General features: G+C 43.1%; 4 protein-coding genes, 38 non-coding genes and 2 pseudogenes across 45 annotated transcripts; 25 read left to right on the forward strand and 19 right to left on the reverse strand.

The window, feature by feature from the left end:
* The first annotated feature begins 3,409 nt into the window (after positions 1-3,409).
* On the forward strand, positions 3,410-3,465 carry LOC148663294 (U7 small nuclear RNA). The gene has a single exon (XR_015939021.1). It is a non-coding gene; the product is annotated as a U7 small nuclear RNA (small nuclear RNA).
* Positions 3,466-3,729: 264 nt separating this feature from the next.
* Positions 3,730-4,077, reverse strand: LOC148663295 (histone H4-like). The gene has a single exon (XM_088633035.1). It carries the CDS (start codon positions 4,075-4,077, stop codon positions 3,772-3,774), a length of 306 nt encoding a protein of 101 aa, XP_088489161.1. The 3' UTR covers positions 3,730-3,771.
* Positions 4,078-8,583: 4,506 nt separating this feature from the next.
* Positions 8,584-8,665, forward strand: trnal-uag (transfer RNA leucine (anticodon UAG)). Its single transcript has one exon. It is a non-coding gene; the product is annotated as a tRNA-Leu (tRNA).
* Positions 8,666-24,726: 16,061 nt separating this feature from the next.
* On the forward strand, positions 24,727-24,798 carry trnap-cgg (transfer RNA proline (anticodon CGG)). The gene has a single exon. It is a non-coding gene; the product is annotated as a tRNA-Pro (tRNA).
* A 2,115-nt stretch (positions 24,799-26,913) lies between these two features.
* On the forward strand, positions 26,914-26,985 carry trnap-cgg (transfer RNA proline (anticodon CGG)). Its single transcript has one exon. It is a non-coding gene; the product is annotated as a tRNA-Pro (tRNA).
* Positions 26,986-29,101: 2,116 nt separating this feature from the next.
* trnap-cgg (transfer RNA proline (anticodon CGG)) lies at positions 29,102-29,173 on the forward strand. Its single transcript has one exon. It is a non-coding gene; the product is annotated as a tRNA-Pro (tRNA).
* A 6,005-nt stretch (positions 29,174-35,178) lies between these two features.
* LOC148663300 (5S ribosomal RNA) lies at positions 35,179-35,297 on the reverse strand. The gene has a single exon (XR_015938122.1). It is a non-coding gene; the product is annotated as a 5S ribosomal RNA (ribosomal RNA).
* A 5,407-nt stretch (positions 35,298-40,704) lies between these two features.
* On the reverse strand, positions 40,705-40,777 carry trnav-aac (transfer RNA valine (anticodon AAC)). The gene has a single exon. It is a non-coding gene; the product is annotated as a tRNA-Val (tRNA).
* A 109-nt stretch (positions 40,778-40,886) lies between these two features.
* trnaf-gaa (transfer RNA phenylalanine (anticodon GAA)) lies at positions 40,887-40,959 on the reverse strand. Its single transcript has one exon. It is a non-coding gene; the product is annotated as a tRNA-Phe (tRNA).
* Positions 40,960-42,671: 1,712 nt separating this feature from the next.
* trnav-cac (transfer RNA valine (anticodon CAC)) lies at positions 42,672-42,744 on the reverse strand. Its single transcript has one exon. It is a non-coding gene; the product is annotated as a tRNA-Val (tRNA).
* Positions 42,745-70,014: 27,270 nt separating this feature from the next.
* Positions 70,015-70,087, forward strand: trnak-uuu (transfer RNA lysine (anticodon UUU)). The gene has a single exon. It is a non-coding gene; the product is annotated as a tRNA-Lys (tRNA).
* Positions 70,088-72,515: 2,428 nt separating this feature from the next.
* On the forward strand, positions 72,516-72,587 carry trnat-cgu (transfer RNA threonine (anticodon CGU)). The gene has a single exon. It is a non-coding gene; the product is annotated as a tRNA-Thr (tRNA).
* Positions 72,588-85,765: 13,178 nt separating this feature from the next.
* Positions 85,766-85,847, forward strand: trnal-aag (transfer RNA leucine (anticodon AAG)). The gene has a single exon. It is a non-coding gene; the product is annotated as a tRNA-Leu (tRNA).
* Positions 85,848-88,613: 2,766 nt separating this feature from the next.
* On the forward strand, positions 88,614-88,695 carry trnal-aag (transfer RNA leucine (anticodon AAG)). Its single transcript has one exon. It is a non-coding gene; the product is annotated as a tRNA-Leu (tRNA).
* A 9,226-nt stretch (positions 88,696-97,921) lies between these two features.
* trnaf-gaa (transfer RNA phenylalanine (anticodon GAA)) lies at positions 97,922-97,994 on the forward strand. The gene has a single exon. It is a non-coding gene; the product is annotated as a tRNA-Phe (tRNA).
* Positions 97,995-98,103: 109 nt separating this feature from the next.
* Positions 98,104-98,176, forward strand: trnav-gac (transfer RNA valine (anticodon GAC)). Its single transcript has one exon. It is a non-coding gene; the product is annotated as a tRNA-Val (tRNA).
* A 574-nt stretch (positions 98,177-98,750) lies between these two features.
* On the reverse strand, positions 98,751-98,822 carry trnah-gug (transfer RNA histidin (anticodon GUG)). The gene has a single exon. It is a non-coding gene; the product is annotated as a tRNA-His (tRNA).
* A 694-nt stretch (positions 98,823-99,516) lies between these two features.
* On the forward strand, positions 99,517-99,589 carry trnav-cac (transfer RNA valine (anticodon CAC)). Its single transcript has one exon. It is a non-coding gene; the product is annotated as a tRNA-Val (tRNA).
* A 621-nt stretch (positions 99,590-100,210) lies between these two features.
* On the reverse strand, positions 100,211-100,282 carry trnad-guc (transfer RNA aspartic acid (anticodon GUC)). The gene has a single exon. It is a non-coding gene; the product is annotated as a tRNA-Asp (tRNA).
* Positions 100,283-101,306: 1,024 nt separating this feature from the next.
* On the forward strand, positions 101,307-101,379 carry trnaf-gaa (transfer RNA phenylalanine (anticodon GAA)). Its single transcript has one exon. It is a non-coding gene; the product is annotated as a tRNA-Phe (tRNA).
* Positions 101,380-102,901: 1,522 nt separating this feature from the next.
* Positions 102,902-102,974, forward strand: trnav-cac (transfer RNA valine (anticodon CAC)). Its single transcript has one exon. It is a non-coding gene; the product is annotated as a tRNA-Val (tRNA).
* A 621-nt stretch (positions 102,975-103,595) lies between these two features.
* On the reverse strand, positions 103,596-103,667 carry trnad-guc (transfer RNA aspartic acid (anticodon GUC)). The gene has a single exon. It is a non-coding gene; the product is annotated as a tRNA-Asp (tRNA).
* Positions 103,668-112,397: 8,730 nt separating this feature from the next.
* Positions 112,398-112,516, forward strand: LOC148663316 (5S ribosomal RNA; annotated as a pseudogene).
* A 19,715-nt stretch (positions 112,517-132,231) lies between these two features.
* Positions 132,232-132,314, forward strand: trnal-uaa (transfer RNA leucine (anticodon UAA)). Its single transcript has one exon. It is a non-coding gene; the product is annotated as a tRNA-Leu (tRNA).
* Positions 132,315-149,277: 16,963 nt separating this feature from the next.
* On the forward strand, positions 149,278-149,349 carry trnad-guc (transfer RNA aspartic acid (anticodon GUC)). Its single transcript has one exon. It is a non-coding gene; the product is annotated as a tRNA-Asp (tRNA).
* A 621-nt stretch (positions 149,350-149,970) lies between these two features.
* trnav-cac (transfer RNA valine (anticodon CAC)) lies at positions 149,971-150,043 on the reverse strand. Its single transcript has one exon. It is a non-coding gene; the product is annotated as a tRNA-Val (tRNA).
* A 1,340-nt stretch (positions 150,044-151,383) lies between these two features.
* On the reverse strand, positions 151,384-151,456 carry trnav-aac (transfer RNA valine (anticodon AAC)). The gene has a single exon. It is a non-coding gene; the product is annotated as a tRNA-Val (tRNA).
* Positions 151,457-151,565: 109 nt separating this feature from the next.
* Positions 151,566-151,638, reverse strand: trnaf-gaa (transfer RNA phenylalanine (anticodon GAA)). Its single transcript has one exon. It is a non-coding gene; the product is annotated as a tRNA-Phe (tRNA).
* A 1,021-nt stretch (positions 151,639-152,659) lies between these two features.
* trnad-guc (transfer RNA aspartic acid (anticodon GUC)) lies at positions 152,660-152,731 on the forward strand. The gene has a single exon. It is a non-coding gene; the product is annotated as a tRNA-Asp (tRNA).
* A 621-nt stretch (positions 152,732-153,352) lies between these two features.
* Positions 153,353-153,425, reverse strand: trnav-cac (transfer RNA valine (anticodon CAC)). Its single transcript has one exon. It is a non-coding gene; the product is annotated as a tRNA-Val (tRNA).
* A 1,340-nt stretch (positions 153,426-154,765) lies between these two features.
* On the reverse strand, positions 154,766-154,838 carry trnav-aac (transfer RNA valine (anticodon AAC)). Its single transcript has one exon. It is a non-coding gene; the product is annotated as a tRNA-Val (tRNA).
* Positions 154,839-154,947: 109 nt separating this feature from the next.
* Positions 154,948-155,020, reverse strand: trnaf-gaa (transfer RNA phenylalanine (anticodon GAA)). Its single transcript has one exon. It is a non-coding gene; the product is annotated as a tRNA-Phe (tRNA).
* A 1,241-nt stretch (positions 155,021-156,261) lies between these two features.
* Positions 156,262-156,334, reverse strand: trnav-cac (transfer RNA valine (anticodon CAC)). The gene has a single exon. It is a non-coding gene; the product is annotated as a tRNA-Val (tRNA).
* A 694-nt stretch (positions 156,335-157,028) lies between these two features.
* On the forward strand, positions 157,029-157,100 carry trnah-gug (transfer RNA histidin (anticodon GUG)). The gene has a single exon. It is a non-coding gene; the product is annotated as a tRNA-His (tRNA).
* A 574-nt stretch (positions 157,101-157,674) lies between these two features.
* Positions 157,675-157,747, reverse strand: trnav-aac (transfer RNA valine (anticodon AAC)). The gene has a single exon. It is a non-coding gene; the product is annotated as a tRNA-Val (tRNA).
* A 109-nt stretch (positions 157,748-157,856) lies between these two features.
* On the reverse strand, positions 157,857-157,929 carry trnaf-gaa (transfer RNA phenylalanine (anticodon GAA)). The gene has a single exon. It is a non-coding gene; the product is annotated as a tRNA-Phe (tRNA).
* An 11,513-nt stretch (positions 157,930-169,442) lies between these two features.
* On the forward strand, positions 169,443-169,561 carry LOC148663330 (5S ribosomal RNA; annotated as a pseudogene).
* Positions 169,562-178,833: 9,272 nt separating this feature from the next.
* trnal-uaa (transfer RNA leucine (anticodon UAA)) lies at positions 178,834-178,916 on the forward strand. Its single transcript has one exon. It is a non-coding gene; the product is annotated as a tRNA-Leu (tRNA).
* A 2,508-nt stretch (positions 178,917-181,424) lies between these two features.
* Positions 181,425-181,496, forward strand: trnaw-cca (transfer RNA tryptophan (anticodon CCA)). Its single transcript has one exon. It is a non-coding gene; the product is annotated as a tRNA-Trp (tRNA).
* Positions 181,497-183,095: 1,599 nt separating this feature from the next.
* Positions 183,096-183,169, forward strand: trnan-guu (transfer RNA asparagine (anticodon GUU)). The gene has a single exon. It is a non-coding gene; the product is annotated as a tRNA-Asn (tRNA).
* A 1,441-nt stretch (positions 183,170-184,610) lies between these two features.
* On the forward strand, positions 184,611-184,682 carry trnaw-cca (transfer RNA tryptophan (anticodon CCA)). Its single transcript has one exon. It is a non-coding gene; the product is annotated as a tRNA-Trp (tRNA).
* A 33,516-nt stretch (positions 184,683-218,198) lies between these two features.
* On the forward strand, positions 218,199-234,533 carry LOC148663335 (butyrophilin subfamily 1 member A1-like). 4 transcript variants are annotated; one of them, XM_088631377.1, is made up of 11 exons: positions 218,201-218,552; positions 219,157-219,197; positions 221,159-221,272; positions 224,481-224,828; positions 225,308-225,574; positions 226,743-226,850; positions 228,076-228,102; positions 228,387-228,413; positions 230,500-230,532; positions 230,834-230,860; positions 233,706-234,533. In XM_088631377.1, exons 3-11 carry the CDS (start codon positions 221,200-221,202, stop codon positions 234,245-234,247), a joined length of 1,452 nt encoding a protein of 483 aa, XP_088487503.1. In that variant the 5' UTR covers positions 218,201-218,552; positions 219,157-219,197; positions 221,159-221,199; the 3' UTR covers positions 234,248-234,533. The 4 variants fall into 4 exon arrangements, with proteins under 4 accessions (XP_088487505.1, XP_088487506.1, XP_088487504.1 ...); XM_088631379.1 differs by lacking the exon at positions 228,387-228,413 and having other exon boundaries at positions 218,199-218,552; XM_088631378.1 differs by lacking the exon at positions 219,157-219,197 and having other exon boundaries at positions 218,200-218,552.
* A 17,752-nt stretch (positions 234,534-252,285) lies between these two features.
* Positions 252,286-264,261, reverse strand: LOC148663336 (uncharacterized). Its single transcript, XM_088631375.1, has 2 exons — positions 263,617-264,261; positions 252,286-254,566 (listed from the first exon to the last, which is right to left on the reverse strand). The coding sequence occupies exons 1-2, from the start codon at positions 264,002-264,004 to the stop codon at positions 253,146-253,148; spliced, it is 1,809 nt and encodes a 602-aa protein (XP_088487501.1). The 5' UTR covers positions 264,005-264,261; the 3' UTR covers positions 252,286-253,145.
* A 7,650-nt stretch (positions 264,262-271,911) lies between these two features.
* On the reverse strand, positions 271,912-276,848 carry LOC148663337 (uncharacterized). The gene is made up of 9 exons (XM_088631376.1): positions 274,863-276,848; positions 274,505-274,639; positions 274,252-274,386; positions 273,938-274,003; positions 273,374-273,465; positions 273,126-273,252; positions 272,911-273,031; positions 272,320-272,378; positions 271,912-272,212 (listed from the first exon to the last, which is right to left on the reverse strand). The coding sequence occupies exons 1-9, from the start codon at positions 276,801-276,803 to the stop codon at positions 272,051-272,053; spliced, it is 2,838 nt and encodes a 945-aa protein (XP_088487502.1). The 5' UTR covers positions 276,804-276,848; the 3' UTR covers positions 271,912-272,050.
* Positions 276,849-287,860: the final 11,012 nt, after the last annotated feature.

The following is a 287,860-nucleotide window of genomic DNA, read 5'->3' on the forward strand; positions in this document are numbered from 1 at the left end:
GCCAACTGCGAAATCCTTTTTCATTACCTTCCTGAGAGGGATCCTGCAGTTGGTGGCCGGAGATCTCTACTGCCTGCAAGACAACAAGGCAGAGAGATACATGGAGGCCTACATAGCCACGGACGCCTCATATGAAAAGGCAACGAAAATGATCAGAGAAAAAGGTAAGCACCCCCATTTCTCTATTTCTCTGATTTCAGGCCGGAGCCTATGAGGAAGACAAACCAGAGGACCATCACAATCCTCACGTACAACCCCTACGTACCAATGGCACTGGTAACAGCGTACCTAGGGAGGTATGTAACTGTGGTGGCCAAAACCGACGGAGATCAGGGACAGTTGCGGCGTCTGGTACGGCAAACGCCAGTACCGAGTCCTCCTGAAAGAGGACCTAGAGGGCGTCGACGGTTTCCAGCACCCCCCGGCCCGCTTCAACATCGGAGCCGACAGGGGGTACCTTTACTACCCCAGGATGGCGGATTTCTGCAAGAAGTGCAGACAGTCCGGCCACAAGGAGAACACGTGTGACATCGTCAGATGTCACAACTGTAACAAAGAGGGGCACCTGGCAAAAACCTGCCGGGCAGCCAAAAAGTGCGATGGATGCGGCGCCGAGGGACACCTCCTTCACTAATGCAAGGTAAGCAAACCTTCGTTTGCGCAGGTGGTGGAAGCCGACCAGCAGAAACCGGTCTCAAGACAAAGGGAGAGAGGTGAGAACAAAGAACCCGCACCTCCCCCGCAGAGAACCGAAACTGCCGAGGCCACACCCCAGCCGCACCAGTGCCTCAAGATGGCCGCCAGGACGACGGACAAAATGCCTGACCGGAGGAAGGGCCCTGGATAACTCCCAGCAAGAAGGGAAAGAGGATCCACCTTCGGAAGGACAAAAGAAAAGAGTGGTGTAGCGGCGAGGCTTAAAAATAAGGCAGAATTAAGTGTTTCTGAGCTTCCCAAATGAGGCCCCATTTCTCTGTTCATCTCTGTGGTGCAGCCACAGAGAAACTATTCATGCAGGCTGATTTAAGATGTTTTCTTTTGATAAGGACAGCTCCCAGAGGGGGATGCACTTAGCTAAGCCTGGCTATCATGATCAATGGTCACCCATTGGCGCCTATCTGTCTAGGGAGTGCCAGTTGGACATCTGGACTGCATTCCTAAGTGTCAGGAGTAAGTGACTCATATCTCACCTTGATCAACCAATCAGGGACTGGTAGGGCCGAGTAACCCACGTGGGACTCTGGTGCCCATCGAACTTTCAGCCAATCAATGAGCTGAAGTTCCTCCAGGTAAAAACAGGCAACACAGAGAGCCTGAGAGATGCAGTAAGATTCAGAAGGGATTCAGGAGAATTCTGTGGAATATCCTAAAGGGAATTCAAAGGAGAATTCCAGGGCAGGACGGCCCAGGAGCAGAAGGCTCATAAGGGCAGGACATTCTCGCAGAGCGCCTCCTGACCATCCTGAGACTCAGCCCGGACAACCACGGAACGGCCAGTGTGTCCGAGTGCCAGAACCTTCCTTTGTTCTAAGAGTCTAGAGTGGAGGTTGCCAGAGAGTAACCAGCAGCAGGCCTCGTGAACAGGTCGGAACTGTGGACAGCTGAATCACTATTCAGAACTAGCTCTTTATCAGGAACGAACCGGTCCTCTTCCTGACTTGCTGGGACCCACAGTCATCTTTTCTCCTGTGCACAAACTTTGCTAGTTAAAGCCAACACTAACTAGCCGGTCAGTGAGCAACAGCAGCGCACCGTCGCAAGCCGCACAGCACAGCCTGGCACCGAGCCAGAGAGCGCAGATTGGACAGCAACAGCCTGCAACTGTTTCTTTGTGCCCGCAGGAGATCTGAATCCCCAGAGATTGGATGAGTATTCAACTTCACTGCATTACTGCTCGAGAATTCAATTGTAATCCCAACCAGTTGATATCAATTTAATTCCTAAGAGTTATGTTCTTGTTTTGAGTATCTAATGTAGAAGTTGTAACCAAGTTCACTTTACGAAACGGTCTTAATGAATGATATACTGAATGTATGTCCTCTTGATATGTGTAACACTTCGTAACTGACTGAATATATATCTTTTGTATTCTGATAACCCTCTCGATAAGATCTGTTAGGTTTACATGCATATTTTATGTATTAATAAATGTATCCTCGTGTATTAGTACCTGTGTGTGTGCGTTGTTTGAGTTATGTCGCATGGTTGGATTCTAAAGCCATCAAAAGAATCAACTTTGTGATTTACTGCTACAATTAATAATTGTCTCAGTAAATGCCCAAACCCTACAAAACTGGTGCCTTCAGAGAGGATGGCTGTGCACAAGAGACTGGCTACCAGAGAGGTCCTCTACAGACACTCGCTAACCAGGAATCCGCATTGCCCCCGGGACACGTGTTTTGTCGAGGAGACTCAGGAGCACGTGTTCTGGAGCTGCCTCTTTGCCAAGGTGGTGTGGGCAGAATGGACAACATTATGCAACTCCTGGGAAAGGATGCAGTGCTCAGTTACCAGTACATTCTGCTGGGGGCTGGCACCCACCAGACTGGACAAGGGGACACAGGACCTGTGGGGGCTGCTACTGTCCCTCACAAAACAAGGACTGTGGAAAGCGAGGAACACTCTCATCCGGCACAACATAAAGTGGGGGGCGAGGGAGCTGGAGGAGAGGATCCTGGCGGACCTCAGGAGGAGGACGAAGCACCACGTCGCCAAATGGGGTTTCCCCACGGCGAGGGAGCGCTGGAATGGACTTTGGGCCCTATACAGAGATTAAAGGACAATAGCAAGTGGTAGATTTGGAGGGACTCTCTTAATTGCGCAAATCCGCCCCCACTCGCAAAGATTGATAACGGACAATCAATCTCCGTTCCGCCGTTGTTTTTTATTACATGGAGTGTTAATATGTGTGAGATGTTCCTTTTGAGATGTTTTTTTTGCAGAATAAAGTATATTTTGTAGAACAAAAAACATCTTATGACAAGGTTTACAAGTTATCTGTTGAACTACATTCTCATAGGTGTGGTCACATTCCAGATCATTTGTTTACGTTTTTGTTTCTGGAGCAACTGTTAGATGAAATGTGCTAATATGTAACCTAACTCCAGTGTGAATAACTAGAAGAGGGGAGCAGCTCCATTCCATACCATGGGAGCTTTGAGATTGGCTGGGCCAGATCTCTCATTTGCATATCTGATTTGGAAATATAACACTAAACCCCTTCTTGCATGGATTTAACTTGCACCCAAGAGTCCCCTACTGTGTATTGCTACTTATTTTTTTATGATAAGTGGTGATTACCAGTTGACAGGTTTTATTTGTTGAATTATAAATGGTTTTGTATTATCATCCTGAATGGCCTGTACTCAAGGTTTGGTAGGGTATGTGTTTTCATTTCATTTACCAAATTGAATTTTTGCTCTTTTAGTATTTGTCTAGAAGGCTTTCTGAAGTCAGGAACCCCATTTATTTGGTGAAAAAGGATTCTGTATTAATATTAATATTTCTCATACAACATAAATAGGGTCTTTTATGAATAAAAAGATCTTGCACTTGGAAATCTTGATAAAGCTGTGTGCTTCCATACACTCAAGCAGTTTTGATTCCTAATATTTGACCTTAGGTGCGGGAACGGGTCTTTTTTGCCATTTGATTTCCAATTGATCAGCACAGTATAGAAAATAGACCCATAAAGCAACCTCAGCAGTGACAAATGTCACTGGGTCACTTGGGTTTATACGTCGGGGTCCGGTAGTGAAGCTCCGCTCCTGTTTAGCCTCCGAAGCCGTACAGGGTGCGGCCCTGGCGCTTCAGCGCGTACACCACGTCCATGGCAGTGACGGTCTTCCTCTTGGCGTGCTTGGCGTGCTCGGTGTAGGTGACGTTCTCCAGGAACACCTTCAGCACCCCGCGGGTCTCCTCGTAGTTCAGCCTGGAGATCCGCTTCACTCCCCCACGGCGAGCCAGGCGGCGGATTGCGGGCTTGGTGATTCCCTGGATGTTGTCGCGGAGAACCTTACGGTGACGCTTAGCACCTCCTTTCCCGAGTCCCTTTCCGCCTTTGCCTCTTCCAGACATCTTCTAGTTATCAGCTGTGAACACGACACACACTGCTCATCTTTGATGTATAATAGACATCTTTCTTTGATGTCTATTATACATCAAAGAAAGATTTTTATAGGTGTAGAAACTAGTAAATAAAGCCAATGATTTGTTTTAGAAATGTATTCTTAAAATATACAATTATTCACACCTGATCAATATGTAGTTCAAATTATACATTATATACAATATTGTATTCAAATGTCTAATCATCATAAAAAACACAACTAGTAAACTTCAGTTACAAATTCTAGTAACATGGCAATATATATAGTAATGACAAACACAAACTAATTACATGAACACGCTAATATTTAACTCAAAACCACATTTCGATTCAGATATAAATTTTTAAAATTTACAACTTCTTTATTTCCACGAAAATATTATTAATGTAGCACAAACGCTACTTTCTAATAAAGACAGAAAGAAACTGTTTGTTTTGTGTCTACTGGTGATCCTCCTCTCGATACTAATGAAATGTTTAATATGATCCCTCGAGAAAAAAAAGGAATCAATTTCCGCCTGGAATGATTGATGCCCCATCAAGCGGTTTGTAATATCCCTGGAAGTTTATACAGTAGAATCCTGGTTCGTGGCTTAAATTCAAGGTAAATGAGACTAAGGAAACGAGTTGGAAACTTGATGTCGAAGTGGGATTTAAATCACCCATTTCACATTTTACTTCATTGGGCAGTATGTGCCAGAGAGCAATGCTACAGCATCTCTTCGATAGCTCAGTTGGTAGAGCGGAGGACTGTAGTGGAGTCAACAGGGAATCCTTAGGTTGCTGGTTTGATTCCGGATCAAAGGAAGGTGCTTTTCATGTAATTTAATCAAAGAGTTAAAAAAGCGACTCTGTTTTATTCAGACATTGATCAAAAGCTCAATAATCGACTAAGCAAAGGCTCCTGTTCCGAATTCAGCCCACGTCTGATTGTCTTGTTTTGGCCAAGATCTGATCTTTGAATTAAGGGACTACACTGTCTGCTTTGTAATTCAAAAATACATACAAATGTCAAGTTTTTTGTAGATATAAAGGTGTTCTCTGTTTTCAAAGGATAGTTACTTAATTGGCATAATGATTTGGTATTGATTTTGTATCGTTGTATTATAAAGTTTGTGCTTTCTGTGTTTTTATCGTATTGTGAACTTATTTTTTAAACAAATGCTTACAAAGGCAAACACGGCACACATCTGTTTATACCAGCGGTGAATTGTACATTTTTATTAAGTACAAGCTACTGTGCACTTCTGGGAGTATAACAGGTTCGATATAAAGTGGCAAAAATATAAAAGGGGAAAATACCCCAGACTGCATGTAAAGCCCTCGTTGTGACTGTTTTAGATAAAATGGCGTACTATGCACGAAATGTTGCAGAAACACAATCTGATATTTTGATACAGCTAGGCCAGCGCTTCCAAAGCACGCAGGTGTAGAACAGGACTTAATGCATTTTTATACAAAAATTCGTATTCTATATTCTGGTCGCTTGCAAATTAGAATGGCATATGTTTAGCAATAATATTATTTATGGTACCTGAAAGTTTCAGGTTGTTGCACAAAGCTAAGGTATGCGTATACGTGATCTGACAACTGGAATCAATTTCCTGTCGTTAAACTCTGTTTATTTTTAAGTTGAGGCCCAGGATCCAAATCTTTAGTTCTGATTTTTTAAAGTGATATCTTTCCTTCCTGTCGTGGAAGTCACACGATGTGAACAATTGTTTTTTTTACGTTGCGATCCAAAGAGCCTCAGACGCACAGTCTAACAGTAACCAAACCAGAATGGATTCTGCTGGGAGCCGGGCTGAGCTCATTCTCACTCCCTTTGCTGAAAACAGAATTATTTCTTCCCCGAACATCGTCTACAGATCACTTGTGCGCTTTTAACCTTCTCGCAGCTACGGGCGAGACTGACGCTCATGATATGAAGGCACCCGCTGGAAGACATTCTCTAACTCTCACAATCGCGACAGACTTCGGTTTAAAAAAAAAAAAAAGTAGATATAGCCCTGAAAAAAGCATTAGCTTTATCAGTTTTTACATTAATCTATTTTGAATCAAAGTTTGATTTTTTTTATTGCATTTTACATTATAATAATAATAATCATCATCATCATTATTATTGCTTACACTTATATAGCGCTGTTCTGGATACTCCACTCAATGTGCTTTACAGGTAATGGGGACTCCCCTCCACCACCACCATTCTCCTGAATGATCACAGGACCTCGGTTTTACGTCTCAGCCGAAGGACGGCACCTGTTTACAGTTTAGTGTCCCCGTCATTGTACTGGGGTATTAGGACCCGCATGGACCGCAGGGTATGCGCTCAGCGACAGAAACCAGATGTGTGTCGGGCTCGGCTGTGAGCAGGACAATGACGTCACGGGGACAAAGTAGAGGAAATCAAAACGGTTCTATAAAAGACCTGTGTCAGCTGTTGGTTTGCAGTCTGGACTCTAAATCCTCCGATCCGATTTTAAATCTCTCTAATACCTGAGCGGCTTCTTCCGAGTATTTATTCGTATACTTATTAGTAGTATGAAGGATGTGACAAATTTATGATTTCTTGGAACAAAATGGTTTTAATTTGCATTCGAAATGAAGCGGAATTTTAGCGCGACACACAAACCCTTTGTCTTTTTTAGATAGTGATTTTTAAACAGATATAAATGTAGAAAACGTGTTTTATTTTAGCACTACAATAGCAGGGTCAGTGGCGTAATGAATAACGCGTCAGGACTTCCATCAGAAAATTATACTGTAGGTTGGACTGCCGTCTGGCTTGTTTCGTTTATACCACTTACATTCTTTTATATAAATGAACTCCACCTGAAAGCTATAGAACACACTTTAGGTAAGTTGTCTGCAGCCTCATGCGAATTTCAACAACTTACCCAAAACACTGTACTGTCTGGAGTTCAGCTCCAGCTCTGAACTCAATTGCAATGAAAAACCATGCGTAACAAAACTGGAGAACAGCTGAACTTGTGCTCAGTTCGGTGATGAGGGTTCAGAACTGTCCTTGTTGTAATTAGCACGAACTGCACAGGCTCTGAATCAGACCATGTCAATTAGTCTGATCAGTGTAGGACACGTTAATGTAGAATTATTAATAGGCTTATTAGTTAGTTAGTTAGTTAGTTCAGGTTTACCCACCTGAACTAATGTAGAATTATTACTTGGTCTGTCTCTTGTTTGTATATAAATGAATGTCTCTGACAACTTAATGTTAGTTTTATGATGTAGGTCAGGCGTTGACATATGCACGAGTATACGAAATGTCTCACTCCTGATTCAACTCATGTTCTATAGGAGATTGGCGATTCCTCCTGTTTCTCGTACAACCATATCAGAACAGAAGACTGTGTCACCCAGCTGTGATTCAAGATCGACTCGCATCTTTATCCCTTTTTTGTTCGTGATCATTATTTTCTTTAGTTATGATCAATATTGAACTTTTTCGAAATGAAATGACAATAATCAAACATGCTGGCAGATTTTTGAAAAGTATTCGGAATTGACAGGGTGCCCCTTTGGAACAGTCGTCAGAAAATGTGAGAAAATGAAAGTTATGTAAGCTCTCACACAAAGCATTGAAGATTGGAATCTGAGTGTAAAAAAGCTACCCGTCTCCCAATGATAGGCAGGGATACACACCATGACTCAAATAGACTCAGCGAACTTTAACACCTATGATATTACGAGTGCTTTGCACGTGTCGAATTTCAAGAAGGAACTACTACAACAGTTGTGGATATAATTCATTACCACCGGCAAAGTCCAATACCGGCAACTTCTGAAAAAATAATGTTCACTCATGGAATTTGGTCTTTGAACGGCTGGCGGGAAAATTCATTTATACTCCTGTTGCACCCTCAGCTGAAACATGTTAAAATAACAACGCAGATTTGTTGGAGAACCTGACAAGAATTATTGGGTTAGCACTGTATGTATTCTGGTATATTTACTTTAATTTTAATATAAATGAAAACATGCATGCTGTATAATCTATTGTAATTTTAAAATATGTTAGCTGAGGATGCGAGGGGGGCTATTATACCTTGTGAAACACGCAAGGAACTGTAAAAAAGGCTGGTATTTGAAAAAAATTGGCGATCACAAGAAAACCACAATTTATGTGGTATTATCATCAATATCCTTCAAAATCTATGTTCAAATGAAGGATTTAAAGAAACTATGAAAAAAGCAACAGTAATAGCAGAGGATTTTGATTTTTGCTCTTCAAGTCAGTAGATCGACGTAGAGTTGCGCCCCTACAAACAGCACAAAGGATGAAACCCACCTCTTTCGTTATTGCTATGTTTGTGCCGGTGAAAGTAGCATTTGTGCTATTGAAAGCATCTCGGAAGATAAAGTTGCAGTCACTTCCACATGTCATGATATCATCGGACGACAAGAGCTGAAGCCCCCCAGTCCAAGCCAGGAATGTGAGGAAGACAGACATGGAGGAAGGTAGTGTGGCCGAGTGGTCTAAGGCGCTGGATTTAGGCTCCAGTCTCTCTGGGGGCGTGGGTTCGAATCCCACTGCTGCCAAATGTTAGTGTTTTAAGACCTGCAATACGACCAGTAAAAGTGCTTTTTGTTAGGCTGCAGGAGGTGTTTAGAGATAGACTTTCTAAAAGACAGGCTAAACATCAAGGCAGAAAAAATATTTTGTTTTCTCAACAAAAATTCTCTTTGGCATGTTCAGCTTTATGTAGGGAACAACATCTGCCAAGATCACTTTTGAGGCAGTGCACATGATAGTGTACCGGCAAGTACAGTACATTCAATATTGGCTGTGGTGGTGAGCTGCTTTTGTCTGTGAAACTTTTAATTCTTCACGCCGAATCGTTGGCAGGGGTAATAGCTTATCTTTGAACAGAGCGCTCCATCAGAAATACTTTGTTCGTGCTCAAAAGAGATCAGAGGATTAACTTCATGAATTCACATAGCATACCTTACAGGAAAGATTTAAAAGGGGAATTGATTGTGCTACCTGATGTTGTTCCTGTGGTTTCTTTGGATACAAAGGTGAATGTTCTTTGATGTTCTGCTAGAGTATCCACTGGGTGGGTTTTATCGATTAGCTCAGATAGGTCATCAGTGCTCCGTCTCCGGAAAATAATCAGCACTGTTTTTTCCTGTGCTGTCTTTTAAAACATATAAGATCACGAGTTTACAGATTTCTCCAAATAACAACTATACATTTTAACCCAGCGGTTAGCATTCCTTCAATCCAATAGTTTTACTCTAGGTTAAAAGCAGCGCAATATACAGAGAGATGATATTCAAATATTTCAACGTTCTGTTGGATTACCTGTATGGAGATATCGCTCAGAATTCCTAATATGATTTTGAGTTCAGTTTTGCTTTACTACTTTCAGAGTCTTATATTGACCTTGAAGCAGAGAAGTGACATAATCACAAATAGTCTTATTAATATTTCAGTTAAATCTTTTTTTCTGTAGTAACATCAGTTGATATTAATATTAGTCCTGATTTATAATTTTTTGTCATGGTTGATCTTAAATAATTTTGTAATTTGTTTCAGTTTTGAAAAATCATGCAGAGAAGCTACCAAAACTGGTATAGTTCATATAATGATTAATGCAATAGCAGCATTTTGGGTTGAAAACAAAAAGTATATCTTGGTATGAATCCTAACACTTCATAGGCAGCGTTCTAGGACTTCTCGCTTCAGATAAAGTTGTCAATACATCATAGATTTCTACTCAATCAATATCAGCAGTGTTATCACTACCGAACGCTAAATATAGATCCTGGCAATACTTCGTGAGATCTTCGTAAGAAAATCCCAAATACTACGGAAGGAATCAAATTTATATGTTTCTTTGGATCGAGAAGATGATCATTATGAGACTCAAAACATGCCTGTCTTTTCTTTTTTCGAGGACAAATGGATTATTGAGGTGTAAAGATGGGTTCAAAACCAAAATCACCTGCTATCGCTGCTGTTTCTTCAAATCCTTCAACTGATCATCGATATCGAGGAATAATATATAGTTTCTTCAAATCCTTCAACTGATCATCGACATAGAGAAATAATATTATACAATTGTGGTTTTCTGTTAATTGCCAATTTGACTGTAATTACATCTTCGTTTACAGATGTCTTGCATGTATCACAAGGTATAATAGTCGTCGTGCGTCCTCAGTTAAAATGTACGACAAAAGTACAACATTTATGGTTACATCCATATTAAAATGAAGGTAAATATACCAAGATATTAAAATACAATTGTACAGTCCTAACTTAATAATGCCTGTGAAGTTTTCCAACAAATCCGAACTGTAATTTTGAAATATTATAGCTGAGAATGAAAAGAGAGTACAAAGATCAAATTCAATGAGTGAAAATGCACCAGTAGTTCTCTAAACTGAGTTTCTTCCCTGAAATGACTTGCTTGCGAAGCACCAAGCAGCCTTGAACGGATCGCGGAAATCAAATATACAGTACAGATGGATTCAGAGTGTGCTTTCCAACTTTTGTGCAACAATTACCTTTGATAGGGTGGAGTTGTCTTCGCAATCTGGGTTAAATAAAAAGGAGTGACGTCAGTGTTAAACAGCTTTCCTTCTTGGAGAACAACGGTTGTGTTCCATATTTCTAATTATTTTGGTTTCAAGATCGCAATTTAGTGTGAAACATAAAAGCTAGCTGGATAAGCTTTATTAATTTCCCTCATGGGATCAATAAAGTATCTACAGCAGTGGTTCTCAAACTTTTTGGACCAAGTACCACCCCTAATCCAACCAAAGCATCCAAGTACCACCTACAAGTCATCATCTCATAGGAACCCCACAAATAAATATTATAATAATGAACTTTATTTGATATAGCGCCTTTAAAGGTGGCTTCTCAAAGTATTTTACAGAAAAAAAACATTAACAACAACTAATAAAAAAGCACCATTTCAGTGAGAAGGGTGAGCCTATTTAGTTGAGCAAAGGAGATGTGAATTAATTTTTCGAGCCTTGATACAATTCACAACAGAGTCTAACAGATATTAAATCGCCAGGCATTTTCTTGACGGCAAAGGTCTCGCGGTGGATGTTGTAATGCGTACATTAATTTCTGGAGCAACCTCTCTAATTCGTGCAACTGCACCGTTATGTCGGCTTGTCATTGCTCTAGCACTGTCTGTACAAACTCAGACGCATTTTATCAAGTCGAGGCCATTCTCTTCGAAAAATTCATTCAGAAGCTGAAATATGTGCTCTCCTGTAGTTCCTGTTGGTAGCGGTTTACAGAACAGAAAGTCTTCATGGGACATACCCTCAAACTCGTATCTAACGTAAACGAGCAAATTGGCCAAATCGACTACAGACTCATCTAATTGCAGTGAAAAACATCTGCTCATCTTAACGCGCTCTATCAGTGTACTTTTGATATAATTCTTCATTTCAATAATTCTATGAAAGACTGTGTCTTTCAGGGGGAGGGGGGCAGCAGGTCGAGCTGTTTAGCAGCTTTTTCTCCACACATAATACGTGTCAGCTCTTTTGCCAACGGTAAATAAGGTTCTTCAAAAATAGTGTAGCTTACCTGCTTTAGCAATCCACAAGCTTGCATTTTTCCGCGTTTCTGTTTTTATTTCCGTATTTAAAGTTTTTATTTCATGCGCATGGGAGCGAAACACAGAGACGCTTGGTGTATTTTTCTCAAATTCGAACAGTTCTTAAATATTTTTCTGTTATCACTCTTTCGTGTGCTCACAAGATTGCCTGCGTTCGTAGCACGTATTTCTATGCATTCCTGTGTTTACAATGTTGGCATTGTTCCAAAATCACGCACATTCTCCTTTCTCCCTATTTGCTGGAGATACAATAGCTTTTTTTAAATACAATTGGTCACTTGCATCCGTAGCACGCATTCCTATAGAGTGGTATAGAATTACAGAGTATCTCTTGTGTCCACTGAAGTATTAGCATGCACTGTATCGTAGTACGTAGGCTGCGTATTCGACACGTATTAAAATACAAAATATGAAAACCCGTCCCGATTTTTCAGTGCACACTACACAGTTCCAGGGTCATTTGGCGTACCACCTGGTGGCACTCCACGTACCACTGCCAGTACGCGTACCACAGTTTGAGAACCACTGATCTACAGTATCTATAAATCTCTTACACGTCATTTACAATGGCTTTTCAACTAATAGCCCGTGCAGGGATCAAACCCTAGCTATTGGTACAGTACGAGTTGCGTAAGGCTCTGTAACGCGCAGATGAGAAACTAACCTCTACTTCTTCATTATATACACAGTGAGCTATATATGCGAGCTTACTGCCTCCTACGGGCTCTGTATTTGATTGCGGTACAAGACCGGCCGTGGAGATAAAGTGAGACGGGTGTGTACATTAAAAGGCTCATAGTGTCCCTGGGAGGGCTCAAACCACCACCCTTTTGGTTAACAACCGAACCACAAAGACTCATGTACAGCTTAACACTTCTCGGTCTCAGTGAAAGTGATACACTCCGTAAAATTTCCAGAGATTCATTTATTTTTAAAGGAAAATCACCAACAGCGGCCGAGATCTACTGGAGTTTTTTTATTCTATACTGCGATTTCTGAAGGGTACTCTGTGAAAATACGAGTTTTGACGAGAAGGGATGGACATATAAGGTCAAAAGGCTTGGGGAATTGAACTTTAAGGTGAAGACTGCGGGTTCAGTAGCAGCAGAACCTGATCAGTATCAGTTGACTCCGATATACTTTGAAAATGAACTTGGGGATTTAGAGTCAGACGTGCTACCGTTGCACCATGGGGTACTTAATTAAAAAAAAAATAGAAAAAAAATCAGTGTTCCTGGATCTGTAATTGAGAACAACACCTGCACAAGAGCTGCGCAGGAAGAATTAAATGTGGTCTGGGATGAAGAGACTCTCTTCGGAAGAGCGGCGCTCTTCACAGGAGATTTTTTTTTGTGAAGTTGATTTGTCTCCTTTGGGAAATTCAAAGGTGCTGATAGCCGTGGCGCAAAGGTAGCATATCTGACTCCCGATCAGAAGGCTGCATGTTCAAATCACATTGAGGTCTGCTTTTCGTTTTTCAGGTTCTGCTCGTCCTAAACACGGAATTCACACCATGTAGTTGAGTTCTATCTGTACACCACATAGATAATCTAAACAAAATAGAGCCCTACTGGACATACAGTTAGGATCTCACACAGCGAATACCCTTGAACACAAGAGAGAAGGCACAGTTCACATCTGCGAAACATCACATCCGTCTTAAGAGAGAGCTACATCAGAGAATGGAATCCCGGAAGTTTCAAATAACTTCTTTTAATACAGGTTCAAGCAAACCTGAAAGTTAGGGAGTTTCCGGACACTTTTGTTTTATTAAAAAGTGTCTGAAGCCTGAAAATGTAATTTGAAAAAAAAACCGCTATTGGACATTAGCAGGTACTTTTTGTAACGATTTGCTATTTCATGCTGGAAAACAAAGGAAACAGACCCAATGTTTGCTTTTAGGTGCGGTTCATTACATAATAGACATCTATTACTGAGGAGCTTGAATAAAATTTACACGAGCCAGGTAGAAGTCGAACCTACAATCTTATGATTCAAAATCAGATGCGTTATTTATTAAACTGCTGGTATTTCACATAACCGGGATTCCCCCATAGTGTGCTCAGCGTCGCTACTAGTAATATACCGCCCCGTCTAAAATTTCAAAGTGAGAAACATGTGTTTTCCGATTTTTTATGATTTTTAAAATATTATTTCTTTAAATCAGACAAAGGGTTTATGTTTCGCACTGGAATTCCGATTGATTGAGAATTCAAAGAAAGACTGTTTTCTTCCACAACACCGTATAATTATTACATCCACCAGACTCTCCAACTTCTCCAGACTTTGGTGGGTGAGCATTTACTCCGATAAATTAGGTCACGTATCATGTTAAATCACCTCTTCTCAACACAACATTTCCTGGTGCACGTTTTCTCTATGAAAAAAAAGACATTTTTCCCTTGCACGATTTCTCGTTTTTTTATCAAAGCGTACAGAAATAAAAAAGAAGAAGAAATAGTGTTGCAAAAGAACTCTGTCGCCCTTGGGAGATGTCAAACGCATTGGACATGAAAAATGCCGGATAAAAGCCAGTTCTCTTCGTTTCTCAGTGTCGGGGCTGCTACTGTATGTAAAAGAGGCAATTTGCTCTGAGAGCAGGTACAGCGCTTTCTGAACGCAGATGTCTCAGAGCGGTGTGTCCAAGCGGCTGTAAAAGGTGAAGGTTGTCCTGTCACCGTAGCCTAGTTGGTTAAAGTGCATCTTTATTAAAGAAAAGAACTGCGGTTTGAATCCCAGCCGTGTATTTCTTCCTATCTTGTAGTACAGAACGTATCATTTCGGGCAATCACAAAGGGCTTGATTTCGTTAAAAGCATGTGTTCATTTCCTTTCTGGAAAACTTGTTTTTGATGAAATTCACACAGCTTGTGAAACATGAAATTCAGTTCTTGGTTATCAGTGCAGAAGAAATATTACCGGCTGGCAAAATAAACGGTAAGAGATTTTTTTTTTTGATTCGAGAAGAGACTCCACCAGTCAGTCTCTGTGGCGCAATCAGTTAGCGTGTTTAGCTATTAACCGAAAGGTTGGTGGTTCAAGTCCACCCAGGGATGGGTTTCTTCTGTGATGTAAACATTGTTTTCACATAGGTCGATTGGATTTCTCAGCTAAACCATAGCCATTTTAATATTTGTAGGAAATGTGACTGTTCAACACTTGTCAAAAATGTCCAATAATGCCCAACATCGCAACTCCCCAGAAAACCATATTCACCCAAGAAAAATGATCGTTGAATCGTCATTTATACTCCCGTCACATCCTCTGCTGAAATATTTTAAAAATACAATGCAGATTTGTTTGAGAACTTGACAAGCATTGTTTTGTTAGCACTGTGCAGTTGGATTTTGATATTTGGACATATTTACCTTAATTTTAAACTGTAAATACTGTACAATCTATTTTAATTGTGTTGTAATATTAAAATATGTTAGCTGAGGATGCAAAGGGGTGAAAGGGAAAGGTCAAAGGGTATAGTAACAACAAGGTTAGGATTGGTGGAGGTGGTAGGGGTGTTGATGGTTTTTCTCTGTAGAGGATGATTGAGTTTTTTATCCTTCTCTGAAGTGAGAAACTGGAAGAGTGCAGTTGAGAGATCTGATGAGGTTAGTTATAAAAGGAAGTTGATGTGGAGCTGTTAGCCGTAAGAATTCCTTAATGTCTTTGATGTTGTCATCAAAAATAAACTGCAGTAAGCAAAGATAAAAAGAAAATTATCTGTGCATACTGCCCTGTCTTTCTAACACCTGAAGAAGGCTCCATGGCCAACACGTCGTGTTTCCTTTCTTCTCTTTTCAGCATGGAATAACCCTTTACTTGTTCCTTTGCAGCCTACGCATGCTGACGCAGCTACTCACCTGATATTTAACATTCCTATAATCACAACTATGAATGTCCACTGTGGGTATTTTTTCCATGATTATTTATTCTATCATTGAAGCATATTTTATGTCATACCGAAGTGTCATAATCACCGAATTTTTTTTTCATTTAGAAAGTCAGAAAATGATAAATCACTATGAATTGCATTAAGCCTGTTCTGATCTAGAGTTTCTACATACTTTAACATGCCATGTTCACAATGTCACAACTCAGAAATGCAACAGTGAAGTGTTGTAATTACCAATGTACATAGTGTTGGAACATTGAGATGTTTTGGTAATGAGGAAGGAGGGACATGCCATGTTCACAGGGTCATATTTGAAAAATTTCCTAAAGTTCAGGATTTTGATAGTCTGTTCCATTGTCTCTCACACCTCAGTGTCAGAATTTTTAGATGTTTTTATAACCAGGGGGTAGGTTTATAGCAAGAAGCAGGAAGTGCCATCACCCGTTGCTCATCCTCGGTTAACCATATATTCTCATATGCCATGTTCTAAATGTCCCATTTATATTAAAAAGTTCTTGTAAAATGCAAGATTTTAAGACTTTTTATGATCAGAAGGCAAGGTCGTGGTAAATATGCAGAAAGTGCCTGTGAACTTATGTTTTGCCTTTGTCTTATTTACTTATTGTATTTGTGTTATTGTGAGTTTTGAAAATTGGTTTACAATTTTCTGAAATGTGTTTCACACAAAAATGTTATTTGGATAGTCACTACTTACATATTCCCATTTACTGAGGATAAATACAGTAATCCATCCTGATTAGTACTTTTAAAAATTACTGTAAAGAGCCATCTACAGGCGAAAGGCGGCATAACAACACAGCAGCAGCATTAAAGGCAGAAGAAGAAGCTGGCGAATAAGAAGCCAGCTTCAGCCTCGTTAATGCAATACCATTGGGTGAGGTGGAAAAATATTTCTTGCTCTGAATCCTAACATTTTTATAGGAGGTGTTCTAGTACTTCTTGCCTCAGATAAAATTGCCAATACACTTAATTTCTACTCCATCAATATCAGCAGCGTTATCGGTACTGAGTCCTAAATGTACGTCCTGTCATCATATAAAATGTCAAAAGATTCGACTGCATTCAACTGATCAAATTTCTCTTCGATGACAGTTATAATTTTATCCAAAATACATCCGAAACAAATTTGCACTGTTTTTTTTTAATCCAGAAGAGCATCATCATGACTCAAAACATACCTGTTTTTTCTTCTTTCCAGGAGGAAGGATTGTTCAGATTCAAACATTGGTCCAAAATCAATGTACTCTCCTATCGCTGTTGCTTCTTTAAATCATTCATTTGAACGTCGATATTGAGGGATGATATCGTACAAATTGTGGTTTTCTTTTAAAGCAAATTATATTAAAATATGAGCCTCTGTTATAGTTGTCTTGGAAGTTTCGGAAGGTATAATAGACCCCCTTGTGCCCTCAGCTAAAATATGATAAAATACAACAAAATGTATTTACATAGAACAGCATTTATGGTTACATGTATATTACAATTAAGATAAATATACAAAAGTATTAAAATACAAATGTACAGTCCTAGCATAATCATGCTGTCCAACTGTCTTTTTTGCTTGTCAAGTTCTCCAACAAATCTGTGTCGTAATTTTAAATATTCTAACTAAGGATGCATCGAGAGCATAAATGAATTCTTCTGCTAGCCGTTCGAAGGTCAAAGTCCTTGGCTGAATATGATGTCCTTGAATGTTGGTCATTATTGGCCATTCCCAGTGATATTGACTTACATACTTAATTGTTTAACAAAAACATTCACATTTCTTGCAAATATCAAGTGGGTTAAGGTTTTGCTAAGAAATCCGAATAAGTAGAGATGAGGTTTACATTGCAATAATGAGAAGTGCATTTCTGGGTGGGCTCAAACCACTTACCTTTTAATTAACAGAGACTCACGTGTGTCCTTTTCTCCATTTGCAAGCTTAAAAAAAAGAAAATAATGCTTTTTTCTTACCAGCCTGCGATATACAAGGCAAGATTTGTATTTCATCTTTAACAAGCTGTATGAATTTCATGAAAAGCAAGTTGTTCCAGAAAGAAAATGAAAACTTGCGTTAAACAAAATCAAGCTGTACGTAATCATCCATAGTGATACATTTTGTAAGACAAGACAGGAAGAAAAGCACTGCTGGGATTTAAGCATCTCCTGTTTAAGAGGAAAGCATGTTAACCAAATCAGCCAAAGTGCCCTCAGTGTATCAACACCATGTCTGAGTCAGTGATTGCAGCTGACTGTCACTGGAGGACAGTTCATCGTGAACAAGTCAGCCTGCATAATGAGGGGGAAGAGACTGACTTCTGTGATGCAGTATCGACAGATACTAACCTTCTGTCCAACTGTTCTCTGCTGCATTCTGGAGTAGCAGGTAAATATTGGTTTCCATGCGTGTGTAGGGGTTTTGTGTATTTACTGGGACAATTATTTATTGTAGCAGTAAGTCACAAAATGATTCTTTGATGGCTATTAGAAAACCGACTTTGCGGGTTAACTCATTAACGCTCACACACAGATACTAATACACTTATTAATACATAAAATGTGCATATAAACATAACATATCTTAAGAGTGTGGGTTAGCAGAATACAAAAGGTATATATTAAATCATGAAGAGTTCCAAACCAAGAGGGACATACATTCAGTATACCATTCATTTAGACTGTTTCGTAAATGAACTGGGATTACAACTTCTACACTAGATACTCAAAAGCAAGTACATCACTCAAAGGTATTAGATTGATATCAATTGTGGTTGAGGTAACAATTGAATTCTCGAGCTGTAATGCAGAATGTTGAATACTCATCCGATCTGTGTGGATTCAGATCTCCCGCAGACACAAAGAAGCAGTGGCAGGCTGTTGTTGTGTGCAATCGGCACTCTCTGGCTCGGTGCCAGGCAGTGGCCGGTGCGGCTGGTGAGAAGGAGAGGAGGGAGAGATTCCTGCTGCGATGCGCTGCTGATGCTCTTTGAAGACCGGCTAGTTAGTGTTGGCTGAAACTAGCAGAGCTTGTGCACATGGAAAGTGACTACGGGTCCAAGCCAATCACACTCTTTAGATGGGAAGAAGACTAGTTCGTTCCCGATGTAGCGCTAGTCCTGAATCCTGAGATTCAGCTGTCGACAGTTCCAACCGTAGTTCACTCGTTGATCAGGCGAGCTTTGAAGGTGGAGTACCCGTGGTTCACGGGGCTTGCTGCTGGGCTAACCTCGGGCGGATCCTTTGGTTATGCGTGGGCAACCTCCGTTCTCGACTCTTAAAACAAAGTTAAGTCCTGGCACTCGGACACACTGGCCGTCACGTGATTGTCCGAGCTGAGTCTGAGAACGTCCTGGAGGGGCACCTTCTGGGCATCGTGCTGCCTGTTTTATCTGGAGGAACTACGGTAGTTCAGTGGCTTAAAGTTCCGCGGGCATTCGAGACCCACGTGGGGTTACCCTGCCCTACCAGTTCCTGATTGGCTGATTGAGGTGGAGGATGAGTAACAGTGACCTCTGACCTTAGGGTTGTAAAACTTGGGATGAACCTCTCCCATGGAATCTCCCAGACAGTAAGGCGCCAGAGATGACCACTTATTAGGGTGGCTGGTGAATCTCAGCCTTGGGAGCTGTTCCTTATCAGGAAACTCTATCAGCTAGAAAAACACCTTAAATGTGAACCAGATGGAATGGCCTCTCTGTATCCAGCTGCACTGAGATGAGGGAGAGAGGGACTGGCAAGGGAGCAGCAAACTTAATTCCTGTATTTTAAATATGCCTTGCCGCTACAGAAGTGTCCTTAGAAGAAAAACATCTTCTATGATAGTGGTACAGTCCATCACACCCCTCCTATAGCCTTTCAAAGAGAAAAAAAACTGACAACAAAGTATGTCTATGTGTGGTAATCAACCAGGTCTTACAAACATTCTTAAACCCTTCCACCTCCTTTCATCGCAAATGATTTGTACATGTTAGAAGGTTAATTTTGGCTTCTGATATTATGGTGGATTAAGAGTCCTGAAATCTTTGTAGAAGTACAAAGATGAAAGAAAGGGCAGTGTAATCATGGCCAAGAGAAGGCAAATGTTGGACTATCTGCTTGGATTGAATGGAGCAAAACGTAGGCAACTCCTTGAGCAGAACCTGCTTCATCCTTCAGACTGGGGTTTCTGAAGATCTGTACATTTGAACTTTCAAAGTGACTAAAGTAAAGGAGTTTTCCCTTTTTACCACATAATTCCCACAGATCAACACTAACAGAGAGCCTAATTCCAGACAGGATTCAATCACTGTCTCTCAGGCATCCCAGCAGTGGATTTCATGACTTCAGAAAGCCATCTTCACCAGTGGAGAACTCAATGCTCTGAGGTTTACTGGCAGAGTCTCACACTGGGTAATGTTAGATGTTGATAAATAATGTCCTATGGAATTCTACTATTGATAAATTCTACTATGGAACTGCGATGTGTCTTGAAAAAAATCTTCTATGATAGTGGTACAGTCCAGCACAGCCTTTAAAAGAGAAAAAAAAACAAGGTAAGTCTGTGGTGTAATCAACTAGGTCTTGCAAACATACTTAACCTCTTCCAGCTACCAACATTACAAATGCTGTTTACACATTAGATGGTTATTTTTGGCTTCTGATATTATGGTGGATAAAGAGCCCTGGAATCTTTGTAGAAGGACAAAAGAAGGAAAGAAAGGGCAGTGTAACCATGGCCAAGAGAAGGGAAATGTTGGGGAGAGCCTTTTTCACTTTTTATCATTGTTTTTCCAGCCCAACAAAGATCAACATATATGAGCAGGCGTCCTGTGCCAAATCCAATCTGCCTTCCTTCCAATCATACAGGAATGTGAGTGAATTAAATATTGACATATGAAAATACACAAAAATATGCAATCACACTGTAGTGTGCTTTCTGAAGGCACCAGTTCTGTAGGGTTTGGGCATTTACTGGGACAATTATTAATTGTAGCAGTAAATCACAAAATTGATTCTTTTGATGGCTTTAGAATCCAACCATGCGACATAACTCAAACAACGCACACACACAGGTACTAATACACGAGGATACATTTATTAATACATAGAATATGCATATAAACCTAACAGATCTTATCGAGAGGGTTATCAGAATACAAAAGGTATATATTCAATCAGTTACAAAGTGTTACACATATCAAAAGGACATACGTTCAATATATCATTCATTTAGACCGTTTCGTAAATGAACTTGGTTATAACTTCTACATTAGATACTCAAAACAAGTACATAACTCTTAGGAATTAAATTGATATCAACTGGTTGGGATAACAATTGAATTCTCGAGCAGTAATGCAGTGAAGTTGAATACTCATCCAATCTCTGGGGATTCAGATATCCTGCGGACTCAAAGAAACAGTTGCAGGCTGTTGCTGTCCAATCCGCGCTCTCTGGCTCGGTGCCAGGCTGTGCTGTGCGGCTTGCGACGGTGCGCTGCTGATGCTCACTGACCGGCTAGTTAGTGTTGGCTTTAACTAGCAAAGTTTGCGCACAGGAGAAAAGATGACTGTGGGTCCCAGCAAGTCAGGAAGAAGACCAGTTCGTTCCTGATGAAGCGCTAGTTCTGAATAGTGATTCAGCTGTCCACAGTTCCAACCTGTTCACGAGGCCTGCTACTGGTGCTAACCTTGGGTGGATCCTCTGGTTACTCTCTGGCAACCTCCGCTCTAGACTCTTAGAACAAAGGAAAGTTCTGGCACTCGGACACACTGGCCGTTCCGTGGTTGTCTGGGCTGAGTCTCAGGATGGTCAGGAGGCGCTCTGTGAGAATGTCCTGCCCTTGGGAGCCTTCTGCTCCTGGGCCGTCCTGCCCTGGAATTCTCCTTTGAATTCCCTTTAGAAAAGTCCACAGAATTCTCCTGAATCTTACTACAGGCTCTCTGTGTTTCTTGTTTTTACCTGGAGGAACTTCAGCTCGTTGATTGGCTGAAAGTTCCATGGGCATCAGAGTCCCACGTGGGTTACTTGGCCCTACCAGTCCCTGATTGGTTGATCAAGGTGAGATATGAGTCATTTACTCCTGACACCTAGGAATGCAGTCCAGATGTCCATCTGGCACTCCCTAGACAGATAGGCGCCAATGGATGACCATTGATCATGATAGCCAGGCTTAGCTAAGTGCATCCCCCTTTGGGAGCTGTCCCTTATCAAAGGAAACCTTAAATCAGCCTGCATGAATAGTTTCTCTGTGGCTGCACCACAGAGATGAACAGAGATGGGGCCTCATTTGGGAAGGCTCAGAACACTTAATTCTTTCTTATTAATAAGCCTCGCTGCTACAACACATATGCAGTTTGAGCAAACATAAGACAATAACCAAGTACCACAAACTACCAGGCATCTAGTATCATTAGCAGTTCAGGTGGGGAGCTGCATCACCATGTGTAGGCTGCAAAGGAACAAGTAATAGGTCTATTCCATGCTTAAAAGAAAAGAAAGAAAACACAACATTTCAGCCGTGGAGCCCTCACACCTGAAGAAGGCTCCACAGCTGAAACGTTGTGTTTTCTTTCTTCTCTTTTCATCTAGTGTCATTAGCCTTTTAACAGTTCCTGTCAAAATAAAATAGAAATGGATAACATTCTAGAGAGAGTTTGAAATACCAAGGTACAATTTAAAACATATCTCTTCCACTACAACCACAATATTTTGGAGAGATCGTTGAACCTCACTGTTCTGACATGTCCGTTAGCCTCCGTCCTGCTTCAGCAATGAATGTGGCGGGGCACATTCTGAGGGAGATGAGGTCAATCATGTGGCAGGAAAACCACGCTATGCTTTTTTTTGAGATCCTGAAAAGGACAGAAGGGCCATGTATATGTGTGCAGCTGGATATGTAATTACAGGTGGCGTAGCAGATTCTGCTGAAGCCCCACTGCGTGGTGTGGACGGTAGCTGTGTATATTGCAGCAGAATTGTGCATGTGAGATCAAGGGGGCATGTCATGTGTTTCAGCACTTCACTCCCTTCAGTAGCACATGATTCCCTGAGTTCGTTGGATGACCTGTGGACCGATCTTTCACGATGAAGAATTCCTTAAGAAGAATAGATCTCGGCCCACCATCCCAATGCCTCCGTCTCAAAACAGCAACCTCCCACTGCCCTTAGTCTGCAATGCAGTCCTTTCAAATGCGATGACAACGCCTAGACCTTCGTTGCCTTTTGTACGAGCTGAACTTTTGTGCTCATCAATTCAACGCTCTTTCCATCAACTCATCTTGTCTTTTGACGCTTCGTGTTTTGCGCTCCTTTGACTATTGGCATATCGGGTGACTGCAAACACTGAAGTTCTTGCTTACGGAGTGTGGAAAATTGTTTTCAAGTGATCGCTGTTCTGTCATGGTGACGCCGAGTGAATCTTTCTCTGCGCCTCGCATATTTGTGGAGCTGTCTGCTCTTCTTTCTGTTGAAGTAATCAAGTTACGGGGCTTCCTGCAGCCTATGATGTTCTCACTGAGAGCTTTCAAGATTTGAAGGAAAACTACGAGCTTGATTGCTCAAGTCGAACGAATGTGATTGTTAAGCAATCAATGATCAAAAGCACGTCTTCTAACAATTCCTGAGAGTATTATCAGCACTGTTTTCACTCGGATATACTCACTTGCTAAGCTGACAAATTGGACGAGAAAATGCCGGAGACGCACTCAGTGCAGACTGAGGTTGGGAAGGAGGTGTGGCCCTTCAACGCTTGACAATTGAAGGACATTCTCTCCGCAACGGAGGAGCACCTGTCAGAAGTCACAGAGGCTAAATGAGAGCACCAGGCTCCTGGAGCTCTAAACTCAGACCTGGAGGATGCGGGCATCAATTCCGCTACCTCTGGCATGCTAAGCGAGCGCTCTACCATTTGAGCTCATCCTCCTCGCTTCATGCTTTTCCGCATCATGTCTTACCGCCTCTGCCCCTCTTACCGGGCACCGCCCACTGCCCTTGGTCTGCAAGGCAGTCCTTTCAAGTGCGATGACGACGCTGGGACCTTCGTTGCCTATTGTACGAGCTGAACTTCTGTGCTCATCAATTCAACGCTCTTTCCATCAACTCATCTTGTCTTTTGACGCTTCATGTCTTGCGCTCCTTTGACTATCGCCATATCGGGTGACTGCAAACACTGAAGTTCTTGCTTACGGAGTGTGGAACATTGTTTTCAAGTGATCGCTGTTCTGTCATGTTGACGCCGAGTGAATCTTTCTTTGGCAACATGGGCAGGCTGACAGCAGTGCGAGCGAAAGAAATGGCAAATTTCTTGACTTATTTCTGAATGTGAATGTTCTTTAGAAAAGGGATGTGGCGTTGCTTATCGCCCGTGTAAAAGTCACGCATTCCAGACGTGGTTATGAGCGAACAGTTGCCGCAAGTGTTTGAAAAGAGCAAGAGAGGAAGCAGCCCTGCCCCGTGTGAGGATCAAACTCAGGCCCTTCAGATGACGAGACTGACGCACTACCAATTACGCCAACAAACCCAGCTGCAGGACACACACCGGAAAGTTTGCCTCACATGGATTTCAGTCGCCCGTTCCCTAATCTTTAGACGCCCTCTGCTGAATGTTGCATTTGCCTTTTGATCTCACCGATACATTTTGGGTCTGTTTCTGTTGTGAGTCCGTCTTTCAGATCTCACCTAGCACAAGTCTCTCTGGCTGAAGTGGCCTCTCTGCTTCAGCATCGTGCCCTCACTCAGCCATTAAAATTGTCACTCGGACTTCTGACAAGCTGACATGAAATGTCAAGAGAGAGTGGCGGAGACGCTTAAGCCAGAGAGAAGATGAAAAGGGGGCGTGGCTGCGAAACGCTTGACAGCTGCACGATGCTCTCCATGCAAGGCGTGACCACAGGCTAAAGGACACCTTTTGGCACATCAAGCTCTAAGCATACAAACCAACCTCCCTCGCTGGGGCTTATGCCTCGGCGTCACCTAGTGCCGCTTGTTCCCCTCTTACCGGGCACAGTTCACTGCCCTTTGTCTACAAGGCAGTCGTGTAATTGCGGCTTTCTTGACTTATTGATGAAGGTCTGACTGGACGAGCGAATGACGCCTCTCCCCCATCCTCAAGCTCGCTGACAGATTGAAATGGAAAGTGCTGCTGTGGCTCGTTGGTCTAGTGGTATGATTCTCGCTTCGGGTGCGAGAGGTCCCGGGTTCAACTCCCGGACGAGCCCTTGTGTGCTCTTTTCCTCCTCTTCCACAAGACTGGGAACTGATATCCACATCACTTCGCAGCGTCTGCTTATGGCAAACGATGGAATGTGACTAATGACTGAACGAGCCTGGTGAATTCTCATCACGTGGCACAATGAGAGCGTGCAGTCAGCTGTCCGAGGCGGCAACCTCATTGCTCGTTCAAAAGAACACGTACTGAAAACTCATCACCACTATGTCGTAGATGAGCACCGCGATCGCTTGTTGTCATGCGTCCTTACTTGGGAAATGCAGAAGCAAAAACTGCCCTCTCTCAGCCACCGAAACGTGTGCGGCTCGCCTTGCGCTCTCTGCGCCTCGCATATTTGTGGAGCTGTCTGCTCTTCTTTCTGTTGAAGTAATCAAGTTACGGGGCGTCCTGCAGCCTATGATGTTCTCACTGAGAGCTTTCAAGATTTGAAGGAAAACTACGAGCTTGATTGCTCAAGTCGAACGAATGTGATTGTTAAGCAATCGATGATCAAAAGCACGTCTTCTAACAATTCCTGAGAGTATTATCAGCACTGTTTTCACTCGGATATACTTTTCACTTGCTAAGCTGACAAATAGGACGAGAAAATGCCGGAGACGCACTCAGTGCAGACTGAGGTTGGGAAGGAGGTGTGGCCCTTCAACGCTTGACAATTGAAGGACATTCTCTCCGCAACGGAGGAGCACCTGTCAGAAGTCACAGAGGCTAAATGAGAGCACCAGGCTCCTGGAGCTCTAAACTCAGACCTGGAGGATGCGGGCATCAATCCCGCTACCTCTCGCATGCTAAGCGAGCGCTCTACCATTTAAGCTCATCCCCCTCAATTCATGCTTCTTGGCATCATGTCTTACCGCCTCTGCCCCTCTTACCGGGCACCGCCCACTGCCCTTGGTCTGCAAGGCAGTCCTTTCAAGTGCGATGACGACGCTGGGACCTTCGTTGCCTATTGTACGAGCTGAACTTTTGTGCTCATCAATTCAACGCTCTTTCCATCAACTCATCTTGTCTTTTGACGCTTCGTGTTTTGCGCTCCTTTGACTATCGCCATATCGGGTGACTGCAAATACTGAAGTTCTTGCTTATGGAGTGTGGAACATTGTTTTCAAGTGATCGCTGTTCTGTCATGTTGACGCCGAGTGAATCTTTCTTTGGCAACATGGGCAGGCTGACAGAAGTGCGAGCGAAAGTAATGGCAAATTTCTTGACTTATTTCTGAATGTGAATGTTCTTTAGAAAAGGGATGCGGCGTTGCTTCTCGCCCGTGTAAAGGTCACGCATTCCAGACGTGGTTATGAGCGAACAGTTGCCGCAAGTGTTTGAAAAGAGCAAGAGAGGAAGCAGCCCTGCCCCGTGTGAGGATCAAACTCAGGCCCTTCAGATGACGAGACTGACGCACTACCAATTACGCCAACAAACCCAGCTGCAGTACACACACCGGAAAGTTTGCCTCACATGGATTTCAGTCGCCCGTTCCCTAATCTTTAGACGCCCTCTGCTGAATGTTGCATTTGCCTTTTGATCTCACCCATACATTTTTGGTCTGTTTCTGTTGTGAGTCCGTCTTTCAGATCTCACCTAGCACAAGTCTCTCTGGCTGAAGTGGCCTCTCTGCTTCAGCATCGTGCCCTCACTCAGCCATTAAAATTGTCACTCGGACTTCTGACAAGCTGACATGAAATGTCAAGAGAGAGTGGCGGAGACGCTTAAGCCAGAGAGAAGATGAAAAGGGGGCGTGGCTGCGAAACGCTTGACAGCTGCACGATGCTCTCCCTGCAAGGCGTGACCACAGGCTAAAGGACACCTTTTGGCACATCAAGCTCTAAGCACACACCTGGAGGATGCGGGAATTGATCCTGCTACCTCCCACATAAAAAGCAAACGCTGTACCATACAAACCAACCCCCCTCGCTGGGGCTTATGCCTCGGCGTCACCTAGTGCCGCTTGTTCCCCTCTTACCGGGCACAGTTCACTGCCCTTCGTCTACAAGGCAGTCCTGTAATTGCGGCTTTCTTGACTTATTGATGAAGGTCTGACTGGACGAGCGAATGACGCCTCTCCCCCATCCTCAAGCTCGCGACAGATTGAAATGGAAAGTGCTGCTGTGGCTCGTTGGTCTAGTGGTATGATTCTCGCTTCGGGTGCGAGAGGTCCCGGGTTCAACTCCCGGACGAGCCCTTGTGTGCTCTTTTCCTCCTCTTCCACAAGACTGGGAACTGATATCCACATCACTTCGCAGCGTCTGCTTATGGCAAACGATGGAATGTGACTAATGACTGAACGAGCCTGGTGAATTCTCATCACGTGGCACAATGAGAGCGTGCAGTCAGCTGTCCGAGGCGGCAACCTCATTGCTCGTTCAAAAGAACACGTACTGAAAACTCATCACCACTATGTCGTAGATGAGCACCGCGATCGCTTGTTGTCATGCGTCCTTACTTGGGAAATGCAGAAGCAAAAACTGCCCTCTCTCAGCCACCGAAACGTGTGCGGCTCGCCTTGCGCTCTCTGCGCCTCGCATATTTGTGGAGCTGTCTGCTCTTCTTTCTGTTGAAGTAATCAAGTTACGGGGCGTCCTGCAGCCTATGATGTTCTCACTGAGAGCTTTCAAGATTTGAAGGAAAACTACGAGCTTGATTGCTCAAGTCGAACGAATGTGATTGTTAAGCAATCGATGATCAAAAGCACGTCTTCTAACAATTCCTGAGAGTATTATCAGCACTGTTTTCACTCGGATATACTTTTCACTTGCTAAGCTGACAAATAGGACGAGAAAATGCCGGAGACGCACTCAGTGCAGACTGAGGTTGGGAAGGAGGTGTGGCCCTTCAACGCTTGACAATTGAAGGACATTCTCTCCGCAACGGAGGAGCACCTGTCAGAAGTCACAGAGGCTAAATGAGAGCACCAGGCTCCTGGAGCTCTAAACTCAGACCTGGAGGATGCAGGCATCAATCCCGCTACCTCTGGCATGCTAAGCGAGCGCTCTACCATTTGAGCTCATCCTCCTCGCTTCATGCTTCTCGGCATCATGTCTTACCGCCTCTGCCCCTCTTACCGGGCACCGCCCACTGCCCTTGGTCTGCAAGGCAGTCCTTTCAAGTGCGATGACGACGCTGGGACCTTCGTTGCCTATTGTACGAGCTGAACTTTTGTGCTCATCAATTCAACGCTCTTTCCATCAACTCATCTTGTCTTTTGACGCTTCGTGTTTTGCGCTCCTTTGACTATCGGCATATCGGGTGACTGCAAACACTGAAGTTCTTGCTTACGGAGTGTGGAACATTGTTTTCAAGTGATCGCTGTTCTGTCATGTTGACGCCGAGTGAATCTTTCTTTGGTCAACATGGGCAGGCTGACAGCATTGCGAGCGAAAGTAATGGCAAATTTCTTGACTTATTTCTGAATGTAAATGTTCTTTAGAAAAGGGATGCGGCGTTGCTTCTCGCCCGTGTAAAGGTCACGCATTCCAGACGTGGTTATGAGCGAACAGTTGCCGCAAGTGTTTGAAAAGAGCAAGAGAGGAAGCAGCCCTGCCCCGTGTGAGGATCAAACTCAGGCCCTTCAGATGACGAGACTGACGCACTACCAATTACGCCAACAAACCCAGCTGCAGGACACACACCGGAAAGTTTGCCTCACATGGATTTCAGTCGCCCGTTCCCTAATCTTTAGACGCCCTCTGCTGAATGTTGTATTTGCCTTTTGATCTCACCCATACATTTTTGGTCTGTTTCTGTTGTGAGTCCGTCTTTCAGATCTCACCTAGCACAAGTCTCTCTGGCTGAAGTGGCCTCTCTGCTTCAGCATCGTGCCCTCACTCAGCCATTAAAATTGTCACTCGGACTTCTGACAAGCTGACATGAAATGTCAAGAGAGAGTGGCGGAGACGCTTAAGCCAGAGAGAAGATGAAAAGGGGGCGTGGCTGCGAAACGCTTGACAGCTGCACGATGCTCTCCCTGCAAGGCGTGACCACAGGCTAAAGGACACCTTTTGGCACATCAAGCTCTAAGCACACACCTGGAGGATGCGGGAATTGATCCTGCTACCTCCCACATAAAAAGCAAACGCTGTACCATACAAACCAACCCCCCTCGCTGGGGCTTATGCCTCGGCGTCACCTAGTGCCGCTTGTTCCCCTCTTACCGGGCACAGTTCACTGCCCTTCGTCTACAAGGCAGTCGTGTAATTGCGGCTTTCTTGACTTATTGATGAAGGTCTGACTGGACGAGCGAATGACGCCTCTCCCCCATCCTCAAGCTCGCGACAGATTGAAATGGAAAGTGTTGCTGTGGCTCGTTGGTCTAGTGGTATGATTCTCGCTTCGGGTGCGAGAGGTCCCGGGTTCAACTCCCGGACGAGCCCTTGTGTGCTCTTTTCCTCCTCTTCCACAAGACTGGGAACTGATATCCACATCACTTCGCAGCGTCTGCTTATGGCAAACGATGAAATGTGACTAATGACTGAACGAGCCTGGTGAATTCTCATCACGTGGCACAATGAGAGCGTGCAGTCAGCTGTCCGAGGCGGCAACTTCATTGCTCGTTCAAAAGAACACGTACTGAAAACTCATCACCACTATGTCGTAGATGAGCACCGCGATCGCTTGTTGTCATGCGTCCTTACTTGGGAAATGCAGAAGCAAAACCTGCCCTCTCTCAGCCACCGAAACGTGTGCGGCTCGCCTTGCGCTCTCTGCGCCTCGCATATTTGTGGAGCTGTCTGCTCTTCTTTCTGTTGAAGTAATCAAGTTACGGGGCGTCCTGCAGCCTATGATGTTCTCACTGAGAGCTTTCAAGATTTGAAGGAAAACTACGAGCTTGATTGCTCAAGTCGAACGAATGTGATTGTTAAGCAATCGATGATCAAAAGCACGTCTTCTAACAATTCCTGAGAGTATTATCAGCACTGTTTTCACTCGGATATACTTTTCACTTGCTAAGCTGACAAATTGGACGAGAAAATGCCGGAGACGCACTCAGTGCAGACTGAGGTTGGGAAGGAGGTGTGGCCCTTCAACGCTTGACAATTGAAGGACATTCTCTCCGCAACGGAGGAGCACCTGTCAGAAGTCACAGAGGCTAAATGAGAGCACCAGGCTCCTGGAGCTCTAAACTCAGACCTGGAGGATGCGGGCATCAATTCCGCTACCTCTGGCATGCTAAGCGAGCGCTCTACCATTTGAGCTCATCCTCCTCGCTTCATGCTTTTCGGCATCACGTCTTACCGCCTCTGCCCCTCTTACCGGGCACTGCCCACTGCCCTTGGTCTGCAAGGCAGTCCTTTCAAGTGCGATGATGACGCTGGGACCTTCGTTGCCTATTGTACGAGCTGAACTTTTGTGCTCTTTCCATCAACTCATCTTGTCATCTTACAGTCTGGGTAATTGGAGACTGCACTGTTCTGCTTCCTAAGGTAATATACGGGTTTTTCGCATGAAGCCGTATTGAACAGTATTTCTCGCATTGTGAACATGTGCACACAGCGGTCCCCCGGGTTCCAGTTAGTGCATAATTATGCATCAATGAAAAACTAAATTAGCTCACTGAAAGTTTGATGTAGAGAATGTGGAAATTTCCAGAAGTTGTGGTCTTTTAAATGCATTTGGTTTGAAGACGTTCTGTGCTTCCATTGTGAAGATATGGACAAAACAATATTTGAGCGTGGTAAAAAAAAGTCATAAAAATGACAAAGTGAAGGCTGAGAAAGCATTCACAATGCATTTTATACACAAAGCAAGTGTTTTTGTAACTCTAAGAGATTTCCCGAAAGCACTACAGGCGTGCCAAAATCGTTTTCGAACTTCAAGCTAACTTTACCCCCGTCTTAGAGAAAGGACTGCCTTTCACTTCTCTGTGTTTTCTTTCACAGCACTGTGCACCTTTTTATTGCTCTCGCTTTCAGAGCCTCTGCACAGCACACGACTCGACATCAGGAGGCACATTGAAGTGAAAGCAGAAAGCGCTGCGACATGCACTGTGCAGATCCCGCCACACTAAGAGGTGAGTGGGTCTGTTCGATCACAGCGCATAGGCGAATCCCCAAACAGTGTGCGTGGCAACAAAAAAAGCTGCTCTGTTTTGAACTGGGGACATTGCATGTGTGAGGCTAACGTGATAACCACTACACTATGGAAACGGTGGGAAATTGTGCCCAGTGGCCCACTGCTGAGCTTCACCAATGCTAGTCAGGGACCAATGCTATTCGATGTGAATTAAATGCTATTCATCTGTCCAATTCTATTCAGGGGTGGAAAAGGGTGGAGCCGTGTGTGTCTTTTGTTCAAAGACACCCCCATCTCAGAGCCGGAAGTACAAGCCTTCCTCCCGCAGGTCCACAAAGATGTTATTGTTTAAGAAGATCCTGCGAAAGTCGGCCATCTGCCTTTCAGCCCTGCAGTAGTCCAGGCTGAAAGAGAAGCAGCCCTTCACCCTGGCAATGTACAGCCTGACAAGGTCTGGCTTCAGGCCATTGTACATCATGAGGTTCCTCCTCTCCCAGACAGCTGTCCTCGTTAGGCTGAGGAGGAGGTTCACTAAAATGGCATTAACCCCCCCCCCCCTCAGACCCGCGGTACCCAAAGAGGAACAGCTCTTTCTAGGGCACCCCGTCAAGAACAGCTCCTCGAACAGAGCGAAACAGACAATCCAGCAGAACCATCAAGTACGCCCTGGCTCGAGCTGGGGGAAGATCTTACCCCAGAACACCTCTGAGACCGGCACTCTGAAGCGTTTCGCCATCATCAGCCTGTAGAACATGCTGGTGGTGCACCCCAGGAGGTCCACCCCACGGTCCCCCCACTTCACCCTCAGCTCCGGCCAGCCCGGGCCTGCTGCCCCGTCTTGTAGATGGAGCTTCTCCAGCCAACTGTCCGGGAGACCGAGTTTGAGCTGCTCGTAATCCTGACGGATCTTACTGACAGGCAGCTCGTCGTCGACCTCTCGCACAGCGTCGACAATAGCCTGGGTGGGCAGAAATCCGTCCTTTACTTCATAAAGAAGATCCTTGACCTTGGATATGCCAGCCCCGTAGAGCTGCCTGTTCCATCGAGACACCAGCAGGGGGTTGAGGAACAGAGGCTGTTCCAGAAGCTGGGCCCGGGTCTCCGGCGTGTAGGAGACATGCTGGGACATGAACTACCCCCTCGCCAGCAGGACCTCCCTGTAAAAGGAGGGCAGATGTTTTATCAACCCCGGAGTGAGCCTCACCAGGAGGGTCTCCTGCCCCAAGCCCCCGCAAGTCTCGAGGTAGCTTGCCATACCAATCTTCCAAATGCTGACATTATCCAGGTCAAGGAACTTCTTCACTACTTTCAGCCTAAAGCTTTTCAGCTTCAGGCCTACATCACACAGCTTCAGCCCACCCCTGGAGATTTCCCCAATAAGGATGTCATGAGTGACCCGCGGAGGCTTCCCCTCCCACACGAATCCAACCACCAGTTGCCTAATCTCATTCTCTACCCGTTCAGGAAGAGGCATCACAGACAATGGGTACCACAAGAGGGACAGGCACAGTGTGTTAACGAGCAGGACCCTTCCCTTTAGGGTCAGGGACCTGTGTCTCCACCGATTTAATTGGCCCTCATCTTAATGAGCTTCTCCTTCCACAGGAGAAGCCCAGTGGCCTGCTCATCAGCGTTAATGTAGACGCCAAGGACCTTCAGGTGACCCGTCTCAACCCTGAAAGGGTAGCCGAAGAGCGGGGCAAGGTCTGCCCTCCCCACCGGCATGACCTCAGACTTCTCCAAGTTTACCTTGGCGCCCGAGGCAGCGCAGTAGGCCTGCACCACCTCTAAAATGGCCGAGATCTCCGCCAACGTCAGTCTGGTGTCGTCAGCATATTGGTAGATCAACGAGGTGGCGGTGCCCCCAGGCAAGGTCACTGGAAAGAAGCTTGTGAGGGAACCATTCACCTAGACACAGCTCACGATCCCCTTGTCCCCTTGACCCTCACACCTGAAGAGTGCTGGCTGTGATGAATTAAACCAGTTTTACAGGTTTCAATCACAGACCATGTGACATGGGACTCAGTAAACTAACAGCGCCATCGGATTTGATAATACCTAACCAAAATCCGCAATATGGAAACAGAACCTGTGTGATTGTTGATAGATGATGTACTCGTAACATTTTTTCAAGACGAACTACAACATTTAAAAAATGACTTGTATGTACTTGATATCTCTAATCAATCCACGGGTTCCAGCACAAAACGAAAGTAAAACGCATACCGTTTCGCGCTTCTTATTAGTTGCTCAAAAGTAATTTGACCGTATGAAATGCATAATATAAACCTAGAAACATAAACGTGAGCAGTACTTAAGCACTGTAGTATCGGTGTTAAGACATACCTCTCAAAAACTGTAAATCAAGTTAAAAATATCTCAAGACCGATTCTGGTCGTAATGAAACCATGCAAGGGAGTTTTTATGTCCGTTGCAGTTCTTTTGCAACATGAATATAATTATATCGTTATTAATTTCTTGAGATACGCGATTCCATATTATATTCCCTTTTAATCAAATTCTAAAAGTATGCTTGTTGACTCCGGTATCACGTTAGTTAAAGACTTCGAAGCTTACAATGTTTAGGGAGAAATGGAATACTGGTGTGTATTTTTTTCTTTTCATGATAGGTGTCGCATTTTAAATCATTTTCGTAGTTAGAAATTATGAAACGCCCTGTTAAAAGCAAGGAAGTTTTTATGCCCGTTGAAGTAAAACAAAATGCCTGACAAAGTATGGCTTGGACAGATTCCAAGTGCTTGTACAAATGTGCTAAAGAAATTATACTTTGAGTATACAGCTTGTCCAAGGTCATCCATTATTAATACTATTAGTAATATCTTCAGTAAAGGCTTTGATGCATATATATTTCTGATAAAGGTAGGTTGTGTACTTTTGTCCAACTGAGCAATCTTGCTTTCATAAAATATACCAACATTTTAATGACTGATGATTAACATGCTGTAATACACAGTTCAAAATTAAAGGCTCAAATGCTGTACATGAGAGGTTAAGCTCCCCCTGGCGGTTTTACAAGGCGACGCCGGATAGTTAGTCACGTGACACACGTGAACTGCGTGATACCGCGTGATACCGCGACACGCCCACCGGGGTATGCCGCGAAATACCTCACCCATTTTGAATGGCTGCATCTGTACATGCTCGGGAAAGCGAATCCGAACAAACCTCATGCCATCAGCAATGGTGGTCCCAGGGTAGTGGCGCATCCTGATGTCCGAAATCACTCTCACCCCCCAGCTACTCAGCTTCTCCTTGATAGTCTCGTTTGAGATATATGCCGGGAAATGGAGGAAGGACACCACTACCTCCTTCCGCTCCAGCCAGCGGCAGTAGCAGGGTGTGCCCTGCACATCCAGCCCCACAGCCACCGCGTCTGCATGTTCCTTTGAGTCCAGAGTCAGTTCAAACTCTTTTGGCGTCCGGGGGTGGCAGGCAAAAAGAGAGCCCTCCCCACAGACGCCGTGCACAGCTGCAATAATAGCACCCGCAGACGGTTTCTCCACGCCGCTCACATCCACCACAACAGTATGCGCCCTTGCAAAAAGCCGCCGGGGGGGTCGGTCCGAATTCCTCATCCTTCTCTTTCCTACACCACTCTCCTCCTCCACTACAATAACATTCTCTGCCTCCATGTTTTTTCCTTCCATTAAAACACAAACAGGACTCAGAAAGCAACAAAAAAGCAACAAAAAAAAAAACAAAAGTCTCTCCCCTCCCCAAACAGAGCTAGGCTGAAGGGGAGGGCTTCAAAAATCAACAAAAAACACCAAAAAAAACACAAAAATTCACAAAAAACAAAGTCTTACTAAAGACAAACAAATCCTCTTCTTCTTCTCCTTCTTATAGAGAGGACAGCTCCGTCACCTCTTTTACGACGCTGGTTTTTTTCCCTTGCGTTTTTCTCTTCTTCCCACGTTCTCTCTCTTCACTGCCTTCGTCCCCGCTCTATTTCACTTCAGCCTTTCACTCTTGCTTCCTTCCAATGAGGACGGAGCTGAAAGGGCGCTATAGAGGATCGCTGTGGAGAGCTGCTGCTGTGCTTTGACATCTGAGCTCTGTGGAAAACGATCTCAATACAATTCTGAAAAACGCGACTCCCCGAACGCCAGCCGAACAAGTCTCCACAGCCGAAGCGCTGTGTCTCTTTTCAGCTGGCGATAAACCTTTCCTCGATCCTTTGCGGACTTGTAAAACTGTTCATGATCAGAATAAAAAACGCTCACGCTAATACACAAGCACCCGTGTCTCGCCAAAGCTGACAAATAAACAGACGGACAAGCCGCACTGCACGTGTGAACAGGGGAATGAGCGAGCGAGCGGGGATAGGGCGCCTCCTGCGCTTAAAAGCTTACAGCACCTGGTATTCCCATGCGGTCTCCCATCCAAGTACTAACCAGGCCCATCCCTGTTTAGCTTCAGAGATCAGACGAGATCGGGCACATTCAGGGTGGTGTGGCCACAAGCGAAAGCTATGGTGCCTGACTCGCTACTTGAAGCTGTGTGTGGCTGGGGCTCCGTGCCCCCCGAGCGGGACTGAAGGATCGTTCGTGTGCAACTCTTTGGAAAGGAGCTGCTTTCCAAATCACATTGCGTACCTGGATGTTGGCGAATGTGCTCCCTTGTGTTGGCTTGTCCCGCACTGGAGGAGAACAAACAAACTGCTTGGAGGAGCACAAGGCAAGTCTTCACAAGACAAAAACCTCCAGTGCACAGCACTCAAAACATTTCTGGGCTGTCGCGTGTTTATTTCAGCACATAAAGCACACCAGTCCAACATGTCGGCCGGGCGCTCTGCACCTCCGCCCTCTTGTGGCCTTGCGGCGTCAGAGCAAGAGGCTCCTTCTCGCTGCCTTTCCGCTGTGTTGCAGAGCCCCGAGAGGGAACCTGGAGCGCACACTTTGTGGGGGGCAGGGGACCGCGTTCGCGCTCTCTTGCGCGAGTACTAAATCTCACGGCGCCAGCCAGCGGCCAGGGGACAAATACAATATCGCGGGACAGGGGGGCCTCGTCATTGATTGTTACATAAGAGACGGGGATTAGGAGGAGACCCCGACTGATTGGTAAAGGGGAACACTAACACCAGAGTGACACCCCCGGCGGCTCTTTTTGAGAGACGCCCTGGGATTTCTTAATGGCCAAGGAGGGTCGCCATCAGGATGCTGGGGCATAAGAAAGCCACACAAACCGCAGGGTGAGCGCTCCCTACTGGTCCCAGTCACACCTCTTGCAGGAGCAGCAGCAACCTGAGCTTTTCCGGGGGGAATCTCCCATCCGGGTGCCGGCTAGGCTCACACCTGCTGGGCTGCCGTGGGTGAGCCCAGTCGAGAGTCGCAGGGTGAGATCTAGTCACAGGGGAGAAACGATACAAGCGAAGGATTACTCGGCTCCCAGCACTTGAAAAGACCGACAAATGACTCGTTCCCGCCGGAGCTGAATGTACCTGCATGTGTCGTGTCGTCTTCTTCCCCCGCCACGCTGTGTTTGCTTTATTGTCTTTGAAGCCGGCCCCCAGGACGAGACGGGCTGTTCCTGTGCCCCAATTAACACTTTACAGGTGCCATTCCCCGACATTGTGGCCATTGTCGGTGGTCACACGCGATAAGATAAGGTGGAGGAGAGTGGGGCATGCCCAGCACCAGACATTCGAAGAGGGGGCTGTGCGAGGTGAGGTGTGACACGCCGGAGCCCTGACGCCGCTAATGCGGAGCACTTGTTGAACTGGCATTGAAAGGACGTGTGCACACGGAGCGAGCCTTCCCTGCGGCGGAGCGTGTTGTGTGCGCTGCAGTGGTGCCGAGAGAACAGCACAGAAGGCAGCAGGCTCTGGAAAGCGGGTAAGAGACGGAGCCTTGTGGGCAGGCGAGCAGGCCCATTTTTTGGAAATTGCTGAAAAGGCTCCAGTGTTTGTTCGGTGCGTGGCAGGCGCACGACGCGAGCCTGCGTAGCGATTTGTGGGTCTGGTGTTATGCAAATGAGGCCGAATTGCATCCCGGGACATGCAGCGAATGCGCATTGGCGACTGCAGATGTGTAGGAAACGGCGTGCTCGTTTTCTCGTTTTGCCCACCCTTTTGAGTGTTAGTGTGGCGTGTGAGTGTGCGAAAGAGTGGGCCCAGCAGGAGGCAGTGGCGTGCGGGGCGAGGAGCTGGGCTAGGCTGCGCACTTTGTGCTGTGGGTCCGGGCCGCTTGCAGGGCCTTATATAACTTATACTTACCTGGCAGTGGAGATACCTTGATCATCCTGTAGGTGGAGTAGTTGGATTGTTTGCTTGTTTTGTGGAAGCAGTGTTTGTTTTGCAGTTTACGAAATGGCAACTTTTGGATCCCGCAAGAATGCTGTGCGTTTTGAGGTTTTGGATGACCTCTTCATGGATCGCATGCAGTTCAGTAGAAAAGTGTTGCAGAAGGAACTTGGCTTTGAACCTCGGCACTTGGATTTCATCTTCGCTCTCCCAGGTCAGAAAGCATTTGAGGTTGTTTTTGCTACCTATTCTCTGTTTGAACGATGTGTGGATGTGTTTGAGGCAAAAAGAGGGAAAGTTCCTGCCCTTGAGAAGATCAACTTGCAGCCTCTGACACAGAGAGAGAGGAAAACAGTGCATGTTGTTATGTTCTCGAATCTGGCAAAGACGGAGGACATTCAAACCTGGCTTAACCAGTACTGCACCGTCCACCATGGAACTGAGGTTAGAGATGTTGACAGTATAAAAACAGGAGGCAAGGAAATTCGAGGTTCGTTTGCTACCGGACAATGTAAATGGAGGCTTAAGGCACCTGCCCTCTACAATCCGGCTGGGCACCTGCAATGGCTATGTTTTTTATGTGGGACAACCAAAGGTGTGTCAGCGCTGTGGTGCTGTGGGACACCTGGCATTGTCCTGCACTGTGAAATGCTGCAAGACCTGTGGCAAACAGGGACATTTATCCTCTGACTGTTCAATGCTGCCAAATTGCAATTTATGTGGCTCGGAAGGACACGTTTTTAAGAACTGCCCTCACGCCTACGCCAATAAACTCAAAATGAGAAAGGATGAGGCAGTGCTTGTTTCAGCCAAACCGGCCTGAAAATCCAAAGCAAATAACAAGTCAAACAAAGAACCCTTGTTGGACAAAGACTCTCAGCCTCCAGCCAGGATCAGTCCTGCTGTGGCTCCGGGGCCGGTGGAAGAGAAATCCACTACGCCCCCACAACTGCAGACTGCACCAGACAAGCACGAGGGTTTGAAAACCCCCGAGAACAGCGAGGACCCCTCCCCCACTCCTGCTCCTCAGAACGAGGGCCAGTGTGGGGCCCCCCGGTGAAGCGGGTCCAGCGAGGATACCCAGGATTCAGCAGAGCTGCTTTTCTCAGACTCTGCAAGTCCTACAGATGCCCTCCTCTCCTCCATCCAGTCCATCACGGAGGATCTGCAGCAGCTGGTGGGTGAGGGGGAAGAGGAGACCGGTGCATCGGCTGCACCCCTTTCCCCTCAGTGCTCCCAGGAGCTGGACTTGAGGAAAAGGAAAAATGACTCTGTTTTCTCCCCGAGCGAGGAGGAAGGAGAGCATGGTGATGGGGACAGCTGGAACCCCTGCACCCCTCCCTCTACCCCCTTCCCTGAAATGGACTCCGTGAACGCTATTACTGCTGCCACCCTGATGAAGGCTCATTCAGAGGATGGCTGGCAGGAAATTGGTAAGAAGAAAAAGAAAAAGAAGTAAATCAAGAGAGGTATAAAAGCTTTGAAGATAGGTGGGATAAAGGGCCTTCTGATTGGTCAGGGGACAATAACAACAGAACCTCTGGCGTGGCCATTCTTTTCAAAGGATGGGCTTTCAAATTGAAAAGTATTCAGAGGGTCATAGATGGCAGGTTGCTGTGTGTGGATGTGGAATGGGGGACCGTTAACCTGCGGCTAATCAATGTGTATTGTCCTACTGACGTTGGAGGAAGGGTGGAGCTACTCAAAGCACTCTCTCCCCTATTGTTATGTAGCACAGACGTGATAGTGGGAGGGGATTTTAATTGTATCTTAGAGCACACAGATAGGCAGTCTAGCTCTCCGATAAAATTGGATTCCAGCTCACTGGCCCTGCAAAACTTAGTTCAAGACTTTAAACTCTCAGACACATATAGATGTATATATCCCACAATAGCAGGATATACATGGTCAGGGAGGAATAGCAGCTCCAGAATTGACTATTGCTTTGTCTCAGAGAGAGTGAAAGTTGTTGGGGTCACTCTTCATCCTGTCTTCTTCTCAGATCATCAGGCTTTAGGGTGTAGAGTGGAACTCCATGGTGGGACTGTCTTTGGCCCAGGCCTCTGGAAACTCAACACAAAGCTGCTAGAGAATGAGGGGGTAGTATCCCGCTACAAGGAGAAACTATCACAGTGGCTGTCCTTGCAGTGTCTGTACGAGTCAGTAGGAGAGTGGTGGGAGGAGGTGAAGGTGAGGACAAAGGCCTTTTTCATGGATGAGGGAAGGAAGGCTGCTGCCAGACGGAGAAGAGTGCTAGCCAGGAAACAGAGGCAGCTGCAGCGTCTCTACACGAGACAGTGGCTTCGATGTGCTCGAGGATATCACCCTTTTAAAAAAGGATGTCCGGAGCATAGCGGAAGAAAGTAGTCGAGGAGTGCTGTTAAGAAGCAGAGTGCAGTTCTTGGAAGAAAATGAGAAGTGTACTTGCTTCTTTTTCAGGAAAGTGGTAGGCTCCAAGTCTGTCATGGAAAGTGTAGTTGATGAGGAGGGAAGAGAGAGAACAGAGCCGAGTGCTATCCTCTCCTGCATCGAGGCCTTCTTGTCACGGACGTCCAAGGGGACTAACCGTGGGGAGCAGGAGGGCGGAAAAAGACCCATATGCTTAGCGGCGATACGGGAAAAAGGCCCGGGCTCATTAGTGCAAAGAGTTCAGGAATGCCGTATAGAAACCTGTGCCCTCAGGGAGCGGACGTGGGGCGCCCTGGTGCTAGGCGGGTCTCAGGACATCCGAACGTCAGTGCTGAGCGAGGACAGAGTGCAAGACCCTGAAATTTTTAGCCAAGGGAAAGAGAGGGACAGGAAGGACAGCAGACCAGAAACTAGGGACAGGACAGAGAAGGACCGCCCTCTGGCTGCAGAGGGCGTGACACTTCTACTCAAGACTGTACAGCTCTACAGAGGTAAAGGATGAAGAAATTCATTTTTTTACCTCAAAGCTAGAAAACGTTTTGAGTGAAGAAGATAGGGAAGTACTTGAGGGGGATTTGACAGTAGAAGAGCTGAGAGGCTATGGAGAGCTTACAGAAGGGGAAAACGCCGGGTGCTGACAGGCTCCCTAAAGGGGTGTCTGCTTTTACTACTTGCACGAATGAAGGCAAAAAAAAAGCCAATCGATGTGAACGAACGGCGCTTTACAGAGGAGTACTGCCTGACTGGATCGTTGATGAACGACAGAGGCCACTCCGACCTCTTCTCGGTTTTCTTCAATGACTTACTAAGGATCTTCTTCACATTCGCCCATGCAGGGGAAGCCAGTTACACCAAAGCAAACGCAGGAAAGTGCATTTCAAGCAGAGACCAGGAGGGACTTGTTTACACCGACAGTGGGCGGAGAATGGAACAATGCGCCCAGCCCTGTTGCTGGAGCCGATTCTTGATGAGCTCTTGGGCTCACTAAGAGGCCCCCGCTGGATGCTAATCTTTCTGTTGTTCTTGCAGGTCCTGCGCTGCTTTTGAGCCGACAGAGCTCGTCCTGGTTTGCCGGCACAGCCCAATTGCAAATGATCGGCTACGCGTACAGAAGGAACGTGCGTTTGGTACAAGAGTGCACGAAGGCACCGGAAATACATTGGGAACAAATGACCGGTTGCTCAAGACCTCTGTGAAGTACAGGAGCGTGCAACACGAGGCTGTTTCCGCCCGGTCTCGAACCGGGGACCTCTCGCGTGTTAGGCGAACGTGATAGCCGCTACACTACGGAAACCTGCAGGGACTGCTGCTGGTGTCTCGCTTGCGTTTCGGGCTGAGAAAGGGACGCGTCACTTTAGGAAGGGGGTGCTGGAGAGAGGAACAAAGGGCGCGATGAAACAAAATGCCGAAACCCGGGATCGAACCAGGGACCTTTAGATCTTCAGTCTAACGCTCTCCCAACTGAGCTATTTCGGCGGTGCGCTAAGCCCACAGCCACCTGCTCCAGCCTTCCTGTGTTGTGGCATGAGCGCACCAAGAGTAGCGGGAGAGTGTTGCAGGAATGTCACTCAGAAGGAAAGCCACCCAGCTGCGCCCTCTGAGCTCTGTCCAGCGCATCTTCCTCGCATGGACTCCTGCCTGCGACGGGCAGGAAACAATTAGCAAGAACAGAACGACACCCCATGGGTGTCTCATGACCGCACCTTAGGTTGTGACACGTGCAGGTGTGAGGGGTTGCCGGGCTACTTTGGAGCAGAGCTTGGGCGGAGGTGGGGCGGGAAAGCAGACAAAGAGGTGACACCTCAAGGTCTGCACGATCACAGCTCTCCGCCGCCCCAGGCTTCCGCTCGATAAGCTACTGGACACACCCGCCCCTCCTCACACAGACCGTGGAAAAGCCCCCGAGTGGGAGGGCTCTCTCTTCCTCCCAGGAGCTCTTGGACACGACGCACAGACAGGGCGCGGGGAGCCGCTGCCTGCAAACACGGCTCCAGGAAGGACTCCACTCCGCAGGAGCCGCAGAGCAGAGGAGATGAGGGCAGCTTAGCTCCTGTGCAGAGACCTGAGCTGTTGTTGCTGTGGATGCTGTCTTTTCTGCACTCGGGGTAGGAGTGAATGTTGAGTTGCCCTTAGAAATGAAGCAGAGCACTTCAACGGCACGGGTGTGTGTGTGTGTGCGCCCTGGTGATTCTGGGAGACAGATCGAACCTGGGCTAAAAGAGAGGGGGCTTAGCCCTCTTCCATTTGCTAGTTCAAAGTTGTACAACCCATTTGTATCTGCTAGGCGGCGCAGTCGTCGTGCACAAAGAACGCTTTGAAAAGCGTCAAAGGCAAGTCATTCCGAGTTGGTCGTTTGTGTTTTCCGTTCAGACGCGAAATGCTGAAATGATCTCTCGGCTCCTCGGTTGTCATTTCTGCTCCGTAAAGGGATCACAGCACGCGTCGGCTTCCAGCATGCTGGATCGGGACACGATGCCGGGGGTTGGAGAGTGCGATGTCTTCCTCGTTAGTATAGTGGCAAGTATCCCCGCCTGTCACGTGGGAGACCGGGGTTCGATTCCCCGACGGGGAGTAGCTTTTCTTTCACCTCCTTAGAGAAATGACTGCCTTTCACTTCTCTGTTTTCTTTCACAGCGTCGTGCACCTTTTCATTGCTCTCGCTTTCAGAGCCTCCGCACGGCACACGACTCGACATCAGGAAGCACATTGAAGTGAAAGCAGGAAGCGCTGCGACATGCACTGTGCAGATCCCGCCACACTAAGAGGTGAGTGGGTCTGTTCGATGCACAAAGAACGCTTTGAGAAGCGTCAGAGGCAAGTCATTCCGAGTTGGTCATTTGTGTTTTCCGTTCAGACGCGAAATGCTGAAATGATCTCTCGGCTCCTCGGTTGTCATTTCTGCTCCGTAAAGGAATCACAGCACGCGTCGGCTTCCAGCACGGTGGGTCGGGACACGATGCCGGGGGTCGGAGAGAGCGATGTCTTCCTCGTTAGTATAGGACCTGTCACCTGTCCCCACCTGTCACGCGGGAGATTGGGGTACATCAGGACGCGCATTGAAGTGAAAGCAGGATGCGCTGTGACATGCACTGTGCAGATTCCCCCACACTAAGAGGTGAGTGGGTCTGTTCGATCACAGCGCTCGACGAATCCCCAATCCCCTTTTGTGCCTGGCGACAAAAGATGTCTGTTTCCACCCGGTTTCGAACCGGGGACCTTTCGCATGTGAGGCAAACGTGATAACCACTACACTATGGAAACGATGGTAAGACGTGCCCAGCGGCCCAGTGCTGAGCTTCGCCAATGCGATTCAGCTGCTTCCAGTGCCTTTATTGGAGTGCACTGATGGACGGTGCTCTCTCTCCAGAGACCAGCACGCCTGTCATGGACGGAGCAGGAAAGGCGGCGCCACATTCTACAGCCCTCTCCACGCAATCGACGAAATCGGGCTACTGAAGTGGAGAAAAACGCCTCTCCAGAAAGTGCAAATATCATCTTGGAGACTATAAATCCTATTGCCGAAGGTCAGCCCTGTCTACCAGAGTAACCCTCCCACAGCGATGATCAGCTCGTCTCACACGCGAGAAGTTTCGGTTGGAAACAAGCGCCCCCTCTTCTCGCACGTTTTGCACGTTCGAGTAGTTTTAATGCTGCTCTTTCGTACACGGTGCTGATCTTTTGGAAAGCAGGAGGCAAAACCGAGTCGAACCGCCTGGGTGAAAACCAGGAACCCTAACCGCCTTACTATATGGCAGCGAACAACCATGCTGTTCCCGGCATCATGCAAGGAAACTACATAAATATGAGAAAACACGCAAGAGAGTTGTCACTCAGAGTGTCGAAGGGTCGATGTATACTGGGGCTCAGTTGAAATGCAACGTCAGGACTTTTCCGAATTATGTCACACGAAGAGAGCACAGCCCTTTCCGCCCTGCCGCGTGTGTCTCGGTAACTCGCTGTGATCGTATAGTGGTCAGTACTTTGCGTTATGGCCGCAACAACCCCGGTTTGAATCCGGGTCACGGCAGAATAGGGGCGTCCGCTTTTACTACTTGCACGAATGAAGGCAAGAAAAAGCCAATCGATGTGAACGAACGGCGCTTTACAGAGGAGTACTGCCTGACTGGATCGTTGATGAACGACAGAGGCCACTTCGACCTCTTCTCGGTTTTCTTCAATGACTTACTAAGGATCTTCTTCACATTCGCCCATGCAGGGGAAGCCACTTACACCAAAGCAAACGCAGGAAAGTGCAATTCAAGCAGAGACCAGGAGGGACTTGTTTACACCGAGAGTGGTCGGAAAATGGAACAATGCGCCCAGCCCTGTTGCTGGAGCCGATTCTTGATGAGATCTTGGGCTCACTAAGAGGCCCCCGCTGGATGCTAATCTTTCTGTTGTACTTGCAGGTCCTGCGCTGCTTTTGAGCCGACAGAGCTCGTCCTGGTCTGTCGGCACAGCCGAATTGCAAATGATCGGCTCCGGTTACAGAAGAAACGTGCGTTTGGTACTGTTGTAACAGAAGGAATAAGGTTCTTGATCCCAAGATGAAGTAAAACAGATGAGTTTATTGCATGCAAGGAACAATAAAGCCGAAGTCTTGTTTCCCGCAAGAAACAACAAAACCGAAGTATTGTTCGATGTGCCGGTACAAACTTTTAGGTTATATAGTCCTTGCTTGCTGCTTCAGACGTCATTCAATGTTATGGTAAGGGGTGGGGTCATGGTATTTGGCCAGTTAAGAGGCCCTGGCCAAATGGTCAGTCTAAGATTATGCCCCCAGGGGGTTCCTTGTTCGCATCTGGAATCCTTATCAGTTAACCCCCTTTCCTGCCATAAACCCCTGTTGCTTAGAAGTCTAATTTTCAGGCAGAACTGACTTAAGTTAACCCTTTTTACATCTTATCTCTTACTTCATTCCCCCCTTATAAAATATGGCATACGTCAGGACTGCCTATTTTTACACATACAATGTCAGGGCAGATCTTTCCTTTTTAGATGTACAGGCATGCATTACCATGACATTGTGTGTTCCACAGTTACAACAATATGTTATTGATGTTTTTGTACAAGTGATAGTTACAATTATACATATAAAACAACCCTAATCCTACAAATATATAAAGTCCTACTCCAGGACCCAAACGCAGACCTCAGCCATGTGGAGATCTATCGTCAGGATCTTGGAACAGCAATACTGACCCAACTCCGATTATAATTTTTTGGCTTATAGATATGCCAACACCCGGAATGTATTGATACCATATCCCCAGAAATGCTCCTCAGGCCTAACAAGCACACTGTTGGTCTTAGGAAACATCAGACACAGAAACGGTAACAACATCCTTCTTTCTGTTCACTCAGTCTCTGGTGCCGTGGGTCGGTGAAAGTGCGATACGCGGATCCAGCGATCTCATCCTGTCACTCAGATGGCACAGTCAGTAGTTGGTGGCACTTGATATGGTCCCTCCCAGCAGGATTGCAACGTCTGGCAGGGTATCTCTTCTTCACCTACACCCACTCGCCAGGTATCCGGTCGTGTCTCACCTCTACTGGAGGTCCCCAAGCGTCCGGCACCTGTTCACGAGCCCTGTGCACTGCTTCAGTTAACAAACCTACAATACTTTAATAGAGAGTTAGTTAATTCATCAGTGCGTTAGCCAAACTTGGCCTCCAGGGAGTTTCTTTGGCTGCCCGTGATGATCTCAAATGGGCTCAGTCTCACAGTTCTGTTTGCTCCAGCCCGCAAACCGCACAGGACTGCAGGTAGAGCATCTACCCATGGTGTTCCTTCAGTTGATATTTCCTTAGTTGGTCTTTCAGACTGTGGGTGATGGGGGCAATGTGACTTCTAACTTACCCCTAGTGAGGCAATTACAGCCTGGCACACCTTCCCAGTGTAGTATGCCCCTAGATCAGTATCCAAGGGGAAGGGCAGTCCGTACCACGGGATCATCTTTGTCATACACTTGGGTATGTGCCAGTCCACATCCCATCATTATACAACCCCACATTTTTACACATTTGTTCTAACCACTATTAAACATCTATTAAAGCCCTCAACCTGAATTCTCCCCTTTCCCCAATAGAGGTTTCACAGGGGTCTCAGACTCCCGCTCTCCCAGTGCCGCTCGTCTGGCATCTGCATCTGCATGGTTGTTACCTTGAGTTACTGGAATTCTTTATTTATTGTGTTATTTACACCTTACTCAAGCTGCTTCTGTCGGCAGCTGTAAAACTACAAATCAGTTCAGAGACAAGCCCAGTATTCTTAACTGGAGTCCCTGCCGTTGTGAGAGAATCCTATTTCTCCATAGCCATCCAGAATTGTGGCCTACATGCAACAAATACATACATTATATACATATACAGTAACCCTTTGTCCACACTTACATATAAAGGAATGGTTGATCCATCTGAGGAAACCCCAGTCTCAGCACCTGTAAGAGAGCTTGTTTCAAGTTATTACAGGCGGCTTTTGCTGCTGGAACCAAGGCAATCTTGTCCTTGTACTGCACTCCCCCCTTAAGCAGATCTGTTAAAAGTTGTGCTCACCCCGTAAAAACATTGCACCCTGGCCCTGTTAAAATTCCACAATGCTCGACACAAAAGGGCCTTATTATAACTGCTTAATATTAGACACTCTAAAGCTGAAGCAACTCAGACTTGTGGGTTTCCTCGTCAGGGGAAGAACTCAGAATACCATCAACATACTGAGTGATCACAGTCAGTTGAAGCCACGTGATACCCTGTTCTGGATAGTCATTCTTTGTAATGCATAATATTCCAACCCAATAGATCTGGGATAAAACCACCCATTAAAATCTGGTACTCGGCAAGTAAAACCTGCTGCCCCAATACTCCTGTGGCTTCCTGCCGTCTCCCCATATACATTACTCTATAGCACACTGTTGAACAGAGGAGTGAAACAAGCATGACAGTAGTGCTCCAGTATCCCCTAACAGAGAAACCAACACTCCATTAACAATACATTTTTATCCACTGGACTGGGACAGACTTAGGGAGGCTACAAGGGATTTACAGGATCTAATCGTTAGGTAAACAGATCTTCTCACAAGACGTTATTCTCCCCAGTCTCGATTCTAAACCTACAGCGTTTCAGCATGTCTGGTTTTGAGACATTCGAAAAAATCCAAATTGTTTCCACTATTGCAACTAATTGTATAAAAATACAAAAACTGTTTATCTAACTACTTTTACGTCCACCTGTACTGTACTTATACGTTTCAGACGCTCTTATATTTTCCAATCTCCTTACAGATGCAGCCATTCAAAGTGCGCGGTACAGACACGTACCGGAGGTAATTGGCTACGGCGTCGTGCATCGTGACGCGTGATGACGCAAAATACCGCGGTGCGTGATTGGTTGACCGACAGGGGCACTCGTGGTCCGTTGGTCTGTCGTAGAAAGACTTACTGTAAACGTCTTTACTGTGCCCGTTGTAGATATTGAATTTTACCACTGAAGGGAAATCTTAGTAGCTGAGCATAAAAAGAATAGGAGTTTACTGTAACGCGTGTGAAGGCCATAAACGATATTAATTTTGGAACATAAACATACAGTATATAGCTGGTCTTGGTACTTTAAAGAAAAAAATACACACCAGTATTCCATTTCTCCCTAAACATTGTAAACTTCGAAGTCTTTGACTAACGTGATACCGGAGTCAACAAGCATACTTTTAGAATTTGATTAAAAGGGAATATAATATGGAATCGCGTATCTCAAGAATTTAATAACGGTATGATTATATCCATGTACTGCGACAGGGCTCTGTAGGGCTGTTTCGCCTACGTGTTCATGCGAGCTGTCTTGTAGCCCACTGGTCTAGGTGCGTGACTACCAACTGGCAGGTTGTGTGTTCAAATCCAGCTGGTGCTGGACTTTTCATTTTTATTTATTTATTTTTTAATCGCGTAACATAAACATATTACCGTATGCAAACTGTACTGTATACAGTATGAATATGTATATTTAATGTCTTAACTGTGCCCATTTAAGTATTGAATATTCATATCTAATTTACCACTGAAGAGAAATATTATTACATGGGGATTCAGTTGTCTGAAAAAACGCGTTTATTTCGGGCTGAAAAACACGTTTTGAAAAGTGTGCTGTTACTGCCCCATAACTTACATGGGGTTGACCAAACTTGCAGAAACATGTTTATTTCTGCTGAGAAACACGTTTTGACCCTTTCTGCACACTGGGGTTAAGAGCTGAGTGTGTGGGCTCTTCTGAGCATAAAAAGAATAGGAGCATACTGTAACGCGTGTGAAGGCCATAAACGATATTAATTTTGGAACATAAACAGACAGTATATGGCTGGTCTCCGTACTTTAAAGAAAAAAATACACACCAGTATTCCATTTCTTCCTAAACATTGTAAGCTTCGAAGTCTTTAACTAACGCGATACCGGAGTCAACAAGCATACTTTTAGAATTTGATTAAAAGGAAATATAATATGGAATTGCGTATCTCAAGAAATTAATAACGATATAATTATATTCATGTTGCAAAAGAACTGCAACGGACATAAAAACTCCCTTGCTTTTAACAGAGCGTTCCATAATTTCTAACTTCGAAAATGCCAGGTGAAAGGATTTGTAAACATATTTTGTTAAAGCAAGTCAGTTTTTTCCGCAACATATAAAATACATTTTTCCAAGAAAGTTTAGCCTTTGTCACTAATGAAACCACTAAATAAAGACATAAATATAGAAATCTTAAGATTTGTTTTATTTAATGTTGGTAGCAGGATGAACTGTCAGAGTGTATATTTTGTTGCAGAGTTGCTGCAAGATGTTAACAGTGAAAAAGGTATTTAGAAATGAGTTATTTCAAGATGAAAAAGAAAACATACACGAAACATGGTTTCATTATGACCAGAATCGGTCTTGAGATATTTTTAACTTGATTTACAGTATTTGAAAGGTATGTCTTAACACCGATACTACAGTGCTTAAGTACTGCTCACGTATATGTTTCTAGGTTTATATTATGCATTTCATACGGTCAAATTACTTTTTGAGCAACTAATAAGAAGCGCGAAACGGTATGTGTTTTAGTTTCGTTTTGTGCTGGGACCTGTGGATTGATTAGAGATATCAAGTACATACAAGTCATTTTTTAAATGTTGTAGTTCATCTTGAAAAAATGTTACGAGTACATCATCTATCAACAATTACACAGGTTCTGTTTCCATATTGCGGATTTTGGTTACGTAATATTATTTTCTAGATTTCACGTTGTGAATATATGATTTGGGCAAACAGAGCCGCAAAGAAGTACATTATTGGTTGTTGTTTTTTTTTTTTGCAGTTTTATCTAGAACAAGTGATGCTTAAACCTTTGTCTGATTCTTGTGAAACTATCCACACGACAGTTACAGTACCTAGGAGTTGACTTCAGTGATGTCACTGATGGGATGTTTCTAAAAATCCATCCTCTGTAAAACGTCTTCTCTAGTTGTCCTGCATATGTATTCGCTAATGAAGCTGTGTGTTCTGAGCCTGGATCTCTACATTTCTGTATGAACTAGCTTAGAGGGCTAAAGACAGCTTGTGTTTAAATTGAGTGTAAGGCAATTTATGCTTCTAAAGTCATGGTCAGCATTTATTTTTGTACTGTGCTGTAAACTTGTTCTGTTAAAGTCACATTATTTTATAGCGTTTTTATAGCGTTATCAAATCCAGTGGCGCTGTGTGTTAGTTTCCTGACTCCCATGTCACATGGTCTGTGATTGAAACCTGTAAAACCGGTTTAATTCGTCACAGCCAGCACTCTTCAGGTGTGAAGGTCTTCTGCTCAGAATGAAACGCTAAAATGTTTGTGTATTTTCTAATGGTAGTGGGGGCAGGGTGTGTGGGAACAGGTTTGGTTGAAATTGCATTGGAGATCTATGTTCTTCACACCTGAAACATTTTCTCTGAAAGCATTTTCTTTGCAGTTTAACCGATCTTGTTACAGCATTTTACAGTTTACTATTATTAACCATATTAATTTTAAGTGCTTAATGTAAAATCTTGTAAAATATATTTTCATTGTTCAAATATACATTAAGTCTGACTATCATATAATAAGTTAAATACAAAACTAAAGAAAAAATAGGGTTAAATATAATTCAAAATATTTTGCTAACAATGTTAACTGTTGATGAATAATAAAATGTATTAACTAAGGAGTAGGATGGCACAGTTGTTAGTATGTTTTTTGTTTTGTTTCTTTTTCATAAATACAACAGTAGTACCTGATGTCTCAGTGGCTTTCAAAATTAAATTATGCATGCAAACCTGTGAACTAGAAAGATAACTAAGATATCCATCCATTATATTCCATAATATCCATGAAATATATGGCGCTGAAATATGTGTGACGCAGTGGTGGCCTGACACGGTGAGGTGCCCTGGCAGCTGTATGATGCAGTGGTGGCCTGGCACGGTGAGGTGCGCTTGCAGCTGTGTGGCACGGTGAGGTGCGCTGGCAGCTGTGTGATGCAGTGGTGGTCGGGTATGTAGAGGTGTCGTGCGAGGCATGCTTTTTGCACGCATGAAGTAAATCCCACGATCGCTTTTGAACTTGGACAAAGTACTTCCAAAGGAGCGCTATGCGCAAAGATTTAACAAGCTCAACCCCCGCCGACGATTTGTTGTGAAGAAGCAGAACATTCAAGTTTCACAGACAGAAGCAGCACGCCAGCACAGCCAACATTAAAACGGAGGGCACACTACGATTTGCATTGACACAAAAGTGATCTGGGCAGACGTCGTTCCCTGCATAACGCAAAAAGTGGCAAAGCGCTTTTGGGTTGAGAGGACGCAAGAAGGTTTTTGTTTTGTGCCTTGATGTCAAGCTGAGAAAGTATCTTTAAACACTTTGCTTAGTTTCTCGAGAGACTGCCAAAAAGCAGTTTTCTCCCTTCCGTCTGAAGCCAGCTGAAAGGGGGTCTCGACAGAAGCACCTGGAAGCGGTGGGATTTGAACCCACGCCCCTGAAGAGACTGGAGCCTTAATCCAGTGCCTTAGACCGCTCAGCCACATGACCCGCTGCGTGCTGTCTCTTTGTCTCATTACTTGCCTGGAGGAAGCCGGGTGGGTTTTGCTCTTGTCGCCCGACTTAGTGGCGTTATGACCGTGGAACTGACTGCACCTGCTTTTTCTGAGATGCTTCCCCTCTCATGGCGAGATCTCGACTTCTTTAACACCTCTGGATAAAGATCTTCTGTGGAGCAGGTTTCAGACCTCTGCGTACAGCACCCTTGATGTCATTTTATTTTTACAGCAGCCGCATCTGGAAAGTTGTGTCTTTTACGTTTTATTTGAACAACAAAACTACATACAATACAAACAAGAGCACATATAACGTATCAAGAAAACCATCAAGGGCACATGCTATAATACAATTACACTTTATGAAAAACGATTACACAAAGGTATTCGGGTTTGCTTGAACCTTTAAAAAAAAGTGATCTGAAACTACCCAGCTTACAATCTCTGAGGTAGTTGTCACTAAACTCGGACGTGATGTGCCACACATGTGCCGTGTGCCTTTACTTTTGTAAAAAAACTGGTATCGGGAAAATTAAAGTCGAAAACCAAAACAGTAACATATTTAAGAGTAAATGCCTCCTAATAGCTAGCAAGCGCTCCTAGTTAGTAAAGTTGTTTGTGTCCCTGCCTGTCACGCGGGAAACCGGGGTTTGATTACCGACGGGGAGACAGCTAGTTTTTTTAATGTCCAGATTCCAGTCTTTAATGCTGTGTGTGAGAGTTTACGTAACTTTCCTTTTCTCACATTTTCTGACGACTATTCCGAAGGAGCGCCCTGTCAACTCCTAATACTTTTCAAAAATCTGCCTGCATGTTTGATTAGTTTTGTTTTACTTAGAAAAAATTCAATATCGATCATAACTAAAGAAAATTATGATCAGAAACAAAAACAAAATGTTGAAGATGCAACTCGATCTTGAATCAGAGCTGGGTGACATGGGCAAACTTGTCCTGCACTGATCAGACTAATTGAAATGGTCTGATTCAGAGCCTGTGCAGCTTGTGCTAATACAACAACACCAGTATTGAACCCTCAGCACCATACTGACTACTGAGCACAAGTTCAGCTGCTCTCCAGCTTTGTTACGCATGTTTTTTTATTGCAAATGGAGCTGATCTCCAGACAGTACAGTGTTAGTCAGCAGCCTCTACTAGTAATACATCGCCCCTGTCCAAAATCTCTAGGTAAAAAAAACACATTTTATACATTTGTCTGTTTAAAGATATAATCTCTTTAAAAAAGACAAAGGGTTTGTGTGTCAATTGTTTCGAATTAATTTCGAACGCAAAGAAAAGTAGTTTTCTTCCTAGAAATCACACATTTGTCGCATCCTCCATACTATACTTCTCTCTTGTAGTAGTAAAGCATTTTGATTTAAACTGAACAATATATTAAATGTTTAATCTATACACTTACGATTAACATAGGCAGCCTTGAACGGATTGCGGAAATCAAATATACAGATGGATTCAGAGTGTGCTTTCCAACTTTTGTGTAACATTTTCCTTTGATAGGGCGGAGTTGTTTTTAAAATCTGGATTAAATAAAAAGGAGTGACGTCAGTGTAAAACAGCTTTCCTTCATGGGGAACAACAGTTGTGTTCCATATTTCTAATTATTTTGGTTTCAAGATAGCAATTTAGTATGAAACATAAAAGCCAGCTGGATAAATCTGTTACACGTCATTTACAATGGTCTTTCAACTAATAGCCCGTGCAGGGATCAAACCCCAACTGTTGTTGCGAGTTGCATAAGGCTCTGCAACATGCAGATGAGAAACTAACCTCCGCTTCTTCATTATATACACAGTGAGCTATATTTGCGAGCCTACTGCCCCCTGCGGGCTCTGTATTTGATTGCGGTACAAGACCGGCCGTGGAGGTAAAGTGAGACGGGTGTGTACATTAAAAGGCTCATAGCGTCCCTGGGAAGGCTCAAACCACCACCCTTTTTGTTAACAACCGAGCCACAAAGACTCATGTACAGCTTAACACTCCTCGGTCTCAGTGAAAGTGATACACTCCGTAAAATTTCTGGAGAATCATTTGTCAGTTTCCCTACGGGATTAATAAAGTATTATCTATCTCTCTTAAAGGAAAATCGCCAACAGTGGCCGATATCTATTAGAGTTTTTTTTCATTCTATACTGCAATTTCTGAAGGGTACAGGCTTGGGGAATTGGACCTTATGGTGAAGGCTGCGAGCTCAGCAGCAGCAGAACCTGATCAGTATTGGTTGACTCTGATATACTTTGACAACTTAACTTCTGGATTTAGAGACATTTACCTTAGTGTCGGTATACTAAGATGTTTTGGTAACGAGGAAGGAGGGACAAAGCAAATTGGCAGAATGTGTGCTATTTTGTTGACTACAAGTCCTCACATGCCAGAGGGTCAATATTAAAAAAAACGTAACAGTATAATCTCTTGTACTTCACAATTTAATAGTGTCTGTTACATTGTGTCTCACACCTCAGTGTCAGAATTGTGAGACGAGTTTGTAATCAGGAGGGAGGGCAATAGCAATTCAGCAGAAATTGCATTCACCTTTTCCCAATGCATTCTCACATGCCATTTTCTCACATGCCATGCTCAGAGGGTCATATTTTTAAAATGGTATCATAAAATGTCCTGAAGTTCAGGATTTTGACAGTCTGTTATATTGTGTCTCACACCTTGATGTCAGAAATATGAGATGATTTTAAAATCAGGAGGGAGGGCCCTAGAAATATAGCAAACATTGCATTTACCATTTGACAATGTATTCTCTCGTGCCATGTTCAGAGGGTCGTATTTAAAAAAAACGGTACAGTACAATGTCCTGAAGTTCAGGATTTTGATAGTCTTTTCCATTGTCTCTCACACATCTGTGTCAGAATTTTTAGACATTTTTATAACCAGGAGGTAGGTTCGATCACCCTCTGCTCATCCTCAGTTAACCATATAGTCTCATATACCATGTTCTAAATGTCCCATTTAAAACGGCTATATTAAAATTTCTTGTAAAATGCAAGAGTTTGAGACTTTTTATGATCAGAAGGCAAGGTCGTGGAAAATATGCAGGAAGTGCCAGTGAATTTACGTTTTGCCTTTGTCTTATTTACTCGTGGTATAACATGCCAGTTTGTTTTATTGTGAGTTGTGTTTCTGAAATGTGTTTCATACAAAAATGCAATTTGGACAGTCTCTACTTACATATTCCCCTTTACTGAGGAAATGTACAATAATACATCCGGATAAGTATTTTTAAAAATGACTGTAGAGAGCCATCTACAGGCGAAAGACGACATAACATCACAGCAGTAGCATTTAAGATGGAACGAAAAACACAAAGCAGCAGCTGGCGAATAAGAAGCCAACTTCAGCCTCGTTAATGCAATAGCATTAGGTGAGGTGGAAAAATATTTCTTGCTCTGAATCTTAACATTTTTATAGGAGGTGTTCTAGGACCTCTTGCCTCAGAAAAAAAACTGCCAGTACATCACTTATTTCTACTCCATCAATAGCAGCAGTGTTATCAGTACTGAGCCCTAAATGTAGGTCCTATCATCATATAAAAAGTCGAAAGTATCGACTACATTCAACTGATAAAATGTATCTTCTATGAGAGTTATATCTTTATCCAAAATACATCGGAAACAAATTTGCACGTTTTTTGGGGGGGATCCTGAAGACTGAGACTCAAAACTTTTTTTTCCTTCTTTCCAGGAGGAAGGATTATTCAGATGCAAACATTGTCCCAAAATCGATGTACTCTTCAATGATATTCAAATCCTCAAATTCTTCATCTGAATGTCGATATTGAAATATGATATCGTACAAATTGTGGTTTTCTTTTTAAAGCAAATTTTATCCTTTAAATTAAATAAATTGTATTTATTATGAATGTGCCGGAATTTTTTCAGTACTTTAGAGGGTTCTGCCATTTTAGATGTTATGCTGTTCCTGTCTGATTTATCAAATGTGTCATTTAAATCTCCCGTCATTTCTATATCAGCCTGAAGGCCTTGAAGTAAAGATTGCAATTCATCCAAAAATGCAATTCATCCAAAAAAAGTTTCTCACTGGTGATACATACAAGGAAATGAATGTACATTTTCCCCCCAAATCAACAAATTTAAAATCAAATACCTCCCTCATCTGCAGGTGGAGAGAATAATGTCAGAATAAATACAGGTTTAAAAGTCAGGAGCATTGATAGTCCTATTTTAAAATGACACTAAAATGCTCACAATATATTAAAAAGCTCTGTAAAATAATAAAAAAAATAAAAAAGGTAAAAAGAAATAATACACAGTTATAAAGCTCAGGAATTATCAATGGGAACTTACAATGGGTTGATATGATTTAAAAAATAAAATATTTGAAAAAATCCACTTACAATATGCTAAAAATGGCAAGAATACTTAAAACAGGTTTTAAAATTTAAAAAAAAATAAAACAAGTTAAAAATAAATACTAAATGGGTTTGAAATTCAGGAATGTGATTGGTCAGATGCTTACAATGAGTGTTGCTGGTGTTTCGTGTGATTTACTGAAATGAAAAAATATTCAATTTAAAAACGGCAAGAGCTCGTATGAAAAAAAAGTTCTTAAGTATCTTTGTTGTAAGAGCTGCACCAGAACTAGTGTATTCATATACATCAGAAAAGTAGCTGAACGTGACTGGTTTATATTCAGTTATATGCATTGGGGACGAAAAGGAGACTTACATGGATTTTATTAGGTTTTAGGAATCAGAACATTTATTTTTACACATTTATGCCTACGAGCAGAAATAACTTCCTGCTTTCAGCGCTTTTATTGTTTCTGCTTGTAACCTCGAACAGAGAAACCTAGTACTGACTCACAGAAACGCCCCGGAGTTTCTGTGTTTCTGGGATTTAAGAGGGATGTACTGTATGAAGACAGTAAAGGGAGTTTTTTTTTCCCGCTATAGAGTATGAAGGCGGTTTGATGAGTCTGGAGGGAGGAGACGAGCATTCCGCACGGGGAGCGCAGAACAACGAGTTTCACCTGCAGCTCGCCGAGTCCTGTCCTATATAACCGCTGAGCCTGGGACAGACTGAGTCTCTAACCAGTGTTTGAGATGTAAAGGGTTAAACCCAGAAGTCGAGAGTGGAGTTTTTGTATAAGTGTAAGATTAAGGGAATAGGGTTTTGGTGGGTTTGGTGCACAGCAGAGGTTTCGGTTTAGGTTAAGTTTGCTTTTGACACATTTGTAACGGCCATGGCGACCTGTAGAGTCGGCATGCACCGTTACTTTTGCTCACTTTTGGTGTATAAGGGTGGTGAGGGTTCGGCTCACTCGGGTGATATTTCACGGTTGGACTTTTCAAGGAAGGTGTTACAGAAAGGATTAAGGCATTAGATGTCAAATGCTTAATCACTTTGCTGAAGGGAATTGGTTTTGACATTAGTTTCAATCGGCGAAGTTACTGGAACAATTTTGGATGAAAATAGAGGAGAAAAAAAGATGTGGGCCTGATTAAAATGTTTGAATGGCAGAAGCTGATGGATCTTTCTAATGTGGTGTGAGCCTGGTCAGTACCTGGATGGGAGACCTCCTGGGAAAAACCAAGGTTGCTGCTGGAAGAGGTGTTAGTGGGGCCAGCAGGGGGCACTCACCCTGTGGTCTTTGTGGGTCCTAATGCCCCAGTATAGTGACGGGGACACTATACTGTAAACAGGCGCCGTCCTTCGGATGAGATGTAAAACCGAGGTCCTGACTCTCTGTGGTCATTAAAAATCCCAGGGCGTTTCTCGAAAAGAGTAGGGGTGTAACCCCGGTGTCCTGGCCAAATTTCCAATTGGCCCTCACCAATCATGGCCTCCTAATAATCCCCCCCCTATGAATTGGCTACATTACTCTGCTTTCCTCCCCACCGAGAGCTGATGTGTGGTGAGCATTCTGGCGCACTATGGCTGCCGTTGCATCATCCAGGTGGATGCTGCACATTGGTGGTGGTGGAGGGGAGTCCCCATTACCTGTAAAGCGCTTTGAGAGGAGTGTCCAGAAAAGCGCTGTATAAGTGTAAGCAATTATTATTAATTAATAGGACTGTGATTGTTCGCATGTTTAATGAGATGGTGATGAAGGAAGATGTTTTGACATGGTTGTCTAAGTATTGTTTAGTGAAAGGTGAGCTTCAGAAAGTCTTGGATGATGATGGCATCTGGAACTGTGCATGGAGAGTACCTGTTTCATTGCATGAAGACAAAAAATGGTTATGGTGGATTTAAACACATTCCTTCTTTGATTGGATTAGGTGAAAATAGAGGCCTTGTGTTCTACCAAGGGCAGCCAAAACCGTGCAGGAGATGTGGGGAGCTGGGTCACTTTGTGGATGCCTGTACAAAGGTGGTGTGTGTTAAGTGCAAGGAAATTGGACATGCATATACTGAATGTACAAGCGTGAGGAAATGTAATCTCTGTGAGTGTGAAGGTCATGTGTTTAAAGACTGTCCAAATTCCTTTGCAAATAGAACAAAACTGGGAAGACCATTGCTCTTCCAATAGCCTGCCACCTGTGGAGACTGAAAGTGCTCAAATGAAATGTACAGAACAGAGGGTGCAGTCTAAAAGAGACATTGGATTTAGAAAATGATTGAACTCCGAGTAGAAGAGTGAGGGAAGATCATTTTCCGAGTCCTCGGGTAGGTTCTCCCATGGGTTTAGATGTCTCTAATATATGTGATCTTACTGACCAAGCTTTAGAACCAAAGACTCAAGGAGGGCAGGTGGTGAAATATCCTATGGATTGTGGGGGTGGTGGAGGAGGAGACAATTAAAGCAAAAGGGGGGGGAGGCCTGTTGGGTAGGTGTCACCTACTGAATGATTGTAGCCAGAGCTTTTAGTCTCCCCTGGTCCTACTTTAAGTATGGCTCTTAATATTGTGTCAATAAATGTGAGAAGCATTCGCTCCAAGTTAAGGGCAAGGAATATCCTATCATTTGTGAGGAAGGTAAATGGAAGAACTAGGGACATTGGGCCCATCAATCTGGAGTGGGTCCAAAGAAAATAAATCTGATGGTATAGCTGTTCTAATTAAAAATAAGATGGTAGAGGTACGTCAGCACCTTGTAGTGAAACCAGGGAGAGCACTGGTGGTGTATCTGGGTTTCATGAATGTCTAATTTAAACTCTTAAATATATATTGTCTGAGTTGCTCACATGACAGATATGTCCTAATTCAGGAACTGAGTATATTTATTGGGATGGGAACCAGTGGTTTTAGCTGGGGATTTTAATTCTCTTTTAGAAAGAGAAGGCAGAATGAGGGGCGAGAGGCGGGTCCAATTTGATAAATCATCAATATTATTGCAAACATTATGTAAAGATTTTAAACTGAAAGATGGCTTCAAACTTCATAGTCAGGGGAGGGCAGGTTTCACAAGGCACTAGTCTAATGGGACCCAAGCCTCACGCCTTTTGTTTGATACGTGATTTTACTTGCAAGACCACAGGCCTAACCCCTGTTTTTTTTTCTCTGACCATTGTCTGCTGTCATGTACAATTTCTATTCCAACAGCTGTTACTGTGGGGAAGGGTGTGTGGAAGCTCGATATTTTGCTTCTGGAAGGTGAGGAAGTGACGCACAGGTTCAGGGAAAGATATAAGGAATGGCAGTCTTTGTATGACCTGTTTGGCACAAGAGCACAGTGGCCAACCCGCTCTGACCCCCAGCTTCTCTCCCTGTCTGTGTGACTCATGGAGTTAGAAAGACTACAAGCTGTGCAAACTTCCAAATCTGTAACATCATTTCAAGGGTGTATGATAGATCATTCACAAGATCAAATGGCTGTTTATTATTGTAAGAACTGTAGTTCACTACTGTTCTTTTGACTCTTGAGCTTGCATTATACAGCCGTTGAGTGCATTTTGAACCTAAGAGATATCCAACTGATTAACCTGTCTGATGAATGTTAAATGGGTTGTGACTTTTGGCAAAGTTTTTTGCAACATTATTTGTTTCATGAATACCATTTATCTCTATAACAACTTTCCTGTACCCTGTAGAAGAACGCTTCTTTGCTTCCTACACTGGCTATGTCCCTGACCTCTACAAGTGATATATTGATGACTGCGTCAGTGCCGCCACATACTCCAACGATCAGCTTAAGTGCTTCCTGCACCATTTCACCAACTTCCACCTGTACCTCAAATATTAGTTAACATATCTTCCACTACTCTTCAGTTTCTGGACATCAACTTCTCCATCAACTACCCCAGACTCTCCACTTCTGTCTATTACAAACCCACAGATTCACACAGCTATCTCTTGTATAGCTCATTTCACCCCAAACATACTAAAAATCTCTCCCTTTTTCACAGTTCCTTCGGCTACAACAAATATGCAGCGACGACATCGAATTCCAGAACCAAACCCTCAAAATGAACTCCTTTTTCATCAACAGAGGATACCCCAGCAGTGTTATTGACAGGGCCCTTGCCCGAGCCAAAAACACCCTTTGGACCATCAACCCAATCAGGAACTCCCACCGTAACAACCGCATTCCTTTGGTGCTTCCCTAACACACTTCCTATCCCCAGGACTGTTAACGACAACTTTTCCATCCTACAGGATGATCCCTCTGTTGGGGCCCTCTTTTCTGACCGCCCCATCATCTCATATCACCAGTCACCTAATCTGCACAACCTTCTTGTTCACAGCTCCCTTGACCGCCCTCAGCAACCATCCACACCAGGTACTTTCCCTTGCAACAGAGCTCGCTGTATCGCCTGCAAGTACACATCCAACACCACACTCATTCAAGGCCCCTCAGGACAATTCTGGATCACCCAGATGGCATCTTGTACCTCCAGCAACCTTATTTACTGTATCTCTTGCGTAAATGCCCAGTTTCTCTCTATATTGGAGAAACAGGAAGGAGACTTGGAGACCGCTTCAGAGAACATGTCAGGGCTATGAAGATTAAAGATCTCTCCAAAAACCACTGTTTCTCATTTCACCTCTGATGGCCATGACCACTTTAATCTCTCCATCTGTGTTCTCAAAGATGGTTTTCTGAACTCATACATTAGAAAGAAAACCAAAACCAAACGTATCCTGCAGCTAGGATCACACCTTACCCCTTCTCTAAACGAAAGACTACTATTCTACTAAATTTTCTCCATTCATTGGAAGTTTCATTTCACACCTCTCAACACCTATTCTGACTTCACACCTCTTGATTGGCCTCTCTTTCTGTCCCCTGCTCCCGCCTCTCACCCCTCTTCCCTCCCAGCCTTTGTTCTCCCACTACATTACCTTTGCCTACTGCCTTCTCTCTCTCACACCTGAGTGAGGCTCCACAGCCGAAACATTGTTTTCTCTCTTCTTTTTTTTCAGCATGGAATAAACCTATTACTTGTTCCTTAACAACCGGAAACAATATCTTCGGTCTTTCCAGAGCTGTAAGTAGTCATTCCAAGTTTATTAACTTGTCTCTGTGCTTGTATGTACTCTTCAATAGCCACTGATGTTCTGTACAACAGCTATTTTTACAAATAAATTTGCATTTTTTTGGACTTCTTTTAAAGAATTGGCACATTTGGCAGAGCGGCGGCTCTGTGGCTAAGGATCTGCACCTGTGGCTGAAAGGTTGCTTGTTAACATCCCACGGTCGGCAGAGGAATCCTACTCCATTGGGCTCCTGAACAAGGCCCTTAACCCCAACTGCTGCAGGGGTGCCGTATAAATGGCTGACCCTGCGCTCTGACCCCCAGCTTCTCTCCCTGTATGTGTGTCTCAAGGAGAGCAAGCTGGGATATGCAAAATAGGAATTTCTAATGCAAGAAATTGTATATGGTCAATACAGTGATCTTATCGTATTGGCACATGGTAATCTCCAAGGAACAAGTAATAGGTTTATTCCATGCTGAAAAGAGAAGAAGAAAACTGTCAGAAATCCTCAGTGAAAAGGTATGCAGATCCTGTGCAGATGCAGGAGCAAGTAGTTATTGAGACAGGCGAACAATCCAGAACGAGATTGTTAGGTGAAAGGTAGATCGAAATACTGGAAATACAGAGAGAAGCAAACAATTCAAAACAGAAGGTAAGGTCCAAGGTCGAGAGGCAAAAGGGAGTTCAGTAACCAGTAAGCGAGATTCAGAGTAAACGCGAGGTAGTGCTCTCAAAGAGAAGACTCAATACCGAGTAGCGGGAAGCGGGTTTGAATGGTTAAAACAGTGCTTTGCCGCACAGCAGAGCATGTGCTGGTGGATTAACACATGTTATTATTAACCCGCTGCTGGTACTGGTTAGTTATTTTGTGAGTTGATCTCCCCTGACTGGTGGTCGTGACAGTGACAGAATGCTGTTTTGTGATTGATGCTATATCAAAATATAGGGTCCCTCAAAAATTAAACACAGAAATAAGAACATTTAATGGCTTGTACATCTGTTGCACTCCTACACTATTAACATCCATTGGGAGTTGAATTTCAATTATGTTTCCACTTCATTCAGATGTGTTCCCTATTTTTCAGATTGTTGGCAATGCCACATGTTAAAGGAGGACAGAGGAGTAGGAGGCCAGACCTGTGGTCAAGGGCTGGTGAAGTAGGGAATGAGATCAAAGAATTTCTGAAGTTTTCTAAGCTAGAAAAAAAATTAGGTGGCATGACAATATGTGGTCAACACTGTCAAACAGAGTCCTTGGAGAGGATTGCTCCAGCAACAGGAAATGGTTATCAGTGATTTGGCATGAAGATAGAAAAAAAGTAAGAATCCAAGTGCTTAGGGCGCAGAAGGAGGTGAGTATTGGTAAGGATTCCAAACCAGATGACAGTACACAATCTATAGTCCATATTTCAAGTCAAAGTGAGGGACATAGTTTGGAAGGCAACACAGAGCTCAGAAGTTCATCAGAAGATACAGAAGATGCATGGGCTGCACACGGCAGCACAGACAGTGGTGACATGTTTGAAGGAGAAAAAATCTGTGTAGAATCAGAAAAAAAGCCTGAAGAGCACAGTGAATATTCCCAGGGGGCAAGCGTGCCTGGGACGTCACCTCAGGATAAAAGGGGATTAAGAAAGATTATGTCTGTGCCTAACACTTTCCAAGTATGTCTGAAGGCTGAACGATGGAGAAAAATACCACCTCTAAAAGGTAAATCTAAACTAAGATGACCATGGACCCATATGTTATATAGCGAGTTCAGGAAGATAAATCATTGCTGCCCAATAGCCTTCAAATACCAATACATCAGGAAACAGCAGAAAAAAAAAACTTTCTGATGATTACAACAGTCTGTACTTTCAGTTCCTACCCTTCAGTACCTTCAGTTCCTGTAATGTAAAATACATAATGATAACAAGACACAAACCAATGGGCAATGATGACATCACAATTGATGTTGTACGAGTAGGGAAAATACAACACAGTGAAAGGGAAACAAAATTTCGACAGGCACGTCAGCCTTATCGTTGAAAGATTGCCCGTGCCCTCACAAAAGGAATCCGCAATGTGTACTACAGGCAGCTGAGCAGAACTCCGCTTGCTGAAATTGCAGCAGGCAATTTATCTAAGGCTCACAAGCAAGTATTAAACACTTCAGCATTTACTATTCGAATACCACACTTTGTCAAAACACTGCCGCTTCTTAAGCTTATAAGTAACGGTTTTTGAGCACGCATTGTGTTGTTAATGCTTATATTAAAAAAAAGCATAAATTCACATAATGGAATTTGGACTGAACAAAGTAGTCCAGCCCCTTTACAACATTACATACCCACTGATTAAAGCTTAAAACTACAGCAGCAGGAGAAACAATAATGGCAACAACATGTTTGGAGTTCGGCATTTCATTTATTCTGCGGAAACATCGTATGGGAATGAACTGCCTGAGATAAAAGAGTAATTGCGGCTTCAGATCGTTTTACAGAGCATTGCGTTGTTCTGTTCATGCTGACTACACGCTTTAAATTTGTCATTTACTGCAAGCGTTGCTTTTCCAGGTTTTTCTGAAATTCCTCGCATTTGAGCCAGCACTAAAATATTTCATTCCCGTCGCTGAATACATCGTGGAAACGGTATTTGCAACGGAATGCTGTCACACATGAAACCTCTTTGTTATTCGGTTCTGAAGTTTGAAAATGAAAATAAAACGGGGGTCACCTCATAGGCTTGAAAGAAGTCCAAGCAGCATAAAAACCCGAGAATTCTCACAAATTGCATTGTGCTGCACCTTTCTTCTGCTGCTGTTATAAATCAGCCTTAAACATTTGAATGCATACCTTACTGCTGCTAATCACATTCACGTGTTTACGAAGCTTTTTTCTGTCCGTTAAGTTTTTGCTAAGCAGTTTCTCCGTTTTCCTCGTATTGTGATTGTCAGCGAGCACAACAAGACTGAAACAGTGTAAAGGCAGGTAAAAAAGACAGGGTAAAACGCCTGATTGTCGGGAGTGGGATTTGAACCCATGCCTCTATTTGGAGAGCGAAACACAAAGCTTAAAAGACACAAATCGGTGAATTTGCTGTTTTAAACCGCTCGACTATCCTGAAGAAATGGGTGCTGAGTGAACCAGTCGCATCCGATTTTCCGTAACTTTAGGACGATTGATACAACTGGACGAACAATTTGTGGCGTTTAGCATGACATGGAAAACGGTACCGGAGCATTCGGGTCCGGACTACCAGACTCAGAAACAGTTTTTATCCCCGCACTATCAAACTATTAAACTCCCAGCCTCTCTCACTCTCTCCTCACCTCTCACCTATGACCTGAACCTCACAGTGCCTTCTTTCTTACCAAAAACCCAAACACACATTGAAAATCTACCTCTACCTTACATGTCAAAAAGCTCACTCCCCATCATTTCTATCCCTTTATTCCATTCTTTTGATGCATGTTTTTGCACATAACCTGTTACCTTTTTGTTGTTTTGCACACTGCCCATTGTTTTTTTTTTTGCACATCGGCTGTTGTCTCTGTCTTTCTTTTGTTATACATGTATTGTTGTTGTGTTTTTTTCTTGTACTACTTATGTCCGAGAGCTAGCTAAATAGCATTTCGTTATACCATATACCTGTGTATGAGTATAATGACAATAAACTTGGACTTGAACTTGAACTTGACATAGTCTTGCAGGCAGTATATTATTTTATCGTTTACTCGTTTAAAAAAACATGGTCTTCTTGTTCCTAAGTCAGATTTTTAGTGCTTTCGAACGTTACTTCCAACCTGGACTGACAGCTCACCCGATCTGTTTGTGATCAGACCATGGAGTCGGGGGCTGTACCAAGCGCACGTTCCTTCCCAATGCTGAGGCGATCATTCGGAAGATAGGTGTGAAGAGAGACAAGCTTTGTCGACTAAAAAACAAGGCAGGATATGCAAGAATATTAATCACTGGCGACAGTTATGTTCTCTTACTATTGAGACTCCTACATTGCAAGTTTTTTTGAAGACTTTGAAACAGGCATGGGTGGGGTTTGAAACCACAATCTTCAGTTTACAAGACCGACACCTTATCACTTGGCCACTGGACCTTCGAGAAAGCATGGGAATAATGTTGTTCAAATTATTTTTTTTGAATCTGGTTTACATCGCCTGGAGGCAGCAACAACAGTAAAAGGGATACTTAACAAGGAGATACGCTGTAGCAGTGCGACTCCAACAGATGCTCCTGAAGAGACTGGAGGTTTAAGCCAGCTCCTTAGAGCGCTCGGCCACGTTACTCTCAACAGCGGCTCTTCAGCTCTTGTTGTTTGACCTAGTGTTTTTATAACGCGTGGAATTGACCGCAACTTCGTTTTCTGAGATGCTTTCTCTCACGTGGTGAAATCTCGACCTCTTTGGCATCTCTGGCTATAGTTCTTCTGTAGAGCAGGCTTTCACACCTCTGCTTATAGTGAAGTCATTTTATTTTTACAGGAAGACCCATTCCATAACGATCTCTCCTGTTTTAGAAATGCTTCATAAGGCGTGTTTGATTCAACGGACAAACAGTATACTAATTGTACAATGTAGATTTATCCGGCATTCATACTGGATTTGAGTGGGATTCTGAAATACTTCTTGCAAAGGTATTCAGACTTTCTTGAACCTATAATAAAAAAACAGACCTGAAACTTCCTAGCTTCCAATCTCTGATGTTGCTGTCCTTAAACTCGGACGTGATGTTCTGCAGACGTGTGCATAATGTCCTGTTTTCTTACAGTGTAGACATTTTGCTGTTCACGCTCCGCATTCATCTGCTTTGTGCATTGTTAGTCCGCACCTTTAACATGTGATGTCAGCCGTCCCCTGTTCTTCTATATCTCTAGCATGACTGCGTCCGGCTGCTCGGCTTTTGTTTGTAAAGTTTGAGCGAGCGCCCCGTTCAGTGTCACTTTGTCACTGTGGTCAGAAAGCATTCTTGATTCTGCTTGAGCTGCTTCATGAATTCTAGCGACTGTAAGAGCTCTTTCTAAAGTCAGCCCTTCCTCCTGCAGCAATTTATAGTCTCTTATGTGCACATTTTTCCACAAGTTGATCTCTTAACATGTCAGTTTCCAATACTCCAAAGTCACACGATTTAGCCAGTTCTCTTAGTGCAGTCACAAAAGCAACAACAGATTCGTCCTGAGACTAAGTTCTCTGCCTAAATTTATGCCGTTCCAAAACCACATTTCTCCGCGGTGTAAAGTAAGCGTCTAAGGCAGCTACAGTCTGTTCATATGTACCTTTTGCTCAAGAGAGGTTGGCGAAAATCCGCTGCACGGGAGCCCCGATACAGTGCAGTAGTGTAGCCCGTCTCACGGCATCCTGAGCTTCTGTAGATCTACTGGCTATTTAAAAAAATCTGTACGACTCCATCCATATCTTGTATTCCGTATACAAATACGGAGCTCCGAGGTTCAGTAGAAATGGTGGAAAAAGCTGAGCATAAGCAAAGCTTCTCGGCGCGGCTGCCATATCTTCCATGGCGCAAGCTAAACGAAAAGTCCGAAAATTCAGAAGTTCGTGTTCTGCTCGCTTTGAGTCCGTTAACCACTCATCTCTCGTCGCCATAAATGTTGTGTATCTTAATAAAGAGACGTTTTCATATTAGTTTAACTATTTTATTAACTACACAGATCACGCCCTTACACCATATATTCCCGCCTTCTACTCTCTCAATCTGTTGTCTCGCGATGTCTACTCACTATACTACATTAAGCATGACTTCTTGTTGCAGTTGAGCTCAAAGCTGGAGATGAACTCCATATTCTACCGCCGTAACTAGTCCGAAACGTAGTACACAGTACACACTTTTTAAGTGAACTCAGGTTGTTAAAAAATTAAACCAGCGCCCTGTCACAGAAACGTACCCCAGTCTCCCGCGCAACAAGCGGGGGTACTCAGCACTATACTAACGAGGAGCGCTTGTCTGCAGCTGAGCGTCAGCTCTGTTTACTGTCAGCAGTCATTTCCTCATTTCTAAAGACTTTTTCACTTGCTCTCAGCTTTTAAAGACGGTCATAAACGCTCAAGAAGTAATTCATGTCAGTTGGAAGTCTGTTTCTGTTGTCTCAGCTCTTGATAAAGAAAAGCCGTGCGTGGGAGACTCCCTCTCTGAAGAAGTTTGCCGTCACCCTGCGAGGGAGAAGAGCCATCAATCACCGAGGCAACCACTGAGACAGTTAACATTAAACACGTGAAATGCGAGATGTTGTGACTTTTTTCCCGCTTAAGGCTTCTATCGTTTCTACTCTAACGAGAAAGACCTCTTTATTAGAAGTGAGATTTTAACAAACGTCTCCAGGGTTAACTGCGACCTGAACGCAACGCCTTAGACCACCAGCCATCTTGCCTGTGGTACTTAGAGCAGCGCTAAAAAAAAATGATCAGAACCCGAAAGCGCTTCTTATGCGGATCAGTATATTCCGATACCACTGGTTCTGCAGAAGAAATAAGAAAAGCCGAACTCAAAGCAGTGTGTTGCCATTACGGGTACTCTGCAGCTGCTTTAAGATCTACTCACACCGTGTTGCCATTAAGGCTACCTAGTTAAAAAAAAAACGTATCGTCATCTTTTTGAACGTGATTATTAGACACCCGTTAAATCTCCACCGAGGTTTCTTGAGAGATCGTTCAGCGAGCGAGTATTAAAAAACTACGTTGCTTCTAACCTCTGCTCTCACTGTAAACTCGGACGTGATGTTCTGCAGATGTGCAGTGTGCCTTTCCTCTTGTCGTATTCAAGAGTACTCACTGTGTGAGCTCCTCACTGCGTGTTCTGTACTCTACTGTGATTTAATTTAGATGATTACGTGGAGTAGAGTGACAAGATCTACTTGAACATTTTCGGTTTGTGAAATGAAACACTAAATACAGTACTGTAAATACAAGTAATGGACATTTAAAATAACCACAGTACAGCTAGAAGAGTGAAAGATAAGAGACTATTTAGAATGACATTCACAATAGACTTAAGAACAGCACAACCGCCCGAAGAGGGACTTGAACCCTGGGCCCTCAGATTAAAAGTCTGATGCTCTACTGACTGAGCTATCCGGGCTCTGAAAGAAAGTTGACACTGTCGGGATCCTCGCAAGTCACCTGTCTCTTGTGCCGAAGAGCAGTCATACCGGACCCGTCTGGAATGACCACTGACAGACTTTATCCAGAAGCGACGGCACCACTTCCAGTAGAATGAGTGAGAAATACAGCATGACATGGGTAGTTAAGGGGCTCCCACAATCCATCTTTCCTCACATTACTAATTTTTTTCAATAGCATTTTGACCTTTTTTCACATTCAGATTTTTTTCACATTTAATAAAATCTTTTAATCAACAACATTAAAAAGAAAACAAATGGAACATTTTTGGGAACAATAATTTTAAAAAAAACTTTCAATGCCTTGGTTGTTTACGTGTGCACACCCTTTATAAAGGGAGTTGCAACAGTGCTGAAATGTAAAGAGCATTTCTGTAGAGAAAACAGCATTTTTTCTGCCTTGATGTTAAGCTTAGGGAGCCTGTCTTTTAGAAATTCTATTTTATAACACCTTGCACAGCCTCCCGGCAGACTAACAAATATTTTTTTGGAGAAATTGGCTCACACACCGGAAGACACTATCGTTTATTTACGTTAGAGTATGTGAATAACAGTTTAACCGAAAAAGTTTGTAATTGTGATTTTGTTAAAATTCAATAAATCGTCTATCATCAGTAAGTAATTATTAAGAAAGTGTTTTCTTTCATAAACTATAAGACAATTTAGAGAGTTTATAGGTCATAAACGTCGGTTATGTTCTTTTAACTCTAGCATTCAGGATCCAAACCCAGGTGCGGACGGTTGTGTTTCTTGAATCTCTTGTAATCATCAAAAGTCGATATGTAGTCCTTCAGTACTTTCTCGAGTTGTGGCATGGATATTTTATACGATCAATACTTGTCATGCTCTTTTGCATTTTCATTAACAAACGGCAAAAGTTCAAAGTGTGTTTATGGCTGTGCTTCACATCTACACGAGAGCACTTGTAACAGTACAGGACACGCAGTGAGGAGTTCGTGAAGCTTTCAGTTTAGTGCGGAGATCAGAAGGAGGATTCGCTCGCTGAATGATCTCTCAAGAAATCCCGGGTGAGATTCAAGAGGTGTTTTCTGCAACAGCCACGGCAAGTGTGAAGCAATCTCTGGATTTCCTGAATTTGAACTAAATTATTAGGGTTAGGGTTAGTTCAAATAATTTAGGATTTAACAGAACTAAATGAGGTACATTTAAAACAGCAGCGCAACTCTGCAGCACGTCGAGTGTGCCTGCATTTAGTTGTGTAAACCTGGCTCTCTCTGAACACAAGGAAAGAGTTCTCACTCAACAAAAGATTGCAATGTGAGTACTGTAATATAAAGCACCTGGAGATGCCAGGGATTGAACCAGGGACCTCATACATGCGAAGCATGCGCTCTACCACTGAGCTACATCCCGGATGGCGAAGTAATGGAACAGACTTGTCCAGATGCTCACTGATCACAATCCACCACTCACGAAGAATGCCTGCAGTTTCCCACTTTCGCGTTTCCTCTACTACAGAGTAAATGCATGGGAATGAAGAAATAAGGAAGGAAAAATAATCGCATTGAAGCTTCAAGAGACTGGGCACAAATTAATCTATTATTTTTGTATCCAGTCATACCTGCGACGGTGGTTAATTCCCAGACGGGGGAGTGCTTTTTTTCTACCTTCTTACTCGACTGTCTTTCAATTCTGTTTTATTTGAAAGCTTTTTGCATCTTTTAAGTGCTCTTGATTAAACTATGCATAGAAAAACAGCACTACTGATGATTTTCATGGACCGATGTACACTTGTTCTGTACAACTCGAGTGATAAAGCCCTGTCTGCAAATATTGTAGAAGAAAATAAAAGGGTGAAACAACGCCCCACCACAGGAATGGTAACAGGAAGGATCGTGTTCTTATTTGATAAGTCCTTTTGAGATGTCTTGTCAATGCACACAGGCGTTAGAGCTGAATAATTTACTTTTAGTGGTGTTTTTAAACAAAGATGGAACATGTTATTTCTATACCAGGAAGAAAGGAGCAGATTTTAACTTTAAGAGGCAAAAACGACACCTTATCAAAGCTAAAATTAATTAAAATGACTTCACAGCAAAAGAGTGGAGCCTTGAGTGAATAAGATTAGTTTTCATTGGACGTCTGTGTCTCCATAACTTTGTAGGTGAGAGAGAGGATTGTGACAATTTGCAGGTGCTTCTCGGAAGTGCGTTGGTGGTACAGGCGCCTTCCAAATAATTGAGTCGGGTTTGAATCCCAGCCAGTACAAACCCAAATCTTTTCAAGATAATTTGTTGTCCGCTAACACATCTTTTGAAACACTACAACAGGTAACACCCCGTGTGAAACATCATGAACATCTGTTAAAGCCTGAGTTTTACATACTCTAACGTAAATAAACGTTAGTGTCTTCCGGTGTGTGAGCCAATTTCTCCAAAAAAATATTTGTTAGTCTGCCGGGAGGCTGTGCAAGGTGTTATAAAATAGAATTTCTAAAAGACAGGCTCCCTAAGCTTAACATCAAGGCAGAAAAAATGCTGTTTTCTCTACAGAAATGCTCTTTACATTTCAGCACTGTTGCAACTCCCTTTATAAAGGGTGTGCACACGTAAACAACCAAGGCATTGAAAGTTTTTTTTTAAATTATTGTTCCCAAAAATGTTCCATTTGTTTTCTTTTTAATGTTGTTGATTAAAAGATTTTATTAAATGTGAAAAAAATCTGAATGTGAAAAAAGGTCAAAATGCTATTGAAAAAAATTAGTAATGTGAGGAAAGATGGATTGTGGGAGCCCCTTAACTACCCATGTCATGCTGTATTTCTCACTCATTCTACTGGAAGTGGTACCGTCGCTTCTGGATAAAGTCTGTCAGTGGTCATTCCAGACGGGTCCGGTATGACTGCTCTTCGGCACAAGAGACAGGTGACTTGCGAGGATCCCGACAGTGTCGACTTCCTTTCAGAGCCCGGATAGCTCAGTCGGTAGAGCATCAGACTTTTAATCTGAGGGCCCAGGGTTCAAGTCCCTCTTCGGGCGGTTGTGCTGTTCTTAAGTCTATTGTGAATGTCATTCTAAATAGTCTCTTATCTTTCACTCTTCTAGCTGTACTGTGGTTATTTTAAATGTCCATTACTTGTATTTACAGTACTGTATTTAGTGTTTCATTTCACAAACCGAAAATGTTCAAGTAGATCTTGTCACTCTACTCCACGTAATCATCTAAATTAAATCACAGTAGAGTACAGAACACGCAGTGAGGAGCGCACACAGTGAGTACTCTTGAATACGACAAGAGGAAAGGCACACTGCACATCTGCAGAACATCACGTCCGAGTTTACAGTGAGAGCAGAGGTTGGAAGCGACGTAGTTTTTTAATACTCGCTCGCTGAACGATCTCTCAAGAAACCTCGGTGGAGATTTAACGGGTGTCTAATAATCACGTTCAAAAAGATGACGATAAGTTTTTTTTTAACTAGGTAGCCTTAATGGCAACACGGTGTGAGTAGATCTTAAAGCAGCCGCAGAGTACCCGTAATGGCAACACACTGCTTTGAGTTCGGCTTTTCTTATTTCTTCTGCAGAACCAGTGGTATCGGAATATACTGATCCGCATAAGAAGCGCTTTCGGGTTCTGATCATTTTTTTTGAGCGCTGCTCTAAGTACCACAGGCAAGATGGCTGGTGGTCTAAGGCGTTGCGTTCAGGTCGCAGTTAACCCTGGAGACGTTTGTTAAAATCTCACTTCTAATAAAGAGGTCTTTCTCGTTAGAGTAGAAACGATAGAAGCCTTAAGCGGGAAAAAAGTCACAACATCTCGCATTTCACGTGTTTAATGTTAACTGTCTCAGTGGTTGCCTCGGTGATTGATGGCTCTTCTCCCTCGCAGGGTGACGGCAAACTTCTTCAGAGAGGGAGTCTCCCACGCACGGCTTTTCTTTATCAAGAGCTGAGACAACAGAAACAGACTTCCAACTGACATGAATTACTTCTTGAGCGTTTATGACCGTCTTTAAAAGCTGAGAGCAAGTGAAAAAGTCTTTAGAAATGAGGAAATGACTGCTGACAGTAAACAGAGCTGACGCTCAGCTGCTGACAAGCGCTCCTCGTTAGTATAGTGCTGAGTACCCCCGCTTGTTGCGCGGGAGACTGGGGTACGTTTCTGTGACAGGGCGCTGGTTTAATTTTTTAACAACCTGAGTTCACTTAAAACGTGTGTACTGTGTACTACGTTTCGGACTAGTTACGGCGGTAGAATATGGAGTTCATCTCCAGCTTTGAGCTCAACTGCAACAAGAAGTCATGCTTAATGTAGTATAGTGAGTAGACATCGCGAGACAACAGAACGAGGTAGAAGGCGGGAATATATGGTGTAAGGGCGTGATCTGTGTAGTTAACAAAATAGTTAAAATAATATAAAAACTTCTCTAAATTTAGATACACAACATTTATGGTGACCAGAGATGAGTGCTTGACGGACTCAAAGCGAGCAGAACACTGCAGATTTTAATTCTCTTGCTGGTAGAAACGAACTTTTGAATTTTCGGACTTTTCGTTTAGCTTGCGCCATGGAAGATATGGCAGCCGCGCCGAGAAGCTTTGCTTATGCCCAGCTTTTTCCACCGCTTCTACTGAACCTCGGAGCTCCGGATTTGTATACGGAATACAAGATATGGATGGAGTCGTACAGATTTTTTTTTAAATAGCCGGTGGATCTACAGAAGCTCAGGATGCCGTGAGACGTGCTACATTACTGCACTGTATCGGGGCTTCCGTGCAGCGGATTTTTGCCAACCTCCCTGGAGAAAAAGACTGTAGCTGCCTTAGACGCTTCCTTTACACCGCGGCGAAATGTGGTTTTGGAACGGCATAAATTTAGGCAGAGAACTTAGTCTCAGGACGAATCTGTTGATGCTTTTGTGACTGCACTAAGAGAACTGGCTAAATCTTGTGACTTTGGAGTATTGGAAACTGACATGTTAAGAGATCAACTTGTGGAAAAATGTGCACATAAGAGACTATAAATTGCTGCAGGATGAAGGCTGACTTTAAAAAGAGCTCTTACAGTCGCTAGAATTCATGAAGCAGCTCAAGCAGAATCAAGAATGCTTTCTGACCACAGTGACAAAGTGACACTGAACGGGGCGCTCGCTCAAACTTTACAAACAAAAGCCGAGCAGCCGGACGCAGTCATGCTAGAGATATAGAAGAACAGGGGACGGCTGACATTACATGTTACAGGTGCGGACTAATAACGCACAAAGCAGATGAATGCGGAGCGTGAACAGCAAAATGTCTACACTGCAAGAAAACAGGACATTGTGCACATGTCTGCAGAACATCACGTCCGAGTTTAAGGACAAGTATCCTTTTTATTGTTGTTGCTGCCTCCGGTTTACATTTGGCGATGTAAACCGGATTCAGAAAAAAATAATTTGAACAACCTTATTCCCATGGTTATGTGAAGGCGCGGTGGCCAAGTGGTAAGGCGTCGGTCTCGTAAACCGAAGAGCGTGGGTTCAAACCCCACCCGTGCCTGTTTCGTTTGTCACCGCTTTCCTTTAGTTTCAAAGTCTTAAAAAAACTCGCAATGTAGGGATCTCAATAGTAAGAGAGCATAACTGTCGCCAGTGATTAGTATTCTTGCATATCCTGCCTTGTTTTTTAGTCGACAAAGTTTATCTCTCTTCACACCCATCTTCCGAATGATCGCCTCAGCACTGGGAAGGAACGTGCGCTTGGTACAGCCCCCGACTCCATGGTCTGATCACAAACAGATCGGGTGAGCTGTCAGTCCAGGTTGGAAGTAACGTTCGAAAGCACTAAAAATCTGACTTAGGAACGAGAAGACCATGCTTTTTTTATACGAGTAAACGATAAAATAATATACTGCCTGCAAGACTCTGTCAAGTTCAAGTACAAGTTTATTGTCATTATACTCATACACAGGTATATGGTATAACGAAATGCTATTTAGCTAGCTCTCGGATATAAGTAGTACAAAGAAAAAAACACAACAACAATACAATTGTATAACAAAAGAAAGACAACAGCCGATGTGCAAAAAACAACAACAGGCAGTGTGCAAAACAACAAAAAGGTAACAGGTTATGTGCAAAAACATGCATCAAAAGAATGAAATAAAGGGATAGAAATGATGGGGAGTGAGCTTTTGACATGTATGGTAGAGATAGATTTTCAATGTGTGTTTGGGTTTTTGGTAAGAAAGAAGGCACTGTGAGGTTCAGATCATAGGTGAGAGGTGAGGAGAGAGTGAGAGAGGCTGGGAGTTTAATAGTTTGATAGTGCGGGGGTAAAATTATTTTCGAGTCTGGTAGTCCGGACCCGAATGCTCCGGTACCGTTTTCCATGTCATGCTAAACGCCACAAATTGTGTTCGTCCAGTCGTATCTATCGTCCTAAAGTTACGGAAAATCGCATGCGACTGGTGCAATCAGCACACATTTTTTCAGGATAGTCGAGCACTTTAAAACAGCAAATTCACAGCTTCTTATAAGCTTTGTGTTTCGCTCTCCAAATAGAGGCACGGGTTCAAATCCCACTCCTGACAGTCAGGTGTTTTACCCTGTCTTTTTTACCTGCCTTTACACTGTTTCAGTCTTGTTGTGCTCGCTGACAATCACAGTACGAGGAAAACGGAGAAACTGCTTAGCAAAAACAGAACGGACAGAAAAAAGCTTTGTAAACACGTGAATGTGATTAGCAGCAGTAAGGTATGCATTCAAATGTTTAAGGCAGAAGAAAGGTGCAGCACAATGCAATTTGTGAGAATTCGCGGGTTTTTATGCTGCTTGGACTTCTTTCAAGCCTATGAAGTGACCCCCGTTTTATTTTCATTTTCAAACTTCAGAACCGAATAACAAAGAGGTTTCATGTGTGACAGCATTCCGTTGCAAATACCGTTTCCACGATGTATTCAGCGACGGGAATGAAATATTTTAGTGCTGGCTCAAATGCGAGGAATTTCAGAAAAACCTGGAAAAGCAACGCTTGCAGTAAACGACAAATTTAAAGCGTGTAGTCAGCATGAACAGAACAACGCAATGCTCTGTAAAAACAATTACTCTTTTATCTCAGGCAGTTCATTCCCATACGATGTTTCCGCAGAATAAATGAAATGCCGAACTCCAAACATGTTGTTGCCATTATTGTTACTCCTGCTGCTGTAGTTTTAAGCTTTAATCAGTGGGTATGTAATGTTGTAAAGGGGCTGGACTACTTTGTTCAGTCCAAATTCCATTATGTGAATTTATGCTTTTTTAATATAAGTATTAACAACACAATGCGTGCTCAAAAACCGTTACTCATTAGCTTAAGAAGCGGCAGTGTTTAGACAAAGTGTGGTATTCGAATAGTAAATGCTGAAGTGTTTAATACTTGCTTGTGAGCCTTAGATAAATTGCCTGCTGCAATTTCAGCAAGCGGAGTTCTGCTCAGCTGCCTGTAGTACACATTGCTGATTCCTTTTGTGAGGGCACGGGCAATCTTTCAACGATAAGGCTGACGTGCCTGTCGAAATTTTGTTTCCCTTTCACTGTGTTGTATTTTTCCTACTCGAACAACATCAATTGTGATGTCATCATTGCCCATTGGTTTGTGTCTTGTTATCATTATGTATTTTACATTACAGGAACTGAAGGTACTGAAGGTAGGAACTGAAAGTACAGACTGCTTTAATCATCAGAAAGTTTTTTTTTTCTGCTGTTCTCTTTCCTGATGTATTGGTATTTGAAGGCTATTGGGCAGCAATGATTTATCTTCCTGACCTCGCTATATAACATATGGGTCCATGGTCATCTTAGTTTAGATGTACCTTTTAGAGGTGGTATTTTTCTCCATCGTTCAGCCTTCAGACATACTTGGAAAGTGTTAGGCACAGACAATCTTTCTTAATCCCCTTTTATCCTGAGGTGACGTCCCAGGCACGCTTGCCCCCTGGGAATATTCACTGTGCTCTTCAGGCTTTTTTTCTGATTCTACACAGATTTTTTCTCCTTCAAACATGTCACCACTGTCTGTGCTGCCGTGTGCAGCCCATGCCTCTTCTGTATCTTCTGATGAACTTCTGAGCTCTGTGTTGCCTTCCAAACTATGTCCCTCACTTTGACTTGAAATATTGACTATAGATTGTGTACTGTCATCTGGTTTGGAATCCTTACCAATAATCACCTCCTTCTGCGCCCTAAGCACTTGGATTCTTACTTTTTTTCTATCTTCATGCCAAATCACTGATAACCATTTCCTGTTGCTGGAGCAATCCTCTCCAAGGACTCTGTTTGACAGTGTTGACCACATATTGTCATGCCACCTAATTTTTTTTCTAGCTTAGAAAACTTCAGAAATTCTTTGATCTCATTCCCTACTTCACCAGCCCTTGACCACAGGTCTGGCCTCCTACTCCTCTGTCCTCCTTTAACATGTGGCATTGCCAAAAATCTGAAAAATAGGGAACACATCTGAATGAAGTGGAAACATAATTGAAATTCAACTCCCAATGGATGTTAATAGTGTAGGAGTGCAACAGATGTACAAGCCATTAAATGTTCTTATTTCTGTGTTTAATTTTTGAGGGACCCTATATTTTGATATAGCATCAATCACAAAACAGCATTCTGTCACTGTCACGACCAGCAGCCAGGGGAGATCAACTCACAAAAGAACTAACCAGTACCAGCAGCGGGTTAATAATAACATTTGTTAATCCACCAGCAAAACACTGTTTTAACCATTCAAACCCGCTTCCCGCTACTCGGTATTGAGTCTTCTCTTTGAGAGCTCTACCTCGCGTTTACTCTGAATCTCGCTTACTGGTTACTGAACTCCCTTTTGCCTCTCGACCTTGGACCTTACCTTCTGTTTTGAATTGTTTGCTTCTCTCTGTACTTCCAGTATTTCGATCTACCTTTCACCTAACAATCTCGTTCTGGATTGTTCGCCTGTCTCAATAACTACTTGCTCCTGCATCTGCACAGGATCTGCATACCTTTTCACTGAGGATTTCTGACAGTCACAGCCACATAAAAAACTAGAAAAGAAGTATGTGTTTCTTAAAAAAAATACCCCAAATTGTTTTTGTTTTTTAAAAGTCAACATATCTGGGTTGTGTTTGCAAGATTTTTTAAAATTGGAAAGTTTGTGTGGGTATGATTGTAAAAAATCAAATCATAACTGAAGAAGGCTCCATGCTCAAAACATTGTGTTTTCTTCTTCTCTTTTCAGCATGGAATAAACCTATTACTTTTTCCTTGGAGATTACCATGTGCCAATACGATAAGATCACTGTATTGACCATATACAATTTCTTGCATTAGAAATTCCTATTTTGCATATCCCAGCTTGCTCTCCTTGAGACACACATACAGGGAGAGAAGCTGGGGGTCAGAGCGCAGGGTCAGCCATTTATACGGCACCCCTGCAGCAGTTGGGGTTAAGGGCCTTGTTCAGGAGCCCAATGGAGTAGGATTCCTCTGCCGACCGTGGGATGTTAACCAGCAACCTTCCAGCCACAGGTGCAGATCCTTAGCCACAGAGCCGCCGCTCTGCCAAATGTGCCAATTCTTTAAAAGCAGTCCAAAAAAATGCAAATTTATTTTTAAAAATAGCTGTTGTACAGAACATCAGTGGCTATTGAAGAGAACATACAAGCACAGAGACAAGTTAATAAACTTGGAATGACTACTTACAGCTCTGGAAAGACCGAAGATATTGTTTCCGGTTGTTAAGGAACAAGTAATAGGTTTATTCCATGCTGAAAAAAAAGAAGAGAGAAAACAATGTTTCGGCCATGGAGCCTCATTCAGGTGTGAGAGAGAGAAGGCAGTAGGCAAAGGTAATGTAGTGGGAGAACAAAGGCTGGGAGGGAGGAGGGGTGAGAGGCGGGAGCAGGGGACAGAAAGAGAGGCCAATCAAGAGGTGTGAAGTCAGAATAGGTGTTGAGAGGTGTGAAATGAAACTTCCAATGAATGGAGAAAATTTAGTAGAATAGTAGTCTTTCGTTTAGAGAAGGGGTAAGGTGTGATCCTAGCTGCAGGATATGTTTGGTTTTGGTATTCTTTCTAATGTATGAGTTCAGAAAACCATCTTTGAGAACACAGATGGAGAGATTAGAGTGGTCATGGCCATCAGAGGTGAAATGAGAAACAGTGGTTTTTGGAGAGATCTTTAATCTTCATAGCCCTGACATGTTCTCTGAAGCGGTCTCCAAGTCTCCTTCCTGTTTCTCCAATATAGAGAGAAACTGGGCATTTACGCAAGAGATACAGTAAATAAGGTTGCTGGAGGTACAAGATGCCATCTGGGTGATCCAGAATTGTCCTGAGGGGCCTTGAATGAGTGTGGTGTTGGATGTGTACTTGCAGGCGATACAGCGAGCTCTGTTGCAAGGGAAAGTACCTGGTGTGGATGGTTGCTGAGGGCGGTCAAGGGAGCTGTGAACAAGAAGGTTGTGCAGATTAGGTGACTGGTGATATGAGATGATGGGGCGGTCAGAAAAGAGGGCCCCAACAGAGGGATCATCCTGTAGGATGGAAAAGTTGTCGTTAACAGTCCTGGGGATAGGAAGTGTGTTAGGGAAGCACCAAAGGAATGCGGTTGTTACGGTGGGAGTTCCTGATTGGGTTGATGGTCCGAGGGGTGTTTTTGGCTCGGGCAAGGGCCCTGTCAATAACACTGCTGGGGTATCCTCTGTTGATGAAAAAGGAGTTCATTTTGAGGGTTTGGTTCTGGAATTCGATGTCGTCGCTGCATATTTGTTGTAGCCGAAGGAACTGTGAAAAAGGGAGAGATTTTGAGTATGTTTGGGGTGAAATGAGCTATACAAGATATATGTGTGAATCCGTGGGTTTGTAATAAACAGAAGTGGAGAGTCTGTGGTAGTTGATGGAGAAGTTGATGTCCAGAAACTGAAGAGTAGTTGAAGATATGTTAACTATATATTTGAGGTACAGGTGGAAGTTGGTGAAATGGTGCAGGAAGCACTTAAGCTGATCGTTGGAGCATGTGGCGGCACTGACGCAGTCATCAATACATCGCTTGTAGAGGTCAGGGACATAGCCAGTGTAGGAAGCGAAGAAGCGTTCTTCTACCCAGCCAACAAAGATATTGGCATAGCTGGGTCCCATTCTGGTGCCCATGGCAACTCCACTCACCTGTTGGTAAAAAAGATTATTGAAGGAGAATGCGTTCAGTCTGAGAACCAGTGTTTCTGGTTGTTGTCCTTTAATTGATCTGGCACCAAAACATTAATCCTAAACAGTCAAACAAGTCCATGTGATGAAAACCCTTATGCTCTTTAATGTTTTTTTACGCACTAATTTCCCCCCCTCCCACTCATCAGCTTTTGGATGAGAGATTCTGACCACTATATAAGATCAGAAGCAGTAGAAGAAACGGGCTTCTTTTCTGCTTATTTAACACACTCCTAATGCAAACAACACATTACGAGTACAATGGAAAGTTTGCACCAAATGGGATCAAGCAATTTAAAACATATGTTCAGGGTACAGGAAAGTTGTTATAGAGATGAATGGTATTCATGAAACAAATAATGTTGCAAAAAACTTTGCCAAAAGTCACAACCCATTTAACATTCATCAGACAGGTTAATCAGTTGGATATCTCTTAGGTTCTAAATGCACTTAACGGCTGTATAATGCAAGCAAAAGAGTAAAAAGAACAGTAGTGAACTACATTTCTTACAATAATAAACAGCCATTTGATCTTGTGAATGATCTATCATACACCCTTGAAATGATGTTAAAGATTTGGAAGTTTGCACAGCTTGTAGTCTTTCTAACTCCATGAGACACACAGACAGGGAGAGAAGCTGGGGGTCAGAGCGCAGGCCGCTGTGCTCTTGTGCCAAACAGGTCATACAAAGACTGCCATTCCTTATAACTTTCCCTGAACCTGTGTGTCACTTCCTCACCTTCCAGAAGCAAAATATCGAGCTTCCACACACCCTTCCCCACAGTAACAGCTGTTGGAATAGAAATTGTACATGACAGCAGACAATGGTCAGAGAAAAAAAAACAGGGGTTAGGCCTGCGGTCGTGCAAGTAAAATCATGTATCAAAACAAAATGCGTGAGCCTTGGGTCCCATTAGACTAGTCCCATGTGAAACCTGCCCTCCCCTGACTATGAAGTTTGAAGCCATCTTTCAGTTTAAAATCTTTACATAATGTTTGCAATAATATTGATGATTTATCAAATTGGACCCGTCTCTCGCCCCTCATTCTGCCTTCTCTTTCTAAAAGAGAATTAAAATCCCCAGCTAAAACCACTGGTTCCCATCCCAATCAATATACTCAGTTCCTGAATTAGGACATATCTGTCATGTGAGCAACTCAGACAATATATATTTAAGAGTTTAAATTAGACATTCATGAAACCCAGATACACCACCAGTGCTCTCCCTGGTTTCACTACAAGGTGCTGACGTACCTCTACCATCTTATTTTTAATTAGAACAGCTATACCATCAGATTTATTTTCTTTGGACCCACTCCAGATTGATGGGCCCAATGTCCCCAGTTCTTCCATATCCTTATGGCAGTTTTTAAAGGGTAACCCACACTCCTGTAACAACACAATATCAGCATTTACCTTCCTCACAAAAGATAGTATATTCCTTGCCCTTAACTTGGAGCGAATGCTTCTCACATTTATGGACACAATATTAAGAGCCATACTTAAGTAGGACCAGGGGAGACTTAAAGCTCTGGCTACAATCATTCAGTAGGTGACACCTACTATACAGGCCTCCCCCCCCTTTTGTTTTAATTGTCTCCTCCTCCACCACCCCCACAATCCATAGGATATATCTCCACCTGCCTTCCTTGAGTCTCTGGTTCTAAAGCTTGGTAAGTAAGATCACATATATTGGAGACATCTAAACCCATGGGAGAACCTACCTGAGGACTCGGAAAATGATCTTCCCTCACTCTTCTGCTCAGAGTTAAACCATTTTCTAAATCTAATGTCTCTTTTAGACTGCACCCTCTGTTCTGTACATTTCATTTGAAAAACAGAACACAAGGCCTCTATTTTCACCTAATCCAATCAAAGAAGGAATGTGTTTAAATCCACCATAACCATTTTTTGTCTTCATGCAATGAAACAGGTACTCTCCATGCACAGTTCCAGATGCCATCATCATCCAAGACTTTCTGAAGCTCACCTTTCACTAAACAATACTTAGACAACCATGTCACAACATCTTCCTTCATCACCATCTCATTAAACATGCGAACAATCACAGTCCTATTAATTAATAATAATTGCTTACACTTATACAGTGCTTTTCTGGACACTCCACTCAAAGCGCTTTACAGGTAATGGGGACTCCCCTCCACCACCACCAATGTGCAGCATCCACCTGGATGATGCGACGGCAGCCATAGTGCGCCAGAACGCTCACCACACATCAGCTCTCAGTGGGGAGGAAAGCAGAGTAATGTAGCCAATTCATAGGGGGGGATTATTAGGAGGCCATGATTGGTGAGGGCCAATTGGAAATTTGGCCAGGACACCGGGGTTACACCCCTACTCTTTTCGAGAAACGCCCTGGGATTTTTAATGACCACAGAGAGTCAGGACCTCGGTTTTACATCTCATCCGAAGGACGGCGCCTGTTTACAGTATAGTGTCCCCGTCACTATACTGGGGCATTAGGACCCACACAGACCACAGGGTGAGTGCCCCCTGCTGGCCCCACTAACACCTCTTCCAGCAGCAACCTTGGTTTTTCCCAGGAGGTTTCCCCTCCAGGTACTGACCAGGCTCACACCACATTAGAAACATCCATCAGCTTCTGCCATTCAAACATTCTAATCAGGCCCACATCTTTTTTTCTACTCTATTTTTATCCAAAATTGTTCCAGTAACTTCGCCGATTGAAACTAATGTCAAAACCAATTCCCTTCAGCAAAGTGATTAAGAATTTGACATCTAATGCCTTAATCCTTTCTGTAACACCTTCCTTGAAAAGTCCAACCGTGAAATATCACCCGAGTGAGCCAAACCCTCACCACCCTTATACACCAAAAGTGAGCAAAAGTAACGGTGCATGCCGACCCTACAGGCCGCCATGGCCGTTACAAATGTGTCAAAAGCAAACTAAACCTAAACCGAAACCTCTGCTGTGCACCAAACCCACCAAAACCCTATTCCCTTAATCTTACACAAAAACTCCACTCTCGACTTCTGGGTTTAACCCTTTACATCTCGAACACTGGTTAGAGACTCAGTGTGTCCCAGGCTCAGCGGTTATATAGGACAGGACTCGGCGAGCTGCAGGTGAAACTCGTTGTTCTGCGCTCCCCGTGCGGAATGCTCGTCTCCTCCCTCCAGACTCATCAAACCGCCTTCATACTCTATAGCGGGAAAAAAAAACTCCCTTTACTGTCTTCATACAGTACATCCCTCTTAAATCCCAGAAACACAGAAACTCCGGGGCGTTTCTGTGAGTCAGTACTAGGTTTCTCTGTTCGAGGTTACAAGCAGAAACAATAAAAGCGCTGAAAGCAGGAAGTTATTTCTGCTCGTAGGCATAAATGTGTAAAAATAAATGTTCTGATTCCTAAAACCTAATAAAATCCATGTAAGTCTCCTTTTCGTCCCCAATGCATATAACTGAATATAAACCAGTCACGTTCAGCTACTTTTCTGATGTATATGAATACACTAGTTCTGGTGCAGCTCTTACAACAAAGATACTTAAGAACTTTTTTTTCATACGAGCTCTTGCCGTTTTTAAATTGAATATTTTTTCATTTCAGTAAATCACACGAAACACCAGCAACACTCATTGTAAGCATCTGACCAATCACATTCCTGAATTTCAAACCCATTTAGTATTTATTTTTAACTTGTTTTATTTTTTTTTAAATTTTAAAACCTGTTTTAAGTATTCTTGCCATTTTTAGCATATTGTAAGTGGATTTTTTCAAATATTTTATTTTTTAAATCATATCAACCCATTGTAAGTTCCCATTGATAATTCCTGAGCTTTATAACTGTGTATTATTTCTTTTTACCTTTTTTATTTTTTTTATTATTTTACAGAGCTTTTTAATATATTGTGAGCATTTTAGTGTCATTTTAAAATAGGACTATCAATGCTCCTGACTTTTAAACCTGTATTTATTCTGACATTATTCTCTCCACCTGCAGATGAGGGAGGTATTTGATTTTAAATTTGTTGATTTGGGGGGAAAATGTACATTCATTTCCTTGTATGTATCACCAGTGAGAAACTTTTTTTGGATGAATTGCATTTTTGGATGAATTGCAATCTTTACTTCAAGGCCTTCAGGCTGATATAGAAATGACGGGAGATTTAAATGACACATTTGATAAATCAGACAGGAACAGCATAACATCTAAAATGGCAGAACCCTCTAAAGTACTGAAAAAATTCCGGCACATTCATAATAAATACAATTTATTTAATTTAAAGGATAAAATTTGCTTTAAAAAGAAAACCACAATTTGTACGATATCATATTTCAATATCGACATTCAGATGAAGAATTTGAGGATTTGAATATCATTGAAGAGTACATCGATTTTGGGACAATGTTTGCATCTGAATAATCCTTCCTCCTGGAAAGAAGGAAAAAAAAGTTTTGAGTCTCAGTCTTCAGGATCCCCCCCAAAAAACGTGCAAATTTGTTTCCGATGTATTTTGGATAAAGATATAACTCTCATAGAAGATACATTTTATCAGTTGAATGTAGTCGATACTTTCGACTTTTTATATGATGATAGGACCTACATTTAGGGCTCAGTACTGATAACACTGCTGCTATTGATGGAGTAGAAATAAGTGATGTACTGGCAGTTTTTTTTCTGAGGCAAGAGGTCCTAGAACACCTCCTATAAAAATGTTAAGATTCAGAGCAAGAAATATTTTTCCACCTCACCTAATGCTATTGCATTAACGAGGCTGAAGTTGGCTTCTTATTCGCCAGCTGCTGCTTTGTGTTTTTCGTTCCATCTTAAATGCTACTGCTGTGATGTTATGTCGTCTTTCGCCTGTAGATGGCTCTCTACAGTCATTTTTAAAAATACTTATCCGGATGTATTATTGTACATTTCCTCAGTAAAGGGGAATATGTAAGTAGAGACTGTCCAAATTGCATTTTGTATGAAACACATTTCAGAAACACAACTCACAATAAAACAAACAGGCATGTTATACCACGAGTAAATAAGACAAAGGCAAAACGTAAATTCACTTCCTGCATATTTTCCACGACCTTGCCTTCTGATCATAAAAAGTCTCAAACTCTTGCATTTTACAAGAAATTTTAATATAGCCGTTTTAAATGGGACATTTAGAACATGGCATATGAGACTATATGGTTAACTGAGGATGAGCAGAGGGTGATCGAACCTACCTCCTGGTTATAAAAATGTCTAAAAATTCTGACACAGATGTGTGATAGACAATGGAAAAGACTATCAAAATCCTGAACTTCAGGACATTGTACTGTACTGTTTTTTTTAAATACGACCCTCTGAACATGGCACGAGAGAATACATTGTCAAATGGTAAATGCAATGTTTGCTATATTTCTAGGGCCCTCCCTCCTGATTTTAAAATCATCTCATATTTCTGACATCAAGGTGTGAGACACAATATAACAGACTGTCAAAATCCTGAACTTCAGGACATTTTATGATACCATTTTAAAAATATGACCCTCTGAGCATGGCATGTGAGAAAATGGCATGTGAGAATGCATTGGGAAAAGGTGAATTCAATTTCTGCTGAATTGCTATTGCCCTCCCTCCTGATTACAAACTCGTCTCACAATTCTGACACTGAGGTGTGAGACACAATGTAACAGACACTATTAAATTGTGAAGTACAAGAGATTATACTGTTACGTTTTTTTTTAATATTGACCCTCTGGCATGTGAGGACTTGTAGTCAACAAAATAGCACACATTCTGCCAATTTGCTTTGTCCGTCCTTCCTCGTTACCAAAACATCTTAGTATACCGACACTAAGGTAAATGTCTCTAAATCCAGAAGTTAGGTTGTCAAAGTATATCGGAGTCAACCGATACTGATCAGGTTCTGCTGCTGCTGAGCCCGCAGCCTTCACCATAAGGTCCAATTCCCCAAGCCTGTACCCTTCAGAAATTGCAGTATAGAATGAAAAAAACTCCAATAGATATCGGCCACTGTTGGCGATTTTCCTTTAAGAGAGATAGATAATACTTTATTAATCCCGTAGGGAAATTGACAAATGATTCTCCAGAAATTTTACGGAGTGTATCACTTTCACTGAGACTGAGGAGTGTTAAGCTGTACATGAGTCTTTGTGGCTCGGTTGTTAACAAAAAGGGTGGTGGTTTGAGCCTTCCCAGGGACGCTATGAGCCTTTTAATGTACACACCCGTCTCACTTTACCTCCACGGCCGGTCTTGTACCGCAATCAAATACAGAGCCCGCAGGGGGCAGTAGGCTCGCAAATATAGCTCACTGTGTATATAATGAAGAAGCGGAGGTTAGTTTCTCATCTGCATGTTGCAGAGCCTTATGCAACTCGTAACAACAGTTGGGGTTTGATCCCTGCACGGGCTATTAGTTGAAAGACCATTGTAAATGACGTGTAACAGATTTATCCAGCTGGCTTTTATGTTTCATACTAAATTGCTATCTTGAAACCAAAATAATTAGAAATATGGAACACAACTGTTGTTCCCCATGAAGGAAAGCTGTTTTACACTGACGTCACTCCTTTTTATTTAATCCAGATTTTAAAAACAACTCCGCCCTATCAAAGGAAAATGTTACACAAAAGTTGGAAAGCACACTCTGAATCCATCTGTATATTTGATTTCCGCAATCCGTTCAAGGCTGCCTATGTTAATCGTAAGTGTATAGATGAAACATTTAATATATTGTTCAGTTTAAATCAAAATGCTTTACTACTACAAGAGAGAAGTATAGTATGGAGGATGCGACAAATGTGTGATTTCTTGGAAGAAAACTACTTTTCTTTGCGTTCGAAATTAATTCGAAACAATTGACACACAAACCCTTTGTCTTTTTTAAAGAGATTATATCTTTAAACAGACAAATGTATAAAATGTGTTTTTTTTACCTAGAGATTTTGGACAGGGGCGATGTATTACTAGTAGAGGCTGCTGACTAACACTGTACTGTCTGGAGATCAGCTCCATTTGCAATAAAAAAACATGCGTAACAAAGCTGGAGAGCAGCTGAACTTGTGCTCAGTAGTCAGAATGGTGCTGAGGGTTCAATACTGGCTTTGTTGTATTAGTACAAGCTGCACAGGCTCTGAATCAGACCATTTCAATTAGTCTGATCAGTGCAGGACAAGTTAATGTAGAATTATTGCTTTGTCTGTCTCTTGTTTGTATATAAATGGATGTCTCTGATAACTTAATGTTAGTTTTTATTTTAGTTTTAGTTTTACGATGTAGGTCATGCGTTGATATATGACATGTCTCATTCCTGATTCAGCTCATGCTCCATAGGAGAGAAGAGATTCCTCCTGTTTCTTGTACATCCATATCAGAACAGAAGCCCATGTCACCCAGCTGTGATTCAAGATCGAGTTGCATCTTCAACATTTTCAACTGAGTCGGGCAACAAGAGCAAAACCCACCAGGCTTCCTCCGGGCAAGTATTGAGACAAAGAGACAGTGCACAGTGGGTAGCGTGGCCGAGTGGTCTAAGGCACTGGATTAAGGCTCCAGTCTCTTCGGGGGCGTGGGTTTGAATCCCACCGCTGCCAGGTGCTTCTGTCGAGACCCTCTTTCAGCTGGTTTCAGACAAAAGGGAGGGAACTGCTTTTTGGCAGTCTCTCGAGAAACTAAGCAGAGTGTTTAAAGATACTTTCTCAGCTTGACATCAAGGCACAAAACAAAAACCTTCTTGCGTCCTCTCAACCCAAAAGCGCTTTGCCACTTTTTGCGTTATGCAGGGAACGACGTCTGCCCAGATCCCTTTTGTGTCAATGCAAATCGTAGTGTGCCCTCCGTTTTAATGTTGGCTGTGCTGGCGTGCTGCTTCTGTCTGTGAAACTTGAATGTTCTGCTTCTTCGCACCGAATCGTCGGCGGGGGTTGAGCTTGTTAAATCTTTGCGCATAGCGCTCCTTTGGAAGTACTTTGTCCAAGTTCAAAAGCGATCGTGGGATTTACTTCATGCGTGCAAAAAGCATGCCTCGCACGACAGATTTAAATGGGGAATGGAGCCTGCTTCTTGCTGTTTTTCCTGTGGTTGCAGTTACAAAGTTGATCGTGCTTTCACATTCTGTTAACAGTATTCACTGGCTGAGCTTTATCAGTTGGTTTTTAAAGGAATCTCTGCTTCGGTTCCAGAAAAGTCATCTGTAGTGTGTTTTTTTCCGTGCCCATGGCAGTCTTTTAAAGCTGGTAGTAATGGCGGCGAAGTTAATTTTTTATCCTCTTTAAAAGAATAAGGACGGGCTGGGGTGAGCTCCATTTACCACTCTTTCAGCTAACCGCCAAACTCGTGAACTGATTACACTGCAGAGCCACAGGCGCCTCGCTTTTCTCCATTCTCTGGGTTAGGGTGAAAAAAAAACTTTGCTGGTATTAGCTGGCCTGCTGGGAGTACCTCTTCTTCACTGATAAGCAAGATTTGTGTTTCATCTTTCGCAAGCTGTATAGATTTCTTTCAAAACAAGTTGTTCCAGAAAGGAAACGAACACTTGCATTCACCTGAATTAAAAGGCATGGGATTTGCCCGTAAGGATAAATTCTGTACAGTAAGACAGGAAGAAAGTCACCGCTGGGAATCAGACCCAGGAACTCCTGTTTACTAGACAGGCGCTTTAACCAACTAAGCCAATGCGCCGGCAAAGTGCTGTCCTTTGACAGCCACTTGGACACGTCTCAACTGCTCTGAGACATCTGTGTTCGGTGTGCACCGAGCCTGCTCGCCTTGCAAGTTGCCTGATTTACATGCCATAGCTCCACCACTAAGAGAAAGGATGAGAAATGGCTTTTATCTGTCACTTTTCATGTCAGAGGATCTCAATCTGCTTTCCCTGTACAAGAGGATGTCCAACTCATGTAGCTATAGATGTAGACGACAGTGGTCCACTGAAATCTTGATCTCACAACCCTCGGCATGACTCCGCTTTGTTCTGCTTTAGACAAAGGGGGGAAAAGACTTCTTTCATCACACGTTTTACACTGTTTACGGTGTTTGCAGTGCTCTTTCTTAAATGAAAACCAGGAATCGGCACCATATGAGGTGAGACTAGATAATATGGGATCAAGTAGCCTCGCCATTCCATGCGTGATATGAGCAAAGTGTAATTCCTGTCTTTATAGTGTGCTTGTTAGAGACTAAGCTGGCACCCAGAGCGCTTTAAATCCGGGAGTCAGCAGCCCAAGACAAGAGAGCTTCCATCGTCTATGTTTTTTGTGTGAAGGGGGAAACCATGCGTGTGCTGCAAACGATCTTAGTATCGAAGTGCCGTCCCACATAACCGATCCGAACAATCTGCTTTACAGAGGAGCACTGCCGGAGCTTATCGTTGGCAAACTGAAGACCAGGCTGACCTCTTCTGTGACTCTTGAACACTGAGTCTCAAGGTTGTGAATTCAATCTCCACGCTGGCGGGAAATTCCATAGGTAATGATCACATTTTCTTGCATGCTAATCAAAAGAAATATTAAGAAACTTTTCCCGATACCAGTTTTTTACAAAAGTAAAGGCACATGGCACATGTGTGCCACATCACGTCCGAGTTTAGTGACAACTACCTCAGAGATTGTAAGATGGGTAGTTTCAGATCAGATCACTTTTTTTTAATCAAAGGTTCAAGCAAACCCGAATACTTTTGCAAGAGACATTTCAGAATCCCAGTCAAATCCAGTACGATTGCTGGATCCTTCGAATTCGACTGAACTATAGCACAGATCTGCAGTCCACCATTAGAATACTGTGGGTGTGTTGTATAAGCCATACCGCCCAAAATAGTTCTAAAACAGGAGATGCATCCTCGTTTAGGAATGTGGTATAAAGTGAAATGGTCTGGGAAGAGTCCTACGTTGAACAGTTCAAAATAGATGTAAAGGGGTATTTACGGACTCTTTCGAAATGTAAGAACAAGCTGTGAGGACCTTCATTTTATTTACCTTGTGTAATAGTTTTTCATAAAGTGTAATTGTATTATAGCATGTGCCCCTGACGATTTTCTTGATACGTAATATTTGCTCTTGTTTGTATTGTATGTAGTTTTGTTGTTTAAATAAAATGTAAAAGACACAACTTTCTGGATGCGGCTGCTGTAAAAATAAAATGACATCAAGGGTGCTGTACGCAGAGGTCTGAAACCTGCTCCACAGAAGATCTTTATCCAGAGGTGTTAAAGAAGTCGAGATCTCGCCATGAGAGGGGAAGCATCTCAGAAAAAGCAGGTGCAGTCGGTTCCACGGTCATAACGCCACTAAGTCGGGCGACAAGAGCAAAACCCGCCCGGCTTCCTCTGGGCAAGTAATGAGACAAAGAAACAGCACACAGCGGGTAGCGTGGCCGAGCGGTCTAAGGCGCTGGATTAAGGCTCCAGTCTCTTCGGGGGCGTGGGTTCGAATCCCACCGCTGCCAGGTGCTTCTGTCGAGACCCTCTTTCAGCTGGTTTCAGACAAAAGGGAGGGAACTGCTTTTTGGCAGTCTCTCGAGAAACTAAGCAGAGTGTTTAAAGATACTTTCTCAGCTTGACATCAAGGCACAAAACAAAAACCTTCTTGCGTCCTCTCAACCCAAAAGCGCTTTACCACTTTTTGCGTTATGCAGGGAACGACGTCTGCCCAGATCCCTTTTGTGTCAATGCAAATCGTAGTGTGCCCTCCGTTTTAATGTTGGCTGTGCTGGCGTGCTGCTTCTGTCTGTGAAACTTGAATGTTCTGCTTCTTCGCACCGAATCGCCGGCGGGGGTTGAGCTTGTTAAATCTTTGCGCATAGCGCTCCTTTGGAAGTACTTTGTCCAAGTTCAAAAGCGATCGTGGGATTTACTTCATGCGTGCAAAAAGCATGCCTCGCACGACAGATTTAAATGGGGAATGGAGCCTGCTTCTTGCTGTTTTTCCTGTGGTTGCAGTTATAAAGTTGATCGTGCTTTCACATTCTGTTAACAGTATTCACTGGCTGAGCTTTATCAGTTGGTTTGTAAAGGAATCTCTGCTTCGGTTCCAGAAAAGTCATCTGTAGTGTGTTTTTTTCCGTGCCCATGGCAGTCTTTTAAAGCTGGTAGTAATGGCGGCGAAGTTAATTTTTTATCCTCTTTAAAAGAATAAGGACGGGCTGGGGCGAGCTCCATTTACCACTCTTTCAGCTAACCGCCAAACTCGCGAACTGATTACACTGCAGAGCCACAGGCGCCTCGCTTTTCTCCATTCTCTGGGTTAGGGTGAAAAAAAAACTTTGCTGGTATTAGCTGGCCTGCTGGGAGTACCTCTTCTTCACTGATAAGCAAGATTTGTGTTTCATCTTTCGCAAGCTGTATAGATTTCTTTCAAAACAAGTTGTTCCAGAAAGGAAACGAACACTTGCATTCACCTGAATTAAAAGGCATGGGATTTGCCAATAAGGATAAATTCTGTACAGTAAGACAGGAAGAAAGTCACCGCTGGGAATCAGACCCAGGATCTCCTGTTTACTAGACAGGCGCTTTAGCCAACTAAGCCACGGCGCCGGCAAAGTGCTGTCCTTTGACAGCCACTTGGACACGTCTCAACTGCTCTGAGACATCTGCGTTCGGTGTGCACCGAGCCTGCTCGCCTTGCATGTTGCCTCATTTACATGCGATAGCTCCACCAATAAGAGAAAGGATGAGAAATGGCTTTTATCTGGCACTTTCCATGTCAGAGGATCTCACTCTGCTTTCCGTGTACAAGAGGATGTCCAACTCATGTAGCTAAAGACGTAGACGACAGTGCTCCACTGAAATCTTGATCTCACAACCCTCGGCATGACTCCGCTGTGTTCTGCTTTAGACAGACAAACTCCACGCTGGTGGGAAATTCCATAGGTAATGATCACATTTTCTTGCACGCTTCTGTAGGGTTTGGGCATTTACTTGGACAATAATTAATTGTAGCAGTAAATCACAAAATTGATTCTTTTGATGGCTTTAGAATCCAACCATGCAATATAACTCAAACAACGCACACACACAGGTACTAATACACGAGGATACATTTATTAATACATAGAATATGCATATAAACAGATCTTATCGAGAGGGTTATCAGAATACAATAGGTATATATTCAGTCAGTTACAAAGAGTTACATATATCAAGAGGACATACATTCAGTATATCATTCATTTAGACCGTTTCGTAATTGAACTTGGTTATAACTTCTACATTAGATACTCAAAACAAGTACATAACTCTTGTTGGGATAACAATTGAATTCTCGAGCAGTAATGCAGTGAAGTTGAATACTCATCCAATCTCTGGGGATTCAGATCTCCTGCGGGCACAAAGAAACAGTTGCAGGCTGTTGCTGTCCAATCCGCGCTCTCTGGCTCGGTGCCAGGCTGTGCTGTGCGGCTTGCGACGGTGCGCTGCTGATGCTCACTGACCGGCTAGTTAGTGTTGGCTTTAACTAGCAAAGTTTGCACACAGGAGAAAAGATGACTGTGAGTCCCAGCAAGTTAGGAAGAGGACCGGTTTGTTCCTGATGAAGAGCTAGTTGTATTATTATTATTGAGAGACAGGTTCACCGTCTGTTCCTCAAGGTTGGGACAGGAGATCACACACTGTATTATTATTACTGAGAGACAGGCTCACTGTCTGTTCTTCAGGCTGGGGCAGGAGATCACATTGTATTATTATTTTTGAGAGACAAGCTCACTGTTCCTCAGGCTGGAACAGGAGATGACACACTGTATTATTATTATTGAGATACTGCCTCAGTGCTCCCCAGGCTGGGTCAGGAGATCACAAACTGATCTATTATTATTGAGAGACAAGCACACTTTTTGTTCCTCAGACTGGGACAGGACATCCCACACTGGATTATTATTATTGAGAGACAGGATCACTGTCTGTTCCTCAGGCTAAGAAAGGAGCTCACACACTGGATCATTATTATTGAGAGATAGGTTTACTCTCTGTTCCCCAGGCTGGGAAAGGAGATCACACACTGTATTATTAATATTGAGAGGCAGGCTCACTGTCTCTTCCTCAGGCTGGGACAGGAGGTAGCACACTGTATTATTATTATTACTGAGATACAGGCTCACTGTCTGTTCCTCAGACTGGGACACGAGATCACACACTGTATTTTTATTATTGAGAGACAAGCTCACTTTTCCTCAGGCTGGGACTGGAGATCACACACTGTTCTATTATTATTGAGAGACATGCTCACTGTTTGTTCCCCAGACTGGGACAGAACATTCCACACTGGATTATTATTATTGAGAGATAGGTTTACTGTCTGTTCCCCAGGCTGGGACAGGAGATCACACTCTGTATTGTTATTATTGAGAGACAAGCTCACTGTTCCTCAGGCTGGGACAGGAGATCACATTGTATTATTATTATTGACAGATAAACTCACTGTTCCTCACTGTTATTATTATTGAGAGTCTGGCTCCCTGTTCCCCAAGCTGGGACAGGAGGTCACACACTGTATTATTATTATTATTGAGAGACAGGCTCGCTGTCTGTTCCTCAGGCTGGGACAGGAGATCACACACTGTACTATTATTATTGAGAGACAGGCTCAGTGTTCCCCAGGCTGGGACAGGAGATCACACACTTTATTATTATTATTGAGAGACAGGCTCACTGTTTGTTCCTCAGGCTGGGACTGGAGATCACACACTGTTCTATTATTATTGAGAAACAGGCTCGCTGTCTGCTCCTCAGGCTGGGACAGGAGATCACACACTGTATTATTATTATTGAGAGACAGGGTCACTGTCTGTTCTTCAGGTTGGGATAGGAGATCACACACTGTATTATTATAATTGAGAGACAGGCTCGGTGTCTGTTCCTCATGCTGGGAGAGGAGATCACACACTGTATTATTATTATTGAGAGACAGGTTCGGTGTCTGCTCCTCAGGCTGGGACAGGAGATCACACACTGTTGTAGTGTGCTCTCACGAGGCACCAGTTCTGTAGGGGTTTGGGCATTTACTGGGACAATTATTAATTGTGGCAGTTAATCACAAAATTGATTCTTTTAATGGTCTCAGAATCCAACCATGCGAGATAACTCAAACAACGCACACACAGGTACTAATACACGAGGATACATTCATTAATATATATAATATGCATGTAAACCAAACAGATCTTATCGTAAGGGTTATCAGAATACAAAAGATATATATTCATTCAGTTACAAAGAGTTACACATATCAAGAGGACATACGTTCGGTATATCATTCATTTAGACCGTTTCGTAATTTAACTTGGTTACAACTTCTGCATTAGATACTCAAAACAAGTACATAACTCTTAGGAATTAAATTGATATCAACTGGTTGGGATAACAATAGAATTCTGGAGCAGTAATGCAGTGAAGTTGAATACTCATCCAATCTCTGGGGATTCAGATCTCCTGCGGGCACAAGCAAATGCAGGCTTGTTGCTGTCCAATCCGCGCTCTCTGGCTCCGTGCCAGGCTGTGCTGTGCGGCTTGTGACGGTGCGCTGCTGATGCTCTCTGAATACTGGCTAGTTAGTTTTGGCTGAAACTAGCGAAGTTTGTGCACAGGAGAAAAGATGACTGTGAGTCCCAGCAGGTCAGGAAGAAGACCAGTTTGTTCCTGATGAAGCGCTAGTTCTGAATAGTGATTCAGCTGTCCACAGTTCTGACCTTTTCACGAGGCCTGCTGCTGGTGCTAACCTCGGGTGGATCCTCTGGTTACTCTCTGGCAACCTCCGCTCTCGACTCTTAGAACAAAGGAAAGTTCTGGCACTTGGACACACTGGCCGTTCCGTGGTGGTCCAGGCTGAGTCTCAGGATGGTCAGGAGGCGCGCTGCAAGAATGTCCTGCCCTTGGGAGCCTTCTGCTCCTGGGCCGTCCTGCCCTGGAATTGTCTCACACTCCTGGAATTCTCCTTTGAATTCCCTTTAGAATAGTCTTGGAGTTCTTTGTTGCCTGTTTTTACCTGGAGGAACTTCAGCTCGTTCATTGGATGAAAGTTTCATGGGCATCAGAGACCCACGTGGGTTACTCGGCCCTACCAGTCCCTGATTGGTTGATCAAGGTGAGATATGAGTCACTTACTCCTGACACTTAGGAATGCAGTCCAGATGTCCATCTGGCACTCCCTAGACAGATAGGCGCCAATGGATGCCCATTGATCATGATAGCCAGGCTTAGCTAAATGAATCCCCATTTGGGAGCTGTCCCTTATCAAAAGAAAACATCTTTAAATCAGCCTGCATGAATAGCTTCTCTGTGGCTGCACCACAGAGGTGAAGAGAGAGATGGGGCCTCATTTGGGAAAGCACAGCAACACTTAATTCTGTCTTATTAACAAGCATTGCCGCTACAATTAGTAGGAAGAAAGATACAATGTTTTGAAAATGTAATATGTTTTAAAGGATTAAAGGGAAAAGAAATACTTTATATACGCAAACTAATTCAACTGAGCTCCTCTAAACTATATAGCCTGAAAAATTGCCAAAGCACAATGTATCAATTTGGGTGACACTGGGGGGAAAGGATCACAACATTGAAAACCACAAGGCTTATTTTCAACAGCAAAATTTGTGCTTGAAAATATTTGACAAAAAAAGGAATATTACACGCACGGAAACCAATATTTACCACTAGGATAGAATGCAGCATAGAACAGTTGGATAGAAGGTTAGTGTAACTCTATAGTGCATCACAGAGGTCAGTCTCTTCCCCCTCATTATGCAGGCTGACTTCACTGTCCTCCAGCGATAGTCAGCTGTAATCACTGATGCAGACATGATGTTAATACTCTGACAGCATCTTGGCTGATTTGGTTAAAGTGTTTTCCTATTAAACAGGAGATTCTGCGCTCAAATCCCAGCAGTGTCTTTCTTCCTGTCTTGTCTTACAAAATGTTTCACTATGGATGATTACATGCAGCTTGATTTTGTTTAATGCAAGTTTTCATTCCCTTTCTGATGGCTCTCTACAGTAATTTTTAAAAATACTAATCGGGATGATTACTGTACATATCCTCAGTAAAGGGGAATATATAAGTAGTGACTATCCAAATTGCATTTTTGTGTGAAACACATTTCAGAAAATCGAAAACCAATTTTCAAAACTCACAATAACAAGACAAAGTTCACTTTCACTTTATGCATATTTACCACAACCTTGCTTTCTGATCATAAAAAGTCTTAATTTTAATATAGCAGTTTTAAATGGGACATTCAGAACATGGCATATGAGAATATATGGTTAACCGAGGATGAGCAAAGGATGATCGCACTTTCTGCTTATTGCTATGAACCTACCCCTGGTTATAAAAATGTCTCAAAATTCTGACACTGAGGTGTGAGACACAATGTAACAGGCTCTCATAATCCCGAAATACAAGAAATTTTACTGTAGCATTTTATAAATTTGACCCTGTGAACATTGCATGTCCCTCCTTCCTCATTACCAAAACATCTCAATGTCCCGACGCTATGTACATTTGTAATTACAACACTTCACTGTTTCATTTATGAGTTGTGACATTGTGAACATGGCATGTTAAAGTATATAGAAAATCTAGATCAGAACAGGCTAAATGCAATTCCTAGTGATTTATCATTTTCTTACTTTCGAAATGAAAAACATTTTTTTTCAGTGATTATGACACTTCAGTATGACATAAAATATGCTTCAATGACAGAATAAATAATAATAATAATAAATAAGCATGGAAAAAATACCCAAAGTGGACATTCATAGTTGTGATTATAGAATGTTAGATATCGGGTGGGTAGCTGCGTCAGCATGCGTAGGCTGCAAAGGAACAAGTAAAGGACTATTCCAGCTGAAAAGAGAAGAAAAGAATCACAATGTTTCGGCTATGGAGCCTTCTTGATGTGTGAGAAAGACAGGGCAGTAAGCAAAGATAATTTTCTTTTTATCTTTGCTGAGTGCAGTTTATCACTGATGACAACATCAAAGACATTAAGGAATTTTTACGGCTTACAGCTCCATATCAACTTCCTTTCATAACTAACCTCATCAGATCCCTCAACTCCCAACTCTTCCAGTTTCTCACTTCAGAGAAGGAAAAAAAACTCAAAATCCTCTACAGAGAAAAACCATCAACACCCTTATCACCTCCACCAATCCTAACCTTGGTGTTACTACACCCTCTGACCTTTCCCTTTCACCCCTTTGCATCCTCAGCTAACATATTTTAATAGTACAACAAAATTACAATAGATTGTACAGTATTTATGTTTAAAATTAAGGTAAATATGTCAAAATATCGAAGTCCAAATGCACGGTGCTAATGTAACAATGCTTGCATGTTCTTAAACAAATCTGCATTGTATTTTTAAAATATTTCAGCAGAGGATGCAACGGGGGTATAAATGACGACTCGACTTTTTCTTGGGTGAATATGGTTTTCTGGGGAGTTGCGATGTTGGGCATACAGTAATTGGACATTCCCCGGTGATTCTGACACCTGTTAAGCACTCGCATTTCCTGCAAATATTAAAATGGTTAAGGTTTCGCTGAGAAATCCAATCGACCTTTGCGAAGACAATGTTTACATCACATAAGAAACACGTCTCTGGGTGGACTCGAACCACCAACCTTTCAGTGAACAACCGAACGCGCCACACAGATGGAATGGTGGGTTCGTGTCTCACATCACAACTTTCAGGTTAAAAAAAAATATTTTTTTGCCAGCTGGCAATATTTCTTCTGCACTGATAATCAAGAATTGAATTTAATTTCTCGCAAGCTGTGTGAATTTCTTGAAATACAAGTTTTCCAGAAAGGAAATGAATACATGCATTTAACGAAATCAAGCCCTTTGTGATAGTCCGAAATGGTACGTTATGTACCACAAGATAGGAAAAAAAACATGATTGGGATTTTAAGCTACTGTACGTGACCTATGGTACCAGACCGGGGTAAAGTTAGCTTGAAGTTCGAAAACGATTTTGGCACGCCTGTAGCGTTTACACGAAACCTCTTAGAATCGCGAGAATACTTGCTTTGTGCATAAAATACATTGTGAATGCTTTCTCAGCCTTTACTTTTTCGTTTATATTACATTTTTTTGGACCAAGCACGAATATTCTTTTGTCCATATCTTCGCAACGGAAGCACAGAACGCCTTCAAACCAAATGCATTTTAAAGACCACGACGTGGATATTTCCACAGCCTCTACATCAAAGTATCAGTGAGCTAATTATCTTTTTTTAAACCTCCGGTTTTTCATCGATGAGTAATTACGCACTAACTGGAACCCGGGGGACCGCTGTATACACAAGTTCACAACGCGAGAAATACTGTTCAATACGGCTTCATGCGAAAAACCCGTATATGACCATAGGAAGCATAACTGTGCAGTCTCCAATTACCCAGACTGTAAGCACGGGAATAAAGCTTTGTCTGAATTCTGAAACCCTTCCTTTACGTCCTGTTTTCATTCAGGTAAGAGTCAACTATATGCAAAATACTACTGACAGCAAGAAGATTAAAATATTCTTTACTCAGCAGCTTATTAAACACAGCTCCCATGATGTTCAAACCGATTTTTTACACAGAACACTGACACAGCTTTGCGTTCTGAATCTCTTTTTCTCGTGTGTTTATTTAATGTGGCACAATGTACTGGGATAGGGGTATTCTGTTCACAAACCAATAGCATTTAAACCACAGCACCCACAATGCTGCAAGTAAGTGTTTTGCACACTAAGCAGAGAGCGATGTCTTCCTCGTTAGTATAGTGGCAAGTATCCCCACCTGTCACCCGGGAGACCAGGGTTCATCAGGACATGCATTGAAGTGAAAGCAGGATGCGCTGCGACATCCACTGTGCAGACCCGCCACACTAAGAGGTGAGTGGGTCTGTTCGATCACAGCGCTAGGCGAATCCCTAAACAGTGTGCGTGGCAACAAACGAAACGGGCCTGTTTCCGCCCGGTTTCGATCCGGGGAAATCGGGCCCAGTAGTGGCGGGATCTGTACAGTGCATGTCGCAGCGCTTCAATGTGCTTCCTGATGTCCTACCCCGAGTGCAGAAAAGACAGCATCCACAGCAACAACAGCTCAGGTCTCTGCACAGGAGCTAAGCTGCCCTCATCTCCTCTGCTCTGCGGCTCCTGCGGAGCGGAGTCCCGCCTGGAGCCGTGTTTGCAGGCGGCGGCTCCCCGCGCCCTGTCTGTGCGTCGCGTCCAAGAGCTCCTGGGAGGAAGAGAGAGCCCTCCCACTCGAGGGCTTTTCCACGGTCTGTGTGAGGAGGGGCGGGTGTGTCCAGTAGCTTATCGAGCGGAAGCCTGGGGCGGCGGAGAGCTGTGATCGTGCAGACCTTGAGGTGTCACCTCTTTGTCTGCTTTCCCGCCCCCCCTCCGCCCAAGCTCTGCTCCAAAGTAGCCCGGCAACCCCTCACACCTGCACGTGTCACAACCTAAGGTGCGGTCATGAGACACCCATGGGGTGTCGTTCTGTTCTTGCTAATTGTTTCCTGCCCGTCGCAGGCAGGAGTCCATGCGAGGAAGATGCGCTGGACAGAGCTCAGAGGGCGCAGCTGGGTGGCTTTCCTTCTGAGTGACGTTCCTGCAACACTCTCCCGCTACTCTTGGTGCGCTCATGCCACAACACAGGAAGGCTGGAGCAGGTGACTGTGGGCTTGGCGCACTGCCGAAATAGCTCAGTTGGGAGAGCGTTAGACTGAAGATCTAAAGGTCCCTGGTTCGATCCCGGGTTTCGGCATTTTGTTTCATCGCGCCCTTTGTTCCTCTCTCCAGCGCCCCCTTCCTAAAGTGACGCGTCCCTTTCTCAGCCCGAAACGCAAGCGAGACACCAGCAGCGGTCCCTGCAGGTTTCCGTAGTGTAGCGGCTATCACGTTCGCCTGACACGCGAAAGGTCCCCGGTTCGAGACCGGGCGGAAACAGCCTCGTTTTGCACGCTCCTGTACTTCACAGAGGTCTTGAGCGACCGGTCATTTGTTCCCAATGTATTTCCGGTGCCTTCGTGCACTCTTGTACCAAACGCACGTTCCTTCTGTACGCGGAGCCGATCATTTGCAATTGGGCTGTGCCGACAGACCAGGTCGAGCTCTGTCGGCTCAAAAGCAGCGCAGGACCTGCAAGAACAACAGAAAGATTAGCATCCAGCGGGGGCCTCTTAGTGAGCCCAAGAGCTCATCAAGAATCGGCTCCAGCAACAGGGCTGGGCGCATTGTTCCATTCTCCGCCCACTCTCGGTGTAAACAAGTCCCTCCTGGTCTCTGCTTGAAATGCACTTTCCTGCGTTTGCTTTGGTGTAACTGGCTTCCCCTGCATGGGCGAATGTGAAGAAGATCCTTAGTAAGTCATTGAAGAAAACCGAGAAGAGGTCGGAGTGGCCTCTGTCGTTCATCAACGATCCAGTCAGGCAGTACTCCTCTGTAAAGCGCCGTTCGTTCACGTCGATTGGCTTTTTTTTGCCTTCATTCGTGCGAGTAGTAAAAGCAGACGCCCCTATTCTGCCGTGACCCGGATTCGAACCGGGGTTGTTGCGGCCACAACGCAAAGTACTGACCACTATACGATCACAGCGAGTTACCAAGACACACGCGGCAGGGCGGAAAGGGCTGTGCTCTCTTCGTGTGACATAATTCGGAAAAGTCCTGACGTTGCATTTCAACTGAGCCCCAGTATACATCGACCCTTCGACACTCTGAGTGACAACTCTCTTGCGTGTTTTCTCATATTTATGTAGTTTGCTTGCTTGATGCCGTGAACAGCATGGTTGTTCGCTGCCATATAGTCTAGCGGTTAGGGTTCCTGGTTTTCACCCAGGCGGTTCGACTCGGTTTTGCCTCCTGCTTTCCAAAAGATCAGCACCGTGTACGAAAGAGCCGCATTAAAACTACTCGAACGTGCAAAACGTGCGAGAAGAGGGGGCGCTTGTTTCCAACCGAAACTTCTCGCGTGTGAGACGAGCTGATCATCGCTGTGGGAGGGTTACTCTGGTAGACAGGGCTGACCTTCGGCAATAGGATTTATAGTCTCCAAGATGATATTTGCACTTTCTGGAGAGGCGATTTTCTCCACTTCAGTAGCCCGATTTCGTCGATTGGGTGGAGAGGGCTGTAGAATGTGGCGCCGCCTTTCCTGCTCCGTCCATGACAGGCGTGCTGGTCTCTGGAGAGAGAGCACGGTCCATCAGCGCACTCCAATAAAGGCACTGGAAGCAGCTAAATCGCATTGGCGAAGCTCAGCGCTGGGCCGCTGGGCACGTCTTGCCACCGTTTCCGTAGTGTAGTGGTTATCACGTTCGCCTCACACGCGAAAGGTCCCCGGTTCGAAACCGGGCGGAAACAGACATCTTTTGTCGCCAGGCACAAAAGGGGATTGGGGATTCGCCTAGCGCTGTGATCGAACAGACCCACTGGACCCACCTCTTAGTGTGGCGGGATCTGCACAGTGCATGTCACAGCGCATCCTGCTTTCACTTCAAGGCGCGTCCTGATGCACCCCAGTCTCCCGCGTTACAGGTGGGGACAGGTGACAGGTCCTATACTAACGAGGAAGACATCGCTCTCTCCGACCCCCGGCATCGTGTCCCGACCCACCGTGCTGGAAGCCGACGCGTGCTGTGATTCCTTTACGGAGCAGAAATGACAACCGAGGAGCCGAGAGATCATTTCAGCATTTCGCGTCTGAACGGAAAACACAAACGACCAACTCGGAATGACTTGCCTTTGACGCTTCTCAAAGCGTTCTTTGTGCATCGAACAGACCCACTCACCTCTTAGTGTGGCGGGATCTGCACAGTGCATGTCGCAGCGCTTCCTGCTTTCACTTCAATGTGCTTCCTGATGTCGAGTCGACTGCCGTGCGGAGGCTCTGAAAGCGAGAGCAATGAAAAGGTGCACGACGCTGTGAAAGAAAACAGAGCAGTGAAAGGCAGTCATTTCTCTAAGGAGGTGAAAGAAAAGCTACTCCCCGTCGGGGAATCGAACCCCGGTCTCCCGCGTGACAGGCGGGGATACTTGCCACTATACTAACGAGGAAGACATCGCTCTCTCCAACCCCCGGCATCGTGTCCCGACCCACCGTGCTGGAAGCCGACGCGTGCTGTGATTCCTTTACGGAGCAGAAAAGACAACCGAGGAGCCGAGAGATCATTTCAGCATTTCGCGTCTGAACGGAAAACACAAACGACCAACTCGGAATGACTTGCCTTTGACGCTTTTCAAAGCGTTCTTTGTGCACGACGACTGCGCCGCCTAGCAGATACAAAGGGGTTGTACAACTTTGAACTAGCAAATGGAAGAGGGTTAAGCCCCCTCTCTTTTAGCCCAGGTTCGATCTGTCTCCCAGAATCACCAGGGCGCACACACACACACACCCGTGCCGTTGAAGTGCTCTGCTTCATTTCTAAGTGCAACTCAACATTCACTCCTACCCCGAGTGCAGAAAAGACAGCATCCACAGCAACAACAGCTCAGGTCTCTGCACAGGAGCTAAGCTGCCCTCATCTCCTCTGCTCTGCGGCTCCTGCGGAGTGGAGTCCTGCCTGGAGCCGTGTTTGCAGGCGGCGGCTCCCCGCGCCCTGTCTGGGCGTCGTGTCCAAGAGCTCCTGGGAGGAAGAGCGAGCCCTCCCACTCGGGGGCTTTTCCACGGTCTGTGTGAGGAGGGGCGGGTGTGTCCAGTAGCTTATCGAGCGGAAGCCTGGGGCGGCGGAGAGCTGTGATCGTGCAGACCTTGAGGTGTCACCTCTTTGTCTGCTTTCCCGCCCCCCCTCCGCCCAAGCTCTGCTCCAAAGTAGCCCGGCAACCCCTCACACCTGCACGTGTCACAACCTAAGGTGCGGTCATGAGACACCCATGGGGTGTCGTTCTGTTCTTGCTAATTGTTTCCTGCCCGTCGCAGGCAGGAGTCCATGCGAGGAAGATGCGCTGGACAGAGCTCAGAGGGCGCAGCTGGGTGGCTTTCCTTCTGAGTGACGTTCCTGCAACACTCTCCCGCTACTCTTGGTGCGCTCATGCCACAACACAGGAAGGCTGGAGCAGGTGGCTGTGGGCTTTGCGCACTGCCGAAATAGCTCAGTTGGGAGAGCGTTAGACTGAAGATCTAAAGGTCCCTGGTTCAATCCCGGGTTTCGGCATTTTGTTTCATCGCGCCCTTTGTTCCTCTCTCCAGCGCCCCCTGCCTAAAGTGACGCGTCCCTTTCTCAGCCCGAAACGCAAGCGAGACACCAGCAGCAGTCCCTACAGGTTTCCGTAGTGTAGCGGCTATCACGTTTGCCTAACACGCGAAAGGTCCCCGGTTCGAGACCGGGCGGAAACAGCCTCGTTTTGCACGCTCCTGTACTTCACAGAGGTCTTGAGCGACCGGTCATTTGTTCCCAATGTATTTCCGGTGCCTTCGTGCACTCTTGTACCAAACGCACGTTCCTTCTGTACGCGGAGCCGATCATTTGCAATTGGGCTGTGCCGACAGACCAGGTCGAGCTCTGTCGGCTCAAAAGCAGCGCAGGACCTGCAAGAACAACAGAAAGATTAGCATCCAGCGGGGGCCTCTTAGTGAGCCCAAGAGCTCATCAAGAATCGGCTCCAGCAACAGGGCTGGGCGCATTGTTCCATTCTCCGCCCACTCTCGGTGTAAACAAGTCCCTCCTGGTCTCTGCTTGAAATGCACTTTCCTGCGTTTGCTTTGGTGTAACTGGCTTCCCCTGCATGGGCGAATGTGAAGAAGATCCTTAGTAAGTCATTGAAGAAAACCGAGAAGAGGTCGGAGTGGCCTCTGTCGTTCATCAACGATCCAGTCAGGCAGTACTCCTCTGTAAAGCGCCGTTCGTTCACGTCGATTGGCTTTTTTTTGCCTTCATTCGCGCGAGTAGTAAAAGCAGACGCCCCTATTCTGCCGTGACCCGGATTCGAACCGGGGTTGTTGCGGCCACAACGCAAAGTACTGACTACTATACGATCACAGCGAGTTACCGAGACACACGCGGCAGGGCGGAAAGGGCTGTGCTCTCTTCGTGTGACATAATTCGGAAAAGTCCTGACGTTGCATTTCAACTGAGCCCCAGTATACATCGACCCTTCGACACTCTGAGTGACAACTCTCTTGCGTGTTTTCTCATATTTATGTAGTTTGCTTGCATGATGCCGGGAACAGCATGGTTGTTCGCTGCCATATAGTCTAGCGGTTAGGGTTCCTGGTTTTCACCCAGGCGGTTCGACTCGGTTTTGCCTCCTGCTTTCCAAAAGATCAGCACCGTGTACGAAAGAGCCGCATTAAAACTACTCGAACGTGCAAAACGTGCGAGAAGAGGGGGCGCTTGTTTCCAACCGAAACTTCTCGCGTGTGAGACGAGCTGATCATCGCTGTGGGAGGGTTACTCTGGTAGACAGGGCTGACCTTCGGCAATAGGATTTATAGTCTCCAAGATGATATTTGCACTTTCTGGAGAGGCGATTTTCTCCACTTCAGTAGCCCGATTTCGTCGATTGCGTGGAGAGGGCTGTAGAATGTGGCGCCGCCTTTCCTGCTCCGTCCATGACAGGCGTGCTGGTCTCTGGAGAGAGAGCACGGTCCATCAGCGCACTCCAATAAAGGCACTGGAAGCAGCTAAATCGCATTGGCGAAGCTCAGCGCTGGGCCGCTGGGCACGTCTTACCACCGTTTCCGTAGTGTAGTGGTTATCACGTTCGCCTCACACGCGAAAGGTCCCCGGTTCGAAACCGGGCGGAAACAGACATCTTTTGTCGCCAGGCACAAAAGGGGATTGGGGATTCGCCTAGCGCTGTGATCGAACAGACCCACTGGACCCACCTCTTAGTGTGGCGGGATCTGCACAGTGCATGTCACAGCGCATCCTGCTTTCACTTCAAGGCGCGTCCTGATGCACCCCAGTCTCCCGCGTGACAGGTGGGGACAGGTGACAGGTCCTATACTAACGAGGAAGACATCGCTCTCTCCGACCCCCGGCATCGTGTCCCGACCCACCGTGCTGGAAGCCGACGCGTGCTGTGATTCCTTTACGGAGCAGAAATGACAACCGAGGAGCCGAGAGATCATTTCAGCATTTCGCGTCTGAACGGAAAACATAAACGACCAACTCGGAATGACTTGCCTTTGACGCTTCGCAAAGCGTTCTTTGTGCATCGAACAGACCCACTCACCTCTTAGTGTGGCGGGATCTGCACAGTGCATGTCGCAGCGCTTCCTGCTTTCACTTCAATGTGCTTCCTGATGTCGAGTCGACTGCCGTGCGGAGGCTCTGAAAGCGAGAGCAATGAAAAGGTGCACGACGCTGTGAAAGAAAACAGAGAAGTGAAAGGCAGTCCTTTCTCTAAGGAGGTGAAAGAAAAGCTACTCCCCGTCGGGGAATCGAACCCCGGTCTCCCGCGTGACAGGCGGGGATACTTGCCACTATACTAACGAGGAAGACATCGCTCTCTCCAACCCCCGGCATCGTGTCCCGACCCAGCATGCTGGAAGCCGACGCGTGCTGTGATCCCTTTACGGAGCAGAAATGACAACCGAGGAGCCGAGAGATCATGTCAGCATTTCGCGTCTGAACGGAAAACACAAACGACCAACTCGGAATGACTTGCCTTTGACGCTTTTCAAAGTGTTCTTTGTGCACGACGACTGCGCCGCCTAGCAGATACAAAGGGGTTGTACAACTTTGAACTAGCAAATGGAAGAGGGCTAAGCCCCCTCTCTTTTAGCCCAGGTTCGATCTGTCTCCCAGAATCACCAGGGCGCACACACACACACACCCGTGCCGTTGAAGTGCTCTGCTTCATTTCTAAGTGCAACTCAACATTCACTCCTACCCCGAGTGCAGAAAAGACAGCATCCACAGCAACAACAGCTCAGGTCTCTGCACAGGAGCTAAGCTGCCCTCATCTCCTCTGCTCTGCGGCTCCTGCGGAGTGGAGTCCTGCCTGGAGCCGTGTTTGCAGGCGGCGGCTCCCCGCGCCCTGTCTGGGCGTCGTGTCCAAGAGCTCCTGGGAGGAAGAGCGAGCCCTCCCACTCGGGGGCTTTTCCACGGTCTGTGTGAGGAGGGGCGGGTGTGTCCAGTAGCTTATCGAGCGGAAGCCTGGGGCGGCGGAGAGCTGTGATCGTGCAGACCTTGAGGTGTCACCTCTTTGTCTGCTTTCCCGCCCCCCCTCCGCCCAAGCTCTGCTCCAAAGTAGCCCGGCAACCCCTCACACCTGCACGTGTCACAACCTAAGGTGCGGTCATGAGACACCCATGGGGTGTCGTTCTGTTCTTGCTAATTGTTTCCTGCCCGTCGCAGGCAGGAGTCCATGCGAGGAAGATGCGCTGGACAGAGCTCAGAGGGCGCAGCTGGGTGGCTTTCCTTCTGAGTGACGTTCCTGCAACACTCTCCCGCTACTCTTGGTGCGCTCATGCCACAACACAGGAAGGCTGGAGCAGGTGGCTGTGGGCTTTGCGCACTGCCGAAATAGCTCAGTTGGGAGAGCGTTAGACTGAAGATCTAAAGGTCCCTGGTTCGATCCCGGATTTTGGCATTTTGTTTCATCGCGCCCTTTGTTCCTCTCTCCAGCGCCCCCTGCCTAAAGTGACGCGTCCCTTTCTCAGCCCGAAACGCAAGCGAGACACCAGCAGCAGCCCCTGCAGGTTTCCGTAGTGTAGCGGCTATCACGTTTGCCTAACACGCGAAAGGTCCCCGGTTCGAGACCGGGTGGAAACAGGTTAGTTTAGAAGACAATGTACCAAAACAATATATGCTGTCTGGGTCATTAGAATTAGCTGAAAGTAACTGATAAGCTTTGAATAACAAATCTAGTTTTTCTTCTCTCGCTCTATGATGTAATCTGTTTTCTCTTAGAGAAAGGGGAAGTTTTAGAAGGGACCAAGTGCTGAACTTTTTTACAGCGCAACGTCTTATAAAAACCCTGTACTGCTTGTAACAAATTGAGTCTCTGATGCACTTGGCGAAGTGGCAGCAGGGCTCCCAATATTGCAATATTGAAATAAAGACCTTACTCAGGTGAGAACTCTCTCTTGTGGCTTCCTTGACAGTTATATTTCCATGACAGTTTGGGGGCTCGTCCGGGATCACAAACCTGAACGCGAACGGCTGCTGAAACTCCATCCGGACCCGGACAATTTTAGCAAATTGGACGAACCTCGGAGGATAAACTGTTTATCCTTCCAGAGACGCGTCTGGAGAATTGGCAGCTGTCTGACGTCAGTAAGTGATCCTTTAAAATTAATAGTTTGAGAAGCGAGCCACAGGGGTGTTCTCACGCGGGTTTGATGAGTCTGGGACTCATATAAAGAACTTATCTTAACACAGACGTGTGGTTTTTGCTCTGCGGAGTAGTTAATGTGATAAGGTTCTAAGTAAGGCACCGATCGGTAAAAATGGGAAATTAAAATTCAAAGACGAAAATGGGACCGAGCAGTCCAGTAAAAGTACATGTACGACAAATTCGGAGAAACAATTATAGCCTGGGTTAGGGAAAAAAATTATGTTCATGAACTGTAAAGCTAGGGTAATAGGTGTAAGGGAACTTGCACATAATTTATATATGATAATTAGGGGCCCATAACTATGAAGGATCTTTGTAAGTGAATCAGAATGGACAGAGGAAAGTTGAATTAGGAAAAAGAAGTTTCCTGAAGAAGGGGAAACTTAGAAGAGAAGGAGAAGAAATGAAAGAAAATGAATTGGAAAACTTATTTAATGGAAAGAGGAATCACAGAAATAATGGGAAGCTTAAAAAAAAAGACTAGTCTTGAAACTAAAGAACAGCAAGCTGCAGCTAAAGTCATGGCCATGCGTACTAAAAAGAAAAAGTCTCCACCGAAATTAGAAAGCGGTCCGGAGCCACTTGTTTGTGAAATACCAATGTGCATTTTTCCAGGTCCAGAAGGAACTCCAGCATATGTACAGTACATTGACATTGGTCTCCTAGTGAATTATTTGCATTAGTTAAGTCTTTTCCTTAATTGCCTGATGATCGTAAAGAATTTAGAAGAAAGGCAAGCGCCTTGTTCTTGATTGTCTTAAGCCTAACTACAGTGACATAACCTTGTTGCTAGATCATATTGTTCCTAAAGGCTTACAACGTCCTCTAAAAAGGAGGAGGCAGATTGGCGGATACGTGACCCAAATGATGAAGAAGTATCCATCTAAATTAAACCACACGGACATGGAGAGGAAAAGTTAGGCGGCCGCTTCTAAAAAGAGGTAAGGACTCCTCTTTTCTAAAAAGTCCCTTGTCCTCTCCATGTTGCTGTGGTGGGTTCAGGGTTTTCCTGAAGCTGAAGCGAGTACAACAGAAAAATGAGTTAATGGTGTATGTGTCTTAGATGCCTGTTTTTTGAAGGTGGGGTAGAAAAGGAGGGATTGCTGAAGGAATAGCATCTCGCCCTGCCCGTGCGAAAAAATCCAGGTGTTGCATCCTGGTACACGACTGCAGTACGGCTGAAGGTAGTAACTAGAACTGTACTTGCAGAAGAGCCGAAAATGGTAACTCGATTCAACTGTGTGTTTAAAGCCAGGATTTGGAACCTGGTCCGTGTTCCCGTATTGTGATAGTTTGTCAGTTTGTCTTGACTGGGGGATTCCGCGGGGCGCGTGGGAGACGTGAAAATGGTTAGGTGTGAAGGGAAAAAAAAAGTTTGATTAATCCAAAGTGAAATTTAAAAGAAATATTGACTGTCAGACGGAATTTAGGCTGAACAGGAATGTAGAAAAGTGTATGAACCTTTGGATAAAAATATTTAGAGGAATATTTGAGAATTCAACAGAATATCATAGATGAGACGGAAAAATCCCTGATGGAAAAGCTAAAAGCAATGGCTGAACGAAACGAAGTTGTATATGTAGAAAAAGAAAAAGCAAAAGAAGAAATAGAACGCCTTGAGAGAGAATCTGGGAGAAGGGTGGGAATTAGTGTGGAGATTTTTGAAAGAGCATTACCCACCGAAAACTGATTAGAGAAAAGTAACAGCATGTCAGCAGAAGGAAGTGAGGATGTTTTCAGATTTTACAGAAAGGTTTATAGCTTTATGGATAGTATACTCGGGGTTAGCCGATGAAAAGGAAGTGAATGAAGATACTTCCACAGTAATAAAACAAATTTACTTGAGTGGGTTAAAACCTGATGTTGCCAAGAATGTGCAACTATGCTTTCCTGATATTACGAACAGAGACAGATGTGATTTAATAACTCGCGAAGCATGCATGCAGAAGTGGGAGCGCTGCAAATGGGTGGTAAAAAGACTCCCAAGGAGGAGAAAAGGGAGCCGCCAGTTTGTCGAAATTATTGTGCGACTTGAATGTTATACCGAGATATAAAACCTCAAAGACAAAACTACTAATAAGCTGGTGTGCAGTTACTAAAAAAATGTGTTTTTTGGAGAAATTGTAAGAAAGACGCTTGATTTCACAATTAAAGAACTTGTCAGAAGCTGAAACGAGAGAACTAACAGTTTTAATCGAGTAAACCCCTCTGTAGCCTTCCTAAATTTATCTCAGGATTTAAATAAAAGTGAAATAATCTTACAGTGTGCAGTAACTGTGGGGCACAGGAGCACAGCTGTCCTGTTTTTAGACTAAAACAGCATAAAGATGTGATATAACGTTTTCTAACGGATAACAGGAGGCTACAGGAGAAGGAGTGCAAGGGTTGTGTTTAAAGCAAATATAAGCTGTCACAGTCTGCTTGGGTAAAGATGTACAGTTTCAACTACTGATGTGGGTGGGGGACACCCCAGACCTATTTTAGGCCCAGACTGCAGCATTTTATAAGGAATTACTGCATGAAATAGCATTTATGTAAACTAACTCAATAGAGTTATGTGATATTGTGATTGTTTTACCTAATGAGGGAATCCATAAGGCCGGGCTACTCCAAGTATTGGATCTTGAGAGGAAAAAAAGGAGTATAAAACCAACTACATGATAAAGCCAGGGTGAATGCCTTCTCAGAACGAGCTTGTCTAGTGACGTATTGGTTTAAGGGGGGTAGTGCAGTCTAAAGACAAAATTGCCTTGACCCCTGCAGCAGAAACCATTTTTGATGTTTTGAAACAAGCTTTCTTGCAGGCACTGGCCCTGGACAGGATTCCCTCAGACGGATCATCTGTATGTAATCTGTGTGTAAGTGAAAGAAATGGATCGTGAGCTGTTGTGCTGGTGCAGGAGGCATGGAGATAGGCATCGTCTGGTGGGTTATTATTATTCAGGACCCCTTGATGTGGTGGCCAAGGGCCCGTGTTTATGTGTTGTGCAGGCTACCTGCCTGGCTGTATAAACTGTGAATAATCTGGTGTAGAACTAGCAGACCTGGGTTTGTCTCTGAACTGTTAGAAGCTTTGCAGCTGCTGACTGAAGTAGCTGTGGTAAAGTGTAAATCACATAATAAAGAAATGTTTCCAGTAACTCGAGGGAACAACTTTGCAGATGTAGCTGTCAGGTGAGCAGTACTTGTAGAACAGGAGTCTGAGACCCCTGTGAGACCTCTGTTGGGGAAAAGGGGACAGCTACAGGATATTCAGGCTGAGGCCTCTAAAGCAGAGAAAAGGACATGGTTAGAAAAGAGTGTGGTGCTGCCAGCACACTGGACACTCTGCAGGCCCTCACAGCCTAATGCCCTTTGTAGCTCGACAAATGCACTCTGTCGGACACCTGGGTGTGAGTCAAATGGTGTGCTGGTTACCCAAACCTGGGTGGGGACCGTGTTTGAAGCAGTAGCCACTTATGTGGTATCTCAATGTGATGCTTATCAAAGGAACTCAACTACAGTTCAGGTGCAGGTGCTACAGCTCAAAAGGCCTGCTCCTGAGAAACCTTTCAGGCAGTAGCAAATGTTTACAATTTACAATTGTAAAGGGAAACCTTGGCTCTTATAATCTGTTTTCCCAATGGGTTGCTGTCACTGCCTCTGTGTCTACCAAACACTTGATGATGGAGATAAGCCCTCGGTGGGCACTGCCCTACCGCTTATATTATGATCAAGGGACAGGCTGTGGCTGCATTATTCGGGGTGAGATGGACTGAGATCACCCTCAGTCTGCTGGAACAGTGGAATGAAGGAACAGAACTCTAAAAGATCGACGAGACATCAGACTGAAGGAACGCCATGGGATGCGGGCTGGATCAAACAGAACTGTGTAATAGAGCCTGTTTGATATCATCACAGGCCAATCAACGAAACTTCCTGGAGGGATGAATTTGGCTAATGGATTGTTGAATTTGCTAATTCTCTATTGTAGTATTGTAGGTTGTTAATTGAAGTGGTGCACGGGGCTGGTGAACAGGTGCTGGACGCTCCTGGAGACCTCCAGTAGAGGGAAGACACGACCTGATACCTGGCGAGTGGGGTGTGGGTGTGGAAGATATATCCTGCCAGATGTTGCAACCCTGCTGGGAAGGACCATATCAAGTGCAACTGACTACCGACTCTGCCATCTGAGTGACAGGATGAGATCACTGGATCTACGCATTGCGCCGACACCGAACCACTGCACCAGTGTTGTAACAGAAGAAATAAGGTTCCTGATCCCGAGATGAAGTAAAACAGATGAGTTTATTGCATGCAAGGAACAATAAAGCCGAAGTCTTGTTTCCCGCAAGAAACAACAAAACCGAAGTATTGTTCGCCGTACTGTTACAAACTTTTGGGTTATATAGTGTTTTCTTCTCCGTTTCTGACGACACTCGGTCTGATGGTAAAGAGGGGGGTTCATGGTATTTGACCAGTTTACGATGTTCTGGACAAATGGTCAGTTTAAGATTACACCCAGGGGGGTTCCTAGCTTGCATCTGCAATCCTTATCAGTTAACCCCCTTTCCTGCCATAAACCCCAGCTTGTGACTTGGAAGTCTAAACCCCCTACAGAAAGGATTAAATTCAAACCCCCGTCTTCACATCTTTCTTCACCAGAGACTGAGTGAACATTTATTATTATATTGTCACTGTTTCTGTGTTTGTTGAGCTTCCTGAGGGGGGGCGACAGTGTACCTGTTAAGTGTAAGGAGCTTTACTTTAATAAAATGGGGATATGGAATCAATACTTTATCAGTCAGCCACAAATAATAATCAGAGCTCATGTTGGGATTGTATTGCTATAAAAGATGGTCATGGGAGTAATCCCCTTTGATAGAGGTGATTATTTAGGTTTACTGGCATGGGAAAATAGCCCTGCTTTTAGTCTGTGTGTAACTCAGATGTATTAGAATGGAAATAAGTGTATGCTCCTCGCTATAATCACAGTTTTAGGCCATTCTCTATTAGGGTGATAGACAGCTGTTTAGGTGAGCAAAGACTAAACAGTACTTGTATTCTAGACAATTATTAGCAAATTAATGACTTAGCAAAGCACATCTATGATGAAGAAAAATATATACCATAATTAGAATCCAGATGATTGGGGCATTGGTGCATGGCTACAGTCTGTGCTAGGAACCTGGCGAGGGTATCTGGTTCAATACAGATTTGTGTGTCTGGTATTATTCGTTACGATCATACTGTTAATATCCTGCTTGAAAAACATGTGGACTAAAGCTGCTGCTTCTGTGCTAATTGTATGCCCTGAAGGGATCATAAAGGTCAAAAAATGATTTCATGGGAAAGGTTCTCTTATCTAGTGGCAGAACCTGATGGGTAGAACAATATAGTTTTAAGGGGGGTTACCCTTGGGAGTGATTCCCATAGATGCACATTATTATTATGGTTTGTTTGTTCATAATAAGATGTTTTGCAGGAACGGACCAAAGAGAAATTTTACAACTTCAGCTAGAATTGTTCTGCAAAACGGCACAGCTGAGTCAGTGGAACAATGTGTAGATTTTTCTAAGAGTTATTACCCAGCTGTTGACCAATCTTGTAAAAAATAAAACCCTAAGAAAAATGCTGGGCTCCAGCCCACAGGGATTTACCTGTGCTGTAAGAACTAATGCATGAATAAGGAGACTGGATTCTGGTGAAAGACTTCAGGAAAAAGAAATGGTGTTCACTCAAGTGGAGGGGGCCATGCCAGGTGCCCTGTATTCATGCTTCCCACTGTAAAAAGGTCACAAATGAACTGAGCAAAGCGCAGGAGTGATGTCTCCACAGGGATAGATGGAGATCACATCCTTGGGACTGATGTGCACAGCCTTTTTCCATTTTATGTGGAAGCCTGTCATCACCCAGAAAGAGGAAGAATCTAAACGCGAAGCCTATTTGTATACAAACTGGCTGAATGAAACTGATAATGAGGGGGATATGAGTAATTTGTGGTATAAACTTATAAATCATACTGTAAAGTTAAAGAAATGTAATGCATCTTGTTATGTATGTGCTTTAATGCCTCATTCTACAGCCTCACCCATTTCTCTCCTGGTTAGAATCACTGTTTGGGACAGGGGGAATGTTTTTCTTTAAGTTACTAACACCGATTATAGTAGCTGTGATACTTGTCTTCCTGGTTTTGTGTTGCTGTACGAAATATATTATTCCAATGCTTTGAAATATGGTAATGAATATGTTTGCGCATCAGTATGTTCTGATAAGAACGCAAGAATCCGAAGTACGGGAGCCTCCTGGGAGTCCATATGAAGAATCTAACTTTTAATCATTTTCAAGAATAAAAAGGAGGGAATTGAAGTGGAAATCTAATAAGTAAATTGATTCTTAAAAATGTAGAGAGCTTTGAAAAAAATATATTGGTGCTTTTAGATAATATATTTCAAGGATGTAACTGCTGTGCTACAGTACGTGCAGAATTTTAGAAAACAGTTCGTCAACAAAGTACACTGTTTAGGTTAGTTTAGAAGACTAGTTTAGATGTACCAAAACAATATATGCTGTCTGGGTCATTAGAATTAGCTGAAAGTAACTGATAAGCTTTGAATAACAAATCTAGTTTTTCTTCTCTCGCTCTATGATGTAATCTGTTTTCTCTTAGAGAAAGGGGAAGTTTTAGAAGGGACCAAGTGCTGAACTTTTTTACAGCGCAACGTCTTATAAAAACCCTGTACTGCTTGTAACAAATTGAGTCTCTGGTTGCACTTTGCAGGGCTCCCAATATTGCAATATTGAAATAAAGACCTTACTCAGGTGAGAACTCTCTCTTGTGGCTTCCTTGATAGTTATATTTCCATGACAATTCTCTATAAGAAGGGTGCCAGCGAGCCTTGCTCTCGCTTACGGCCACACCCCCTTGAGCACGCCTGATCTCTTCTGATCTCGGAAGCTAAACAGGGGTGGGCCTGGTTAGTACTTGAATGGGAGACCGCGTTGGAATACCAGGTGCTGTAAGCTTTTAAGCGCAGGAGGCGCCCTATCCCCGCTCGCTCATTCCCCTGTTCACACGTGCAGTGCGGCTTGTCCGTCTGTTTATTTGTCAGCTTTGGCGAGACACGGGTGCTTGTGTATTAGCGTGAGCGTTTTTTTTTCTGATCAGGAACAGTTTTACAAGTCCGCAAAGGATCGAGGAAAGGTTTATCGTCAGCTGAAAAGAGACACAGCAGTTCGGCTTTGGAGACTTGTTCGGCTGGCGTTCGGGGAGTTGCGTTTTTCAGAATTGTATTGAGATAGTTTTCCACAGAGCTCAGATGTCAAAGCACAGCAGCAGCTCTCCACAGCGATCCTCTATAGCGCCCTTTCTCCCGCAGCTCCGTCCTCATTGGAAGGAAGCAAGAGTGAAAGGCTGAAGTGAAATACAGATGCAGCTATTCAAAATGAGCGTTAAAAACCCGTAGTTCTTTAACCAACCCGCAGGGCACCGTAGGGCACCGCGGTAAGTGATTTGCTGGCCAAAATGACCGACAGGGGCACTCGTGGTGCATTGGTTGGTAGTGCAAAGATTTAATCATTTAATGTCTTTACTGTGCACGTTTCAATCCGCTTAGTTTTGAATATTTATATGGAATTTTACCACTAAAGGGAAATTTTAGTAGCTGAGCATAAAAAGAAGAGGAGCATAACGCATCTGAAGGTCATAAACGATATTAATTTAGGAACATAAACATTACTGTATGTACATAAACTGTACTGTGTATGGCTGGTCTTGATTTGTTTAAAGAAAAAATACACACCAGTCTTCCATTTCTCCCTAAACATTTTAAGCATGAAAGTTTTATGAAATGGTACCCAAATATGTGATTGCTGTATAGAATGAATTTTAATTTTTAAAAATTATTTAACACGAAAATTAAGCTGTTTACATCTTCCGCCTGAGAACAGTCACCCGTTGCTACCCAACGCAGAAACACAGCCACTAACTAGCAAAGAGAGGACATTAGCTAGCCAATATGATAAAGAAATAAATGATTATTTTGTTTATTTCTTTTGCACATTTATTTGAACATTTCTATCAATTGTACAAGCACTTGGAAACTGTCCAATCCCTAGTTCATCAAGCATTTACCGGTCTGGCGCCGGTCTGTGTCTTCTAGGATATAATGCCAGTGAACTCTTGTTTTTATGTCCACTATAACTACGCTGGGCAAACGTTCCAAGGTCAAATTATTCCAGCACAGGGGTACCTTTAAAGCGGAGACGACGGCACTGAAATTTTTTGGCGCGCCTTCTCTTTGAAGCCCTGGTCAAATATGAAGACAGTACGTACAGTTATAATTCAAACGGAATTAAAAACTACACATCCCAGTTACCATGGTGGTGCTTGTGATCATTGCGTTTAACCAACGAAACAGGGCGAAAAATCAGTCACATGACTTTGGGGCAGAGTTTCGAAAGCTTAACCTATCAGCAACAAAGCGAAATTTACACGATAGGCTACCTCAAACTGTCAGTTACACGACTGTGTATGTCGCTTAAGCCACTCCTATTTGGCATTTTAGTTATGGAGGCGAGAAGACGCCCCCCCCCCTCTGGGTGTCTGATTTGCCGCCATCTTTAACTGTTCGGTGTCTGAATCGGAGTAGCTATGCGTACGAAATAAAGTTAATCCCAACTACAAAACATATATTTTTGTGGTAAGAGGGCGCAACACATCAGTATTTACTGCTATTAATTACTGTACGATTTATAGTTGAAATCTGAGCCTAGATATAAAGTTAGATATAAAGTTAAAATCTCGACAAAGCAATGTAGGAAATACAGAGAAAATAAATCCTTTCTGACATCTAAAATCAGTTTCGATCCAGGTCTCTAAAACGAACAAGAAAAAGAGGATTTTCAGAGGGCAATTACGCTGTGTTTATATAGAATAAGTGATTTATGAGCAATCTAATTTCTTGTTCGTTTAAAACAGTGAAATGTCAGCTGCAAAAGATCGCACCAGAAACAGCACTCTCTCTGCCTGTCATAGACGTTCAGGAAAGGCTGAATGAAGTCATGTCAAGTACAATAATTCGGTGATCAATAATAACAGTTGTAGGACAGTATATAAGGAGGATACGGATTTTGAAGTTGACTCGAAATCTGATAGGTAACCAGTGCAAGGACTTGAAAACAGGTGTAATGCATCCCTGATAGGATTCTTGCTGTCATATTCTGAACATATTGAAGATTGCTCAGTGTGGATTTAATTTCCCCAGTGAACAGGATGTGCATTTATTAATTCTAGAAAAAAAGCCTTTCTTGATTTCTCTAGTTCTTAGTTTCTCTATTTCCCTTTAAAATAAACTATTATTCCACAATGCAGAGTATTACATGGCCAGTATTTACACATGATATTTGTGATTTAAAGAAATTAACACAAGCAGCTTTTGGAGATTTAAGTGTTGGCTGAGTTATTGCAGGATAAAAGACTAGAGATGTTGACAAGAAGAAGATAATTTGGGGAAACCTGAGGAATACACTTATAACAAGAACACTTTCTAATGGGGTTAGGCATACTTTTGATGAAGATGATGAAGTTAACAGACTATATGTTTACATAGATACTGAAATAAGGATTGTATTTTAGATTATGTGTAGTTGCTGGCATTGAACTGTGTGTTGGATGCACATGAATTGAAGGAATGGGCAAACATAGCTGATGCGGATCCACAGAGCCAGCATATTAAGATGTTTATAATTAGAGGCAATTTGTTTAAATAACTAGGTATGGATACTGATGTGCAAGAGAGGTGGAAAGGCTGTTTCCTTAAGCCAGCACTATAAGATATTTTATTCTCAGTGAGATGCTGCCATTTCATAGTGGGTTTCTAACACTGTGTATAGTTCCATCCACACAGTGCCTTTACTTCCATCCATTTCTAATCTCTTTATCCAGTACAGAGGATTTGGAGCCTATCCCAGTAAGCAACGGACACAAGGCAGAATACACCCTGGACGAAGCGCCAGTCCATCACAGGACAGACAGACACAAACACACACACACCAGGGCCAGTTTTCCCATACATCAATTAACTTACCAGTATGTTTTGGAGTGCGAGAGGGAGTCATATCACACATATGGAGAAAAACCATGTAACCCAGAGAGAACATGTAAACCCCACACACACAGGATGGCAGGAATTGAACATAGGACCCCAGTGCTGCAAGACAGCAATGCTAACCACTTTGCCACCATTATAAATGGATGGATATCTTAGTTATCTTTCTAGTTCACAGGTTTGCATGCATAATTTAATTTTGAAAGCCACTGAGACATCAGGTACTACTATTGTATTTATGAAAAAGAAACAAAACAAAAAACATACTAACAACTGTGCCATCCTACTCCTTAGTTAATACATTTTATTTTAACATTGTTAACAAAATATTTTGAATTATATTTAACCCTATTTTTTCTTTAGTTTTGTATTTAACTTATTATATGATAGTCAGACTTAATGTATATTTGAACAATGAAAATATATTTTTACAAGATGCGGGGGAAAGTGCAACAGCTTATTACAGTGCTAAATTTAATATTATTGATTGCTAATAGTTTATGCTAACACCTAACTTTCTTAATTAGATGTATTTAAAACAGTGAACTAAGTGTAACATACTATTCAGAAATACAATCGAAAATAGTTTTGTGGTGTTTGTATGGATGAAACGTTTCTAAAATGTATAACGTAACAAAATTAAAGACGATTAAAATCTGTAATCTTTCCACTTGTAATGTCATTAGACACGTTTCTGGTTTGTATTAATTAGCTAGTATTAGTTAGTAGTTAGTAGTTTTAATTTAATTAGTATTGCAATTCGCACTGATTCCCTTGCGAAGATATGGACTTAAGAATATTCGTGCCTGGTCAAAAAATGGCATTAAGCACTTAAAATGAATATGGTTAATAATAGTAAACTGTAACATGCTGTAACAAGATCGGTTAAACTGCGAAGAAAATGCTTTCTGAGAAAATGTTTCAGGTGTGAAGAACATAGAACTCCAATGCAATTTCAACCAAACCTGTTCCCACACACCTGCCCCCACTACCATTAGAATATACACAAAGCACTCGAGCTAATGATCAGGTTACCCGAGAGAGAGCGAGAGAAACACCAAGGGGTGCGGAACCAGGGAACTATTTACATGGAAAACGGGCGATCTCCCCAGACTGTCCGCCCGTTTCACTGTTACCTGGATACCTCTTTATTTAGAACTCACTAACACTGATTTTTAGTTTAGAAGGATTCAAGTAGGGTTTTAGATGAAAGGCAGCGACCTTAATCAAGCCCAAATCATAATTGAACCCATTCAGAGCCTACATTACATTTTAGTGTTTCATTCTGAGCAGAAGACCCTCACACCTGAAGAAGGCTTACGTTTTCTCTCTTCTCTTTTAAGCATGTGTACAATGTGTAATACAATTACAATGTGTAATTACAATGCTGTAATACAATTTGAATCGTATGAGGGTGGGGGGGGAGGGGGAGGTGTCTTTCACTGGAAATCTCGCCTGCTTCTACTTTACAAGTACAACCCCTCTCTGCCGGAGTGCTGGCTGTGACGAATTAAACCGGTTTCACAGGTTTCAATCACAGACCATGTGACATGGGAGTCAGGAAACTAACACACAGCGCCACCGGATTTGATAACGCTATAAAAACGCTATAAAATAATGTGACTAGGCACAGAACAAGTTTACAGCACAGTACAATAATAAATGCTGACCATGACTTTAGAAGCATAAATTGCCTTACACTCAATTTAAACATAAGCTGTCTTTAGCCCTCTAAGCTGGTTCATACAGAAATGTAGAGATCCAGGCTCAGAACACACAGCTTCATTAGCGAATACATATGCAGGACAACTAGAGAAGACGTTTTACAGAGGATGGATTTTTAGAAACATCCCATCAGTGACATCACTGAAGTCAACTCCTAGGTACTGTAACTGTCGTGTGGATAGTTTCACAAGAACCAGACAAAGGTTTAAGCATCGCTTGTTCTAGATAAAACTGAAAAAAAAAAAACAACAACCCATAAAGTACTTCTTTGCGGCTCTGTTTGCCCAAATCATATATTCACAACATGAAATTTAGAAAATAATATTATGTAACCAAAATCCGCAATATGGAAACAGAACCTGTGTAATTATTGATAGATGATGTACTCGTAACATTTTTACAAGACGAACTACAACATTTAAAAAATGACTTGTATGTACTTGATATCTCTAATCAATCCACGGCGACATTGTTAAAGCAGAGTCCCAGTAAAACGAAACTAAAATGCCCTGGGCATACCGTTTCGCGCTTCTTATTAGTTGCTCAAAAGAAATTTGACCGTATGAAATGCATAATATAAACCTAGAAACATATACGTGAGCAGTATTTACGTACTGTAGTATCGGTGTTAAGACATACCTCTCAAATACTGTAAATCAAGTTAAAAATATCTCAAGACCGATTCTGGTCATAATGAAACCATGTTTCGTGTATGTTTTCTTTAAAGTACCGAGACCAGCCATATACTGTATGTTTATGTTCCAAAATTAATATCGTTTATGGCCTTCATACGCGTTGCAGTATTCTCCTATTCTTTTTATGCTCAGCTACTAAGATTTCCCTTCAGTGGTAAAATTAGATATGAATATTCAATACTTAAACGGGCACAGTTAAGACATTAAATATACATATACATACTGTATACAGTACAGTTTTCATACAGTAATATGTTTACGTTCCTAAATCAATCTCTTTTATGAGCATGTGAAAGGCATGGTGAATCGATTCTCAAAAATTACTGTACTTTGCATGATTGGAAACAAATGCGTGATTGCGAAATGCTGTGGTGTTACTTTTACAAAGACGGTCAATGAAAAAAAGAATGTTGACCAGGGCAATACTTTGAGTTTACACTTACAGCTTGTCCAAGGTCATTCATTATTAATACTATTAGTAATATCTTCGTTAAAGACTTTGATGGCCACAGCTCAAACATGAGAGGTTGAGCTTTATTAGCTCCACCTTGCCGAAATTCCGGATACTATTATTTTGCTTGTCATATTATAGGAGAATGTACGGTAACTAGCGGTATTTACCGGTAACTCGCGGTATTTACCGGTAACTTGCGGTAGACTGCGTACAGCGTACCGGTATCGCCCACGCATTTTGAATGGCTGCATCTGTATGTCCCCCAGCTCTGAGCCCATTGGGCCTACTGGTGTGACCAGAGCTGCAGCGTCGCCATGCTGGTGGGGGTCAGTTCGCCTTTTCTGTTGGAATGAACAGGGGGGTTACATGATGGTGCTGTCTGTGGTCTGGCTGTCCTGCTGGTCTGGATAAGGGGTGCGTAGTGTGGTGCAGGTTCTTGTCCCATCCTGCTCTTGGTCCAGGTTGGAGGGTTGCACCGATTCTGAGTCTTGTTAGCTGGTATGGATGGGTTTGGGGGTGTTGATACCAGAGTGGTCCGGGGGGGGTGCAGGTGTCTCGGGGGCATTCTTGTTTTTCTGTGAGTTCAGGTTGGTTTTGCCACGAATCTCCCTCACGCAGGCAAGCGCTCCCGCATTCCTACGAGCTCTCCCCGTACCAAACGTGCACGTGTCAATCAGTCCTCTGCTTAAACCCTCATCTGCCCCCCGGTCATTGCTCACGATTGAGATTCTCTCCAGGAGCTTACGTACTAACTACACCTTTGCCTTACTATGACTTCTCCCCTGGACCTCGACCCCGCTTTTCCGACTACCGCTTTAGCCACTCGATTTTGTACCTTCGCCTGTTTTACGCTTTCTCGGATCCTGACCCCAGCCTGTCTCTTCGTTTACGCCTCTGCCTTCTGAATCCACACCGACGCAACTTCTACGCCTTCCCGGACTCCGACCCCTGCCAGTCCCTCGACTACACTTTCGCCTGTTGATTCTGTGCCTACGCCTGTGCTACGTGTGGAAGACCGAGTCAAAAGGTCAGGACAGTGACTATGTGTGGGAAAGGTTATCTGTTCGCACCTAAGACCACTGTCTTAGGTGCAAACTAAAGCCTGTGATTCCTCACACCCATTCAATCAGACAAAATTGAAACAGATTGTAGGATGCCAAATGGCACCCCCCTGTCCTGTTTGTTTGACTTCTGACACTGCCCCTTTCCCTGTATGTTCCTTTGATATGTTAAAGTATTTCAGGTGGGTAGCTGAGTCAGCATGCGTAGGCTGCAAAGGAACAAGTAATAGGTTTATTCCATGCTGAAAAAAAGAAGAAAGAGAACACAACGTTTCGGCCGTGGAGCCTTCTTCAGGTGTGAGAGAGACAGGGCAGTAGGCAAAGGTAAAGTAGCGGGAGAACAAAGGTTGGGAGGGAGGAGGAGTGAGAGGCGGGAGCAGGGGACAGAAAGAGAGGCCAATCAAGAGGTGTGAAGTCAGAATGGGTGCAGAGAGGTGTGAAATGAAACTTCCAATGAATGGAGAAAATTTAAAAGAACAGTAATCTGTCGTTAAGGGAAGGGAGAATGTGTGATCCTAACTGCAGAATAATTTTAGTTTCGGTGGTCTTTCTGATGTATGAGTTCGGAAAACCGTCTTTGAGAACACAGACGGAGAGATTAGTGTGGTCGTGGCCGTCAGAGGTGAAATGAGAAACAATGGGCTTGGAGAGATCTTTAATCTTCACAGCCCTGACGTGTTCTCTGAAGCGGTCTCCGAGTCTCCTTCCTGTTTCTCCAATGTAGATGGCTGGGCATTTACTGCAAGAGATACAGTAAATAAGGTTGCTGGAGGTACAAGATGCTGTCTGGGTGATCCGGAATTGTCCTGAGGGGCCTTGAATGAGTGTGGTGGTGGCTGTGTACTTGCAGGTGATACAGCGAGCTCTGTTGCAAGAAGATTAAAGATCTCTCCAAGCCCATTGTTTCTCATTTCACCTCTGACGGCCACGACCACACTAATCTCTCCATCTGTGTTCTCAAAGACGGTTTTCCGAACTCATACATCAGAAAGACCACCGAAACTAAAATTATTCTGCAGTTAGGATCACACATTCTCCCTTCCCTTAACGACAGATTACTGTTCTTTTAAATTTTCTCCATTCATTGGAAGTTTCATTTCACACCTCTCTGCACCCATTCTGACTTCACACCTCTTGATTGGCCTCTCTTTCTGTCCCCTGCTCCCGCCTCTCACTCCTCCTCCCTCCCAACCTTTGTTCTCCCGCTACTTTACCTTTGCCTACTGCCCTGTCTCTCTCACACCTGAAGAAGGCTCCACGGCCGAAACGTTGTGTTCTCTTTCTTCTTTTTTTCAGCATGGAATAAACCTATTACATGTTAAAGTATTGCCTACTTTTACTGTATAAAAAAGGAAAGTATAACTTCAGTCCAATGAACATGTCTTGAGTGCTAGGGGAAACCCTTTCTCTGTGATATGCTCCCCTTCAGCTGATTGTATTAAAGATCTCTGTTGACAATCTCCCAGCCTGAGTGAAGAGTTTTCTTCGACATACTCCTTCCCGGACTCGGACCCCTGCCTGTTTTCTCCGACTACGTCTGCGTCTCGCGCCAACCCTACCAAGGGCACCGCATTGGATCCCTATCCTCAGCAGTCAGCCAATGCGTGACAGGTTCTGTGTGTCTTGTTTACATCCGTTTGTGTGTATAGATGAAAAAGCTATTGAAGAGCACCCCAACACCCTCCACCCATCTCGGTGGAAGTTGCCATGTTCAAAAAATCCTAAAAAGATAATTAAAGTTTCACACAACAAAGCATGACTTTGAAAGGTCAGGAGGCCTGCCTAATGGTGGTGCTGGCCCCACTAGCACCTCTTCCAGCAGCAACCTTAGTTTTTCCCAGGAGGTCTCCCATCCAGGTACTGACCAGGCTCACACCTGCTTCAGTACTGAAGGCTGCTGATTATGGCCAGCAGCCATATCACCCTGCAACTCACAACTGGCAACCCACTGAAGCTAAGCAGGTGTGAGCCTGGTCAGTACCTGGATAGTAGACCTCCTGGGAAAAACTAAGGTTCCTGGGGGAAGAGGTGCTAGTGGGGCCAGCAGGGGGCGCTCACCCTGCGGTCCATGTGGGTCCTAATGCCCCAGTATAGTGACGGGGACACTATACTGTAAACAGGCGCCTTCCTTCGAATGAGATGTAAAACTGAGGTCCTGACTCTCTGTGGTCATTACAAATCCCGTGGCGTTTCTTGAAAAGAGGAGATGTGTAACCCCAGCGTCCTGGCCAAATTTCCCCATTGGCCCTTATCAATCATGGCCTCCTAATAATCCCCCTCTTTGAATTGGCTACATTTCTCTTCTCTACTCCTCACTGATAGTGGTGAGTGTTCTGGCGCACTATGGCTGCCGTCGCATCATCCAGGTGGATGCTGCACATTGGTGGTGGTGGAGGGGAGTCCCCATTACCTGTAAAGCGCTTTGAGTGGAGTGTCCAGAAAAGCGCTATATAAGTGTAAGCAATTATTATTATTATTAATGAGCACAACACTTGATTACAGTAAAAAAATCATTAAAAATAAAGAAATGTTCCACAACTCAAAGCAAGGTTGTATAAGGTTAGGGGAGCTGTCTGATGTGTAAAACACCTGGTTGCAGCACTGTGGCTGTTGTGCTTGAAGAGCTATTGACTCGTGAATACCACCCCCCTATCCCCATGTACCGGCTGTCTAATGGTGCCATATTGAAAAAATCATTACAAAATAAATAAAGGGGCCGCATCCACAGCAAGGTTGTATAAGGTTAGGAGGCCTGTCTGGTGTGTAAAACATATGGCTTTAGCAGTGTGGCTGTTGTATTTGAATTGCTATTGAGCCATGAAGAAGACCCACCTATCCCAATGTATTACCTGTAGTGTTACCTTCAGAAAATCATAAAAAAATAAAGAAAGGGGTCACAGCCACAGCAAGGTTGTATGAGGTTAGGGGGCCTGTCTGGTGTGTAAAACATATGGTTTCAGCAGTGTGGCTGTTGTATTTGAATTGCTATTGTAGCGGCAATGCTTGTTAATAAGACAGAATTAAACGTTGGTATGCTGTCCTAAAGGAGGCCCCATCTCACCCTCCATCTCTGTGGTGCAGCCACAGAGAAAGTATTCATGCAGGCTGATTTAAGATGTTTTCTTTTGATAAGGAACAAGCTCCCAGACGGGGATGCACTTAGCTAAGCATGGCTATCATGATCAATGGTCATCCATTGGTGCCTATCAGTCTAGAGAGTGCCGAATGGACATCTGGACTGCATTCCTAAGTGTCAAGAGTAAGTGACTTATATCTCATCTTGACCAACCAATCAGGGACTGGCAGGGCGTGGTAATACCATTTGGGTCTCCAATGTCCGCCAAACTCTCAACCAGTCAGCACACATCTGGGTCTTGGTCAAAAAGGGAGCGCAAGCTCAGATCGGGGCTCTCCTTGGCCATTTTCGCGCATCCTCAGAGACAATCACGTGACAACTGCTGTTGTCTGCAAAAGGACTTGGACTTTGTTCTAAGCGCGAGGCCGAAGATCCCGTACGTACTCAGAATTCTACCAACGTGAATGCTCCGCTTGATCAACGGCAGCCTACAGTTGGACCCTCGTCGACAACCTGAATAGCTTATTCAGAAGCAGCGCCGGACCGGGAACGAACCAGCTTCTTCCCAGGCAAAAGAGTGACTTGTGAGGACTCGCGGTCACACTCTGTGCATAGAGACTTTCTACTAGCCAGCCGGACTCCTGGTAGATCCCCTCGGAGCAACGACTGCCCTGCGCGCCGCAGTCAGATTCCTCCGCCCGTCCTACTCCGAGCTGCACGTTGACTGGTTGGCCGGTAGCCAGAGAACGCCGACACAATGCCCATTGGACAACCGCTGCAACAGAGGCTGCAACAGAGCCTGTCAGCTGGTTTGGTGTTCGTGCCGGGAGAGTCCCGAGAATTCAATTGTACCTCAACACAAGTTGTTATCAATTTAATTCATGAGTAATGTATTTACTTCCGAGTTTAGAGTAACAGTGGGTAATAACACTGATTAACAATTTGATAACCGAACGATATATATTGACATATATTCTCTGTTGTGTATCTCTTTGTGTTTGCATCTCTTCGAGATTATATACCTTGTATATTGATAACCCTCACAGTAAGGTCTGCCGCTCGTATCCAGGCAGACTAGTATATCTTTGGTGCACAATTTATATTAATAAATGTATCTCGTGTATTGAACCCGTGTGTGTGCGTTGTTAGTTGTTCTGACAATTGATTTTCTAAAAGCTACAACGAACAACCTCGTGATTACTGTTACAATTAATAATTGTCTCAGTAAACCCATCAAACCACTACATTTAATGGCGTCCCTGTGCGGGCGAGTTTAGAATGAAATGAGAATCAATCGCACAGAATAACTGATGTTGCTGTGAGTTCAAGTTCAGCACAGCACCACGGCTTCTATACGTGAATACCGGGTGTGCTGATAACTGCCTAAAGAAATCCCCCTGTTTTCTAGCATTTAGTGTAACGTGTGCTGATTGGAAATCCATCTGCTCGGGTGTTTAGATTCCGTACTGTATTTTGGTAAAAAGGAAAAAAAGTAATACTCTTAAAGTTTTTCTGACGTAATGACAATGGCTGCTAAAATGTCTGAAGTGGAGTCGCTTATAAATACTATTTCTAGCGACGACAATCCTATTTGCTGGAGCGGTATCGAAAATTTGAACTTTGATGATATTGAGAAGCTGCAAGTAAATCTAGTAACTAAGGTAGCGAACCAGCTTAACACAGGAGGGTCTGTGAATGCAGTTCAGGTCCTATCGAGTTTCGCCTTAAATCTAGCTAAACAGCTGGAACTGTCTTTGTCCGAGCTGACAAAGTTTCAAAAGCTTCAGGGAAAGCTAGAAAGATATAAGGCGGAGCGAGTTGAGTTGTTGGATATAATCAGAGAAAAGAGAGTGAAAAATGAGGAAAGTGAAGACAGACAGTGAAGACAGAAGTTTTAGGTAAATTAGATGACCTGTCTGCAAGAGAAACTGCGGCTGAGGTAGCTAGGAGAGACCTGGAAGCGACCTTGAAAGAAAAAGAAATTGAGAGTTTAAATGAGCTCAGCCAGGAAAGGCAAAAGGAGTTAGATGCTGCCGTACTGGAAGCAAAACAGGCTAGATCCCACTTGCATGCCAGCCCACCTAGCAGCCCGGAGCGCTCACCCAGCGCGCCGGGAGGAGGTTTCTCCCGGCCAGGGTCTGTGGTCGGATCAGCATGGGGGAGATCGCCAAGTCCTGCGCGTGACGCAAGGGCGATTCAATTCAGGCATAGACCCCCTGCTCCTGATCACGGCCGTCCTCCTGCCCGCGGAGAAACCGTAAAAATTAACCTCCACTCCCTGAGGCAGTTAGCCAAAGATGTAGAAAGGTTCGACCTGTCAGTGTCAGGGAATAATGTGGAAACCTACATCGATGAGCTGAGATATACTTTGCAGTTTATGCCCGAAGCGTCCGAACAGGAAAAGGCTATGTTAGTAAGGAAAACTACCAGCCGAGCGGTCCACGAGTGGATGTCTAGACAAGGACCGGAGGTCTGTAATAGCTTTGAGGAGCTGTGTCAGGCAATGATCGGAGAATTTTCGGCTTTTATCGATCCCATATCTGCCGTGGCCGCTGCGCACCATATTAAGCACGAAAAAGCTGAAGCCCCTCGCGACTACTATGAGAGGCTTAGGCGCACTTATTTTGCAGGGCGGAATGAAGAGGGTTGCGAAGAGAACGTGAATTTCAAAGGTTTATTCATTGCTAATCTGCATCCCTCAGTCAGGAAAATGATTGTGATGCACACACTCAAAAAGCCTGGGGAGCTGAAGTCTCTGCTTCCTCAGAGCGAAAACCTGCTAAAACGGCCGTGTTCACCACTAAAGCCAGCAGGGTTGACGACTCGCCTCAGCTTGAGGGAGCTGAGGTTCCTGAGCCCGCTAAGCCCCGGCGCAAAATAGGCAGGCAGGACTGCACTAAGCGTCAGAGCCGCTGTGAGCGCTACGGGGAAGGCAAGGGCTCAGGCAGAGCCTATCATAAGGCTGGACGAAGGGAGTCGACTGCAGCCCGCCTGGCCCGGCTTGAACAAGCCCTGTGTCATGATATTAGTCCCCCCTCCTTAAGGGTGCTCCAGCCCTTTCACTTAAGACTTTATTCTCTGCACCTGTTTCCCATTCCCAGCCCACCTTAAAAGCCAGGCGCTGACGCTCATCCGGTCTCTGCATCTGATTTCCATATCGTGCGAGTCCGGGACCTGGAAGCGCCTGGTCCCGTTAAGGTTTTAACCTCCGTTCCCGTTCCCGTTCCTGTTCCTGTTCCCCGTCCGCCGGTTCCGACCCGGCCTTCGTGGCTTTTAATTCCTTCTTCTGATGGATCTTCTGGTTTTGGACTTACCCTTGTGTTTTGGATATTCCCAAAGGACTACTCTCTCGGATTGTTCGCCTCGGCCACACCTTCCCCGTGCACCAGCGCACCTTGGACACGCCCCCCTGTCTTCAGCCCCGTATTCCTGCATGACGTTTCCCTAGTGTTTCCCCACTCCGTCGGACTGTGTCGTCCGCATAGGGTCCGGAAAGAACTGTTCGTTACACCCTGCTTGAGAGATCAGGACAGGGTAAACCTTCCGCACCGAATGCTGGAAGCGTGAATAAGCTGAGGGGGACCACGCCCCTTCTCACTGGAGGAGGCGGGGATCCGTCCCAAACCCCTCCCTCAGTCTATCTGATTGGGTGGGAGGGTTCCTGCCTGGAAGAAGGCTGTGACTCTGAGTTGGGCGCTGACCCCGCCCCTGAAGTCAAAGAAAAGACAGGCTTCCAACAATTCTTAGGGAATCTCAGCCAGAAAGGCAAAGCAAGGCGTATTTATATCAAGGTTTCTCTTGAAAACGTCTTAGATAGAGAAGCACTGATTGACACTGGGGCTGAAATTAGTTTGATGTCAGCCGATCTACTCAGCGAGCTCAAACGAGTAGCAAAAGGAAAAGGCATCAGACTTAAGGTAGAACCATGTAAGACAGATATTTCCAGCTATACCCAGGATCATGCCAGGATCACACACCGAGTGTGGGTGGCACTTAGGTTCGGGCCAATGAACGTGGTGCATCCTGTTTATAACTCTAGGTTTAAAACAGAGCCACTACTCATTGGCCAAGACCTGCTTGACAGGCTGGAGCCTCTGGTGGACTGCCAGCGTGGAAAATTGTGGGCTCAGGTCAAAAACCCTAAGCCTGTCGCACAGCAAAAAGGGGGGTTCAGTGGTTATGCTGTGATCACACAGTGCCCACTGAACACTATAGCTGAGTTGGAGGTTCCTCCTGGTTCCTCTGGACGAGAAATAAATGTCTCTTCTTGCTTTCCAAAACTACAGGGAAGTCGTGCCCTGGCCAAGGTCCCAACAGCCTCCATGCCACAGGAGCGGTGCTCCGAGCAGCCGCCTGATCCACCAGGTAAAGCAAACCCCATTCACATCCCTAAAGAGGAGCGGATCTCCCCACTTGGTGATGAAAAGGAGCTTTCCCTGTGCACCCTGGCACCCAAGAGGGGTCAGGACCACCACCCCGCAGGGGTGGAAGGGATCCAGATGGCAAGAGAGCAGGTTGGTGATGTAGCCCTCACCCTTAGCCCTGAGAGGTCCTCTATTAGTGAGGATCTGCTTGAGCAGCTGTCACAGGGCCACCGCCAGGTGCCCCTGGTGCAACATTCACAGGTTAGACAGGAGGTCCAGCTGGACACTGGGACTACTGCGCTGTAGCTTACCGCTGTGGATGCCGATTCCCTCTGCTGTGATCCAGGGAACCTGCAGTCAGGTAACATTATTTCTCACAACTACCAGGTAGTGAGAGAGACCGACCTGATTGTTCCTGCCTCAACGGCAGGGTTTCCAACACATCCAGTCCCCAAGAAGGGACAGGGAATGAAAGCCGAGCCGGTTTTCTTACAGCCACCAGCTCAGTCTGTCAGTCTGAGTCTCACCAACAGTGGTTCAGCCATACTGGAGCTGGATGCTCAAGCCACCCGCCTGCCAGCGCAGGACATCGCAAAGAGGGGTGTCAGAATCCCCGCCTGCACTGACATGGGCCTGGTGGGTGATAGCGAGTTCAAAGACAGTGAACTAGCTATCCCAGTGCTGGGGCAGCTCCCTGAACCCCTAGCGAGGGAAGGGGGGAGTGAGCAGGTGTCCTACACCCACGCCCAGCGAACGATTGTAAACATGCCGATAGAGGGATTCCTCAATCAGGAGGGGTGCAGGGTGGACCTGAACAGTGAGAATGGGGTAACAATCCCAGATCACTCAGGTGCTCCAGATGACCACTCAGCCGAGGGTCAGGCATGCTCCACCGCTGCACCGCCCCCTGCAACGTTCCTAGAGCACAGGCATGAACAAATCAAAAAAGCAGATGCCCTGGAAATGGAGGAGCAGCATCAGCAGCTGCGTCAGATCTCCCCAGATTTCCAGGATGTTGGTGCCCAGGATGCCACATGGCATACTGAGAAAGACACCATGTACACGCTGCGCCAGCTTAGAAAGGCGACAGTCACTCAGAAGGAGATGACTGGGATCAGCCACCCTTAAAAACTTTTGGGAGGACTGATTGCTGCCGCCACTGTTGTGCATTTGCTCTTTTTGATAGGTTTGTTTGTTACCGGCACTCTCACCCTGACTGCCCCAAGAAGGCAGGTGTCAGAAATGCCAGAGGGTAGTGAAAGACTGTATCAACAGAAGCAGCGGCTGGAAAGCCTAGGGAAAACCTTACAGGGCACAATATTAGCAGTAAACCTTCATGCAGCAGTGTTAAATAACACCCTCCACACCGTGGGCAGGATTGTCGACGTGTTACAGTGGGATTATGCTTACGTGCAACAGGTCAGAATGCTGATGCAGGATTTGCTTAGGGAGCTTAGTGCCATGGTAACTAGCCTAGCCATGGGACAGATTCCAACCTACTTGGTTCCACTGTCCTTGGTAGAAGAAGTACTGAGGATCACCACTTCTGAGATGGTGCAGCCAGTGCAAGTACATCTTGCATACAGTCTAGGCAGTGCCATTCCCATACATGTCAACCCCGAAGCCAAGGAAATAGGTTTCCTGTTGAACCTTCCCATCGTGAGTAGCAAGGATATCTATAGACTCAAGTCTATATCGAACGTTGGCTTCTGGAGGGGGGACATGCATGTGAAGTTGACCACCCCATCGCTCGTAGCTTACCAGGAGGATGATCCAAATTTGTACCTTGTTCCAAACCTGGAACTGTGTATGTCAACCAAGGATATCCACTGGGTATGCCCAAGTAAGCCATTCCTTAGGGACACAACTCAGAGGTTGTGTGGTATCAGAAAGGGGGCTGCCACTGAAAAGTGTAAAGCCACAGTGACGAGCAAAAGTGAGGTTAATGAACCCCAGGTTGAGCAGGTGGGAAAGATATGGCTGGTCAGCACACCACAGTTAACTGTTACAAGAACCTATGACAGACATGACATAGCTACCGAAGTGCAGCTACCCAACCAAACAGTTTTTCTACAAGTTTCTGAAGGAGCTATAGTGCATCTCAACGATTTAGCACTATATCACCTGGAGTCAGAACTGTATGAAATGGAACTCGAGATTGAGGACGCTTTCAGAGGACACAGCGTTGACTTGGATGAGAGAATCCAAGAGACAGTAAGCCTTGAGGGTGTACAGTTACTTGAATTTGTTCTCAACGACACAAACTTAAAAACTACGCTGGTAGGTCCCAAGCACGGTCGTTGTGGATCCTCTGGGGCGCTGGGAACAGTAAACGTGGTCATCTTGACACTGCTGCTGGGTAGCTGGATCATGGCTGGGGTAATGTGTTGGATGCTGTTCTCTTGTATCAAAGCCTTGCGGGGTAGTTTGAATGAGACAAAGGGAGCAATGGTGTATCACCGAAATCAGGTAACCACTCCCAAACGTCTGCCTGCTGCAGAGCTATCCGATACTGATAGTGAACTGCCGGAAGTTTAAGGTCTAGGGCTATTGATGATGCCCGATGCCTCATTTCTATGTACCTTATAACTGAGAGCAGGTATACGCAATGTTCTTTCCAACACTATTTCCTGTACAAATTCTCGAGAGGTAATGTGAATATTGGGTGGTAGAATCCACCGTGGTACAACAGACATCACTTAACTCTGTTTTTGTTTTGAAGGCAACAACGCCTCAGGACCTCGTGACCTTCAAAAAGGGGGGATATGTAGTGGCAATGCTTGTTAATAAGACAGAATTAGGCGTTGGTATGCTGTCCTAAAGGAGGCCCCATCTCACCCTCCATCTCTGTGGTGCAGCCACAGAGAAAGTATTCATGCAGGCTGATTTAAGATGTTTTCTTTTGATAAGGAACAAGCTCCCAGACGGGGATGCACTTAGCTAAGCCTGGCTATCATGATCAATGGTCATCCATTGGTGCCTATCAGTCTAGAGAGTGCCGAATGGACATCTGGACTGCATTCCTAAGTGTCAAGAGTAAGTGACTTATATCTCATCTTGACCAACCAATCAGGGACTGGCAGGGCGTGGTAATACCACGTGGGTCTCCAATGCCCGCCAAACTCTCAACCAATCAGCACACATCTGGGTCTTGGTCAAAAAGGGAGCGCAAGCTCAGATCGGGGCTCTCCTTGGCCATTTTCGCGCATCCTCAGAGACAATCACGTGACAACTGCTGTTGTCTGCAAAAGGACTTGGACTTTGTTCTAAGCGCGAGGCCGAGGATCCCGTACGTACTCAGAATTCTACCAACGTGAATGCTCCACTTGATCAACGGCAGCCTACAGTTGGACCCCTCGTCGACAACCTGAATAGCTTATTCAGAAGCAGCGCTGGACCGGGAACGAACCAGCTTCTTCCCAGGCAAAAGAGTGACTTGTGAGGACTCACGGTCACACTCTTTGCATAGAGACTTTCTACTAGCCAGCCGGACTCCTGGTAGATCCCCTCGGAGCAACGACTGCCCTGTGCGCCGCAGTCAGATTTCTCCGCCCGTCCTACTCTGAGCTGCACCTTGACTGGTTGGCCGGTAGCTAGAGGACGCCGACACAATGCCCATTGGCCAACCGCTGCAACAGAGGCTGCAACAGAGCCTGTCAGCTGGTTTGGTGTTCGTGCCAGGAGATTCCAAATCCATACACAGTGGATAAGTAAACCCCATATTCTACGTTGCGTCTCGAGAATTCAATTGTACCTCAACACAAGTTGTTATCAATTTAATTCATGAGTAATGTATTTACTTCCGAGTTTAGAGTAACAGTGGGTAATAACACTGGTTAGCGATTTGGTAACCGAACGATATATATTGACATATATTCTCTGTTGTGTATCTCTTTGTGTTTGCATCTCTTCGAGATTATATACCTTGTATATTGATAACCCTCACAGCAAGGTCTGCCACTCGTATCCAGGCAGACTAGTATATCTTTGGTGCACAATTTATATTAATAAATGTATCTCGTGTATTGAACCCGTGTGTGTGCGTTGTTAGTTGTTCTGACGATTTATTTTCTAAAAGCTACAACGAACAACCTCGTGATTACTGTTACAATTAATAATTGTCTCAGTAAACCCATCAAACCACTACACTATTGAGCCATGAAGAAGACCCACCTGTCCCAGTGTATTACCTGTAGTGTTACTTTCAGAAAATCATAAAAAAATAAAGAAAGAGGCCACAGCCACAGCAAGGTTGTATGAGGTTAGGGGCCCTGTCTGGTGTGTAAAACATATGGTTTCAGCAGTGTGGCTGTTGTATTTGAATTACTATTGAGCCATGAAAAAGACCCACCTAACTCCAGTGTATACCTGTAGTGTTATCTTCAGAAAATCATAAAAAATAAAGGTTCCACAACCCAAAACAAAGCTGGAAAAAGTCAGAAGACCTGCTTAGTGTGCAAAACACTTACTTGCAGCATTGTGGGTGCTGTGATTTAAATGCTATTGGTTTGTGAACAGAATATCCCTATCCCAGTGCATTGTGCCATATTAAATAAAAGCACGAGAAAAAGAGATTCAGAACGCAAAGCTGTGTCAGTGTTCTGTGTAAAATATCGGTTTGAACATCATGGGAGCTGTTTTTAATGAGCTGCTGAGTAAAGAATATTTTAATCTTCCTGCTGTCAGTAGTATTGTCAATATAGTTGACCCTTACCTGAATGAAAACAGGGCGTAAAGGAAGGGTTTCAGAAATCAAACAAAGCTTTATTCCTGTGCTTACAGTCTGGGTAATTGGAGACTGCACTGTTCTGCTTCCTATGGTCATATACGGCTTATTCGCACGAAGCCGTATTGAACAGTATTTCTTGCGTTGTGAACGTCTGTACACAGCGGTCCTCCAGGTTCCAGTAAGTGCGTAATTATGCATCGATGAAAAACCGGAGGTTTAAAAAAAGATAATTAGCCCACTGATAGTTTGATGTAGATGCTGTGGAAATATCCACAAGTCTTGGTCTTTAAAATGCATTTGGTTTGACGGCATTCTGTGCTTCCTTTGGGAAGATATGGACAAAAGAATATTCGTGCTCGGTCAAAAAAATGTCATAAAAACGAAAAAGTAAAGGCTGAGAAAGCATTCACAATGTATTTTATACACAAAGGAAGTATTCTCGCAACTCTAAGAGGTTTCGTGGTTTAATTTTTTTTAATTGTTGAATCATATTTAAATGTTAAACAACTGAAGAGCATATTGCTGTAGACCAGGATGGCCGAGTGGTTAAGGCGTTGGACTTAAGATCCAATGGACAGATGTCCACGTGGGTTCAATCCCCACTCCTGGTAGTGTTGTAATAAGTTTTAAGTGACAGAACACTTTGATGATTTACACTCTATTTAAATATGAATTTAATAAATTTCAGTTCAGTTCTCTTCACTCCCACTCCCTGGCATAACTGAGCTCTCACTATCGCATACTGAAGGCTTTACATGCATTAGCTGTGATTCAGTTCCCAATAAAGACGGAATCAAACAGTTTGTTCTGTCTCTCATGGTGATCCTCTTCTCGATCCAAATGAAATGTTTAATATGATGCCTCGAGAAAAAAAAAGGAGTGGATTTCCACCTATAATGATGGATGCCCCATCAAACATTTTGTAACATCCCCGGAAGATTATACAGTAGAATCCTGGTTTGTGGCTTAAATTCAAGGTAAACAAGACTAAGGAAACGAGTTGGAAACTTGATGTCGAACTGGAATTTAAGTACCCGGAATATTTCACTACATTGGGCAATATGTGCCAGAGAAGAGCACTTTAAATCCCTTCGATAGCTCAGTTGGTAGCGTGGCTGATTGTATTAGAAACAGTTTGGAATCCTTAAGTCGCTGTTTCGACTCCAGCTTGAAGAAAGGTGCTTTTGTGAACTGTAATCAAATAGTTAAAATAGCAAATCTTTTTCACTCAGACGTTGATCAAAAGCTCAATAAACAATGAAGCAGAGGCTCTTGTTCCGAATTCAGCTAACATCTGGTTGTCTTGTTTTGGCAAATATCTTATCTTTGAATTAAGGGACTACGCTGTCTGATTTGTAATTCAAAAGTAGATACAAATGTCACTGTTTTCAAAGGATAGGTACTTAATTGGCTTTATGATTTAGTATTGATTTTGTATCATTATATTATTACATTTGTGCTTTTTGTGTTTTTTATCATATTGTGAACTTATTTTTTTAACAAATGCTTACAAAGGCAAACACAGCACACATCTGTTTATACCAGTGGTGAATTGTACATTTTTATTAAGTACAATCTACTGTATTTTTAGAAAAAAATGGCATACTGTGCAGGATATGTTGCAGAAACACAACCTGATATTTTCATAATTATTATTTTAATCATTTGACAAGTATGAGGTCCCGGATCCAAATCTTCAGTTCTGATTTTTTTTAAAGTGATATCTTCTCTTCCTCTCGTGGAAATCACAAGATGTGAGCAAATGTTTTTTGTTCTTTTTTTTTCACGTTGCGATCCAAAGAGCCTCAGACACACAGTCTGACAGTAACCAAACCAGAATGGATTCTGCTGGGAGCCGGACTGAGCTCATTCTCACTCCCTGTGCTGAAAACAGAATTATCTCTTCCCCGAACATCATCTACAGCTGCTAGATATTGCTCTGCGTCCTACTGCTCCAGCAATTCCTTTGACCAAAGACAGATCACTTGTGCACTTTTAACCTTTTTGCTGTTACAGGCTCTTTGATGGCTCATGCTGATCGTCCTGTGGATTTGAAAGAAAATGTTAAAGCTGATATATTTTCAATTGTAATTTGCATCTAGCTACAACGTCCCTGGAAAAGATAATTTATTAGTTGCGTGCAATCGGAATCTTTTACTTTACGGATGGTAGTGGAAATAGTTTTAAAAATGTTTTCTAAAGAAGATTGTATTGCCAGGACCTGCCTTTAGCGCTCAGTAGCGATTACGCTGTTGATATAGATGGAGAAGAAATGTAAGATGAATTGATGATCTAAGCTAAAATATCCCTAACACGCCTCCTGTAACAGTGTTTGTATTCATAGCAAGTAATATTCTTTTTCAAACCCGAACGTTGCTTTTTCATTAAGTGTTATGGAACCATTAGCGGTTTCGGTAACTTCTAAAGAGCGTACTTTTCCAAACTGAAGCCTATAAGAATTTTGTTTCATCAAAGAGTACAGAAAGAAGAAAGAAAGGAAAAGTGTCGTAAATGAACTCTGTTGCCCTTGGGAGATGTCAAGCGCATTGGACATGAAAAGTGCCCAATAAAAGCCATTTCTCTTCGTTTCTTTTACGGTCAGGGCTCCTGTTCCGTGTAAAGGAGACAGCTTGCTCAGCCGTCAGACTCAGGGCTTAGTGAATGCAAATGGCTCAGAGCGGTGTGTCCAAGCGGCTGTAAAAGAGGAGAATTCTGCCGGCACTGTAGCTGAATCGGTTTAAGTATCTGTCTCGTTAACTGGGGATCCTGGCTCCACATCCCAGCTGTGCCTTTCTTCCTGTCTTTCTGTGCAGAAACAACCATCTTGGACAACCGCATAGGGCTTGATTTAGTTTAATGCATGAATGCATTTCCTTTCTGCAACAACTTGTTTTTCAAGAAATTCATACAGCTTGTGAAAAATGAAATTTAATTTTTGCCTATCAGAGCAATGTTTAATTTTTGACCAGAAAGGTGCGAATGGAGAAAAGCCTCTCTCATCAGTCTCTGTGGCGCAATCGGTGAGCACGTTTGGTTGTTAACTGAAAGGTTGGTGGTTCAAACCCACCCAGGGACAATCTTCTTATTATTGTCAATGTAAACACTGTCTCCGCTAAAGCTGAAACCTTAACCCTCTTTATATTTGCAGAAAATGCGAGTCTTTTGCCCGTGTCCAACAACAACACTTGAGACCGGGGAAGTCCAATAGTGATCAACACCGCAACTCCCCAGAAATCCATATTTACCCATGGAAAAGTATCTTTGAATGGCTGGCGGGAGATATCATTTATACTCCTATTGCGTCCTCTGCTAAAAGAGATTCGAAATACAACGCAGATTTGTTTGAGAATTTGACAAGCATTGTTACGAGTAGTATAAAGCGACACCTTTCGTCAAACTTTTGACAGGTACCACGCCCCCCTTTTCCAGCCAATGGGCGTCAGCGGTGTTTGGCTGTCCCGCCCCCTTGCCAGCCAATGGCGTGTTGTTATTTGTGCATGTCCCGCCCCCTCAGGAGCCAATGGTGTGTCGTTAAGGGTCGGAACTCCCGCCTCCCCCTGGCCGGTCGGTCCGGAGCCTTAGGGTCCCAAAGCCCCAAGGCGGCGCATCCCTCGCTTGTGTGTGAAAGTGTGTATTGGTTTGGAAGGGGACCATGTCTGCCGCGGGGTTGAGTGCGCTCTATTATAACCCTAGGAAATCGGGTAGTTTTCGTGTCTGGGAGTCTGGTGAGGGCCGCGAGATCCCCGGGTGTGAGCAGCGCCAGCCGCGGCCGGGTGGCCGAGTGGTTGTCTGGCCAGGCTGCTTATACGCTGCATAAGCTGTGTCTCAAAAGCATCAGGGGTGTAAACACACACACACACACACACACACACACACACACACACACACACACACACACACACTGCGTAAAGTCTCACGGAAAGAACGCACAGGACAAACACCATGTGAAATGTGAACTGCTTTATTTCAACGGGGGGTTTTCAAACACAGAAACAGCGCAGCAGCACTTTTCACACAAGTTACAGACTCCAGTTTGCAAGTATGTGAAATGTGAACCGCTTTATTTCAACAGTGCGTGCTTCAAACACTGAAACAACGTAGCACACACGCGTTACCGGCCCCTGTTTGCATTCAACAATTAAGTGTTGGTGCGGAAAATTAGTTCGGTACACGTAACCACCACCCCAACATTGCTGAGAAACTTTGAGGCATCTGAAAAAGCATTCATAACCCCCTTCCGCTCCCCATGTCTAAAGCCATGCTAACCACACTGGGCGATCCAATCTAGCAGAGCAAAAAAGTTTGCCTGCGTAGACAGCGGGATGGTGTTACCACAGGTTCTGTGCAAAACACGCTGTATTTTGGAATACACACTGTAGAACACCCCAGGCTTCCATTTCTGATCTGAAAACATCAGATCTGCAATAATTTCACTCAAGTTCTTGACATACACATCTATCTCTTCAACAAATTTAAGGACATTAGCATTCGACTCTTTGTTTTGCATATCAAGCTTTGTAGAGAGAAGTGTGTAAAGCACTCTTAGTAAGAATTCAGACGTATACATTAGAAATACTTCATTCTTCGGACGATGGCACACCCGGGTCTGTAAAACAGAGTGAAATCTGTATTCACATTTTACATAGATCTTTTTTTTTGCGTCTGTAAAAATAAGAATAGTGTTTCTTTTGCAACGCATCAAAAGTCACGTCTACTAATTTTTCATCCAGCTGTTTAAGTATGGTGTGTACATGCTCGAATGGGGAGCGGTCCTCAATTATATTTTTCAGCAACTGTTTTATGCCCCGCTCAGTGTCATTTGTAATGGTGTACGAACCCAGACACCTGGCAGTGTACAGAACAGCCGATAAATTTCAGGCTAAACTGAGAGACTTATAAATTTCTAAAGCAGCAAACGTCACATCTTCAAACCCATCTGTGTAGCCGACAGACAGGCATGTGTGACCTTGCTGCCCGGGATGGTCAATCAAACAGGCCGAGCAGTCATCAACCAGGACCCCCTTTAAACAGTGTTTGAAGATGCAATAAACTACTGCTTTCACAATCTGGGGCATAACATCGGGCTCATTAGGGACATGGGCATCAGCTTTATTAACATTTGGCCAAACACATAGACACGAAACATTCAGTTGTGCCAGTAGGCTGAAGATTGACCCGTCCACATCCTCTTTATTCTATTAAAGGAAAAAGAAAAGGAAGGCTTAACAAAATAGACATGCTTTGTACCTAAAATATCGAGCATTTAACGCACTTTTGAGCTAAGGTTTTTCATTAATATTTACCATTTGTAGCGTGGTATCATCGCTAGCACCCAGCACTTCTTCTGGTACCCCAGCTGAACTCACATCCCCGCCGTTGTCACAGGGTGCAGAGGGTGGGGTCTGGTTTTGCTAAAAAGAAGACCAAGTATTAAAATGACATACGCTAAGCACCGATACAACAATTCCACGATCAGAAAAAATATTTTAGCCACCTACCTCTTCACTTTGTAGAGTAGCGGACCCCGATGTTTCTCCACACAAAGAAGCCATCTTCGCAGTTCCCAACAAGGGGTGGTGTCTGACAGCTCCAGGGACGCGCTGCGACCCTGTCAGGCCGGCGCGTTTGAGAATATGCGCTAATGGTGTTACCAAGCCTACATAACACAAGACATTTTTCAATTGGTTGTGATGCTTTAAAAAGACCCCCCCCCCCCCATTGTTTTATCGAGAGCGAAAAGTATTCACATATCAGTTTATAAGTTTTAAACTTTAAAAGTATTAACACACAACGCAAACAAATGATGTGTTTGCCCAGAAAAGAAATTTTAAACACGCGGGGTTGGTCTTAAAGTTTTTAAAATAATGTAATAAGATTTTTAATAAAACATTCGCAACAGCTTTTTCGAAAGTTTGAGATAAATTTCCACACATCGCAAGCATAAAAATCTTTAAGGTATTAACAGGCAACAAATGATGGGGTGTTGTTCTTTATACTTAAACGGATTGGTCTTAAAGTTTTAAAATCACGCATTAGAGATAATTTGAGTTGTTTTGGAGACGAGCGGTGTGGCGTTTAGTTAAAGGCTTTGGAATGCAGAGTGGGGGAGGGGGGCTAAAATTGACCCCAGGGAAAGTTTACATTTTATATTCATGTTTTTCTAATTTACAAGCACCACATGTATTTCACGGAAAAATGTTCTTAACATCGCATCGCGAAAAAATAAAACCTCAAAAGGTTAAGCTTGGTTTGTGAACACGTCGCTATAAAGAACAGATACATTTTCTTATAGCGTTAATAAAAAACATTTTGCTTGATAATATTCTTAGCGGTCTGAATCAAACACAGACACCGCAGCACATTTTCACCAAGAACAGTGTGAGTAACCTCGCAAGTCACAAATGTAAAGAGAAACTGTGCTCGCGTTGTAACAACGTGATCGACACCCCTGACACACATTTGTGCTACATACTGCCTTTGGACAACCCCAAAATTTCAAACAAGTACATTTTTTTCGACTTTGAATGCATGCAAGAAACAGGGACACACATACCAAATTACGTCCACGCCCTTCATATTAACAATAAACAAAGCTGGGAATTTTATAGTGAAACTTGTCTAAAGGATTTTTTGTGTAAATTCATCGATAGACGTTTCAAAAACCATACGTTAATATCGCACAATGGCAAGGGATATGACAATTACCTAGTGATCAGACAGTTGTTAGCTGAAAAGATGGACGTTGAACTAATTAATCAGGGTGGAAAGATAATGTGTATGACCGTAAAAGCTCTGAACATCAGATTTATCGATTCTTTAAACTTTTTGCCTATGAAATTAAGCAAACTGCCGGCCGCCATGGGGTTCCCCGGGTGTAAGGGTCATTTTCCATACTTGATGAACCAAAATTATGTCGGCCTGATGCCGCCGCCAGAACTTTACGGCATTAACTACATGCTGCCGAGCGAGAAAGCCGAATTTTTGGTTTGGTATGAAGAATGCAAGGGAAGTGTGTTTATCTTACAGAGAGAGCTGAAACGCTACTGCCAGATCGATGTGGCAGTTCTAAGAGAAGGCTGTGTCAGGTTCCAGGCAAGGTCATGACTATGACCAGACAGACACGCGTGACTGATTCAGGGGCAGCCTGCATTGTGTGCATCGACCCCTTTCAGTTTGTGACCATCGCTAGTGTCTGCATGGCCATGTTCAGACTTATGTTTTTACAGGAAGAGACGATAGCGTTGCTACCCCATGACAATTACCACCACCAGCAAAAACAATTTCTACACCCAGCATTCAGTGGCTTATGTATATCGAACACACAGAGCCCGTTAAAATCCAACACGCCTTAACCACGGCTGGTGAGTTCAAGGTTGGCCCATATTTTCTGGATGGTTATGCTGTAATTGACGGAGTGCAGATAGCCTTTGAGTTCAACGGTTGCTTTTTCACGGTTGTAGCGTTTGTTATTGTGAAAATGGTTTTAATCCACTGACAAACACTACTTTTAGTTGGTTGTACAGAAAGATGGTGGTGAAAATTAATTTTCTCAAAATGAGAGGTTTTAACATGCGTGTTTTGTGGGAACACGAGTTCAGAGACATGCTTGTTGAAAATGGAGACTTACCAGAGCCTCTGCAACCGAGCGATTCGCTTTTTGGGGGGAGAACAAATGCTATTTGTTTGCATTACATCGCACAACCCGGTGAAAAAATTCATTACTCTGATTTCACCAGTCTGTACCCATTTGTGAACAAAACTAACAAAAACCCAATGGGGCACCCCTGAATAATTTATAACAACTTTGGAGATTTAAAACGGTATTTCGGTTTAGCGAAGGTGAAAGTTTACCCACCCAGACGTTTGTACTTTCCAGTTCTTCCAACCAAAATTGACAAAAAACTGTTTCTCACACTGTGTCGTACATGTGCTGAAACAAAACAGACCACTCCCTGCGAGCACAGTGATGAAGATCGTGCCTTGACTGGTGTCTGGTGCACCCCGGAATTACATATGGCCTTAGATCTGGGGTATAGAGTGGGTAAAAATTACAAAATTTGGCATTTCGAAAAGTCCTCACACGATCTTTTTACCGACTACATCAAACTGCATCTGAAAGGGAAACAGGAAGCTTCGGGGTTTCCAGAGTGGTGTACAGATGTCGAGAAACAACAGAGATATATCCGCGAATATTATGAAAAAGAGGGTGTCCGGCTGGACCCTGGCAACATTAAAAAGAATCCGGCCAAAAGACAGCTTTCAAAAATTGCCTTGAACAGTTTGTGGGGCAAGTATGGACAAAGAGACAATTTACCACAGACCACCATTGTGAGAAACCCCGATGAATTGTTCAGGTACTTATTTACGCCATATCATGAGGTGTCAGCCTGCGAGTTTATCGATGAAAACACAGCCTGTGTTACGTGGAAACACACTAAACACCACTATACGGGCCATTCAAACACTAACATTTTCATCGCTAGCTTTACAACCGCCTATGCCCGCTTGGAGTTATACAATCTGCTAAATGCTTTGCAAGGCCGTTGTCTCTACCATGACACAGATTCCGTTATCTTTGTGAGCCGGGAGGGTGAGTGGAATCCGGAACTGGGCGACTACTTGGGTGTGTTGACCAGCGAAATCGATGCTGGTCAACACATCACCGAGTTTGTGTCAACAGGACCCAAGTCGTACGGGTACAAACTGTCTGGAGGGAAAGCCTGTTTAAAGGTGAAAGGCATTACGCTCAATGTGAACAATTGTGAAAAAGTTAACTTTGAGAGTCTGCGGGACTTGGTTTTTGACTATGGCGTTAACCCTTATGCAGAGTGCCGGGAATTTAAACACATTTCTATTCAACAGCCGATGATCGTGCGTGTTAAAAAGGATTGGTGCATTGAGACCCGGACCTTAAAGAAAACCCAGAAGGTGGTGTACGACAAGCGGGTGCTGCAAGAAAATTTGACATCGTTGCCCTACGGATATTAACACAATGGATGTCAGGTTAAAACACCCTTTTTCATGCATTTTGTCCGGACCCTCGAATTGAGGTAAAAGTTATTTTATAAAACAGCTCTTGGAGAGCGGTGATACCGTTATGACTCGTAAACCCGAAAACATAGTCTGGTGTTACAGCTGCTGGCAACCTCTATACGACGAGTTGCTTGTGAAATTTCCATACATTCAGTTTATAGAAGGACTACCGACGTCGTTTTCCGACGACCAGCTACTGCCGCCGGGTAGAGTAAATTTGATTATAGTGGATGATTTGATGGAGTCTGCGTGTGAAAATAATGAGATAGAAAAAGCTTTTACCAAATACGTACACCACCGAAACCTCAGCATCATGTATATCGTCCAAAATGTGTTTTGTCAAGGCCGGAAAAGTAGAACCATCGCGTTAAATACAAAGTACATGGTGCTGTTTAAAAACCCTAGAGATAAACTACAGATTACAACCCTGTCCCGGCAGATGTACCCCGGTAAAGCCAAATTTTTTTTGGAAGCGTTCGATGACGCTACTAAAAAACCTTTCGGTTACTTGTTGGTGGATTTAAATGCCGACACCCCAGATGACTATCGCTTGCGAACAGGTCTTTTCCCCCCAGATGTAGCCACGGCTTATGTGTTTAAAAAATCTAAAAGTCGGTGATCTCACAACCACCGACTCAGTCGAAAAAACACGTTCGGGGCGTCGTCATGTCTTCACGCGTTCGGAGAAACCTGACTCTCTTAAATTTTCTGGTAAAAGCCACCCCCAAACAGCGGAAAGCTATTCTCTGCGGGGCTACAAATGATCTTGTACAGGCCATAGCTGAAATCGCCTTGAATACCTTGAAAGGGAACATACCGTTATCTGCTAAGCAGTTTGGGACCCTGAAGAGAAAGCGTAAGCTTATAAAGACTTTGAGTCGAAAGGGTCTTTCTCTTAAAAGAAAGAGACTCTTGGTGAACCAGTCCGGTGGTTTTATCGGGGCCCTGTTGAGTATTGCAGTACCACTGATTACGGGGCTTCTACAACGTCGATAATGGAGCACGCTGAGTACCTGGTACCTCAGAAACAGCTCGATCGACTCCGAGAGCGGTCTGGGTTCGAAAGCGATGTAAGAAAAATAACCGCCCGTCGCCTGGATGATGAAATGCGTGACATTCTGCAGAACTCGCATCTGGCCGAATATGAAAAAGTGAAATTGTACATCCAGGTGTTGCAACGGTATTTGACATTAGTACGCCAGGAGACTTCCGAAAAGGGGACATTAACCGTTGTACTACCGGAAAATGCACCCACCGAACTATCACGTACGTTCGCGCAACCGCCGTCATCGAGCGAGGCTGACTTTGAGTATATTTTGGACAGCGTGTCTCAGAGGTTCCGGAGAAATGCCGAGATATTGTTAAAGACCATGGCCCGCAATGAACCACTAATAGCCTGGAATGAAAAGGGGGAATTTGTGTACAAGGGGGCACCCGTTGAGGGCTCTCACATGATTGATCTTGTCAGGGCTCTCACGCAGCAGCAAGCAGTTGCTGGCGGTAAGAAGCCAAAAGGTTGGGATGTGTTCATGGAGGCTATGGCTGAAATCAACGTGCCGGGCACCTTGCTAGCCAACGCTGGTAACCGAGAGCTACTTGAAAAATTCAAGGCTGCCCCGCCGGGGTGTGCCGCGTCGGCCAAAACTTTAAAACAACCGGTAGAGTTGTCGACGGTCGACCCGGTCTCTAAGATAACCGCTGAAAGGAGACGATCATTAATACCTAGACCCACATGGCTGTCTTTGTAACATTTTTTTCTCTGGGTCTGTGTGTTTGTGTTAAATGACTTGAAATGTATATTAAAAAGCGTGCGCAATATGTTTAAAAATGGTTTGTCTGTAACATGTATTAAAAAAAGCTTGAGCGCTGTAACAGCGAATGTATAATAAAAATATTGTGTTGATTTTCATCCATGTTTTGTGTTCTTTTTAAATAATAACCACACAGACGTCGAAATGGTTCGATTTCATTTTTATTTTAGACGACCGATTAACATTTATGACATGTTTTAAATTGTCGTAAACACCCGCATAATTGAACATTCGTATTTTCAAAGGGCTTGAAAGGGTACAGGGGTCTCCGTCTCACGACACGACGTCGGTTTTTCAGAAACATTTCCACCATGCGGTCATTCTGGATTGCATCCGTAGAATAAAGTTCTAAAATGTTTCTAAAAGATAAACCTTTACATCTATGGTATAGAAAAAAGACGCAGTGTAGACCGCAGGTCACTGCAAAAGAATCTTGCAATTATCTGTTATTGTAAAATATGGAGTTAGCATTTCTGTTTAAGAAATCATTAATGTTCTTGGGAAAGAAAAGGCTTGGGGTGAAAATCCGTAGGAGTCGAAAAATTCTGCGCCCTCGTCGTCGGGTAAGTAAATAGCCAGCCAGTGTTCACCGGGGCGGTCGTGTGGGTGAGTATTAACTATTAAACTCAGAGGGCGCCGCGCCAGTCTCTCGCTCGGTAGGGCATCACTGGGGAACACGCCTAGAAAACTGTCTCGGGTATAGCGGTCTCGGGTTAGAATGTCTTCCAGCTGTTTGGTGTTCATCTTTATGTGCAGGTTGTGTGGTCTCCAAGTGCTTTTTAGCTGAAGTCGTAAATGACTTGACGTCTCATATCCAGCTCTATCACGTTGTCGAACAGCGCGTACACAACCATGTTAACTGTAGTGGGTAGCGGGAGCGCGAAGCGTATTTCAGCTCTCAGATTACCCGTTTTGATAAGTGAATAATGTCCTGTGCACTCGTCGTCGGGGCTGAGGTTGAAAGCGAACAATGTGTAACCGCGCGCGTACTCCTCGCGGTCCACCAGAACTGGTTTGTCTTTCAGACGCTTCCCGGCTGTTTCCACCAGATTAAAATATTCACGGACGCAATGTCCATTCTGGAAGTCTGGTTGAAGCGGTTTAGTGGGGATTTGTTCCCCGTCCGCGTAGAGAGCCAGAAAGTTAACGTTGTAGTGTTTAAAATTGAAGGGGTTTTGGGTAAAACTGCCGCTGAATGCCGCGTTGTCCACAAACCCCAAAATGACCACTTTGGGTAACTGCCCGAGAAAGAGGTTTTCTTGGTTACACACACGGCTCCCTGCTGGCAGGCTGAAGACTTTCATCTGTACGCGGTCTATGGGGTATTTAGCGTTGGCCGTCAGGAGTGCTTCGGCGTGTCCCAGTCTGACCCCGGGTGACACTCTGACTCTTTTCACAAACAAAGATGCAGAGAGTACGCTCAGTTTGTGTTCTCCGGCGTTGTTCATTAAGCAGAAAGCATCTCTGTTTCGCGTGAGTTTTATTTTCAGGTCTACTCCATTCAGAAGTAGTTTGTCCTGAAAAAACAGGTCAGCGTGAATGTGACCCAGGAGCTCCAGTTTTCGGCTTTGCGCCGTGTATGATGCTCTTTTTCGGAACCCCTGATTGGGACCATCCAAAATTGTGGACTCGTGTTCCCCGGCTGTGTCTTTGTAAAAGAGACCTGTTGAATACTGCGTCTTCAGCGTCTCTTCACTGTAGTTCAGGACCGACTCTATAAAGGCTCTGTAAGGATAGCAGTTGTTGCTCTGGCTGATCAATCGGTCTCCTACGGTGATGTCAACCTGGCTGAAGATGGCAGCGATGGGGTAGTTCACCAGGCTCACACGGGCTGCCGCATCAATGTCCCGACCGTCTGCTTCCGTTATTTTACAGGTCAAATAGAGCAGCGTGTTGTTTAAATCTAAATAATCTTCACCGTTGCCTGCGACGTAGAACTCCAGAGGTGCGTTTTCCGTAAGGGCCGTGAGGGGTGGAACTTCTATGTAAAAGCTTTTCTCGACGCTTGTTTGGGTAGGTGCTAATTGAAATATGTCCAGCTCTGACTTGGCGCATTCTGCAGACCCGCCGTGAACAAAAGCCATGTTTAAAATAAGTCTTGTTTCGTGTCGCGTTGATTGCGGTGTGTCACGCTCTTCTTGGTCGACCTGAAGCTTCTATGAGTTGCCTGTCTGCGCTTAGCCGTTCTTTTATCAGGTTTCGGCGGCCCCCGACGGTGGGATGATGACGTCTGTCTTTTTCTACTGACACCCCTGCGGATGTATGCTAGACCCGAACCTTCCTGCTGATGTGCAGCCACCTTAGACATGACCGCGCTTGTAACGTTGCCGACCACGTCTTTGGCGATGTTTTTAGCTGCCGATGCCATGTGCGGCTTAGCTATTTCAAACCCGCGTTTCAGAAAAGGCACGGCTTTTCTAAATAGCGCTCTGAAAATACCCCCGATACCAGCGCCGTACTGAACCGGTAGCCCTGAAAATCCTGGTAATCCATAACCAGCCTGTTGTTTGTAGTAGTGCGTATACAGAGAAGGATCCCCTAGCTCTTGATGACCGTCATCCTTTTAGATGTTTGACGCTTTCACAGGTCTGAAATGCAGCTTGACGATGACCTTTCCAAATGCAAATGACACGTGTTCGTTTTGATCCGTCTTTATTTCAATAGTGATGTTGTTAAAATGGTCGATGCTCACCGGCACGTAATGGGGTTTGTCGTACAATACTGTGACGAATTCACCATCCACGCCTCTGAAGGGCACACAACGCAAAAGCGGTGCGTAGACGTCGCCTACTAACTGGTGTTCTATGATATCGGTGTATATATACATGGTGTTAAATCCGCCAGTCAAATCGACGGGGTGCGGTGATTTTACACCCGCTACACCCGAATTGAAACCCAACATCCGCGCTAGGCGATTACGCAGCTGCATAACAAACCGTTTATCACTAACAATCCTTACCGACCGGCTAATGGGGTTGTATTTAAGACTTACAGCCGATAACTTGGATTTTTCAGCAGCCCGTTTCATTTCATGCAAGAGCTGCTCGATGTTGCCGTAGTACCCTCTCGGTAACGTACAGGTCCAGATAGTCTTGAGCTCCTCGCTGATGAACAGAAAAACTTTGTCTTCATCAAAAGTGTTTAGTGTATTCGGATAGTGTAGTTCGACCAGGCCCACTTCCCAGCCCCCGTCCAGGTCAATCGCCTTTGCCAGATGCTCTGTGAAGCAGGCGTTAGTGTTCTTTGGAAACATCTTTGAGGATGAATTACTGGCCAGCGTCACATAGAAACCATTGGGGTTCATTTTTCACCACCTCTATATGTCTCGGACCTCAGAAGCCTTCACCCAACTATTGAATTTATCGCTCCAGCCACGCCACTTTACCAAAAGCTGTTTGTTTTTGCCACGACCCCTGGTTGCTTAAATCGTTTGGATGCGGTAGACGTTCTCAACATCCGGGTTTATCTTCTGTAGCTCTTCGGCATAGAAGGAACCCTTAATATCGTCGCCTGCGTAGTCCTGCAGTTTGTAATAGGGTCTCAGAGCCGCGGACCGCTCTTTGACAATGAAAATTTCATCTGTGAAGGTCTGTTCATATCCCTTCTCAAACACTCCCTTTATTTTGGACACCCGCACGCGATCACCCACATTAAATGAAAACTTTGACGGTTTTCTCTTAAAGTGCGCGTCATAGACCGTTCTCCACACCTCAAGGGAGTTGTTGGGCGTAACAGAAGCCGGGGTTCGTTTAATAGTCGTGTGGTAACTATGGTTATAAGCGTAAATAAGATCTGAAAGGACGTCGATATAACGAAAGGTGTTTTTGTGTGTCGGGTACCTCCACATTTTTGTTTTAATAGTTCTGTTAAACCTCTCGACCACACTAGCCTTCACATCGCTGGCCGTATTGAAATGTTCAATATTCTCACGTTTGAGAAAATTTTGGAAGGTCCTGTTAAGAAATTCTTTACCCTCGTCCGTTTGTAGCTTTTTAGGAGCACGCCCCTCTTGCAGTATATTTCGGAAAGCGCCTGTCACGGCCCCACCAGTCTTGGTTTTCAGCGGCACGGCCCAAGCGTATTTAGACAGCATGTCTATACACATTAAGATGTAACAGAAACCGTCGTTGAACGCGTGGTGTTCTCTCATGTCAACCAAGTCGGCCTGCCACTGCCAGTCCATTTCGGACACCAGCGTCCTGTTTGTCTTAAAACGTACGCGCGCCGGCTTGTGCAGCGTATAAGCAGCCTGGCCGGACAGCCACTCGACCACCCGGCCACGGCTGGCGCCGCGCACACCCCGGGATCTCGCGGCCCGCAACAGACCCCCTGCGCCGCCGTAACTGCCCGATTTCCTAGGGTTATAATAGAGCGCACTCAATCCCGCGGCAGACATGCTCCCCATTCCGAACCAATACACACTCGCACACACCCAGGGATGCGCCGGCTGGGGGCTTTGGGACCCCGAGGCGCCGGGGCGACCGGCCGGTGGGGGTTCCGAACCACACCATTGGCTCCTGAGGGGGCGGGACATGCACAAATAACAACACGCCATTGGATGGCTGGGGGGCGGGACAACCAAACACCGCGGACGACCATTGGATGGAAAAGGGGGCGTGGTACCTGTCAAAAGTTTGACGAAAGGTGTCGCTTTATACTACTAACACGCAAGAGAGTTGTCACTCAGAGTGTCGAAGGGTCGATGTATACTGGGGCTCAGTTGAAATGCAACGTCAGGACTTTTCCGAATTATGTCACACGAAGAGAGCACAGCCCTTTCCGCCCTGCCGCATGTGTCTCGGTAACTCGCTGTGATCGTATAGTGGTCAGTACTTTGCGTTGTGGCCGCAACAACACCGGTTCGAATCCGGGTCACGGCAGAATAGGGGCGTCTGCTTTTACTACTCGCACGAATGAAGGCAAAAAAAAGCCAATCGATGTGAACGAACGGCGCTTTACAGAGGAGTACTGCCTGACTGGATCGTTGATGAACGACAGAGGCCACTCCGACCTCTTCTCGGTTTTCTTCAATGACTTACTAAGGATCTTCTTCACATTCGCCCATGCAGGGGAAGCAAGTTACACCAAAGCAAACGCAGGAAAGTGCATTTCAAGCAGAGACCAGGAGGGACTTGTTTACACCGAGAGTGGGCGGAGAATGGAACAATGCGCCCAGCCCTGTTGCTGGAGCCGATTCTTGATGAGCTCTTGGGCTCACTAAGAGGCCCCCGCTGGATGCTAATCTTTCTGTTGTTCTTGCAGGTCCTGCGCTGCTTTTGAGCCGACAGAGCTCGTCCTGGTCTGTCGGCACAGCCCAATTGCAAATGATCGGCTCCGCGTACAGAAGGAACGTGCGTTTGGTACAAGAGTGCACGAAGGCACCGGAAATACATTGGGAACAAATGACCGGTCGCTCAAGACCTCTGTGAAGTACAGGAGCGTGCAAAACGAGGCTGTTTCCGCCCCGTCTCGAACCGGGGACCTTTCGCGTGTTAGGCGAACGTGATAGCCGCTTCACTACGGAAACCTGCAGGGATAGCTGCTGGTGTCTCGCTTGCGTTTCGGGCTGAGAAAGGGACGCGTCACTTTAGGCAGGTGGCGCTGGAGAGAGGAACAAAGGGCGCGATGAAACAAAATGCCGAAACCCGGGATCGAACCAGGGACCTTTAGACCTTCAATCTAATGCTCTCCCAACTGAGCTATTTCGGCAGTGCACAAACCCCACAGCCACCTGCTCCAGCCTTCCTGTGTTGTGGCATGAGCGCACCAAGAGTAGTGGGAGAGTGTTGCAGGAACGTCACTCAGAAGGAAAGCCACCCAGCTGCGCCCTCTGAGCTCTGTCCAGCGCATCTTCCTCGCATGGACTCCTGCCTGCGACGGGCAGGAAACAATTAGCAAGAACAGAACGACACCCCATGGGTGTCTCATGACCGCACCTTAGGTTGTGACACGTGCAGGTGTGAGGGGTTGCCGGGCTACTTTGGAGCAGAGCTTGGGCGGAGGGGGGGCGGGAAAGCAGACAAAGAGGTGACACCTCAAGGTCTGCACGATCACAGCTCTCCGCCGCCCCAGGCTTCCGCTCGATAAGCTACTGGACACACCCGCCCCTCCTCACACAGACCGTGGAAAAGCCCCCGAGTGGGAGGGCTCGCTCTTCCTCCCAGGAGCTCTTGGACACGATGCCCAGACAGGGCGCGGGGAGCCGCCGCCTGCAAACACGGCTCCAGGCAGGACTCCACTCCGCAGGAGCCGCAGAGCAGAGGAGATGAGGGCAGCTTAGCTCCTGTGCAGAGACCTGAGCTGTTGTTGCTGTGGATGCTGTCTTTTCTGCACTCGGGGTAGGAGTGAATGTTGAGCTGCCCTTAGAAATGAAGCAGAGCACTTCAACGGCACGGGTGTGTGTGTGTGTGCGCCCTGGTGATTCTGGGAGACAGATCGAACCTGGGCTAAAAGAGAGGGGGCTTAGCCCTCTTCCATTTGCTAGTTCAAAGTTGTACAACCCCTTTGTATCTGCTAGGCGGCGCAGTCGTGCACAAAGAACACTTTGAAAAGCGTCAAAGGCAAGTCATTCCGAGTTGGTCGTTTGTGTTTTCCGTTCAGACGCGAAATGCTGACATGATCTCTCGGCTCCTCGGTTGTCATTTCTGCTCCGTAAAGGAATCACAGCACGCGTCGGCTTCCAGCACGGTGGGTCGGGACACGATGCCGGGGGTCGGAGAGAGCGTTGTCTTCCTCGTTAGTGTAGTGGCAAGTATCCCCGCCTGTCACGCGGGAGACCGGGGTTCGATTCCCCGACGGGGAGTAGCTTTTCTTTCACCTCCTTAGAGAAATGACTGCCTTTCACTTCTCTGTTTTCTTTCACAGCGTCGTGCACCTTTTCATTGCTCTCGCTTTCAGAGCCTCCGCACGGCACACGACTCGACATCAGGAAGCACATTGAAGTGAAAGCAGGAAGCGCTGCGACATGCACTGTGCAGATCCCGCCACACTAAGAGGTGAGTGGGTCTGTTCGATGCACAAAGAACGCTTTGAGAAGCGTCAAAGGCAAGTCATTCCGAGTTGGTCGTTTGTGTTTTCCGTTCAGACGCGAAATGCTGAAATGATCTCTCGGCTCCTCGGTTGTCATTTCTGCTCCGTAAAGGAATCACAGCACGCGTCGGCTTCCAGCACGGTGGGTCGGGACACGATGCCGGGGGTCGGAGAGAGCGATGTCTTCCTCGTTAGTATAGGACCTGTCACCTGTCCCCACCTGTCACGCGGGAGACTGGGGTGCATCAGGACGCGCCTTGAAGTGAAAGCAGGATGCGCTGTGACATGCACTGTGCAGATCCCGCCACACTAAGAGGTGGGTCCAGTGGGTCTGTTCGATCACAGCGCTAGGCGAATCCCCAATCCCCTTTTGTGCCTGGCGACAAAAGATGTCTGTTTCCGCCCGGTTTCGAACCGGGGACCTTTCGCGTGTGAGGCGAACGTGATAACCACTACACTACGGAAACGGTGGTAAGACGTGCCCAGCGGCCCAGCCCTGAGCTTCGCCAATGCGATTCAGCTGCTTCCAGTGCCTTTATTGGAGTGCGCTGATGGACCGTGCTCTCTCTCCAGAGACCAGCACGCCTGTCATGGACGGAGCAGGAAAGGCGGCGCCACATTCTACAGCCCTCTCCACGCAATCGACGAAATCGGGCTACTGAAGTGGAGAAAATCGCCTCTCCAGAAAGTGCAAATATCATCTTGGAGACTATAAATCCTATTGCCGAAGGTCAGCCCTGTCTACCAGAGTAACCCTCCCACAGCGATGATCAGCTCGTCTCACACGCGAGAAGTTTCGGTTGGAAACAAGCGCCCCCTCTTCTCGCACGTTTTGCACGTTCGAGTAGTTTTAATGCGGCTCTTTCGTACACGGTGCTGATCTTTTGGAAAGCAGGAGGCAAAACCGAGTCGAACCGCCTGGGTGAAAACCAGGAACCCTAACCGCTAGACTATATGGCAGCGAACAACCATGCTGTTCCCGGCATCATGCAAGCAAACTACATAAATATGAGAAAACACGCAAGAGAGTTGTCACTCAGAGTGTCGAAGGGTCGATGTATACTGGGGCTCAGTTGAAATGCAACGTCAGGACTTTTCCGAATTATGTCACACGAAGAGAGCACAGCCCTTTCCACCCTGCCGCGTGTGTCTCGGTAACTCGCTGTGATCGTATAGGGGTCAGTACTTTGCGTTGTGGCCGCAACAACCCCGGTTCGAATCCGGGTCACGGCAGAATAGGGGCGTCTGCTTTTACTACTCGCACGAATGAAGGCAAAAAAAAGCCAATCGACGTGAACGAACGGCGCTTTACAGAGGAGTACTGCCTGACTGGATCGTTGATGAACGACAGAGGCCACTCCGACCTCTTCTCGGTTTTCTTCAATGACTTACTAAGGATCTTCTTCACATTCGCCCATGCAGGGGAAGCCAGTTACACCAAAGCAAACGCAGGAAAGTGCATTTCAAGCAGAGACCAGGAGGGACTTGTTTACACCGAGAGTGGGCGGAGAATGGAACAATGCGCCCAGCCCTGTTGCTGGAGCCGATTCTTGATGAGCTCTTGGGCTCACTAAGAGGCCCCCGCTGGATGCTAATCTTTCTGTTGTTCTTGCAGGTCCTGCGCTGCTTTTGAGCCGACAGAGCTCGACCTGGTCTGTCGGCACAGCCCAATTGCAAATGATCGGCTCCGCGTACAGAAGGAACGTGCGTTTGGTACAAGAGTGCACGAAGGCACCGGAAATACATTGGGAACAAATGACCGGTCGCTCAAGACCTCTGTGAAGTACAGGAGCGTGCAAAACGAGGCTGTTTCCGCCCGGTCTCGAACCAGGGACCTTTCGCGTGTTAGGCGAACGTGATAGCCACTACACTACGGAAACCTGTAGGGACTGCTGCTGGTGTCTCGCTTACGTTTCGGGCTGAGAAAGGGACGCGTCACTTTAGGCAGGTGGCGCTGGAGAGAGGAACAAAGGGCGCGATGAAACAAAATGCCGAAACCCGGGATCGAACCAGGGACCTTTAGATCTTCAGTCTAACGCTCTCCCAACTGAGCTATTTCGGCAGTGCGCAAAGCCCACAGCCACCTGCTCCAGCCTTCCTGTGTTGTGGCATGAGCGCACCAAGAGTAGCGGGAGAGTGTTGCAGGAACGTCACTCAGAAGGAAAGCCACCCAGCTGCGCCCTCTGAGCTCTGTCCAGCGCATCTTCCTCGCATGGACTCCTGCCTGCGATGGGCAGGAAACAATTAGCAAGAACAGAACGACACCCCATGGGTGTCTCATGACCGCACCTTAGGTTGTGACACGTGCAGGTGTGAGGGGTTGCCGGGCTACTTTGGAGCAGAGCTTGGGCGGAGGGGGGGCGGGAAAGCAGACAAAGAGGTGACACCTCAAGGTCTGCACGATCACAGCTCTCCGCCGCCCCAGGCTTCCGCTCGATAAGCTACTGGACACACCCGCCCCTCCTCACACAGACCGTGGAAAAGCCCCCGAGTGGGAGGGCTCGCTCTTCCTCCCAGGAGCTCTTGGACACGATGCCCAGACAGGGCGCGGGGAGCCGCCGCCTGCAAACACGGCTCCAGGCAGGACTCCACTCCGCAGGAGCCGCAGAGCAGAGGAGATGAGGGCAGCTTAGCTCCTGTGCAGAGACCTGAGCTGTTGTTGCTGTGGATGCTGTCTTTTCTGCACTCGGGGTAGGAGTGAATGTTGAGCTGCCCTTAGAAATGAAGCAGAGCACTTCAACGGCACGGGTGTGTGTGTGTGTGCGCCCTGGTGATTCTGGGAGACAGATCGAACCTGGGCTAAAAGAGAGGGGGCTTAGCCCTCTTCCATTTGCTAGTTCAAAGTTGTACAACCCCTTTGTATCTGCTAGGCGGCGCAGTCGTGCACAAAGAACACTTTGAAAAGCGTCAAAGGCAAGTCATTCCGAGTTGGTCGTTTGTGTTTTCCGTTCAGACGCGAAATGCTGACATGATCTCTCGGCTCCTCGGTTGTCATTTCTGCTCCGTAAAGGAATCACAGCACGCGTCGGCTTCCAGCACGGTGGGTCGGGACACGATGCCGGGGGTCGGAGAGAGCGTTGTCTTCCTCGTTAGTGTAGTGGCAAGTATCCCCGCCTGTCACGCGGGAGACCGGGGTTCGATTCCCCGACGGGGAGTAGCTTTTCTTTCACCTCCTTAGAGAAATGACTGCCTTTCACTTCTCTGTTTTCTTTCACAGCGTCGTGCACCTTTTCATTGCTCTCGCTTTCAGAGCCTCCGCACGGCACACGACTCGACATCAGGAAGCACATTGAAGTGAAAGCAGGAAGCGCTGCGACATGCACTGTGCAGATCCCGCCACACTAAGAGGTGAGTGGGTCTGTTCGATGCACAAAGAACGCTTTGAGAAGCGTCAAAGGCAAGTCATTCCGAGTTGGTCGTTTGTGTTTTCCGTTCAGACGCGAAATGCTGAAATGATCTCTCGGCTCCTCGGTTGTCATTTCTGCTCCGTAAAGGAATCACAGCACGCGTCGGCTTCCAGCACGGTGGGTCGGGACACGATGCCGGGGGTCGGAGAGAGCGATGTCTTCCTCGTTAGTATAGGACCTGTCACCTGTCCCCACCTGTCACGCGGGAGACTGGGGTGCATCAGGACGCGCCTTGAAGTGAAAGCAGGATGCGCTGTGACATGCACTGTGCAGATCCCGCCACACTAAGAGGTGGGTCCAGTGGGTCTGTTCGATCACAGCGCTAGGCGAATCCCCAATCCCCTTTTGTGCCTGGCGACAAAAGATGTCTGTTTCCGCCCGGTTTCGAACCGGGGACCTTTCGCGTGTGAGGCGAACGTGATAACCACTACACTACGGAAACGGTGGTAAGACGTGCCCAGCGGCCCAGCCCTGAGCTTCGCCAATGCGATTCAGCTGCTTCCAGTGCCTTTATTGGAGTGCGCTGATGGACCGTGCTCTCTCTCCAGAGACCAGCACGCCTGTCATGGACGGAGCAGGAAAGGCGGCGCCACATTCTACAGCCCTCTCCACGCAATCGACGAAATCGGGCTACTGAAGTGGAGAAAATCGCCTCTCCAGAAAGTGCAAATATCATCTTGGAGACTATAAATCCTATTGCCGAAGGTCAGCCCTGTCTACCAGAGTAACCCTCCCACAGCGATGATCAGCTCGTCTCACACGCGAGAAGTTTCGGTTGGAAACAAGCGCCCCCTCTTCTCGCACGTTTTGCACGTTCGAGTAGTTTTAATGCGGCTCTTTCGTACACGGTGCTGATCTTTTGGAAAGCAGGAGGCAAAACCGAGTCGAACCGCCTGGGTGAAAACCAGGAACCCTAACCGCTAGACTATATGGCAGCGAACAACCATGCTGTTCCCGGCATCATGCAAGCAAACTACATAAATATGAGAAAACACGCAAGAGAGTTGTCACTCAGAGTGTCGAAGGGTCGATGTATACTGGGGCTCAGTTGAAATGCAACGTCAGGACTTTTCCGAATTATGTCACACGAAGAGAGCACAGCCCTTTCCACCCTGCCGCGTGTGTCTCGGTAACTCGCTGTGATCGTATAGTGGTCAGTACTTTGCGATGTGGCCGCAACAACCCCGGTTCGAATCCGGGTCACGGCAGAATAGGGGCGTCTGCTTTTACTACTCGCACGAATGAAGGCAAAAAAAAGCCAATCGACGTGAACGAACGGCGCTTTACAGAGGAGTACTGCCTGACTGGATCGTTGATGAACGACAGAGGCCACTCCGACCTCTTCTCGGTTTTCTTCAATGACTTACTAAGGATCTTCTTCACATTCGCCCATGCAGGGGAAGCCAGTTACACCAAAGCAAACGCAGGAAAGTGCATTTCAAGCAGAGACCAGGAGGGACTTGTTTACACCGAGAGTGGGCGGAGAATGGAACAATGCGCCCAGCCCTGTTGCTGGAGCTGATTCTTGATGAGCTCTTGGGCTCACTAAGAGGCCCCCGCTGGATGCTAATCTTTCTGTTGTTCTTGCAGGTCCTGCGCTGCTTTTGAGCCGACAGAGCTCGACCTGGTCTGTCGGCACAGCCCAATTGCAAATGATCGGCTCCGCGTACAGAAGGAACGTGCGTTTGGTACAAGAGTGCACGAAGGCACCGGAAATACATTGGGAACAAATGACCGGTCGCTCAAGACCTCTGTGAAGTACAGGAGCGTGCAAAACGAGGCTGTTTCCGCCCGGTCTCGAACCAGGGACCTTTCGCGTGTTAGGCGAACGTGATAGCCACTACACTACGGAAACCTGTAGGGACTGCTGCTGGTGTCTCGCTTACGTTTCGGGCTGAGAAAGGGACGCGTCACTTTAGGTAGGTGGCGCTGGAGAGAGGAACAAAGGGCGCGATGAAACAAAATGCCGAAACCCGGGATCGAACCAGGGACCTTTAGATCTTCAGTCTAACGCTCTCCCAACTGAGCTATTTCGGCAGTGCGCAAAGCCCACAGCCACCTGCTCCAGCCTTCCTGTGTTGTGGCATGAGCGCACCAAGAGTAGCGGGAGAGTGTTGCAGGAACGTCACTCAGAAGGAAAGCCACCCAGCTGCGCCCTCTGAGCTCTGTCCAGCGCATCTTCCTCGCATGGACTCCTGCCTGCGATGGGCAGGAAACAATTAGCAAGAACAGAACGACACCCCATGGGTGTCTCATGACCGCACCTTAGGTTGTGACACGTGCAGGTGTGAGGGGTTGCCGGGCTACTTTGGAGCAGAGCTTGGGCGGAGGGGGGGCGGGAAAGCAGACAAAGAGGTGACACCTCAAGGTCTGCACGATCACAGCTCTCCGCCGCCCCAGGCTTCCGCTCGATAAGCTACTGGACACACCCGCCCCTCCTCACACAGACTCGGGGGCTCGTGGAAAGCCCCCGAGTGGGAGGGCTCGCTCTTCCTCCCAGGAGCTCTTGGACACGACGCCCAGACAGGGCGCGGGGAGTCGCCGCCTGCAAACACGGCTCCAGGCCGGACTCCACTCCGCAGGAGCCGCAGAGCAGAGGAGATGAGGGCAGCTTAGCTCCTGTGCAGAGACCTGAGCTGTTGTTGCTGTGGATGCTGTCTTTTCTGCACTCGGGGTAGGAGTGAATGTTGAGTTGCCCTTAGAAATGAAGCAGAGCACTTCAACGGCACGGGTGTGTGTGTGTGTGCACCCTGGTGATTCTGGGAGACAGATCGAACCTGGGCTAAAAGAGAGGGGGCTAAGCCCTCTTCCATTTGCTAGTTCAAAGTTGTACAACCCATTTGTATCTGCTAGGCGGCGCAGTCGTCGTGCACAAAGAACACTTTGAAAAGCGTCAAAGGCAAGTCATTCCGAGTTGGTCGTTTGTGTTTTCCGTTCAGATGCGAAATGCTGACATGATCTCTCGGCTCCTCGGTTGTCATTTCTGCTCCGTAAAGGAATCACAGCACGCGTAGGCTTCCAGCACGGTGGGTCGGGACATGATGCCGGGGGTCGGAGAGAGCGATGTCTTCCTCGTTAGTATAGGACCTGTCACCTGTCCCCACCTGTCACGCGGGAGACTGGGGTGCATCAGGACGCGCCTTGAAGTGAAAGCAGGATGCGCTGTGACATGCACTGTGCAGATCCCGCCACACTAAGAGGTGGGTCCAGTGGGTCTGTTCGATCACAGCGCTAGGCGAATCCCCAATCCCCTTTTGTGCCTGGCGACAAAAGATGTCTGTTTCCGCCCGGTTTCGAACCGGGGACCTTTCGCGTGTGAAGCGAACGTGATAACCACTACACTACGGAAACGGTGGTAAGACGTGCCCAGCGGCCCAGTGCTGAGCTTCGCCAATGCGATTTAGCTGCTTCCAGTGCCTTTATTGGAGTGCGCTGATGGACCGTGCTCTCTCTCCAGAGACCAGCACGCCTGTCATGGACGGAGCAGGAAAGGCGGCGCCACATTCTACAGCCCTCTCCACGCAATCGACGAAATCGGGCTACTGAAGTGGAGAAAATCGCCTCTCCAGAAAGTGCAAATATCATCTTGGAGACTATAAATCCTATTGCCGATGGTCAGCCCTGTCTACCAGAGTAACCCTCCCACAGCGATGATCAGCTCGTCTCACACGCGAGAAGTTTCGGTTGGAAACAAGCGCCCCCTCTTCTCGCACGTTTTGCACGTTCGAGTAGTTTTAATGCGGCTCTTTCGTACACGGTGCTGATCTTTTGGAAAGCAGGAGGCAAAACCGAGTCGAACCGCCTGGGTGAAAACCAGGAACCCTAACCGCTAGACTATATGGCAGCGAACAACCATGCTGTTCACGGCATCAAGCAAGCAAACTACATAAATATGAGAAAGCACGCAAGAGAGTTGTCACTCAGAGTGTCGAAGGGTCGATGTATACTGGGGCTCAGTTGAAATGCAACGTCAGGACTTTTCCGAATTATGTCACACGAAGAGAGCACAGCCCTTTCCGCCCTGCCGCGTGTGTCTCGGTAACTCGCTGTGATCGTATAGTGGTCAGTACTTTGCGTTGTGGCCGCAACAACCCCGGTTCGAATCCGGGTCACGGCAGAATAGGGGCGTCTGCTTTTACTACTCGCACGAATGAAGGCAAAAAAAAGCCAATCGACGTGAACGAACGGCGCTTTACAGAGGAGTACTGCCTGACTGGATCGTTGATGAACGACAGAGGCCACTCCGACCTCTTCTCGGTTTTCTTCAATGACTTACTAAGGATCTTCTTCACATTCGCCCATGCAGGGGAAGCCAGTTACACCAAAGCAAACGCAGGAAAGTGCATTTCAAGCAGAGACCAGGAGGGACTTGTTTACACCGAGAGTGGGCGGAGAATGGAACAATGCGCCCAGCCCTGTTGCTGGAGCCGATTCTTGATGAGCTCTTGGGCTCACTAAGAGGCCCCCGCTGGATGCTAATCTTTCTGTTGTTCTTGCAGGTCCTGCGCTGCTTTTGAGCCGACAGAGCTCGACCTGGTCTGTCGGCACAGCCCAATTGCAAATGATCGGCTCCGCGTACAGAAGGAACGTGCGTTTGGTACAAGAGTGCACGAAGGCACCGGAAATACATTGGGAACAAATGACTGGTCGCTCAAGACCTCTGTGAAGTACAGGAGCGTGCAAAACGAGGCTGTTTCCGCCCGGTCTCGAACCGGGGACCTTTCGCGTGTTAGGCGAACGTGATGGCCGCTACACTACGGAAACCTGTAGGGACTGCTGCTGGTGTCTCGCTTGCGTTTCTGGCTGAGAAAGGGACGCGTCACTTTAGGCAGGTGGCGCTGGAGAGAGGAACAAAGGGCGCGATGAAACAAAATGCCGAAACCCGGGATCGAACCAGGGACCTTTAGATCTTCAGTCTAACGCTCTCCCAACTGAGCTATTTCGGCAGTGCGCAAATCCCACAGCCACCTGCTCCAGCCTTCCTGTGTTGTGGCATGAGCGCACCAAGAGTAGCGGGAGAGTGTTGCAGGAACGTCACTCAGAAGGAAAGCCACCCAGCTGCGCCCTCTGAGCTCTGTCCAGCGCATCTTCCTCGCATGGACTCCTGCCTGCGACGGGCAGGAAACAATTAGCAAGAACAGAACGACACCCCATGGGTGTCTCATGACCGCACCTTAGGTTGTGACACGTGCAGGTGTGAGGGGTTGCCGGGCTACTTTGGAGCAGAGCTTGGGCGGAGGGGGGGCGGGAAAGCAGACAAAGAGGTGACACCTCAAGGTCTGCACGATCACAGCTCTCCGCCGCCCCAGGCTTCCGCTCGATAAGCTACTGGACACACCCGCCCCTCCTCACACAGACCGTGGAAAAGCCCCCGAGTGGGAGGGCTCGCTCTTCCTCCCAGGAGCTCTTGGACACGACGCCCAGACAGGGCGCGGGGAGCCGCCGCCTGCAATCACGGCTCCAGGCAGGACTCCACTCCGCAGGAGCTGCAGAGCAGAGGAGATGAGGGCAGCTTAGCTCCTGTGCAGAGACCTGAGCTGTTGTTGCTGTGGATGCTGTCTTTTCTGCACTCGGGGTAGGAGTGAATGTTGAGTTGCACTTAGAAATGAAGCAGAGCACTTCAACGGCACGGGTGTGTGTGTGTGTGCGCCCTGGTGATTCTGGGAGACAGATCGAACCTGGGCTAAAAGAGAGGGGGCTTAGCCCTCTTCCATTTGCTAGTTCAAAGTTGTACAACCCCTTTGTATCTGCTAGGCGGCGCAGTCGTCGTGCACAAAGAACACTTTGAAAAGCGTCAAAGGCAAGTCATTCCGAGTTGGTCGTTTGTGTTTTCCGTTCAGACGCGAAATGCTGAAATGATCTCTCGGCTCCTCGGTTGTCATTTCTGCTCCGTAAAGGGATCACAGCACGCGTCGCCTTCCAGCACGCTGGGTCGGGACACGATGCCGGGGGTCGGAGAGAGCGATGTCTTCCTCGTTAGTATAGTGGCAAGTATCCCCGTCTGTCACGCGGGAGACCGGGGTTCGATTCCCTGACGGGGAGTTGCTTTTCTTTTACCTCCTTAAAGAAAGGACTGCCTTTCACTTCTCTGTTTTCTTTCACAGCGTCGTGCACCTTTTCATTGCTCTCGCTTTCAGAGCCTCCGCACGGCACACGACTCGACATCAGGAAGCACATTGAAGTGAAAGCAGGAAGCGCTGCGACATGCACTGTGCAGATCCCGCCACACTAAGAGGTGAGTGGGTCTGTTCGATGCACAAAGAACGCTTTGATAAGCGTCAAAGGCAAGTCATTCCGAGTTGGTCGTTTGTGTTTTCCGTTCAGACGCGAAATGCTTAAATGATCTCTCGGCTCCTCGGTTGTCATTTCTGCTCCGTAAAGGAATCACAGCACGCGTCGGCTTCCAGCACGGTGTGTCGGGACACGATGCCGGGGGTCGGAGAGAGCGATGTCTTCCTCGTTAGTATAGGACCTGTCACCTGTCCCCACCTGTCACGCGGGAGACTGGGTACATCAGGACGCGCATTGAAGTGAAAGCAGGATGCGCTGCGACATGCACTGTGCAGATCTCCCCACACTAAGAGGTGAGTGGGTCTGTTCGATCACAGCGCTAGGCGAATCCCCAATCCCCTTTTGTGCGTGGCGACAAAAGAAGCCTGTTTCCGCCCGGTTTCAAACCAGGGACTTTTCGTGTGTGAGGCGAATGTGATAACCACTACACTACGGAAACAGTAGCGGCCTAGTGCTGAGCTTCGCCAATGCGATTCAACTGCTTCCAGTGCCTTTATTGGAGTGCGCTGATGGACCGTGCTCTCTCCCTCCAGAGACCAGCACGCCTATCATGGACGGAGCAGGAAAGGCGGCGCCACATTCTAAAGCCCTCTCTACGCAATCGACGAAATCGGGCTACTGAAGTGGAGAAAATCACCTCTCCAGAAAGTGCAAATATCATCTTGGAGACTATAAATCCTATTGCCGAAGGTCAGCCCTGTCTACCAGAGTAACCCTCCCACAGCGATGATCAGCTCGTCTCACACGCGAGAAGTTTCGGTTGGAAACAAGCGCCCCCTCTTCTCGCACGTTTTGCACGTTCGAGTAGTTTTAATGCGGCTCCTTTGTACACGGTGCTGATCTTTTGGAAAGCAGGAGGCAAAACTGACACGTTCCCATCCCAGGAGTCGAACCCGGGCCGCCTGGGTGAAAACCAGGAATCTTAACTGCTTGAGCGAATGGGAGGGCGCCACCCCGCTGTTCTAGGCATCATGCAAGCAAACTACATAAATATGAGAAAACATGCAAGAGAGTTGTCACTCAGAATGTCGAAGGGTCGATGTATACTGGGGCTCAGTTGAAATGCAACGTCAGGACTTTTCCGAATTATGTCACACGAAGAGAGCGCAGCCTTTTCCGCCCTGCCACGTGTGTATTGGTAACTCGCCGTGATCGTATAGGGGTCAGTACTTTGCGTTGTGGCCGTCCTGATGTACCCCGGTCTCCCGCGTGACAGGTGGGGATACTCGCCACTATACTAACGAGGAAGACATCGCTCTCTGCTTAGTGTGCAAAACACTTACTTGCAGCATTGTGGGTGCTGTGGTTTAAATGCTATTGGTTTGTGAACAGAATACCCCTATCCCAGTGCATTGTGCAACATTAAATAAACGCTCGAGAAAAAGAGATTCAGAACGCAAAGCTGTGTCAGTGTTCTGTGTAAAAAATCAGTTTGAACATCACGGGAGCTGTTTTTAATAAGCTGCTGAGTAAAGAATATTGTAGCATTTACAGGTTCTTTTCAGAACAAAGGACGAGTGGAGACGCGATTAACAAACAAGCAATTAGCTTTATTCGTTAACAACCACACAAAACCAAACACAGGATCTACACGCACATGAGGAGACTGACGGAACACGTACACATCGTTAGGGTGGTAATTACCTAACAACACACTATACTTTTACAGGACATTATTTACACAGGTAGGGTCAGCCGCTGGTCATCGTGCTGACCCTCAGACTCTCCCCGGCTACCACTCCCAGCATGCCCAGCGGTACTACGAGCGACTGGGGGCGCTTCCTCCTCACCACCAGGCGAGGGTGTTACAATATGGACTCCCAGGAGGCTCCCATACTTCGGATTCTTGCGTTCTTATCAGAACATACTGATGCGCAAACATATTCATTACCATATTTCAAAGCATTGGAATAATATATGTCGTACAGCAACACAAAAACAGGAAGACAAGTATCACAGCTACTATAATCGGTGTTAGTAACTTAAAGAAAAACATTCCCCCTGGCCCAAACAGTGATTCTAACCAGGAGAGAAATGGGTGAGGCTGTAGAATGAGGCATTAAAGCACATACATAACAAGATGCATTAAATTTCTTTAACTTTACAGTATGATTTATAAGTTTATACCACAAATTACTCATATCCCCCTCATTATCAGTTTCATTCAGCCAGTTTGTATACAAAGAGGCTTCGCATTTAGATTCTTCCTCTTTCTGGGTGGTGACAGGCTTCCACATAAAAAGGAAAAAGGCTGTGCACATCAGTCCCAAGCATGTGATCCCCATCTATCCCTGTGGAGACATCACTCCTGCGCGTTGCTCAGTTCGTTTGTGACCTTTTTACAGTGATAAGCATGAATTCAGGGCACCCTTTCCGTGACTTTCACAGCAGTCGCAGTGGTCAGCAGCCTTGGTACGGCCCCCTCCACCTGAGTGAACACCACTTCTTTTTCCTGAAGTCTTTCACCAGAAGAGTAATAACTCTTAGAAAAATCTACACATTGTTCCACTGCCTCAGCTGTGCCATTTTGCAGAACAATTGTAGCTGAAGTTGTAAAATTTCTCATTGGCCCGTTCCTGCAAAACATCTTATTATGAACAAACAAATCATAATAATAATGTGCATCTAGGGGAATCACTCCCAAGGGTAACCCCCCCTTAAAACTATATTGTTCTACCCATCAGGTTCTGCCACTAGATAAGAGAACCTTTCCCATGAAATCATTTTTTGACCTTCATGATCCCTTCAGGGCGTACAATTAGCACAGAAGCAGCAGCTTTAGTCCACATGTTTTTCCAGCAGGATATTAACAGTATGATTATAACGAATAATACCAGACACACAAATATGTATTGAACCAGAGACCCTCTCCAGGATCCTAGCACAGACTGTAGCCATGCACCAATGCCCCAATCATCTGGATTATAATTATGATATATATTTTTCTTCATCATAGATGTGCTTTGCTAAGTCATTAATTTGCTAATAATTGTCTAGAATACAAGTACTGTTTAGTCTTTGCTCACCTAAACAGCTGTCTATCACCCTAATAGAGAATGGCCTAAAACTGTGATTATAGCGAGGAGCATACAGTTATTTCCATTCTAATATATCTGAGTTACACTCAGACTAAAAGCAGGGCTATTTACCCATGCCAATTAACCTAAATAATCACCTCTACCAAAGGGGATTACTCCCATGAGCATCTTTTATAGCAATACAATCCCAACATGAGCTCTGATTATTATTTGTGGCTGACTGATAAAGTATTGATTCCATATCCCCATTTATTAAAGTAAAACTCCTTACACTTAACAGGTACACTGTCACCCCCCCTCAGGAAGCTCAACAAACACAGAAACAGTGACAATATAATAATGTTCACTCAGTCTCTGGTGCAGTGGTTCGGTGTCAGCGCAATGCGTAGATCCAGCGATCTCATCCTGTCACTCAGATGGCAGAGTCGGTAGTCAGTTGCACTTGATATGGTCCTTCCCAGCAGGGTTGCAACATCTGGCAGGGTATATCTTCCTCACCCACACCCACTCGCCAGGTATCAGGTCGTGTCTTCCCTCTACTGGAGGTCTCCAAGTGTCCAGCACCTGTTCACCAGCCCCGTGCACCACTTCAATTAACAACCTACAATACTACAATAGAGAATTAGCAAATTCAACAATCCATTAGCCAAATTCATCCCTCTAGGAAGTTTCGTTGATTGGCCTGTGATGATATCAAACAGGCTCTATTACACAGTTCTGTTTGATCCAGCCCGCATCCCATGGTGTTCCTTCAGTCTGATGTCTAGTCAATCTTTTCTGTTCCTTCATTCCACTGTTCTAGCAGACTGAGGGTGATCTCAGTCCATCTCACCCCGAATAATCCAGCCACAGCCTGTCCCTTGATCATAATACATGCGGTAGGGCAGTGCCCACCAAGGGCTTATCTCCATCATCAAGTGTTTGGTAGACACAGAGGCAGTGACAGCAACCCACTGGGAAAACAGATTATAAGAGCCAAGGTTGTAAACATTTGGTACTGCATGAAAGGTTTCTCAGGAGCAGGCCTTTTGAGCTGTAGCACCTGCACCTGAACTGTAGTTGAGTTCCTTTGATAAGCATCACATTGAGATGCCACATAAGTGGCTACTGCTTCAAACACGGTCCCCACCCAGGTTTGGGTAACCAGCACACCATTTGACTCACACCCAGGTGTCCGACACAGTGCATTAGTCGAGCTACAAAGGGCATTAGGCTGTGAGGGCATGCAGAGCGTCCAGTGTGCTGGCAGCACCACACTCTTTTCTAACCATGTCCTTTTCTCTGCTTTAGAGGCCTCAGCCTGAATATCCTGTAGCTGTCCCCTTTTCACCAACAGAGGTCTCACAGGGGTCTCAGACTCCTGTTCTACCAGGACTGTGCACCTGACAGCTACATCTGCAAAGTTGTTCCCTCGAGGTACTGGAAACATTTCTTTATTATGTGATTTATACTTTACCACAGCTACTTCAGTCAGTAGCTGCAAAGCTTCTAACAGTTCAGAGACAAACCCAGCATTCTTGATTGGAGTCCCTTCCACGTTGGGGAAATCCCTATTCCTTCACTGCCATCCAAAATTGTGGCATACACCAAATGTATATATACAGTCTATATAAATTGCTACAATTTTCCATTTAGCATATTTACAAGTTTCAATTAAATATTTTCATTCGGTCTGCTAGTTCTACACCAGATTATTCACAGTTTATACAGCCAGGCAGGTAGCCTGCACAACACATAAACACGGCCCCTTGGCCACCGCATCAAGGGGTCCTGAATAATAATAACCCACCAGACGATGCCTATCTCCATGCTCCTGCACCAGCACAACGGCTCACAACCCATTTCTTTCACTTACAGACAGATTACATGCAGATGATCAGTCTGAGGGAATACAGTCCAGGGCCAGTGTCTGCAAGAAAGCTTGTTTCAAAACATCAAAAACAGTTTGTGCTGCAGGGGTCAAGGCAATTTTGTCTTTAGACTGCACTACCCCCCTTAAACCAATATGTCACTGGACAAGCTCGTTCTGAGAAGGCATTCACCCTGGCTTTATCATGTAGTTGGTTTTATACTCCTTTTTTTCCTCTTTAGATCCAATACTTGGAGTAGCCCGGCCTTATGGATTCCGTAATTAGGTAAAACAATCACAATATCACATAACTCTATTGAGTTAGTTTACATAAATGCTATTTCATGCAGTAATTCCTTATAAAATGCTGCGGTCTGGGCCTAAAATAGGTCTGGGGTGTCCCCCACCCACATCAGTATTTGAAACTGTACATCTTTTCCCAAGCAGACTGTGACAGCTTATATTTGCTTTAAACACAACCCTTGCACCCCTTCTCCTGTAGCCTCCTGTTACCCGTTAGAAAACTTTATATCACATCTTTATGCTGTTTTAGTCTAAAAACAGGACAGCTGTGCTCCTGTGTCCCCCAGTTACTGCACACTGTAAGATTATTTCACTTTTATTTAAATCCTGAGATAAATTTAGGAAGGCTACAGAGGGGTTTACTAGATTAAAACTGTTAGTTCACGCACGGCTCTCGTTTCAGCTTCTGACATGTTCTTTAATTGTGAAATCAAGCCTCTTTCTTACAATTTCTCCAAAAAACACCTTTTTTTTAGTAACTGTACACCAGCTTATTAGTAGTTTTGTCTTTGGGGTTTTATATCTCGGTATAACATTAAAGTCGCACAATAATTTCAACAAACTGGGGGCTCCCTTTTCTCCTCCTTGGGAGTCTTTTTACCCCATTTGCAGCGCTGCATGCATGCTTCACGAGTTATTAAATCAAATCTGTCTCCGCTGTCCGTAATATCAGGAAAGCATAGTTGTACATTCTTGGCAACATCAGGTTTTATCATCAGCAACATCAACCCACTCAAGTAAATTTGTTTTATTACTGTGGAAGTATCTTCATTCACTTCCTTCTCATCGGCTAACCCCGAGTATAATATCCATAAAGCTATAAACCTTTCTGTAAAATCTGAAACATCCTCACTTCCTTCTGCTGACATGCTGTCTAATCAGTTTTCGGTGGGTAATGCTCTTTCAAAAATCTCCACACTAATTCCCACCCTTCTCCTAGATTCTCTCTTAAGGCGTTCTATTTCTTCTTTTGCTGTTTCTTTTTCTGCATATATAACTTCGTTTCGTTCAGCCATTGCTTTTAGCTTTTCCATCAGAGATTTTTGTGTCTCATCTATGATATTCTATTGAATTCTCAAATATTCCTCTAAATATTGTTTATTTTTATCCAAATGTTCATACACTTTTCTACATTCCTGTTCAGCCTAAATTCCGTCCGACATATTTCTTTGTTTCACTTTGGATTAATCAAACTTTTTTTTTTCTTCACACCAAACCATTTTCACTTCTCCCACGCGCCCCGCGGAACCCCCCAGTCGAGACAAACTGACGAACTATCACAATTCAGGAACACGGACCAGGTTCCAAATCCTGGCTTTAAACACACAGTTGAATCAAGTTACCATTTTCGGCTCTTCTGCGAGTACAGTTCTAGTTACTACCTTCAGCCATACTGCAGTCGTGTACCAGGATGCAACACCTGGATTGTTTCGCACGGGCAGGGCGAGACGCTATTCCTTCAGCAATCCCTTTTTTTCTACCCCACCTTCACAAAACAGGCATCTAAAAACACATGCACCATTAACTCATTTTTCTGTTGTACTTGCTTCAGCACCACAGCAACATGGAGAGGACAAGGGACTTTTTAGAAAAGAGGAGTCCTTACCTCTTTTTAGAAGCGGTCGCCTAACTTTTCCTCTCCATGTCCGTGTGGTTTAATTTAGATGGATACTTCTTCATCATTTGGGTTACATATCCGCCAATCTGCCTCCTCCTTTTTAGAGGACGTTGTAAACCTTTAGGAACAATATAATCTAGCAACAAGGTTATGTCACTGTAATTAGGCTTAAGACAATCAAGAACAAGGCTTGCCTTTCTTCGACATTCTTTACGGTCATCAGGCAATTTAGGAAAAGACTTAACTAATGCAAATAATTCACTAGGAGACCAATGTCAATGTACATATGCTGGAGTTCCTTCTGGACCTGTTAAAGTGCACATTGGCATTTCACGAACAAGTGAAAAGGCTTTGGCTCCGGACCGCTTTCTAGTTTTGGTGGAGACTTTTTCTTTTTAGAAGGCATGGTCATGACTTTAGCTGCAGCTTGCTGTTCTTTAGTTTCAAGACTAGTCTTTTTTGAAGCTTCCCATTATTTCTGTGATTTCTCTTTCCATTACATAAGCTTTCCAATTCGCTTTCTTTCCGTTCTTCTCCTTCTCTTCTTAGTTTCCCCTTCTTCAGAAAACTTATTTTTCCTAATTCAACTTTCCTCTGTCCATTCTGATTCACTTACAAAGATCCTTCATAGTTATGGGCCCCTAATTATCATATATAAATTATGTGCAAGTTCCCTTACACCTATTACCCTAGCTTTACAGTTCATGAACATAAAACATTTTTTTTACTCTAACCCAGGCTATAATTGTTTCTCTGAATTTGTCGTACATGTACTTTTGCTGGACTGCTCGGTCCCATTTTCATCTTTGAATTTTAATTTCCCATTTTTACCAATCGGTGCCTTACTTAAACCTTATAACATTAACTACTCCGCAGAGCAAAAACCACACGTCTGTGTTAAGATAAGTTCTTTATATGAGTCCCAGACTCATCAAACCCACGTGAGAACACCCCTGTGGCTCGCTTCTCAAACTATTAATTTTTAAGGATCACTTACTGGCGTCAGACAGCTGCCAATTCTCCAGACGCGTCTCTGGAAGGATAAACAATTTATCCTCTGAGGTTCGTCCAATTTGGAGTTTCAATGGAGTTTCAGCAGCCGTTCGCGTTCAGGTTTCTGATCCCGGACGAGCCCCCAAATTGTTATGGAACTATCAAGGAAGCCACAAGAGAGAGTTCTCACCTGAGTAAGGTCTTTATTTCAATATTGCAAGCCCTGCTGCCACTTCGCAAAGTGCAACCAGAGACTCAATTTGTTACAAGCAGTACAGGGTTTTTAAAAGATGTTGCGCTGTAAAAAAGCTCAGCGCTTTGTCCTTTCTAAAAGTTCCCCTTTCCCTAAGAGAAAACAGATTACATCAAAAAGCGAGAGAAGAAGCACTAGATTTGTTATTCAAAGCTAATCAGTTACTTTCAGCTAATTCTAACGACCCAGAAAGCATATATTGTTTTGGTACATTGTCTTCTAAACTAACCTAAACAGTGTACTTTGTTGATACACTGTTTTCTAAAATTCTGCACGTACTGTAGCACAGCATTTACATCCTTGAAATATATTATCTTTGTAGATTAAGCTGACCCAGGGACGCCAAATAATGTAGGGAAAACCGGTCCAGGGACGCCAAATATGTAATCATAGTGGCTCTCTGAAGGCACCAGTTCTGTAGGGTTTGGGCATTTACTGAGACAATTATTAATTGTAGCAGTAAATCACAAAGTTGATTCTTTTGATGGCTTTAGAATCCAACCATGCGACATAACTCAAACAACGCACACACACAGGTACTAACACACGAGGATACATTTATTAATACATAGAATATGCATGTAAACCTAACAGATCTTATCGAGAGGGTTATCAGAATACAAAAGGTATATATTCAATCAGTTACAAAGTGTTACACATATCAAGAGGACATACATTCAGTATATCATTCATTAAGACCGTTTCGTAAAGTGAACTTGGTTACAACTTCTACATTAGATACTCAGACAAGTACATAACTCTTAGGAATTAAATTGATATCAACTGGTTTGGATAACAATTGAATTCTCGAGCTGTAATGCATTGAAGTTGAATACTCATCCAATCTTTGGGGATTCAGATCTCCTGCGGGCACAAAGAAACAGTTGCAGGCTGTTGCTGTCCAATCCGCGCTCTCTGGCTCCGTGCCAGGCTGTGCTGTGCGGCTTGCGACGGTGCGCTGCTGATGCTCACTGTTGGCTTAACTAGCAAAGTTTGTGCACAGGAGAAAAGATGACTGTGGGTCCCAGCAAGTCAGGAAGAGGACTGGTTCGTTCCTGATGAAGAGCTAGTTCTGAATAGTGATTCAGCTGTCCACAGTTCCGACCTGTTCACGAGGCCTGCTGCTGGTTACTCTCTGGCAACCTCCACTCTAGACTCTTAGAACAAAGGAAAGTTCTGGCACTCGGACACACTGGCCGTTCCGTGGTTGTCCGGGCTGAGTCTCAGGATGGTCAGGAGGCGCGCTGTGAGAATGTCCTGCCCTTGGGATTCTCCTTTGAATTCCCTTTAGAATTGTTGAATCTGAATCTGAATCTCAATCTCCCAGGCTCTCTGTGTTGCCTGTTTTACCTGGAGGAACTTCAGCTCATTGATTGGCTGAAAGTTCCATGGGCATCAGAGTCCCACGTGGGTTACTCGGCCCTACCAGTCCCTGATTGGTTGATCAAGGTGAGATATGAGTCACTTAGTCCTGACACTTAGTAATGCAGTCCAGATGTCCAACTGGCACTCCCTAAACAGATAGGCGCCAATGGATGACCATTGATCATGATAGCCAGGCTTAGCTAAGTGCATCCCCCTGTGGGAGCTGTCCTTATCAAAAGAAAACATCTTGCATGAATAGTTTCTCTGTGGCTGCACCACAGAGATGAACAGAGAAATGGGGCCTCATTTGGGAAGCTCAGAAACACTTAATTCTGCCTTATTATTTAAGCCTCACCGCTACATCTTAAAGCACCAATATATTTCTTGCAAAGCTCTCTACATTTTAAGAATCAATTTACTTATTAGATTTCCACTTCAAGACTTGTTCGGCTGGCGTTCTGGGAGTCGCGTTTATCAGAATTGTATTGAAATCGTTTCCCACAGAGCTCAGATGTCGAAGCACAGCAGCAGCTCTCCACAGCGATCCTCTATAGCGCCCTTTCTCCCGCAGCTCCGTCCTCATTGGAAGGAAGCAAGAGTGAAAGGCTGAAGTGAAATAGAGCGGGGACGAAGGCAGTGAAGAGAGAGAACGTGGGAAGAAGAGAAAAACGCAGGGGAAAAAAAGCAGCGTCGTAAAAGAGGTGACGGAGCTGTCCTCTCTAAGAAGGGTGCCAGCGAGCCTTGCTCTTGCTTACGGCCACACCCCCTTGAGCACGCCTGATCTTGTCTGATCTCGGAAGCTAAACAGGGATGGGCCTGGTTAGTACTTGGATGGGAGACCGCCTGGGAATACCAGGTGCTGTAAGCTTCTAAGTGCAGGAGGCGCTCTATCCCCGCTTGCTTGCTCATTCCCCTGTTCACACGTGCAGTGCGGCTTGTCTGTCTGTTTATTTGTCAGCTTTGGCGAGACACGGGTGCTTGTGTATTAGCGTGAGCGTTTTTTATTCTGATCATGAACAGTTTTACAAGTCCGCAAAGGATCGAGGAAAGGTTTATCGCCAGCTGAAAAGAGGCACAGCGCTTCGGCTGTGGAGACTTGTTCGGCTGGCGTTCGGGGAGTCGCGTTTTTCAGAATTGTATTGAGATCGTTTTCCACAGAGCTCAGATGTCAAAGCACAGCAGCAGCTCTCCACAGCGATCCTCTATAGCGCCCTTTCTCCCGCAGCTCTGTCCTCATTGGAAGGAAGCAAGAGTGAAAGGCTGAAGTGAAATACAGATGCAGCCATTCAAAATGAGCGTTAAAAACCCGCGGTTCAGTAACCAACCCGCAGGGCACCGTGGTAAGTGATTGGCTGGCCAAAATGACCGACAGGGGCACTCGTGGTGCATTGGTTGGTAGTGAAAAGATTTAATCATTTAATGTCTTTACTGTGCACGTTTCAATCTGCTTAGTTTTGAATATTTATATGGAATTTTACCACTAAAGGGAAATTTTAGTAGCTGAGCATAAAAAGAAGAGGAGCATAACGCATCTGAAGGTCATAAACGATATTAATTTAGGAACATAAACATTACTGTATGTACATAAACTGTACTGTGTATGGCTGGTCTTGATAGTTTAAAGAAAAAATACACACCAGTCTTCCATTTCTCCCTAAGTATTTTAAGCATGAAAGTTTTATGAAACGGTACCCAAATATGTGATTGCTGTTTAGAATGAATTTTAATTTTTAAAAATTATTTAACACGAAAATTAAGCTGTTTACATCTTCCGCCTGAGAACAGTCACCCGTTGCTACCCAACGCAGAAACACAGCCACTAACTAGCAAAGAGAGGACATTGGCTAGCCAATATGATAAAGAAATAAATGATTATTTTGTTTATTTTTTTGCACATTTATTTGAACATTTCCATCATTTGTACAAGCACTTGGAAACTGTCCAATCCCTAGTTCATCAAGCATTTACCGGTCTGGCGCCGGTCTGTGTCTTCTAGGATATAATGCCAGCGAACTCTTGTTTTTATGTCCACTATAACTACGCTGGGCAAACGTTCCGAGGTCAAATTCTTCCAGCACGGGGGTACCTTTAAAGCGGAGACGACGGCACCGAAATTTTTTGGCGCGCCTTCTCTTTAAAGCCCTGGCCAAATATGAAGACAGTACGTACAGTTATAATTCAAACGGAATTAAAAACTACACATCCCAGTTACCATGGTGGTGCTTGTGATCATTGCGTTTAACCAACGAAACAGGGCGAAAAATCAGTCACATGACTTTGGGGCAGAGTTTCGAAAGCTTAACCTATCAGCAACAAAGCGAAATTTACACGATAGGCTACCTCAAACTGTCAGTTACACGACTGTGTATGTCGCTTAAGCCACTCCTATTTGGCATTTTAGTTATGGAGGCGAGAAGACGCCCCCCCTCTCTGGGTGTCTGATTTGCCGCCATGTTTAACTGTTCGGTGTCCGAATCGGAGTAGCTACGCGTATGAAATAAAGTTAATCCCAACTACAAAACATATATTTTTGTGGTAAGAGGGCGCAAAACATCAGTATTTACTGCTATTAATTACTGTACGATTTATAGTTGAAATCTGAGCCTAGATAGAAAGTTAGATATAAAGTTAAAATCTCGACAAAGCAATGTAGGAAATACAGAGAAAATAAATCCTTTCTGACATCTAAAATCAGTTTCGATCAAGGTCTCTAAAACGAACAAGAAAAAGAGGATTTTCGGAGGGCAATTACGCTGTGTTTATATAGAATAAGTGATTTATGAGCAATCTAATTTCTTGTTCGTTTAAAACAGTGAAATGTTAGCTGCAAAAGATCGCACCAGAAACAGCACTCTCTCTGCCTGTCATAGACGTTCAGGAAAGGCTGAATGAAGTCATGTCAAGTACAATAATTCGGTGATCAATAATAACAGTTGTAGGACAGTATATAAGGAGGATAAGGATTTTGAAGTTGACTCGAAATCTGATAGGTAACCAGTGTAAGGACTTGAAAACAGGTGTAATGCATCCCTGATAGGATTCTTGCTGTCATATTCTGAACATATTGAAGATTGCTCAGTGTGGATTTAATTTCCCCAGTGAACAGGATGTGCATTTATTAATTCTAGAAAAAAAGCCTTTCTTGATTTCTCTAGTTCTTAGTTTCTCTAGTTCCCTTTAAAATAAACTATTATTCCACAATGCAGAGTATTACATGGCCAGTATTTACACATGATATTTGTGATTTAAAGAAATTAACACAAGCAGCTTTTGGAGATTTAAGTGTTGGCTGAGTTATTGCAGGATAAAAGACTAGAGATGCTGGCAAGAAGAAGATAATTTGGGGAAAGCTGAGGAATACACTTATAACAAGAACACTTCCTAATGGGGTTAGGCATACTTTTGATGAAGATGATGAAGTTAACAGACTATATGTTTACATAGATACTGAAATAAGGATTGTATTTTAGATTATGTGTAGTTGCTGGCATTGAACTGTGTGTTGGATGCACATGAATTGAAGGAATGGGCAAACATAGCTGATGCGGATCCACAGAGCCAGCATATTAAGATGTTTATAATTAGAGGCAATTTGTTTAAATAACTAGGTATGGATACTGATGTGCAAGAGAGGTGGAAAGGCTGTTTCCTTAAGCCAGCACTATAAGATATTTTATTCTCAGTGAGATGCTGCCATTTCATAGTGGGTTTCTAACACTGTGTATAGTTCCATCCACACAGTGCCTTTACTTCCATCCATTTCTAATCTCTTTATCCAGTACAGAGGATTTGGAGCCTATCCCAGTAAGCAACGGACACAAGGCAAAATACACCCTGGACATAGCGCCAGTCCATCACAGGACAGACAGACACAAACACACACACACCAGGGCCAGTTTTCCCATAAACCAATTAAGTTACCAGTATGTTTTGGAGTGCGAGAGGGAGTCATATCACACATATGGAGAAAAACCATGTAACCCAGAGAGAACATGTAAACCCCACACACACAGGATGGCAGGAATTGAACCTAGGACCCCAGTGCTGCAAGATAGCAATGCTAACCACTTCGCCACCATTATAAATGGATGGATATCTTAGTTATCTTTCTAGTTCACAGGTTTGCATGCATAATTTAATTTTGAAAGCCACTGAGACATCAGGTACTACTCTTGTATTTATGAAAAAGAAACAAAACAAAAAACATACTAACAACTGTGCCATCCTACTCCTTAGTTAATACATTTTATTATTCATAAACAGTTAACATTGTTAGCAAAATATTTTGAATTATATTTAACCCTATTTTTTCTTTAGTTTTGTATTTAACTTATTATATGATAGTCAGACTTAATGTATATTTGAACAATGAAAATATATTTTTACAAGATGCGGGGGAAAGTGCAACAGCTTATTACAGTGCTAAATTTAATATTATTGATTGCTAATAGTTTATGCTAACACCTAACTTTCTTAATTAGATGTATTTAAAACAGTGAACTAAGTGTAACATACTATTCAGAAATACAATCGAAAATAGTTTTGTGGTGTTTGTATGGATGAAACGTTTCTAAAATGTATAACGTAACAAAATTAAAGACGATTAAAATCTGTAATCTTTCCACTTGTAATGTCATTAGACAGAACAACACGTTTCTGGTATTTGTTTTAATTAGTTAGTATTAGGTAGTAGTTAGTAGTTTTAATTTAATTAGTATTGCAATTTGCACTGATTCCCTTGCGAAGATATGGACTTAAGAATATTCGTGCCTGGTCAAAAAATGGCATTAAGCACTTAAAATTAATATGGTTAATAATAGTAAACTGTAACATGCTGTAACAAGATCGGCTAAACTGCGAAGAAAATGCTTTCAGAGAAAATGTTTCAGGTGTGAAGAACATAGATCTCCAATGCAATTTCAACCAAACCTGTTCCCACACACCCTGCCCCCACTACCATTAGAATATACACAAAGCACTGAAATCTTTCGAGCTAATGATCAGGTGACCCGAGAGAGAGCGAGAGAAACACCAAGGGGTGCGGAACCAGGGAACTATTTACATGGAAAACGGGCGATCTCCCCAGACTGTTTGCCCGTTTCACTGTTACCTGGATACCTCTTTATTTAGAACTCACTAACACTGATTTTTAGTTTAGAAGGATTCAAGTAGGGTTTTAGATGAAAGGCAGCGACCTTAATCAAGCCCAAATCATAATTGAACCCATTCAGAGCCTACATTACATTTTAGCGTTTCATTCTGAGCAGAAGACCCTCACACCTGAAGAAGGCTTGCGTTTTCTCTCTTCTCTTTTAAGCATGTGTACAATGTGTAATACAATTACAATGTGTAATTACAATGCTGTAATACAATTTGAATCGTATGAGGGTGGGAGGTGTCTTTCGCTGGAAATCTCGCCTGCTTCTACTTTACGAGTACAACCCCCTCTCTGCCGGAGTGCTGGCTGTGACGAATTAAACCGGTTTCACAGGTTTCAATCACAGACCATGTGACATGGGAGTCAGGAAACTAACACACAGCGCCACCGGATTTGATCCGGCACAGGCACAGAACAAGTTTACAGCACAGTACAATAATAAATGCTGACCATGACTTTAGAAGCATACATTGCCTTACACTCAATTTAAACACAAGCTGTCTTTAGCCCTCTAAGCTGGTTCATACAGAAATGTAGAGATCCAGGCTCAGAACACACAGCTTCATTAGCGAATACATATGCAGGACAACTAGAGAAGATGTTTTACAGAGGATGGATTTTTAGAAACATCCCATCAGTGACATCACTGAAGTCAACTCCTAGGTACTGTAACTGTCGTGTGGATAGTTTCACAAGAATCAGACAAAGGTTTAAGCATCGCTTGTTCTAGATAAAACTGCAAAAAAAAAACAACAACCCATAATGTACTTCTTTGCGGCTCTGTTTGCCCAAATCATATATTCACAACGTGAAATTTAGAAAATAATATTACGTAACCAAAATCCCCAATATGGAAACAGAACCTGTGTAATTGTTGATAGATGATGTACTCGTAACATTTTTACAAGACGAACTACAACATTTAAAAAATGACTTGTATGTACTTTATATCTCTAATTAATCCACGGCGACATTGTTAAAGCAGAGTGTGGAAGACGGAGTCAAAAGGTCAGGACAGTGACTATGCGTGGGAAAGGTTTTCTGTTCGCACCAAAGACCACTGTCTTAGGTGCAAACTAAAGCCTGTGATTCCTCACACCCATTCAACCAGAGAAAATTGATACAGATTGTAGGATGCCAAATGGCACCCCCCTGTCCTGTTTGTTTGACTTCTGACACTGCCCCTTTCCCTATATGTTCCTTTGATATGTTAAAGTATTGCGTACTTTTAATGTATAAAAAAGGAAAGTATAACTTCAGTCCAGTGAGCATGTCTTGAGTGCTAGGGGAAACCCTTTCTCTGTGATATGCTCCCCTTCAGCTGATTGTATTAAAGATCTCTGTTGACAATCTCCCAACCTGAGCAAAGACTGAGTTTTCTTCGACATACGCCTTCCCGGAATCGGACCCCTGCCTGTTTACTCCGACTACGCCTGCGTCTCGCGCCAACCCTACCAAGGGCACCGCATTGGATCCCTATCCTCAGCAGTCAGCCCCTGCGTGACAGGTTCTGAGTGTCTTGGTTACATCCGTTTGTGTGTATAGATGAAAAAGCTATTGAAGAGCACCCCGACACCCCCCACCCATCTCGGTGGAAGTTGCCATGTTCAAAAAATCCTAAAAAGATAATTAAAGTTTCACACAACAAAGCATGACTGTGAAAGGTCAGGAGGCCTGCCTAATGGTGGTGCTGGCCCCACTAGCACCTCTTCCAGCAGCAACCTTAGTTTTTCCCAGGAGGTCTCCCATCCAGGTACTGACCAGGCTCACACCTGCTTCAGTACTGAAGGCTGCTGATTATGGCCAGCAGCCATATCAACCTGCAACTCACAACTGGCAACCCACTGAAGCTAAGCAGGTGTGAGCCTGGTCAGTACCTGGATGGTAGACCTCCTGGGAAAAACTAAGGTTCCTGCTGGAAGAGGTGCTCACCCTGCGGTCCATGTGGGTCCTAATGCCCCAGTATAGTGACGGGGACACTATACTGTAAACAGGCGCCTTCCTTCGAATGAGATGTAAAACTGAGGTCCTGACTCTCTGTGGTCATTACAAATCCCATGGCGTTTCTTGAAAAGAGTAGGGGTGTAACCCCGGCGTCCTGGCCAAATTTCCCCATTGGCCCTTACCAATCATGGCCTCCTAATAATCCCCCTCTTTGAATTGGCTACATTTCTCTTCTCTCCTCCTCACTGATAGTGGTGAGTGTTCTGGTGCACTATGGCTGCCGTCGCATCATCCAGGTGGATGCTGCACATTGGTGGTGGTGGAGGGGAGTCCCCATTACCTGTAAAGCGCTTTGAGTGGAGTGTCCAGAAAAGCACTATATAAGTGTAAGCAATTATTATTATTATTATTAATGAGCGCAACACTTGATTACAGTAAAAAAATCATTAAAAAATAAAGAAATGTTCCACAACTCAAAGCGAGGTTGTATAAGGTTAGGTGAAATGTCTGATGTAAAACACCTGGTTGCTGCACTGTGGTTGTTGTGCTTGAAGAGCTATTGACTCGTGAATAGCACCCTCCTATCACCATGTACCGCCTGTCTAATGGTGCCATATTGAAAACATCATAAAAAAATAAAGAAAAGGGACACAGCCACAGCAAGATTGTATAAGGTTAGGGGGCCTGTCTGGTGTGTAAAACACCTGGTTGCAGCACTGTGGCTGTTGTGCTTGAAGAGCTATTGACTCGTGAATACCACCCCCCTATCCCCAAGTACCGGCTGTCTAATGGTGCCATATTGAAAAAATCATTACAAAATAAATAAAGGGGCCACAGCCACAGCAAGGTTGTATGAGGTTAGGGGGCCTGTCTGGTGTGTAAAACATATGGTTTAAGCAGTGTGGCTGTTGTATTTGAATTGCTAAAACTCTCAACCAATCAGCACACATCTGGGTCTTGGTCAAAAAGGGAGCGCAAGCTCAGATCGGGGCTCTCCTTGGCCATTTTCGTGCATCCTCAGAGACAATCACGTGACAACTGCTGTTGTCTGCAAAAGGACTTGGACTTTGTTCTAAGCGCAAGGCCGAGGATCCCGTACGTACTCAGAATTCTACCAACGTGAATGCTCCGCTTGATCAACGGCAGCCTACAGTTGGACCCTCGTCGACAACCTGAATAGCTTATTCAGAAGCAGCGCTGGACCGGGAACGAACCAGCTTCTTCCCAGGCAAAAGAGTGACTTGTGAGGACTCGCGGTCACACTCTGTGCATAGAGACTTTCTACTAGCCAGCCGGACTGCTGGTAGATCCCCTCGGAGCAACGACTGCCCTGCGCGCCGCAGTCAGATTTCTCCGCCCGTCCTACTCCGAGCTGCACCTTGACTGGTTGGCCGGTAGCCAGAGAATGCTGACACAACGCCCATTGGACAACCGCTGGAACAGAGGCTGCAACAGAGCCTGTCAGCTGGTTTGGTGTTCGTGCCGGGAGATTCCAAATCCATACACAGTGGATAAGTAAACCCCATGTTCTACATTGCGTCTCGAGAATTCAATTGTACCTCAACACAAGTTGTTATCAATTTAATTCATGAGTAATGTATTTACTTCCGAGTTTAGAGTAACAGTGGGAAATAACACTGATTAGCGATTTGGTAACCGAACGATATATATTGAAATATATTCTCTGTTGTGTATCTCTTTGTGTTTGCATCTCTTCGAGATTAAATACCTTGTATATTGATAACCCTCACAGTAAGGTCTGCCGCTCGTATCCAGGCAGACTAGTATATCTTTGGTGCACAATTTATATTAATACATGTATCTCGTGTATTGAACCCGTGTGTGTGCGTTGTTAGTTGTTCTGACGATTGATTTTCTAAAAGCTACAACGAATTAATAATTGTCTCAGTAAACCCATTAAGCCACTACACTATTGAGCCATGAAGAAGACCCACCTGTCCCAGTGTATTACCTGTAGTGTTACTTTCAAAAAATCATAAAAAAATAAAGAAAGAGGCCACAGCCACAGCAAGGTTGTATGAGGTTAGGGGCCCTGTCTGGTGTGTAAAACATATGGTTTCAGCAGTGTGGCTGTTGTATTTGAATTACTATTGAGCCATGAAAAAGACCCACCTATCCCAGTGTATACCTGTAGTGTTATCTTCAGAAAATCATAAAAAATAAAGGTTCCACAACCCAAAACAAAGCTGGGAAAAGTCAGAAGACCTGCTTAGTGTACAAAACACTTACTTGCAGCATTGTGGGTGCTGTGATTTAAATGCTATTGGTTTGTGAACAGAACACCCCTATCCCAGTGCATTGTGCCATATTAAATAAAAGCATGAGAAAAAGAGATTCAGAACGCAAAGCTGTGTCAGTGTTCTGTGTAAAAAATTGGTTTGAACATCATGGGAGCTGTTTTTAATGAGCTGCTGAGTAAAGAATATTTTAATCTTCCTGCTGTCAGTAGTATTGTCAATATAGTTGACCCTTACCTGAATGAAAACAGGGCGTAAAGGAAGGGTTTCAGAAATCAAACAAAGCTTTATTCCTGTGCTTACAGTCTGGGTAATTGGAGACTGCGCTGTTCTGCTTCCTATGGTCATATACAGGTTATTCGCACAAAGCTGTATTGAACAGTATTTCTCACGTTGTGAACGTCTGTACACAGCGGTCCTCCGGGTTCCAGTAAGTGTGTAATTACACATCGATGAAAAACCGGAGGTTTAAAAAAAGATAATTAGCCCACTGATAGTTTGATGTAGAGGCTGTGGAAATATCCACAAGTCTTGGTCTTTAAAATGCATTTGGTTTGACGGCGTTCTGTGCTTCCATTGTGAAGATATGGACAAAAGAATATTCGTGCTCGGTCAAAAAAATGTCATAAAAACGAAAAAGTAAAGGCTGAGAAAGCATTCACAATGTATTTTATACACAAAGGAAGTATTCTCGCAACTCTAAGAGGTTTCGTGGTTTAATTTTTTTTAATTGTTGAATCATATTTAAATGTTAAACAACTGAATAGCATATTGCTGTAGACCAGGATGGCCGAGTGGTTAAGGCGTTGGACTTAAGATCCAATGGACAAATGTCCACGTGGGTTCAATCCCCACTCCTGGTAGTGTTGTAATAAGTTTTAAGTGACAGAACACTTTGATGATTTACACTCTATTTAAATATGAATTTACTAAATTTCAGTTCAGTTCTCTTCACTCCCACTCCCTGGCATAACTGAGCTCTCACTATCGCATACTGAAGGCTTTACATGCATTAGCTGTGATATAGCTCCCAATAAAGACGGAATCAAACAGTTTGTTCTGTCTCTCATGGTGATCCTCTTCTCGATCCAAATGAAATGTTTAATATGATGCCTCGAGAAAAAAAAAGGAGTGAATTTCCGCCTGTAATGATTGATGCCCCATCAAACATTTTGTAACATCCCCGGAAGATTATACAGTAGAATCCTGGTTTGTGGCTTAAATTCAAGGTAAACAAGACTAAGGAAACGAGTTGGAAACTTGATGTTGAACTGGAATTTAAGTACCCGGAATATTTCACTATATTGGGCAATATGTGCCAGAGAGGAGCACTTCAAATCCCTTCGATAGTTCAGTTGGTAGCGCGGCTGACTGTATTAGAAACAGTTAGGAATCCTTAAGTCGCTGTTTCGACTACAGCTCGAAGAAAGGTGCTTTTGTGAACTTTAATTAAATAGTTAAAATAGCGAATCTTTTTCACTCAGACGTTGATCAAAAGCTCAATAAACGATGAAGCAGAGGCTCTTGTTCCGAATTCAGCTAACATCTGGTTGTCTTGTTTTGGCAAATATCTTATCTTTGAATTAAGGGACTACGCTGTCTGATTTGTAATTCAAAAGTAGATACAAATGTCACTGTTTTCAAAGGATAGGTACTTAATTGGCTTTATGATTTGGTATTGATTTTGTATCATTATATTATTACGTTTGTGCTTTCTGTGTTTTTTATCGTATTGTGAACTTATTTTTAAAACAAATGCTTACAAAGGCAAACACAGCACACATCTGTTTATACCAGCGGTGAATTGTACATTTTTATTAAGTACAATCTACTGTATTTTTAGAAATAAATGGCATACTGTGCACGATATGTTGCAGAAACACAACCTGATATTTTCATAATTATTATTTTAATCATTTGACAAGTATGAGGTCCCGGATCCAAATCTTCAGTTCTGATTTTTTTTAAAGTGATATCTTCTCTTCCTCTCGTGGAAATCACAAGATGTGAGCAAATGTTTTTTGTTCTTTTTTCTCACGTTGCGATCCAAAGAGCCTCAGACGCACAGTCTGATAGTAACCAAACCAGAATGGATTCTGCTGGGAGCCGGACTGAGCTCATTCTCACTCCCTGTGCTGAAAACAGAATTATCTCTTCCCCGAACATCGTCTACAGCTGCTAGATATTGCTGCTCCAGCAATTCCTTTGACCAAAGACAGATCACTTGTGTGCTTTTAAACTTCTTGCTACTACAAGCTCTTTGATGGCTCATGCTGATCGTCCTATGGATCCAAAAGAAAATATTAAAGCTGATACTGATATTTTCGATTGTAATTTGCATCTAGCTACAACGTCCCTGGAAAAGATCATTTATTAGTTGCGTGCAATCGGAATCTTTTACTTTATGTATGGTAGTGGAAATAGTTTTAAAAATGTTTTAAAAATGTTTTCTAAAGAAGATTGTATTGCCAGGACCTGCCTTTAGCGCTCAGTAGCGATGATGCTGTTGATATAGATGGAGATATAGATATAGATATAGATATAGATAGATATAGATATAGATATAGATGGAGATATAGATGGAGAAGAAATGTAAGATGAATTGATGATCTAAGCTAAAATAGCCCTAACACGCCTGCTGTAACAGTGTTTGTATTCATAGCAAGTAATATTCTTTTTCAAACCCGAACGTTGCTTTTGCATTAAGTGTTATGTAACCATTAGCGGTTTCGGTAGCTTCTGAAGACCGCACTTTTCCAAACTGAAGCCTATAAGAACATTATTCAAGACACACCATGGCCCAGAATCGTGCATCGGGACAAAGATTAACATCCATTGAAAGTACTCCCAAATAAAAGATTTGACCGAAAAATAAAAAGAGTAGGCAAGTATTAAAACAAAACCATAACTTCTTGACTTCCAACCTCTTTCCTGGTTCAGGCCATGTAAAATGACATATTCAGTGGAGTCATGCCGAGGTTGTGAGTTTAAGCCTCACCTGGAGCAGCCTGGTTTTCTGACTTGACAGGTAAACAGTGTTTTGTGTTATTTGCTAAATGGAGAGAGGATTCTGTGTTAATTGTGCTCCTCCTGGGAGAGGTCAAGATGAGAAGTTCACCGGGCTGGTGGTAAATATCCTGTCCAGGAATATCAGAGCTGTAGGGGGTCAGATCTATAGATGTAGTAAACTCATTAGTGGAGACGGTGTGTCTGCTCTCCGTGAGAGAGCCGGGCGGGAAGAATAATCTGTGGTCTGGGAAGAAGAGACCCTCGTTGGAAGAGCGGCGCTCCTCACAGGAGAGAATGAAAACAATCTTTTTCAGGGACGCTGATTTTTCTCTTTGGGTGAATTAAAAGCACTTGTTGCAAGTGACCTCGTGGCGCAACGGTAGCGCGTCTGACTCCAGATCAGAAGGTTGCGTGTTCAAATCACGTCGAGGTCAGCTGATGTGTTTGCAGGTGCTGCTGGTGCCGAACCCGGAATTTACACCATGCAGTCGGGTTTTAGCTGTACACCACCTAGGTAATCCGAACGAAATAACAGAACACCCAGTTAGGAGCTTATGCAGCATTTCATCTTGAACACGACAAGAGAAAAGGCACACTGCACATCCGCGAAACATCACGTCTGACTTTAGAGACAGTGACATCAGAGAATGGAAGTTTCAAACCGCTTTTCTGTTACAGGTTCAAGCAAACCTGAAAGTAAGGGAGTGTTTGGTCACTTTTGTATGAAAAAGTGTCTGAAGCCTGTAATTATAATTTGCCCTTCTTTTAATTGTGGTTGAAATCCACTCCCATGTACCAAGACCTTACAGTATATTCATGTTTACTTAAATGACTAACTATTGGACTATTGGACATTAGTTGGTGTTTTTTTTTTTGTAACGATTTGCTATTTCATGCAGGAAAGAAAGGAACCCAGACCCAACGTTTGCTTTCAGGTGGGGTTCATTTACATAACAGACATCTATTTCTGAGGAGCCTGATTTGAATCACACAACCCCGGTAGAAGTCGAATCGACAATCTTATAAACCGAAATCAGACGCGTTATCCATTAAACCACTAGCCCGTCACGTAAATTAATTGCACCATGGTGAGTTCAGTGCCGCTACTAGTAATACCCCACCCCCATCTTAAATTTCTAAGTGAGAAACGTGTTTTCTACATTTTTTTTAGTTTTAAAAAATCATCACTTTTAAGCAGACAAAGCCTTTATGTGTCGCTCTGAATTTCTAATTGATTTAGAATTCCAAGACAAAAGCGTTTCGTTCCACAAAGGCGTGAAATGATCACGTCTTTCACTCTACTTCTCTCTAGTAGTAAAGCAGATCTTGCTTGGTGAGCATTTGCTCCGGTAAATTAGGTCACTTTTCATGTTAACTCACTTCTTCTAAACACAACATTTCCCGGTGCATGTTTTCTCCATGAAAAAAGACATTTCCCCTTACATGATTTCTCGTTTTGTTTCATCAAAGTGTACAGAAAGAAGAAAGAAAGGAAAAGTGTCGTTAATGAACTCTGTCCCCCTTGGGAGATGTCAAGCGCATTGGACATGAAAAGTGCCCAATAAAAGCCATTTCTCTTCATTTCTCTTACGGTCAGGGCTCCTGTTCCGTGTAAAGGAGGCAGCTTGCTCAGCCGGCAGACTCAGGGCTTCGTGAACACAGATGGCTCAGAGCGGTGTGTCCAAGCGGCTATAAAAGAGGAGAATTCTGCCGGCACCGTAGCTGAGTCGGTTTAAGTACCTGTCTCGTTAACTGGAGATCCGGGCTCCACATCCCAGCTGTGCCTTTCTTCCTGTCTTTTTGTGCAGAAACTACCATCTTGGACAACCGCATAGGGCTTGATTTAGTTTAAAGCATGAATGCATTTCCTTTCTGCAACAACTTTTTTTTCAAGAAATTCATACAGCTTGTGAAAAATGAAATGTAATTCTTGGCTATCAGAGCAGTAGGATTATTGCCGACTGGCAAGAAAATGCAAGCAATGTTTATTTTTTGACCGGAAAGGTGCGAATGGAGAAAAGCCTCTCTCGTCAGTCTCTGTGGCGCAATCGGCGAGCGCGTTCGGCTGTTAACTGAAAGGTTGGTGGTTCAAACCCACCCAGGGACGATCTTCTTATTATTGTCAATGTAAACACTGTCTCCGCTAAAGCCGAAACCTTAACCCTCTTTATATTTGCAGAAAATGCGAGTCTTTTGCCCGTGTCCAACAACAACACTTGAGACCGGGGAAGTCCAATAGTGATCAACACCGCAACTCCCCAGAAATCCATATTCACCCTTGGAAAAGTATCTTTGAATGGCTGGCGGGAGATATCATTTATACTCCTGTTGCGTCTTCTGCTAAAAGAGTTTAGAAATACAACGCAGATTTGTTTGAGAATTTGACAAGCACTGTTACAGTATGTTAGCACTGTGAAGTTGGATGTTGATATTTTGATATATTTACCTTAATTTTAACATAAATGTAAACATACATGCTGTACAATCTATGCTGTACAATCAAACACAGGTATATTTTGAGTCTCATGCTGATCGTCCTGTGGATCCAAAAGAAAATTTTAAAGCTGATACATTTTCGATTGGAATTTGCATCTAGCTACAACGTCCCTGGATAAGAGATTTTATTAGTTGCGTGCAATCGGTATCTTTTACTTTATGTATGGTAGTGGAAATAGTTTTAAAAATGTTTTCTAAAGAAGATTGTATTGCCAGGACCTGCCTTTGGCGCTCAGTAGCGATGACGCTGTTGATATAGGTGGAGAAGAAATGTAAGATGAATTGATGATCTAAGCTAAAATAGCCCTAACACGCCTCCTGTAACAGTGTTTGTATTCATAGCAAGTAATATTTTTTTTTCAAACCCGAACGTTGCTTTTGCATTAAGTGTTATGTAACCATTAGCGGTTTCGGTAGCTTCTGAAGACCGCACTTTTCCAAACTGAAGCCTATAAGAACATTATTCAAGACACACCATGGCCCAGAATCGTGCATCGGGACAAAGATTAACATCCATTGAAAGTACTCCCAAATAAAAGATTTGACCGAAAAATAAAATGAGTAGGCAAGTATTAAAACAAAACCATAACTTCTTGACTTCCAACCTCTTTCCTGGTTCAGGCCATGTAAAATGACATATTCAGTGGACTCATGCCGAGGTTGTGAGTTTAAGCCTCACCTGGAGCAGCCTGGTTTTCTGACTTGACAGGTAAACAGTGTTTTGTGTTATTTGCTAAATGGAGAGAGGATTCTGTGTTAATTGTGCTCCTCCTGGGAGAGGTCAAGATGAGAAGTTCACCGGGCTGGTGGTAAACATCCTGTCCAGGAATATCAGAGCTGTAGGGGGTCAGATCTATAGATGTAGTAAACTCATTAGTGGAGACGGTGTGTCTGCTCTCCTTGAGAGAGCCGGGCGGGAAGAATAATCTGTGGTCTGGGAAGAAGAGACCCTCGTTGGAAGAGCGGCGCTCCTCACAGGAGAGAATGAAAACAATCTTTTTCAGGGACGCTGATTTTTCTCTTTGGGTGAATTAAAAGCACTTGTTGCAAGTGACCTCGTGGCGCAACGGTAGCGCGTCTGACTCCAGATCAGAAGGTTGCGTGTTCAAATCACGTCGAGGTCAGCTGATGTGTTTGCAGGTGCTGCTGGTGCCGAACCCGGAATTTACACCATGCAGTTGGGTTTTAGCTGTACACCACCTAGGTAATCCGAACGAAATAACAGAACAGTTCAGAACACCCAGTCAGGAGCTTATGAAGCATTTCATCTTGAACACGACAAGAGAAAAGGCACACTGCACATCCGCGAAACATCACGTCCGACTTTAGAGACAGTGACATCAGAGAATGGAAGTTTCAAACCGCTTTTCTGTTACAGGTTCAAGCAAACCTGAAAGTAAGGGAGTGTTTGGTCACTTTTGTATGAAAAAGTGTCTGAAGCCTGTAATTATAATTTGCCCTTCTTTTAATTGTGGTTGAAATCCACTCCCATGTACCAAGACCTTACAGTATATTCATGTTTACTTAAATGACTATTGGACTATTGGACATTAGTTGGTGTTTTTTTTTTTGTAACGATTTGCTATTTCATGCAGGAAAGAAAGGAACCCAGACCCAACGTTTGCTTTCAGGTGGGGTTCATTTACATAACAGACATCTATTTCTGAGGAGCCTGATTTGAATCACACAACCCCGGTAGAAGTCGAATCGACAATCTTATAAACCGAAATCAGACGCGTTATCCATTAAACCATTAGCCCGTCACGTAAATTAATTGCACCATGGTGAGTTCAGTGCCGCTACTAGTAATACCCCACCCCCATCTTAAATTTCTAAGTGAGAAACGTATTTTCTACATTTTTGTCAGTTTTAAAACTAGGAGTATACGGCACTCTGCACAGTGTACGAAGTAAATTACTTTCGCAGTAATTAATTTATTTATTATATTTATTAATAAAATAATAAAATAAATTTACTTCGTACACTATGCAGAGTGCCGTATACTCCTAGTTGCGGCACACACGATATATACAGTAAAAAGTTTTTAGATGTGTTTTAGACGTTATATATGCGTTTATTAATGTCGTCGATTTTACGGTTGCAATTCGACATTGATTATACGTCGCGGCGACGTATTTATACGTATAGCCGTATTTTCGCCGCGAATATACGTATATTCGACAAATCACTGCCCACTGGGAATAGGTTTATTCCATGCTGAAAAGAGAAGAGAGAAAACAACGTTTCAGCTGTGAAACCTTCTTCAGGTTTGTTTTCTCTCTTCTCTTTTCAGCATGCAACAAACCTACAGTATTACTTGTTCCTTTGCAGATACGAATGCTGACGTAGCTACATACCTGAATATATTAAACGTTTCATCTATATGATCAACATAATGTTCTCCTGAATAACTACTCGAAAGAAGCCGCAGCTCAGGTGTTCGAGAGATTTGAAATCGGATCGGTGGATTTAGAGTCCAGACTGCGAACCGACAGCTGACACATGTCTTTTACAGAACCGTTTTGATTTTCTCTACTTTGTCCCCGTAATGTCATTGTCCTGCTCGCAGCCGAGCTCGACACACGGTACCGTCTGGTTTCTGTCGCTGGGCGGGTCTGTGTGGGTTCTAATGCCCCAGTATTATGACGGGGACACTGGACTGTAAACAGGTGCCGTCCTTTGGCTGAGGCGTAAAACCGAGGTCCTGACTCTGTAGTCATTAAAAATCCCAGGCCGTCTCTCGAAAGAGTAGGGGTGTAACCCCGGCATCCTGGCCAAATTTCCCATCGACCCTTACCAGTCATGGCCTCCTAATAATCCCCATCTCTGAACTGGCTTCATCCCTCTGCTCTCCTCCCCACTGAGAGCTGATGTGTGGTGAGCGTTCTGGCGCACTATGGCTGCCGTTGCATCATCCAGGTGGGGCTGCACATTTGTGGAGAGGAGTCCCCATTACCTGTAAAGCGCTTTGAGCGGAGTGTCCAGAAAAGCGCTATATATGTTTAATATTATTATTATTATGTAAAATGCAATAAAAATATAATGTTTGATAAATGTAAAAACTGATAAAGCTAATGCTTTTTTCAGGGCTATATCTACTTTAAAAAAAAAGAGAAGTCTGTCGCGATTGTGAAATTTGGAGAACATGCACCAGTGGGTGCCTTCACATCTCCAGCTTCAGTCTCGCCTGTAGCTGCAAGAAGGTTAAAAGCGCACAAGTGATCTGTCTTTGGTCAAAGGAATTGCTGGAGCAGTAGGACGCAGAGCAATATCTAGCAGCTGTAGACGATGTTCGGGGAAGAGATAATTCTGTTTTCAGCACAGGGAGTGAGAATGAGCTCAGTCCGGCTCCCAGCAGAATCCATCCTGGTTTGGTTACTGTTGACTGTGCGTCTGAGGCTCTTTGGATCGCAACGTGAAAAAAAAAACAAACAATTGTTCACATCGTGTGACTTCCACGAGAGGAAGGGAAGATATCATTTTTAAAAATATCAGGACTAAAGATTTGGATCTGGGGCCTCATACTTATCAAATTATTAAAATAATAGTTATTAAAATATCAGATTGTGTTTCTACAACATTTTGTGCACAGTACGCCATCTTTATCTAAAAATAAAACAGTCACAACGAGGCCTTTACACGCAGTCTGGGGTATTTTTCCCTTTTATATTTTTGCCACTTTATATCGAACCTGTTATACTCCCAAAAGTGCACAGTAGATTGTACTTAATAAAAATGTACAATTCACCACTGGTATAAACAGATGTGTGCCGTGTCTGCCTTTGTAAGCATTTGTTTAAAAAATAAGTTCACAATACGATAAAAACACAGAAAGCACAAACTTAATAATACAACGATACAAAATCAATACCAAATCATAAAGCCAATTAAGTAGCTATCCTTTGAAAACAGAGAAAACCTTAAAATCTACAAAAAACTTGACATTTGTATGTATTTTTGAATTACAAAGCAGACAGAGTAGTCCCTTAATTCAAAGATCAGATCTTGGCCAAAACAAGACAATCAGACGTGAGCTGACTTCAGAACAGGAGCCTTTGCTTCGTCATTTATTGAGCTTTTGATCAACGTCTGAATGAAACAGATTCGCTATTTTAGCTATTTGATTCAAGTACCTTCCTTCGAGCCGGAGTCAAACCAGAAATCTAAGGATTCCCAGCTGTTTCCACTACAGTCCTCCACTCTACCAGCTGAGCTTTCGAAGGAATGTCAGGTGCTGCTCTCTGTCACATACTGCCCAATGTTGTGCAATGTTCCGGATGATTTAAATCACAGATCGACATAGTTTCCAACTTGTTTCCTTAGTCTTTTTTACCTTGAATTTAACCCACGAACCAGGATTCTACTGTATAAACTTCCAGGGATATTACAAAATGTTTGATGAGGCATCAATCATTCCAGGCGGAAATGGACTCATTTTTTTTCTCGGGGGATCATATTAAACATTTCATTTGGATCGAGTAGAGGATCACCATGAGGAACAAAACTAAGTTTCATTATGTGTTTATTAGAAGCTTTATCACAGCTAATGCATGTAAAGCCTTTAGTATGCGACAGTGAGAGTTCAGTTATGCCTGGGAGTGAAGAGAACTGAAATTTAGTAAATTCATATTTAAATAGATTGCAAATCTACCAGAGTCTACCAGCTGCCAGACGTGCTTGTTTTGGGACTATTTCCAATAAGTATCACATTAGTAGTTGTGTGTCCTTACTGGTATCTTTTAAACTGTGAGGGACATTCGGTTATATACAAACGAGACAGAGACACAGTAATAATCCTATTTTACAGTGTCCTGCATTTTAATTTACTGATCAGATAAATTGAAATGTTCTGATTCAGAACCCCTGCAGTTCATACTAATTAGAACTCAACAACGCTCCTGAGTCCTGAGCACTACACTGAGCACACGTTCAGCTGGGCTCTGACTTTGTTCAGCATGACTTGTTGTTGCATTTGAGCTCAGAGCTGGAGATGATCTCCATATTCTACCGCACTAACTAGTCCGAAACATAGTACACAGTACACACTTTTTAAGTGAAGTCAGGTTGTTAAAAAATTAAACCAACGCCCTGTCACAGAATCATACCCCGGTCTCCCGCGCAACAAGCGGGGGTACTCAGCACTGTACTAACGAGGAGCGCTTGTCCGCAGCTCAGCGTGAGCTCTGTTTACTGTCAGCAGACATTTCCTCATTTCAAAAGACGTTTTCACCTGCTCTCAGCTTTTTATAGACGGTCATAAACGCTCAAGAAGTAATTCATTTCAGTTTGAAGTCTGTTTCTGTTGTCTCCGCTCTTGATGAAGAAAAGCCGTGCGTGTGAGACTCCCTCTCTGAAGACGTTTGCCGTCACCCTGCAAGAGAGAAGATCCATCAATCACCGAGGCAACCACTGAGACAATTAACATTAAACACGTGAAATGAGAGATGTTTTCTACCTAGGGATTTTATCGTTTCTACTCTAACTTCTTTGTCAGAAGTGGAATTTGAACAAACACCTCAAGGAGAAACTGCAACCTGAATGCAACGCCTTAGACTACCAACCATCCTGCCTGGGGCTTTTATATGGAATTATGTTTTATTTCTTTCTACTTGTTGAAAAGAAAAAAGTGAAATCATGTAATTAGGGAAATGTCTTTTGTTCATAGGGAAAACTAGTACGAGCAAATGTAAAGTTTAGAGCAGCGCTCAATAAAAACGATCAGAAACCGAAAGCGCTTCTTATGCGGATCAATATATTCCGATACCGCTGGTTCTGCAGAAGAAATAAGAATAGCCGAACTCCAAGCACTGTGTTGCCATTACGGCTACTCTGGCTGCAGCTGCTGTAAGACCTAGTCAGCCGGCACAGAAAGTTGTAGGAGGTCAGACTGGTTGGCACTGTCTAAATAACAGTGTGCGAATTTAAGCTTATGTATTACTATATACAATGTAATACATGCTCTAAAAGCGTTAATCCTGCACTGGCTGCTATTTGAAACGCCTTCATCAAAGACGCGAATTAGAGATTTATGCAGCTGGCTTTTATGCTTCACAATACATTGCAATCAGGAAAATAAACCAATTAGAATAATGCAAAACAATGTCTGTTCTTAAAAATGATAGCTGTTTTACACTGACGTTGCTCTTTATGAGATAATCCAGATTGTGAAGACAACTGCACGCTAGCAGATCAAAATATTACACAAAGGCTGTAAAGCACACTCTGAATCGATCCGAAAATTTGATTTCCGCGAACCGTTTAGGCTCCAACAGGGAACTTGGCGCTTCTCCTGCAAAGCATTTACTTTACTGGTGCTTTTAACAGACCGTTTTATTTAGCTCGTCAGGATGGCTGAGTGGTCTAAGGTGCCAAATTTAAGAACTTTTGTCTTTCCTTGCTTGGGTGTCCCGGTCCTCTGAATAGACGGGTGGGTTCATATCCCACTCCTTACAGCTACTATCTTGCATGTTTTCCGACTGTTGTGCTCGCTAACACGGAAAAAATGGAGAAACCAGTTTGCGGGCACATGATAGGCAGGGAAATGCTTCGTGAACTCTTCAACGTGATCAGCAGAAAGTCAAATAGGCTTCGAATTCTGCCTTAAGAACTGTTTGGGCTGCCTGTAATCTGGAAAGATTTACTGCAAGGTATGCATTCAAATGTGAGAGACCATAATAAAAAAAAAACAGAAGAAGATTTATTAAAACATTGTTTTCCTTGCAGTTTCTCCTGTATTTCACTAAATGTGGCATTGTGAAATCAACCTGTAGCCCTACGGAATGCAGTCACTCTCCCAGTGACAGCGGCAAGAGCCGAGATGATAACAGTATATCAGAGCTCGAACAGAGTAGAACATTTATATTAAACTTTCCTATGTGCCTGGCCTTACTGAAGTATTTGTAGCTGTATTTCAGCTTCTGTCTATTTCTATATTTTACAGTAGATAGTGTTTAGCCAGAGAAGAGAGATACAAGCGCTATACCCCCACAGTAACCCTCGATTCCAATAACCTTAACTAAAGCAGGAAGATCAGTTTCTGCTCGACACAGCTGTTTTCTGAACTGCAAATCTCCAACACTGACTGGAGGGGCTGTGTGTCCAGGCTGAGCGGTTATACAGTGCCTTGCGAAAGTATTCGACCCCCTTGAACTTTTCAACCTTTTGCCACATTTCAGGCTTCAAACATAAAGATATACATTTTTTATTTTATGTGAAGAATCACCAACAAGTGGGACACAATTGTGAAGTGGAACGAAATCTATTGGATTTTTGAAACTTTTTTAACTAATAAAAAAATGAAAAGTGGGGCGTGCAAAATTATTCGGCCCCCTTGCGTTAATACTTTGTAGAGCCACCTTTTGCTGCGATTACAGCTGCAAGTCGCTTGGGGTATGTCTCTATCAGTTTTGCACATCGAGAGACTGAAATTCTTGCCCATTCTTCCTTGCAAAACAGCTCGAGCTCAGTGAGGTTGGATGGAGAGCGTTTGTGAACAGCAGTTTTCAGCTCTTTCCACAGATTCTCGATTGGATTCAGGTCTGGACTTTGACTTGGCCATTCAAACACCTGGATACGTTTATTTGTGAACCATTCCTTTGTAGATTTTGCTGTATGTTTGGGATCATTGTCTTGTTGGAAGATAAATCTCCGTCCCAGTTTCAGGTCTTTTGCAGACTCCAACAGGTTTTCATCCAGAATGGTCCTGTATTTGGCTGCATCCATCTTCCCCTCAATTTTAACCATCTTCCCTGTCCCTGCTGAAGAAAAGCAGGCCCAAACCATGATGCTGCCACCACCATGTTTGACAGTGGGGATGGTGTGTTGAGGGTGATGAGCTGTGTTGCTTTTACGCCAAACATATCGTTTTGCATTGTGGCCAAAAAGTTCGATTTTGGTTTCATCTGACCAGAGCACCTTCTTCCACATGTTTGGGGTGTCTCCCAGGTGGCTTGTGGCAAACTTTAGACGAGACTTTTTATGGATATCTTTGAGAAATGGCTTTCTTCTTGCCACTCTTCCATAAAGGCCAGATTTGTGCAGTGTAAGACTGATTGTTGTCCTATGGACAGACTCTCCCACCTCAGCTGTAGTTCTCTGCAGTTCATCCAGAGTGATCATGGGCCTCTTGGCTGCATCTCTGATCAGTCTTCTCCTTGTCTGAGCTGAAAGTTTAGAGGGACGGCCAGGTCTTGGTAGATTTGCAGTGGTCTGATACTCCTTCCATTTCAAGATGATCGCTTGCACAGTGCTCCTTGGGATGTTTGAAGCTTGGGAAATCTTTTTGTATCCAAATCCGGCTTTAAACTTCTCCACAACAGTATTACGGACCTGCCTGGTGTGTTCCTTGGTCTTCATGATGCTCTCTGCGCTTTCAACAGAACCTTGAAACTATCACAGAGCAGGTGCATTTATACAGAGACTTGATTACACACAGGTGGATTCTATTTATCACCATCAGTCATTTAGGACAACATTGGATCATTCAGAGATCCTCGCTGAACTTCTGGAGTGAGTTTGCTGCACTGAAAGTAAAGGGGCCGAATAATTTTGCACGCCCCACTTTCAATTTTTTATTTGTTAAAAAAGTTTCAAAAATCCAATAGATTTCGTTCCACTTCACAATTGTGTCCCACTTGTTGGTGATTCTTCACATAAAATAAAAAAATATATCTTTATGTTTGAAGCCTGAAATGTGGCAAAAGGTTGAAAAGTTCAAGGGGGCCGAATACTTTCGCAAGGCACTGTATGAGAAAAGACTCAGCGAGCTGCAGGTGCGGCTCATTACTCTGTGCTCCCCATGCGGAATGGGCGCATCCTCCCTCCTTTATTACCTTCATACACTCCTCTCAAACCACAGCAAACTCGGTGAACATTTACTGGGTCTTTCTTTCCGAGATCACAGGCAGAAACAATAAACACGCAAAAAACAGGAAGGTATTCCTGATCGTAGGCGAAGATGCGCAAAAAAAAAATAGTTATGGCAATGTTGTTACAAAAAAGAGACAAATGAACTTTTTTATTTCATTCGAGCTGTAAATTTGAAAATGTTTTATTTTCAATTATCTAAATAATACAAAACACAATCACTCATCGTAAGCGTCTGACCATTGATATTCCGGAATTATAAGCCCGTACACAGGCATTGCGAAATCAAACGCTCACAAGCAATTCAACGAATATGATGCCTTTCAGGGGCCGAATATTAGATACGAGTCATCGTGCGGAGCTTTTTCCTCCTCTACCGCAGTCTTTGCTTCGGACCGCCCCTTTGCCGCATGTGCGCTTTATTTTCGATTTTCGAATATCTTGAAGAAGTCTGGCAAGCGAGGACTGCTGGATTATTGACGTGTAAACATTGGTTCAAAATCAACATCCTCTGCTATTGCCGTTGCTTCTTTGATAGTATCTTCAAATTCCTCATCTGACTTTCAATATCGAGGGATATTGTGCATAATACCATACTATCTGTAGCTTTCTTTTGATCACCTGTTTTATTAAAATGCCAGCCTCTTTTACAGTTATTTTAGATGTTTGGCAAGGTGTAATATCCTCCCTCGCATCCTCAGCTAAAATATTTTAAAAGTACAACAAAATTACATTATATTGAACAGCACTAGGTTAACATTTAGAATTCAAATTAAGGTAAATATACGAAAATATTAAAATATAACTCCGGCGATCTGTCGTTTTTGCTTGTCAAGTTCTCAGATAATTTTGCATTGTATTTTTAATTATTTTAGCTGAGGATGCAACAGGAGTATAAGTGAATTTTCCCGCCACACATTGGGACATAAATTTCCATGGGTAAATACTATCTGCTTGAAAGTTTCCCTTGTCGGTAATTATTGGAAATTCCCGGTAATGTTGACTCTACCGCAGTCTTTACCTCTGACCAACCCTCAATTGTTTACTACTGCAAATATCAAAATAGTTAAGGTTTTGCGGACAAATTAAATATCTGTGGTGATGATGTTCACTATGGGAGGAAGTGCGTCCCTGGGTGGGCTCAAAACACCCATCGTTGGGTAAGAGCCGAATACGCCAAACAAATGCTTACCTGCCGCTTTTTGCCATTAACATTCTTTAGGTGAACACAAAATTCGCTCACATTTCATCTTTCGTAAGATATAACATTTTAAAAAGTTCCACAAAGGAAATGAATACATGCATTAAACCAAATCAAGGCCTCTGTGAGTGTCCCAAATGATCTGTTCTGTAAAACAAGACAGGAAGAAAGGTTTCGCTAGAATTTGAACGCACGATATCCTCTTTATTAAACAGGTGCTTTTCCCAGCTAAACCACAGCTCCTGCAGAGCACTATTCTTACAGCCATGTGGACATACAGTATGAGGTCCTGGGTTCAGTCCCCGGCATCTCCACGTGCTTTATATTACTCTGCTCATATCACAATCTTCTGTTGAGTGAGAACTCTTTGCTCGTGTTCATGGAGAGCCAGGTTTACACAATCAATTAAATTAAGACACATTCGAAGTGCTACAGTGTTTCTCTGCTTTTTCAATTATACCTCCAAAACATTTAGTTCTGTTAAATACTAAATGATTTGAACTAATTTAACGTCATATTCGGGAAATCCAGAGAACGTCTTCACACTTGTCGTGGCTGCTGCAGAAAACACCTGTTGAATCTCACTCGGGATTTCTTGAGAGATCATTCAGCGAGCGAGTCGTAATTAGGAGATAATTTGGTAGAACTCAGGATTTTTTTCCTTGGTGGCAATGCGCTTCCGCAATAAATCATAGACTCTGCTTTCAACATAGCTGCACCAGGCACTCGGACACAGATAAACACAGGGATTTAAAATTCAGGAATATGAATGGTCAGCTGCTTCCATTTGGGGTTTTTACATTTCGTATTTAGTGATTTTTGTATCAATCTTTTAAAAATGCATTAAAATGCTAACAATATGTAAAATAAAAACAACAGCACCGACAAATGCTGGGGAGACGGGTAGTTTTTTTTGTAATCAGATTCCAATGTCGAATACTGTGTGTGAGAGCTTACTGAACGTAACTTTCCTTTTCTTATATTTTCTGACGACTATTCCAAAGGCACCCTGTCAACTCCTAATACTCCTACACTGACCAGACTAATTGAAATGGTCTGATTCAGAGCCTCTGCAGTTCGTGCTAATTAGTACAATGCCAGTACCGTACTGACTACTACGCACAAGTTCAGCTGTTCTCCATCTTTGTAACGCGCAGTATTTGCATTGCTATGGAGCTCAAAGCAGGAGGTGATCTCCAGACAGTAGTGTTAAATTGTCTGCAGCCTCATGCAAATTTCGACAATTTATCCAACGCGTTTTCTATAGCTTCAGGGGCAGTTCATTTATATAAAGGAAGATAAACCGTTATAACGCAATCTGAACCAGGCAGGAGTTGAACCTACAATCTCTTGGTGAAAAGGTTTTACATCACTGGCCCTGGTCTTATTACTCCATTGTGAGCTCAGCGACACTATTAGTAATACATTGCCCCCAGTCCAAAATTTCTAAGTAAAAAAAAATATGTTTTCTACACTTTTGTCTGTTTAAAAATATGAAGACAAAGGGTTTGTGTGTGGGGCTAAAATTCTGCTTCATTTTGAATGCAAATAAAAACAATTTTCTTCCAATAAATCATACATTTTGTTCCATCCTTCTTACTATACTTCTCTCTTGTAGTAGTAAAACATTTTGATTGAAACCGAACAATACATTAAAGTTTTCATCTATATACTTATGCTGCTACACGTCCGGACCCCCGCTGAACGATCACCAATCAATAACATTTGAACTCTGCGATATAGGCTCCTGCGCTCCGGATCATGTGTGAGAGAAGACACTGAAATAGTCGTGTTGAAGTGGATTTTGCACCTGCGCCAATGCTGTAGTGGTATCATACAGACGCCCATACAAATCCACCACATGTTGGAAGCTCTGGAAGGCAACGTAAAATATTACAAGTAATAGGTTTATTCCATGCTGAAAAAAAGAAGAAGAAAGAGAACACAACGTTTCGGCCGTGGAGCCTTCTTCAGGTGTGAGAGAGACAGGGCAGTAGGCAAAGAGAGAGACAGGGCAGTTTTGCCTACTGCCCTGTCTCTCTCACACCTGAAGAAGGCTCCACGGCCGAAACGTTGAGTTCTCTTTCTTCTTCTTTTTTTCAGCATGGAATAAACCTATTACTTGTTCCTTTGCAGCCTACGCATGCTGACGCAGCTACCCACCTGAACTACAACGTAAAATATTGTTCTGCCCGTTGGTTGATGAGGTATGCACGCTATATTTCAATTTAAATATACATTGAACCTATCAAAAAATCGATTTTGAGTCAATGTAAAAACTGATAAAGGTAATGCTTTTTTCAGGGCTATAGCTACTGTTTTTAAGAAGTCTATCGCGATTATGAAAATTAGATAAGGTGTACCAGAGGGTCTTCATATCGCCAGCTTCAGTCTTGCCTGTAGCTTGCCTGTAGCTGCGAGAAGGTTAGAAGCGCACGTGTGAGCTGTCTTTCGTCAAAATAATTGCTGGAGCAGCAGGACGTAGAGCACCATCCAGCAGCTGTAGACGGTGCTCGTGGAAGAGCTAATTCCGTTTTCAGCACAGGGAGTGAGAATGAGCTCAGTTCGGCTCCCAGCAGAATCCGTTCTGGTTTGGTCACTGTCAGACTGTTTGGATCGCAATGTGAAAAAACAATCGTTCTCATCGTGTGACTTCAACTAGAGGAAGGGAAGATCTCATGTTTAAAAAAAATCAGGACTGAAGATAACGGGAACTGAATCCGGGGCTTCACACTTATCAAATTATAAAATAATAATTATTAAAATATCAGGTTGTTTTATGCGGCATTTTGTGCAAAGTACGTCGTATTTATCTAACAAAAGAACAACAGCCTACCTCAAGGAGGGCTTTACACACAGTCTGGGGTATTTTCCCCTTTTACATTTTTGCGATTTTATATCGAACCTGTTATACTCCCAAAAGTGCACAGTAGCTTGTACTGTGTGTCCTGTTTGCCTTTGCAAGCATTTGTTTAAAAAATAAGTTCACAATACGATAAAAATAGAGAAAGCACAAACTTAATAATATAACGATTCAAAATCAAAACCAAATCATAAAGTCAATTAAGTACCTAACTTTTGAAAACACTTTTTATCTACAAAAAACTTGACATTTGCATCTATTTTTGAATTACAAAGCAGACAGAGCAGTCCCTGAATTCAAAGAACAGATTTGTTAAAATCCTTTGTACCACTTTAGATTGATCTCAGTCAGAACAAGACCATCAGACGTGAGGGGAATTCGGAACAGGAGCCTCTGCTTCGTCGTTTATTGAGCTTCTGATCAACGTCTGAGTGAACATTATTTATTGTCTTTGATTAAAGTACACAAAAGGCACCTTCCTACAAGCCGGAGTCAAACCAGCAACCTAAGGATTCAACACTGTTTCCACAACAGTTCTCCGCTCTATCAACTGAGCTATCGAAGGGATGACAGGAGTTGTTTCCTCACACATACTGCCCAATGTAGTGTTATGTTCCGGGTGATTTAAATCCCACTTTAACATCAAGTTTCCAACTTGTTTCCTTAGTCTTGTTTACCTTGAATTTAAGACACGAACCAGGATTCTACTGTATAAACGTCCAGGAATATTACACAATGTTTGATGGGGCATCAATCACTCCAGCCGGAAATTGACTTATTTTTTTCAAAAGGGATCATATTAAACCTTTCATTTGGATCGAGAAGAGGATCACCATGAGACACAAAACATACCTGTCTTTTTTCAAAATCGAAGAATTCTTGAATTTAAGACTACAACGAACTCAGCCCGCAGCTCCTTAATTAACCTGTTCTTAACTTCAAGGAACCCAATCCTGCGCCCTCTAGAGGTTACTGAAATAGAGGACTGACTGAAATGAAGAAATTCAGAAGCAAACTAAGCGGAACACTGGATCAAATTAGAATATTACCCTTTATAGTGGGAATAAAACTGTCATGACATAATTAATTTACGCATCAGTTGCTTGGAATATCATATTTAATATTGTAATATTTTCCTGTCACACCACTTTTATTAATTATGAAGTTTATCAATACACATTTATTTAAAACAATGTCATTTATTATTAATACAGTTTCATTCCGTCTTTATTAGAAGCTGTATCACAGATAATGTACGTAAAGCCTTCAGTATGCGATTGTGAGTTCAGTTATCCCAGGGAGTGAAGAGAACTGAAATTAAGTAAAATGACATTTAAATAGAGTGTAAATCTTCAAAGTTATCTCTCACTTCAAAATACTTACAAGACCCGATCAGGAGTGGGGCTTGAACCCACGTGAAGATTTGTCCATTGGATCTTGTCCAACGCCTTAACTACTCGGCCATCCTGGTCAGCACCTTTGTCTCCGTTGTTTAACATTTCAATATGATTCAACTATTCTAAAAAATAAACCAGGGCCCTGTAACAAAAACGTACCCCGTTCTGCCGCACAACAAACAGGGGTACTTAGCACTGTTCTAAAGAGGAGCTGTGTTTAATGTCAGCAGACATTTCCTCATTTCGAAATACATTTTCGCCTTCTCTCAGCATTTTAAAGATGCTCATAAATGATCAAGAAGTAATTAATTTCAGTTTGAAGTCTTTTTCTTTTGTCTCCGCTTTTGATGAAGAAAAGCTGTGCGTGGGAGACTCCCTCTCTGAAGAAGATTGCCTTGCTGGTCACATTCCTAGGCTCATGACAGCATTTACAAACACTCACCACTGTGTTGGCAGGGAAATGAACCCGGGTCAACTGCTTGGAAGGAAGCTATACTCACCACTATACCACCCACCGTCACCCTGCAAGAGAGAAGATCCATCATTCACCGAGGCAACCACTGAGGCAATTAACAGTAATTAACGTGAAATGCAAGATGCTTTCTACCTAGGGATTTTATCATTTCTACTTTGTCAGAAGTGGGATTTAAACAAAGGTCTCCAGGAAAAGCTGCAACCTAAACGCAACGCCTTAGACCACCAACCATCCATCCTGTGTTTCTTATATGGAATTATATTTTATTTCTTTCTACTTGTTGAAAAGAAAAAAAAGTGAAATCATGTAACGAGGGAAATGTCTTTTTTCATGGGAAAAACTAGTACGAGCAAATGTAAAGTTTAGAGCAGCGCTCAATAAAAACGATCAGAAACCGAAAGCGCTTCTTATGCGGATCAGTATATTCCGATACCAGTGGTTCTGCAGAAGAAATAAGAATAGCTGGACTTCAAGCACTGTGTTGCCATTACGGCTACTCTGGCTGCAGCTGTTTTAAGATTTACTCAGCGGGCACAGAAAGTTGTAGGGGGTCAGACTGGTTGCGCTCTCTGAATAACAGTATGCGAATTTAAGCTTATTTAAATAAGAGTATTAACAATATAGTACATGCTCCAAAACCGTTAATCCTACAACGGTGGAATTTGTCAGGATGGCCGAGTGGTCTAAGGCACCACATGCAAAGACTCATACTCCCTGTTGCTTGGGTGTTCTGGTCTCTGAATAGAGGTGTGTTTTCAAATCCCACTCCTGACAGCTAATAGCTTTTCTCTGTCTTTCATTTTCCCGTCTTGTTGTGCTCGCTGACAATGACAGGAGAGGAAAACGGATAAACCGGTTTGCTGGCACATGATGGGCAGGGAAATGCTTCGTGAACACTTCAATGTGATTAGCAGAAAGTCAAATAGGCTTTGATTCTGCCTTAAGTTTGGGTTGCCTGTAATCGAGGAAAGATTTACTGCAAAGTATGTATTCAAATGTGAAAGACCGAAATATAAAACCAGAAGAAGATTTATTAAAACATATCTGTTGTCCCTGCGGTTTCTCCTTTATTTAATTAAACGTGGCATTGTGAAATCAACCTGTAGCTCTACGGAATGCAGTCACTCTCCCAGTGACAGCGGCAGGAGCAGAGAGATTATATCAGAGCTCGAACAGAGAGTTCGGAAATCGAGGGAAATTGATTTACAGAACATTTTATAAACTTTCCCATCTGCTAGGCCTTCCTGAAGTATTTTAGCTTTTTTGTCTATTTCTATACTTTACAGTAGAAAACTTAAACTTCTCTGTTTAGCCAGAGAAGAGAGATATAAGCGCTAAACCCCACAGTAACCTTTGATTCCAATAACCTTAACTGAAGCAGGGAGATCAGTTTCTGCTCGAGACAGCCGTTTTCTGAACTGTTAATCTCCAGCAAAGGCTGGGGACGCTGTATGTCCGAGTTCAGCGGTTATACAATTCGCGTGTCCTCCCTCCTTTATTACCTTCATACACTCCTCTTAAACCACAGCAAACTCCAGGAATATTTCGGTGAACAGGTAGTGGGTCTTTCTTTCCGAGATCACAGGCAGAAAAAATAAACACGCTGAAATAAATTTCCTAAAATCCAAAGAAGTCAAGCCACATTCAGGTACGATTCTGATGTATCTCAATAGTTTTGGCACGGATTTGCAATGCTAATCTATTGGGCTCTGCACGCGTGTGTTCGAATCCCAATTCCGTCGGTTTGTGCCTTTGTGTTCTGTTTCTAAGTCGGGTTGGCGGTCTTTTGCTACTGTAGGAGAGCAGCAATATTTCTAGCGTTGGCTGAACATGGCTTAGTAGCTGACAGACAATAGTCTCTTAATATTTTGGCTAAATTTATGTTTTGTACTGCTTTCACCTGATATTAATAGTAGTCCTGATAAACGGTTTTGGGACATGGCGCATCTTGAAAACTGTTCTTGTGAATTTCAGTTTGAAAAAAATGCACTCACCAGAAACCGGAACTGGTCGTGTTTACATAACGCGCAATGCAATAGCAAAGTTTGGGTTTGAAAAAAAAATAATCTTGCTATGAGTCCTTAGCTGTTACAGGAGGCGCTTAAGGACTTTTAGCTCAAAAATTCATCTTACATTTCTACTCCATCAATATTAGTAATGTTATCTTTATCTAGCACTAAATGTAGCTCTAAATAAATGCAAATGTTAAAATACAATTAAAAATAAATGCTATTCCATATATTGTAACTTTGTGGTATTTAGAATTTTTATCTGAGGATGCAGGGGAAAATATTATACAACTGTGAAAGAGGCTCAAATTTTAATACAATTTCGATCAAAAGAAAACCAAAATCAGTAAGATTTTACCGTTAATATCCCTCGATATCGACGTTCAGTTGAAAGATTTGAAGAAACTCTCAAAGAAGCAACTGCAGTATCAGAGAGTCTTGATTTGAACCGATGTTTGCACCTCAATAAGCCATTAGTTCTCGAAAGAAGCAAAGACAGGTGATTTGAGTGTCACCATGATCCTCTTCTCAATACCGGGGTAAAGTTAGCTCGAAGTTCGAAAACGATTTTGGCACGCCTGTAGCGCTTTCACGAAACCTCTTAGAGTTACAAAAACACTTGCTTTGTGTATAAAATACATTGTGGATGATTTCTCAGCCTTTACTTTTTCGGTTTTATGACATTTTTTTGACCAAGCACGAATATTCTTTTGTCCATATCTTCGCAATGGAAGCACAGAACGCCGTCAAACCAAATGCATTTTAAAGACCACGACTTGTGGATATTTCCACACCCTTTTTCCACCTCCGGTTTTTCATCGATGCGTAATTACGCACGAACTGGAACCCGGGGGACCGCTGTGTGCACACGTTCACAACGCGAGAAATACTGTTCAATACGGCTTCATGCGAAAAACCCGTATATGACCATAGGAAGCAGAACAGCGCAGTCTCCCATTACCCAGACTGTAAGCACGGGAATAAAGCTTTGTTTGATTTCTGAAACCCTTCCTTTACATCCTGTTTTCATTCAGGTAAGGGTCAACTATATTCACAATACTACTGACAGCAGGAAGATTAAAATATTCTTTTCTCAGCAGCTTATTAAAAACAGCTCCCATGATGTTCAAACCGACGTTTTACACAGAACACTGACACAGCGAAGTCTGTCGCGATTGTGAAAGTTAGAGAATGTGTTCCAGCGGGTGCCTTCATCTCGTGAGCGTCAGTCTCGCCCGTAGCTGCGAGAAGGTTAAAAGCGCACAAGTGATCTGTCTTTCGTCAAAGTAATTGCCAGAGCAGTAAGACGCAGAGCACCATCCAGCAACTGTAGACGATGTTCGGGGAAGAGCTTATTCTGTTTTTAGCACAGGGAGTGAGAATGAGCTCAGTCCGGCTCCCAGCAGAATCCATCCTGGTTTGGTTACAGTGCGTCTGAGGCTCTTTGGATCGCAACGTAAAAAAAACAATTGCTCACATCGTGTGACTTCCACGACAGGAAGGAAAGATATCACTTAAAAAAATCAGAACTGAAGATTTGGATCCTGGGCCTCAATTTGATCAAATTATTAAAATAATAATTATCAAAATATCAGATTGTGTTTCTGCAACATTTCGTGCACAGTACACCATTTTAATCTAAAAAAGTCACAACGAGGGCTTTACACGCAGTCTGGGGTATTTTCCCCTTTTATATTTTTGCCACTTTATATCGAACCTGTTATACTCCCAGAAGTGCACAGTAGCTTGTACTTAATAAAAATGTACAATTCACCACTGGTATAAACAGATGTGTGCCGTGTTTGCCTTTGTAAGCATTTGTTTAAAAAATAAGTTCACAATACGATATAAACACAGAAAGCACAAACTTTATAATACAACGATACAAAATCAATACCAAATCATTATGCCAATTAAGAACCTATCCTTTGAAAACAGAGAACACCTTTAAATCTACAAAAAAAATTGACATTTGTACAGATGCAGCCATTCAAAATGGGTGAGGTATTTCACGGCATACCGCAACACGCCCACCGGGGTATCACGCGGTATCACGTGTGTCACGTGACTAGCTATCCAGCGTCGCCTTGTAAAACCGCCAGGGGGAGCTTAACCTCTCATGTACAGCATTCGAGCCTTTAATTTTGAACTGTGTATTACAGCATGTTAATCATCAGTCATTCAAATGTTGGTATATTTTATGAAAGCAAGATTGCTCAGTTGGACAAAAGTACACAACCTACCTTTATCAGAAATATTTATGCATCAAAGCCTTTACTGAAGATATTACTAATAGTATTAATAATGGATGACTTTGGACAAGCTGTATACTCAAAGTATAATTTCTTTAGCACATTTGTACAAGCACTTGGAATCTGTCCAAGCCATACTTTGTCAGGCATTTTGTTTTACTTCAACGGGCATAAAAACTTCCTTGCTTTTAACAGGGCGTTTCATAATTTCTAGCTACGAAAATGATTTAAAATGTGACACCTATCATTCAACTAGAGCTTAAAATATCACAAGGAAAAATACACACCGGTATTCCATTTCTCCCTAAACATTGTAAGCTTCGAAGTCTTTAACTAACGTGATACCGGAGTCAACAAGCATACTTTTAGAATTTGATTAAAAGGGAATATAATATGGAATCGCGTATCTAAAGAATTTAATAACGGTATGATTATATCAGTGTACTGCGGCAGAGCTATGTAGGGCTCTTTCGCCTGTCTGTTCATGCGAGCTGTTTTGTAGCCTACTGGTCAAGGTGCGTGACTACCAGCTGGTAGGTTGTGTGTTCGAATCCAGCTGGTGTTGGACTTTTCATTTTTATGTATTTATTTTTTAATCGCGTAACATAAACATATTACCGTATGCAAACTGTACTGTATACAGTATGTATATGTATATTTAATGTCTTAACTGTGCCCGTTTAATTGAATTAAAAAAAATATTTAACACGAACATTAAGCTGCTTACATCTTCCGCCTGAGAACAGTCACCCGTTGCTACCCAACGCAGAATGGTGATTGGCTGACACCATCTGACACCCCTCTGATTGGACAAAAAAGACGTGCTGGTGTGCTATACCAGGAAGAGGATTTCTTTCTATTCAAAACGTGTATTTTAAAAGTTTAAGAAGTAAAAACCTTACAGCGTACACAGATTTCTAAACTGATCAGGATCGTTATCTTTGTCTCATGCATAATAATGTCCACCGCTCTGTCCAGCAAATTAATAATAAACTTTATTTTATATAGCTTTTTAAACGAATAAGTAATTAGATTGCTCATAAACCTAATCACTTGCTTTTTCTTTTTATTTAGGCTCAGATTTCAACTATAGATCGTATTATTAATAACCATAATAACAACCAACCAACAAAAACAACCATATAAACATAATACAACAAAAAACATAGATAACAACCACAATACAAAATCAAATAATCAAACCATTTTACACTCGCAAAGTCCTCCAATTATCATAACCCCGCCCCTTATGCAAAACCAAACCTTCCTCCCATCCCAGTTTATCCTGTTTATCATAAACAAAATCCACCTCAATTTTAAACATAAAGCATTACACAAAATCAATACCTCAACACTCCATACTCAACAACGATAATTCACAAACAGCCAGAACATGTAACTACACATTCCCAAACAGACCTAATTTCCATAGCCCCGCCCCTTATGCAGAACCAACATCCCTCCCCTGTTCTCTCTCTCCCCTGGCGGTTGTAATTGTTTTTATTTTCAAATAAATCTTAGCAAAGTCATGTATTTTAAAAATTAATAATACACTTTATTTTATATAGCGTTTTAAACGAATAAGTAATTAGATTGCTCATAAACCTAATCACTTGCTTTTTCTTTTTATTTAGGCTCAGATTTCAACTATAGATCGTATTATTAATAACCATAATAACAACCAACCAACAAAAACAACCATATAAACATAATGGTGGTGCTGGACCTTCCAGTTTTATTTATTTATTTTTTAATCGCGTAACATAATTATATTACCGTATGCAAACTGTACTGTATACAATATGTATATGTATATTTAATGTCTTAACTGTGCCCGTTTAAGTATTGAATATTCATATCTAATTTTACCACTGAAGGGAAATCTTAACATAAACATACAGTATATGGCTGGTCTCGGTACTTTAAAGAAAAAAATACACACCGGTATTCCATTTCTCCCTAAACATTGTAAGCTTCGAAGTCTTTAACTAACGTAATACCGGAGTCAACAAGCATACTTTTAGAATTTGATTAAAAGGGAATATAATATGGAATCGCGTATCTCAAGAAATTAATAACGATACAATTATATTCATGTTGCAAAAGAACTGCAACGGACATAAAAACTCCCTTGCATGGTTTCATTACGACCAGAATCGGTCTTGAGATATTTTTAACTTGATTTACAGTATTTGAGAGGTATGTCTTAACACCGATACTACAGTGCTTAAGTACTGCTCACGTATATGTTTCTAGGTTTATATTATGCATTTCATACGGTCAAATTACTTTTGAGCAATAAGAAGCGAGAAACGGTATGCGTTTTACTTTCGTTTTGTGCTGGGACCCGTGGATTGATTAGAGATATCAAGTACATACAAGTCATTTTTTAAATGTTGTAGTTCGTCTTGAAAAAATGTTACGAGTACATCATCTATCAACAATTACACAGGTTCTGTTTCCATATTGCGGATTTTGGTTACGTAATATTATTTTCTAGATTTCACGTTGTGAATATGATGGGATGTCTGATGGGATGTTTCTAAAAATCCACCCTCTGTAAAACGTCTTCTCTAGTTGTCCTGCATATGTATTCGCTAATGAAGCTGTGTGTTCTGAGCCTGGATCTCTACATTTCTGTATGAACCAGCTTAGAGGGCTAAAGACAGCTTGTGTTTAAATTGAGTGTAAGGCAATTTATGCTTCTAAAGTCATGGTCAGCATTTATCTTTGTACTGTGTTGTAAACTTGTTCTGTGCCAAGTCCCATTATTTTATAGCGTTTTTAAAGCGTTATCAAATACGGTGTTACTGTAGTTTACTGAGTCCCATGTCACATGGTCTGTGATTGAAACCTGTAAAACCGGTTTAATTCGTCACAGCCAGCACTCTTCAGGTGTGAGGGTCTTCTGCTCAGAATGAAACGCTAAAATGTTTGTGTATATTCTAATGGTAGTGGGGGCAGGGTGTGTGGAAACAGGTTTGGTTGAAACATTTTCTCTGAAAGCATTTTCTTCTTGTAACCGATCTTGTTACAGCATGTTACAGTTTACTATTATTAACCATATTAATTTTAAGTGCTTAATGTAAAATCTTGTAAAAATATATTTTCATTGTTCAAATATGCATTAAGTCTGACTATCATATAATAAGTTAAATACAAAACTGAAGAAAAAATAGGGTTAAATATAATTCAAAATATTTTGCTCGTGTAAATATTAAACAATGTTAACTGTTTATGAATAATAAAATGTATTAACTAAGGAGTAGGATGGCACAGTTGTTAGTATGTTTTTTGTTTTATTTTAACCCAATCTCCGGGAAACCATTAGTACGATGGTGAATCGGAGATTCTTAACCCTTGCTGCGTACGACTGGAAAAGAATTCGTGATCGGATCAACGAAATGCTTCGTAGGAGGAGGCGGTCTTTTCCTCTTGTCTAACAGTCTGTCCACAAACAAAACATTCCTGTTAGACAAGAGGAATTGAAAAAAAAACAATGTTGTCAATGAAAACCGGTGTGTGTGTCTCTCCCTGCTGGATGTCCCTCTCACAAACTGCTGAATGAATAAAATAATTTTATTGAAAACGAGTTTGCGATTGTCTGGTCTTTAAATTCTGGAGATACGCGATTCCATATTATATTCCCTTTTAATCAAATTCTAAAAGTATGCTTGTTGACTCCGGTATCACGTTAGTTAAAGACTTCGATGCTTAAAATGTTTAGGGAGAAATGGAATACTGGTGTGTATGTTTTCTTTAAAGTACCGAGACCAGCCATATACTGTATGTTTAAGTTCCAAAATTAATATCGTTTATGGGCTTCAGACGCGTTGCAGTATGCTCAGGCACTAAGTAAAAGGAGATGCTTCGTATTGCTTGACTAATTTTAAAAACTAAGTTATAAATATAAAAATTGCAGGCGCTGCTCTGGTGCGCCGGCTCCTACACAGTGCCTGTCTGCCGTAAGCGTTACAATATACATACAGTACCCAACACTGCTTGTACCCATCTGTCATGCAAATAAAACACCTTGAATTGAATTGAATTGAATTGAGGGGAGAAGGGGGGGATACTAAAGCCAATACTGGCTCAATGGGCTTTGACGTGCTAATGCGTTGGTTTAACGGTCCGGGTGTGGCAGGCTTCCAATGTCAACTCGACTCGATTAGAAGACAATGAACGTATTTTAGCCCTAAATGAATTAATAGCAAACATGGTTTACATAAAATACATTTTTCCAAGAAAGTTTATAATAATACGATCTATAGTTGAAATCTGAGCCTACTTTAAAAATAAAGGAAAAGCATTTTCAGAGAGCAATCTCGCTGTGTTTATGTAGAAAAAGTGATTAGGTTTATGAGCAATCTAATTACCTATTCGCTTAAAACGCTATATAAAATAAAGTTTTTTTAGAGATGAATGATCAGTGTCGCAGTTTAAGTGAGTCAGGAAACTAACACAGCGCCACCGGATTTAATAACGCAATAAAAACGCTATAAAATACTGTGACACAGTACAGCACAGTACAACAATACTGACCATGACTTTAGAAGCATAAATTACCTTACACTCAATTTAAACACAAGCTGTCTTTCTGTATGAACCTCTAAGCTGGTTCATACAGAAAATGTAGAAATGCATTAGCCTGATCATGATTAAAAAACACATAATTAAACACGCGTTTGCGATTTAAATCAGAACACGATTTAAATCAATATAAATGTTTATATTGTAACGCATACTGTCCAGCCTCCATTTCTCTATAAAAATTTACTGTTGCACACACACACACAATAGAAGCAGGAACCGCTGTCAGAAGGGAAGATATATTCAAAATATCGCAAATATCGATCATGTTGCGATATTTTGAAATATAAAAGTCAATTGATTGTCCATAATATCGCTTACCTATTTTTTCGAAGAAATGTTTGTTAAAAGAAAAGTCCAGCACCAGCTGGATTCAAACACACAACCTGCCAGTTGGTAGTCACGCACCTAGACCAGTAGGCTACAAGACAGCTTGCATGAACAAGCAGGCGAAACAGCCCTACACAGCCCTGTCGCAGTACACGGATATAATCATACCGTTATTAAATTCTTTAGATACGCGATTCCATATTATATTACCTTTTAATCAAATTCTAAAAGTATGCTTGTTGACTCCGGTATCACGTTAGTTAAAGACTTCGAAGCTTACAATGTTTAGGGAGAAATGGAATACCGGTGTGTATTTTTCCTTGTGATATTTTAAGCTCTAGTTGAATGATAGGTGTCGCATTTTAAATCATTTTCGTAGCTAGAAATTATGAAACGCCCTGTTAAAAGCAAGGAAGTTTTTATGCCCCGTTGAAGTAAAACAAAATGCCTGACAAAGTATGGCTTGGACAGATTCCAAGTGCTTGTACAAATGTGCTAAAGAAATTATACTTTGAGTATACAGCTTGTCCAAAGTCATCCATTATCAATACTATTAGTAATATCTTCAGTAAAGGCTTTGATGCATAAATATTTCTGATAAAGGTAGGTTGTGTACTTCTGTCCAACTGAGCAATCTTGCTTTCATAATATATACCAACATTTAAATGACTGATGATTAACATGCTGTAATACACAGTTCAAAATTAAAGGCTCAAATGCTGTACATGAGAGGTTAAACCCTGGCGGTTTTACAAGGCGACGCCGGATAGTTAGTCATGTGACACACGTGACACCGCGTGATACTGCGTGATACTGCGTGATACCGCGACACGCCCACCGGGGTATGCCGCGAAATACCTCACCCATTTTGAATGGCTGCATCTGTATGATCTGAGATGTTTGTCATGTGATTTGTCACTGCTGGGATCATAGTCAGACAGGTTTCTTATTAATGTCAACTTTGTCAGACTATGTTTGAAGTGCTCCTCAGTGGAAGTTACCTTTACCATTACATACTGTATAGCATCTATCAGTGATATTCAATACATTCACATTGTCATGGACTTGTTATCATACAAATGTTTTATAGAATTGCTATTATGCAGCACAACAATTATTTTGTGGAAAATGATTAATTACATTTTAAACACTCACCTCTAACAGACAGGTCAATAACAGTGTTATCATCCATGACATCAGACAGGACCATACATCTGTACTTTCCGTGATCAGAGCGAGTGATGTTTCTCAGTGTTAAAGACACGTTGCCTCTGGAGAGCTCATTGGAGGAAAGCTTTACCCTTCCCTTGTAGGCTGGGTCTTGTGTGTCAGAGTTACACTTGCGGTTCTGGTACAGACACACTGGGGCTGTATGATCTTCTCTAAACCACCTGATATCAAGGTCCTCTGCGCTGATGCTGGGTAAGAGGTAACAGGGCAGGACAGCATCTTCACCAGGGGACACAACTACAGGAGCAGCTGGACCAACAACCTGTAACACCTCTGAAAGAGAAAGAGCATACAGACTGAGCCTCCCCTTCTACACAGGTGCTCACAGTGTGAGCTGGTACAGCACTGTCTCAGGAGCAGCCTACACTGACCCCAGTAATGGTGAGGATTTAGTGATGTTTTAGTTTTAACTCATTTGGATTGATTGGAAACCCTCCTGTTGTCCTGTCTCATTATGAAGCAAACCTACCAGTCTGGGTTAGCCCTTTGAGTAATGTCACTAAGTTTATATTTAGGGATGTTATCGCTTCATTGGTTTGGCTTTGTTTAAAAGTGTATAAACTGTGTACACTGGAGGTTGCGGCAGTCAGGTATGAATACTAAATTCCTGTCAGTCAAATGTATTAAGTGGTCAGGTTAATAACATTATTATTGTTAGTTGTGAGTCAAAATAAGTATAATTATCATATTAAATAGTAAAATACATGTTATGGTAAATTTGAATCCTTAAACTCTGTGAAGTTGCTCCCTCACAAACAACACAATGAAACCCCCCACATTCATTAGTTCTGCATTTGTACCAGTTTGTGTTGTTGAAGCAGCATTTGTTCGTTCTCAAGATATTGTTTAGCGCCTTGTTTTTTCATGAGTGTGACATCACTCAGCCCCCCTACAGCAGGGCAGGAGAAGCAAACCAGCCTCATTCCTGCTCTCTTTGTGCCAGCTTGTGTGTTGAAAGTAGCTTTCAAGCTGATTTCATTCCCGAGATACAGAGTCTTATTTTTCAAGTCACCTGACTGCCTAGACAACGCCAGCTGTTTGCTTTCTCAGCCTGTCCAGAGGCAGGGGGATGTGAAATGACATCTGTCTGCAGTATCTTAATACACCACAAGAGCTGCCATTTTAGCCTCTTGAGAGGGAACTTTAGCAAACAATTGTACTTTCTAAGAAGAATGTAAGTAGCATGTCCTGATACTTCATAGCTGTGTCGATATTTTTGAAAACTGAAGATGTGAACTAAGGAGCTTCTCATTGTATCCTTATTAAATCATTATTGAATTCAAAAGACCTTTCTGTTAGCTGAGTTTTTAAAACTGAGTTTTTTTTGTCTAGTGCTCACTATTCTATTACTGAGAGACACCACTGAGAGACACAACCTATTCTGCTCTTTGTTAAGAGACCTAAACCAGAATGCTGAATGTAAGGACCGATTCTATAAAACATCTGTAAATGGTTTGCAGTGAATGTTCTTGTAGTGCTATTGGTGATTATGGCTTTAGGGCTGTGAGTGTTCTTGTAGTGCTATTGGTGATTATGGCTTTAGGGCTGTGAGTGTTCTTGTACTGCTATTGACCATTTCTTTTATTTTATTCATATTGGTGAAGGAAATGATCTGAGCACCACAGGCCTAAGCTATCAGCTGTAGACTGGAGTTTAGCCTCTGCCTTAGACGTGTCCACAATCACTGTATCACCAGACTCTGTCCTGGGCTCCTCCAGTCATCTGTCTACAATGTGAGAAGAGCAGGAGGAATGGCTGAGCCTTGAGCAGAGCTAGTGGAGATCAATGTCATTGTGCTGCTCTGCTGGTTGAATCTGACACATTGGGTGGAGCGATGGCTCTGTGGCTCAGGATCTGAGCCTATGGCTGGAAGGTTGCTGGTTTGAATCCTCCGGCTGGCAAAGAAATTCTTCTCTGTATAAATGGCTGACCCTGTGCTCTAACCCCAAACTTCTCTCCCTGTCTGTGTGTTTCATGGAGAGCAAGCTGGGGTACAGTATGTGAAAAGACACATTCCTAATGCAAGAAATTGTATATGGCCAATAAAGTTATCTTACTTTATTGAGGTCTGTCTGTAAGGAAAGAAATAATCCAGAACATAAGCTGTGGTTTAACTCTCATGTTAACAGTTTCCCTACATGTTTTCCCATCATGAGGGGTTAAAACTGAATGATTCTGGTAACACTGCACAAGAATGTTTATTCAGACAGACACTATGTGCTTATTGAACAGTGATGTGTAAATCATACCATCTGTGTTTGGGGTACGTGTGTGTTTAGGTCTCACTGCATGTCTGCAGCACTTAGGAGACTGAATAGGTTTGTTCTCCCTGTGACTCCTTAAAAGTCATAAAGTCTGTTTATGCTGTTAGTTATTGTGAGGATTATCTCACAATGCCAGCACCCATAGCACCCTGCAACTCACAACTCGCAACCCACTGAAGCTCAGCAGGTGTGAGCCTGGTCGGTACCTGAATGAGAGACCTCCTGGGAAAAACTAAGGTTGCTGCTGGAAGAGGTGTTAGTGGGGCCAGCAGGGGGCACTCACCCTGTGGTCCATGTGGGTCCTAATGCCCCAGTATAGTGATGGGGACACTATACTGTAAATCAAGTGCTGTCCTTTGAATGAGATGTAAAACTGAGGTCCTGACTCTCTGTGGTCATTAGAAACCCGAGGGAATCTCTCAAAAAAAGTAGGGGTGTAACCCCGGCATCCTGGCCAAATTTCTCATTAGCCCTTACCTATCATGGGTACCTAATGATCTCCATCTATGAATTGGTTTCTCTTTCCTCCTCCCCAATGATAGCTGGTGTGTGGGGAGTGTACTGGCGCACTATGGCTGCTGTCGTATCATCCAGGTGGGGCTGCACACTGGTGTGGGTGGAGGGGATCCCCATTACCTGTAAAGCACTTTGAGTGGAGTGTCTAGAAAAGCACTACATAAGTGTAAGCAATTATTACTACCTGTGGACTGTCATCTGTGTGAGCTTAGAGCTTGAAGGGGACAGTGTGGATATTTGAGGCACATGGGAGAGTATTTTGGCTCTATGATCACTGAACAACTGGAGCTAAACCTGCAGACAATCCTGGACATTATCATGAACACAGTGGTTTAAAGAAGGAAACAAGAAGGACATGAGGAAGAAGGGGAGGAGTGTGGCAGAGACTGAAGGGGTTAAAGGGGAAGACATGTCTGATCCCTAAGGAACACCCTTGAACAGCTCCATGCCCATGAGGAATTCCAGTGGGCACACAGGAGGAGAGCCTTACCGAGACATGGTTAAATGTCTAAGGAGTGAGAAAAGGCCTTTTAAAAATAAGCTCCAGACTCCCCAGTTTCATCCTGGGTGATTTTAACAATTGTAAGATGAATAAAGACCTGACTTCATATTGTCTGCTTGACCAGGGCACAGAAAACAGCCTCTGTTACAGTAATATAAAAACATGGCTAATGAAATGAGAGAGTCTCTCTTCACTGTACCTGATACTGAAGCAGAGGACTGGAGGAAAAGCAACAGAGTCACAGAGAGCTACTCTGAACTGTCAGACTTCATACTTGCAGTACAGAAACACTGAGATTAGTCAGACAGTATACCTGAAACAATGAAAGACTCTGTCATAATCTCTGATATAAAGAAATAACCTGATTAATCAGAATTCATCTCAGAATTCAGAATTCAGATTAGTCAGAATTCAGGAATTTTCTCTGACTTGTAAGAATAACAATTAATGTTTGGTCACACTTCAACTTAGAAAAACAGAAACTGGAATGGGACTAATCAATTACATTAAAAAATCAGTCAGATATAATCTACAGTAGGAAATAGAAAAAAGTCAAATATCTCAAATTTAGTATTTCAAATAATTAAACAAAAAAACCTTGATGTTGGTTTACATTTAAAAATCAACTCTGATAGGACAATATTCATCTCTAAAATAAACACTGTGGTCAGATTTCGTATCTTAGATAAAGACATATTCTAACTGGCAGCCCTTACCATTAAACTACAGTTGCAACAATTCGAATAGTAAGCTTTCATTGACACAGACACTCATACTGAATGACCCAGCTGTAGTACAACAGTGGGGAGTGTCTCTGCTTCAGTGCTGACCTGACTGTTCACTCACACACTGCTGTAACCAACCTGATCGCACTGTCACTCCAGCACACAGCAGCTTCAGACTTTAAGTTGAATCTTCTTCAGCATATACAGTAGATCAACTCTTGGATCAGTGACTGTGTTGTCTCAGAGCTGGTCTGTAAGTATTATTATGTGCTGTAAGTATTATTATAAGACTTCATTAGGTGAAGTCTTTTATCCTGTTTAATCCTCCATCTTATTTACAGTAACTGCTGTTCACTGCTGCGGGGACCAAGTTCTCTTCCTTCTTTCACTTTACCTGAATATACCTGTTCTTTTAGCACAGACTCACCCAGCCTGCAGAGCAACATTCCCACTGAGCTGAGCCTGTGTCTGAGCAGTGAACAAGGGCAGGAGAGCAGGTGGGAACAGTCAGAGCTTGAATCTTGTTTATTGTTCCATTTCTGTCATTGAGTTTTAATTTGCCCAGAGAGGTATTGATCTATTTAGTATAATTAACGTTGTGTTTTTTATGTAAGTGCAGTTGCAGAAACAGTACAGTGAGCAGGACAGGGACACTCAGAGCTGTGGTCTGAGCTCTTTTCCAGAGACGGTGTGATGAGTCGCAGAGTCTCAGCCGTAATGTTTCCCTCAGACCTTTTCATTTGTGTTGTTTCCTTCTGATGAGACCTGTGTCTTGTGAACAGAGCATGAAGACAGTACAATTATAAGGAGAGAGGGACTGATCAGGGTGGTATTATTCAGTCTAGGTTTGTTGTTTTCATTCTTGACTGAACTCTGTTGATAGTCCTGGATATCTCTCCTGTCTGTCCGGTCAGTTTAAACATTTTTAGATAATGAGACTGAAGAAAAAGGTTTAATTTTACATACCAAAGATATTTTGAATCCAGGTGGGGCTGCATATTGGTGGTGGTGGAGGGGAGTCCCCATTACCTGTAAAGCGCTTTGAGTGGAGTGTCCAGAAAGGCACTATATAAGTGTAAGCAATTGCTGTATTATTATTATATTAATGGTGCTCAATTAATAAACATTGATTTCAAAATTTTTTGCTGGATGTAAGACAAACATGTTTAAGTGGTGAATACTTGCACCTAGACAAATACAGAGTACTCAAGACAACTCTAAATTTATAAAATACAATTCTGAATCATGTTTAAAAAGGGAATGTTTTAAAAACCACATAACCTTCTTACTGGTAAGACCAAGCAGTCATGTCATTTCTGATGAAGTCTGGAGCCAAGAGGATTTTCTTCTTGTCACACCGTGTACAGTCCTGAAGGGTCTCCTGTGTCTCTCTCTTGGACATTTGCATTGTTTTGAAGTTTCACTCTTCCCAAGAGGGTGGCACACTGATCACAGATGGTTTGAAAGCACACCATGACCTGCCCCAGATGGGCTAAATACAGTTCAAAGCCAGAGAAGAAGCACTCATTCATGTCAGTGGGTCAGCAGTGGAGAGAGTCAACAGTTTCACATCACAGACAATCTAACCTGGCCCCACCACACCAACCATGTTGCCAAGACAGCACGGCAGCGCCTATTCTTTCTCCGCAGACTAAAGAAGTTCAGCTTGCTGTCACGCATGCTTTTCAACTTCTACAGGTACACCACTGAAAACATCCTAATTAGCTCTATCACTGCCTGGTATGGTAACTGCCCCCCCCTACACCCCCCCAGAGAGCGCAAGGTCTAGAGGGTGGTGAAACTGTCTCAAAACACTACTGGCTGCTCGCTACCAAACCTCGAGGATATCTACTCTGTTTGATGCCTCAAGAAGGCCAGGTCTATCCTCAGGGACCCCAGTCACCCTAACCACAACATGTTCTCTCTACTACCATCCAGAAAACGATGCCAGTATATAGACCAAGACCAACAGTTTTTGTAACAGCTTCTTCTCCCAGGCAACCACAGCAAATACCTGCAATTACCCAAACAGCTGCTGGCTCAGAACACACATGAAGAGTGCTAAATATCTCCTATCCTTTGTGTCACCTTCGCACAATCTGTAAACTGTACTTTAAATAGCAATTGAGTTGCTGTATCGTTCTTAATCTAATCCCTATACATTTATGTCCTTCTTCACTTCTAATTAAACCTTGATTGATTGATGGTGGTATTTTTCTTTTAATTGTTTAATCATTAACTTCTTGAGCTCTTTTCCAGAGACAGTACAGATAGCAGGACAGGGACACTCAGAGCTGTGGTCTGAGCTCTTTTCCAGAGACTGGTCTGGATCTGGAACGGCTTCATTTCCAAAAAGAAACATTCCAAATTTCTAACTGATATGTAAATATTGTGTAATGCCATGAAGAGAGTCCTTCAATTTGAGACAATTTCATGCACTGATAGATGTGATGACATTCTGTGCACAACCGAGATCTTGCAACAACCAAATGAGCTTATTTTATAAAATCAAACTGTCCCTCCTGTTACGACCATGGCACCTAATTAATCTTATCATCTAATTAATCCCTCGCACCTGTCCTCTTCACTGCCCGACGCTTGGTATCGGAGTCACTCACCCTGCTGAGCACTTTGCTATGGCAAACTCTTTCCGCGCACTTTATCCTGATTTTTTTTACTTTTGGATTTGTTTCTCAAAACCGTACTAAGCATTGCATAGGGTTCGGCTTACTTGACAGCACCGGCCCATAAGAGCTCCAGGTTCTACTTCTGAAGGCAAACCACACTCTGATGGTCTTATAATCAAGGAGCTCTCTATTTATTCTGTACCTTCTTTGAGTACCTTACTTAAGCTCTGTGGCCCCAGTCTGTTAATTTTGCTTGCTTGTCATCCTTCTAAGTCCTGCCTGTCTTTATATTCAACTGTCTGAACTACAGACAACACTAAGCACTATGGCCTGTCCAGTGCTGTTGCTTGGTGATTTTAACATTCATATTGACTCCTTGCACTGTAAATTTGCTTTTGGTTTTTCTCCACTGTGGACTGCTTTTATTTCTCTTAATTGGTGAATTTTCCCACTCATGCCTTTGGTCAAACACGTGATCCTGTTTGCAGTTCTGGCCAGAATGCCTCTAAAATTTTGATATTCTTGAAAATGACCTACAAATTTCTGATTACAAATCTGTATTATTTTTGTCTGTATCCCTCATTCTTTAGTGAGATATAAATGCACAATCTGATCTAGAAATCTAAAATCTCTGAACCACACTGATTTCTTTAATGCTGTAATTTGTTCTCCTCTTTTACAAGACTGGTTATCAGGACAGCTGACCTAGTCAATAATCTAAACACTGCATTGACTGGTACTTTGGATTAACTCACTCAGATCAGTTTCCTTCAAATGCTGCTGTCCATGGTACACACCTCAGCTTTGCAATCTGAAACTAAATGGATGGCACCTGGAATGCTTAAGCAAACAATCTGGCCTAGTGTTTACTCAGAAATCCTTCACTGTTATGCAGATGATACTCAGATCTACTCTATGTTGAAATGTCTTCCCATTCTGGTCTCCCCCTTCCATCCCTTATCTTTTATTTGCATGACTCAGCTTCTGGTTGACATCAAATTCCCTGAAGCTAAATAGTGACAAAACACTAGCTGGACATTTACTGCTGGGTAGCACATCTCAGCTGGATAAACTAAAGGGTTTTGCAGGAATGCAAACAGTAACTACAGGATCTGGCAGCAGCTGTGCTTCCTGCAGCAGTCTGTATAAGCTGAGCCAGGAGAAGAGAAGTGTAAGCAACAAGTTTCCCGTGTATGAAAGGACACTTTACAGTGAAAAGAAACCACTGCTTGAGAAGCCACTAACTGAGCTGGCAAAGAGGGAGAAGCTTTTCAGAATACCTGGACAGAAGACGGATGTCTCCCACCACTCAAATATGGAGAAAAAAATATGGAAATGATGATTCTTCCTGTCTCCCTTCTCCTTCCTTCCTCTCTCTTTCTTCCACTTGCACTTAATTCCCTTCTTTGGGAATTTGGCCTGGACACCTGGGTTACACCCCTACTCTTTTTGAGAAACGCCCTGGGATTTTAAATTACCAGAGAGTCAGGACCTCGGTTTTACGTCTAAGAAGTTAATGATTAAACAGTTAAAAGAAAAATACCACCATCAATCAATCAAGGTTTAATTAGATAGAAGTGAAGAAGGACATAAATGTATAGGGATTAGATTAAGAATGATACAGCAACTCAATTGCTATTTAAAGTACAGTTTACAGATTGTGCGAAGGTGACACAAAGGATAGGAGATATTTAGCACTCTTCATGTGTGTTCTGAGCCAGCAGCTGTTTGGGTAATTGCAGGTATCTGCTGTGGTTGCCTGGGAGAAGAAGCTGTTACAAAAACTGTTGGTCTTGGTCTGTATACTGGCATCGTTTTCTGGATGGTAGTAGAGAGAACATATTGTGGTTAGGGTGACTGGGGTCCCTGAGGATAGACCTGGCCTTCTTGAGGCATCAAACAGAGTAGATATCCTCGAGGTTTGGTAGAATTGTATTTTATAAATTTAGAGTTGTCTTGAGTACTGTGTATTTGTCTAGGTGCAAGTATTCACCACTTAAACATGTTTGTCTTACATCCAGCAAAAAATTTTGAAATCAATGTTTATTAATTGTGCACCATTAATATAATAATAATACAGCAATTGCTTACACTTATATAGTGCTTTTCTGGACACTCCACTCAAAGTGCTTTATAGGTAATGGGGACTCCCCTCCACCACCACCAATATGCAGCCCCACCTGGATTCAAAATATCTTTGGTATGTAAAATTAAACCTTTTTCTTCAGTCTCATTATCTAAAAATGTTTAAACTGACCGGACAGACAGGAGAGATATTCAGGACTATCAACAGAGTTCAGTAAAGAATGAAAACAACACACCTAGACTGAATAATACCACCCTGATCAGTCCCTCTCTCCTTATAATTGTACTGTCTTCATGCTCTGTTCACAAGACACAGGTCTCATCAGAAGGAAACAACACAAATGAAAAGGTCTGAGGGAAACATTACGGCTGAGACTCTGCGACTCATCACACCGTCTCTGGAAAAGAGCTCAGACCACAGCTCTGAGTGTCTCTGTCCTGCTCGCTGTACTGCCTCTGGAAAAGAGCTCAGACCACAGCTCTGAGTGTCCCTGTCCTGCTCGCTGTACTGTCTCTGGAAAAGAGCTCAGACCACAGCTCTGAGTGTCCCTGTCCTGCTCACTGTACTGTTTCTGCAACTGCAACTGTTTACAAAATAAACACAACGTTAATTATACTAAATAGATCAATACCTCTCTGGGCAAATTAAAACTCAATGACAGAAATGGAACAATAAACAAGATTCAAGCTCTGACTGTTTCCACCTGCTCTCCTGCCCTTGTTCACTGCTCAGACACAGGCTCAGCTCAATGGGAATGTTGCTCTGCAGGCTGGGTGAGTCTGTGCTGAAAGAACAGGTATGTTCAGGTAAAGTGAAAGAAGGAAGAGAACTTTGTCCCAGCAGCAGTGAACAGCAGTTACTGTAAATAAGATGGAGGATTAAACAGGATAAAAGACTTCACCTAATGAAGTCTTATAATAATACTTACAGCACATAATAATACTTACAGACCAGCTCTGAGACAACACAGTCACTGATCCAAGAGTTGATCTACTGTATATGCTGAAGAAGATTCAACTTAAAGTCTGAAGCTGCTGTGTGCTGGAGTGACAGTGCGATCAGGTTGGTTACAGCAGTGTGTGAGTGAACAGTCAGGTCAGCACTGAAGCTGCTGTGTGCTGGAGTGACAGTGAGATCAGTCAGGTACAGCAGTGTGTGAGTGAACAGTCAGGTCAGGACTGAAGCTGCTGTGTGCTGGAGTGACAGTGAGATCAAACAGATCCAGCAGTGTGTGAGTGAACAGTCAGGTCAGCACTGAAGCAGAGACACTCCCCACTGTTGTACTACAGCTGGATCATTCAGTATGAGTGTCTGTGTCAATGAAAGCTTACTATTTGAATTGTTACAACAGTGTTTATTTTAGAGATGAATATTGTCCTATCAGAGTTGATTTTTAAATGTAAACCAACATCAAGGTTTTTTTGTTTAATTATTTGAAATACTAAATTTGAGATATTTGACTTTTTTCTATTTCCTACTGTAGATTATATCTGACTGATTTTTTAATGTAATTGATTAGGCCCATTCCAGTTTCTGTTTTTCTAAGTTGAAGTGTGACCAAACATTAATTGTTATTCTTACAAGTCAGAGAAAATTCCTGAATTCTGACTAATCTGAATTCTGAATTCTGAGATGAATTCTGATTAATCAGGTTATTTCTTTACAGATGCAGCCATTCAAAGTGAGCGGTACAGACACGTACCGCAGGTAAGATGACACGGGGTACCGCGGTGCGTGATTGGTTGACCGACAGGTGCACTCGTGGTCCGTTGGTCTGTTGTAGAAAGACTTACTGTAAACGTCTTTACTGTGCCCGTTGTAGATATTGAATTTTACCACTGAAGGGAAATCTTAGTAGCTGAGCATAAAAAGAATAGGAGCATACTGTAACGCGTGTGAAGGCCATAAATGATATTAATTTTGGAACGTAAACATACAGTATATAGCTGGTCTTGGTACTTTAAAGAAAACATACACGAAACATGGTTTCTTTATGACCAGAATCGGTCTTGAGATATTTTTAACTTGATTTACAGTATTTGAGAGGTATGTCTTAACACCGAACACAGTACAAAAATAAATGCTGACTATGACTTTAGAAGCATAAATTGCCTTACACTCAATTTAAACACAAGCTGTCTTTAGCCCTCCAAGCTGGTTCATACAGAAATGTAGAGATCCAGGCTCAGAACACACAGCTTCATTAGCGAATACATATGCAGGACAACTAGAGAAGACTTTTTACAGAGGATGGATTTTTAGAAACATCCCATCAGACATCCCATCATATTCACAACGTGAAATCTAGAAAATAATATTACGTAACCAAAATCCGCAATATGGAAACAGAACCTGTGTAATTGTTGATAGATGATGTACTCGTAACATTTTTTCAAGACGAACTACAACATTTAAAAAATGACTTGTATGTACTTGATATCTCTAATCAATCCACGGGTCCCAGCACAAAACGAAACTAAAACGCATACCGTTTCGCGCTTCTTATTAGTTGCTCAAAAGTAATTTGACCGTATGAAATGCATAATATAAATCTTGAAACATATACGTGAGCAGTACTTAAGCACTGTAGTATCGGTGTTAAGACATACCTCTCAAATACTGTAAATCAAGTTAAAAATATCTCAAGACCGATTCTGGTCATAAAGAAACCATGTTTCGTGTATGTTTCCTTTAAAGTACCGAGACCAGCCATATACTGTATGTTTATGTTCCAAAATTAATATTGTTTATGGCCTTCACACGCGTTACAGTATGCTCCTATTTTTTTATGCTCAGCTACTAAGATTTCCCTTCAGTGGTAAAATTAGATATGAATATTCAATACTTAAACGGGCACAGTTAAGACATTAAATATACATATACATACTGTATACAGTACAGTTTGCATACGGTAATATGTTTATGTTACGCGATTAAAAAATAAATAAATAAAAATGAAAAGTCCAGCACCAGCTGGATTCAAACACACAACCTGCCAGTTGGTAGTCACGCACCTAGACCAGTAGGCTACAAGACAGCTCACATGAACAGGCAGGCGAAACAGCCCTATACAGCCCTGCCGCAGTACACGGATATAATCATACCGTTATTAAATTCTTGAGATACGCGATTCCATATTATATTCCCTTTTAATCAAATTCTAAAAGTATGCTTGTTGACTCCGGTATCACGTTAGTTAAAGACTTCGAAGCTTACAATGTTTAGGGAGAAATGGAATACCGGTGTGTATTTTTCCAAGTATACAGCTTGTCCAAAGTCATCCATTATTAATACTATTAGTAATATCTTCAGTAAAGGCTTTGATGCATAAATATTTCTGATAAAGGTAGGTTGTGTACTTTTGTCCAACTGAGCAATCTTGCTTTCATAAAATATACCAACATTTTAATGACTGATGATTAGCATGCTGTAATACACAGTTCAAAATTAAAGGCTCAAATGCTGTAAATGAGAGGTTAAGCTCCCCCTGGCGGTTTTACAAGGTGACGCCGGATAGTTTCCGGCAGAGCGTCAAATGATACGTGACACCACGTGATACCGCGTGACACCGCGACACGCCCACCGGGGTATGCCGCGAAATACCTCACCCATTTTGAATGGCTGCATCTGTATATCAGAGATTATGACAGAGTCTTTCATTGTTTCAGGTATACTGTCTGACTAATCTCAGTGTTTCTGTACTGCAAGTATGAAGTCTGACAGTTCAGAGTGGCTCTCTGTGACTCTGTTGCTTTTCCTCCAGTCCTCTGCTTCAGTATCAGGTACAGTGAAGAGAGACTCTCTCATTTCATTAGCCATGTTTTTATATTACTGTAACAGAGGCTGTTTTCTGTGCCCTGGTCAAGCAGACAATATGAAGTCAGGTCTTTATTCATCTTACAATTGTTAAAATCACCCAGGATGAAACAGGGGAGTCTGGAGCTTACTTTTAAAAGGCCTTTTCTCACTCCTTAGACATTTAACCATGTCTCGGTAAGGCTCTCCTCCTGTGTGCCCACTGGAATTCCTCATGGGCATGGAGCTGTTCAAGGGTGTTCCTTAGGGATCAGACATGTCTTCCCCTTTAACCCCTTCAGTCTCTGCCACACTCCTCCCCTTCTTCCTCATGTCCTTCTTGTTTCCTTCTTTAAACCACTGTGTTCATGATAATGTCCAGGATTGTCTGCAGGTTTAGCTCCAGTTGTTCAGTGATCATAGAGCCAAAATACTCTCCCATGTGCCTCAAATATCCACACTGTCCCCTTCAAGCTCTAAGCTCACACAGATGACAGTCCACAGGTAGTAATAATTGCTTACACTTATGTAGTGCTTTTCTGGACACTCCACTCAAAGTGCTTTACAGGTAATGGGGATCCCCTCCACCCACACCAGTGTGCAGCCCCACCTGGATGATACGACAGCAGCCATAGTGCGCCAGTACACTCCCCACACACCAGCTATCATTGGGGAGGAGAAAAGAGAAACCAATTCATAGATGGAGATTATTAGGAGGCCATGATAGGTAAGGGCTAATGAGAAATTTGGCCAGGATGCCGGGGTTACATCCCTACTTTTTTTGAGAGATTCCCTCAGGTTTCTAATGACCACAGAGAGTCAGGACCTCAGTTTTACATCTCATTCAAAGGACAGCACTTGATTTACAGTATAGTGTCCCCATCACTATACTGGGGCATCAGGACCCACATGGACCACAGGGTGAGTGCCCCCTGCTGGCCCCACTAACACCTCTTCCAGCAGCAACCTTAGTTTTTCCCAGGAGGTCTCTCATCCAGGTACCGACCAGGCTCACACCTGCTGAGCTTCAGTGGGTTGCCAGTCATGAGTTGCAGGGTGCTATGGGTGCTGGCATTGTGAGATAATCCTCACAATAACTAACAGCATAAACAGACTTTATGACTTTTAAGGAGTCACAGGGAGAACAAACCTATTCAGTCTCCTAAGTGCTGCAGACATGCAGTGAGACCTAAACACACACGTACCCCAAACACAGATGGTATGATTTACACATCACTGTTCAATAAGCACATAGTGTCTGTCTGAATAAACATTCTTGTGCAGTGTTACCAGAATCATTCAGTTTTAACCCCTCATGATGGGAAAACATGTAGGGAAACTGTTAACATGAGAGTTAAACCACAGCTTATGTTCTGGATTATTTCTTTCCTTACAGACAGACCTCAATAAAGTAAGATAACTTTATTGGCCATATACAATTTCTTGCATTAGGAATGTGTCTTTTCACATACTGTACCCCAACTTGCTCTCCATGAAACACACAGACAGGGAGAGAAGTTTGGGGTCAGAGCACAGGGTCAGCCATTTATACAGAGAAGAATTTCTTTGCCAGCCGGAGGATTCAAACCAGCAACCTTCCAGCCACAGGCTCAGATCCTGAGCCACAGAGCCATCGCTCCACCCAATGTGTCAGATTCAACCAGCAGAGCAGCACAATGACATTGATCTCCACTAGCTCTGCTCAAGGCTCAGCCATTCGTCCTGCTCTTCTCACATTGTAGACAGATGACTGGAGGAGCCCAGGACAGAGTCTGGTGATACAGTGATTGTGGACACGTCTAAGGCAGAGGCTAAACTCCAGTCTACAGCTGATAGCTTAGGCCTGTGGTGCTCAGATCATTTCCTTCACCAATATGAATAAAATAAAAGAAATGGTCAATAGCAGTACAAGAACACTCACAGCCCTAAAGCCATAATCACCAATAGCACTACAAGAACACTCACAGCCCTAAAGCCATAATCACCAATAGCACTACAAGAACATTCACTGCAAACCATTTACAGATGTTTTATAGAATCGGTCCTTACATTCAGCATTCTGGTTTAGGTCTCTTAACAAAGAGCAGAATAGGTTGTGTCTCTCAGTGGTGTCTCTCAGTAATAGAATAGTGAGCACTAGACAAAAAAAACTCAGTTTTAAAAACTCAGCTAACAGAAAGGTCTTTTGAATTCAATAATGATTTAATAAGGATACAATGAGAAGCTCCTTAGTTCACATCTTCAGTTTTCAAAAATATCGACACAGCTATGAGGTATCAGGACATGCTACTTACATTCTTCTTAGAAAGTACAATTGTTTGCTAAAGTTCCCTCTCAAGAGGCTAAAATGGCAGCTCTTGTGGTGTATTAAGATACTGCAGACAGATGTCATTTCACATCCCCCTGCCTCTGGACAGGCTGAGAAAGCAAACAGCTGGCGTTGTCTAGGCAGTCAGGTGACTTGAAAAATAAGACTCTGTATCTCGGGAATGAAATCAGCTTGAAAGCTACTTTCAACACACAAGCTGGCACAAAGAGAGCAGGAATGAGGCTGGTTTGCTTCTCCTGCCCTGCTGTAGGGGGGCTGAGTGATGTCACACTCATGAAAAAACAAGGCGCTAAACAATATCTTGAGAACGAACAAATGCTGCTTCAACAACACAAACTGGTACAAATGCAGAACTAATGAATGTGGGGGGTTTCATTGTGTTGTTTGTGAGGGAGCAACTTCACAGAGTTTAAGGATTCAAATTTACCATAACATGTATTTTACTATTTAATATGATAATTATACTTATTTTGACTCACAACTAACAATAATAATGTTATTAACCTGACCACTTAATACATTTGACTGACAGGAATTTAGTATTCATACCTGACTGCCGCAACCTCCAGTGTACACAGTTTATACACTTTTAAACAAAGCCAAACCAATGAAGCGATAACATCCCTAAATATAAACTTAGTGACATTACTCAAAGGGCTAACCCAGACTGGTAGGTTTGCTTCATAATGAGACAGGACAACAGGAGGGTTTCCAATCAATCCAAATGAGTTAAAACTAAAACATCACTAAATCCTCACCATTACTGGGGTCAGTGTAGGCTGCTCCTGAGACAGTGCTGTACCAGCTCACACTGTGAGCACCTGTGTAGAAGGGGAGGCTCAGTCTGTATGCTCTTTCTCTTTCAGAGGTGTTACAGGTTGTTGGTCCAGCTGCTCCTGTAGTTGTGTCCCCTGGTGAAGATGCTGTCCTGCCCTGTTACCTCTTACCCAGCATCAGCGCAGAGGACCTTGATATCAGGTGGTTTAGAGAAGATCATACAGCCCCAGTGTGTCTGTACCAGAACCGCAAGTGTAACTCTGACACACAGGACCCAGCCTACAAGGGAAGGGTAAAGCTTTCCTCCAATGAGCTCTCCAGAGGCAACGTGTCTTTAACACTGAGAAACATCACTCGCTCTGATCACGGAAAGTACAGATGTATGGTCCTGTCTGATGTCATGGATGATAACACTGTTATTGACCTGTCTGTTAGAGGTGAGTGTTTAAAATGTAATTAATCATTTTCCACAAAATAATTGTTGTGCTGCATAATAGCAATTCTATAAAACATTTGTATGATAACAAGTCCATGACAATGTGAATGTATTGAATATCACTGATAGATGCTATACAGTATGTAATGGTAAAGGTAACTTCCACTGAGGAGCACTTCAAACATAGTCTGACAAAGTTGACATTAATAAGAAACCTGTCTGACTATGATCCCAGCAGTGACAAATCACATGACAAACATCTCAGATCATAGTGATGGTTGAAAGTGACACTTTCTAAAAGTAAAAGTGGAAAACCAAAACCTTCTCTTGAATTGTGTTCACTCTGAAACTCAGAACATTGTCATGTTTTCCCAAAAAGAATAAATTCACCTTTACTTGTTGAGTCACTCTAGAACACAGATTATATTATTATATCTCACTCCAGTTTGCAGAATGTGACTTTTATTTCAATATTGGCAGCTGTGTCAGTGTCTCTCCACTCCCCTGGAGGAGATCAGGCCCAGCTGCTGTGCAGATCAGAGGGCTGGTTCCCTCAACCTGCAGTGATCTGGACAGACAGGGATGGAAACGGGGTGACATCACAGCCCCCCACAGTGGACACAGACAGTCAGGGGCTCCTCATTGTCAGCAGCTACATCTCAGTCAAACAGGAGTCCAACATCTTCTCCTGCCTGGTGAGAAGTGCTCTTCCTGAGCCAGACTGGGGATCTCAGCTCCACATAGCCAGTGAGTATTAAACATGAATACTGGAGCTCACCTGCAACACAGCTGAGGTATAGCTCATAACACACACCCAGGATTTAACACACCTGGGACACTGAGCACAACCTGCACTAGGAGCTTATTATCATCGCTCAAGGCTTCATATTTACTCTGTTCTGTAATGCTCAGGGTGGGAGCAGCGAGGACACAAGCCCTAGAACCGGAATCCATTACAATAACAAAAGGACAGACAATGAAATGTGGGCTATTTCGAAGTCACAAATGTGAGATTAAAAGTTGAAATTGTGAGATATAAAGTCATAATTCTGAGAAACTAAGTCTTAATTCTGAGATACTAAGTCCCAATTGCGAGATACCATAGCGTGTTTTTTTTTTACTCCCTGGTGGAAACGGGCTTCCATACACCACTGATAAGACTTTTTATATAATTTTAATTATTGCTCTTAAAACAGTGGGGTAAATACTGGCATCTAGATTATCTATTCTAGGCAATTTAGATGAAAGGAAGCAACATTGTAGATGATGTGGACATCTGTGGATATTCACATACTAATTTTCCATTAATATTTTTTTTTCCAAAACAAAGTCTGTAAGCCACATTACATTTTAAATGGTAGTTAGGCTATGTATTTTATATGTTTTTGTAACATATAAGATCTAATATATTTCCTGAAATACGATAATCAAATCATATTAGATTGATGCAATTGTTTTGGGACCTGACAGATTGCAAATTTATTAGATTCAATAATGTTTTCTTACAATTTTTGTCTGCACTGCACTGTCCAGGCAGCCAACAGTCTCTGAAAAGAACTTGGAGAAAGCTGACTTAGGTCCCAAAATCCAGCGCTGAGCGTAATAATAATCTAAGTAGTATGGGAATGCTAACCCTGACCCTACTGTACCTGGCGTGTCAACCGAGCAATTCAGCAATCTGTCTCTGAAGCCCTTCCGTCTTCAGATTTTAAAAATGTTTCACAAACCAAACCAAAAAGTATGAGTGTGAAACATTTAAAACTGTTGATAAAGGCCTTTGCAAATTCAATAGATATAGATTGAAATTCAAATTCAAATCCAAATGATTTTTTCTTTCACTTACTGTATGTTAGATTTCATTAACACCTAACACATTAATGCTTCTTTGGGATAATATTCCTGTCCTGTTTTCCAGGAGACTTTTTCCCTGCTCCCTCTGGATGGATGGTGACTCTCTTCCTAACAGCAGCTGTTACTGTAGCAGCATCAGTACTTCTGGTGATCCAATGGAGAAGAATGGACAGTATGTGCTCATTATAGATACTGTATGTGTGTGCTAGGTTCGGTTTTAAATCCCACTATTTGACAATGTATGAGCAGCACAAGACACCAAACTCTTGATAAGAGGAGTCAGTGTACAGACACCATGTCTAGAACTGAAGACCCCAGGAGATCATCTTCTCAGAAAGTGCTGTGCTGGGAGATCTATAGTATTCCTATCAGTCAGAGCCAGTGCCGGCCCACAACAGCCATCCTAGCAGTTACAGAACCAGCCTCTCTAGTGTTAAAGCAGCTCTCTCTCTTCAGGTGAGTCTCACTGTGAGCTTTTATCCAGTGGGGGTGAGTCAGTCTTAACGCTGTCAGGAGTTGTTTCATCAGCATATATGGACAACAGTGAACATCTGAACTTTTCAGCTGTGATAGAAACCCACAGCAGCCCAGCACATCCAGAATCTTCCTGCTGGGCTCCATAATTTCTCTTACCCCTTGGAGAAGAGTGGGTTAGTGGTTATGTTGATTTCAGAACAGAATGTGTTCAGTGTTCCTGTGGAAACACTCAAACACTTGGCCAAATCCACACTATATTTCAGTAGTTATATTGAGCACTTTGTGGAACTCAGCCACTGTTAATGCAACTGATGTTCTCTTAGATACTATCCTTAAGAAACAACCTTTACTTGTAATGCATTGTAAATGTATTAATTCTCTAAAGCCAAATACAAACATCTCATGAGCTGCACACATGTTCATCCCTACCAGTGAGCCCAGTAGAGAAGATCCCTGCTGTGGTTTGTTCTGTCTCAGTGAGCCCACTCTGGAAGCTCTAGAGAACCTCACTCAGCTTGTGCCAGAGAGAGAGAGAGAGAGAGAGAAAGAGAGAGAGAGAGAGACAGTGTGAGCTGAGGAGAGAAGCTGTTCCTCAGGACTGGGGCTCTTTCTGTTCAGTGACCTGTGTTGTACTGATCAGCTCTGAAGAGCTGTTTAGAGTGTGGCAGTGTTTCTGTTCCACACACTGAAGACAGAACTCTAGACTGCAGTCAATGCAGGACCTCTGCTGTCTGGTTTTCAGAATGGAGAGACACTACGGGAATCTGAATCATGTCTCATTATATTATATTATATTATATTATATTATATTATATTATATTATATTATATTATATTATATTATATTATAGAGGGAGTCTTTAAATACCTGTGCCAGTGCAAAGGCCTGTATCAGCGTTACTGATTGTCTGTTTCTTACAGAGCAGGAGACACTATTGGCATCACAAGGTAAGTAAATTGTGCAATTTTAAGACTTTACTGTATGCACTGTAATTTGAAATAACAGACTCTTTAAAGCCCACTACGTCTAAGATTCAAGACAAGTCCACATTCAAAATGCAGTTTTGATTTTCTTTTAATGTTTTTTCATATATTTTTTTGTCAATTTACAGAAGCATTTTTCTTTCAGTCCTTGGACTATTTTGTATTTTGGGATTGTGTGAAATATTAGATTATTTTTCAATCTTGTTCCACATGCTAAACTATCCATTGAATGTCTTTATTATTTGCAGTGAACCCCTTACTTAAGAGAGAACTGGGTAAGTGTTCTATGGTCTGTGTGATGTACCCTTAAAGCCAACAAGTGATCAATGTAGTTCTTAAACTCTCTGGTGTATCATGTTTTCTAAAGCTCTAGGCTGATAATATGCAAAAAAAACTGTTCCCAGCCAAAATCTATTGTGTATAACTTTCCCAAGTACACCAAATACAGATGTACTGGAGCTGGAATTCAGGTACATTAGAAGGTTTTCTGAATATTCATCCCCTTAAACACAACATTAAGAAATGAATAACATTGAAATTCAGTCACAGTCAAAACAGACACTGAGGATAAGGAGTTTTGTGGGTACAGGTCATTCAGTCAGAAATACTGGTCACTGTGGGTACAGGTCACTCAGTCAGTGATACTGGTCACTGTGGGTACAGGTCACTCAGTCAGTGATACTGGTCACTGTGGGTACAGGTCATTCAGTGAGTGATACTGGTCACTGTGGGTACAGGACACTCAGTCAGTGATTCTGGTCACTGTGGGTACAGGTCACTCAGTCAGTGATACTGGTCACTGTGGGTACAGGTCACTAAGTCAGTGATAATGGTCACTGTGGGTAAAGGTCACTTAGTCAGTGATACTGGTCACTGTGGGTACAGGTCACTCAGTCAGTGTGAGACCTGTCAATACTCAGTGCTATGGACAGCAGACTGTGTTTATTTCTCATCTCTCAATGGCACAAGGATCAGACTCCAGGGTGTCCTGTGATGTGTCTGTGTCTCTTATTGCCTTGTGCTGCTCAGTCTTATTGAGTGAGACTCCAGTCTTACAGCCACTGCTGCTCACACTCACTGACACTTTGATCCACACTGCAGTGGAGACTGGTGTAAGAAAACCGGCTCAGGGACGCCAAATATGTAATCATAGCCAAAATGTAATGTAGTGGCTCTCTGAAGGCATCAGTTCTGTAGGGTTTGGGCATTTACTGAGACAATTATTAATTGTAGCAGTAAATCACAAAGTTGATTCTTTGATGGCTTTAGAGTCCAACCATGCGACATAACTCAAACAACGCGCACACACAGGTACTAATACACGAGGATACATTTATTAATACATAGAATATGCATATAAACCTAACAGATCTTATCGAGAGGGTTATCAGAATACAAAAGGTATATATTCAATCAGTTACAAAGTGTTACACATATCAAGAGGACATACGTTCAGTATATCATTCATTTATACCATTTCGTAAATGAACTTGGTTATAACTTCTACATTAGATACTCAAAACAAGTACATAACTCTTAGGAATAAAATTGATATCAACTGGTTGGGACAACAATTGAATTCTCAAGCTGTAATGCATTGAAGTTGAATACTCATCCAATTTCTGGGGATTCAGATCTCCTGTGGGCACAAAGAAACAGTTACTCTCTGGCAACCTCCACTCTAGACTCTTAGAACAAAGGAAAGTTCTGGCACTCGGACACACTGGCCGTTCCGTGGTTGTCCGGGCTGAGTCTCAGGATGGTCAGGAGGTGCGCTGCGAGAATGTCCTGCCCTTGGGAGCCTTCTGCTCCTGGGCTGTCCTGCCCTGGAATTCTCCTTTGAATTCCCTTTAGAACAGTCCACAGAATCCTCTCCAGAATCTTACTGAATCTTAAGTTCCATGGGCATCAGAGTCCCACGTGGGTTACTCGGCCCTACCAGTCCCTGATTGGTTGATCAAGGTGAGATATGAGTCACTTACTCCTGACACTTAGTAATGCAGTCCAGATGTCCAACTGGCACTCCCTAGACAGATAGGCGCCAATGGATGACCATTGATCATGATAGCCAGGCTTAGCTAAGTGCATCCCCCTTTGGGAGCTTGTTTCTTATCAAAAGAAAACATCTTAAATCAGCCTGCATGAATAGTTTCTCTGTGGCTGCACCACAGAGATGAACAGAGAAATGGGGCCTCATTTGGGAAGGCTCAGAACACTTAATTCTTTCTTATTAATAAGCCTCGCCGCTACACTGGGGATCCTGAAATGAACTGACTGCAGACTGTAGTATAAACTCTGCTATAATAACAGGTAAGAAGCTATAAAGGTTTTTAATACAATAAAGATCTACTCTCTCTGCAGATGCTGTGAAGCGAGCTCCTATCCCTAAATCACGTATGTACACTGTGTGAAACTCTGCTGACTGACAGACATATTATTACCAGTGTGTGACTGTGATTAACAGTGTCTGTATCTCTGTGTTCCAGTGTGTGTCTGTGATTAACAGTGTCTGTATCTCTGTGTTCCAGTGTATGTCTGTGATTAACAGTGTCTGAATCTCTGTGTTCCAGTGTATGTCTGTGATTAACAGTGTCTGAATCTCTGTGTTCCAGTGTGTGACTGTGATTAACAGTGTCTGTGTCTCTGTGTTCAGGTGTGTGGCTGTGATTAACAGTGATGTGTCTCTGTGTTTCAGAATGGAGGTGGATCTGCAGTGCTGCAGGTAGGGCTGTCTGCTCTTGATAACAGAGGGGCCTGTGGTATGAAGATATTAAGCTTGCTTTCCTTCGTTATTGCATTTAGTCTCAGAATCTCTTTGTAGTTTGAGATTGTTGTTCTGGGTGTGTACACTGAAGTGGATGTATTTCAGTCTTGTGTTTCTGCAACATCCTACACGAAATCTAAATGGGATTCTGTGAAGATCAATCCAAGCTTCAATGTGGGTATTTCTGTCTCCACACTGTGTTTCAGTCTAATGGCCAGTAGTTATCTCTTCCTCTGAGCTGAAAGTGTGAGGAACATTTTTCCCAATGTGTTTCAGTTTAATGTTCAGTATGAGTCTCTCCTGATGAAGGGGCTGACAGTGAAGAAAACTAATTTTCCCTGAAGGCCATGTGCTCTGGTCTCTGCTCACTCCTGACTGAGGGTCTACAGGCTGAATGTGGCAGAGCCAGTGACACTGGATTTAGGAATAACTGTGGAATATCAGGAGGAATGAGGAATTGAGCCACTCATAACAAAAAAGCTGTCCAAATTCTATGAAACAACACTGTTACAGACTAGATAAAAATGATGTTGCAAGACTCTCTTCACATAAATATATTTGGGCTCTCCTGCAGCTTGTTGTCCTCTGTCTGTCTCTCTCTTTCTCTGGGCTCTCCTGCAGCTTGTTGTCCTCTGTCTCTCTCTCTCTTACTCTGGGCTTAAAAAATATCCTCCCACTCCAGGTTTAAAAATGAATTTCCTATGTGAAAATGACATAAACTAGATCGGAATCCCTGTAAAGCATCCCTGGTACCTGGGGGCAATTTCTGCTGCATGTACCTGTTTAACTACCATATGTCTCCTAACAGCAGTGACCTTTTTCCTGATTACCGTAAGTCTTGTAAGACTGGGCCAAAAAGCAGAACATACAACAAACCCTATTTTTCTGTTTTTATATATCCAGATTTACAGGAGGATGTATCAAATAAGAAAAGTTTATTTTCATCTGGGCATGAATGTTTTTCCCCATATGCTCCCCAATCTCAGTATGTGTAACAGTCTATACAGCCCTGCAGTGTATAAAAGGGGAGTGAAGGCAGGTCTGGTCAGGATTGAATGAAGGCACAAGAGAAGCACTATCTCTCTTAAAGGGCTTTAAAGCTGTTGCTAAGTCCTTGGAAGTCAGTTGAGGGTTTTTTTGCAATATAAGGATTATTTTTATGTTTTTCTCCATTGTTAGGATTGTTTTTCTTTTTGTACAGTTAGTGGCCTTATTCATCTTGTTTGGTGTTCTTCCCTCTTTTGCTTTGCTTTTCCAGAGCAATACATACAGAGTGAGTGTGTATTGGGGTGTTCGCCTGTGATATTGGGGTCCTCATTTCAAACAGGTCTAGAGGTTGTCTGTGTTTCCAGACTGATAGACTCTCCTGTGGAATAAGTCAGTGTTTGACACTGTGTCCTCTTCTACACAGAACAAGTGTGAAATATCAGTGGAAGGTGTTGTTATGATGGCAACAGGGATCAGGCTGCAGTTTCCACTCTTGTCCAGGAGAGGGCATCACAGGGCATCACAGATCTAATGGGGTTCTGTCTAGAAATGAGTCAGGTGTTTTTATAAGTTTATGCAGGTATCTGTGTCATTCTTTCTAGGCTACAGTAGTAAAAAAATAACAGCTGATAAAAGTCTCTTTCATCGTCACTTGATTGACTGGCAGATCAGCGAAAGAGCGATTAAAACCCCACATTCACACTGAACATGTATAAGCCTCACCCCCCATCTCGCAGTGGTCAGAGCTCACTGATTGACAGCTGGTGTGTCCTATCAGAGAGGCAAACAGCTGAGCACGACTCAGCAGTCAGGGTGAGCGCCTCTGTTTCTCTCCGGGTTTCTGGATATGTTATTTCTGGTTAAACATTGAATATTTTGGATATTTCTTGACATTTTCAAAGTAAGTGTGGTGGGTTTTCTTCTATTTCACAAGGTTTTGTTCTTTCCATTATGTTTTTTTTCTGTAACAAATTAGCATTTTGCAGGTTTTTATAAATTCATGTGGGTAGCTGCGTCAGCCTTTCTAGACTCCAGGAGTAAAAAAAGAAAATAAGACCTGAGTGGAATCTCTTTGATTTTCACTAAATTGACAGACAGACAAAGGGAGAGTATTTATTCAGTATTAAGTATTAAGAATTAATACTGCTCCTACTGTCTCCTATCAGATATAATTATTATTGTTATTTCTAGTTTAATTTGAATTATATTCATAATTACTTTGGATATTTCTTCACATGTTCAAAGTAAGTGTGAAGTCCTTTATTTCAGCAAGGTTTTGCTTTTTCCATTGAATTTTTTTTCTGTAACAAACAAGTATTATGCAGTCTTTGAATTTAGCACTTTTTTATTCTGCGTCATCAGAAAAATGGTCTTAGAGAAGATGAACGAGCTGCTGAACTGGGATTTGAAATAACCCGGTTTAACAGACAGGCTGTCCAGTTTCTTGCAGTATACAGGTCGTTGTGGTGGGTTTTGAAGTGTTTGAAAGCAAGTGGTCATGCTGTAATTTCTCCTGCAGTCCGGTTGGTCCTGTGTTTATTAATAATGTCGTTTAAAAAAATAACGTTTCATCGCTATGAAAACAAATGTTTAATGTTTGTATTTAGAAGATATTGGGGATCACTCCCATGTGTAATACTTAGTGAAACAATGTCAGAATATGTCGTTTCTCTGGCAGGGAAGAGAAGTCATTAGTAATTGACTTGTTTTTCTCTCTCTGTGTATTTGGGGACAAAGACATTTCACAGTCTAATGGAGTTGAGTTGGACTGTAATCGGCAGGAGCCTTTTGTGATGTTTGCTGTTTTTTTCCCCAGCTGCTGTGACTCTGAACCCTGATACAGCTCAGTGTCAGCTCGGCCTGTCTGAGGATGGGAAGAGAGTGAGATGGGGACAGTGGAAGAGTCTCTCTGACAATCCTCACAGATTTGATTACAGGCGCTGTGTTGTGAGCAGGGAGGCCTTCACCTCAGGGAGACACTACTGGGAGGTGGAGGTGAATGACTGGTGGAGAATAGGAGTGACCAGAGAGTCTGCAGAAAGGAAAGGGGGGTTCAGGTTTTCTCCCCAGCAGGGCTACTGGTGTCTGGGCTCTCACCCTTTCTCTGCTCTCACTGACCCTGAGACCCCTCTCCCCCTCGGTCTGCGGCCCAGGAAGCTGGGGGTGTGTGTGGATATTGAGGAGAGGAAGGTCTCATTTTACACAGTGGAGTCCAGAGCTCATCTCTACACTTTCACTGACATGGTCTTCACTCAGGGGGAGAAGATATATCCTGTCTTCTGGACTGGGGATTCAGATAAAGACCTTGAGCTGCTGCCTGCTGTCAGTGTGGAGATTAAACCCGTCACTGACTCATGATCACAGGCTGACTCTCTCCCAGCTCTCTGTCCCACTGCTCATACTGGGAGACGGGTTTAATGGCAGTTAGTGAGATGATGTCATAAATATAATTGTAATATTAGAAACGATGATGTTGTGTCGTGTTTAAATGCGTTATAATAAAAAAAACATTTAAATGGAAAAATAACATATACGAGAGAGGGAGATATACTTCGCTACTGGTCTGCTGTATTCCTGACTTGTAAATATCTCTGGAAACCCTCCCATGTTTTTTTTTTGAGAAAATAAACTTTTAAAAAAGAAATCCCGTGTGAGTCTCTCTTGCGCGCCGGTGACTGTGAAGCTGTCAGAATGGGGAGGGACCTTATGACGTCACCACAGCCAGGAAGAATAGGGACTGTGACACAGTCAGGAAGTGACTCAAGGTGTTTATGGGAGTTGTAGTTTGTAGGTAGCGCTGTGTCTGTGAGCAGCTACAGCCAGTCTAATACCTGGCTCCCCTAGACAGGGATACATTACTATATTCATATTTAATGTTCGTATGGGGTGGTTTGTTTAATGTGAGAGAAGTTTTATTTGATCTCTGATCGTGATCCAGGGAAAAGTGTGGTGTGGACACACTGTGTCCACTCTTCTTTTCTAGCTTTTTCTTTATTTTATTTCCCAATAAACTTCGGTAATGGGCCAGTGAAAGCTCTGCTTTCCTTCATATGAAAGCCCAAAATCCTAAACAGAACCCAGGGGCAGTATTTTTTTTCTTCACGGACAGAAACCTGGGCTCCGTGTCAGTCTTGTCTTCTGTCCTGCAGTTTTGACATTTCATGTGGACAATTCTCTGTCCTCAGAGGGACTGTGTCATGAGAGGTAGTTTTAACACACTCCCTTGCTCACTTTTTAGTATGGTAATTGTGAGGCACTCCCCAGAGCAATAAAGCTAGAAGAAGGCGACAGACCTGCTCTTCAAGTAAAAAGTGAAGTTAAACTCATTCCTGGTGTTGTGTTCAACTGTGTTTAATATTGTAGCTCCCTCTCCCGGTGGTGAGGAGGAAGCGCACCTAGACACTCAGGGTACCACGAGGCAGGCTGGGAGTTGTAGCCGGGGAGAGTCTGAGGGTCAGCACGATGACCAGCCACTGACCCTGCTCATGTAAATACAGATGCAGCCATTCAAAATGTGCGGGCGATACCAGATTATTTTCCGGTACGCTGTACACAGTCTACCGCAAGTTACCGGTAAATACCGCGAGTTACCGGTAAATACCACTAGTTACCGTAAATTCTCCTATAATACGACAAGCAAAATAATAGTATCCGGAATTTCCGCAAGGTGGAGCTAATAAAGCTCAACCTCTCATGTTTGAGCTGTCGCCATCAAAGTCTTTAACGAAGATATTACTAATAGTATTAATAATGAATGACCTTGGACAAGCTGTAAGTGTAAACTCAAAGTATTGCCCTGGTCAACATTCTTTTTTTCATTGACCGTCTTTGTAAAAGTAACACCACAGCATTTCGCAATCACGCATTTGTTTCCAATCATGCAAAGTACAGTAATTTTTGACAATCGATTCACCATGCCTTTCACATGCTCATAAAAGAGATTGATTTAGGAACATAAACATATTACCGTATGCAAACTGTACTGTATACAGTATGTACAGATGCAGCCATTCAAAATGGGTGAGGTATTTCGCGGCATACCCCGGTAGGCGTGTCGCGGTATCACGCAGTTCACGTGTGTCACGTGGCTAACTATCCGGCGTCGCCTTGTAAAACTGCCAGGGGGAGCTTAACCTCTCATGTACAGCATTTGAGCCTTTAATTTTGAACTGTGTATTACACCATGTTAATCATTAGTCATTAAAATGTTGGTATATTTTATGAAAGCAAGATTGCTCAGTTGGAAAAAAGTACACAACCTACCTTTATCAGAAATATTTATGCATCAAAGCCTTTACTGAAGATATTACTAATAGTATTAATAATGGATGACTTTGGACAAGCTGTATACTCAAAGTATAATTTCTTTAGCACATTTGTACAAGCACTTGGAATCTGTCCAAGTCATACTTTGTCAGGCATTTTGTTTTACTTCAACGGCCATAAAAACTTCCTTGCTTTTAACAGGGCGTTTCATAATTTCTAACTACGAAAATGATTTAAAATGCGACACCTATCATTCAACTAGAGCTTAAAATATCACAAGGATCCTCAAGAGCACAGCAAAGAGTGTATTAAAAGACACTTGTATTTATCAACGCTTTCTTTTCCGTATACCAGATTTTATGGAACCACTTCAGAGGGGTATCAGCCAGTCAGATTCCAGGAATCGGCACTTTAAAGGAAACATACACACCGGTATTCCATTTATCCCTAACGATTTTAAGCATCGAAGTATTTAACTAGCATGTGAAATAGCGTGTGAAAAAGTGGTAGTTTTAAGCTTTTCTGCTAATATAATATGGAATCGCGTATCTAAAGAATTCGTGTGCTGCGACAGGGCTGTGTAGGGCTGTTTCCCCTGCCTGTTCATGCGAGCTTTCTTGTAGCCTACTGGTCTAGGTGCGTGACTACTAACTGGCAGGTTGTGTGTTTGAATCCAGCTGGTGTTGGACTTTTCATTTTTATTTATTTATTTTTTAATCGCGTAACATAAACATATTACCGTATGCAAACTGTACTGTATACAGTATGTATATGTATTTTAATGTCTTAACTGTGCCCGTTTAAGTATTGAATATTCATATCTAATTTTACCACTGAAGGGAAATCTTAGTAGCTGAGCATAAAAAGAATAGGAGCATACTGCAACGCGTGTGAAGGCCATAAACGGTATTAATTTTGGAACATAAACATACAGTATATGGCTGGTCTCGGTACTTTAAAGAAAACATACACAAAACATGGTTTCATTATGACCAGAATCGGTCTTGAGATATTTTTAACTTGATTTACAGTATTTGAGAGGTATGTCTTAACACCGATACTACAGTGCTTAAGTACTACTCACGTATATGTTTCTAGGTTTATATTATGCATTTCATCCGGTCAAATTACTTTTGAGCAACTAATAAGAAGCGCGAAACGGTACGCGTTTTAGTTTCGTTTTGTGCTGGGACCCGTGGATTGATTAGAGATATCAAGTACATACAAGTCATTTTTTAAATGTTGTAGTTCGTCTTGAAAAAATGTTACAAGTACATCATCTATCAACAATTACACAGGTTCTGTTTCCATATTGCAGATTTTGGTTACGTAATATTATTTTCTAGATTTCACATTGTGAATATATGATTTGGGCAAACAGAGCTGCAAAGAAGTACATTATAGGTTGTTGTTTTTTTTTTGCAGTTTTATCTAGAACAAGCGATGCTTAAACCTTTGTCTGATTCTTGTGAAACTATCCACACGACAGTTACAGTACCTAGGAGTTGACTTCAGTGATGTCACTGATGGGATGTTTCTAAAAATCCATCCTCTGTAAAACGTCTTCTCTAGTTGTCCTGCATATGTATTCGCTAAAGAAGCTGTGTGTTCTGAGCCTGGATCTCTACATTTCTGTATGAACCAGCTTAGAGGGCTAAAGACAGCTTGTGTTTAAATTGAGTGTAAGGCAATTTATGCTTCTAAAGTCATGGTCAGCATTTATTATTGTACTGTGCTGTAAACTTGTTCTGTGCCAAGTCACATTATTTTATAGTGTTTTTATAGCGTTATCGAATCCGGTGGCACTGTGTGTTAGTTTCCTGACTCCCATGTCACATGGTCTGTGATTGAAACCTGTAAAACCGGTTTAATTCGTCACAGCCAGCACTCCGGTTGTAAAGTAGAAGCAGGCGAGATTTCTAACTTCTTCAGGTGTGAGGGTCTTCTGCTCAGAATGAAACGCTAAAATGTAATGTAGGCTCTGAATGGGTTCAATTATGATTTGGGCTTGATTAAGGTCGCTGCCTTTCATCTAAAACCCTACTTGAATCCTTCTAAACTAAAAATCAGTGTTAGTGAGTTCTAAATAAAGAGGTATCCAGGTAACAGTGAAACAGGCGGACAGTCTGGGGAGATCACCCGTTTTCCATGTAAATAGTTCCGCACCCCTTGGTGTTTCTCTCGCTCTCTCTCGGGTCACCTGATCATTAGCTCGAAAGATTTGAGTGCTTTGTGTTTATTCTAATGGTAGTGGGGGCAGGGTGTGTGGGAACAGGTTTGGTTGAAATTGCATTGGAGATCTATGTTCTTCACACCTGAAACATTTTCTCTGAAAGCATTTTCTTCGCAGTTTAACCAATCTTGTTACAGCATGTTACAGTTTACTATTATTAACCATATTAATTTTAAGTGCTTAATGTAAAATCTTGTAAAAATATATTTTCATTGTTCAAATATACATTAAGTCTGACTATCATATAATAAGTTAAATACAAAACTAAAGAAAAAATAGGGTTAAATATAATTCAAAATATTTTGCTAACAATGTTAACTGTTTATGAATAATAAAATGTATTAACTAAGGAGTAGGATGGCACAGTTGTTAGTATGTTTTTTGTTTTGTTTCTTTTTCATAAATACAACAGTAGTACCTGATGTCTCAGTGGCTTTCAAAATTAAATTATGCATGCAAACCTGTGAACTAGAAAGATAACTAAGCTATCCATCCATTTATAATGGTGGCAAAGTGGTTAGCATTGCTATCTTGCAGCACTGGGGTTCTAGGTTCAATTCCTGCCATCCTGTGTGTGTGGGGTTTACATGTTCTCTCTGGGTTACATGGTTTTTCTCCATGTGTGATATGACTCCCTCTCGCACTCTAAAACATACTGGTAAGTTAATTGGTTTATGGGAAAACTGGCCCTGGTGTGTGTGTGTTTGTGTCTGTCTGTCCTGTGATGGACTGGCGCTATGTCCAGGGTGTATTCTGCCTTGTGTCCCTTGCTTACTGGGATAGGCTCCAAATCCTCTGTACTGGATAAAGAGATTAGAAATGGAAGTAAAGGCACTGTGTGCATGGAACCATACACAGTGTTAGAAACCCACTATGAAATGCCAGCATCTCACTGAGAATAAAACATTTTATAGTGCTGGCTTAAGGAAACAGCCTTTCCACCTCTCTTGCACATCAGTATCCATACCTAGTTATTTAAACAAATTGCCTCTAATTATAAACATCTTAATATGCTGGCTCTGTGGATCCGCATCAGCTATGTTTGCCCATTCCTTCAATTCATGTGCATCCAACACACAGTTCAATGCCAGCAACTACACATAATCTAAAATACAATCCTTATTTCAGTATCTATGTAAACATATAGTCTGTTAACTTCATCATCTTCATCAAAAGTATGCCTAACCCCATTAGGAAGTGTTCTTGTTATAAGTGTATTCCTCAGCTTTCCCCAAATTATCTTCTTCTTGCCAACATCTCTAGTCTTTTATCCTGCAATAACTCAGCCAACACTTAAATCTCCAAAAGCTGCTTGCGTTAATTTCTTTAAATCACAAATATCATGTGTAAATACTGGCCATGTAATACTCTGCATTGTGGAATAATAGTTTATTTTAAAGGGAACTAGAGAAACTAAGAACTAGAGAAATCAAGAAAGGCTTTTTTTCTAGAATTAATAAATGCACATCCTGTTCACTGGGGAAATTAAATCCACACTGAGCAATCTTCAATATGTTCAGAATATGACAGCAAGAATCCTATCAGGGATGCATTACACCTGTTTTCAAGTCCTTGCACTGGTTACCTATCAGATTTCGAGTCAACTTCAAAATCCTTATCCTCCTTATATACTGTCCTACAACTGTTATTATTGATCTCCGAATTATTGTACTTGACATGACTTCATTCAGCCCTTCCTGAACGTCTATGACAGGCAGAGAGAGTGCTGTTTCTGGTGCGATCTTTTGCAGCTGACATTTCACTGTTTTAAACGAACAAGAAATTAGATTGCTCATAAATCACTTATTCTTAATAAACACAGCGTAGTTGCCCTCCGAAAATCCTCTTTTTCTTGTTCGTTTTAGAGACCTTGATCGAAACTGATTTTAGATGTCAGAAAGGATTTATTTTCTCTGTATTTCCTACATTGCTTTGTCGAGATTTTAACTTTATATCTAACTTTCTATCTAGGCTCAGATTTCAACTATAAATCGTTCAGTAATTAATAGCAGTAAATACTGATGTTTATACATAAAAAAGTCATGCCTTGGAGTATAGACCCCCAAAGGAATGCCATAGACTCAAACTGCAAAATAAACACATACAGAAAGAAAGTATTTGTATTGTAATTGCAAATCCTGGTACTGTATGAGTGATTGGTATGACTTTCCTCATTACAAATCTCTTATTAGAATTTAAATTTCTCTGTAACTCCAGGTCAGAACAGAGAAAATGTAACTGCCTTAAGGAGTTTACGATTATGAAAAATAGAAGGATAAGCATGATACGTATGTCTTCTGTCATTTTCTAAGTCATGTTACTGAGCACCAAATCTTATTGAGAATATGAATCCATTTAAGGTTTATACCATTAAAGTAACGGTTTATTCCATGCTGAAAATGTTTGTACCAGACTTTTTTGAGGCCTGTTTAATTGTGTCTGAAGTCTGATGTTGTAAATTTTATTGTTAAAGAGATCCATGAAAATGTCACTACTAAAGTTAGCTGGTACTGTTGGTATAGTAAGTGGCAAGTAGAGCTCATATTTTAGATTTTGTGTAGTTGCTAGCGTTGAACTGTGTGTTGGATGCACATGAATTGAAGGAATGGGCAAACATAGCTGATGCAGATCCACAGAGCCAGCATATTAAGATGTTTATAATTAGAGGCAATTTGTTTAAATAACTAGGTATGGATACTGATGTGCAAGAGAGGTGGAAAGGCTGTTTCCTTAAGCCAGCACTATAAAATGTTTTATTCTCAGTGAGATGCTGCTATTTCATAGTGGGTTTCTGGGTTTCTTCAGTGCCTTTACTTCCATCCATTTCTAATCTCTTTATCCAGTACAGAGGATTTGGAGCCTATCCCAGTAAGCGACGGACACAAGGCAGAATACACCCTGGACATAGCGCCAGTCCATCACAGGACAGACAGACACAAACACACACACACCAGGGCCAGTTTAAATCTAACCTCAGAACCTTTCTTTTCAGAAGACTTAGTGTCTGTATCTGCTTCATTTTCTAATTTTGGTAGCACCTCTAACTGCTTGTCTTTCTTATATGCATTTACTTTGTAATCTGTGGTCCTTTTATCTGTTTTTACATCTACTGTATTGCTTTGAGATGCCACCTTTAATGGTGATATATCAAATAAAGTTTTTTTATTATTGTTATAGGGAAACATGATCAGATTTTCCCTGGTTCAGAAAAAAAGATCTAAAGTATACTAGTTTGTCACTCTTCTCATTCCCTTTGCTAAATGTCTTTCATACTAATCTGATCAATCTAACTGCCAGTTTTCTGTGCTTTCTCTATCCTGCTAGATTTGCAATTATTCTGAAAATTTTCATCTTGAAATAACTCATTTCTAAATACCTTTTTCACTGTTAACATCTTGCAGCAACTCTGCGACAAAATATACACTCTGACAGTTCATCCTGCTACCAACATTAAATAAAACAAATCTTAAGATTTCTATATTTATGTCTTTATTTAGTGGTTTCATTAGTGACAAAGGCTAAACTTTCTTGGAAAAATGTCTTTTATGTGTTGCAGAAAAAACTGACTTGCTTTAACAAAATATGTTTACAAATCCTTTCACCTGGCATTTTCGTAGTTAGAAATTATGGAACGCTCTGTTAAAAGCAAGGGAGTTTTTATGTCAGTTGCAGTTCTTTTGCAACATGAATATAATTATATCGTTATTAATTTCTTGAGATACGCGATTCCATATTATATTCCCTTTTAATCAAATTCTAAAAGTATGCTTGTTGACTCCGGTATCGCGTTAGTTAAAGACTTCGATGCTTAAAATGTTTAGGGAGAAATGGAATACTGGTGTGTATGTTTTCTTTAAAGTACCGAGACCAGCCATATACTGTACGTTTAAGTTCCAAAATTAATATCGTTTATGGCCTTCACACGCATTGCAGTATGCTCCTATTCTTTTTATGCTCAGGCACTAAGATTTCCCTTCAGTGGTAAAATTCCATATAAATATTCAATACTTAAAGGGCACAGTTAAGACATTAAATATACATATATATACTGTATACAGTACAGTTTGCATACGGTAATATGTTTATGTTCCTAAATCAATCTCTTTTATGAGCATGTGAAAGGCATGGTGAATTGATTCTCAAAAATTACTGTACTTTGCATGATTGGAAACAAATGCATGATTGCGAAATGCTGTGGTGTTACTTTTACAAAGACGGTCAATGAAAAAAAGAATGTTGACCAGGGCAATACTTTGAGTTTACACTTATAGCTCGTCCAAGGTCATTCATTATTACTACTATTAGTAATATCTTTGTTAAAGACTTTGATGGCGACAGCTCAAACATGAGAGGTTGAGCTTTTAAGTTCCAAAATTAATATCGTTTATGGACTTCACACGCGTTGCAGTATGCTCCTATTCTTTTTATGCTCAGGCACTAAGATCTCTTCTGCTTTGTGTAAGAATGGTATCAAAAGCAATCTTAAGTGGTGAGAAAGCTGTGCTCAATGTATTTAAGGGACTTAAAAGTAAAAGGAGATGCTTAATATTGCTTGACTAATTTTAAAAACTAAGTTATAAATGCAGACGCTCCCACGGTGCGCTGCTCTGGTGCGCCGGCTCTTACACAGTGCCTGTCTGCCGTAAGCGTTACAATATACATACCCAACACTGCTTGTACCCATCTGTCATGCAAATAAAACACCTTGAATTGAATTGAGGGGAGAGGGGGGGAATACTAAAGCCAATACTGGCTCAATACCCTCAATGGGCTTTGACGTGCTAAAGCGTTGGTTTAACAGTCTGGGTGTTGCAGGCTTCCAATGTCAACTCGACTCGATTGGAAGACAATGAACGTATTTTAGCCCTAAATGAATTAATAGCAAACATGGTTTACATAAAATACATTTTTCCAAGAAAGTTTATAATAATACGATCTATAGTTGAAATCTGAGCCTACTGTAAAAATAAAGGAAAAGCATTTTCAGAGAGCAATCACGCTGTGTTTATGTAGAAAAAGCGATTAGGTTTATGAGCAATCTAATTACCTATTCGCTTAAAACGCTATATAAAATAACGTTTATTTAGAGATGAATGATCAGTGTCGCAGTTTAAATAATTTTTGTAGGAGGGCTTGGACAGATTCCAAGTGCATTTTTGCAATTTACGTTGCATTGTCCAATGTTCTGTTGTAATACAGGCTAGAATACAGTTACAGTAGTCTAAGCTCTATCAGCCAATTGAAAATAATTTTTTTGAATCCCCGGCAGGACACACTCCATAGGAATCAGCACTTTTATATAGTATATCGCCTTTAAACACATATATTTAAACACGCGTTTACGATTTAAATCAAAACACGATTCAAATCAATATAAATGTATATTTTGTAACGCATAGGTGACTATTCATTGTTATTAAAAAGACTTAAATTCGATCATGTCGTGATATTTAGAAACATAAATTTGTTTGGTGCGAGTGAGGTTTTATTTAATCTCTGACCAAGGGAAACGTTTCATTTTTTTAAAGAAATGTTTGTTAAGAAATAAAGTCATAGTTCCATGGGATTCAATCACAGACCATGTGACATGGGAGTCAGGAAACTAACACACAGCGCCACCAGATTTAATAACGCAGTAAAAACGCTATAAAATAATGTGACTAGGCACAGAAAAAGTTTACAGCACAGTACAATAATAAATGCTGACCATGACTTTAGAAGCATAAATTACCTTACACTCAATTTAAACACAAGCTGTCTTTCTGTATGAACCTCTAAGCTGGTTCATACAGAAAATGTAGAAATGCATTAGCCTGATTATGATTAAAAAACACATAATTAAACACGCGTTTGCGATTTAAATCAGAACACGATTTAAATCAATATAAATGTTTATATTGTAACGCATACTGTCCAGCCTCCATTTCTCTATAAAAATTTACCCTGTTGCACACACACACACAATAGAAGCAGGAACCGCTGTCAGAAGGGAAGAAGGTGACTATTCATTGTTATCAAAAATGACTTAGAATCGATCATGTTGCGATATTTTGAAATATAAAAGTCAATTGATTGTCCATAATATCGCTATTCTATTTTTTCGAAGAAATGTTTGTTAAAGGAAACGTCCAGCACCAGCTGGATTCAAACACACAACCTGTGCATTGTTAGTCACACACCTAGACCAGTAGGCTACAAGACAGCACGCATAAACAGGCAGGCGAAACAGCCCTACACAGCCCTGTCGCAGCACACAAATATAATCTTACCGTTAATAAATTATTTAGATACGCGATTCCATATTATATTCCCTTTTAATCAAATTCTAAAAGTATGCTTGTTGACTCCGGTATCACGGTAGTTAAAGACTTCGAAGCTTAAAATGTTTAGGGAGAAATGGAATACTGGTGTGTATTTTTTTCTTTAAAGTACCAAGACCAGCTATATACTGTATGTTTATGTTCCAAAATTAATATCGTTTATGACCTTCAGATGCGTTATGCTCCTCTTCTTTTTATGCTCAGCTACTAAAATTTCCCTTTAGTGGTAAAATTCCATATAAATATTCAAAACTAAGCGGATTGAAATGTGCACAGTAAAGACATTAAATGATTAAATCTTTTCACTACCAACCAATGCACCATGAGTGCCCCTGTCGGTCATTTTGGCCAGCCAATCACTTACCGCAGTGCCCTGCGGGTTGGTTACTGTACCGTGGGATTTTACCGCTCATTTTGAATGGCTGCATCTGTATATTCACATTCCCGGTGATATTGACTTAGGTACTCAACTATTTACTTGTAGTTTGACTCGTGTCAAAAGTTGAAATTCTTTGCAAACATCAAGATGGCTAAGGACGTGCAAAGAAACTCATTCACATTTAGAGAAGGTAATGTTTAGATCGGATTAATTCAAAGTGTGTCTCTGGGTGCGTTTGATCTACCAACGTTGTGTTTAACTGAAGCATACCCTGACTGAGTGTGCCATAGAAACTGACACATGTCGTATTTTTCTACATTCACAGATTTTTGTCTAAAGTAAAAAAAAATCGTCATTTTCTTGCCAGCTGGCAGTAATTCTTTTGCACTGATAAGAAAGGTGAGCATTTTATCTTTCGCAATGTGTGGATTTCTTGAAAAACAAGTTGTGCCAAAAACGAAATGAACACCTCCATTAAACTTAACGCAGAAGCATGTTGTCTATAACAATAAACAGTGCAAGAAGACAGGAAGAAAGGCACCGCTGAGATTTAAACCCAGGACCTCCTGTTTACTGAACACGCGCTTTAACCATCTAAGCCAAGACACCGGCAGAACTCTCTTCTTTTACTGCCACTTGGACACACCGCTCTGAGACACCTGCGTTCTGTAAGCGCTGAGTCGGCTGGCTGAGCATGTTGCCTCCTTTACATTCAATAGGAGCCCCGACACTAAGAGAAACATACAGAAATGGCTTTTGTTGGGCACTTTTCATGTCCAATGTGCTTGACATCTCCCAAGGGCGACAGAGTTCATTTACGACACTTTTCCTTTCTGTACTCTTTGATGAAACAAAACGAGAAAGCATGTAAGGGAAAATGTCTTTTTTCATGGAAAACATGCACCAGGAAATGTTGTGTTTAGAAGAAGTGAGTTAACATGAAAAGTGACCTAATTTACCGGAGCAAATGCTCACCTAGCAAGATCTGCTTTACTACAAGAGTAGAGTGAAAGACGTGATCATTTCACGCTGTTGTGGAACAAAACGCTTTTTTCTTGGAATTCTAAATCAATTAGAAATTCAGAGCGACACATAAAGCCTTTGTCTGTTTAAAAGTGATGATTTTTAAAAACTGATAAAAATATAGAAAACACGTTTCTCACGTAGAAATTTAAGATGGGGGTGGGGTATTACTAGTAGCGGCGCTAAACTCACCATGGTGCAATTCATTTACATGATGGGCTAGTGGTTTAATGGATAATGCGTCTGATTTCAGTTTATTAGATTGTCAATTTGACTTCTACCAGGGTTGTGTGATTTAAATCAGGCTCCTCAGAAAAAGATGTCCGTTATGTAAATGAACCGCACCTGAAAGCAAACGTTGGGTCTGGGTTCCTTTCTTTCCTGCATGAAATAGCAAATCGTTACAAAAAAAACACCAACTAATGTCCAATAGCGTTAGTCATTGAAGTAATCATGAATGTACTGTAAGGTCTTGGTACATGGGAGTGGATTTCAACCACAATTAAAAAAGGGCAAATTATAATTACAGGCTTCGGACACTTTTTCATACAAAAGTGACCAAACACTCCCTAACTTTCAGGTTTGCTTGAACCTGTAACAAGAAGGAGGTCTGAAACTTCCATTCTCTGATGTCACTGTCTCTAAAGTCGGACGTGATGTTTCGCGGATGTGCAGTGTGCCTTTTCTCTTGTCGTGTTCAAGATGATTCGCTACATAAGCTCCTGACTGTTCTCTACTGCGCTTTTATTTCGTTCAGATTACCTATTTGGTGTACAGATAAAACCCAACCGCGTGGTGTAATTTCCAGGTTCAGCACCAGTAGCACCTGCAAACTCATCAGCTGACTTCGACATGATTTGAACACACAACCTTCTCATCTGGAGTCAGACACGCTACCGTTGCGCCACAAGGTCATTGGCCACCAATGCTTTTAATTCCCCCAAAGAGAACAATCAGCATCCCTGAAAAAGATTTTTTTCATTCTCTCCTGTGAGGAGCGCCGCTCTTCCAACGAGGGTCTCTTCTTCCCAGACCACAGATTATTCTTCCCGCCCGGCTCTCTCACGGAGAGCAGACACACCGTCTCCACTGATGTGTTTACTACATCTATAGATCTGACCCCCTACAGCCCCGATATTCCTGGACAGGATATTTACCACCAGCCTCGTGAACTTCTCATCTTGACCTCTCCCAGGAGGAGCACAATTAAAAGAGAACCCTCTCTCCATTTAGCAAATAACACAAAACACTGTTTACCTGTCAAGACAGAAAACCAGACTGCTCCAGGTGAGGCTTGAACTCACAACCTCAGCATGATTCCACTGATCATGTCATTTGACATGGCCTGAACCAGGAAAGAGATTGGAAGTTGAGAAGTTATGGCATTGTTTTAATACTTGCCTACTCTAATTTTCAGTCAAATGTTTTATTTGGGAGTACTTTCAATTGATGTTAATCCTTGTCGCGATGCACGATTCTGGACCATGGTGCATCTTGAATAATGTTCTTATAGACTTCAGTTTGGAAAAGTGCGCTCTTCAGAAGCTACCGAAACTCTCAGTTCCATAGGTAGTCTGAGTATTTAAATTAACTGTATAACTGTTACAATAATTCATCTAATTGTTAATTTATAAGACTGTGAGACACCTGTGAGAGACATATGAGAGCTGGTGATTCCCCGGGCTGGTGTGGAATCACACACAGACAGGTCTTCTTCTGTGTGATCTGAGTCCCACTGCTGCAGACTGGTCAACTACTGTAGACATGGCCATCGGCCCATCGGCTACTAATAATCAATATACAGTGTACTGACCAGAGTGTCACTACTTGTGTTTATTACATAAAAAGATAATTCCACACTCACGTGTGTTATAGAACATTTATAAAACATGTTTGGAGACTGACATACAGTAAAGAAAGTAATACTGAAGGGCTGGAGATCCTGGAAAGGGTTAATAGAAGCTTCTTGCTTCTGACCTGGAACAGAGTCCACAGCTGACAGATCAGTGAGTCTTGAGCCCAGTTCACAGAGAGGAGAACCAGGAGCTCTTCTCTGTCTCTAAGTGGCTGTGAGGAAGGAGAAAATGGGGAGATGTGACCTGAGTCCAGGCTGTTCCAGGATTGTCTGAACGTCCTCTGGTTCTGGATTGACGGATAAAAAGAAGTATGGAGCTTCTGTCCGATTGTCTCTGAGCTGTGAATCTGACTGAGAAGAGAATAATGATTTATTATTCTGCCTCTGATAATTTTTCTCTTTGCCAAGTGGTGTTACATCCCCTTCAGAAACTCTGCACAGACTGTCAGAGTGAGAGAAAAGTAGAGAGATGGACAGATAAGAGCACACGTGGCGAGAGATACATATGTCTTGATTTACCTTGAACCAAGTGTTCATTTCCTTTGTGGAACAAGTTGTTTCTGAACTTCAAGAAATTCATACAACTTCTGAAAGATAAAATATAAGTCTTGCTAATCAGGACAGAAGAAATACCGCAAGAAAATGTCAGTGATTTTTCTCCTTTTAACGAAAAGTGGAGAAAAACAACGGCAATGCATCTCCGTCGGCTTGATTTAGCTTAATACAAGTATTCACTTCCTTTTCTGTGGATTACAGACTGCGAAAGATGAAATAAAGTTATTGGTTATTCATGGTCAGTGCAGAAGAAATACTGCCGGCTGGCAGGAAAATGTCAGTATTTTATAGTTCTTTAACTCCAAACGTGTGAATGGCGAAAAGCAACGGTAGTGTGTCTCTGTGCAGCTGTTAGATGAAGGGCTGGTGGTTCAAACCCACTAAGGGACGAGCTTCAGACTGTTCCTCTGTAACCATAATCTCTGTTAAAGCTTGATGGGATTTCTTCGCAAGCCCTCTTGAAATTTGCAGGAAATATCTATTTTACTCGTGTGGAACTACAAGTAAACAATTAAGTACCTGTCAAAGTCCAAGAAAACCATTTTCACATGTGGAATTTTATCTTCAACTGGCTGTCAGGAGAATTCATTTATACACCCGTTGTATCCTTAGCAAAAATATTTTAAAATTAGAACACAGATTTGTTGGAGAACTTGACAATCCTTGCCAATCATTATTAAATGAGCATTATACAAATGTGCGTTGATATTTTGTAAAGGAACAAGTAATAGGTTTATTCCATGCTGAAAAAAAGAAGAAAGAGAACACAACGTTTCGGCCGTGGAGCCTTCTTCAGGTGTGAGAGAGACAGGGCAGTAGGCAAAGGTAAAGTAGCGGGAGAACAAAGGTTGGGAGGGAGGAGGAGTGAGAGGCGGGAGCAGGGGACAGAAAGAGAGGCCAATCAAGAGGTGTGAAGTCAGAATGGGTGCAGAGAGGTGTGAAATGAAACTTCCAATGAATGGAGAAAATTTAAAAGAACAGTAGTCTGTCGTTAAGGGAAGGGAGAATGTGTGATCCTAACTGCAGAATAATTTTAGTTTCGGTGGTCTTTCTGATGTATGAGTTCGGAAAACCGTCTTTGAGAACACAGACGGAGAGATTAGTGTGATCGTGGCCGTCAGAGGTGAAATGAGAAACAATGGGCTTGGAGAGATCTTTAATCTTCACAGCCCTGACGTGTTCTCTGAAGCGGTCTCCGAGTCTCCTTCCTGTTTCTCCAATGTAGATGGCTGGGCATTTACTGCAAGAGATACAGTAAATAAGGTTGCTGGAGGTACAAGATGCTGTCTGGGTGATCCAGAATTGTCCTGAGGGGCCTTGAATGAGTGTGGTGGTGGCTGTGTACTTGCAGGTGATACAGCGAGCTCTGTTGGAAGGGAAAGTGCCTGGTGTGGATGGTTGTTGAGGGCGGTCAAGGGAGCTGTGAACAAGGAGGTTACGCAGATTAGGTGGTCGGCGATATGAGATGATAGGGCGATCAGAAAAGAGGGCCCCAATGGAGGGATCATCCTGTAGGATGGAAAAGTTGTGGTTAATGGTCCTGGGGATAGGAAGTGTGTTAGGGTGGTAAGGAAGCACCAAAGGAATGCGGTTGTTACGGCGGGAGTTCCTGATCGGGTTGATGGTCCGGGGGGTGTTTTTGGCTTGGGCAAGGGCCCTGTCAATCACACTGCTGGGATATCCTCTGTTGATAAAAAATGATTACATTTCGAGGGCTTGGTTCTCGAAGTCGATGTCGTCGCTGCATAGTCGTCGTAACCTAAGGAACTGTGAAAAGGGAAGAGAGTTTTTAGTGTGGTTGGGGTGAAATGAGCTGTACAGGAGGTAGCTGTGTGAATCCGTGGGTTTGTAATAAACTGAAGTGGACAGTCGGGGGTAGTTGATAGACAAGTGGATGTCTAGAAACGGAAGAGTGGTGGAAGATATGTTAACCGTATATTTGAGGGACGGGTGGAAGTTGGTGAAATGGCGCAGGAAGAATTCAAGCTGATTGTTGGAGCATGTGGCGGCACCGACACAGTCATCAATATATCGTTTGTAGAGGTCAGGGACATAGCCAGTGTAGGAAGCGAAGAAGCGTTCTTCTACCCAGCCGATAAAAATGTTGGCATAGCTGGGTCCCATTCTGGTGCCCATGGCAACTCCACTGACCTGTTGGTCAAAAAGATTATTGAAAGAGAATGCGTTCAGTGTGAGGACCAATTCTGCAAGGCGTACCAGGGTGTGGGTGGGTGGATCAAGCACTGTGCGTTTGTCCAGCGTGTGCTTGAGGGCTGTAAGGCCGTCATTATGGGGAATGACGGTGTACAGAGATGTGATGTCCATGGTAAAAATGTGGCATTCGGTACCCTGAAATTGGAAATCATCGAAAAGTTGGAGCGCGTGGTTGGTGTCTTTGATGTATGAGGGAAGATCTTCAACCAGTGGTCTCATGAGGCTGTCGAGAAAGGCTGAGATGTAAGTAGTTGGACAGTTACATGCTGATACGATGGGGCGTCCAGGGGTGTCCGGTTTGTGGATTTTGGGGAGGAGGTAAAATTGAGATACCTGTGGATGTTCCGTGATGAGCCGGTTCGCCTCCTGGGGGAGCTCGTTACTGCTGATAAGAAGGGAAATGGTGGATACCACTTCCTTTTGGTAGTCAGTGGTAGGGTCCTGTTGGAGAGGGAGGTAGGAAGAAGTGTCAGTTAGTTGTCTAGAGGCTTCAAAGACATATAGATCCTTACGCCACACCACAACAGCACCCCCTTTGTCTGCTGGTTTGATGACAATATCATCCCTGTTGCGGAGAGAAACGGCCAGAGGAGGGAGTCCAACAGCTCTGTTTTGGATTAATGTTGTTAATGACATCAATAACCGGGTTGTTATCAGCTGCCTGCGAAGAGGAATTGTTGGCAAAATGTGCTCTGAGACGGATCCTGCGGTAAAAGCGGTTAAGGTCAACATTGGTCTGGGGGATGTCCAGCTTCCTGGGAACTGGTACAAAACTGAGCCCTTTGCTGAGGAGGGATCGCTCATCCTAATGTAATCGCTCATGTAATCGCTCATCCTAACATGTAAATCTTTATACATGTTATTATACACATAAAGTAAACTGCATGACTAGAACTAATTCTGTTCTAATCAACCATAAGTAAGAGTAATTATAGTCAACATTTAGTTGACTAGACTAAATCAAAAGTGGGTGACTACAAAGTAACTAATAGACGTTTTAGGAACAAGTACAGGTTTGTTCCGTGCTGAAAAGAGAAGAAAGAAAACGCAAAGTGTCAGCTGAGGAACCTTTAACAGATGTCACATGCTGACACAGTTACCTACTTCAACTAATAGACATTTCAGTTACTTGACTAAGACTATGATTAAATCAAAAACTAAAGTGGTGACTAAAGCGGTGTATTTTTAAGTCACCTGACTGGATAAAACCCTTTCCACACTGACTGCAGCTGGAAGGTCTCTCTCTGGTGTGATTAGGTGCAGTGGCTCTGTAGCTAAGGATCTATACCTGTGGGTGGAAAGTTGCTGGTTCAAATCCCACAGCTGGCAGAGAAATCCTATGCTGGTGGGCCCCTGAGCAAGGCCCTTAACCACAACTACACCAGAGATGCTGACCCCTAGCCTCTCTTCCTATCTGTGGACCTCATAGTGAGAGTGTTGTGAGGAGACAAAATCCTAATGTGAGAAAGTGGCCAATAAAGTGATCTTATCTTATGCGCTGGTGGTGATTTAAGGTGATTCAGTCACTAAAACTCTTCCCACGCTGACTGCAACAATTTATTTTCAAAGTTTATTTATCAAATGCACAACAACAGAGCATGCAGCAGTAGTTGCTGGCAATGAAATGTCTTTTCTGCAAGCTCACAAAAATCACAAGAATCACAGAAATCACAAAAACACAAAAATCACAAAATTGAGATTATGAAAATAAGGTTACATAATAATAGATGTAATAGAAATTGAATAAAACTCAATATGAGTAGAGCTGCTATGTGTCCATGGTGTATGCAATATATACAAGTAGTGCGGTTATGCTGAATACAGTGAAAACTGTGTGTCCATGTAGCCATTACAGGTGATTTGCTAAAGGAGCTGGAGGTTGGCTATTTAGCAGTCTTATTGCCTGGAGGTAGAAGCTGTTCCGTAGTCTGTTGGACTTGGACCGAATACTTTGGTACCGTTAACCGGAAGGTAGGAGGGAAAATAGTTTGTGACTGCGATGACTGTGGTCCTTGAGAACGGACCTGGCCTTCTTCAGACATCTAGCTGAGTAGATATCCTGGATGTTTTGTAGCTCACAGCCGGTGATGAGCTGTGCTGACTTCACCACCCTCTGCAGTACTTTGCGATCCCGGGCGGAGCAGTTCCCATACCAGGCAGTGATGCAACCAGTCAGGATGCTCTCAATAGTGCACCTGTAGATGTTGGCCTGGATATGTGATGGCATGCCAAACCTCTTTAGCCTACGGAGAAAGAATAGGCGCTGCCGTGCTGTTTTGACCATGGTTTTAGTGTGGTGGGTCCAGGTTAAGTCCTCTGAGATGTTAACTCCCAGGATCTTGAAACTGCTGACCCTCTCCACTGCAGTTCCACTGATGTAGATAGGTGTGTGATCTCCTCCCTAGTGTTTTCTATTGCCTCTCTCCTGTGTGAATGCGCTGATGGGCTCTTAAGTTACTTGAAAGACTAAAACATTTCCCACACTGACTGCAGCTGAACGGTCTCTCTCCTGTGTGAACAAGCTGGTGCCTTTTTAAGTCATGTGATTGACTAAAACTCTTCCCACACTGACTGCAGCTGAATGGCTTCTCTCCTGTGTGAGTGCGCTGGTGGGCTCTTAAGTTACTTGATTTACTAAAACTCTTCCCACACTGACTGCAGCTGAACAGTCTCTCTCCAGTGTGAGTGCGATTGTGGGCTAATAAGGCACTTGAGACTCTAAAACTCTTCCCACACTGACTGCAACTGAATGGTCTCTCTCCTGTGTGAATACGCTGGTGTCTTTTTAAGTAGTGTGACTGACTAAAACGCTTCCCACACTGACAGCAGCTGAATAATTTCTCTCCTGTGTGAATGCCCTGGTGGACTATTAAGGTTCTTGACTGACTAAAACTCTTCCCACACTGACTGCAGCTGAATGGTCTCTCTCCTGTGTGAATGCGCTGGTGGACTATTAAGGCACTTGTGTCTCTAAAACTCTTCCCACACTGATTGCAGCTGAATGGTCTCTCTCCTGTGTGAATACCCTGGTGTCTTTTTAAGTTGTGTGACTGACTAAAACTCTTCCCACACTGACTGCAGCTGAATGGTCTCTCTAATGTGTGAATGTGCTGGTGGACTACTAAGATACTTAAGACACTAAAACTCTTCCCACACTGACGGCAAGTGAAAGATTTCTCTCCTGTGCGAAGGTTTTTTGAAATGCTAGACTGACAAAAACGCTGCTCATCCCTGTGTTGCAATGGCAGTTTGTCCACTCCATCTGAGCAAGGCTTTGAGTGATTCTTCCTCATTGTCTGATCATGCTGGGGTTTCTTATTCTGCAAATCCTTCATGGAATGATTTTGCTCTCTGTTCTGAAACTGAGATTTGTTTTCTCCATCGTGTCCTTCAGTGTGCAGCTCAGCAGTCTGAATCACCTGGGGCTCCTTCTTCAGCTCTGCGGGGTCAATCAACTGGGGCTCCATGTCCTTATCTGTAAGATTAAACTCACTCAGTTCTTCTTTGAGCTCTTGTACAGAGACACAGTAAAGTTCATTACAACCTTGTGACATATTGTTTGTGTCCTGATTATTAATCTTCTCTGTAAAAGCATCACATAATAAGAGTCCAGGTGTCCCACTCTCAGGCTCCGTCTTCATCATGGGCACAGAGTCCAGATCCTCCACACTCTGTCTGCTCTCTGTGTGCTGCTCACTGAGTGTCTCTTTCCCTTCTGCAGCAGTGATCTCTGTCTCCTGCATCAGACTGGAGCTCCACTCCTCCTCCTCACTGTGCTGCTGTTCAAGAGGAGCCCTTTCCCCAGCATCAGGGAGAACACTGGCCTCTGAGCCTGAAAACACAGGACAAGAAGACAAGACCTTTATAATAATAATAATAATAATAATAATAAACTTTATTATACAGATGCAGCCATTCAAAATGCACGGTACAAACCCGTACTGCAGTACGTGATTGGCTGGCCAAAATGACCGACGGGCACTCATGGTGCATTAGTCGGTAGTGAAAAGATTTAATCATTTAATCTCTTTACTGTGCACATTTTAATCCGCTTAGTATTGAATATTTATAGGAAATTTTACCACTAAAGGGAAATTTTAGTAGCTGAGCATAAAAAGAAGAGGAGCATAACACATCTGAAGGTAGACAGATAGATAGAAGGTCATAAATGATATTAATTTAGGAACATACAGTAGGCTAGTCAAACGTTCTGAGGTCAAATTCTTCCAGGACGGGGGTATCTTTAAAGCGGAGACGACGGCATCGAAAATTTTTGGCGCGCCCTCTCTTTAAAGCCCTGGCCAAATATGAAGACAGTACGTACAGTTATAATTCAAACTGAATTAAAAACTACACATCCCAGTTACCATGGTGGTGCATGTGATCATTGTATTTAACCAATGAAACAGGGTGAAAAATCAGTCACATGACTTTGGGGCTGAGTTTCGAAAGCTTAATCTATCAGCAACAAAGCGAAATCTATACGATAGGCTACCTCAAACTGTCAGTTACATGACTGTGTACATCGCTTAAGCCACTCCTATTTGGCATTTTAGTTATGGAGGCAGGAAGACGTACCCCCCTCCCCCTTCCTCTGGGTGCCTGACTTGTTGCCATCTTTAACCGTTCCGTTTCCGAATCATAGTAGGTACACGTACAAAAAATAGGTCATCCCAGATACAATACATATAGATTTTTGTGGTAAGAGGGAGCAAAACATCAGTATTTACCGCTAGTAATTAGTATGAGACTTATAGTTGAAATCTGAGCCTAAATATAAAGTTAAAATCTCGACAAAGCAATGTAGGAAATACGCACACAGAAATACACAGAGAAAATAAATCCTTTCTGACATCTAAAATCAGTTTCGATCAAGGTCTCCAAAACGAACAAGAAAACATTTTCAGAGAGCAATTACACTGTGTTTATTTAGAATAAGTGATTTATGAGCAATCTAATTTCTTATTCGTTAAAAACAGTGAAATGTCAGCTGCAAAAGATCGCACCAGAGACAGCACTATCTCTGCCACTCACAGACGTTCAGGAAAGGGTGAATGAAGTCATGTCAAGTACAATACTTCGGTGATCAATAATAACAGTTGAAGGACAAGAAACAAAAGATAGTGAAAACTGAAGGTTTTTAAGGCTAAAACTAAAATTCGTCCTACAAATTAAGGCAAATATAAATTCAGGACGTTAAAGTGCTAGAGGTGTAAAAAATACACAAATGCACATGAGCAAAAAGTTTTAGAAATGGAGCAGGTGTTACTTTTAAATAAGCAAACAGAAAAAAGCCATGACTATACATAGTGCAGAAGAGGGATGCAGGAACACTTGCTTAGATATACAAAAAAATCACAAAAAAGTGTATGTTACAAAAGAACATGCAAACATGTTCATGAAAATGTACGTCCATTTCCCTTTGGGATCAATAAAGTCTTATCCATCTCTACACATGAAACAGAGTGAGGAATCAGAAAATTAGCACGCATAAAAAACAGCAATTCTGTGAGTGAGATCCAAATGAATTAATAGCAAACATGGTTTCATGGAGGGCTTCTCAGATAGTTGGGCATTCAGGTAGATTGCCAGGCGAAAGGATCTGTAAATGTATTTTGTTAAAGCAAGTCAGTTTTTCGCAACACATAAAATACATTTTTCCAAGAAAGTTTAGCCTGTGTCACTAATGAAACCACTAGATAAAGACAAATATAGAAATCTAAAGATTTTTTTATTCAATGTTGGTAGCAGGATGAACTGTCGGGTTGAGCTAAGTGTATATTTTGTCGCAGAGTTGCTGCAAGATATTAACAGTGAAAAAAGGTATTTAGAAATGAGTCATTTCAAGAAGAAAAATTTCAGAATAATTGTAAAACAGGATAGAGAAAGCACAGAACATAAGCAGTTAGATTGATCAGATTAGTATGAAAAGTCATTTAGCAAAGAGGGAATGAGAAGAGTGACAAAGCAATAAAGCAATACAGTAGATGTAAAAACAGTTATAAGGACCACAGATTACAAAGTAAATACATAAAATAAAGACAAGCAGTTAGAAGTGCTACCACAATTAGAAAATGAAGCAGATATAGACACTTAGTCTTCTGAAAAAGGTTTTGAGGTTAGATTTAAATGCACTCAGGGTACGTGACTGATATCATTGGGGATACAAATCCAGAGCTCTGGGGTGCAGCTAGAGAAGGTCCTGTCACCCACAGAATGTAGATGTTCTTGAGGACAGCTAGAAGACCAGAGTCAGATGGACAAAGGTGGGGAGTAGACAGATAATAAGCCAGATAGGTACTGAATGAGGATGAGGATTTTGAAGTTGACTCGAAACCTGATAGGAAGCCAGTGCAAGGACAGGCGTAATGCATCCCGATCAGGATTCTCGCTGTCAAATTCTGAACATATTAAAGGTGCTCAGTGTGGATTTAATTTCCCCAGTGAACAGGATGTGCATTTATTAATTCTAGAAAAAAAATGGCTTTCTTGATTTCTCTAGTTCCTAGTTTCTCTAGTTCCCTTTAAAATAAACTATTATTCCACCATGCAGAGTATTACATGGCCAGTATTTACATATGATATTTGTGATTTAAAGAAATTAACACAAGCAGCTTTTGAGGGGTTAAGTGTTGGCTGAGTTATTGCAGGATATAAGACTAGAGATGTTGGTAGGAAAAAGATAATTTGAGGAAAGTTGAGGAATACACTGATAACAAGAACACTTCCTGATGGGGTTAGGCATACTTTTGATGAAGATGATGAAGTTAACAGACTGTATGTTTACATAGATACTGAAATGAGGATTGTATTTTAGATTTTGTGTAGTTGCTGGCATTGAACTGTGTGTTGGATGCACATGAATTGAAGGAATGGGCAAACATAGCTGATGCCGATCCACAGAGCCAGCATATTAAGATTTTTATATTTAGAGGCAATTTGTTGAAATAACTAACTAGGTATGGCTATTGATGTGCAAGAGAGGTAGAAAGGCTGTTTCCTTAAGCCAGCACTATAAAATAATTTATCCTCAGTGAGATGCTGCCATCTCACAGTGGGTTTCTAACACTGTGTATAGTTCAATCCACACAGTGCCTTTACTTCCATCCATTTTCTAATCTCTTTATCCAGTACAGAGGATTTGGAGCCTATCCCAGTAAGCAACGGACACAAGGCAGAATACACCCTGGACATAGCGCAAGTCCATCACAGGACAGACAGACACAAACACACATTACCAGGGCCAGTTTTCCCATAAGCCAATTAACCTACCAGTATGTTTTGGAGTGCGAGAGGGAATCATTAAAATAAATACAGCTTTTTAGTATAGATTACACTTTCCTAAAATATATTTAAAAAATAAAAACGATTACAATCTAATCTTCCCACGTTTGATCCCAAAAAATCCCAAGAAAAATAAATCTAAACGGGGAGAAAGCTATGCTGATAGTTTATTAAGATACTTAAAAGACAAAGATAACAATTTATGTTGCATTTGTCTGATTGTATAAAAAAGACATTTAATAAAACTGATAATTCTGGTCCCAAAGTCTGATTGCCTGACACACATTCGAAGAAGTCCTATATTTTCTAATATACGCACATCCCGGAATTTTGACTTCACTGTGTGATGAAGAAATTTTAAAGACTACTTCTTAGCGTAGATAAAAAAAGCTTGGATTCTCATGTACAGTATCTGATACACATATCTTTTTCTGTTGTCTTTGTTGATCTCTTGAGGATCCTTGTGATATTTTGAGCTCTTGTTATAAAAGTGTCGCAGTTTAAATCATTTTCGTCGTTAGAAATTATGAAACGCTCTGTTAAAAGCAAGGGAGTTTTTATGTCTGTTATAGTAAAAGAAAATGCCCGACAAACTAGGGATTTGGCAGCTTTTCAGTGCTTGTACAATCAATGGAAATGTTCAAATAAATGTGCTAAAGAAATAAACAAAAAAAGTCATTTATTCCTTTATCATATTGTCTAGCTAATGTCCCGTTCTTGTTAGTTAGATCAACGAAATGCTGTGGAGTTACTTTTTGTCGATGAAAAAATAAAAGTATTTTCATTTAAAATGACGGTTACAAATAATGTGGACCAGCGTAATACTTTGAGTTTACAGCTTATCCAAGGTCATTCATTAATACTATTAGTGATATCTTCGGTAAAGGCTTTGATGCATAAAATATTTCTGCATAATTAAAATATTTATGATAAAGGTTGTGTTGTGTACTTTTGCCCAACTGAACAATCTTGCTTTAATAAAATATACCAACTTTTTAATGACTGATGATTAACATGCTGTAATACACAGTTTAAATTTAAAAGCTCAAATGCTGTACATGAGAGGTTAAGCTTTAATGGCTCCTCCTGGCGGTTTTACAAGGTGATTCCGGATACTTTCCAATATGACGTCATATGACACATTACACTGCATCATACCGTGTTTTGATCCGACACGCCCACCATGTTGTACCATGGTGTACCTCACGCGTTTTGAATGGCTGCATCTGTATATAGAACCTTCAAAGGTGGCTGTATAGTATGTGAAAGGAAGATGCTTTGACAATATGCTGCACATATGGGTCCAATGTCAGGTCTGAGTTAAATATCATCCTCGGGTTTTCAATTTAGACTGAAGCTCAAGTACAGAACTATCTACGGATAGGTCTAGAGCATTGGTTTTACAAAGTTTGTGGGTGGTGCCAATAAGCATGACTTTAGTCTTGTCACAGTTAAGATGAAGGAAATTCTGAGTCACATAGGTTTTTTATGTCGGAGATGCAATTCGATAAAATAGAGAAAGCCACATCAGTGTCAGGTTTGGTATGGACGTCTAGGTGAGAATCCTCAGCATAGAAATGACAGTTGAGCCCATGTGACCTTAAAAGCTGACCAAGTGGACACATGTAAATGCTAACTGACACTTCTGACAACTAACTGACAACTAACTGACAACTAACTGACAACTAACTGACAACTAACTGACACTTCTGCCTACCTCCCTCTCCAACAGGACCCTACCACTGACTACCAAAAGGAAGTGGTATCCACCATTTCCCTTCTTATCAGCAGTAATGAGCTCCCCCAGGAGGCGAACCGGCTCATCATGGAACATCCACAGGTATCTCAATTTTACCTCCTCCCCAAAATCCACAAACCGGACACCCCTGGACGCCCAATCGTATCAGCATGTAACTTTCCAACTACTTACATCTCAGCCTTTCTCGACAGCCTCATGAGACCGCTGGTTGAAGATCTTCCCTCATACATCAAAGACACCAACCACGCGCTCCAACTTTTCAATGATTTCCAATTTCAGGGTACCGAATGCCACATTTTTACCATGGACATCACATCTCTGTACACCGTCATTCCCCATAATGACGGCCTTACAGCACTCAAGCACACGCTGGACAAACGCACAGTGCTTGATCCACCCACCCACACCCTGGTACGCCTTGCAGAATTGGTCCTCACACTGAACGCATTCTCTTTCAATAATCTTTTTTACCAACAGGTCAGTGGAGTTGCCATGGGCACCAGAATGGGACCCAGCTATGCCAACATTTTTGTCGGCTGGGTAGAAGAACGCTTCTTCGCCTCCTACACTGGCTATGTCCCTGACCTCTACAAACGATATATTGATGACTGCGTCGGTGCCGCCACATGCTCCAACGATCAGCTTGAGTTCTTCCTGCACCATTTCACCAACTTCCACCCGTCCCTCAAATATACGGTTAACATATCTTCCACCACTCTTCCGTTTCTAGACATCCACTTGTCTATCAACTACCCCCGACTGTCCACTTCAGTTTATTACAAACCCACGGATTCACACAGCTACCTCCTGTACAGCTCATTTCACCCCAACCACACTAAAAACTCTCTTCCTTTTTCACAGTTCCTTAAGTTACGACGACTATGCAGCGACGACATCGACTTCGAGAACCAAGCCCTCGAAATGTACTCATTTTTTATCAACAGAGGATATCCCAGCAGTGTGATTGACAGGGCCCTTGCCCGAGCCAAAAACACCCCCCGGACCATCAACCCGATCAGAAACTCCCGCCGTAACAACCGCATTCCTTTGGTGCTTCCTTACCACCCTAACACACTTCCTATCCCCAGGACCATTAACCAGAACTTTTCCATCCTACAGGATGATCCCTCCATTGGGGCCCTCTTTTCTGATCGCCCTATCATCTCATATCGCCGACCACCTAATCTGCGTAACCTCCTTGTTCACAGCTCCCTTGACCGCCCTCAACAACCATCCACACCAGGCACTTTCCCTTGCAACAGAGCTTGCTGTATCACCTGCAAGTACACAGCCACCACCACACTCATTCAAGGCCCCTCAGGACAATTCTGGATCACCCAGACAGCATCTTGTACCTCCAGCAACCTTATTTACTGTATCTCTTGCAGTAAATGCCCAGCCATCTACATTGGAGAAACAGGAAGGAGACTCGGAGACCGCTTCAGAGAACACGTCAGGGCTGTGAAGATTAAAGATCTCTCCAAGCCCATTGTTTCTCATTTCACCTCTGACGGCCACGACCACACTAATCTCTCCGTCTGTGTTCTCAAAGACGGTTTTCCGAACTCATACATCAGAAAGACCACCGAAACTAAAATTATTCTGCAGTTAGGATCACACATTCTCCCTTCCCTTAACGACAGACTACTGTTCTTTTAAATTTTCTCCATTCATTGGAAGTTTAATTTCACACCTCTCTGCACCCATTCTGACTTCACACCTCTTGATTGGCCTCTCTTTCTGTCCCCTGCTCCCGCCTCTCACTCCTCCTCCCTCCTAACCTTTGTTCTCCCGCTACTTTACCTTTGCCTACTGCCCTGTCTCTCTCACACCTGAAGAAGGCTCCACGGCCGAAACGTTGTGTTCTCTTTCTTCTTTTTTTCAGCATGGAATAAACCTATTACTTGTTCCTCCACATGTAAATGCTGAAAAGTAAAGGGTTGTTGAGCCCTGAGTTTTAACACGAGCTTCGAGTAGTGCTCAAAAGGAAGTAATATCCACACAAAAAGTACTAGCTTAAAATTTAAATTTCAGATAGCAAAGACATTATTTGGCAGTGAAGAGATAAGGGAGAGACCTGGGAAGTGAGATGATAATATCATTTTTTTGTTTTTGTATTTTTTTGTATTTTGCAAACTATGCAGTCTAGTGTCTTGAAGTTAGCTTTGCGCCCAAATATTTAAAGATGCTGCCTGTTCTTGGTCAGTAAGGTAAAGGGCATGTATTTGGTAAGCTGGCTGTACGCCCAGAACGTGAAAAGAACTAACTGTTGTCTAGTCTGCAACTTAGATATAATTAATCGGCATGTGTTGCAGTCTTATCATTTGTTTAGAATGCGTCATAGTAACTTGTTTGTTTAAAGGTATAAAAGAACATCTTTAGCTACTTATTTTTAAGTCCGGTGGTTGGAAGCCAGACTTCCATATGCATATGAAATAAAGAGACTTCTGCTTCACTGACACCTGAACTTTGTCATTTGTATGACACAACAGTAGTAAGTAAATTAACTTTTCAAAACTCATTTTCAGAACTTGATATACATCACAGATTCAAACACACTTCATCTCTGAACACATAACTTGAAAAAGGATTTAAAATACAGCAGACTCATATTTTACGTTACATATTTTTACACAAATTCATGTTTAGCCAGTCAGCTGTGAAAAAAAAATCAAATACTATAAATAAAAATGTAAATGATGTGGGAATCCCCAAAAATTCAAGTCTTAACAGCACGCAGCTGAGCTGCTCTTTGGGAACTAGTCACTAGTTATCATGCAGCATGAACATCAATATAAGTACAAAGAGGAAAAAAGCAAGACAAGAAAAGTTAAATTGTATCACTGTTTTTATTGTAATTTAAACTATATACATGGACATGCTAGTACAGTGACAGATGAGTTGTTTAAGATAAGATAAGATTACTTTATTAGTCCTATACAATTTCTTGCATTAGGAATTTATCTTTTCGCATACACTAGCTTGTTCTCCATGAAACAAGCAGATAGAGAGAGCAGCTTGGGGTCAGAACGCAGGGTCAGCCATTGTACAGCACCTCTGGAGCAGTTGGGGTTAAGGGCCTTACTCAGGGGCCCAATGGAGTAGGATTCCTCTGCCGGCCGCAGGATTTGAACCTGCGACCTTCCAGCCACAGGCGCAGATCCTTAGCCACAGAGCCACTGCTCCGCCCCTCCGCTCCATTTAAGGATGGTGTTCTGATTATATGCAATTTTGGATATACAGGCTTTGTCAGGACCGAAACTGCTGTATAAAATGCGAGTCTACTGGAATAATATCACAACTACATTACACATAACGCTGCACACTACATTTTACACCGCACTGACACTGAGAGGTTAATAGAGACACACTGACTGGACACTAAAGTACACTAACATTGCACTGAGAGAGAGAGGGGTTAATACAGACACAATGACCGACTGGACACTACAGTACATTAAGATTAAGACTGCATTGAGAAGAGGAGGACCGGAAGACTGAAATACTTAAACCGATTAAAATCATTGTTTTATACACATTCATCAGTAAATCTATAAAAAGCCAATACGACGTAAAAACAATATCTATACGTTTTCTTTCCTAATGACGTTGTATTTACTCACTGATTCAGTGAAACAATTGCTGAATCTGAACGAGGTGTTTATTACCGTAACCAGACAAAACAGTTCAGTTTCCAGTAAAGAATCCCGTTGCTACAACACACAAGTCTTTCCCACTTCACTCTGCATCTCTCCACTATACTCTCACCAGTGAGGAAGTTAAAGACACTGTTTTTAAACTCGCACACACCCCGACTACATACAAGTCACCACACTGACCTGACAGCTCTAGTTTCGTGTCCATTTCTTCCTTTATTCCTGCAGGGACTTCACAGGGAAGCGTGTGTCCAACATGATCTGTCGGTCCCTGATATCCTTCTGCTCCCAACTCATTCTCCCACAGCTGCAATCTCCACTTCAAGCTCTCGTTTTCCTTCTTCAGCTGCGCCATTTCACTCCCGACACTGTCCTCCACACACTGTGTGATTTTAAACACGGCCCGTCTCACCAGGATCTGGGAGATGTTGCGGAGTTTGTCTTGAAACTCGTTCACGGAGTCAGACATCCTGTTTCCAAAAACTTCTGACACTTCATACACGATCGATTTGAGCAAAACGTGCATGAAAGAGTCAAGCTGGGTTTGCAGATTTAACAAGCACTCCGCCATCCTTCTTCAGAGTCGGTCAGAAACAAAGGCTGACTTCCGAAGTTTAAACAGAACAACTTATTTTTTATTCTTCACAGATCCTGTTGTCAGGGCTGTGCTCTGTTCAAGTATAAACACAGTCGACAAGACGTTACGTATTCAGAACCTGAAGTTATTTTAAAGAAAAACAACAACTTTCGTTATCTAAAGAAAATTATTCAGTCACCCACACGTGAAGTACATGCAGGGTCGCGTAGTATAATGACGTCATTCGTTAGCGCGGCCGCAGCTTCAAAACAATAGAGAAGCGGAGCTGAGAAAGAGGTGTTTCTTCAGCCGGATATAAACTTCTCTGCACCTCCTAGCGCCACCTAGTCAAGAGGAGTGAATCACCTGCGACCTTCGCCGTTCGTAACGGAACAGATGGATTTTTTTGCCCTTCCACAACCATCCTCACCAACGAAAACTTCTCAAGTGGATTTTTTCAATTGGATTTTTATCTCCCTATGCAGGTTTTTGGTTAAAGAAAAAAAAGGTGTCGTTCTCTTGCCAACTGGCAGTATTTCTTCTGCACTGATAAGCAAGATTTCTATTTCATATTTCACAAAATGTTAGAAATTCTCGAAAAACAAGTGGTTCCAAGAAAGGAAATAAATACTTGCATTTAACAAAATCAAGCCATATGTGGTCATCCTTAATGATACATTCTGTATGACAAGACAGGAAGAAAGACACCTCAGGACTTCGGACACAGGATCTCCTGTTTATTGAGAGAAGGTTTAACCATCTGTCAGTTTTCATGTCCAAGGAGCTCAATTTGCATTCCGTGTACAACAGCGTGTCTTCTACACCCGCCACTGAAGCACAGCACGGGCTCAGCATCTTGACATCTCCCAAACAGAGACACACAGAGACCTTTTGGTGGGATTGTGGCTCACAAGGGGAGAAGAGAATTTCCAGAGCAGGATTTGTTACATTTGAGTATCGTGAACACAAATTAGTGCCCGCTTGTATTTCTGTTTTTTTTTTTAATTTTACAGAAAGTTTAAATGTGACTTTGAAGGCATTATAATATTCACAACCTTGGCAAAAAATGGTTGTCTATAATTGTTGTTTATGTTTGATTAACAGACAAAATATGACAACCCCTCTACTGAGCATATACTTTATTTTCCTGATGTGCAGTACGTTGATTAAACGCATACCTTAGATGTATAAATGTGGTCCGTAATTGGTCTAGAATGAAATTTTAATATACGTATATCATTATACGTCAATTACACATCTCTGATTATACAGTTTGTCCATTATACATAAATGGTTGGAGTTTTATTATACGGATACATTTAGAGGAATATTATACCTATATAGTTAAAGGTCTATTATACATCAAAGATAGGTCTCATAGGTGTAGAAACTAGTAAATCAAGCCAATGATTTGGTTTAGAAATTTATTCTGAGAATATACAATTTTTCACCCCTGAAAAATATATAGTTCAAATTATGCATTTTATACAATATTGTAATAAAAAAATGGCTAATCATCATAAAAAACACAAGTATTAAACTTCAGCTACAAATTCTGGTAACATGGCAATATATATATATAGTAATGACAAACACAAACTAATTCTATGAACACGCTAATATTTAACTCAAAACCACATTTTGATTCAAATATAAGTTTTAAAAATTACAACTTCTATATTTCCACGAAAATATTATTAATGTAGCACAAATGCTACTTTCTAATAAAGACAGAATGAAACTGTTTGTTTTGTGTCTCATGGCGATCCTCCTCTCGATCCTAATGAAATGTTTAATATGATCCCTCGAGAAAAAAAGGTGTCAATATCCGCCTGGAATGATTGACGCCCCATCAAACATTTTGTAATATCTCCGGAAGCTCATACTGTAGAAACCTGATTCATGGCTTAAATTCAAGGTAAACAAGACTAAGGAAACGAGCTGAAAACTTGATGTCGAACTGTGATTTAAATCACCTGAAACATTGCACAACATTGGGCAGTATGTGCCAGAAACAGATAGCTCAGTTGGTAGAGCAGAGGACTGTAGTGGAAATAGCGAAGCATCCTTAGGTTGCTGGTTTGACTCTGGCTTGGAGGAATGTGCTTCTTGTGTACTTCAATCAAAGAGTTGAAATAGCAAATGTTTTTCACTCAGACGTTGATCAAAAGCTCAATAAACCAAGAAGCAGAGGCTCTTGTTCCAAATTCAACTCCTGTCTGATTGTCTTGTTTTGGCCAAAATCTGATCTTTGAAATCAGGGACTACTCTGTCTGCTTTGTAATTCAAAAGTATATACAAATGTCACGTTTTTTTTTGTAGATATAAAGGTGTTCTCTGTTTTCAAAGGATAGGTACTTAATTGGCATAATGATTTGGTATTGATTTTGTATCGTTATATTATTAAATTTGTGTTTTTTGTGTTTTTAACGTATTGTGAACTTATTTTTTAAACAAATGCTTACAAAGGCAAACAAGGTCCACATCTGTTTATACCAGCGGTGAATTGTACATTTTTATTTACAAGCTACTCTGCACTTTTGGGAGTGTAACAGGTTCGATATAAAGTGGCAAAAATATAAAAGGGGAAAATACCCCAGACTGCGTGTAAAGCCCTCGTTGTGATACGGCGTCCTGTGCACGAAATGTTGCAGAAACACAATCTGATATTTTAATAACTATTATTTTAATAATTTGATAAGTATGAGGCCCCGGACCCAAATATTCAGTTCTTATTTTTTTTAAGTGATATCTTCCCTTCCTCTCGTGGATTTTGAATCAAATTTGATCTTTGTACATTACATTTTACATTGAAAAAAACGAGCATACCTAATCCACCAACGGACAGAGCAATCTTTTATGTTGCCTTCCAGAGCTTCCAGCTTGTGATGGATTTGTATGGGTGTCTGTATGATACCACTACAGCACTGGCGCAGGTGTAAAATCCACTTTCTCACGACTTTTTCAGTGTCTTCTCCTCTCACAAATGGTCCGAAGTACAGGAGCCAATATTAGAGAAAACAACAGGTGTTTAAAATGAGTATGTCCAAATGTCTGCGACAACGCATTGTCATTTTGTATAAACGCAAATGGTTCATCATTTAAAAGCCAACAACGTTCTTTTTCTCTCTGGCGCTAATAAGTTACAGTACCACTTTCAGCTGTTGAGTGAAAGAAAATTCATATGTGCGTAGGAAGGCAGAATAAAATCCAGAACTGTACTGGTGATATCGATAAACAGGGCCCATGTTCACAATAAAACGTTATTGTATAAAACGTTAAGATTCATAAATATATTTTTTAATCATGCAAAGTGTCTGTTAAACCATTCATGAATGATTTTTAGACAAAAAAAAACACACCATTATATGAGAAAATATATTTACTATATGTGCATTTAACTTACTTTTTAACAATTTCAATTTCAAGGTCGATGAAAATTGTTGCCCTGCTTTTTTTCATAAATACACAAGCTTGTTATGTCTTATGTCAGAAATAAACTGCATGAAATTCGATAAAGCAACAAAAAGTAAGCGCCACAAAGACGACAAACATTTGCGTTTATATTGCACTGTTATCTCGAGCCTTTAAACTTACTTTAAACGCAATTTGTTTTTCTCTGTAGTTCTAAGGCTTTGTCATTTAGGTGTGCTGTTTTTTTGTAAAAAAAGTCACTAAATCATGCGAAACATAAAAGCTCCAATTGTAAACAATTGACCATTCATATTCCTGAATTTTAAACCTATGGAGTATTTTAAACCTTGTCTTCGTATTTGTGAATATTAGAGCTTCTTTTCAAAAGCTGTCACTATGGATTAGTGCTTAGGTTTCCTGTTTTTTTACCCAGGCGGTCCAGGTTTGGCTCTTGGTATAGGAGCGCGTCTGTGTTGCCTTCTGGATTTCAAATGAGCAGCTCAGTGCAGAAAGGAGCCCGTAGATCAGCATGTACATTTGTCTAGACAGTACAATTTTCAGAACGTAGTTGGATTATAGCACGTGCCCCTGACGATGTTATTGATACGTCATATGTGCTCTTTTTTGTATAATATTTATTTTTGTTGTTCAAATGAAAAACGGTTTCTCCGTTTTCCTCTTCCTGTCGTTGTCAGCGAGCACAACAAGACGGGAAAAATGCAAGGGGGGAAAGAGGAAGCGGCTGTCAGGAGCCTTCTACCTCCTTTTGCTTTCACTTCTCTGTGTTTCTTTCCACAGCGCCGTGCACCTTTTCATTGCTCTCGCTTTCAGAGCCTCCGCACACCACACGACTCGACATCAGGACGCGCATTGAATTAAAAGCAGAGAGCGCTGCGACATGCATTGTGCAGATCCCGCCACACTAAGGTGTGAGACCGGGGTAAAGTTAGCTCGAAGTTCGAAAACGATTTTGGCACGCCTGTAGCGCTTTCACGAAACCTCTTAGAGTTGCGAGAATGCTTGTTTTGTGTATAAAATACATTGTGGATGCTTTCTCAGCCTTTACTTTGTCGTTTTTATGACATTTTTTTGACCAAGCACGAATATGCTTTTGTCCATATCTTCGCGATGGAAGCACAGAACGCCTTCAAACCAAAAGCATTTTAAAGACCACTTGTGGATATTTCCACAGCCTTTACATCAAACTATCGGTGAGCTAATTATCTTTTTTTAAACCTCCGGTTTTTCATCGATGCGTAATTACGCACGAACTGGAACCCGGGGGACCGCTGTGTGCACACGTTCACAAAGCGAGAAATACTGTTCAATACGGCTTCGTGCGAAAAACCGGTATATGACCATAGGAAGCAGAACAGCGCGGTCTCCAATTACCCAGACTGTAAGCACGGGAATAAAGCTTTGTTTGATTTCTGAAACCCTTCCTTTACGCCCTGTTTTCATTCAGGTAAGGGTCAACTATATTGAAAATACTACTGACAGCAGGAAGATTAAAATATTCTTTACTCAGCAGCTTATTAAAAACAGCTCCCATGATGTTCAAACCGATTTTTTACAGAGAACACTGACACAGCTTTGTGTTCTGAATCTCTTTTTCTCTTGCTTTTATTTAATGTGGCACAATGCACTGGGATAGGGGTATTCTGTTTACAAACCAATAGCATTTAAACCACAGCACCCACAATGCTGCAGGTAAGTGTTTTGCACACTAAGCAGGTCATCTGACTATTCCCAGCTTTGTTTTGGGTTATGGAACCTTTATTTTTTTATGATTTTCTGAAGATAACACTACAGGTAATACACTGGGACAGGTGGGTCGTCTTCATGGCTCAATAGCATTTCAAATACAGCACCCACTCTGCTGAAACCAAGTGTTTTACACACCAGACAGGCCCCCAAACCTCATACAACCTTACTGTGGCTGTGGCCCCTTTCTTTAATTTTTTATGATTTTCTGAAGATTACACTACAGGTAATACACTGGGACAGGTGGGTCGTCTTCATGGCTCAATAGCATTTCAAATACAGCACCCACTCTGCTGAAACCAAGTGTTTTACACACCAGACAGGCCCCCGAACCTCATACAACCTTACTGTGGCTGTGGCCCCTTTCTTTATTTTGTAATGAGTTTCTGAAGATTACACTACAGGTAATACACTGGGACAGGTGGGTCGTCTTCATGGCTCAATAGCATTTCAAATACAGCACCCACTCTGCTGAAACCAAGTGTTTTACACACCAGACAGGCCCCCAAACCTCATACAACCTTCCTGTGGCTGTGGCCCCTTTCTTTAATTTTTTATGATTTTCTGAAGATTACACTACAGGTAATACACTGGGACAGGTGGGTCGTCTTCATGGCTCAATAGCATTTCAAATACAGCACCCACTCTGCTGAAACCAAGTGTTTTACACACCAGACAGGCCCCCAAACCTCATACAACCTTCCTGTGGCTGTGGCCCCTTTCTTTATTTTGTAATGAGTTTCTGAAGATAACACTACAGGTAATTCACTGGGATAGGGGGGTGCTATTCATGAGTCAAAAGCTTCATCACAACATCTGAAAATTTTAGATTTTACATTCTTTTTATTTCCCATGTTTCGTTTAGTTTTTTCCTAATTTCACATTTTAAATAAGCTATATCTGTAATCACAATGAAGGTGTGGTATGCAGTCTTGATGATGTGACTGTGTAACCATCAGGCACGAAGGAGAGAAAAACAAAAAACTCCAAAGGAGAAAAAAAATATCTGGGGGTCCAAGGCCTGATGGTTGACCTCCCCTCCAGGTCCTGGTTGTGTATGACAAGTAGTTACTAGAAACAGTTCACATGCACAACCATGCAGATTGACACGGTGAATTCTATTTCATATATTATGTGAGACTAGATGTTAATGTTGAGTGTGTCCCATCCACTGGGTTGAGCAGTACAGGATCTTGAGTTTTGTAGGCTGGGTTCCTTGCTTCAGAAATCCAGGAGGATCCCTTGTCATGGGGGACGGAGCTCAATATCAACCAAAGGCACCGAAGAGAGAACAGTGGCAGGCATGGTGTGGAGAAAAAAAAAGGGTTAGACACAGAAAAAATAATTGCAACGTGGTTGTCTACTTACCCACTTGATATCTATGTTTCTGCACCTCCTAAAGAATTAGATCACTTGGGATAAAGAAGACTACAGAGACGATGTAGAAGACTACAGCATTGTTAAATATGCTTGTAGGTATGGGGCATCCTTAAAAAGGTCTGACATATATTTCCACAATTTAGGGGCTGTGTGCCTAAATGCTCTGCTACGTGCTTGCTATTGTTAACATAATCTGTTCATCGATCTAGACAGCATCCTACAACTACCTTAACCTTACTGTAAGAAAAGTATCACTTTGGTGTCTAGGCTGTTCTTTTTCATGAGTCTCCACTCCTGGAGATGTACATGGTACGATATTGAAAGCCAGTGGGGTTCGGACTTCGATGATGCAATTGTGTTTTATTGTTCCGGTTAGAATCCTTTTAGCACTGTGCCCTGTCTGAAGGTAGATAGAGTACTGTTTTGGAAACCTAATAAAAAGGAATCACCCTAGATACACTTCTATTTGATAGAAGCCATTTTTCTTTGATCTTTCTCACAACGGAGTGGAATTTCTTGATTAATCTATCTTACTAGGATGGATACAATTTTATCTGGAAATCTTTCACATAAATCATGTCATGGTGACATACTGTCGTTTTACATTTCTTTGCACTACTACAGTGATGTTAACAGTGTGTAGTGATCATATTTAAAAGGGACTGTGTTGTGTCATGATTAACTTTTTTACTGTTTTCATACAGACTTTGTTTGGTTTCTGGCAATAGATAACAAATGGTTTCTAGTGATTTTGTGTTCTAGTGTTTTTCATTATTGTTTGGCAAAGTGTACGAAAGTTTACTCTTACCCAAGATAAATTTTTGGGGGGATATTGAAACTTGTACTTACGTGTCTTTTGGAGGTGAATTCTGCTGAGAACACGTTGACAGTCTTCTTGAGTTTCCAGCATGTCTTTTATGAAATGCTCGGGAGTAGGGGGTGGATGCTCACTCATCAACAGTGTCTGAAATATAAAACCGTAAGAAGGGTTACGAACTGCAAAGGATCCAAGGAGAATAAATGGGTCACAAATCAAGATCTAGGTATTTGCACAATTTGCCAGATCTCTCTTAATCAAACTCCTTTTTTCTTACTTTGTGTTTTTACAGCAAGACGTTATATTGTTTCTGTGCTAAATGGCAAGCTCTTTTAGGTGTTCATGGTTGTGTCTTTGTTTCTATACTATTGGAAAGAAACCTAGTAAGTGATTTGATGCATCCATGTCTAATCATTAATCTGACACAGTAATTCTATCTTTGAGATGCCTGTGTCATGTAATAAATTGCACAGATTATCAGTAATCTTTTATGTGTGCCTTCTTTGGTGTGTTTTTTGAAAAGTTATCTCTAATTTATAGAACCATTAATGCCAGAAGACAAGCCTGCAATCCAAACTTCTTAACAATAACAAACAATTATAACGTCCACTGAAATATGTCATCCTACTGTATGTTTCTGCTGAATCTAAAACTACATGTCCTGCTTAAAAAACCCTTTCATAGTGATAGTTTGCATGCAGAGCATACTCACCAAACTGGGGTTGGCAAAATGTACATATCCATGTTACTTCATTCTTTGCGCTTTCATACTCTTCTTTTGAGATGCACAATTCATGGAACCAGTTTTCACAACTGTCACACTGAATCTACACGGACAGTAAACCTTATATCAGTTCAGCTATCACATTTCACTGGCATGTTTTGTTATTATGTGCATACATTACACATACAGATAGAGATGATGTTCACTTACCCAGTTTGTCTGCCGCACTGGTGTTTCTCCACACATCAGGCACATGTCCTGGAGAGGAGCTATAATAAACATGCCAAATAGACTGATTTTTCCAATGTTATCTACAGATCATTGTTGCATAATTGAAGACAGTTTGATAGAGACCTTTTCGTATGCACTTACCTGATTAGGTGTTCTACTGCTTCTTAAACCGCACATTGTCATGTCTCAGAATACTCCTGTCAACACCTGTTACCCTTTTTTGCGTCAGCGTGTGTTGCTATGATTTTAAGGGGGCACATGATAACACAGCTATCATGTTTCAGTTTGCTTTGCTTCACTATGGGCAATTTAGACCCACACTTTTCCCAGACAATGGTTGTGTCAACCACGACGAAGGCCAAAGTGTCATTGAATTTTAACTGTGTGAAATGTGATTTAATTAACTTTTCATCACTGTGTTATATAGTACAAAAAGAATACCCAAATGAGTTCTGCATATAAATAAATTGAGAATCTTTTTCATCCAGACTTGTTACAGAGAGAGAACATGCTTCAGGAAAATAATATACACCAAGAAAAGTAGGCAATGAGGATCAAATGGTACAATACCTGAAGCCTCAAGAATTCTGATTGACAGGTCTTCCCGCAACTTTCTCATTTCTTTGGCACTGCTGTTTATTTCGATATATGTTGGAATATCCGGGAAATTGTTAATGATGTCTGCGCCCATCTAACAGACAAAAGTTTGTTGCAATTATTTCCCTAAAAATCTCTCATACAATAGTTTTAAGTCCAAAATTTCGGCGTGGAAAGGTTATGCTGACCTGCATCACAAAGACCCCACAGCTTGAGGCATCTGCTTGCCTGGTGTGACCAATCACGCTTGGGTGCCAGTTGATATTCAACCAGTCTTCTTTTCCTAGGACATTCCTTCGCATCTTAAAAAAGTCCCTGTGAATCAAAACAATAGGTTATTGATAAATGAGGAAATATTTGTCATGCTGAACTTGAACCTGAAATGTATGTGTGCCCCTGCAGAATTTCACCACGAAACTAATGCTTGATTTCTTACCTGAACCTTTTTGCCGCTGCAGTGGAGTCTCCCATCTCATCACTCCCCATAGGGTCGACCACAAAGACTTTCTGGGATGGAGCATACAGATACTGCAAGAAACAAAGGGCCCATCATCAGACATGAAGTTGCATTTAATGTGGAGCCAGACACACAGGCAGTTTCAGGAGTTTTATGTTGTTTAAACAAAGGTTTTTAATATTTGAATATTTTATATATATAATATTTATATTTATATATTATTTAACATTTAATATTTTGCAAACCTCGGCAAAGACAGTCAGGAAATGACCTAACAGTACTTTTTTTCCTACATGACACTTTGACTTGTTTGGTTGTCTGTTCATTACACAGCAGTATTCACAATAATAATTTAGGAAAAGTGCACTGTCACCATTGCCTTGGACACTCACTATCAATGTCCACCTTTTTTAACAGGAGAGGAACACATACATTGTGACTTTGTAATTTTTTTAGATGCAACAAGGATAATCACTTGAACTGTAATGGTTCCAGGTGTAATTATAAACCTACGCTGTTTTGGATAACCTGCACCACACTTACCAACAATTTCCAGTGGACACCAGTGTTAAAAAAGCTAATAATGGCTTCATAGTTTTCAAAGTTGACCTGTAATGAAAAGAATGACAAGATTAGTACAACAGGCTGCCTCACAGGGATGGTGTGCTACCTTTGAATTTTGATTTCTGACTATAAAGGTAGTTTCTTTAGGCAGCACCATGGGCACAGTTGTGACCTGTTTTGATTGCTTGTAGCTCTCCTTGTTTCTCTATTGATAAAACAATCATCAGTTAGTGAAAAACCATGTTTGCCCCTCACTAAGGTAATCCATCAACATTTGTGTTTGATGTCCTTACCTTGGACAAACGTTGTCTAGCCATGCGCTCTCTATTCCCACTCATGATTACACCAGTTGTGTAGTGGTTCATTAGGAAAACCTTCTTCCCCAAGTCCATGGATTCTTTCGCTACTTGAAAGTAACACTCAATGGTCTTATGGAAAAAGCAAACACAATTGAAGAAGATGTGATTTCACGCACTCACACACATTTGATTACACAAAAGCTCAGAAACCTTAACAAATGCATGCAATCAAACACTTTCATCTTACCTCGCCTATGAGCCACTCATCTGGTTTCAGAGACACAAACTCCGAGTGTCTGAGAATATATGTGTCTGCACTGTGCATGGATGGCAAAACTGCAACCACTAATTCACTCGGATTGATGTTCCAAAGGGCGTGTACCTAAAAAAGATTTACCAAGCCAAAAGCATACACAAGAGATCACTGGACCTAACATAATGAAAATTGAGATTACACACCACAAGTATAACACAAGTATGTCAACAAGTATAACAAGTTAGAGAGAAACGACAAAGAACACCTACAGTAGTAGAAGATGACATTCATAAGCTCTGAAAAAGAAGTGAATGTCCACACAGAGAAATATTTGAAATACAAATCCTACCTTCTTTTTGAAATCTGTTTTCTCTTTTATAAGTTTTGAGATGGGGCGTGCATCACAGTGTGGTGTGATCACTTCAGCCATGCCCACGGCAGCTTGCTTGGGTGACACTTTCCTTTCTTCTTTGTGCTGCCATTCTTTATATTCTGTGGTTCCTGCTTTCCCCTGCTGTACTTGCAGGCCGTTGCTGTCATCTGGCGATTTTTCATTTGTTTCAATATTTCTATTGCTAACTTTTTTTTCCTGTGTTCTCATTTTTTTGGGGATTGGAATTTTCTGTGGTGCGCTGTAGAATTTATTTTTTGTTTCTTTGCCTACACCTGGTGCTCTCTTTGCCCATTGTTCCTGTGCATGTTCATGACGTGTCTTAGTGGTGATCAATGGAGCCGTCAAAACCTTTTTGGGGAGAGCATTTTGGATTATATGTTCTCTGTACCGGCCTTGGAGGGATTGTCTCATTATCGTAATAAACTCTGCTGGCCTCAGTTTCCTCCTGTGCTGAAGTATTGAATGCTTGACAATGCCAAACCAGGTCTCAACATGACAATTAGTGGCTCTTGTTTGTGCTACCTCTGACATTGATATGTCTTTTTTGCTGTCTGAAGCATATCTTGCCAGGTCACCCAACAAAATTCCACTCCACAGTGGAAATAGTGCCATGTATCTTTGCAACAGAAATCTTATTATGTCTTCACAGAAATAGGGGTTCACATTGTGTTGTGTCCCATAGTCATCATGTCCTTGAGCTGATATGCTGTCTTCATAAATACCTTTGAACTCCACAGCGAAAGGAGAGCGGCCCAGGCTGCCTCTCATTTTTGGGTACAGTACCTCATCTGTGTCTTTGACTTCTGCTTCCTTTTCCATCTGGTCTGGTGTGGTTGTTTGAGAAATGTAAGCGTTAAGGAGGCAGACACTAGATTGGACTTCATTTGTGAACCTCCTGCTTGAGAGTACAATACACATGTGTTTGAAAACATTTCTGGCGACACTCAAAGTTGTGCTGTTTTGCAGGATGGCAAAGGAAAATGTTGCAAAGTCTCGCAGTCCTTTGTCTGTTGTTTTTTTACTAATTGCTTGAGAGACAGCCTTTATGACATGGGCAGAGCAAAGGTGCAGAACAGTGAACATCTGAAGTTCTGTGTACTTAAGTTTGCCTTGGCAGACTTTCATTGCACGATTTAAGTATGCATGGATGGTGTCCCCATTGAAGGCAAAAAGAACACTGTGAATCAGGGCCCAGCTGTAGTCAGTTTCTACATGCTGCACTCTCTTGGTAGTACATGTTGAGATGTCAAACATGAATTTCCGTAGCCAACGTTCTATACTGACAATGGTGTGGTCAGTTGTCAACATTTCAGACACTGGTAATGGAGGCTTTCTTTTTCCACCTCCAGGTAACGTAAGACTGTAGTACAAAATTCTTTTGTTCTCCGATGGAATTTTTCTGACTACCCCTCCTGTTGCATCCAGGTAAAGGCTGACTTTCTCCTTCATCTTTAGATGGGCAATAAGAATTCGCATACTCTGTTCTGTGTAAAGATAGGCAGCAAATGTGTCTAACTGCAAAATCTGTATATATCCTGGGAAATGGACAATGTCGAAGTCGCATGCTTTCATATATTTTTGTGCCATATGTAATTCAAACACTGGATCATAGTGAATGCGTTTACTGTTCCTGAACTCTGATGAAATGACTTTCAGGACATTCTGTGTTAGTGGTTTAGATAAATTGCCTGCTGCAATTTCAGCAAGCGGTGTTCTGCTCAGGTTCCTGTAGTACACATTGCTGATTCCTTTTGTGAGGGCACGGGCAATCTTTCGACGATAAGGCTGACGTGCTTGTCGAAATTTTGTTTCCCTTTTACTGTGCTGTATTTGCCCTGCTCGTACAACATCAATTGTGATGTCATCATTGCCCATTGGTTTGTGTCTTGTTGTCATAATGTATTTTACATTGCAGGACCTGAAGGTACAGACTGCTTTTATCATCAGAAAGTTTTTTTTTTTCTGCTGTTCTCTTTCCTGATGTATTGGTATTTGAAGGCTATTGGGCAACAAGGATTTATCTTCCTGAACTCGTTATATAAGATCTGGGTCCATGGTCGTCTTAGTTTAGATGTACCTTTTAGAGGTGCTATTTTTCTCCATTGTTCAGCCTTTAAACATACTTGGAAAGTTTTAGGCACAGATATAATCTTTCTTAATCCCCTTTTATCCTGAGGTGATGTCCCAGACAAACTTGCCCCCTGGGAATATTCACTGTGCTCTTCAGGCTTTTTTTCTGATTCTACACAGATTTTTTCTCCCTTTAACATGTCACCACTGTCTGTGCTGCCGTGTGCTGCCCATGCATCTTCTGTATCTTCTGATGAACTTCTGAGCTCTGTGTTGCCTTCCAAACTATGTCCCTCACTTTGACTTGAAATATTGACTATAGATTGTGTACTGTCATCTGGTTTGGAATCCCTACCAATACTCTCCTCTTTCTGCGCCCTAAGCACTTTGGTTCTTAGTTGTTTTCTATCTTCATGCCAAATCACTGATAACCATTTCTTGTTGCTGGGGCATTCCTCTCCAAGGAGTCTGTTTGACAGTGTTGACCACATACTGTCATTCCACCTAATTTTTTTTTTGAGTTTAGAAAACTTCAGAAATTCGTTGATCACATTCCCTACTCCACCAGCCCTTGACCACAGGTCTGGCCTTCTACTCCTCTGTCCTCCTTTAACATGTGACATTGCCAGCAATCTGAAAAATAGAGAACATATCTGAATGGACTGGAAACATAATTGAAATTCAATGCCCAATGGATGTTAATAGTGTAGGAGCGCAACAGATGTACAAGTCCATTAAATGGTTTTAGTTCTGTGTTTAATTTTACGGGCCCTATATTTTGATATAGCATCAATCACAAAACAGCATTCTGTCACTGTCACAACCACCAGCTAGCGGAGAATAACTCACAAAAGAACTAACCACTACCAGCAGCGGGTTAATTATAACAAGCACCGCCGCACGTGTTAATCCATCAGCACACACTCTACTGTGCGGCAAGCAGCACAATTTTAACCATCCAAACCCTCGGTATTGAGTCTTCTCTTTGAGAGCTCTACCTCGCGTTTACTCTAAATCTCGCTTACTGGTTACTGATCTCCCTTTTGCCTCTCGACCTTGGACCTTGCCTTCTGTTTCGGATTGTTTGCTTCTCTCTGTACTTCCTGGATTTTGATCTACCTTTCGCCGATCGACTATGATCTTGCCTGACGTTTCGGATTGTTCTCTTGTCTCAATAACTACTTGCTCCTGCGTCTGCACAGGATCTGCATACCTTTTCACTGAGGATTCCTGGCAGCCACCACATAAAAAAAACTAGAAAAGAAGTATGTGTTTCTTTTAAAAAAATGTTTTTAAAGAAGTCAACATATCTGGGTTGTGTTTACAAGATTTTTAAAAATTGCAAAGTTTTTGTGGGTATGATTGTAAAAAATCAAATCATAACTGAAGAAGGCTCCATGGTCAAAACATTGTGTTTTCTTTCTTCTCTTTTCAGCATGGAATAAATCTGATTACTGTATTGACCATATACATTTTCTTGCATTAGGACTTCATATTCTGCATACCTCAGCTTGCTCTCCATGAGACACACAGACAGGGAGAAAAGCTGGGAGTCAGAGCACAGGGTCTGCCATTGTACAGTACCCCTGGAGCAGCTGGGATTAAAGGCCTTACTCAGGGGCTCAACAGAGTAGGATTCCTCTGTCAACCATTGTACCAGTTCTTTAAAATTAGTCCAAAAAGATGCAATTTTGAAAAAAAAAAACTTGTAAATAACATCAGTGGCTATTGAAAAGTACATAGAAAAAAAGAGACAAGTTAATAAACTTGGAATGACTACTTACAGCTCTGGAAAGATCGAAGATAGTGTTTCAGGTTGTTGTCCTTTAATTGATCCTCCACCAAAACAGAAATCCTCAACAGTCGAACAAGCCCATGTGATGAAAACCCTTATGCTCTTTAAATGGTTTTTAATGGATTGTGCATCTGTACTAAATTTTTTTCCACTCATAAGCTTTTGGATGAGAGATTCTGACCACTGTATAAGATCAGAAGCAACAGAAAAAACAGGCCTCTTTTCTGCTTATTTAACACACTCCTAATGCAAACAACACATTATGAATACAATGGAAAGGTTGCACCCAATGGGATCAAGCAGCTTAAAACATATGTTCTGGGGACAGGAAAGTTGTTATAGAGATAAATGGTATTCATGAAACAAATTATGTTGCAAAAAACTTTGCCAAAAGTCACAACCCATTTAACATATGTCTGACAGGTTAAATGAGTTTGATATCTCTTAGGTTTGAAATGCACTCCAACGGCTGTATGATGCAAGCTCAAGAGTCAAAAGAACAGTAGTGAACTACAGTTCTTACAATTATAACAAGCAGCCGTGTGCTCTTGTGAATGATCTACATCATACACCCTTACAGACTTGGAAGTTTGCACAGTTTGTAGTCTTTCTAATTCAAAATTGGTTAAGTGTGAAATAGACGGAATGGTTTAAATAACCAGACAAAACAAATAGTAACAAACATTCCTTACCTTGGTCTTACATGACACAGTTTGTTTATTTCAGGCTTTACTTTTTACTTTTAAATCCCTTCTAAACGAAACATGTCCCATAACTCCCTATGTACAGGGTGAGGCCTATTTATAATTTAACTTAATCTTTAAGTTGTTAATTCCTTACAGGAGCAAGCAGCTTGGAGCATGCGTTCTCAGCACTCCACGTGCCACATAGAGAAAGGAAAACTTTTTAATGGTGTTCATGTACATTACAGCTACATGAGTTAAGCTTTTGAAGGCTGATTTGTAGAGAGGTAAAAACAAATTAAACTGGTTCATGACAGTTCAAGAGAAAATTTTTATATTAAACTCTCTCTCAGATATCAGAGTATGCCAGTTTGACTGCTGTAAAAGTATTAAAAAAATAACAATACCTCTTGGTTATATTATATTGCGAAACCCAAGTGTAACTTATATTTAACAAGTAATAGTTTAATTCCATGCTGAAAAGAGAAGAAAGAAAAGAAAGTTTCGGCCATGGAGCCTTCTTCAACTGTAACCCTTGAAGAAGGCTCCACAGCCAAAATGTTGTGTTTTCTTTCTTCTCTTTTCAGCATGGAATTAAACTATTACTTGATCCTTTGCAGCCTACACCTGCTGACACAGCTAGCCATCTGAACTAATATTCAACAGGTTCCACTCACATAGAGATTCAAAAATGTTTTATTATCATGACTGTTAAATCACAGAGTTGCCAAGGCCAATACAACATCCAAAAACATCCACAAAGAAAATACAACATAAGCAGATATTCTGCTACAGATTATTGTCTATGTGGCATTCTAGTTTGTGTTATGTTTGTGTACTCCTGTGGTTTTATAAGTGATTTTTCTCGTTTTTTTCTGTGCTGTGGTAGATTTAGAAGTGTGTTATTTTTGTTGTGCTATACTTCCTCCTCTGTATGCAATTGCATTTGACCTCAAGTACAGGCATCAAAGCTATTATCAAACTTTGGTTTTGATCTTAACATCATCAGAGGGGTTACTGATTTCTGAACAGGCTTAGAGTGTGAAAGTCAACAATGTATTATCCAACAACAGATATTGTTTTACTGGTTCCCCCAAGGATGCATATTGTCTCCGTTACTCTTTGTCCTGTAAGCAAACACCCTCAAGAGCTCTCACCACTCCAGACACTTAATAAAATTTGCAGACGACTTTGTCATTGTTTGTCTGCTGCAAGTAAATGAGTGTAGCTATGGACATGTCAGATGAGTATGATAGGAGGTGTGAAGAAAACTTCCTGAAGACAAATGTGTCCAACATCAAAGAAATGATAACAGGTTTCTGGAAAAAACCCATACCCCCACCCAAACCTAAAGGGGGAGAGAATTAGCTGAGGTGGTAGGAAAAAAAAATAGTAGTTGTGAAATGTTCTGAACCCTAAGTGAAATTTCAAAACAACTTAAAAAAACAGGTCCAATGTGGACATGATCCTCACAAAAGGACAAAATTGTCTTTATTATAAAGGCAACTTAAGCATTGTAATGTTAATGATTCATTGTTGATCTTCTCCTATCGGTCCTTCCTCAATTTGTTTTAATTTTCACTCTGATGTGTGGTTTGGAAATTTCAAGAACCAACTGGGTTGTCTTGTGAAATTATGTCCGTCTATTGTTCACTTGTTTTGCGTACAGCAAAATACATCTGTAACGAATCTTCACACCCCTTGTCTAACTAGTTCCAAGTTCCAACCAACTACAAAACCAATAGATTAAAATTCTGAATCATAGCTGCAGCCATTTCCTTACTTCATACTTGATTTCTGGGCTATTTTTTATATGCATGTTATTGGTAATTTATGTATGTTATTGTTATTGTAGACAGTAGTTAGTACATCACATTCAAACACTTTAAAAAACAACCTTAGGCCTTCAAGGCTTGAAAATATAGAGCTCTAAAATATTGGAATTATTTGAAGACAATATCAGGAGTGCAAGTGGCAGGAAAGAGATGAGCACAACATGTATTCTTATATTATTTAGTATGTTGTTTAAGAATAAAATAAACTGTGGGAAGACTGCAATAACAGCAATAGTACAATAAAAGATGAGAATAACAGTGGAAAAAAATTACAGGATTACTAAAAAGTAAGGAACTTAAAATGCAATCCAACATCAGACAATACTGATAACAGGGAAGAAAGTGCAAGAGACTCAACAGCTGAGGAGAAGGGGAAAATATCACATTGAGATAAATAAGGAAAAATGGGTCACAGGAAAAAATTAAATCAAAGAGCAAAAGGGAAAAACATGGAAAAGCCAGCAGAAATTCTAGCACCAGCACAAAAATAAGGGGACAAAACAGAAAGAATACAAAACAACTGAACAAAGGAACAAGACATGGAAGAAAAGAAAGCCCATGCATTCATGAACCTACACCAAAGAAAAGATAAAAATAGCTTATCTCCACAAAGAGTTAAAACCCATCGTAACCATAAATACTGTAGGGAAAAAAAGTCCCTAGAAAAGCTGTGTCCTGTTTTCTCTGGTTATCTCACCTTTTGGAAAGGGTGATTGTATGCAAAACATTAATGCTAAAACCTGTTTACATATACTGTATCTACCTTCCTGCCTGGGCAGATGGCAGATCCACCACATTCACTTCTGTCAGACCTACCCTTGTAATCCATTACCATGAAAAACTCAAATCAGCCCAGGTCTGGAAACAATGCAAAAGGAGACATACTATATGGAGAGAGGACCCATAATCCCCCCTGTAGTAGACTGCTACTGGGCAAGGGGTCAAAAAAATAGAAAACCAACCTATTCCTTTTTTAAAAAAACCCTAGAAGCAGGCACACAGGCGAGCTCAATTTCTAACAACACATAAGCAAAAGAGGCATCTATAAGGGCAGGTGACTGGAGATCTCAATAAGAGTCAACACAAACACAAATGATACAAAAACCAACACAGTCTTCCTAAAATAATTTATGTAAGTATTTTCAAACCGCTTATACTTTCTGAGTACGCTAAAAAAAATCAGTTGTGGACTGTACCTCTTACCCCACATTAAAAGTTTGTATATTTGTTATTTGTTCAAAATAGAGCCTATTGCTTTTTAGAAATCAAAGACACAGGTCACTATTTTTCTGTTCATTTAAAGTGTGTGTTGAGTGCGTATGTGGTCAGATATGTGCCAGCTTCATATGAAGTCGATCTGACTTCTATTCAGGACACTGTATTTGGCAAGCTGCCAGTAATAGGGTATTGAAGATACTGGTGAATAGCTAGCCCAGGTTACTGTTCACACAAATGCTCCGGCAGTTGTTAGGGTCAGGTGATCAGTCCTGGATTCCAGGCCAAAGGAAAACATCCGTACTTCAGGATGGGGTTGAGTATTTTAAACTAGGCTCATCACTAGGCTCATGCAGTTATGTCACATGATGTGGCTGTTTACCCTGTCTACGCCACAGGCCTTTTGTAGTTTAAGGGTATGGAGTTAGTATACTTGCTCCAGCTTTGTGTTTGGGAAATCCAAGGGATATTGGTTGTTTTTTATAGACAATTCAACAATGTTCTGTTTTTAAGACTTTGTACCATACACCGACCCAAGTGATTCTGGTTTAGGTAAGCCAAGGGACAATGATCTTCACATTACCAGGGGGACAGTGGGTGGACAAGTCTCCCCTAAACAATGTATCTTGTCAGATTATGATGTCAGTCCGTTTAATAATGTTGTTGAACTCCCTTCAGCCAAAATACAGAGGAGCCCAGGCCCAGAATGTTACACATACTGACAGAGAGTGATCTCATTATGTGTGTCATGATGGTGCTGTCTGGCTGTCCTGCTGGTCTGGATGAGGGGTGCGTAGTGTGGTGCAGGTACCTGTCCCATCCTGCTCTTGGTCCAGGTTGGAGGGTTGCACCGATTCTGAGTCTTGTTAGCTGGGGTGGTTTGGGGGTGTTGATACCAGAGTGGTCCAAGAGGGGGGTGCAGATGTCTCGGGGGCATTCTTGTTTTTCTATGACTTCACGTTGATTCTGTTGGTTCTGAGTGTCTTGGTTACATACGCTTGTGTGTATAGATGAAAAAGCTATTGAAGAGCACCTCATTCATCTCGGTGGAAGTTCCCATGTTCAAAAAATCCTAAAAAGAGAATTAAAGTTTCACACAACAAAGCATGACTGTGAAAGGTCAGGAGGCCTGCCTTGTGTGCACAACACTTGATTACAGTCAAAAAATCATGAAGCCATGAAGACGACCCACCTGTCCCAGTGTATTACCTGTAGTGTAATCTTCAGAAAATCATAAAAAATTAAAGAAAGGGGCCACAGCCACAGGAAGGTTGTATGAGGTTTGGGGGCCTGTCTGGTGTGTAAAACACTTGGTTTCAGCAGAGTGGGTGCTGTATTTGAAATGCTATTGAGCCATGAAGACGACCCACCCGTCCCAGTGTATTACCTGTAGTGTTATCTTCAGAAACTCATGACAAAATAAAGAAAGGAGCCACAGCCACAGGAAGGTTGTATGAGGTTTGGGGGCCTGTCTGGTGTGTAAAACACTTGGTTTCAGCAGAGTGGGTGCTGTATTTGAAATGCTATTGAGCCATGAAGACGACCCACCTGTCCCAGTGTATTACCTGTAGTGTAATCTTCAGAAACTCATTACAAAATAAAGAAAGGGGCCACAGCCACAGTAAGGTTGTATGAGGTTCGGGGGCCTGTCTGGTGTGTAAAACACTTGGTTTCAGCAGAGTGGGTGCTGTATTTGAAATGCTATTGAGCCATGAAGACGACCCACCTGTCCCAGTGTATTACCTGTAGTGTAATCTTCAGAAAATCATAAAAAATTAAAGAAAGGGGCCACAGCCACAGTAAGGTTGTATGAGGTTTGGGGGCCTGTCTGGTGTGTAAAACACTTGGTTTCAGCAGAGTGGGTGCTGTATTTGAAATGCTATTGAGCCATGAAGACGACCCACCTGTCCCAGTGTATTACCTGTAGTGTAATCTTCAGAAAATCATAAAAAATTAAAGAAAGGGGCCACAGCCACAGGAAGGTTGTATGAGGTTTGGGGGCCTGTCTGGTGTGTAAAACACTTGGTTTCAGCAGAGTGGGTGCTGTATTTGAAATGCTATTGAGCCATGAAGACGACCCACCCGTCCCAGTGTATTACCTGTAGTGTTATCTTCAGAAACTCATGACAAAATAAAGAAAGGAGCCACAGCCACAGGAAGGTTGTATGAGGTTTGGGGGCCTGTCTGGTGTGTAAAACACTTGGTTTCACCAGAGTGGGTGCTGTATTTGAAATGCTATTGAGCCATGAAGACGACCCACCTGTCCCAGTGTATTACCTGTAGTGTTATCTTCAGAAAATCATAAAAAAATAAAGGTTCCATAACCCAAAACAAAGCTGGGAATAGTCAGATGACCTGCTTAGTGTGCAAAACACTTACCTGCAGCATTGTGGGTGCTGTGGTTTAAATGCTATTGGTTTGTAAACAGAATACCCCTATCCCAGTGCATTGTGCCACATTAAATAAAAGCAAGAGAAAAAGAGATTCAGAACACAAAGCTGTGTCAGTGTTCTGTGTAAAAAATCGGTTTGAACATCATGGGAGCTGTTTTTAATAAGCTGCTGAGTAAAGAATATTTTAATCTTCCTGCTGTCAGTAGTATTTTCAATATAGTTGACCCTTACCTGAATGAAAACAGGGCGTAAAGGAAGGGTTTCAGAAATCAAACAAAGCTTTATTCCCGTGCTTACAGTCTGGGTAATTGGAGACCGCGCTGTTCTGCTTCCTATGGTCATATACCGGTTTTTCGCACGAAGCCGTATTGAACAGTATTTCTCGCTTTGTGAACGTGTGCACACAGCGGTCCCCCGGGTTCCAGTTCGTGCGTAATTACGCATCGATGAAAAACCGGAGGTTTAAAAAAAGATAATTAGCTCACCGATAGTTTGATGTAAAGGCTGTGGAAATATCCACAAGTCGTGGTCTTTAAAATGCTTTTGGTTTGAAGGCGTTCTGTGCTTCCATTGCGGAGATATGGACAAAAGCATATTCGTGCTTGGTCAAAAAAATGTCATAAAAACGAAAAAGTAAAGGCTGAGAAATCATCCACAATGTATTTTATACACAAAGCAAGTGTTTTTGTAACTCTAAGAGATTTCGTGAAAGCGCTACAGGCGTGCCAAAATCGTTTTCGAACTTCAAGCTAACTTTACCCCGGTCATTCCGAGTTGGTCGTTTGTGTTTTCCGTTCAGACGCGAAATGCTGAAATGATCTCTCGGCTCCTCGGTTGTCATTTCTGCTCCGTAAAGGAATCACAGCACGCGTCGGCTTCCAGCACGGTGGGTCGGGACACGATGCCGGGGGTCGGAGAGAGCGATGTCTTCCTCGTTAGTATAGGACCTGTCACCTGTCCCCACCTGTCACGCGGGAGACTGGGGTGCATCAGGACGCGCCTTGAAGTGAAAGCAGGATGCGCTGTGACATGCACTGTGCAGATCCCGCCACACTAAGAGGTGGGTCCAGTGGGTCTGTTCGATCACAGCGCTAGGCGAATCCCCAATCCCCTTTTGTGCCTGGCGACAAAAGATGTCTGTTTCCGCCCGGTTTCGAACCGTGTGAGGCGAACGTGATAACCACTACACTACGGAAACGGTGGTAAGATGTGCCCAGCGGCCCAGCGCTGAGCTTCGCCAATGCGATTTAGCTGCTTCCAGTGCCTTTATTGGAGTGCGCTGATGGACCGTGCTCTCTCTCCAGAGACCAGCACGCCTGTCATGGACGGAGCAGGAAAGGCGGCGCCACATTCTACAGCCCTCTCCACGCAATCGACGAAATCGGGCTACTGAAGTGGAGAAAATCGCCTCTCCAGAAAGTGCAAATATCATCTTGGAGACTATAAATCCTATTGCCGAAGGTCAGCCCTGTCTACCAGAGTAACCCTCCCACAGCGATGATCAGCTCGTCTCACACGCGAGAAGTTTCGGTTGGAAACAAGCGCCCCCTCTTCTCGCACGTTTTGCACGTTCGAGTAGTTTTAATGCGGCTCTTTCGTACACGGTGCTGATCTTTTGGAAAGCAGGAGGCAAAACCGAGTCGAACCGCCTGGGTGAAAACCAGGAACCCTAACCGCTAGACTATATGGCAGCGAACAACCATGCTGTTCCCGGCATCATGCAAGCAAACTACATAAATATGAGAAAACACGCAAGAGAGTTGTCACTCAGAGTGTCGAAGGGTCGATGTATACTGGGGCTCAGTTGAAATGCAACGTCAGGACTTTTCCGAATTATGTCACACGAAGAGAGCGCAGCCCTTTCCGCCCTGCCGCGTGTGTCTTGGTAACTCGGTGTGATTGTATAGTGGTCAGTACTTTGCGTTGTGGCCGCAACAACCCCGGTTCGAATCCGGGTCACGGCAGAATAGGGGCGTCTGCTTTTACTACTCGCACGAATGAAGGCAAAAAAAAAGCCAATCGATGTGAACGAACGGCGCTTTACAGAGGAGTACTGCCTGACTGTATCGTTGATGAACGACAGAGGCCACTCCGACCTCTTCTCGGTTTTCTTTAATGACTTACTAAGGATCTTCTTCACATTCGCCCATGCAGGGGAAGCCAGTTACACCAAAGCAAACGCAGGAAAGTGCATTTCAAGCAGAGACCAGGAGGGACTTGTTTACACCGAGAGTGGGCGGAGAATGGAACAATGCGCCCAGCCCTGTTTCTGGAGCCGATTCTTGATGAGCTCTTGGGCTCACTAAGAGGCCCCCGCTGGATGCTAATCTTTCTGTTGTTCTTGCAGGTCCTGCGCTGCTTTTGAGCCGACAGAGCTCGTCCTGGTCTGTCGGCACAGCCCAATTGCAAATGATCGGCTCCGCGTACAGAAGGAACGTGCGTTTGGTACAAGAGTGCACGAAGGCACCGGAAATACATTGGGAACAAATGACCGGTCGCTCAAGACCTCTGTGAAGTACAGGAGCGTGCAAAACGAGGCTGTTTCCGCCCCGTCTCGAACCGGGGACCTTTCGCGTGTTAGGCGAAACACTACGGAAACCTGCAGGGATGTGGCATGAGCGCACCAAGAGTAGCGGGAGAGTGTTGCAGGAACGTCACTCAGAAGGAAAGCCACCCAGCTGCGCCCTCTGAGCTCTGTCCAGCGCATCTTCCTCGCATGGACTCCTGCCTGCGACGGGCAGGAAACAATTAGCAAGAACAGAACGACACCCCATGGGTGTCTCATGACCGCACCTTAGGTTGTGACACGTGCAGGTGTGAGGGGTTGCCGGGCTACTTTGGAGCAGAGCTTGGGCGGAGGGGGGGCGGGAAAGCAGACAAAGAGGTGACACCTCAAGGTCTGCACGATCACAGCTCTCCGCCGCCCCAGGCTTTCGCTCGATAAGCTACTGGACACACCCGC

The sequence above is a fragment of the Lepisosteus platostomus genome, chromosome 5 (genome assembly GCF_059453375.1).
Source record: "Lepisosteus platostomus isolate fLepPlt1 chromosome 5, fLepPlt1.hap1, whole genome shotgun sequence".
Lineage (NCBI taxonomy): Eukaryota > Metazoa > Chordata > Actinopteri > Semionotiformes > Lepisosteidae > Lepisosteus > Lepisosteus platostomus.

Excerpts from the sequence above, each read along its gene's own strand:
- LOC148663295 (XM_088633035.1), bottom strand. The coding sequence starts at position 4,077 with ATGTCTGGAAGAGGCAAAGGCGGAAAGGGACTCGGGAAAGGAGGTGCT.
- LOC148663335 (XM_088631378.1), top strand. The coding sequence starts at position 221,200 with ATGAAGTCTGACAGTTCAGAGTGGCTCTCTGTGACTCTGTTGCTTTTC. Across the intron at positions 225,575-226,742 it reads ATCTCAGCTCCACATAGCCA|GAGACTTTTTCCCTGCTCCC; the intron begins GTGAGTATTAAA and ends CCTGTTTTCCAG. Across the intron at positions 226,851-228,075 it reads CCAATGGAGAAGAATGGACA|AGCAGGAGACACTATTGGCA; the intron begins GTATGTGCTCAT and ends TGTTTCTTACAG.
- LOC148663336 (XM_088631375.1), bottom strand. The coding sequence starts at position 264,004 with ATGGCGGAGTGCTTGTTAAATCTGCAAACCCAGCTTGACTCTTTCATG. Across the intron at positions 254,567-263,616 it reads CACGAAACTAGAGCTGTCAG|GCTCAGAGGCCAGTGTTCTC; the intron begins GTCAGTGTGGTG and ends CTGTGTTTTCAG.
- LOC148663337 (XM_088631376.1), bottom strand. The coding sequence starts at position 276,803 with ATGACAACAAGACACAAACCAATGGGCAATGATGACATCACAATTGAT. Across the intron at positions 273,253-273,373 it reads GCAGCGGCAAAAAGGTTCAG|GGACTTTTTTAAGATGCGAA; the intron begins GTAAGAAATCAA and ends TTTGATTCACAG. Across the intron at positions 273,032-273,125 it reads GTGGGGTCTTTGTGATGCAG|ATGGGCGCAGACATCATTAA; the intron begins GTCAGCATAACC and ends TTTGTCTGTTAG.